This window comes from Leucopleurus acutus (genome assembly GCF_964270905.1).
Source record: "Leucopleurus acutus genome assembly, chromosome: 3".
Lineage (NCBI taxonomy): Eukaryota > Metazoa > Chordata > Mammalia > Artiodactyla > Delphinidae > Leucopleurus > Leucopleurus acutus.
In genome coordinates, this window is record NC_139145.1 from 80931687 (window position 1) to 81154427 (window position 222741).

A 222741-nucleotide genomic window follows, 5' to 3' on the forward strand; every position below is an offset into this window, starting at 1 on the left:
AACACATGTAATTTAGTCTTAGAAAGCTGATGAAATAAGGAGTAATTATTTAATTACAGGAGGATTTTTTACTTCTCAAAAAATGTTATAGTGTACCACAGGTTTGAGGGAGAGCCCAAGGAAGACTGAACTTGGAAGGGGATCCCCCCACCATCTCAAGGCTGGGGTTCATACCTGGTTAGAGAAGGTAGTTGAAGTCTACTGGATGGAAGAGAACTTTGTTGGTTTTCCCAAGACAGAGCTGGTCTACAGTCACTGGGAGAGCAGGAAGCAACTCTCTGGCAGGTAAGTAAGCTCCAGCCAGTGACCAGATGTGTCCAGCGGCAGAGGGAATGCCACTGTTCGTAGGAGGCTTGGGACACCCACAGTGTCAGAAGGGCAAACTGGAGGGGCAGGGGGGATGGGTGAGTCATTGTCGGGGGGCTGGTGTGTGGGCACACGGAGGAGCTGGATAGGACACGTGTTTTTTTAACGCATTTTGCATTATCTATGTGAACTTTTCCAGATTTTTGTCCAGTCTATATATGCACTCTAACTTGGAACAATCTGTAAGGGGAGACTTCTTTCTAAAACTTTGTCATTGAATTACCCACACCAGTAAGGAAAGCCTCTTTGTAGGCAGTGTGTGTATGTGTATCTTAATCAAGACAAATTTTTCAATAGGAAATTAAAACCTGGGTAATGAGCTCACAAAATCTGTCCATACTTAACATACATCTCAATATCAGAATGTTGCTGATGCCTTTCTGGAGCATTCCATTTGACCCTGTCACATACATCTCCTCTGAATTTGGTAGGAGCGTTGATTGTTTTTCAGACTTTGCAGCATCAGTACCAGAAGCATATCTAGGTCAACGTCATGACCACCATAAATCTCCTCACAGCAGTGGGAGACCCTGCTCTAGCATTCTGGATAGGAGAAATCTGGCAGGTTATCAGGCTTTTATTCTACTCATATATATCTCCTTTCATTGGTGAATGAAAGGTTCAGTGACTTTAGGTGATCCTCCCCAGTGGATCACCTAAAGCCATTTGAAATCTAGGTTTATGATGGTTTTGTTTGTTTTTAAGAATTCAGATGGTACCGTGCAAATAAAAGCAGCAGAGGGAGAAAAACGATTAATGTACTCCATTAATTCGTTCAGCCAGTATTTCTTAAATACCCCGATGTTCACAGGACTACTTACATCAGCACGTAACAGAGAGGCTGGACTGCAAAGTGGAGCACATGGCCTGGGATGTTATGAGTCACTACTATCTCTGATCATTTGGAAAATTCCTGTGCTCTGCTGCCAAAGCAAAACTGCATTCCTGGATGGGGAGAAACACTGAAACTTCCAATGCTCAAGTGTGAGAGCAGCCTGTTTCTGGGGACAGCTTTCTGCTTTGTTCATACGTAGCCTGGTTGAACCTGCAGGAAGAATCTGAACTGTGGACTAGAAAGAGAGCACAAAGAAAATCTGTTTATCTCAGAAGGAGACATGGGGAAAGACCCTGAGACATCACTGAGCCCCACGCCTCACAGCAAATCTACATTTATTAAAGATGAGAAAAACCTTATTATTGACTTTTCCTTAAACAACGCAGGAAGGATGTATTGTGTTCTTTAATACTCAGTTTCAGAAATAAATGTAACTATTAAAAATATTATTAATTGCTTTCCCCTTCTTTCCTTTATCTAGATTCCTTTGAAGAAAAAAAAATTTAAAAACCCAAGTCATTTATAGAATGAGATTCTCATACTCCCATTAAAAGACAGCCTCTTCAATAAGTGGTGCTGGGAAAACTGGACAGCTACATGTAAAAGAATGAAATTAGAACACTCCCTAACACCATACACAAAAATATGCTCAAAATGGATTAAAGACCTAAATATAAGACGGGACACTATAAAACTCTTAGAGGAAAACATAGGAAAAACATTCTTTGACATAAATCACAGCAAGATCTTTTTTGACCCACCTTCTAGGGTAATTAAAATAAAAACAAAAATAAACAAATGGGACCTAATGAAACGTAAAAGCTTTTGCACAGCAAAGGAAACCATAAACAAGATGAAAAGAAAACCCTCAGAATGGGAGAAAATATTTGCAAATGAAGCAACGGACAAAGGATTAACCTCCAAAATATACAAACGCTCATGCAGCTCAATATCAAAAAAACAAACAACCCAATCCAAAAATGGGCAGAAGACCTAAATAGACATTTCTCCAAAGAAGACATACAGATGGCCAAGAAGCACATGAAAAGATGCTCAACATCACTAATTGTTAGAGAAATGCAAATCAAAACTACAATGAAGTATCACCTCACACAGGTCAGAATGGCCGTCATCAAAAAGTCTACAAATAATAAATACTGGAGAGGGTGTGGAGAAAAGGGAACCCTTTTGCACTGTTGGTGGGAATGTAAATTGGTACAGCCACTATGGAGAACAGTATGGAGGTTCCTTAAAAAACTAAAAATAGAACTACCATATGACCCAGCAATCCCACTACTGGGCATATACCCTGAGAAAACCATAATTCAGAAGGACACATGCACCCCAATATTTATTGCAGCACTATTTACAATAGCCAGGACATGGAAACAACCTAAATGTCCTACAATAGATGAATGGATAAAGAAGATGTGGTACATATATACAATGGAATATTACTCGGCTATAAAAAGGAACAAAATTGGGTCATTTGTAGAGATGTGGATGGACCTAGAGTCTGGCATACAGAGTGGAGTAAGTCAGAAAGAGAAAAACAAATATCATATATTCACGCATATATGTGGAATCTAGAAAAATGGTACAGATGAACCTATTTTCAGGGCAGGAATAGAGATGTAGACGTAGAGAACAGACATGTGGACACTGGTGGGGAACAGGAGGGTGGGACGAATTGGAAGATTAGGCTTGACATAAATACACTACCATGTGTAAAATAGCTAGCTAGATGGAACCTGCTGTATAGCACAGGGAGCCCAGCTCGGTGCTCTGTGATGACCTAGATGGGTGGGATGGGGGGTGGGGTGGGAGGGATGTCCAAGAGGGAGGGGATATAGGTATACATATAGCTGATTCACTTCATTGTACAGCAGAAACTAATACAACATTGTACAGCAATTTTACTTCAGTAAAAAAAATAATAAAACAGATCCGTTTTGGAAAAAAAAAAAAAAAACAAGTCATTTATAGAATGAGATTCTCGTACTCATTAAAAGCAGCTAAAAATGACTGAACTCTAGTTTTACTAAGGGAACATTATTATATATTCATTATTTTTCCTGCTTTGGAGATTAAAACTGTTTCTCTAATCCTGTAGCATCCTCTTCCTTACCGTTATATAGCCTGGACCTGCTTCAACTTTCTTGTCTTTGCAGACTACTTCTTTTCAAATAAAAACTAATAACTTTCTATTTCAAATAAAACAATGCAAGCTATGAGAACAGCCATCACTTGGATTTGGATCATAGGTCCTCGGTCAGCTAGTACAACCTCACACTTCAGACAAAAGCGAAAGACCTTTAATAAGATTCAAGAGTATGTATGACAGGGGAAGGGGGGTGGGAGGGGGAAGGAAGCAATGATAAAATCCTTGAAATTCTCCCAGATTATAAATGCCATTAAGCTTTACTATAAAATCCCTCAAATTAATGTGTTTCTAATTTTAGCATTAAATGAGGCTGGTGTATTGAGTAGAACTATTTGCATAATGATGACAAAAATCAAAGTTTTAGAGAGGCAAAATTGACTCATTTGAAACTTAAATTCTAATTCCTGAGCAGCTTCTGACTAATGAGTCTGAACAAGTCAGAAATGTCCTGGCCCTCATCCTCAACAGTGGAAAAGAGAGTATGTAAAGATGTTGGGGGAAATTTACAACATACACCTATGGTTTCTTAAACTTTCCCTTCCAAGTAGCAACAATGGGGGTGGGGATTCATATATCCTCTCAGTAGCTCTGAGAGTTTAGCCTGAAGTCGCAGGCTGCAAGCACAGTGTTTTTTGTTTTTGACGTTTCCCATTTTCTCTTTGACTTTTATATGTATTTCCAACTATATGCTGTAAAATATTCATCTCTCTTTAAAAATATACATGCTGTAAATTACTGGCTAATTAAAATGTTACCCTCATATTAGTTAGGCTATAGGCTACGCTGCTATATTAAAAAGATACCAAATATAGTCATTAAACAAGATGTTTTATTTCTCATGTAAGGGTCTGGAGGCAGCAGCTTGCCAAGGGCGTATCAGCAGTACTGCTCCATGAGGATAATCAAGGACCCAGCTTCCTTCCATCTTGTTGCTCTCTATCCCTTAAGGCATTATCCTTATCTGCTCAGTCAAACCTAACTTAGCTTCAAATCTATGTTTCAGTCATAGAAAGGGCAAAGAAAAGTGAAGATGAATATAATTTTCACTCACATTTCACTGGTGAGACCTAGTCATATGGCTGCAGTAGCTACAGAGCATGGAAAAATATAATTTCCAGTTGGATGGCCATGTGGCTGGCAAAAATTAAAATAAAGGTGACGCTACAGAAATATATACCACACCTATCTTACGGATTTATGTATCTACCAACTGCTATATTCCTCTGGAGGTGCCCTAGAGCAGCACGGTAATAAGGAATGGGTCTGCAAACGTTTCATGTAAAGAGCCAGGTAGTAAATATTTTAGGCTTCCTGGGTATATGCTCTCTTTCGCAACTACTATTGTGGTGCAAAAGCAGCCGTAGACTGTATGACTATAAGTAAGCGAAAGAACACGGCTGTTGTTTTAGTTATCTATCACAACAAAACAAATGACTATAACATCAGAAGTTCAAATCAACACACATTTATTATCTCACAATTACCATGGGTCAGGAGTCTGGGTCTTCACATAGGATCTCACAAGGCTGCAGTCACAGTCAGTTGGAGTGTGTTCTCTTCTGGAGGCTTGACTGGGAAAGAATCCACTTCCAAACTCACATAAGTTGTTTGCAGATCTATTTCCTTGTGGCTGTAGGGCAGAGTGCTTAGGGCCTCAGCTTCCTGGTGGCTACTGGTTGCCCTCAGCACCTACAGGCCACCCGTAGTTCCTTGTCTTGTGGTTCTGTCCACAGGCCCTCTTACAACATGGCAGCTTGCTTCTTCAAAGCCACGAGGGGAGAAAGTCTCCAGAGTGACTTTGGTAGCATGACAGAATTTCACATAATGTAAGTCACGGGAGTGACATTCCATTACCTTTGACAGATGACTGGGAGTCTGTCCAGCAGAGCTGTGTTCCAATAAAACTTTATGAAAACAACCGGTGGGCTGGATTAGGCCCACAGGACATAGTTTACAGACCCCTGGCATAATAAATAAGGTGTAGAAGCCATTGTTTAAGGTAAGAAAAGATAATGATTAATTGAATAGAGTTAGAGAAAAAGAATCCTCAGAGCCAGAGGAGCTTTGTAGAAACACAGTCATAGAAAAAATGCGTTTCTGATTCTGGTCCTATCCCATAATACACCTATTACCTTGTTAATGAAAAATTAAGAATGGGATAGATGAGCATTATGCTCAAATTTATTTATCATAAAATAGAGCTGTTATTGGAACTCTAACTAAATTCAGAGTGAAGGGGCTTCATAGCAAGCTTTCTCCAATTTTAGTTCAATTCAAACCTTACCTCGAATAATTTCAACAGAAAGCCTGGTCATTTTCTTAGTGATTATGAAAATGACAGCTGACACTTACAAGATTATTGCAAATCAGGAATTATGCTAAATGTTTAACATGAATGACCTCATTTAATCTTCATAACACTCCCATGTAATTTAGATTATTATTATTCCCACCACAAAGATGAGGAAACTGAACTTTAGCGAATTAAGCAACACAAAAAGCAGCAGAACTAGTTTATGACTCTTAGTCTTTCCTGAGGGTCCAGACACTTAAATTTTATTTGAAGTGTAATGGGAAGTCTTTGAAGGGTTTAAAGCAGGGAGGTAGTGTAATTAATATGATTAATGTTTTAAAAATATTAGCTGTGTGTGGAGACTGGACTGAAGGGGGGCTAGAGGAAGCAAGGTAGTCCAGGGCAAAGATGATGGTAGCTTGGAAAAGGTAGTATCCTAGAGATATATTTGCAAGATATTTAGGTGGTAGAAGTGACAGGCTACCTCTCTAATTGAAAAGCACGACACTATTCCCTTGTTCTCGACACTCTAGCCACACTGATCTTTGGTTCCTGAAACGCACTAAGCCTTTTCCAATCTCTGAGATTCTGCATTGGCCATTCTCTCTATCTAGAATGCTCTCCACTGTATTCTGCTATTGCCTCATTCTAACTCATCTTACAGGACTCAGCCCAAATCTCACTTCCTCAGAGAGTCTTTCCTTGATGCACCATCTAAGTTTCGTCCTATCTTTTATTTTCTCTTAAGAGAATCCAATTACTTTTCATCCCATACTTATTCACAATTTATTATATTTTGCTTGTTTTTTATAACTTTTCATTTTTTTAAAACTTTATTTTATTTACTTTTGGCTGCGTTGGGTCCTCGTTGCTGCGCACGGGCTTTCTCTAGTTGTGGCGAGCGGGGGCTACTCTTCGTTGTGGTGCGCGGGCCTCTCATTGCGGTGGCTTCTCTTGTTGCAGAGCATGGGCTCTAGGCACGCAGGCTTCAGTAGTTGTGGCATGCGGGCTCAGCAGTTGTGGCTCGCAGGCTCAGTAGTTGTGGCGCACGGGCTTAGTTGCTCTGCGGCATGTGGGATCTTCCCGGACCAGGGCTTGAACCCGTGTCCCCTGCATTGGCAGGCAGATTCTTAACCACTCCGCCACCAGGGAAACCCCTAACTTTTCCTTTTACATTGGACTATAGTTGATTAACAATGTTGTATTAGTTTCGGGTGTACAACAAAGTGATTCAGTTATACATGTACATGTATCTATTCTTTTTCAAATTCTTTTCCCAATTAGGTTGTTACATTTTGCTTGTTTTTTAACTGACTAACACATTACACTTCAAGACGCCAAGAACTATATTAATTTTGCTCATCACTATTAACATAATGTCTAGCATGCACACAGTTCCTGGCACTATAGGCAGTTACTGAATATTTGTTGAGGAAGTAAATGTCTGACTTCAGTGCTTTTATGCTTAAACACTGTGCGTTTTTCACATTTGCTGATTTTTAGAAGAAATTTTTCTCTTCTATCCCTCTGGAATTATCAACATAACATATCCCAAGTAATTAGTGATGCTTCAATCTCCAACCCACTCTCACTCCACACTCTTCCCAAACCCATTCCTAGATTTTAAAAAATGCTGAGAATAAAATGTACAGTAGGAGGAAGAGGGTGATGAAGCTGGCTTGAGGCAGGTGAGTTCTCATTTATTGTTGGTAAGAGTATAAACTGTTATGAACTTTTGAGAAAACAATTTATCAATATGCAAAAATGGCCTTAAAATAAATGTAAACAGGGACTGCCCTGGTGGCACAGTGGTTAAGACTCTGCACTCCCAATGCAGGGGGCCTGGGTTCAATCCCTGGTCAGGGATCTAGATCCCACGTGAATGCCACAACTAAGAGCTCGCATGCTACAACTAAGGAGCTCACATGCCACAACTAAGGAGCCCACCAGCCACAACTAAGGAGGCCATGTGCTGCAACTAAGGAGCAGCCTGCCTGCCCCAACTAAGACCCAGTGCAACCAAAACAAAAAATAAATGTAAATAAATAAAAACATATACAAAGAGGGGTGTGTGTGTGTGTGTTTGAATTTACATGAGATATCTGAAAAGATATAAACCAAATGTTTCTAACTAGTTAGGGAGGTATTTCTAGGGAGTAAGAGAGCAAAATAGACTTTTTAAAAGACACTTTTTAAAAAATATAGGCAATTTTATATTTATAATAAAATCCCATTAAAAGTAAAAACAGAGGGCTTCCCTGGTGGTGCAGTGGTTGAGAGTCTGCCTGCCGATGCAAGGGACACGGGTTCGTGCCCCGGTCTGGGAAGATCCCACATGCCGTGGAGCGGCCAGGCCCGTGAGCCATGGCCGCTGAGCCTGCGCTCTGCAACGGGAGAGGTCACAGCAGTGAGAGGCCCGCGTACCGCAAAAAAAAAAAAAAAAAGTAAAAACAGAAAATAAATCTTCATACTTTTGGCATAATAATCCTACTTCTGGGAACCTATATTAATAAAGTAATGAGAAATGTGGTTTAGGGTTTATTTATAATGATCTTTACCAGTTGAGTTCTTTAGTATTTTAAAAAACTGGAAATAGTCTAAATGTCCAACAACAGATTGAATAAATAAAGTGTAACTCATTCAAATGAAGGACTACTTAAAGATAGTAGAGAAAGATATATGAATAGGAAAAAAAACAAAAAAACCTTCAATAAAATCTACCAAAATGTCATTAACGGCTGTTTCTGGATGTTGAGAGTCTATGACTTTAGGTTACTCCTTTATGATTTTTTTGGTGTTTCCTACTTAAAAATAATCATATTTAATAATTGGAGAATTGCAAATATTATTTGTAGTACTCCTTTCTAACAAGTAATTTATATTTTTATTCAATCCTCATGACAAGCACTCATACAAAACATGTTTATTTGCTAAGACAGTAGGTTTCAGTTCCCCCTTATGGCTCCACCCACCTTATTTCTATGAAAATGTAACACACACCTTAATAATCTTTGGGAATTATATCTTCTTTTACTTGTGTATCATAACAATGGTGGTAGCTTAAGAAATAAAATTATCTGGAATTAAATATATTTCAGGAATAATTATGTTCTTAGTTAGAATTAGACCTACTACTTACTTGTCCTTCCTTCAGTGCCTTTGGTCAGACTTTCCTGAACTAGACTGATGGAGAGAAAACTATTTACCACTATTTTAAGCTACAAATAGGAAATTTCATTATGAAGTGTCACATTTAACTTAGATACGTACACTGGGAGTTAAGTTGGCATCAAACCAATGAAAACTTCTACCTATTCATATGGTCACTGTTGGGAAGGCCCAACAAATTCAACTTGAAATGATGTATGTTTATTTGTAGATAAGAAGTCTGAAAGAATATTTACCAAAATGTTTACAGTAGTCAGGTACTTTCCTCTGGGGACCAGCAGAACAGAGCGTAAAAATATAAGATAGATCCCACAAGCTACATATGGAAACAAATCCCATTATACTATAAACACGTCTTCTAGATATTCTATCAATGGAAGTTTGAGTTTAAAAACTTTTCAAATCAACCAAGTATGGACAGCCACTATAATACTTACATTCTGAAATAATTCAAACACCTAATCCTTCTAAGCAACAACATAAAAGCACACATATAAATAAGTAAGGGCATAAATTCCATATACTAAACATTTATTTGGGAGACATTTAACATTCATATTACTCAGATACCTCATATAAAGAATGTGATTTAAATCCAGTGGTTCTGTTTAACTATAGGTTATTTCTGAAATCAAATTCTTTCATGTGAAGTCATATTTGAATCTCTCTTTGTCTCTCTCTGTTCTCTCTCATTTTCTCCCCCCCTCCCCTCTCCCTTTCTCTCCTTTCCTCCCTCACTCTGTCTTTCTCACTGGAAATAATATAGTGCAGACATTTCGTTCATAAAAATTCAACTGCTATTATTTTCTGTAGGCAACCATACTCCCATTTATATAGATCCATAGCATAAAATACTGTGCACTTCAGTTCAACTAATTCTAAGACATAAAAATCTTCTTGGCTGAAATTAACATATTTACAAAAAGAGAACATAAAATTTGTTTTACATTCTGTTTTAAAATTTTAAGGATAATCCTTTAGCACTCATTACAACTATTTTTATTCATGATCTGAATCTGTCTCCCACACCTTGAAATGAATCATTATTAATTTTCAGTACAAAAAAAAGTATACAAAAACCTGAACTGTTATTAAATCATTAAACTCAGAGAAAAAATGAAAGTGCACAGAGATGCTCATACTGGAGTTGGCTGATGTACTAGTACTAGCTCTATTTAAAATTTCTTTCCTATATTATTTCCCAAGCAAAATACACTCATTATACTAAAGGAAACAAATGCCATAATGTATTTAATTGACTGTGGCTACTTTCTTATTTTTATTAATGTAATTAAAGAAGTTCTGTGTTCTAAGGTACATATTACACTTTGTATCCATGGACCCTTCTTGATACATAGAAGTATCATCAAGAAGTAAAAAATAAACAGGTCAGGCAATAAAGCAAAAATAGGACAGTAAAAACAATATGATATTCACTTTTGTTCCCCTTAAAACAAAAATGTTCTTAACAATTGCTTGCTGTTGGCTCACAGAACTGGAGAATGCATATTAGAACTCCAGTACTCAAAACAATGATCTTCCTTGGCTCTTATTGTATAAGAAGCAATAAACCGTATAATTTACATGAAGAAAGCTAATGAATCCTTCAGAAAACACAACCTGGCAGTTTATCTTCAATGCAAAACAATGAGGTGGCAGGAGTGTGATAGAGAAACCAGTCTTTGAGAACATCATGTAAGGGAATCCAGCTGTGCTTGTATGGTCTCTAGCTATTTACAAAGACAAAAAAAAAAACAGAGAAAGTTGGTGAAGGGAGAGAAATTCATATGAAGTGTTGTTTAGAAACATGCAAATGAAAGAAAAGAATGTAACTGGTAACTATGTATTTTAAATGTACTCACATAAGCAATAAATATACCACTTAGAAAATTTTTCTTTTTATGTGGATATTAGAATTCAAGCTTGCTATCTGTTTTCAAATTTGTAAAAGAGGATTTCTAAATAGTACTGTTTAAAATGCACCCAGCTCTTTCATTTTAGATTTCTAAAGGGGGGAGGGTGGTAGAGGGGGCAGTGCATTTTCCTTGATTACAAAATCAGTATTTACAAAGAAACACGAAATATCCTCAAAGATAAATCTTTAAAGGCCTGGTATCTGCCTTTACCCTTGGGCCCAGAAATTAAAATATTTAACATTACCTATCTCTAAAGTGCCAGTGTGGCTAGGTACCACACAGTTTATTATTTAATGCTTTACATTAAAACAACAATCCTACTGCTTTAATTAAAACCATATCCACTCTCTTCCTGATTTAGTTTGTCAGATTCTCTTCATCTTGGCAATGCTTCCTACTGTGAAACATAAGATGTTTATAAGGGAAGTTTAAAGAACTCAACTCTGTAATGGGCATTTAAAAATAAGAATTCATAAAGTGGAGGAAACAATGTGAAAAACCCTACATTACCAGAAATTATTTAAAAAATACAGACCTTGTTATAGAAATCAAACAATTCCTTGTGACTGAATTCCACAAGAACTTTCTTCAGGCTCTGTAAAGAAAAAAGAAAGAAAGAAAAATGTTTAGTTGTGTACAATTTACATTGCATTTATTTCTTCTCTCCAGCTAGCCTCAGAATATGCCATATTATTCTGAGTGGTTTAAAAAAACCAAACAAACCAAACTTACCTCCTCTACTCAACCCCACTGTTCCAAGAACTCAAAAATACATTTACTAACACTCCACTTTAGCAAAAGGTTTCAACTCTATAGGGGCATCTGTTCTTTAAGTTGACTCCACAGAGGTTAATAAAATATATTCCAACAAGAGAACAATTTCATTACGTATTTTTTCAAGACAGAGATAATACATGAGATTATATTTCATCTTTCTCAGCAGTCCATTTGAAATCTAGTAAATACCATTACACAAAGACACTGGAGGCAGCATATCTGATTGAACTCATCCAGCCATTAATGCCTCACATCAGCACAGCTGCTGCCTCCAAGCATTAATCTAACAGTTATGATCTTAACATGCTGAGATTGTTACCTTTTGTAATGTACAGACACAGCACAAGTTAACAACACAACAGCTTCAAAGCTGGGACTTAAACCTGCTCATTCCTTTCACCTCAAATGCAATAGAGAAATCGTTATGGATGCTACAGATGCTAAGTAATATTGTGTACGTATGCATGATACTGCAGTAAAGTGCGACATTAACCCAACCCACCCCAATCCGCTTTTGGTTGATTTTGTAAACTGAGGAAACACTGTTTCTGAAAATTGTTCAAACATGTTTATTTTACTCAACGTACCTTTGGGAAGTGAAAGTTAATGGGGAGAGAATACCAAGAATGTATCACCGGCTCTGACCATACTGTCATGCTCACGTGACATACAACAGGCACCATGAATTGAAGAAGTGGAAAACTGTTGCAAACAGACATTGATTCATGCACTTAATTGCCTATGGTCATTTCCAACACTGTATTAATTCTATTTCTCAGTGTCTATGCTCACTTTTTTTTGTTTTATTTGTTTTAATGATTTCCATTTCAATTCACAAAGCCAACATTTTCAAAACGAGTTTTCTCCTAATTTTAGGACAGTCAGTGGGGCTCTGCTCAGAAACGGCACCTCCCTTTCCATGAAGCCTAAGCACATAGGCTCCAATTCCTTTCTTTGTTTTCTCTTATACACCCATGTAAGTTTCAAAATGAATGAAGAAGCATACCAGCTTTAAAGCCTTATCCTTTACGAATGATAAAAAAAAGAACTATGAATTTTTCAAATCATATTAGAAGAATCAGTTGGTTAACTGGCACATATCCTGAAACCTCCAAAGGCTGAATCGGCATTATCTAGCAGTGCTATATTTCCTTCCAGCAGTTAAAGGGGAATGATAAACCTAGGTTTACCCTAGGGAAAAGCAAAGCAAGTTCATTTCGTTACCACCCCCTCCCCAGCCGAAAGTTAGGAGAGACTGAAGACTGAATCAGTATGTGAACAGCTCATCTGATGTACCCCTAGAGGTAGCAGCCAAGCTAGGCTCTTGTTTCCTGTACTTTGCTTTGCTTTCTTTCAGGGTAGTGTTTTCTAAAATGTTACCCTGAGGAAAGGGAAGGAAGGTAGTAACTTTAAAAAAATACTTCTTAAAATAACAATAGCTAAAATAATGTGTGTGTGTGCATGAGTGTGTGCATATCTATGGATGTTTATTTTACACACACAGGCACAGACACACACACACATACACCTATCCATCCATCCATAATAGTAATCCCTCAGTATCTGCGGGAGACTGGTTCCAGGACCTGCTGTGGATACTAAATTTTCCGGATGAAGTCCCATAAATGCCCCTCCAGATCTGTGGTTCCGAATCCGTAGATTCAAACAACCGTGGATGAAGTAGGGCCACAGTATTTATTGACAAAAATCCAAGTATAAATTGACCTGTGCAGTTCAAACCTGTGTTGTTCAAAGGTCAACTAAATTTAGTCTTACTTTACTGAAATACTTAGCCCCACGAAGGAAAAAAACTGATACCTGATATAAAATTTCTTATGCTTGACATAATAACGGGTAGCTATTATCATTATCATTTCCCATTCAACTCACAATGACTTAGAGAAGACCATGAGAATATGGAAGAGTATGGGAGTGGTTTTAAGTGTTTCATGTCTATGTGTAGAGAGATTATCCCAAATTTTGAGAATCTGTGTTTACCTAAGGGGTGGCCAGTGGCAGTTGTTTTTTAGGTTTAGGGAAGTAAGGATGGAACTTAGATGTGTAGGATAAAAAGGAAAGGCGGGGGGCTTCCCTGGTGGTGCAGTGGTTGAGAGTCCGTCTGCCGATGCAGGGGACGCGGGTTTGTGCCCCGGTCTGGGAGGATCCCACATGCCACAGAGTGGCTGGGCCCGTGAGCCATGGCTGCTGAGCCTGCGCGTCCGGAGCCTGTGCTCCGCAGCGGGAAAGGCCACAACAGTGAACGGCCCGTATACTGCAAAAAAAAAAAAGGAAAGGGGGGGTGCTGGCCAGGGGACAACTTCCCACATTGTCATGTTCTGACATGCAACCCCACAGAGTCTAAGAATCTTAAATTCAAATCTGGCCTTCCAGGACATTGTACAAAAGTACCTTATCAAGAAAAAAGTACAGTTCACATTTCATTTAACAGTTTGGTAACTTTATTTATGACTTTAAATTTAGAATGGATGATGGCCTCCATTTTTACTCTTTCTTCAGGTCCCATAAATATTGGGAGTAGACCTGATCAAAATCTCCCCTGGGACTCCAGCATTTTTGGAAGGAAAGCACACTCTTAGCTTTCCTTGAGAATATAACCAGAAAGTGACAAATCTGCTTATCAAATGAGAATCAACTCTTTAAACTTCATTGTTTACTCTTCAGAAAATGTATGGAAAGGTTCAAATCATTATGTTGTACACCTAAAACTAATACCATTTTATGTCAATTATATCTCAATAATAATAATAAAAAAGCCACCTGGGTGGTAGCATTTGGCTGGGGAGAAGGAGGACACCATCAGGAGACCCTCAGATGCCAGATTCGATTGTTAAAAGGGACTAGCCAATGTGAATGATCTGGAAGCCTGGCTGGTGGTGGAACACAAGGGTTGGGGGTGGGGGAGAATAATTAGGAACAGCCCTTTTCTACCTTTCTTGGTAGGGTTCCTGGCAGTTCCCCCAGCTGAAAGGGGTGCATCCAGATTGCCCATGAGTACCCTGGACTGACAGTCTTGATCTGATTTGAAAAAAAAAAAAAACAAGAGACTTGAACAGGCACTTCCCAGAAAAGGATGTCCAAACAAAAACATATGAAAATATATGCTGGAAGGGGTGAAAATTTTCTAACTACCCTGGAAACTTGTCTGGCATTATTTACTAAAGCTGAATATATACACACCCTATGACCCAGAAATTCACTGCTAGGTATTAGTATTGAGCTCAGTAGAAATGTACACATTTGGGCACCATGACATAGGTACAAGAATATTGATAGTATTATGATTCAAAAGAGCTAAAAATGGAAGTAACCAAAATTTCTTTCAACAGAAGAATATGTAAGTAAGTTGTAGTATAGTAATACAATGGAATGTTATACAGACATGAAAATAAACTACAGCCAAATACAGTATCATGCATGACTAACAAAATAAAGTTGAACATCGGGGCGGGGGGCACAGAAGAACATGTATGATTAACTGCATGCATATGAATATTTAAAAAAATAACAGAAAAGGTTTTAGAGACAAATGCTTAGGTGGTAAAAGTATAAAGTAAAGCAACAAAAATATTACCAGAAATACCAAAATACTGATCACCTCCGGGTGACTGCAGAAAGGAGGCAGTAATTGGGAGGAGGCATAAGAGAGGCTTGTGATTTCTTCTTATTATTGACTGTTATTATAAATTAGGCAATAACTTATTTCTTGATCTTGGTGGTAGGTAAAAGGGTGTTCTTTTTTTTTTTGACAAATTACTGTGCTCTTTTTCTGTATGTGTGCTATATTTCCCCAATTAAAAAAAAAACCCGGCACTGTTATGTGTTAAATTCATTCCTTTTTATCCAATAAACTTTTTTTTTTTTTTTTTGCGGTACGCGGGCCTCTCACTGTTGTGGCCTCTCCCGTTGCGGGGCACAGGCTCCGGACGCGCAGGCTCAGCGGCCACGGCTCACGGGCCCAGCCGCTCCGCGGCACGCGGGATCTTCCCGGACCGGGGTACGAACCCGTGTCCCCTGCATCGGCAGGCGGACTCCCAACCACTGCGCCACCAGGGAAGCCCTCAATAAACTCTTATTAAAGGCCTACAGGCCTGTTCTGGGTGCTACGCAAAGAGCAATGAGCAATAGAAATCAAAATCCCCCATATTCTAGTTGAAGAAAACAGACAATAAACAAGAAATGTAATAAAGACAATAATAACAATAATAATAAAATCATCATCATAGTTCACAACATACATATAGAAATGTTTGTTGGTGATAAATGCTAGGAAGAAAAATAAAGCAGGGAGAGGGAATGTGTGTTTGGGGGTAGGTAGGTGGAGATTCAAGGTTAGATGGTCAAAAAGGGTCTCACTGAGCTGATAACATTTGAGTTAAGATTTACAAGAAGTAAAGGAGTAAAAAAACCCCACAGAATAGGAGAAAATATTTGTGAATCATTATCTAATAAGAGTATAGCACCCAGAATATATAAAGAACTCCTATAATTCAACAATAAAAAGACAAACCCATGTGGGTGGACCCTAATCCAATATGACTACTGTCCTTATAAGAAGAGATTAGGACACAGACACACACAAAGGAACGATTGTGTGAAGACACTGGAGGAAGATGGCCATCTACAAGCCAAGGAGCGAGGCCTTAGAAGAAACCAATCCTGATGACACCTTGATCTCAAACTTCTAGCCTCCAGAACTGTGAGGAAATAAATTTCTGTCATTTAAGCCATCCAGTCTGTGGTACAGTTATGGCAGTCCCAGCAAACTAACAATAGGCCCCATCATCTCTTCTGGGACAGAGAGAAGATCTTTAAGAGCAACGGAAAGCCACTGGAGAATTTTAAGAATGATGTAATTGTATTTACATATTAACGAGTCACTTTCGGTTTTATTTGTAAATGGATTAGAGCTGGACAAACTAGATGTGGAGAAACCAGTTAGGAGGCTATATTGCATTCGTCTAGGCAAAAGATAGTGACCTGATCTAATGTGATGGCAACAGTGATAGAGAAAAGTGAAAAAAACTTGAAAAATGGTTTAAGAGGTAGAAGAGATAGCATTTAGTGAAAGATTTGAGCTGGGGGAGGAGGTGAAGGAATAGGTGGAGTCAAGAATGACTCTCGAGTTTCCGGCAAGAGAAACTGATGGATGCAACTGAGATAGGAAACTAGAGGAGTAGATGCGAAGAAAGAGAATCAAAAGTGCAGTTTCAGACACAATTAGCTTGATATGTCTGTGATATTTCCCTGAAAATATCTGAAATAAGTCTGGAAAGACAGAAAAGGAAATTAGAGAAGAGATATACATTTGGGAGTTACTGATATATTGCTATTTAAAACTGAATGAGACTGCCCAGGAGAAGAATGCAGTATGAGAAGAGAGGGCAGCCTGAGACAGAACCCTTCGGAACTCCAATATTTAAGGTAGGTAGGTGTTTCATAAATGATGAGTATCACCAAGTCCACAAATGTTTTCTGCATGGTATGTGGAAATATATGGCATTTATGACATGAATCAAAATAATTTAGTAAGTTGGCACACAGGCAATAAAACTATGTGGCTTGCCTTCAACGTTCCATTTTCCAGTAAGACCCATTAAACTCACTAATATTGTTAACTAAATATACACAGACTAGAAGATTTACTCTCTTTCTTCTGCTTTATACATATAAGATTGCAACCAAGAACCCATTTAGGAAATTCATTACTTACGTTGTCTAAGCTGGTCTCATGCATTAATACCATGCAGACTTCCTGCACCCTATCTGAAAACACTGCCAAGTGAAAATGAAAGTGCAAAGAGTATCATTCTGCCAATTTCTTAAAAGAGAAGAAAGATGTATTTGTTCACCCATTTCTTTTATTTTTAATTTGTAATCCTGTCTGCAAGCACCTGGATAATGTTGCACATACCCATTAGCAAAATTCCCATGGAAATAGAATTTAGTAAGGTCTTCAGAGAGGTCTAACTTGATGAAAGCTGACAGTAAAAAGATCGTCTGCTTTCCCATTAGTTAGAAATTAGGAACACATACATTTTCCAAGAGAGAAATGTATTAACCTCATCACAAATTATCTAAGCAGAAATAACCTCTAAATAACAGATATAAATAGATAAGAATTAAACCAACTTTACATTGCTTAGCTTTTAAAATTAAGTAGGATATTAGAATTAGAAATCATACAATTATCTTTTCATCTAGAAAATCAGGAGTAGAGGATTCCAGTAAAAGAAAAACTACTAATCTCTTGTCCTGGTTAAATCTAAAAATAATTTGCTAGGGACTTAGAGAGGAAGTTTTCTCCTTTTCACTTACAGAAATGATGGATAGCTATAATATTTAATTAATATTTCAAGTTCTACTGAATGGGTTTATAAAACAAATCATTAGGTACCATTTATTAAATAAATACATCTAAAAATTGTATTATCTACAACTGTACCTATATACAGTTGCAGATCACTGTAAAAATATTCCAGTATTTCTATTATTATTTGTTGACTATCTTCGCTATTATTGAATAGTTAGTGAAACTCTACTCATGTACATGAACATGAACCATTTCTGCCACCCAATAATACACAGTTATTCAATAAACATCTAAACGGTACTGATACAGAGATGAATAAGCCATATACTCTTGACCAAAGAAAGATCCTTTTCTAGGTAGGCAGGTTGCCCTTTACAGCTAAGCTTCCAACTATAAGAAGAATGTACATGGAACAGTGAGAAAGAAGGGATTCTCTGCTCATTGTCAGATCAATGGAATTAATCCTAGCAACAAAAGGGGTTACAACCAGCTCCGATTCAGAGGATGCTAGCTTGAGAAGGTGGAAGCAAAACATTCTAGGTAGAGGGAAAGAGCAAATTTCCATTTTTCTGCACGGCGGTTGGACTACACAATCTCCCAAGGTCCTTTTCAATTCTATGACTCAAGGATGTTGAAAGGCACACCTCTATAAGCAAAGTAAATTGGGGAACTGAGGGAGTTAGAGGACCAAAAAATGCCAGTAAGAAAGAGCTTTAGGAATAACAAAGTTCAACCGTCTTACTTAACCGATGAGAAAACTAGTCTTAAAAAGATGAACTAACTCATATAAAGTATACAGCAGTGGAACTAGTCATTGTTCTTTCTACTGCATTATTATGGTAACTCAAGATAAAACAACACTTTCACCTGCATATCAAGCTAATTTATAGAAAAAAAATTCTTCCCATGAATTTGCACAATTGCTTCCCTTCTCTAACTCATTATACACAGAAATACATAAAAGCTTTGCTGAGGGTAAATAGTTTGATAAATATGGCTGATGAGATGCCAAGTAAGAGATGTAAAATGTCAGGTGAAGGTCTTAAATTTCTCAAAAATTTTCAGAAAAAAGTATAAGCAACTCTCTTTGTCTCAGTTACATTATTTTTTTTTTAAAAAAAGCTACTGTGAAAATTTCACAAAAGTTAACACAATACAATTGCCATGTTTAAAATTCTAATTCCAATTATATAAACAAAATTGTTAGCCCAATGAATATACTACATCATACAGAGAAACGGAGCAAGAAAATCACTACTTTCACCTGAATATGGAGCTGATTTCTGTTGCTCCCTCAAGTCCTATGATTCCAGAAGCTCTTCATTAAAACATTGTCTAGCCTAGCAGGCTCCAAAACCTCACAGGCATTGGCCCTGCTGTTTGAGGAGGGCAGTGGGCAAACTGAAAACCCTGAGCTTATGTCAAAGTTTGATAGACGTTATAAAAAGACGACTGCAACAAATACAAGCCACAAAAGGCATTTCCCCAGGGTCAAATCAACCAATTGTAACTTGTCTTTTTTCAACCTTTGAAAAGTATAGTTTGACAAAATGCTTATCTGTTTAAGAATACAGGCAGTACATAAACAGCAAAAGCAAATTTCTAGCTCATTAACATGGCACTCAAGACTTCCAAAACCTGGCCCATGACTCCACCTATGGCCCCATCTCCTAATACCCTCCTAATGTGCTGCATGCACCAGCAGTACCAGTAGCATTCTGCATACTTCAGGTCTTTGTTCACGCTGTTCCCTGTCTTCTCCCAGTAATGCTCCCAACTGCTCCTGTGTGTGCATGGACATACACACATGCGCATATACCAGCTATTTCATTTGGCTAGATCCTTTAATACTCAGCTCAGTTGACACTGCGGCACCCTATGCATACCTCTATCTTTGCCTTTCCCTATTATACTGTATGGAATTACTTACATTTGTTCCACTGATGGTAGGCTCTTTAAGGGAGGGGCTAGCCTTTATTTTCTTTATTGTAGTCTAATAGCCTAGTATGGTACTTGATCATAGTACTTAATAACAATATATGGTTATTGAGCTTAATTTTAAGAATTAAATTTAAATATGTTCCCTCTCACCCCACTGGGGGAAAAATATTAAAAAATATTATATATGGAAAGTATCAGAATAAATGGATTTTGCCTGATGACAATGTTTTCAAAGTATTCTATTGCATTTTCCCCAATGCTGACAGCAGACAGGTCTTATAACTCTTGCTTACTCAGTAAATATGTAGGCTAAATAGGACAAAAATTAAACTCTAAGTATTGATTCTCTAGTTAGCTTGAAAAATGGCTTCTCATACTTGAAGGTGCCTGTCTCAAACTGGTGAAAGCTGAAGACTCGAGGTTTTGTACATACTTAGCTAAAAATACAGCAGTTGTGGCTGTCAACGTAACAATAAACCACTTTTGGCCAGAAATCTTTATTCAATATAAAAATTGTGTAAAAGTGTGTATGAAATATTGCCACTAAATGTTTAATCTGGGATATATACTTCAGCTGTTAGAACATTTACTCCGTTATCTGTGTACGCTCTTTTCATTCTGGCTAAAATATTACTTTATTCTTGCGTAGACAAAACAATATGCTTGGCAGTCGTATCATCACCATATTTTCTGTCCTTTTAAAAATTAACAGTGTGCTATGCATGAGCAGATCGCAAACTTGGAGCCAATCAAAATGCACCTTCTATAGTATTCATTAACTCTAATTTATTATGTGTATGCTGATATGTCATTACGATTTTCAGCTTTGGTATTGAAATATTTAGCTATGGTTGCTGAATATAATCAGCAAGATAAGAGGTTTTGAATATGATTACATGAAGCTCCTTAAATATAGTAAGAAATTATGTTAAGAAGAGCACTGACAGCAAAAAAATGGAGTTTTTTCCTGTATAAATATTATAAGTGATGCTATCTTTTTCTGAAAATTATACTTTATTCTAATTATAAATACTTATCTGATTACTGAAGCATTATCATTACAGATTTAGGAATAGCTGCATTACTTAACTTCTCAAAACATGTATTAGTATCCTAGTTGAAGGATTCCGGGTAAACTACAGATATCAAATTGAAATCATACTATGTTTTCAATACGTAGTTTTAAAGACTATGAGCTCAGTGTCCAAGTTTGGGTTTCTCCTTTGTTCATAAAATCACATTACTGTACTCATAGTAAATTCATAGAAATTTGGATGGTGTGTGTGTACTTTCAAGAGCTACTATGTACTTTGCATCCTAAACTAAACAACCTAATGTAATTCGCAGTGTTGAGAAAAAAACAATTAAAAACATAAGTCGGTTTAATTTTTTTCCATATTGTGCTGTCAGGTCAGTCTGCAAGGAAAAGAGAATGAATATGTGCACCTAAATGAGTATTAATTTCACAATTTCGTTACAATTTACACTTCTTAACAGCTAACTGGAAGCTCTGTTTCTGAAAAATAAAAATGGTAAGTTCAATATTTGCTCCATGTTCTGGAGGGCACTGAATTTATCATGTAAGCGCCATCTGAAAATCCACTGTTAACCTGCAATATAATAATAGGAAACTCTCTATTTCACCCTCAACACATGTGGACCCCAAATCCTAAAGACAGGCAGCTATAATACTAATTTGATTATGGGTTAATTTAAGGCAGTAACCATCTAGAAGAAATTGTTAACTTGTAATCATGTTGTTCCATTACAAATTTTTAACTTGTAATGGTGACAGATGAAGATTGAGCTCATTTTTTTCCATCCACGTTAGTTCCCTGCTAACCTCATTACCTGATTATAATTTGCAAATTCCTCTTGGAATCATCAAATGAACTAATAATGCATATTTTAACAAAGAAATGGTTCTAACAAGTTAATATTTTTCTATAATTCTGAATATATCTGGAGCTCAAATAAGATTTTCATTTTACATTTAAAACGTAGTGTCTGGGGCATGCTACTATGAATTCAGAACAGCACTGGGAGATAGTTCAGTCTGTACTATGGTACTTGAGTAAAGGGTGGAACGTAGGTTTAATTTTTAATTTAGGAAAAATAATGACATTGGAGAATTTAACTTACTTACACTTTTTTAACAGCCTTATGAGGATGATCATACACCATACAATTTACCCATTTAAAGTGTATAATCAATGGTTTTGAGTATATTCACAGAATTGTGCAACCATCACCACAATTAATTTTAGAGCATTTTCATCACCCCAAAAAGAAACTGTATGCCCTTTAGCTATCATCCACCAACCCTCCTAACTCCTTGTCCCAACCAGCAATCTACTCTCTGTGCCTATAGATTTGCCTATTCTGGAAACAATATAAAATTTAAATGGATCCCTAATGCACACTAATATTTAAGGAATAGGCTATAATAAAAAGTGGAGCTTTGCAAAAACAAAACCTGAGGAATGCCTTGAGCAAAGTTGGATAAAAACTATACAAGTGCTATCACACACCCTAAAGAAAGAGTTTTAAGAAGGAAGGTATGATTCAAGTGTCAAGGCTCCCCAAAACCAACTGAGAAAAGGACTGGTAAGTTTTTATTTTAGATGACAAAGAGAATGCTACTGACATTGGCAGAAGTATTTTTGGTGGGTTGGTAGGGAGAAGCCAATACCAGTAGATTAAAAAGGTGAGTAGAAAGTGAGGAATTCAAATGAATGTAGACCAGGGGTTGGTGAACTACAGTCCACAGGCTAAACCTGGCTTGCTGTCCGTGTTCATAAATAAAGGTTTACTGGAACGCAGACACACTCATTTGTTTATGTACTGTCTGTGGTTGCTTTTGTGTTACAATAGTGGAGTTGCACAGTCTGGAAGCTTTTAAAAAATATTTACTATTTGGCCCTTTGCAGAAAAAAAGTTTGCCAACCCCTATTGTACACAAACATCTCAAATTATTAGTTCTACTTAACAAAAGTGACCTAATAAGCATTCATATTCCACATTATGTTCACTACTACCAGTTTAAAAGAACCTGCTGTTTATATGTAAGTGGAAGTAAGTAAAATCATCTGTCTTGAATACAGCATAAATACTCATGTCAAGGTTGAAATTTCAGGCCCTCTTCACTATCATTTGATGCACTGCTGTTTTATAGGAAAGGCCTAGAGACAGCTGCAGAGGCTGTTAGATCTTTGGAATAAATAGAATACATCACTTAGGAGCTCACATTTATATACATTTTCAAACGGTAGTAAGACCTTATATCATGCAAACTTCTTTAAGAGAAAAAAAATGTGATTTTAAAATTGGTATTTTTAAAAATCAAGCTTTATCTTTTTTTTTTTGCGGTACGCGGGCCTCTCACTGTTGTGGCCTCTCCCGTCGCGGAGCACAGGCTCCAGACGCGCAGGCTCAGCGGCCATGGCTCACGGGCCCAGCCGCTCCGCGGCATGTGGGATCTTCCCGGACTGGGGCACGAACCCGTGTCCCCTGCATCGGCAGGAGGACTCTCAACCACTGCACCACCAGGGAAGCCCTCCCCAAGCTTTATCTTTTTTCTAAAGTTTATTAATAAAAAATGCTTTTTTGAATGATTAGCTCCAAGTGTTTTATTTTAATGAATTATATATTCATACGAAGTCCATAAAAAAATTGTTTGCGTGTCAATTTTAAAACTCTAGTTCCTCTACGAAGAGAAATAAAAAGCCAAGGGTTTGAATCAGAAACATTAAAACTGGACTGTTCAGCTCTTGCTTGTTGTATGTGGTCTTTGCCTAGAATGATTCATAACATAATAAAGCGACACAATTCGGTTTAACGTTTTGTTTCTGTTGATGATTAGAGAGGCTACAAGCCTCTCTAGCCTAGTCATTAATATTAATGAGCTTTGTGACCTAGGCCAAGTTAATGAAACAAACCTTTAAATAACATACTAAAAAGTCAATAATAATTTTGAACTTGCTTTATAGAATTTCTAGCATTTTACAGTGCTAGAAAATAAACAAGGATTTCAAATACATTTCCTAACCTGGATGGGAAAAAAATGACAGTATGGTAAAAGTATCCATCAAACATCACTTTTTGATCATAGGTCACATAGGGCTGCTTTAAAATCAGACAAAGGTAACAGGGAATTAAGACATAGATTATTCCACAGATGACTGGAATACAACCTAATTTAAGAACAGGTTAAATCTGTGTAACCCCAAAGTGATTACAAGTAATTTTTACTTTCAAGTCACATCTGAGTTATTAACAAATGAAAAATTGATAAGGTTGGTGGGATTTACCCAAAATAGTTGTGAAAAAACTACTCAGTTGTGTCACGGAGTTGGAAAAAGTTAATGATTTTGTAAAAATACAGGGTATTTGTGTGGAGCAATATTATTTTAAGTGGGGTGAAATAATGGTTTAAAGGTTTCTCTTTTAGCCATTTATGAAGATACTGGCTTAAAATAAAAGTCTGTGGAAACCTGTAGAAGCAGCCAATGACTATGTCGCAAATCAGACCTCTTCCAAATAGACAAAGGCTACTTCTAGATGGCCCAGACTAATTGGAAAACAGTATTATTGGTAACAGAGCTAACTGATGCGCTTCTTAAAAAATGATCTTCCACGTGGGTGGCTTGGGAGTAAGAACCATATTACTGGTCATGCTCTCAGTTTGGTCTTGGTTTGAAATGTTAGCCTAGTTCATGAAGAGCACTTGTATTTATGCAGCAGGAAGTAGATCTGAGATAGGCTCTCAAGCACACGAAATGCATTATGCAGCATTAGTAATATACCTACACTTTCATTTGGGAATGCTTACCAAAACTATTAAACAAAGCAGCATCCCTTGCCCTTTCCTTCCTATTCCCCCTGGCCTAAGCACAAAGTCCTCAAAAATTAGAATGCTGAATTCGCTTAAATTTCTTTTCTTCAGTCTCATTATTCTCTAGATTCTTCTAAATACAGATGCCAAATTCAGTTTTTTAAAGTGCCACTTTCATCAAGTTGCTTTTCTACTAAAAATAGTATCTCCCCCATTACCAACAATTGAAGTTCTACCTCTTTTGGCTAGAAGTCAAAGCTTTCCATAAACCTCTCCCAGTCTACCTTTTCCTTTTTAATTATGAAATATTTAAAATATTAAACATTTACAGAGACTAACAGAGCTGACAGGCATGTAACCCAATACCCAGATATAATTCAGGTTAACATTTTGTCCTTAAAAAGAGTAAATAGGGGCTTCCCTGGTGGCGCAGTGGTTGAGAGTCCGCCTGCCGATGCAGGGGACACGGGTTCGTGCCCCGGTCCGGGAAGATCCCACATGCCGCAGAGCGGCTGGGCCCGTGAGCCATGGCCGCTGAGCCTGCGCATCCGGAGCCTGTGCTCCGCAACGGGAGAGGCCACAACAGTGAGAGGCCCGCGTACCACAAAAAAAAAAAAAAAAAAAAAAAAAGAGTAAATAAAGAATACAGTTAAGTCTGCCACCACTCATCTTGTCTCCTTCCCTTCAGTAGAAGGACAAAGATTTACTAGAAATAAAAATACAAAGAAGGAAATGAGAAACAACAAACAAAAGACTTAAAAATGTACAAATATAGTTCTTAACTACATCAAGATTAATGATTTTTTAAATGCCCTCCAATTATTAACCTTAGATTAGAAAGTTGAAAAGAAAGAGAAAAAATGGCAACTAATATCTCTTTTACTTTCATTGCAAATTTGTAATAGAGGCAAAATTAGACCTAGTGTTTGAAGATGGGATTTGAATATGCAGAAATGGGATAAAGAGTATTCACTACTTCTCCCATGTCTATCCCTTATTCCTCTAATAAAAAATAAAAACTAAGACTGGCAAGGCACAGATCAGAAGACGTGAGAGCCCATTATCTTCTTTAATAACCTATATGTATGTAAGCTAAGATGGCTTACAATCTAAGGAACCAAAATAATGGTTAGAAATCATTCTCAGTACATAGCACATGCATGGAAAGTTGGGAGGGAGGTGATCATTAGGAAGAGGCTAAAATAACCAAAAAGAATCAGTATATTTAGAGTTGTTTTTAGAAAAGGATAAGGGACAAATCTAAAAATATATCACTTTATTATACAAAAATCATAAAAAGTAACATGAAAATGCTTGAAAAAAGATACTGGACAAAAATATGGTACAGAATAACTCAATTTTTTCTAACTTAAACTAAGATTTTTAAATTTTATTTACTGCCTGAAATCCAAAGGTCAACATAACCTATGAAGTAAAATATGAAAATCATTAAGGAGAAATCACAGCCTGCATAATGACCTCAGTATAACTTGGTTGACAAACTGGGTTAGGAAATCACAGGTTTGGTGAGTGGCCCAAAATTTCTCCAAGTGTATCAGCTTTCCCCTGGCAGCCATGATAGGAAATCTTTCCTCTAGAAATACTATGTTCAGAGAATACTGTTTCAGTGCTATGAAGTAAGGTATTCACATGTAACCATTCACACGACTAAAGATGAAATTGCGTTTTGAGTGCAACTCTCTTTAATGTTGTACTTTACATATTGTCAGGTTATGGAAAGAGATTTAAATGAAAGCATAATAGGAGGAGTTCTTTAGAAGGTATCAACAGATTTATTTCTGTTGCATCAACTCAGACCTATTACTTCAGCTTAAGAGGATATCTTCTAAGATTAGATGTAAAACATTAAAATCTATAAAATATTTTATAACATCTTTATAAGAAAGAGATGTTAAACCTTGTCCAGATTCCATCTTGGATAATCCTTTCCATTGAAACAGTCTCCTATAGTTAAAAAAGAAAATATAACAATTCCATTTTAAAATAATCTATCATTTGAATCTGTAATAATACCAGAAAACTGAATTCTAAAGTTTAAATGAAAACCTATGCATATTTAAGGGTCTGTGTAAGCACGAAGATCTTTCTTTTCCGTGTATTCAAATTAACTTCAACCATCCTAGTTTTCATTTAGTTACAGAGTAAAATATATTTCAAATATCTGACACAATTACTAAATATGCTCTCTGCCCAAGTTTTAAAAAGTCTCATGGCTGTTCTTCTCTTCCCCCTTCAGTCCATCCAACTCTGATCATGAACTTCTTTTTCTAGAGTTTAGATCCTCCAAAGACTCTTCATTACTGGCAGAAGTTTAAATTCCCCAGGTTGCCACTTTAATCCTTCTACAGTGCAAGTTGAATTATCTTCTCCCTGCTACCTCTACAAGGATGCTATACAAATTTGCTTATTACTACCCTTGAACACTTCTGTATTTTCTCAAAACAATGCCTTTATTCCCACTTCCCCTTTCAATGGGAATGTACTCTTCTAACCTACACATGGCAAAACCCCGCTGAGGCACCTCTTCCATGAGGCCTTCCCCCATCTCCCCAAAGAAATGCATGTCTCCTTCTGAGCTCCAATATCTTCCACACTTCAGCTAGTAGTGCAGCATCTAACATATTCTACCTTGTACTGCATTTTCCTTGTGAATATACCATCACTTTTCTAGTAGGACGCAAGCTCCTTTATGGTAGGATCTTGAGTGTCAAACTGCTTGTGTTTTAAACCCATCTTCACAAGTCACTGTCTTGAACAAATTATGAAATGTTCTATGCCTCAGTTTCCTCATTTGTAACATGGGGATAATAATAGCACCTACCTGACAGGGACAGAAGGATTAAATAGGTATTATGTGTAGAAGCATTTAGGCCAGCTGCCTGACCTGGTATTCAGTAAGTAATCAATGATTGCAAGTGTTTACAATCCTTGTCATCATCATCATAGTCACCATTGCTTACGCTCCACATGCACCTAGCCCAGGGTCTTGAACATAACAAATATTTAATAAATGCTTACTAAATTGAATAGAATCTTTTTTGGCTTTTCAAATCTAGTGGAAAATAAAGCCACATGGAAAATACTGAGCAGGGAAAACCAAAACCAAAATCTCTCTTAAATGTAACATTTTAAATGAGCAAGTAGTAGATTAATAATTAAATACAAAGAGTTATATAAATGTTGTCTAAATAAATTACTTTCCAGAAAAGATGTAACATCCTTTAGATCTAAGCTAAATGTGGGTTACGATTCTGAAAGCTAAGTATTTTCATACCTATGGGTTGTCAGAGAGGGCCTTTCCATATACATTTACATACATTAATACAGTAGTTGACCCTTCAATGACTAGGGTTTGAACAAAGCGGGTCCACTTATACATGGATTTTTTCAATAAATATACAGTCAGCCCTCTCGGTCAGAAGGTTTCGTATCTGCAGGTTCCCCATCCGCGGGTTCAGCCAACCACAGATGTGGAATCTACTGAGGGCAGACTGTTGGATTTGAGCATCCGCAGATTTTGGTAGCCGCAAGGAATCCTGGAACCAATCCCCTGCTGATAGCAAGAGACAACTGTACTATAATGAAGGTCCATTTCAATAGTACTATTAGAACTGCATGAAAACTCCTGACTTTCCAAGGCAGTGAAAAAAAGCCAGTAAGTAGAGAATTATGTTTTAGGCAGAGAGCATGCAGAGGGTTGGTTTCCTTTCCCACATGACACTGCTTCACACTAAAACTGCATCTTCCAGCTATTTTTGGATGTAATGTCTTTTGTGCTCAGACTACCAAATAATGCAAAAGTATGTTACTGTTTTGTGAAGTAGATAAAATGTCTTTAATAGAATGAGTCTATTAGGTCCATTTTCACTGGTGACCTAATCCAGAGATTAAAACATAATATTAGTATCAGAAATATTTTCACTATTCTTTTTCATGAATATGTGACACAAAATGAATGCCAGCTACTCTGAACATAGTATCTTAGATTTTCAGGACATGAACTCATGTATGGTAAGCACTATGTGTCATTTACATAGTACAGACTTGCTTTAAAGAACTAAATATTCTTTTCAATGGCAAGGCAAATAATTCAACCAAGTCTTAGACTAAAAGGACTGACCATGTTTTGCATTTAGATGACACATCTTTCAAGGAACTGAAGACACTGTGCAAAATCTAACAGAAATCTTTTCTCTCTCCACCAAGCTCCTAACTAGGAAAAAAAAAAAAAACATGCTAAGAAAGGCCAGTGAGAAATTAGCAGTATGATGCAAGGCCCAGATCCAAAAATCAGAAAGGAGATCACAATGCTGTCTCTGTTATGTCAACAGGTGGGCCTCAAAACTGCAGGCTTCTGTTTTCAAATTAAACCTTGATTTGTCTTTTACATGGCACTGTAGCTAATGCCCTCTTATCTCCTGATAAGAGAGGAAACTGAGAGTTGTAGAAAATCAAATCTCTGCATGCTAAGTGCTATGGTGGAGGTAACAGTGATGTGAGGTGCTGTGGAATGAATTATAAAATGACAGAGCTAGATTTTAGTGAAGGAATATTCTGACTAGCTGAACTTTAAGCGGTAATTTTTTAAATACTAAAGGGAACTAGAATATTAAACAATATTATGGTTTCAAATATACACTGAAAATTTGACCTGAATTATTGTTGAATAAATCTGCAAAATAAAACCCTTCTTTTCCCCCAGCACCATGTCCTGCATTTCAATCACTAGGATTCATCTAAGGAAAATGTACACCTGAGAAAGCAGGGCCAGATGGATCCTGAACGGCAGGAGGTGGTTTGGACCTGAAACAGTTTCATTTGATGTAGGGGCCGCACTGTGAGTTAAAGGCTCTCAAGCTGGCATTTTAAACAACAGGGTACAGGTTCACACTATGGATAACGTCCAGCTCTCTCTAACTCTTAATCGTCTCAGGAACTATGGTTTGCTGCAAGTCAAATACATCTGTGTTTAACACGTTTTTAAGAAAAGTCCTCAAAGAGCAAAATAGCAACTATTCACTTTCTAAAACGTGTGCGTATAAATAAAAACTTGCTTATATTACTAAACTTCTATAAAAGCAGAGAAATTTTTAGTCATGACAACCAAATAGGAAAACTTATTTCAAGTTTTTTCCTTTGCTAGATGAACTATTCCTATTAGTCACTAAAGAAATAATTTCCAAAGCACTGTATATTAATTTTATACTCATTTTTAAAAAGGAAACAATGGCTCCTGATAATACATGGGACATATTAAATGCAAGGTTGTAAAATATTTGACATAGAAATACTGCCAAATATTGTACAAACGGGCCTAACTTGTACCTCAAATTATTTTGGAAATGAGTACTGAAGTTATAAAAAATTATTTTCATTCTGCTGGTACAAAATGTAAAGAACAAAATTCATAGGTATTTTATCTTTAGCTTAGTTATTAGAGTAAAAAGACATGGGAATGCATAGACTAGGACCTGACAACCAATACTTAGACAATAATCCGTTTTATAATGAGTAGAGTTACACATTTTCAAATAATTAACATGGAAAAAACTGGCCTTAAATTCAGTCTTAAACTCTAAGAAAAGCATATCTTAATTGTTAATGATGAAATCCAAGCATAATAATGTCTTGTTATAGTATTGGCAATTAGGAAACTGAAGAATTATGGATAAGATAAAAACACCTATGTAGGTTACTTCTACATCCTTTTAGGTCTAACTTTGAACCTTATAATGATTTGCTCTCCTTAAATTTCATTTCAAAGGACAACAAAAAGAAATTTGTCCATAACATGTATTAAACTCCTAGTGGGTTGAAAAGTACTGACTGATACTTGGACAGTTTTGAGGAATACAGAAATGTTTAACATAATATTTAGGTAAGAGTGGGCCAAATGAAAACATAAAAACCTAGACTCAAACTGAAAAAGATGAGAGAAAACACTGATTAGAAAAGCGATGTAGCGTCTAGAAGTTGAAAGTACCAGTTCTTGAGTCAGACTGCCTGTGTTTCAATCCTCGTTCCATCACTTAATAGTTGTGTGGCTTCACACAAAGTAATTCATCTCCCAGTTCCTCACTTTCCTTTTCTGTGAATGGGAATAATAATAGTAACTAATCTCAGGATTGTAGTAAAGATCATATGACATGAAAAGTGCTTGGCATAGTGAATGACACAAATTAAGTGCTCAATAAATGTTACCTAAAATTGTTATAAAACTAAGGAAAAAAATATTTCTGAAGTCAAAACACTAAGAATGGCTAGCCAGTAATACCAAAGGTTGATGAGAGATCAAGAAGATGCAGAACAGGAAAATTGAGCCTGTTGGTAAACCATAAACAGGGACAATTTTAGTTGATAAGTGAAGATAAAAGTCAGGCACTAAAAAATTAGTGCTGGTTGATAGGAATGAAGAAGCCAGAGATATGGACATATACAAAAGGCTGCAAAATAAAAATGAGAAAAGGATACACAGAAAGAAGAGAAGAAGAGGCAAGAGTCAGGTGTTTTGGTCAATAATAACCAGAAAGATGTCAAATAAATGCAATGAAATGAAAACTTTTGGTCATGATAACGTATTTTTAGAAATACCCAGCTACAGGTTATACTGATCAATTTGACAAAAGAGTTTTACTAAAATATAAGAATACACTGTAGGGCTTCCCTGGTGGCGCAGTGGTTGAGAGTCCGCCTGCCGATGCAGGGGACACGGGTTCGTGCCCCGGTCTGGGAAGATCCCACATGCCACGGAGTGGCTGGGCCCGTGAGCCATGGCCGCTGAGCCTGCGCGTCCGGAGCCTGTGCTCCGCAACGGGAGAGGCCACAAGAGTGAGAGGCCCGCATAATGCAAAAAAAAAAAAAAGAAAAAAAGAATACACTGTAACATCACTCTAACCTTACTAAAAAAATAAATATAAAATAAAAGCATCACCATCTCCCCACCCCAACAAGAAAATCCTCCCAATGCCTGTAGAAGAGCTACTTAGTATTACCCTAGCAAGATCAGTAAAACCTTAAAAGGAAACAGCAATTGTCACATCAAGATTTTCAGAATCAGTAACTCCATAGGTACACCTCTGATTTCTGATTGCATCCAGGTTTTCTATTCAATAAACAGTTTTGAACATTATAATCAACTTCTTTTTAATCAAAACTAGTCATATTGGCAAATTAGGTAGTACTGAGAAATATAATTCATTATGGCAGCTTTCTTTTTCAGTAGGTTTTTAATCAGTTTTGGATGCAGGTGCACTTTTAAAAGAAAAGCAACAAATTTCTATGGGCTACTGATGTCTCTAAAGTAGGAATTGGTTTTTCTAGAAAAAAGTAAAAGACAAAAACGAAATCAAATTTTGTAAGTCTCCATGAAGCAGTCCATGTACAAAAGCAATCTTACTGACTTGTTAATAATTTCTAACTTTCACAAAGAGAACGTGTTGTTCCGCGTCTTCCTATTTTTGAAGAGTTTAATGAAAAAACATATAGTACTTACACCATAAGTAAACCAGAACTATGTAAATGACAATATTTCCTTATTCTCTTCTAAATACTTATTAGCAAACTTTGTTTCAAAATACAATTATGAAAAATATGACATTCAAGCCTGGGGTCTAATTTAAAATTGCATTCATTTTCCAAAAATGTAATTAATTAAAATGAGGTTATAAAAAAATCAACCTGTCCATTTTAGCAGGCAGGTAATTTGCACAGATTGGTTATTGCTTTGCATGACTATTAATATAATATCTGATTTTTGCTTTTTACTGAATCTTGCCTGGAACAAGACAGTGAAGTTATTTTATAATCCCCATTAAAGTACCTAAGGTTTACTTCTTTTAATATTGCTAAGTTAAAATTTACCAACCAAAATGCTGACTTGCCATGCTACTTTTGAAAATAACATGTCTACTTTAATAAAATGGATCAATACTGAGTACTGAATATATCAAAATAATCCATTTGTTACCATGAAATAAAAATACCACTTAAGCAAGTTCTTCTTAAATAGGATGACTAACAATAAATACTGCCCAAGAAATTGCTCCAAAGTCAGTAGCTTCAATGTGTTTTCTTGGGGGAAAAAAATGAACTCATGAAGAAGGTTAATGATAAATAAATAGCTTTTATAAACTCATTACGTACTATAAACATTCAGCACATTTTCGTTCTTTTAAAATGTTGATAAACCTCCATTAAATAGTTTCATCATCTTTTCAGTTCCTCTTAATTTTGAAATCTATACTTTTTTTTGTTTGTTTTGTTTTTTTGCAGTACGCGGGCCTCTCACTGTTGTGGCCTCTCCCGTTGCGGAGCACAGGCTCCGGACGCGCAGGTTCAGCGGCCATGGCTTATGGGCGCAGCCGCTCCGCGGCATGTGGGATCCTCCCAGACCGGGGCACGAACCCGTGTGCCCTGCATCGGCAGGCAGACTCTCAACCACTGCACCACCAGGGATGCCCCTGAAATCTATACTTTTAAGAGAAAATGAATCATGATGGCAAATAAGGACACATTTACCTCTTCCCCTTCCCTTCAAATTCCACAAAAAATACATTTTTTAAAAAGAAGAAACATTGGGCTTCCCTGGTGGCGCAGTGGTTGAGAGTCTGCCTGCCGATGCAGGGGACACGGGTTTGTGCCCCGGTCCGGGAAGATCCCACATGCTGCGGAGCAGCTGGGCCCGTGAACCATGGTCGCTGAGCCTGCGCGTCCGGAGCCTGTGCTCCGCAACGGAGAGGCCACAACAGTGCGAGGCCCGCGTACCGCAAAAAAAAAAAAAGAAAGAAGAAGAAACATTAACATGCAGGAAAATAAGAAAGAATAACACTGCAGGCCAGAAAATCTGAGGAAGTTCTATAAACTAAAAATCAGAGATTTGATTAAAAAAATAATAATAAAATGAGAAAACTGAATCTAAAACAAGCTAAGAAGCAGCTACTGTAGAGGCCCAGAGAAACATAAAGCTAATGGTCAACAAAAGCAGGTGTTTATTTTCTCAAATGTGATTTATATCTATGGAGAGTCCTGGAGTGGACAGGGGGATGAGAGAAACAGAGCAAGATGGCAGGCAATTTATGGGAAAGGACTCCCAAACCCAGAGGACAAAATCCTGCAACAAGGAACACCCTGCCCAGCGGTATTCCCTCCTTTTGCCATGCAGTCATTGGATGAAGGTTTCTATAATAAGAATCTTATTACCCCAAGAGGGATGGAGTCTCACCTGGGCTGAGGAATAAATACTTTCCAGCCATGAAAACTCCTCCATCTATGTTTTCAACCATACATACTAATAACCAAGAATCACCAATCATTTGAAGAAAAATTAGCAACAAAGCCATTGAATTTAAACTGAAGAAATACCATTCAGGCAGAGTAGAAGAAAAAGAAAACTTTAAATATAATTGACATTCTCAGTGAAATGAAAACATAGTACATCAACAACAACAACAAAAGAACAGGCTATTTTGAAAAAGAGTTCTACAAAATTAAAAATATGCCTGATAAAAAAATGATAAAACAAAGCCTAAAAAAATGGACTGATAATTTAAAGGGACCAGCTAAAGAAAAAATTATTGAGCTAGACAAGAAGGACAAGAGACTCTCCATAACCCAATGCAAAATTAGGAAAACATAAAGAAAGAGAAATGGAAGGCAGATTTACAAGTTCCAGTAGCTACCTAATAGAATGACAAAACTGAAAGAACTGGATGAAAAAGTAATCAGAGAAATAAAAGAAGAAAATTTCCTTCTTGGCTGAAGATAGATTCAGGGGCAGAGGCACCAGAAGAACACTAATAATTAAAAACAGACACTTAATCACATCTTAGTGTAATATCAGGACTCTACAGATACACATTTCAAAATCTTTGGCTGCAGGGGGACAGACGGAGGGAGGGAGAAAATGGTTATTTACAAAGGAATGAAAATCATATTATATATCAGAATTCTTTTTAGCAAAATCAGATAACAGAAGCCAATAAAGCACACAGTGGTTAAGACTCCACACTCCCAGTGAAGGGGACCTGGGTTTGATCCCTGGTCAGGGAACTAGATCCAGCATGCCACAACTAAAAAGACCCCACAGGCCGCAACTGAAGATGCTGCAACTGAAGATCCCGCACGTGGCAACGAAGATTCTGCATGCCACAACTAAGACCTGGCACAGCCAAATAAATAAATAAATATTTAAAAAATAAATAAAGCACAGTCTTCAAAATTCCAGGTGAAACTATTTATATGTAGAACTCTGTCAAGCCCAATTAGCAAACAAGTGAGAGATTAAATAGACATAGTCAGGAAGAGACTCAGACTAGTTCAACACCTTCAGGTATAATCTAAAAGAATTACTAAATGATCAATTCTAGTAAAACAAACAAGAAACAATGAGGAAGATGTAAAATACAAGAAATCGTGATGTCCAAAAGCAGTAAAACTAAATTTACTAAATTACTAAATTAAATTTAGTAAAACTAAATTTATATCATCACTGATGCATAATATTAAAAAGAAATAACAATCTAAAATAAAGTACAAAAGTATTTTAGAATGACTGTCAGGGAGGAAGAAATATATACATACTAAAAAAACTCTAGACATTTTTAGAAAAGAATAAAAACATTCAGTAAGAGAAAATATTTCTCAAAATATTCCTTTCATTCATTTACACAAAGAGATGCCTGACAATGGAAAAAGGATCTAATTTCTGCACCTTTAGATTTAATATGAATTTGCTTTTCTCCACATATACCCACACTTGTACATCGATAAACCCTTACTGGTGTGTAAACATCACCACTGCACTGTTCCTAGAGGTTCTGAATGCTCTTTAAAACTAATTAGACAAAAATGGTTATATATAGTTTTGAATGTCCATATGGAATGGAACCAAATAATGAAATCAGGTATATGACTTTGTAACTCAGAAAGTTTCAGTACTAATTCTTGGAAAATTACTTCCTCCAAAGTTCAGATGACCACAGAAGCTTTATATTGGAGTTACATTACATAAAAACAGTCCATACATGAGAATATTCAAACTATCTCTTACAATGTTCCAATTAGAACTGACCTGAACCACAACAGTTTTCATTTTGTTCAGTAAATAAGTTTGATGTCTATTTTTCTTCCCGAGAAGTTTATCTAATTTTGGAAAGAACTGGTATTTACAAAAAAGAACATGTAAGTCTTAAACTGGCACCGTGATTTCAGGCAGAGGGCCTGTTGCTAAGAATGCTCATGAAAGTTAATTTTGAAGGTCTAAATGAGCCTTCAATTTACAATGAACTCATTAAGGGCAGACCAAGTGTCGAAAGCTGTTTTGTCTTCATTGTTTTGCTAAAATGCCGTCTTGTGCACATTCCTTTCATAAATTTCAGATGAAAATAAATAAATGTTTCTACAGCAAAAGGCATCTGGAAACGGGTTAATACAGAAGTTTAAAATATTAAATAGAAGAAAAAAGAACTCTGTCTTTCTACTCAGTAGACAATAATAAGCTGTGTATTTAAAATATCTATAAAGGGTCTTTACAAGATCTAAAAAAGCTTGTTTGTATCTTGTCTCTAATGTCAAAGTGAGACAGAGGCGGGAAAATGCCCATCCTTTGACTTCTTGAAACAAAACCAGGGACCATTAATTAAGACTTTTCAGATCTCAACTGTCATAAGGATGCATGGGAATGGTAATTTCTATAGAACCCAAAGTACAAAATATGAAAGTCTTTTATAGATTAAAACCAATATCCAAAATATACTTCAGCATAATCATGTCCATGCTATTGACCTTCAGGAACAGGTATAATATATTCTTCATATACTCAATAACTCCAAAATGAATTGAAGTTTCCACTAGTCTCCAAGGTCAGTCTCATTCAGTGATACAAGATCATTTTGGACTTTACAACAGTATGGTTAACTTTCATTACATTTTAGATTTGTTCTTCTGATCATATATCCATCCAGAAGCTAGGCCCAGCATTTAAATCAAGTAAAATATTATGGATCTGCCACCCTTGGGATATTTTTCAAATGCTTTTGGAAATTTTTATAGAAGGTAATTTCATTCATGCATATTTGGACTAATTTATTTAGCTGAGAATGAATACAAAAATAGTTCCATACGCACATCCATGAAAATGTAAGGAAATGAGAAAAATTAAGGTTGGGTCTACCTGCAATGTTTCTGAACACTACAACTCAATTCACATTACTAAATGTTTTAGAGACAAGAAATATGTTCTTCTCTTCCACTTAATGAGATAACATTTCTCACTGCTTTAATAAAGCATTCTGTATCTCTTACAGGCAAAAAAGATAAAACCCAAAAGGCTAAATAAATCTGAATTTGCAGTTAGCATATGTGTACATTATTAAATATCAGGGTGAGCTTATGCTATGATTAAATTCAAACTAAGATTATGAATAATAAAGACTAATTGTTCCTAAATCATATCCCACTAATACATTAGCAAATGAAAACACCTTGGGAGGAAAAAGCAGTTTCTGGTAGAGTCCTAAGATTGGGCTACCAAAATGAATTACCCTTGAAAACAGAATTTGCTTCCATTTATGAAAAATCTGTCAAATAGGGGACAAATACTCAGTGAACAATCAAAATGATAATAAGAACATAACAGAAATTTAAGCATTTGTAATAACATGAGGGCTTCAGAAACAATAGACAAGCATAATAATGAAAATAGGTTTCATCTGTCTACTTGGTGGCATTCACTAGAGCTCTGTGTACACTGGCATGTTTGGACATGGGCAAGCTTCACTTTAGACAAGCGCTGTAGTGAGCATGCAGGAAGCCAGCTGTCAGGCTGCAACCCTTCAAAGGCCAGAATAATGTAGACTTATTTGTAGAGTGCCAAGATGCACAACGGAAACCTTACTCCCTCCCATATGGTTCACTGCCTTTCTTCTGAGATGAGGCTCTGGTTTCTGGCCTGGGGATGGAGAAGTGGGATAGGGGAGCCAACTGTTCTGCTTTCAGGGACAGACCTTTAATTAATCCTCCTGTTTCAGCTCTACATCTTCCTCTCTTACTTCATACTTGGCAGATTCTCAGTCCAGAGGCTCTTTCGGGTTCAGATAGGCGATCAGTTTCCTCTCACCTCCTCACAGCTTGTTTCATCAGTCTTCTCACTCCCATCTTTCCTTCTCCCAGTAATTTCTTGAAAACTTACAAGTACTAGTGAGTCTCTCTGATTTTCTTTGCTGCATCAATCTATCATGTGCTTTTACGCTTCTATTTTAGGGATGTCTCAGGAGGGACAAGAAATCAACATGTATGCGCAGGCCTCCATCTTACACCAGGTGGGACAACTTTCTAAATTTTTTAACCAGTCTACCATCTAGTGCATATAATTGTACACAAAAGTCTTACCTGCTAACTTGTAGAACAGCTAACTTTCCTGAGATCTATACAAAATTTAAAACTCCTCAGCATTTCAATTTAATATAAACTGTTTATGGATGGGAAATCAGTTATTTTTATACCTGAAGGATAAAAAGTTACTATTATGATATCCAATGCTTAATTAAGAAAACCTAATCCATCTAGTGAATCTCAAAAAGATTCAGTTTCTGTTTCAAGTTCAAAGGATTCCTTACAAACTAAAAGATAAAATGTATTTTTTCCAATTATCTCAGCAACTGAATAATTAACAATTAGCTGCAAGATAATGAAAACTAGATGTCTGAAAGTAAGAATTTGCTTTTCTTCCCCCCCAAAGAAGGCATGAGTAAAAAGGATCAACTACAATAGTTGGAAGTTTGGGGGAATATAAATTATTATTATTCATAAAATCAAATTTGAAAAAACAGCAATAATACAATCCTTAAAAACTGTGGAAACAGATATTAACTTTGTGACAAACATACCACTGAGTAACAAATATGACTGTTAAGTGACTTATGTGAAGCACAATTAATTGAATCATTATGTTGATTTATTACTTTACTGCCATTGTCTATTGCTGGTTCATAAAATCAGATGTGGAACTGGTCTCAAGCCAAGAATCCCCAAAGAAACAAATATAATAAGAAGCACAAGTCATCTAAAGGCGGCTTAAAATCTGCACTGTATTATACACGTTAAGATTTTAATTAACTACAGAAAGAGAAAACTGTTTTTTAAAATTACAAAATAGTATAGTTTACTTGATGTAAACCCAAAGAACGTCTCAGCCATGCTGGCATTATCTTTTAATCTTTTAGAATTCAAACTTTATGTAGTGGAGGAGGAGGGCCATAGTAGAAGTAGGGAGACGGGATAAACTGACCTCAACTATCTTTTCTCATTTCAAAATTCTCTAGTCAATTTCACAGTCTCAATTTTTTATTTACTAATATTTTAATACTTTATTACCATTACAAATAAAAGTTGCTTTTCATTTATATCACAGTAACTTCAGAATCCTACATTAGATAAATGTGTTTAGAATTAAAACCCTACATTAAGACAAATGAACGCTAGAATCTCAGACTCAGCAGTTTGCCATGGCCAGGTCATCTGATTTACCCACATGTCTGACAGATGAAAGATACCAATGCTAGTGCACAATCATCACTGGAATAATGTTTGGGAACCTACCTGTTGTCATGAAACAAAAAGTAAAGAATTTTTCAATAAAAAGTAAATATTTACTTGTAATCATTCATATATTTGAAACAGCCCTAACCACAGGAGTCCTGAATATACTAAGGTAAACAGAATATGTGGTAAAAATTTTGACGTTAAAGGAAGAAGATAACTGGTAACCATGCTTTGAAGTGAACTAGTTTAAATATTTCTTCATTAAAAACAATAAAAATTGCTAAAGACAGCATTACTGAAATTTACCACAGCATAAAATTGTAATAATGGATATTGTACTATTTTTAGTTTTTATTTTAGTGTTGTTTTAAAAGATCAGTGGGAAAGTAAAAAAAATAAGATGATCTGCACAGCCATGCCACAGTAGTTCTCAACTGTGGCTCTAATAGAACCAACAGGGACCTCTATTAAAATTTTTCTATCCTCAGAGCCACTCCCAAAGATTCTGTGAATCTTGAGGCCACGGCAGCTCTATTAAAACAAACAAAGCAACATTTCATCAACAAAACAAAACTGCAAAAGGCTATTTTGATGTGTAACTAGGATCTGGCACACCTGGCACAGCTTACTTTCTTCCCTTCCCTTTCCCAAGTCTTTGTTATAAAAATTTCCATTCTTTCTCGTCCAGTTTACCTAACTTTCGTGTTATACTTTTTCTAACTATTCCTCACAGGGTCGCCTTGTAGTTCATCTGTATCATTGAAACTTTCAGTGTTACCCCAAAGCTACACTGAAGTCTATATATGCACTCTAAATTTTTATTTAAGGAGAATTCAAGCTCACAGAGGTATAACTGTTTAATGAATATTCTGACGGGAGCACATCGTAGTACAGAGAATAGGGAAAAATACTGAGGTTTTTAATCCTTTAGTCAAGAAAAGCAACACATGACAAAAAGCATGAGATTCTGGTGAAAAGCTGTGCAGGTGAATTCAAAGACAGATCAGTTTATACCTGGCAGATTTCAGTACCCCAAAATGTGTTGGTTTGGAACTCAACAATCTGAAGGAAAAAAAAAATGATAACCTTTTGAACAAAAGCAATCTCTCAGGGATAATGAAGGCTTCATCAGCTATTACAGGGGATCTCTTGTAGTGGCCTTTCATGGTACCCCTCTTTAAATAGATTACATGGCCTAGAAGTGGTTAGATGCATTGCGGTTCAGTTTAAAATTTATGTTTCCAATCTCTGTCGTTTACATTTTTGGACATTTTTAAAAATACAATGCTTTTCAAACAGACTTTATTTTACTTTAGTAATTTGTAATTGCTTACCTATTTTGCAATTAGTAAGCTCACTGACTATCTTAATAACAACTACTGATCTTACGACGCTAACATACAACATTTACCAACCTTCAGTCTGTGTATGCATATTAACAAAGTGCATTATACTCTAGAAGTTGCCCTTAGTACAATAAATTTTAACTACATCAGACTTTTGCCTTTGTTGTCCGCTCTATATCCAAACCTAAAACTTTTTTTTTTTTTTTTTTTTTTTTTTGCTGTACGCGGGCCTCTCACAGTTGTGGCCTCTCCCGTTGCGGAGCACAGGCTCCAGACGCGCAGGCTCAGCGGCCATGGCTCACGGGCCCAGCCGCTCCGCGGCATGCGGGATATTCCCGGACTGGGGCACGAATCTGTGTCCCCTGCATCGGCAGGCGGACTCTCAACCACTGCGCCACCAGGGAAGCCCCAAACCTAAAACTTTTTACTCTAGCTCAAATGCATTAAAATTGCACCTCATCAGAATTCAATTTTTCTGGTAACTATGTAACCACCTTTTTTTAAAAAAAGATTTATCATTTATTTTGGCTGTGTCGGGTCTTAGTTGCAGCACACGGGATCTTTGCTGAGGCATGTGGGATCTTTCGTTGCGGCATGCGGGCTTCTCTCTAGTTGTGGTGTGCAGGTTTTATCTCTCTAGTTGTGGTGTGCAGGCTCCAAGGCACGTGGGCTTTGTAGTTGGCGGCATGCAGGCTCTCTAGTTGAGGCGTGCAAGCTCAGTAGTTGTGGCGCGCAGGCTTAGTTGCCCCGTGGCATGTGGGATCTTAGTTCCCTGATCAGGGATTGAACCCGTGTCCCTTGTGCTGTAAGGTGGATTCTCTACTACTGGACTACCAGGGAAGTCCCTGTAACCACCTTTAAAAACTATGGCTACATAGTGGAGGTTATTGGGAAACCGGATGCTTAAGTAATTCCAGGAAACCTATCTCATTCTTGATTGTTTTGAAACCTAATTAATAGTAAGATATTCTTTAAATTGTTTTTCTTTGGACCTTACCCTCACATATAGGTTAAGGGAAAAGTGCGTAAGATTTTATTTTTGACACAGAGGAATACTCCAACATTAAAAGGATAATAATTTTAGAGACAGAAATAACCCCTTATTTTCTATTTTTTTGGTAAAGATTCCAAATTAAGTTGTCCAAGCTATGAATAGATTAGAGGTCAGATAAAAAGGTAAATCTGAGTTTGTTTTGAACTGAGAGAAGATTTCTTTTAAAATATGTCAACTCTCGCAGAAAACAGATAATATGTGATCCTATTCCAAAACACCATTTAAATGGTCTAATTTGGGGACTGCTGATCCTGCATATAAGAAGCTTTCTGAGAGGGAGAGAAAGAGTTGGAGGATATTTACTGGGCTTAGTGACTAAAGCCATCTTAAACCACAAACTTATTTACTGAAAACCAGAACAATTATTTTTTCAAAAAGTCTGTGTTTAGCTATTAAAAAAGAAAGGAAAACTGTGCAATTTGTTTTCTTTAACTTTTCGTGATTAGTTCAAGCCTTTTCTCTATCTGAGCAAATCTTATGAGAATAAGAAAATCTTCAGACAAATATATAATGTAAGGAGATGTTTGTTAAATTTGAGAATTTAAAGTAGGGAAATAAAATGATTAAATATGCATTTTGGAAAAAATCAAGTATTTGCTGACAGTCACATGCCTAACTAATTTGAGACTACGATATTTCCTAAATTACAGTATGTGAAAATTGGGGGAATAACTTCTGCCTTATAGAAAACATATTTTCTCAAACTGATATCAAGTGAAAATTTCCAAATAAAAGCTTTCTGACTGGAATATCAATGAGTTAAGTTTCCTACTTGACAGTTTAAGTAGTTTACTTGACAATATTATTTGATTCCAAAAAGGCTGACATAAAATGTAGTGTGTATAAATCAGAAAATGCACAATACTGGGTGTATCATAATACTGGGGTGTGGAAAAAGGACACTTATCTACTTACATACTTATCTAATTATTTTCTATTTTCTTTTTTTTGTTTGTTTTATGTAAAAATGAGTATACTGTACACATATGATACATATAAATAAATTATATGTATACAGAAGGGTGCATACACCTAAATTTTTATTGATAGGCTATATAATACAGGAAGGCTGGAGTAAAACAATAAAATTTTCCAACAATAACACTGGAAAATATTTCATGACATAAGAATGTAATTACTTCTTAAATATGGCACAGAAAGTAGAAACCATGAAGGAAAAGATTGAGAAATAAATCAGAGAAATAAGATCATATTAAAATTAAAAATTTCTTTCCTCAAAAAATGCCTTAAGACAGAAAGCAAGCCACAGAGTAAGAGACAATAATTTCAACATATACAATCAACAAAGGGCTGGTATCTAGAATATCTACAAATAAATATGAAAAACGGACAACTCGATAGATAAATGGACAAGAGACTTGAAAAAGCTCTCTATATAAGTGGGTATCTAAATAGTCAATACACATGTCAAAAAGTGCTCAACTCACTAATAATCAGGGAAATGCAAACTAAAAGCTCAATGTGATGCCTCTCTACAAACTCACCAGAACGGCTGAAATTAAAAACAAGGACAATACTGAGTTTTGGAGAAGATGCGTAGCAACCACAAGTCTCATACACAGCTGATGGTAAGCAAATTGGTATAGTGACTTTGGGAAACTTGATTATCTACTAAAATTGAACTTGTGATCTAACAATTCCTAAGTATATGCTCAACAGAGATGCATGTGCATCAATCATAGTACAAATTCAAATTTCTATCCATATGAAAAATGGTTAAACACACTGCGGTATGGTCATACAATGGAACACTATGCAGCCAGGAACAAAAGTACTGCTACACAAAACATGGAGGAATTGCACCCATGTGATGTTGAGCAAAAAAAAAAACCCAGAGAGAAAACTGTATATTCTGACTAATTCAATTTATACAAAGTTTATTAAAAAGGCAAAACTAACTCATGATATTAGAATAGGTGGGAGGGTGGTTAACTTTGGGAAACAGGAAAGGGGCAGTGGTTAGGAATCAGTAAGAGGGTTTCCGGGGATGCAGATAACACTTTCCTTCTCCAATGGTTGGTGGTTACACAGGAGTGTTCATTTTGTGATAACTCATTTAACTGTGTGTATGTTATACTTCTTTAAAACATATGGAGACCAAAGACTAACTTTAGTGGCTTTAGTCTGAAGACAAATTTATTATTTTCTTAAACATGGGCAAATTTTTCTCCTAACCAAAGAATCCTACTGACTAAGAAGAAGGGCAAAAATTATTTTAGTGTAATAGCTAAAATGTCCTCATTCTTTTAAAATCATCATTAGCAAATATATTATTTATTTTAATTTCTATGTAACTGTCACTGAAAACTTAAAAGGCTTCAAAGAAACCAACTGGGAAATAACAGTTGAACATGAACACTGGAGTAATTACTGCCGTACAATCCAGAAACTAACAGATGAAGATACAAATGAAATGTTTTTAACATAAAAGAAAAGTCAAGTTGTATTTAAAGAACTGTTTGAGAGATGTAGAAAAACAACTACTTCTGAACCGAAGGATACTACTTCACACTCCCTCCAAGGTAGAGAGGTTATCTTAAGCAGTGATACACAACTGTGTCAAGCTAAAGAGCCACTTCATACTGAGCTGAATTGTATATGGGAGCTGTAGAGCCACAGACTTCACTGCCACATTGTGAAGGGCAGAAACCCGGTTTCTGACACTACATAGCATGTCAGGATTGTACACTATATTTCAGAAGTACAGGTTATATTTGCATATTTGTTTTGTTACCAGCAAGTAAGCTTAAGCTGCCCTTTGTGATTTATCCATTGTCATACTGGTTTGAACCAAACTGGGTTAAACCAAAAAAGCAGCTCTGATCAGAAACGGAGGGCTTTGAGATGTTACAAGTGGGGGCCCAGAAGTAGGTATATATAATACTGTACACATACAAGTTAAATATCTCTGTCCTAAAGAAAGTATTTTTTATGTTAAAGTATCAAAACCATGATTAAAAAAAGATAAACAAATGAGTTAGAAAAAAATTCAACCCATGGTGTTGGGGCTTGTACTTTCCACCTCAAAAGAACCTTAGCATAAATATTCAAAAATAACAATGCTCAGTAAGCTGAAAGAAACGACTAAAGCAAATCTGATGATGTTGAACATTTCCGTAGACATCAAATTATAGAATACTATGTGTGCCATATACTGTTAAAATTGCTTTACATATACTAATTCATTTAATCCTCAAGCAACCTATGAGATACAGGATGAGACACAGAGAAGTTAAGTACTTGTGCAAGGTAACAAAAACGGCATTTGAACCCAGGCAATCGGATTGTTTAATTCCATGCGCATAATGAAAGAGACCAGTCAACTCTAGCTAAAATGTATACCCATATAAAATACTGAACACAGTCGCATTTATAATATTCATTCATTCAACAAATACTTATTGAATGCTTATGACAGGCCAGGCACTATTCTAGGGGCTCAGAATTCAACAGTTTATAAAACTGAAGTTCCCTGCTCTTGTGGAAGTTTGCATTTTGGTGGAGGCTGACAATTAATAAATAAGTAAAATACATAATTTGTCTAATAAAACAGATAGCTTGTCTGAAGCTATGCGGCATGGGATATGCTGGAAATACGGTACCCTGTTATTTCTTAGGGTGGAAAGGGAAGGTCTCATGCATAAGGTGAAATGTGAGTAAAGATGTGCAAGAAGTGAAAGGGTAAACCATGAGACTATCTGGGAGTAGAACGTTCCAGACAGAAAAATCAGCAAGTACAATGGTCCTAAGGAGAAACTGTGCATGGTATCTTCAAGAAACAACAAGGAGACAGCATGACTGGAAAAAGTAAGTAAGAGGGAGATTAGTAGATGATTAAGTAAGAGAGGTAGTAGTGGGACAAATTATATAAAGCCACTGTTAGATCTTGGCTATTGTTTTCAGATGGGGAGCCATTTGAGGGATTCCCACAGACAACCAAAACTTCAAAGAATTTTGGGCTTTAAGGGTTCTAGAAGAATCTGTGGTAACTGGAGAAGTGTTTTGCATTAACATAAGAGATGAAATTAATAAACAAAAAGAGGAGGATTGTAATCAGTGAGGTTACCATTTCTGAAGCGTCAGGGTCTCTACTGGCAGAGAGAAAGGAAGTGGCAAGAGGCTAAAATTTTCACGGGCATTGTGGTGGGGAAGAATGGGGTCTGAACTAACATCTGTTATGAAAGCCAAAGTGACAGTGGAGGCAGACATAACAAAGGAAGGTAGGGAAATTCTCAGCAGCATTAGAGTAATATAATGAATTCCTCACAGAAATACTCACAGGGAAAGACAAGAGAATGTCACTGGACAGCAATACCAATCAACTAGCCAGCTTTGCTAGCTAACAGACACTTGCAAGTCAGGCATTTAAAAGACTTGCCTGCTTTGAAAACAAACAAAAAAGTACTAGATAGCGCTGAAAGGAAAACAATTTCAATTTTGTAATAATCATTAAGAGAAGGTCACATAAAGAGGAAAAAATACCCACAGTTCACATATAAATTCCCATGGTAGTAATAATCTAATGCATATGGTTTTGAAGATGGGTAAAATTATTACTTTAACACTGTAAAATGGATGGTAAGGAATGATATAAACTGCTTATGCAAATATATTTGAAATGAAGTAAAATTCAGTGTTCAAATGCAGAAGCTATTGAGGTGTCCGTAATGATACATTTAAATAAGGCAATTTGGCTGGAACTGCATTCATCTGTAAATAATTTACACACAGATTGAGTTATGAACTAGCTAAAAAACAGTATGAGTTCTAAAAACATACCCAATAGGATAATTTTGGCTCCAAGGTCAGATTTTTAAAGGGTCTCAGAGTCCCTTTCATGAAGAGATCCTTTAAAGTATAAATGGTTGGCAGAGCACAGGAAGCAGCAGCTGACGTGGAGCCTCAGGAGTGCTGGGGGAAGAAGAGCAACAGCTCTCCTAAACCAGTCACTCAGAAAAGAGTCCGGGTCTGAGCAGTCTCAGAGGGTCTGAGACTTTTCATTTTGCTGGAAAACCCTCACCCAGTCTATCCAACAGTCTACATCCTACCTATGAACTTTCACCTTGAAGGTACTATTTGTAAGAGGACACAGAAGTCAATCATTTCTATAATTGCAGATCTGTGCTTTTTCTACATATTTTGCAGTTTTTTCCATTTGTGAAATGTGCCAGAATCTACTCATCTACTTTTTTTTAAACAAAGAACACTGATACAATTAAGAAGAGAGAGTGTGGGCTAATAAGCAGCAGCTCATCAGTTAAAAACAGATTAAATGGAGAACAGGTTGATAATGAATACTTTTTAATTCCTTTGAGGAGTCTTTCTGGGTCTTCAGGGTTCAGAACTATAAAAGCTGTAATTCCCTTTGACTGCTAATTGTAGGACTGCTGCTTGTTTGTTAGATTTTGAGTTCCAATTTGAATCAGTTGCCTTCTTGGATAACTGCTGAGCTCTCACTTATATTTTTGGGGTATTTCACTAGACTATTACACTCTGGAGTTAGAGTCACTGTTTCTTAACTCTCACCTCTTCATCTATTATGATTTTATTGGAGACGCACTTTTAGAGTTCTTTCAAGTCTGAGTTATCTTTGTTTGCTTTCACATTTCAAGCACAGTTTTGCTTGGTATATAAACTTCTAGTTTCAAAATCATTCTCCTACAGAACCCTAACAACATTTTCCACACTATGCCCTAGAATTCGGGGTCACCCATGAGAAGTGTAATACCAGTTTGATTCATGTTTTTCCGTTGGTAACTTTTTTTTTCCTCTTTGGAATCTCAGGATTTCCTTCTTTATGGTCAGGGGACTGAAATGCCAAAAGTATGCATTTACATGGGAGTATTTTATATCCATTCATTCTGCCTCATACTTGCTCAGCCCTTCCATTCAAAGACTAATACCTTTCCTCAGGTCCTGTGATTCTGTAATTATTATTTCCTGAACTTCCTCTCTGTATTACACATACATCATTACCTTTGAACACCCTTCTGTATTAATATTTCACACATTATGTTCTTTAAAAATAAGAGCAAATTTTATAGTTTGTTAGGAAGTGAGAGATGCTATTGAAAATGAAAAAGTGGAGCAGAGTTAAGTTAGTTCAGGTGCTGTGGGCAGTGTGGGGAGTGAAGGCTTTTTGAATAGGATGACAAACGCAGGCCTGCCTAAGAAGCTGACATGTGAGCACTGAGGAAAGGCTACACGGCCATCTGAGAGAAGAACACTGCAGGTAGAGATACAACTAGTACAAAGACTCTAAAGCAGAAAGTCCCTGGAATGTTCGAGGAACAGTAAGATGATTAGTGTGACTGAAGTGAACTGTGTGAGGGAGAGAGAGTGGTAGAAAATAAGATCAGAGAGAAAACCTGGAGGGGGCCATATCATTTAGGATTTTGTAGGCTAATGTAGAGACTCCCCAGTCTGTAAAATGGGAAGCCTTTGCATGGTAGAATAGTAACAGTTAAATCTGAGCATTTCCCCCTTTAATTGGCAGTATTACTAAAAAACAGATTTAATGTTCCAGTCATAAAAATTACATGATTTATTTTTACTTTATTTCTATCACAATCTCAGAAAGTTTGAAAAAAACCAATACCACACCATGCTTTTATTCTAAATTGTAGATGTTATAAGAACAAAAATTGTATGCAATATTTGAGGCTGAAGTACTCTTAGAAAATATTCCCATCATATAAGTGGTTATCTTTAATCTGCTTTTTATTATATGGTCAAATTATTACTTAGCAAAGTTCATTTGGTTGTATTTATTTTAAAAAATGGATTAAATATATTTTGCATTTCTCGCTAAGTCAGCAGTGATGTTAAACCTTACGTCTCTTGATTTGTACCAATACCATCATCTCCTACTGAGAAGAGTTAGGGTAACAGTAGAAACCTTGGGAAAGATTAAATGACAGCAAAGCTATGGGGTCAGAATATAATGTCTTAGTTGTTTCAAAGCAATTTTCTTGGTTGTAATCAAAGTAAATTTAATAAAACTAAAAACAATCTGCTCCTGGAATGTTACAATCTCCTGTTTTGAATAAATTCATATTATCTGGAAATCAATATGGCTCATGTTGCACACAAACAAGGTCTGAAAATAGTAATACCCCAGAGCTCCAACAGGATGCCGTATCCTTGAACTTTCTAGACCAAAATGAAAGGCTATTTCCTGGAAGAAATGATGCTTCTGAGCAAGACATTTCTTAAAACACTATTTCCAGAATTACTTGCCACCACCATAATAGAACATTATCAGGAAATCGTCAGCCTGATTGTTCACAGCATTGGTGACATAGAAAACTGCTCATATTTACTGGACCGCATGACAATTAAGAACAGAACATTTTTCTGATTAATAGATTAAAAGTCAGGAGTTTTCAATGAACCTAACTTGAGCAACTTTCAAATCTCTGATGATTGTCCTGACCACTTTTGACTAGTTTAAAGTAATTTGAAAATGTTTCTAAGTTACATTTGTTAATAGTTACAAACCAGCTTAAATTCCCATTAAGTTTTATTCAAGAAACCTCAAGATTCTGCTCTGAGAACCTCATAAGTAAGTACCCACTACACTGTAACAGGATTAGTAGTGTGTTTCAACATTAATCTAACAGTTGGGTTTTTTTGGTTTTTTTTTTTTAACAGTTGGTTTTCAAAAATTTTTTTAATGTGTAGGCTCCCTAGGAGTTCATATTCAACCAAACAATATCAACTCCACTTAAGCCATAAAAACCTGTTTCTACTGGCAACAATATGACAACCAAAACTTATTACATGGGGCAAACTCCCAGAGAATGAGTCCAGCAAAGCACAGAACCAGGAATGTGAGGGGACCCTGCTTTGATAAAGTACCGCTGAATAATACTTAAACCAGTAATCATTTCTGTCATTTACAAATATGGATCTGTTTAATGTCTTCAATTATTTAGACTAACCATTTGGATGATCCTAAACTGCTTTGAAGCCTTTGCACTTAGCTTTCCAAGTTTTGGGTTTTGGTTTTGCTTCAAGCTTAAAGTAATTCTAGCATCCTATAGCAACATATTGCATCAAAAAGTTGATTTTTAATAAATATGTCTTCTATTGAAGGGATCAATGTTCTTCACTGTTGTCTCTTTAATTAAAGAGAAGGGAAGAGCAAAGTTTGTTTCTAAATGCCAATCACAAACGTATACTCAATTTGAATCATGGCTTTCAACCAAGAATGCTATACTAACATAACTCTTCACACTAAGATCAGAGTAGATTTTATACACTCGTAGTTAATCAACAATCCTCACAAGGTTTGCTGGAGTTAATAACAAATATTTTTTTAAAATGAACCTCTATTTTGCCCATCCAAACTCTTATTTCCCTTCAACTTTGTTTCATAAAAATGAGCACAGGAAGGACAGGCAGACAACAGGAGATCACTATATGAGCCAGGGTGTGTCCTTTCTTAGACTGTGTAAAGAGAAGACAGAATGGCAAGTGGATAAAGCACATAAATGTGAGAAAGGAACTGAATACAGGTGAATGAAGAAAAATAGGGGAGGAAATGGAAGAGGTAACATCGGGATAGGAAGATAGATAAGTGGAGAAAAACATGGGAAGAGAAAGGAGAGCTTAGGAGGGCAAAAAGAAAACAGAATGAAGAGAGAAAAGAATGGAAAGCCTTCAAAAAATATTTGGAGGTCCATCTGAGGTGGACCTTAACAAGCTGATAAAATTCTGATTAAATTGAAGTAACTTATCGGGAGCCACATTTGATGAAACTGCTTGAATTTTCAAATGCTAGTTAAAATGTTTGTTTTTAAAATGTTTCCTTTAATCCTCTCATTTATGTTTATAAAATAATGCTATGGACAGGAATTAAGGGCACAGCCTGAAGTGATGTCCAAGAAGCACTACTTACAGGAAAAAAAGAAAAAAAAAACTTGTCACATTTTAAAATTATGATAAATACTAACCACACTATGTATGAACTTAGAAAAGTGCAGTTGTAGCTACTACATTCTGCAACATATAAAATCCTAGATATGATTTCAGTACTTTTAAGGCTACTACACTATAGTTAGAAGAAAGCCAAAAAACCAGGTGTTCACGGAAAACCTAATTAACAAAAACACAAATTTCAAATTTTACTCTTTTAAACTGAACTGGAGAATTTCTTGTATTCACTGCCAAGAAATAACACCTACAGAAGTGAAAACTTTGATACCTTCATTGCTGAAATAATGACCTTGAAGAAAATAGTTCAAAACAATAAAATACAAGAATCCTCATTTGTCAGAGAGTGTATGATTTTCCAAATATTCTGGTGTCTAAGGACTTAAGAAATAAAATATAGTTTGGCCAAAAATAAACTAGCTGACATTAAAAAACTCTATTATGAAAAACTGCAACACCAAAAATTCCAGGTGAACAAGCAATAAGTTTATTAACTGTATTAATTATTGTATTTAATGTCACTTACATTTAGCCCAAAGTATAGCACTAATATATACCACCGATAGGCTGTGGAATCAGCTTGACCTTATTTTAAAAGTATCTAAGAGGCTCTAAGAGCTAGCAAAACCGTTTTAAGAGTATGGAGTGACGGGGAGCAAACTGTATTTATTTGGATTTGAACTACTCCAAGCCAGCCTTATAAACAACCTTAAAACAGAATAAACAGAGACTAAATACTAAAAAAAAAAAAAATTTAATGCAATTTAAAACTGTATCTGAAATCATTAAGTCAAGTGGAAAACTGGGAGGAAGGCAAAGTCAGAACATTGGAAAAGCTGTTTCTAAGGAGGATGAGTGTGTGTACACACACATAATATATCTATATATCACATCTATATTTGGACTGATTCAAGTAACTTTAAGAACTGTTGATGGTGTGGAGAAATGAACATCACAGCTTTTCATATCAGTTTTTTCGGAGAAAATTATATGGTAGAGGTGGGGCTGTAAAAGAGGTAGACTTTTTAATTTTAAACTTGTATACATCACTGGATCTTAAGGATCCATACCCACTGGACACTTAATGATAGGATGTACCCCATGTTTATTTTAAGAACTAAATGCAATAACAAATTTTTACTAGCATTGTGATATATAACAAATTCATATATTTTATTCATTCAGTAAGTGTTTATTAAGAATCTGCAATGCACCAAGAACTATGTGAAGTCCTGGTGATACGGTAAAAATGCCAATCTAGTGAATCAGACAAATGAATTTATTAAAATAAATTAAAATACAATGACATATGTCATGATAGATGTGCAACGGGTCTGGAGGTACAGTGAAGAAATATCTAAGGAGAGACACAGAAGAGAGAAAGCTTCCCAGCCAAAGCTGAATCTGAAGAGTATTTTAAGAGTTTACTGAAGGATGCAGTAAAATTATCTGTTTCCAGATAACATAATCTCATATACACTTAACTCCAGAGATTCCACAGAAAAAACTGGACAGAACTAATAAAGAAATTCAGTAAAGGTGAAAGATTAAAAAAAAAAATCAACATGCAAAAATCAGTTATATCTCTATGTACTAAAAATGAACTATCCAAAATAGAAATCAAGAAAACAATCCCATTTATAATGCCATCAAAAAGAATAAGATAGTTAGGAATAAATTTAACAAAGAGGTGAAAGACTTGTATACTGTAAAGTACAAAACATGATGAAACAAATTAAAGAAGACACAAAATAAATGGAAAGAAATCCCATGTTCATGGCTTGGAACACTTAATATTGTTAACATGTCTGTACTATCCAAAGTGAGCTACAGATTCAATGGCATTTCAAAATACTAATGGCAGCTTTTATAGAAATAGAACAAACAATCCTATAATTCGTATGGAAACACAAAAACCCCCAAATGCCTAAAACAATCTTGAGAAAGAAGAACATGGCTGATGGCATCACACTTCCTGATTTCAAAATATACGACAAAGCTACAGTAATTAAAACAGCATGGTACTAACATAAAGACACACATATAGACCAAAGGAACAGAACAGTGAGCCCAGAAATAAACCCATGTATATAGGCTCAACCAATCTTCAACAAGGGTACCGAGAATACATACAGGAAACTAATAGTCACTTCAGTAAACGGTGTTAGGAAAACTGGACATCCAAATGTGAAAGAATAAAACTGAACCCTTATCTTACACTATACACAAAAATCACCCAAAATGGAGTAATAACTTAATCGTAAGACCTGAAAATGTAAAACTACTAAAAGAAAGAAGAGGGAAAAAACTTCGTGACATTGGTCTTGGCAATGATTTCTTGATAGGACACCCAAAACCCAGGTAACAAAAGCAAAAAAAGACAAATGGGGCTACATCACACTAAAAAGTTTCTGTACAGTAAAGGGAAGAATTAAAAGAATGAAAATAGCAACTTACAGAATAGGTGAAAATATGTGCAAACCATGTATCTGATAAAGGGTTAATATCCAAAATATAAAAGGGATTCTTCCAACTCAATAGCAAAAACAATCAAATAAAAAACAACAAAACCCCAAAACCCGAAATAACTCATTAAAAAATAGGCAAAGGACCTGAATAGACACTTTGCTAAAGACAAATGACATAGATAGACCTAGTGATTGTCATACTGAGTGAAGTAAGTCAGAGAAAGACAATTTATCATATGATATCGCTTATATGTAGAATCTAAAAAAAATGGTACAAATGAACCTATTTACAAAACAGAAATAGAGTTGCAGATGTAGAAAACAAACATACGGTTACCAAGGGGGAAAGGGGTGGGGAGGGATAAATTGGGAGATTGGGATTGACATATACACACTACTATGTATAAAATAGATAACTAAAAAGAACCTATTATATAGCACAGGGAACTCTACTCAATACTCTATAATGACCTATATGGGAATAGAATCTAAAAAAAACTGGGTATATGTATATGTATAACTGATTCACTTTGCTGCACAGCAGAAACTAACACAACACTGTAAATCAACTATACTCCAATAAAAATTAATTTTTAAAAAAAGAATACCTACAAATGGACAACAGGTATATAAAAAGATGTAAACATCACTAGTCATCAAGGAAATGCAAATCAAAACCACAATGAGATAGTACCTCACACCTGTTAAAATGGTTACTTTTTTGTTATCAAAAAGCAAAAGGTAACAAGTGTTGGTGAGGATGTGGAAAAACTGGAACTCTTGTACATTGTTGGTGGGAATGTAAAGTGGTGTAACCATCATGGAAAACAGTATGGAGGTTCCTCAAAAAATTAGAAATAGAACTACCATATGATCCAGCAACAGAACTTCTGGGTATTTATCCAAAAGAATTGAAATCAGGACCTTGAAGAGACATTTGCTCTAATGTTCACTGCATTATTCACTATAGCCAAGATGTAGAAACAACCTAAAATATCCATCAATAGATGAATGGATAAAGAAAATGTGCTATACTCATAAATGGAATAATACTCAACTTTAAAAAAAAGGAAGAAAGAAGGAAATTCTGCTACATGCAACATGGAAAAACTTTGAGGACAGTATGCTAAGTGAAATGAGCCAATCACAGACAGATACTGCATGATTCCACTTAGATTAAGTAGTTGAAAGAGTCAAACAAATAGAAGCAAAGAACAGAATGGTGGCTGCCAGGGGCTGGGTGGGGAGGAAGACTCAGGAAATGGGGAGTTGCTATAAAATAAGCATAAAGTTTTAGTTATGCTAGATCAGGGGTCCCCAACCCCTGGGCCACGGACCAGTACCGGTACCTGTTAGGAACGGGGCCACACAGCAAGAGGTAAGCAGTGGGCCAGCGAGCGAAGCTTCATCTGCCGCTCCCCATCGCTTGCATTACCACCTGAACCATCTCCCCCCACCCCCCTGATCCCACGCCCCGTCCGTGGAAAAATTGTCTTCCATGAAACTGGTCCCCGGTGTCAAAAAGGTTGGGGACCACTGTGCTAGATGATTAAGTTCTAGAGATCTGCTATTCAACACCGTACCTACAGTTAACAATACTGTATTAAAAACTTAAAATTTGTTAAGAGAGTAGATCTCATGTTAACTGTTCTTACCACAATTAACAACAACAACAAAGGAATCTTCTAGACCATTACCACTGAGCAAGCAGTGGAGAAAAAAATAACATAAACAGAACGTAGTGAGGCTGCTTTGCTACATGGCCTCCTTACACAAAGCTAAGCAGATGACTGTGCTCTTTGAGACCTACTTTTTAAAAAATACGATTCAGACTACCTGGACATTGGAAAAATAAACTGTATTTAGAATATATAGAAGACACTGCAAAAGAGCCATTAAAAGGAAGCAAAGTATTCTTGAATTCATTTAGTGTCTCATGTATGAAGTGATCATGTACGTAACTGGTGTTCAGACTGGGCTAAAGGATAGTTTAAATAAACATCTTTTAAATTACTTTTTTTTTTTCATGTTAAATAACGAAAACTCTCAAATACCCCAGGCTATGTTACTTTATGTCACCACACAGAATTTCAAATCATACAGATATGTCTTTTCATTTGCTGGACAAACAACTGTGCTTGTATTTTGTTTGATTATATATTGTCATATTTTGTTCTCCAGCTGTTTCATATATGAATCATTTGTCTCCCAAATTACATGATAAACTTCTTTAGGGCAAATCATACTATCTTCTCCTTTTGTATCTATTAGCAGCTAACACTGTGTTGGGCTATAGAATTGCTCAATAAATGCTTGTTGAATTGAACAGTACCCTTAATCATTGCCATTTCTTTTCTCAGAAGTACAGTTGAATAGATTTAATGCTGTGGTACTGTCAGCTTTTATACTTCATCCTGCTTCTGTGACCACCTTGCTAGGAAAAGGCAAATTCAATCTTCACATTTGTTCAATCAATGCTGCTCCTACCAGGATTATCAACAACAATGACAATCAATGCCAATTCAAGTGGTGAGTTTTATTAAACACGAATACCTGTCACCTAGAGACTGAACCCCAAATATTATATTAGACTGAGTCATTATTAGTCTGTACCTGATTGAAAACAAATGACCAATCTTAAATATAAGTTCACTACCTGTATCTTTCATTCTGTAAGTGGGAATAAAAAAAATAGTAAAAAGGGAAATAATTAAAATACTTTAAAAGGAGATAAATTATAAATGTCCTCTACATACTGGCATTTTTATGCCCAATGTGAAGGCAAATTAGTTTCTTATAAAGTGAAATTCTTCTACTTTACACTGTAACATCTATAAGCACATATTTATTTTATCCTATTTTCCAAGAAGATAAAATAATCCACCTTAATCCTATCACAAGTTGGAGGTCAAAATCAATAGTATGATTCTCAAGTTAAGTTAATCTTTGAAATGTAAGAGTATGTCTTAATACTTATTTACTGCAGTGAAGAATTTTTTCTTTGCAAATGTAGAAAGATTAAACTGAATTAAGAAGTAGTTAAAGCTTGTTTATAATCAAGGCTAAGTTATAATATGAAACAAGCAAGGAGATAGTCACAGTGATCCTAAAGGTCCTATTTTAACAAGCATGAATCAGTAAAGGAAAAGGATCAGAGTCCAGACATAACTGTCATTCACAATCTACAATTTATGACAAATCCCAATTTATGCAACCATGAAAAGAGTCATTTAAAATCACAGCAGGACTGTATTATCTCTTCAGGTTTAATTGAAACTTTGAAGAAAAAAAAAAAGCAGTAGCCTATTAAAGGTTCTTTGACAAATCTATTTTGTTACACCTTTTATGTCTATAATTCTTTCTCTTGAAGTAAGGGAAAAAATTACTATATATAAACATGAGAAATGTGATATTTCCTTTCTTCAATTACTCTGCCTAAATTAATTTAAATTAAAATTAACATCTAGTTTGTGAGGTACAAAATCAACAACAATGAATAAAATTTTATTATTTTTTTTAAATTTTAAAACTCTGGCCTAGAATATGAATAATGTTAGTATCAAATGGTGGTTTTGTGGCTTACATTATACCTCATTCCTCTTAACCCAGTTTTTAAAGGTGAATTGGAAGTGTATTTTTAAATCAAGCCGCTACAATGACTGTTATCTACTTCGCTGAAAAACTCTTATCTGTACTAACCTCCAATAACAAAATTGAGATTTTCTTTCTAATTTAAGGAAACCAGGGTGAGACCAAATTGAACGCGTAAGAGTCACAGTGACAGTAACTGTATTCACATTTATCACTACAATGAAAAAAAAATCCTGCTAATCCTGATTCCTATAAAAGATTTTAAGTTCCACTGAAATGTAAGCACATGTGTATTATTCTGATGACATTTTATTCCCTCTCGTGCCTTGCTGACATTTATAACATGACCTAGTTGAGCTGAAATTACCATAGTAAGGAAGTAGCTGCATTGTGATAAGTGATTTTACCTAGACATGCTGTCTGGTTCCCACTGGTACACACAAACTGACATCCTTGGGTGAGAAAGACTAATTCCTTCTACTTGTCTTTTTCATGACAAATGACGCTGATAGTGACTTTTAAAGTTTCTTGCTTATAAACTGAAAAAGTGAAAAGCTGTGAATGTTCAGCATCACCAATCAAGTCAGAAAACTAAACCCTGTAATAACACAAGGTTAAAAAAAAAAAAAAATCCTGAAGCCAACACCTTGGGAAATGAAGATAACAGAAATGAAATCACATAAGTGGGTGGTCTTAGTATTTGGGGTCACATTCCCTACTCCCCGCAAGTAATAGTGGGCTGGCAGCTGGGAGGCATAAGAGACAAAACATAAATACGGAATTTCAAGGATAGTACTATTCCATGTTAAATTATCATGGAGCATGAATTGAACAACAAGTCTTTGCAGATAGTACCAGATTAAAGATGCAAAATAAAGGTGTCTTTCAAAGATATTGTGAAAGACAGAAAAAGGGAAATAGAAGAGTATCTATAATGAGCTGTTGGAGAATAAAGAGGATGGGTAATTACAATTTACCACAAGTTATTAAAATTATTAGTAGGAATAGTAATGTCTGCTCAAAGAAATCCAAGTCATGTTGATTGAAAATGTGAAGCTCCATTAAGGAGAAAATTAGGTAAGAGGCTCGGCGGCCTGAGACAAAGAGAAAAAATTTCTGTCAGTGGGCTGAATCCAGTACTTAGTGATATTTTTAAAGTATCACTCTAACTTATGCCAAGGAGAAGTGAAATTGTAATACAGATAGAAACGGATCCTGCTTACCAGTACTGTGAAGCAGGAAGGCAAAAGAGAGTGACAGAGAGTCAGATAGAGTATGCATAAGGGCAGTAAATTTACCTAGACTTTGGCCCGGGGCACAGAAATAATGTGAATTTGTGTGAAATGGAAGTGAAATTAGAGAAAATCTGAAAATAGTGTTTAATGTTTTAAACTATCAAGATCAGCAATTTGCCTATATGTAAAACTCCTAATATCATATTAGGGGTTATAAACAATCATATAGCTACTACTTTTATCAGTAAACACAGAATATAAGTGCGAAAGTTACTCTGGAATTCAAAGGTGCCTGGATGTCTGTAGCAGGATACTACTGTCAAGCTGGTAACGTATCTAAGCTGTGTGAGTGACCTGACTTGCGCAGGGGCTGGAAACCCAAGGGATGCTGACTTGAGAGGGAGGTTGCAGGGGAGGGGAGAGAAAAGACTAGGCTGGACCTATGGAAATGTCTGTGTCTAAGGACATACGTTTATGTCTATAAACCCATAGCACAAGTTGTTTTCAGAAAGGACTCTGTGAAACATGGAGTCTGAGCACAGTGGGGGTAACTATGGTAAATGTAATGCCGTTTTACGCGCTCCAGATTTGCATCTGTGAGAGTAGCAAGGGACAGCATCTCTAATAGGGAAGCAGCTACACGTGTACATTACAGAGGTGGTGGTAAGGGTCCGCCCTCATGCGACTGAATGGGAAGACAAGAGTAAAGGAACAAGGAGAGCCTGTGTGCACTAGTGAGATGGCCCCCGGGAACTACCAGAATAAACTGTGGGATACTTTACAGGAAGGTGGAGGCCTTGCATCATTTAGGTAGGACATGAGCCAAAATAACTGAGTTATTACCATTAATGTGACTGCATGTGGGTCTCCGGAATGGTGAGGCATGGAGAAGCTGAGGTTGGGCATAATACATGTATGTCTTGAGACTCTGGGAATGTTCTATTCTGATAGATGTGACAAAGTTAAGAATGATTTAGAAAAGAATAGAGGTTAGGGGAAGAGTACGTATCCTAGAATAGACTTACTATTGCAGAATGCTTAGAAAAGTAGTCTTCTCCCCTATGACCGTCTTTATAGCATCCTTAATGGTACTGGGGGGGGGGGGCTGGTTTTCTTCATGATGATGAAAACCATAACAAATGATATTTGCCTAGTGCCACCTGATGTGAAAAATATTTTATTATTCATTAACTCAAAGAATTCTCACAATAACGTTATGGGGTAGGTGCTGCTATTATTAAACTTGCTTGATTAATAATGGAACTGAGCTTAGAATTTACCTTACACAAAAAGTAAGTGGTGGTAGCAGCAGCTTAGGGGCGTTTTGGCAGGACCTCTGCCCCAGAAGCATTCTGTTTGGCAGCTCCTCGGAGAGTGCACAGAGTGGAAACCTGAGAGTATCATTAGCCAAGGCTAGAAGCAGCAATAAGGGATACGACAATGAACCACGTCCTCAGTCTCCTTCTTGAGGCTAACCAGGAGGCACAGAATTCAAGTACCCTGCATAGGGCTGTGTAATACTTAAAGTGTTTCCATAATATATTGGAATTCCCCAACTGTTCTACCCACACCAAGAAGAGTCACTGCTTTTCAGAATAACGGCAGAGGATGAATTTCCTCAAATTCAAGAGGCTTGGCGTGAGGGTAAGAAATGAAGATCACTTAAGTCTTATCAGGCTTATCTCTTGTTTCCCCTCAAACCTTAGGAACTCAACATTCCACATCATGAATGAATGAATGAGAGTGTGGATCCCACAACTTCAAGGTCCTCCCCACAACCAAAACACATTAATATGCCCAATTGTTTGTACTGCACTTCAAACCCAACCACCACTCAGCTTCTAAAAAAGTGAAAGTTAGAAAACTGTTTACCACTTGAATTATAAAAACTCTTTTGTAGTCCATAGGAAATAGACTACATGATACACTCAAAATAACTAATAAATGAAAAGCATAAATGACACAAAATGTCACAAATGAGAAAACCAAATACAAAATGGTCAAGCTAATTTATGCATAATCATTTAAAAATGATGTCTTTTACCTCTAAGCAACACAAAAAATTTTCAGTTGATAAGCAGTCTGGAACACTAGCACTTAAATCTTTAAGACACATTTACAGTCTGCTGTTACATTCTGAATGTCATATTTAATAGTGGCAAAATAAATTTATGGCTACATCCAAAATGTAAGACTAGATGATAACATTTTACAGGTTCTTTCAATTAATTAATTACAGTTTACAAGTTCCTTTCTTTCCCCCACAGACTCTCTAGCTTAAGCTGAACTACTTGTCCAAAAAACTTTAACTTTTACTCAAGCAGTTGGTGAAAACCAAATGCTTATTATGAGCCACACAGTGCATTTAGGGTCCTTTTACTCTCATGAAATTTAAATTTTAGAAAGACAGACAAAAATACAAGAAAACAGGCAAAATAACTGCAAGCTGTTCGCTAAAAAGGAAACTAACAATAAACTGGGATGGGCATGGTGCTCATGGTATGCCTCTCCAAGGATATAATATTTGAGTTGATAAAGTGAGAGAAGTTAGCTATGTGCAAAGCAGGAAAAAGACTTCCAGGCAGATGAAAAAGGATGTGAAGTAAACCACAGCAGAAAAACACTAGCATTTGAGGAACTACAAGGACATCAATGTGATTGTGGTCAATGAACAAGATCAGGCTGGAGAGCTACAGAACTGGGCTCAATCAGACAAGGTATCATAAGCCATGGAAAAGAATCTGGATATTATACTAAGCACAACAGAAAGCTATTGAGAAGTGTTTTAAGCAGGGAGTAATGTGATCTAAATAATATTTTAAGAAGGTCAGCTTTAAACTGTGTATAAATGGATTAAAGGGGCTCCAGCAGGAGTTAGGAAAGTTAAAGGATGATGATACTTTGAAATAGGTGGCAGGAGATATAAAGAGATGAGGGTAGATTCAAGACAGAATTTGAAGACAGAAGCAGTTAAGCTAAGAAATGAATGGGGAATGCCAAAAAGGACTTAAGGAATAAATCCTAGGTTTCTGCCTTGAGTAATTTTAAGGTAATATTATACCAAAAGTTCTTCAAGACAAATATCCAAGTCCTAGCACACTCAAAGGGTCATTTAGAAAAAGAGCTAAGATTTAGAACAAGTATTTAAAATAACCCACTAATTAAAGAAAGAAGGATGAAAAGGAGGAAGAAGGAAGGAAGAAAGGGGACAAAGGAGGAAGGAAAGGAGGAAAGAAGATAGAGAGGGAGAGAAACAGGGAAAGAGAGAGAGCGGGAATCCCTGCCATCATTAGGGGCATTCCAATATCCCAACCATACCTCACAACACTAGATAAGGCATTGTACAACATGCCTAAACTGATTCTTGTTATTTACCTGCCCATCTCCATATTTATTTTCCATTTACAGATAATTTGCATAAAATAAGCACACTCTAAAATGAAAACTCATGTTGGAATTAATTTCTTCTACAGTTGTTACAAAAACCACACCTACAAACTTATTGATGTTCCATTCTAAGTAAAAGTTTAAAATATGAATTTGCAGCTTATAAATACTCTGAAACCTGAGGGAGAAAAAAAGGAAGCTGTATGTGCTAATCAAATCTGAGTAAGAAAATTTTATAATTGTGGGTGGGATGGTTTCTTGAAAGGGACATGAAAGTTTCTTAAAAGTGACATTATTATAAGTTTTTGAGGAGGGAATAGAGTTAGATGTAGAAGAATAGTTAATGAAGTAAGGTTTAGGAGACCTGGGTTCAAGAACTAGTTCTGATACTATATATTAATAATCAACTGAGTAAAGTATTACTTTACCTGTTTGTACTTTAGTTTTTCACCAATAAAGTAAGCAGGTTATAGTACTAATCATTTGTTTCTCTTCCAGCTCTAAAACCCAACAGTTTTATGAAACTATATTTAGAATAGTTAACAATAGAGGTTAATATGTTAGAAAAGCTGGAGAGACAAAAGTTCCAGTTGCATCAGAGAAAGCACATTCCTACATGTAAATAGGGGTATTAATCCACATAAAATACAAAGGACAGTAACACATTTTTATTGATTTAAACTGGGAATAATTCAATAAATTGACCGCACATTAGTAGGTACAATGCTAGCCATTAGAGAAAATATAAAAATTGGTTAGATTACAATAGAAGAAAGTGTCCTACAAAACAGTGTAACATAAAATGTTCCTTTGAGAATAAAAATATTTGCACTGTCTTTTAAGTTCCCCAATAACATCACCAAGTTCAATGCCAAACTATTTCCCAACCAAATGCCTAAAACTCCGACAGATGTGAAGAATGAACAGTGACTTTAATTGTACTATTAAACATACACACATGCACATGCACGCAAACACACACACACACACACACACACACACACACACACACACACACACACACACCCCTTACAGAAACTGAAGAGCCTATCAGCTAAAATATAAATTTGCTGTCCCCTAAAAACGGTATAAACTGTCAACATGAACCTGGGAGAACTGAGGTATAAGTTAATACCTAAAAACTTCACTTATATTTTACTGAATGTTTAGAGGCTTTTTAAAAAAAATGTATCATTAAAATCAATAGAGATGAATAAGTTCAACTTCTGGTCATGGTGGATGACTGAAGTGGTCACACAAAATGCCAGAGGTAACAGTGATAAAATACAAGATTAATACAAACAAACTAATTATGACACTGGAAAGTATTCAGAAGCACATATAAGGCTGAAGAGAGTTTAATTTTAATTTTGAAAAATGAAAGTGGAATGGGTTAAGAGTTCATGGCTTACTGGTCCCAAGGCACTGACCAAGCTCCATAGCTACAGCTACAGCTGCAGAAAATGGAGAAAAAACCAAATGCAGCCACACTGGCTAAAGATGTTAGAAATCAGAGTTTAGGGCTGGAAAAGCAGCTGAAAGTTTAAAGAGGAAATCTTGGCAGCAAGTCAACCTCAGAAGGCATGAAGACCCAAATGCAGAGCATAAGCTACACAAATTCCTGGCTGATGGCAAAATTACACATGAACATAGGAGACCCATGAAGCCTGATGAAAAAGTAGGAAGAGGAAAAAAAATCAGGTTTTTATTTGCAATGCTATTATTAACTGAGTTAATTCATCAATCATTTATAGCCTGAGTGGGAAAAAGATGACTGTGGATAGACTTTACTGTCAGAGAAGACAGGCCAAAGTCACTGGAGCCACTATCATTTAGGAGGGAATCCTTAGAAGCAAAGAAACAATACAAAGCATGAACACCATCTTAGCCTAAATCCTTGGGCTAATGGCCAAATTTTGCAGGCACAAGGGAGACCTACAAGGGTTCAGCCTAAAAAATGAAAACATTAGTGGGAAGCTATAAGCTGTATAATGCATAGGAGACAACATTTGTAGTTTCAGTTCAAGGAAGCCTACTGGATCAAAAAAAAAAAGGACCTCTAAATAATATGACAGGGACTTCCCTGGTGGTCCAGTGGTTGGCACTCCACGCTCCCAATACAGGGGGCCCAGGTTCGATCCTTGGTCAGGGAACTAGATCCTGCATGTCGCAACTAAGAGCCCGCATGCCACAAATAAAAGATCCCACAAGCTGCAACTAAAGATCTCACATGTCGCAACTAAAGATCCCGCACACCACAACGAAGATCCGGCACAGCCAAATAAATAAATAAATGAACAAATAAATAAAAAGTTTTAAAAAACAAAGAATATGAAAGAACTCAGAGTTACTTCACCATATAATCAACAATGTCCAGTTTACAATCAAAAATTTCTAGACATGCAAAGAAACAGGAAATGCTACTTATGTTCAGGAAAAAAAGTGCACTCTGTCTCAGAAGCTGAATTTAGCAGATAAGATAATTCAAAGAAGCTATGATCAAAAAATATAAGGAAAACATGCTGTTAGTGAGTGAATATAGAGGAAGTCTCAAGGGAAAAATGGAAGCTAAAGAAAAAAAAAAAAAGGAGACTCCAGACCTGAAAAGTACAGTAATTGAAATAAAACATTCCCAAATGAGCACAACAAAGTGGAGATGGTAGGGGAAGAATCAGAAAAATTGAAGTTCGATTAATAGAAATTACCCAAGCCAAAGGTAAAACAGAAGAAAGACCAAAGCAAAATGATCAGAACATCAGAGATGTTCATATGAGACAATATGAAATGATCCAACACATGTAATTGGAATCTTAGCAGGACAGGTGATAAAAGACAAGAAAAAAATATCCTTAGATATAATGGCTGAAAAATTCCCAAATTTGATGGAAAATAGTAGGTTAAGGCCCAAGAAATTAAATAAAATCTAAGCAGGATAAATACAAGGAAAATTTATACTAAAAAAAAAACACAGTCAAACTGCTGAAAGGGCTTCCCTGGTGGCGCGGTGGTTAAGAATCTGCCTGCCAACGCAGGGGACACGGGTTCGAGCCCTGGTCCGGGAAGATCCCACATGCTGCGGAGCAACTAAGCCTGTGCGCCACAACTACTGAGCCTGTGCTCTAGAGCGCGCGAGCCACAACTACTGAGCCCACATGCCTAGAGCCCACGCTTCTCAACAAGAAAAGCCACCACAATGAGAAGCCTGCACTCCGCAACAAAAAGTACCTCCTGCTCGCTGCAACTAGACAAAGCCTGCATGCAGCAACAAAGACCCAACTCAGCCAAAAAGTAAATAAATAAATTTATTAAAAAAATCAAACAAACAAAAAAAACCTGCTGAAAGTCAAAGATAAAAACCAAATCTTGAAAGGGGCCAGAGAAATTCCATAAAGGGGAAAATGATAAAACTGAATTCTCTTCAGAAACTATGGAGCCAAAGAAATTGAAACAACACAAAGTATAGAAACCAAGAATTCTATTTCCAGGAAGTCCAATCCTTCAATAATAAAAGTAAAATAAGGACATATTTAGGTAAACAAAAACAGAATATATTGTCAGCAGGCCTGAATAACAAGAAATGCTAACAGAAATTCTTCAGTCTGAAAGACTAAAGGCAACTCAGGTCTACAGAAAAGAAGAGTATGAGTAAATATACAGGTAAATATAAAGAGTATGCAAAACTTTTCCTTTCTTCTCTTAATTAAAGAAAATATATAATTATTTAAAGCAAAAGTTATAACAGTGTATGGACTTTATGTTAATAATAATGTATTAATATTGGTTCATCAATTGTAACAAATGTACTGCACTAAAGCAAGATGTTAATAATAGGAGAAACTATGCAGGGAGAGATGGGACAGATGGAGACTGTACTTTCTGTTCAGTTCTTCTGTAAACCTAAAATTGCTCTAAAAATAAAGTTTATAAAAAATTTAATTACTAACATAAGGTAATATAATAGTAGTGATTATATCATGACTCCAACTTCTGAAGAATTGTTTGGTGTAATAGAAATCCTAGCATTAAACAAAATCATCTTTAAAACAACAACAACAACACAGCAATAAAATGTTTGTACTCTCAGACATATGTAAAAAATCCTAAGAAATTTCCAAAAACAAACAAACAACTAGAACTAGTAAATGCATTTAGCAAAGTCACAGGGTACAAGGCCAATATTAAAAGTATAAATTGGGAGATTGGGATTGACATATACACACGTATTTTATATATAAAATAGATAACTAAGAAGAACCTACTGTATAGCACAGAGAACTCTACTCAATACTCTGTAATGACCTATATGGGAATAGAATCTAAAAAAGAGTGGATATATGTATATGTATAACTGATTCACTCTGCTGTACAACAGAAACTAACACAACATTGTAAATCAACTACACTCCAATAAAAATTAATTTAAAAAAAGTAAATTATATTTCTATATACCACCAACAACTCAAAAGTGATATTAAGAAAATAATTCTACTCATAGGAGCTCTAAAAAAAAATCCTTAGCAATAAATTTAGCCACAAAAGTACAAGAGCTATTCACTGAGAACTACCCAACATCTTTAAGAGAATTTAAAGAAAATGTAAATAAATACATAGCTACATTTCATGTTTATACGTTGAAAAACTCAAAATTGTTAAAGTGGATATTTTCCCCACTTCATCTGATAAAACATAATCTTTAACAAAATTCCAATAAGTATTTTTGTAGAAATTGACAAGCTGGTCTTAATTTATATATGGAAATGCTAAGAGTATAAAGTAGGCAAAATAATTTTGAGAAAGAACAAGGTCAAAGGAATTACACAACCCAACTTCAAAAACTTGCTATAAAGTTACAATAATCAAAACAGTGTGGTATTGGTCTAAAGATGAACATATACATCAGTGCACCAGAAGAGAAAAATCCAGAAACAAAGCCTTTCGTTTATGACAATTTGATTTTAGACAAAACAGCCACCAGGAAATTATCTGGAAATTAACAGAAAACCCATATAGCCATCTAATTGTCTCAACACTCCTTGTTGAAGACTTTTTCCTCTATAAAATGCCTAGAAGAAAACATCCATAGGAGAAATCTTTTTGATCTTGAGCTAGGCAAAAGTTTCCTAGATATGACACTAAAAACATAATCTGTAAAAGAAAAATTTGATAAATTGGACCATCAAAATTAAAAACTTCTGCTCTTGAAAAGACATCAGAAAGAAAGCAAAAAGACGCACCATTGACTGGGAGAGAATATCTGCAAATCTGATAAAAGTACTTGTACCCAGAATATGTAAAGAACTTTAACAATTCATTAATAAGAAGACAAACAGCACAAGAAAAAACGGACAAAAGATTTGAATAGACGTTCCACAATAGAAAACAAGATGACTAATAAGTACATGAAAATACTCCCAACATCACTGGTCCTTAAGGAAATGCAAATTCAAAACCACAATAAGACACCACTACAAATTTGCTAGAATGGGTATAATCACAAAGACTGATGGTATCAAGTGTTACGGAAGAGGAAAAACTGAAAGGTTCCTACTTTGCTGGTGGGAATGTAAAATGGTACGGCCACTTTGGAAGAGTTCAGCAATTTCTTAAAAATTTAAACATAAACTTACCATATGACCCACCAATTCTACTCCTAGGTTTTAACATAAAAGAAATGAAAACATGTTTCCCTATAAAGACTTGCACATGAATGTTACAGAAGCATTATGAATAACAGTCCTAGATGGGAAAAAATCCAAATGACCATCCACTGCTGAATGGATAAACAAAATAGGATATATTTGGACAATGGAAAACTATTTAACAATAAAAAGTAACCAATCACTGATATATTCCACAACATCAAGGAACCTCAAAAACATTATTCTAAGTGAAAGAATTCAGACAAGACCATATATGACTCCAACAGTAGGAAATTTCCAGAAAAGACAAATCTATATACACAGAAAGTAGATCAGTCGTTGCCTAGGGTTGGGTGCAAGGACTGACTGCAAATGTTCCAAAGGGAACTTTTAAGGATGATGCAAATATTCTAGAACTGGACTGTGGTGATGGCTGCATACCTCCATAAATTTGCAAAAATTTATTAAAGTTTATACTCACAATGGATAAATTTTATGGCATGTAAGTATTTTTTTAAGAGTTTGATATGACTAGAAAAATTTATAGTCTCCCTACAAATGAAAATACCGTAGTTTCAAGTATATAATTGCTTTGTCTGATTCCCAATAAACCTAAAATATAAAAATTCATGAACAATCCAATTCTTGTTTTTTATGTTTTTTATTCTATATGTCCTCTTAATATCAAACCCACACTGATTTCAAAAGGAGCCTCATAAACTAAAGAGTCACATATAGTTTCTTAAATGATACATATAATGTTAAAATAATATTCTCACCCCTCTTATATTTAAATTTAAAAGATTACTCAAATCAACTATAATACTTCATTCACCGAGGCCTAGATTTTAATCACAAAACCATGGAACTATCAAATAGCAGGGCTTAAAAATAAAATTTAGTATTAATCCAATTAACAAATATTTATACAGCATCAATAAGACACCAGGCAATGAAGGGCACTGGAGATACAATGACGACTAAAAACACAGATGGTTCCTTTGTACATGTAGTTTTCTAATTCTAGTGAACAACAACAAAAAAGCAATTTCCCTCCTTATATAGATTAACACTTAATTGAGCAGCAAGAATTTATGGACTATTTCTCAATGAAAAAATATTGGTTCAATGTAAAAAAGGGTTGAGTTAAATTCCAAACTCATTTCCTTACAGGACCTGGACTGAAGGACAGAAAAGATCATACATGATTAAGGGAACAGACCTGGAGATGGAAGTTTAAAATGCTTTGCTCTTTAAAAAGTACAACAGTGGTGTGTTAGCTTCTGCTTTATAACAAAGTGAACCATTGTAAAGCAATTATACTCCAATAAAGATGTTAAAAAAAAAAGTACAACTAAATAGGAGATTAATAGTAAAACCATTTCCATAGACTTATAATGATGTTTCTAATAAATGATTTCCTTTAAAAAATATGTAAAATGGGGCCTCCCTGGTGGCACAGTGGGCTTCCCTGGTGGCGCAGTGGTTGAGAGTCCGCCTGCCGATGCAGGGGACACGGGTTCGTGCCCCGGTCCGGGAAGATCCCACATGCCACGGATCGGCTAGGCCCGTGAGCCATGGCCACTGAGCCTGCGTGTCCGCAGCCTGTGCTCCACAACGGGAGCGGCCACAACAGTGAGAGGGCCGCATACCGCAAAAAAAAAAAAAAAAAAAAAAAGTAAAATGAATTCAGCACTTAGAAACATAAAAATGCTTTTAAGCAATTAGGCAAGGAGCACCAATTAAAATACCTGCATTCTCACGGCTATGCTGAGTACCTTATTTTAATCAGATGATTTCAAGTGTTGCCTTTTGAATCGTTCCAGTCTGGCTGGCTTCACCTCATCTCACTGCCTCCATTCGAGTGATCATGAACATCTTTTAGAGTTTCCTACATTACTGTCTCTACAGGGTTTTTGAACATGCAATTCCCACCGCCTACAACTCTCTCCAAACCCTTTCCCTCTTGCTGGCTCTGACTCAACCTTACAGTTTCAGCTCATGTCTCAGCTTGCATCTTTCCTGAGGTTCCCTGGACTAGGTTAAGCTCCCTAAACTGTGCTTTGCACGCACCACGACCTTTCCCTTCTTAGAACTCCTAAAATTTCCCATTATAAATGTAATGTCTGATTCACCAATATGTTTGCAAATATATTCTCAGAGCCTAGGAAAGACTCTAACACCAGTTTGGAACTCAACTGTCATTTGCTGAATAAATTACATTCAGGTAAAATATGGATAAGCATACTCATTTCTTGCTTCACATTTTACTTTGCAGTGAAAACTTTTTTCCTCTCGTATGTAAATTCAACTTATTTTACATTCCTTATTACTAAATAAGTAGAAATCCACTGATGTTTCTAAAGTAGTTCCTAGATTTCATTTCTTCACATTTTATCCTGTTTTTTCTTTTTAAGAAAAATATTTAATATAGAATATATGATTCCTTTAAAGACTGGCAATGTATAATTTATATATGGACAGTAAAAATACAGTAAAATATGTCGACTTAAGAGAAATAAGAAACACAGACAACTAAAACAACACAAAACACTATTAAATATTTTATATAGTCTAATTAAGAGCAATCTGCAGATACCAATCAAATAAAATAATCATAATGTAAAAAACAAAGTCTAAATGTTGTTTTCTTTTGAATTCTAGTTTCTTCTGTGAACAAAAGGTCAAAATGAATACCCAAGATAATTTCTTATGAGTCTCTTTCTGTCCAGCCGTATGTTCCTGAATAGAAGGTTAAATAAATTCACTCATTAAACCCTGTGTCAACTTTATGATTACAAGTAGACTCTTGTACTTCCATTCTACTATCCCTCTTCTAAAGACATACTCCCATTTAACCAGACGAGTCAATGAGTCAAATTAATATCATTTGGAATATAAGAGTTTGATAGCCTGATGGATACAGAAACTATAATTGTCAACCAAAATAATTCTAACCCATGTTAGAATTGTTTTTACTAAGATAGATTTCAAGATGAACAGATTTCCAAATTAAACTATTAAAATTTAATTCCAACACCCAAAACTAACTTTTCTTAAGATCCACATAAACTGTCTTACTACTTATTCTTTACAGCTTTGGGAATATTTTCATGAGAACAAAGAGGTTTCAATTGGACTTAACTATCACTAGAGAGTAAGTCATCATAATTTCTTCTTAATTGTGCTCTGTGCCCTGACCCATCTCCTTAATACCCCAGGGAGTGTTAACATTTTCTTTCTTCCTTTCACCACATCTCTATTTGGAATTATCACACACTTACCAGTGCTGGCTGATGCTCTGAGGCTTACTCACATCCACCTGCTCACTAAAGGACATGCATAGATCAATGGACTCAGCACATTTTCTCACAAACCTGCTACACCGTTTTTATTATTATCATTTTTTTCTTGTTGAACTGTGTCTTCCTATCTAGTTATTTTTCCTCTGGTAAGAAAAATTGTGGAAAACAAACAAAGGTCTCCAAAAATTCACCCTTATTTTCTTCTTGACTTACTACCCATTTAAACAAAGAGTGGTGGCTAGAACTAAAACATAACATCCAAAACAATCAGCGGGACCACCTCAAAAATAGTTTACTAAATTGAAAGTACAAAAAAACTTTTTGATTTAAGAACAATTTTATAAAAACAGGAGCTATCTTGTTAACTTTCAAAATACAACAATATAACTTTCAATCTATGCACAGCTCAAGGTCAAAAGGTGCAGGTATCTATACTTTTTCAGTTAAACACCAGTAATTAATGCTATAAATCTAGGAACTCTTCTTCATAAAATTTCTAAGGAATCTTGAAAACACAGGCTCTGACCAGGAGTCTGACTAACCAGATGTGTAAACATGAGTAACAGTATAATCATGAATATCCTCAGCAGTAAGAGAAAGTGATTGGTGTTTGATTAGAAGACAGTCCCTTTGAAATTGAGTTATTTGTAATGAGGTGGATGGACCCAGAGTCTGTCATACAGAGTGAAGTAAGAAAGAGAAAAACGAATACTGTATGCTAACACACATATATGGAATCTTAAAAAAAACGGCACTGATGAACCTAGTGGCAGGCAGGAATAAAGATGCATATGTACAGAACAGACTTGAGGACACAGCGGGGGAAGGGAAAGCTGGGATGAAGTGAGAGAGTAGCATTGACATACATACACTACCAAATGTAAAATGGATGGCTAGTGGGAAGCTGCTGCATAGCACAGGGAGATCAGCTCGGTGCTTTGTGACGACCTAGAGGGTTGGGATAGGGAGGGTGGGAGGGAGGCTCAAGAGGGAGGGTATATGGGGATATATGTATACATATAGCTGTAAGTATACATATAGCTGATTCACTTTGTTGTACAGCAGAGACTAACACAACACTGTAAAGCAATTATACTCCAATAAAGATATTAAAAAAAAAAGACAGTCCCTTTAAGACAAACAAATGAACAAAAAAATTACAGACTACCATGGAATAGTAGGTAGATTAATGTTGCTTGAAAACATTAAAAACCAAACAAATGTACTACAAATTCAAAAATATAGTTGTTCAGTTGATGATATAGATTTTTTAACGAGATAATTTAGTATACTGAACAGATGAATGTTATTTTTTTTTTAGTGTTTAGATAATGCTTGGTTTGCATATGGGTCCATGGATCCTCAGTAATATCTCCACTCCTTTTTCTCACAGAATCCAAAGCCACAGTTCAGAAACTCTGATCTACACAGATATTTTCCTATCATCCACTAACATTCCCAAAGTTTATGATTCTATGATGCCTACAATTCTTATGATTCTCTTCCAAACAAGAACAAAATGGAATAAAAGAATCAAAAGGCAAAGATAAATATGGTCACCTTTCAGCCACTCACTCTTTAGTGGCTTAGCGTGCCTTTGCTTCCCAATGTGGGTTATGAATGTCCCATAACCCACATAAGCCTTCACTGCTGAAGAACATGAATGAAGTGGAATACGTTCGAGAAACCCAGTACCTGGATTTGTTATCTGAGACTGTAATACCTGATTATGTTTTATAGGTGACTATAGATGACTATTAAATGTACTGTTATGTCTTATTATCTAAACCACCCCTTTCATGAGGTTTCTACTGCTTAAGAACCAACAATAGCTCCCAACTGTCTACATAGGAAGTTTTAGCTTTGATGCCTGGCTTTCAAAGTTAGCATAATCGGGGCTCCAGCCACACATTCAAACACATTTGACATAACCTTATGACCAAAATTTGACAAAGACAGTATGAAAAAGGAAAACTAGAGGCTAATTTCGTTCCTTAATTAAAAAAAAAATTCTAAGTAAACTATCATCAAAATATTATCAAATTCACTGGTGTATTAAAAAAAATCAGAATTAAGTGAGTTTATCCAAGAATAAGATGATGGCTCAACAACAGAAAAATAATCAACATAATTCATAACTTCATAAAATAAGAGGCAAATCTCATATGACACAAAATCCTAAGATTCCTTCAACACATGCGGAAAATTATCTGGTATTTTTAGTAGCTATTTGTTTTAGTTTCCTATGGCTGCTGTAACAAATTACCACCAACTTGATGGCTTAAAGCAACAGAAATTTATTCACTCACAAAACCTGAGAACAGTTCCATTAGGCCAACATAAAGGTATCAGCGGGGCTATGCTCCCTCTAGGAATCTACTTCTTGCCTATTCCAGCTTCTAGTGACAGCCAGTATTCCTTGACTTGTGGCCATATCTGGTCTCTACCTTAGGGATACCATCAACTTCTCTTATGTATGTCTGTGTCAAATCTCCCTCTGCCTCTCTCTCTTATAAGGACACTTTTTTATTGTGCTTAGGGCCTATCCAGACAATCCAGAATAATCTCTCTATCTCAAGATATTTAACTTAATCAAAACTGCAAAGACCCTTCCTTCCTTATAAGGTAACATTTACAGGGTCCACAGATTAGCACCTGATATCTTTGGAGACCCATTATTCTTAAAAAAAAAAAAAAAAAGCTTTACTCTCTATTAAGTTTGCTAGGGCTGCCATAACGAACTACTACAGACTGGGTGGCTTAAACAACAGAAATTTACTTTCTCACAGTTCTAGAAGAAGTCCAAGATGAAGGTGCCAGCATGGTTAGTTTCTACTGAGGCCTCTCTCGTTGGCTTGCACATAGCCGCCTTCTCCCTTTGTCCTCACGTGGTCTTTTCTCTGTGTGCATGCAATCCTGGTGTCTCATCTTCTTCTTATAAGGACATCCCTCATATTGGTTTAGGGACCCACCCTTATAACCGCATTGAACCCTAATTAACCCTTTAAAGGCCCTATTTCCAAATACAATCACATTAGGGGCTACGGCTTCAGCATATAAATTTGGGGGGAATAGAATTCAGTCCATAACACTCTCTACGAAGGTTCATGTCAAGGAGGCCTCAAGACCCTATTCAAGGCTAGTTGAATTTTTCTAATGACAAAAGACTGAATATAAGTTCTGTTTGAGTCTTTATTTCTTTACTACCCAAGGTTGGGCCTAAAGGGTTCTTACAATATCTTTCTTCTATCCTGTCTCGCCAAGAGACTACTTCCTGGAAATATGGTTCCACTTTCCCTGCTTTCTGAAAATGTATGCCAAACCTCGATTAGAGTAACTCCCTCCTTACAGCTAGCCCATGTACTTGTTCCTGAACTTTTGAATAAAGAACTGTTGGTTTTGTTTACCAAGTTGGGTTAATTTATTTAGAAAACTGTGTTGTGCTGTCATTAGCAAGTATCCTTGGAAACTGTGCAAGACATAACTATTTTTGTGAAAATTTATAAACAACCCAAAATCTACACAGTAGTCAATATCTGTGAAGAGTTCACTATTAAGCGATTGATTTTGGGTGGTAGAATCAGGGTGATTTCTTTTTTCTTCTTTATATTTCTCTGTATTTTCCAAATCGTCTATTATAGTCATCTGTTACCTTCAGAATTTAAAAACACTTTCATAAAAATACATAAATCTTTGGGTTTTTTAAATGGCTATTTAATGTTTCAGTTTACTCAAAAGGATCTTCAAAAGGATCTATTAAAATCTACCCTCTGCCGCCCCAACCTTCCGAATTCTACAATCCCAATTTAAAAGTTTTCATCTTTTTAGTACTAAAGATATAGTACAGAAATTATAGGATATAATAAAAACTTGAAAAAAATTATAATTTAGAACTGCTATGTTTAATTTATATCCACTTTGGAAAGTTCTATCTAGACGTGTAAAATTTACTGGTGATTAACTATGAAGTTTGTAATAATTTTGGTAAGAATACAGGTCTTGGATAAAAAACCAAACTATTATTTTGGAAACTGTTCCTATGAGAACATCAGATTTGTCTTATATTTCTATTGAAAGCCCAAGGACAAAACTTTCTGGCTCGTGTAAATATTACATATGTGCATCTTATGTGATCAACTTTTCATCACTCTTGTATTGTATATCACTGAGAAGTAAAATAATCTGAATCAACAGAACCACAACAGAAAATATTACTAATAAAAACTATGTAGAAATTCAAATTTTCTCCGCAATGTAAAATCTTCTGATCAGTTTGCTATCTATTCCTTTTCCAATAATAAAAACTTTTACATAATGGTTAAAAAATATAAATCTAAGGTAAAAGAATTTCCTTAAAGTTAAAAATGCTGCTTCTGTATGCAAAAACACTGTATCAAAAAGTACTGGACATTGTGTTCTTTTATGATTAAACCTCTAATCTACTTGGAGAAAATTATCAGTGCTGTAATGGTCTGGGTTGTCTTACTTCAAAACAACTGCCCCCTTGATATCAAATTCTGTAAATGATAAGGCTTTTCCTTTCCCACAGGGACAACTTCAAGAGCTGCTTTTCTAGTCTGACCTCTATATTAGGAAGGAAAAATATTGTTTTTCTTCTACGTACTCAGTCTATCTTCTAATATTCATACCAAAATTTTCTTCACAAAGCAAATCTTCATTTGAAAAACAACAACACACACTCTGGATTGATCTAAATAATTAGGCAATATTAAAACAGTGATTATAAACAAATAAGAATAAGGAAAAAAGCCATTTATTTTTAAATATAGTACTACACCTGCATAAACAAAATATTTGATATAATCTTCACAGATTCTTAAAATTGCTCCCTTTTATAAAAGTTAGATGTAGTAGGACATCGCTTAATATTATTTTCTATCATATTCCCTTCAACTAAATGAACTTGACCATAATGTACCAATACTTGCTATTAACACTTCAAATATGCTGAGGAATTATTATTTAATGTAAGTAACCTTTCCTCATATACATAGGTCTTTATAAAATGCTGACTATACAATATAAATTTTCATTTCTTTTTCTCATATTCCACAACATACAAATTTGTTATCATTCACAGAATTAGCTACTATTTTAAAATGAGGCTGATAGCAAAGTGAGAGAGGGAGCAAAAACAGAATTATGGTATATCCATAAAATATACTCTCCCTCCCAAGAAACCAAATCAAAGTAAGCAAAAACTGTATTACAGATTGTTTAACTACCCCAATTATTAAGAAAAATAAGGATCCATCTCTAGAGGCAAAGAAAGCTGTACAGAAAAGACCTTCAGTATTTCACCCAATTGCCAGTCCAGATAGGAGTGGAGGCATAAGAAATCTACTTCACTAACCTTTTACATAGGATTATATAAAATAGGTCATATTTCTCCTAAACAATCTTGCTGACAGGGTAGCACATATTTCACTGGGGACATTTCCATGTTATATGTATCAAGGCCTGGCGTCCTGAGGCCATAATTTAACCACAGATAAATGGGGAAATGGAAACACTAAAAAAGGAAAGGATAAGAGAGTCACAGATATCAATGCAATTCAATTTAACAATATTGAGCACCTATTATTCCCTGGTTTTGAAGGTCCCAAAGAACACCTTGAACAAGCTACTCTTTTTCAGTTTCCTCATCAAAATGGCAGTATTATTTATCTCATACAGTTGTAAAGATCAAATGAGGTAATATGTAAAAGTGTCTATAACAAGGAAACACCCCAAAATGGCTATTAATTCCAGTATTTTTATTAATTAACATAACCACTGTGCTTCCTTTCTTTGGTGACAGAACACAAATTTCTTGTTTTCAAAAATTTAATTCCTAAGTCAGCAAAATAGCTCCACATTTGCTCATTAATGTAGGTGATAAATTTTATGACCTTGGGTGTTGGAATTTTCAAATAAATTACTCATTGTCTAGTTCAAAAATATTAATTAAGGTTGGACTGTAATTACATCTTCTAATCCTCTTGTTCATTTTCAACTCTCTCTACAGTTCCACTTTCTAGGAAGTTTGCTTCCCTTGGGCAACACAAAGGTCCAGGAAGCAATAGCTAAAGCTTTAAAGAAGAATTCTCACTCTATTGTCAAGTTCAATTCAAATAGGACAAAATATTCACATACACTCATAATAATCAACTATGGTTTAGTCTGTATATTATACTACCATTTTCTGCATAATAAGATCCTATTTCTACAGAATGTGTTAGGGTTTAGTATTTCCATAAAAGCAGGTATTTTCTTTAAAAAAAAAAAAAAAGGCAGGTGTTTTCTGAATATGAACATTTTAAATTCAATCCAAAATTTATTTTAAATTATTTTACTTCATAAAACAAACTACATGTAAAATATGAAAAATTCCTTCTTTCCCCCTTTAATAATGAATTCAGGTGTGTAAATAATAAAACTATGTAAAGCATCATTCACATTTTATCAATCACATTCACTCAGTGACACTGAATTTGCATTAAAATATGATTTCACATAAAGAAGAAATACCACTGTACTATGAAAAGGCCACAAATTTTCTGGACTGTAAAATTAAAGTAAAATTGATAAGTAAACAAACATTGTATCCTCATTCCTCTAGAGGTACATGCTGTATATCAAGGAAATGAGATGGCAAACCTTTACTGTATGTAGAAGACTTCTGAAGAGGTTTCGAACCGATTGGTCCTTAACTTTTCTTGGGTTACAGACTTGATAGTGCTTGTAAATGCTATAGACATCTTAGGGAAAAAATGTGTATGCACATATACACAAAATGTAGCAATTTCAGGACTTTCATAGACCTTCTGAAGACAGAATCTATATAGGTTAAGAATCCTTATATAGGGGCTTCCCTGGTGGCACAGTGGTTGAGAATCTGCCTGCCAATGCAGGGGACACGGGTTCGAGCCCTGGTCTGGGAAGATCCCACATGCCGCGGAGCAGCTGGGCCCGTGAGCCACAACTACTGAGCCTGCGCGTCTGGAGCCTGTGCTCCGCAACAAGAGAGGCCGCGACAGTGAGAGGCCCACACACCGTGATGAAGAGTGGCCCCCGCCTGCCACAACTAGAGAAAGTCCTCGCACAGAAATGAAGACCCAACACAGCCAAAAATAAATAAATAAATAAATTAATTAAAAAAAAAAAAAAGAATCCTTATATAGACCCTTGATATTCAGTGACTATTTTCACAGTGACCCCAAAGTTCAGGGCTTGTGGTAATTTATCATTTTGCAGAGGCACACATTTGAATCATGCTAAAATAAAGCTGGAAAACGGATGTGAAATAGCAAGTCACCCAGACAGTGAGGGAGTCTGGCATTCACCTCTCAGTTTGACTCCGGCATCTTTACAACTCATTATTAGAAGAATAAATATCAAGAAGTGCTTTGGTGGTAATCGTTAATATATTCAGAAGGTCTCTGAACTTCTCATACTCAAAATGGTCCACTGTGCTTTCATATCCTAAGTCTCCTGGGCAAGTTATATCATGCTGATTCTCTAAGAGAAAGCAGGCTTATCAAAGATAACAAACCAGTAAAAGAAATAAAGTATATTATCTCCATAGACAACTATTCATTAACATATTTATTTAATTCCCATTTTGTAGAAGGAATGCTAGTCATAGTGTAGTTTACAGAGATAATCTTCTAAGAGCATTCAGTGTTATGCACCAAGTTTATTCCTGAAAATACTGACCACAGAGAACCACGTGACGGATGTTTTATTATAGACACCCTAAAACAGGTACTTTTAAGTGTCAGATATATTTACAAAACTCTTTATTTCTTATAATCATTAAAGTTCTATCATGGGTTTGCTGATAGCCTTTAATGTCTGTACTAACTTCTATAACAATCTCACGTTAAAACAAACAATTGGAAATCCAGTTAATTTTCTTAAAATAAAGAAGATTGGGATGATAAAATGTGATACATTCATTATCTAATCTCAACGAAATGCCAAGAGTATTTCTTGAAATAGTGTACAGCAGGCATGGTTGTATTTTTAAAACTCAGAACTTCTACTGCACCTGTAACCCTGGCCTACAATTTTACGTCTTCCACTACCCATCTCCCCACCCCAACACCCTTTCCCCCGTCACAACATAGCATTCCAGCACCTTCTGTCATCGGAACTTCATTTCCAATCTTCACTCCCCTTGTAAGCCCCATTCCGCAAAAAGCCCCAGCCCCAGGCAACCAGAGCTACTACCACAGGCTTACATATATATATATATATATATATATATATTCATTCCTACTCCTCACAAGATAGAAGGGTGGCTGGGGACAGGATTATCACTTCTATTCCTAGAACTTTAAGAGGAGAAAGTACAGTGGACCCTCCGTATGAGCAAGTAATGCATCTGTAGGTTCAACCAACCCCAGATCAAAAATATTTGGAAAAAATAATCCGGAAAGTTCCAGAAACCAAAACTTGAATTTACCATGTACCAGTAACTATTCACATAGCATTTACATTGTATTCATAGCTATTTACATTGTATCAGGTATTATAAGTAATCTAGCGACGATTTGAAGTATATAGGAGGACGTGTGTATGTTACATGCAAATACCACACCTTTTTATACAAGGGACTTGAGCATCCACAGATTTTGGTATCCACAGTAAATCCTAGAACCAAGCCCTTACAGATACCAAAGGATGACTGTATAGCTTCCAGCTTTTCAAACTGGAACACTGTCTGACTATACTTTTCTATCAAACCACTGCTACAGATGGTCATTTCACTCTAGGTACTGTGTATATTACTCTGAGTTACATTATGAATCAAATAAACTTTTGAGAGCTGAATCATAAACTTCAAATGATACTTATCAAATTGTTTTTCAGGAGAAAGAAGTTAGAATTAAAATATTGATGGTTTCCTGAGTATGCTGTGTATGAAGGCACTGTACTAAGTAGTTTACATAGATTCTCATTTAATCAACAAAATGAAGTAGGAATTATCACTATTTAACAAGATCTAAGAAAACCAAGGCTTAAAAGGGTAAGTTAACTTGCCAGGGTTGGAATTCAAATGCAGTTCTATCTGATCCAAGTCTGTGCTCTTAGCCACTACACTTCATTATCTTGTATGTGTATTTCAAGTTTTAAATATCACTGTATAATATAATCTTATTTCACGAATTGTTGAGTACGTGTGTGTGTGTAAAATGCAGTTACAAACAGATATGTATTTAACTTTCCTGACCTTTAAAATCCATGTATTTAAAGTTTTCCATATATTTGAAAAGCAACTGAAAAATTTCATCTATATATGTGATTTGAGCCTCACTAGAAATTCCTTTACACAAATTTATATTAATACACTAATGAGTAAAAATAACAAGCTAAATAATAACCATTACCAAACTCTTTCATTTAACAACATGACCTCCTGGTAATCTATCAGGCAGCAAAACTGAAACTTTGCCTAGTTAATGGCAATTTCAAATAACATTAACTTTTATACTTCACCTTTCCTCCCTCAAACCTCTAGTTAAACCCTTGCAGAAGAAAGAAACTGTACTACAGTATTTTCTCTGTAGAGATACTTTACAGGTTATGATAATATTTCAGCCTTTCTATTTTCATTACATTAAAAATGCATACTACTGTTTTAAAATTTTATACAATTCTTGTTACTGTGTACTTGATTTTGCAATTTGTCTTTTTGTTTTTTAATCTGCACTGATTTTTTGAAATTTATCTATCTTGGCAAAATGGAAGTCTAATGTTTCCATTTTGACTGCTATATGATGTCTCACATTACAAAGAAACCTGCTTAACTATCCAGCTGGAATAGGCCATGATACTGTTTTACTTTGTCACTACTGCAAATGTAACAATCATCCTATTGTTACCGAACTCAGGTTCAGGCGCTCACTGCTCAAAAGCCAGTAGTCGAGAGGTAGAAAGGAAAGTTGCTTAATCAGAAAGCCTGCAGTCTGGGGAAAAGGTGGACTCATGTCCCCAAAAAACAACTCTGAAGATTCTGCTCAGCCATGATGATTTTTAAAGGGAAAAGGGGGAAGTGATCTCAGTTAATCATTGAGACAGAAGGTTAGGTTCTGTGTCATTTTCCACTGCATGAAGGCTGACTGACTCCTAATGATCTTTCCTCAGATGTTATCTTGCCCATGTGGTCTGGCTGCAGGATTGCTAAGGGGGCTGCTACAGTTACAGAGCTAGTCATTCTTTAACTACTTAATTCTTCATTCCTACTTCTTTTAGTCTAGGGAAAGAATCAATAGGTTAGGCAAGGTACTGTATGCATTTAGTAGAACGTAAGTCAGGAGTTAGGTTAAATGTTACCTCGTGATCTCATTTTTATAATTAAGGCTTAAGGGGAACAAAAACAGACAAACAGGAAAGGGGCCAAAGAGCTGCTTACAAATCCCCACTTGTCGGACATCATTCCATTTCTACGGGATCAGGGGCCAAGGTCTGTCTTCCGCAACTTCTTCACACTTACATAGGGTGCTGTATAATTAGAGTGGAAGATGGGTCTGGAGCACCTCTTTGCTGACAATTTTAGTTGCCTGTTATGTATACAGGCAGAACAAGCTACTTCCTTTGATGACCGCAAAGATATAGATTATTTTGAGCAATAGTGTTAATCCCATTCTCTTAAGGCCAGTTCTTCAAATAGTGCTAGCTATAGATTCAGTACTGCTCAAGATGGAGCAGCTTATGTCACGGCTACAATCTGGTTATCATGCAGTTAGCTTTTCCCCTCTGATGGGAGTTATAGTATCTGTAAAATAACTCAAGAATGTGCACCAGACATTGAGTCTGTGACTCTATTATGCTAATCATTAACGGCTTGAGCCTGCTCTTTTGTGACTCAGACATGACTGGGAGACTTCAGTTTTTCTACAAACAAAAGGCAGGGGACAAAGAGGAGCGTTTGTATTTGGGGTGGGGGTCCTGTAGGGTTCTGCTTGGTTCCACTATACATGTACAATGTTGGCTCATGCTGACATCCAGAGAGGTGAACTGCAGAGCCATAGGGTTTGTGCATCTCGAAGATTACTAGGTGTTATACAATTGCTTTTCAAAGTGGCTGTACCAATTTACTTTGCAACCAGAAATGTATAAAAGAGTTCTCATTTCCCTATATAAATGTTTGGCAAATACCAGACCTTCACATTTTTGTCAATTTGATGGTTGTGCCAATGCTATCTCATCCATGCTTGTTACCTGATATTCCATTGGTTCATCAGTGAAATTTATTACTGATATAAAATTTTATTTTTCTTAGGGCTGACACTGTATTGTGATAGTGTTTACATATTTTATTAATCATTTTCAACTTGCTGTGATTCAAAACATTTAAAAACTCAGTTTTTAAGTATGGAAATAAAATCTCTCTTAAGGAATGTTCTAGTTTGCCATAAGTTAAGACAATGTCTCTTAAAAAGTGCTTGGCCTCTTCATCATAAAATTATCTGGTTTTGAGGATTCTATTAATTAAAAAGAAAAGAATTTCTAAGTTTTATGCTATAAAAACATTTGGTAACCCACCTAAGGAGGTAAAAGACCTGTACTCAGAAAACTATAAGACACTGATGAAAGAAATCAAAGATGACACAAACAGATGGAGAGATATACCATGTTCTTGGATTGGAAGAATCAATATTGTGAAAATGACTATACTACCCAAAGCAATCAATGCAATCCCTATCAAATTACCAATGGCATTTTTTACAGAACTAGAACAAAAAATCTTAAAATTTGTATGGAGACACAAAAGACCCTGAATAGTCAAAGCAATCTTGAAGGAAAACATGGAGCTGGAGGAATCAGACATCCTGACTTCAGACTATACTACAAAGCTACAGTCATCAAGACGATATGGTACTGGCACAAAAACAGAAATATGGTTCAATGCAACAGGATAGAAAGCCCAGAGATAAAACCATGCACCTATGGTCAACTAACCTATGAAAAAGGAGGCATGGATATACAATGGAGAAAAGACAGCCTCTTCAATAAGTGGTGCTGGGAAAACTGAACAGCTACATGTAAAAGAATGAAATTAGAACACTCCCTAACACCATACACAAAAATAAACTCAAAAATGGATTAAAGACCTCAATGTAAGACCGGACACCATAAAACTCTTAGAGGAAAACATAGGAAGAACATTCTTTGACATAAATCACAGCAAGATCTTTTTTGACCCACCTCTTAGCGAGTAATGGAAATAAAAATAAACAAATGGGACCTAATAAAACTTAAAAGCTTTTACACAGCAAAGGAAACTATGAACAAGATGAAAAGATAAACCTCAGAATGGGAGAAAATATTTGCAAATGAATCAATGGACAAAGGATTAATCTCCAAAATATATAAACTGCTCATGCAGCTCAGTATTAAAAAAAACCAAACAATCCAATTCAAAAATGGGCAGAAGACCTAAATAGACATTTCTCCAAAGAAGATATACAGATGGCCAAGAGGCACATGAAACGATGCTCAACATCACTAATTATTAGAGAAATGCAAATCAAAACTACAATGAGGTATCACCTCACACCGGTTAGAAGTGGGCATCATCAGAAAATCTACAAACAACAAATGCTGGAGAGGGTGTGGAGAAAAGGGAATCCTCTGGCACTGTTGGTGGGAATGTAAATTGATACAGCCACTATGGAGAACAGTATGGAGGTTCCTTAAAAAACTGAAAATAGAACTACCATACAACCCAGCAATCCCACTCCTGGGCATATACCCTGAGAAAACCATAATTCAAAAAGAGTCATGTACCACAGTGTTCATTGCAGCACTATTTACAATAGCCAGGACATGGAAGCAACCTAAGTGTCCATCGACAGATGAATGGATAAAGAAGATGTGGCACATATATACAATGGAATATTACTCAGCCATAAAAAGAAACAAAATTGAGTTATTTGTAGTGAGGTGGATGGACCTAGAGACTGTCATACAGAGTGAAGTAAGTCAGAAAGAGAAAAACAAGTATCATATATTAACGCATATATGTGGAATCTAGAAAAATGGTACAGATGAACTGGTTTGCAAGGCAGAAAATAGAGACACAGATGTAGAGAACAAACATATGGACACCAAGGGGGTAAAGCAGGAGGAGGGGTGGTGATAGGATGAATTGGGAGATTGGGATTGACATATATACACTAATATGTATAAAATAGATAACTAATAAGAATCTGCTGTATAAAAAAAATAAAATTCAAAAAAATTTTGATGCTTATGACAAAGGTTATTAAAACTATTAGAGGTATTAAAACTACTTACTTTTATCTTTCCACACACACCTCAACAGAATTATTTCATCCTCTGCTCATTCAAAGCACTTTATACATTAGTTATTTTAGTCAGCCTAATGTTAGTTTGTTGCTCCTTCATTAAGTTAGTTCTTTTAAGACTAGGATTGTCATGTTGTACTATCTTTAATACATAAAATACTAGAGTACCTCCTCATGTCCCCTTCTAGTGCCATCCCTTCAAGGATAAACACTATCCTGACATCTAAAAACATAGATTTGGACTTTATGTAAGTAAAATTACACAATATGTGTTCTTTTGCCTCTGGCTTCTTTCACTCAACATTATATTTATATGATTTATCCATAGTTTAATACAGCTACAGTTTGTATATTCTCAATGATGTATAGTATTTTGTTGTATGACCATACTACAATTTACTTATCCATTCTACTATTCATGGGCATGTGGGCAGTTTCTACATTGGAGCGCTCATGAATAGTATTACTATGAACACGGTTGTCCACAACATACATCTCCATTTCAGTGGGGTATATTCCTAGAAGTGGAATTTCTGAGTTACATGGAATAAGTATGTTTAATTTCAGTAGATAATGACAAATATTTTTCCAAAGTGGACTACCAAAGCCTAATTTTTACATTCATTTATTCACTCACTCCCTAATTTTTAAAAATGTGTTAAGCAAAAATGTATTACATGGCTTGCACCAAGTTCCAATATCTCCACAGCACTAATTCCTTCCTACATTCATTTTCCTGAATAACTAAGGTGTGCCAGGTAGTGTTCTACATTTAGTGACCACTGGATTAATAAGAAAGACAAAATCCTCACCCTCATGGTGCTTACAATCTAATGGCAAAACAAACAATAAACCACAGGTGATAAATTTAAAAAAAAAGATATAATATCAAAAACTGGAAAGTTCTATGAAAAAAAAATAAAGTGGAATAGAGGGAAAGAATGTGGAGTTGGGAAATAGGGTCCCAATTTAGATAAAATGCATGGGGCAGGTGTCTCTCAAAAGGTGGAATCTAATTTTGAAGTAGGTGGTGGTGAGAGTAATTACATTTAGCATATACTCTGAAAGTAGAGATATAGGATTTGTTGATGGATTTGATATGGAGTGTGAGGACACTGATTATGATAGTTATTCATAAATATTTGGATGAATAACATTATCTGATAGTAAGTTTGTAGCATGATCTACTACCTGCCAACAAATGCACACTCATTTATTAGGTGGTTTTTAGGCAGTTTTCAAAGTACTGAGTACATCCTCTACAATAATACTTGGATTGTATTTCAAATCTTCCTCTGTTGTCGTTCCAACAATGTCAATAATAACTTTGTAAATAAATATTATTTTTCCTAGAGAAAAGCTTTATAAATAACACAAATAAACATGAGCATGTCTGTATATGTGTGTTTATATATATATGTATATACATAATCTTAACATCAAATGCTAAAGTTTAACAACACAAGTGACTATATGAAAAGTTATCTTTTATTTAGTATGTCACTATTTCAGTGAATGAGCAGCTAACAGTATCTTAAAGAAGACTGACAAATAAATCTGTCAATAAAATTTTTTTTAAGTACATAAAACCAAATCCTTTAAGTGACGCCTTGAGGAAGTTAATTTAAAATGTTTTAATGAGCATACTGTGACTTGAGGTAATATTTCATGCCCTGTGCTAAATTACCAATTGCTATTGTATTTTTAATGCTGACTTTTTTCTTAGCATTTTCATTTGAATTTACAACAATTCAACAGGAGACAGGGAACTTGGGTTCAGATTCAGTAATACCAACACATACTAGCCAACACTAACCACATGAATGGAGAAATAACGTATAAATCTCTTTAATTCTCCTAGTCTACTTTTTGCTCTCTAAAATGAGAACAGTAATACTTGCATGCTACATCCTTAGAACTAAAAATCATACAGAGTACTCCACAGCTTTGATTTTGCGTTTCCAAGAAATACTATTTGGAAAATCAGTCTTAAGGGACAGATTTGTCACATTAAACTGGCATCTTATGTGGTTAGTAGTCAGTTGACAACCTCTTCTCTTGTAAAACAGTGAAAATATTAAGGGCTAGGTACACAAAGCCTTAGTATATACTTATCCAGAAAGTTTTACACTTGATCTCTAGTTTTTGTAAAGGAAGGAAGAAAATAAAATGAAAATGAAAATTTCCAGACAGAATTATAAGAAGAAAGGAGAGTAATTATTTATTAAATGAGTCAAAGTACAGCATATAATATGCAAACTGCAAATAAAAAAGAAAAAATTGAAGACACGGCTTAATCATAGGGTGGTTAATAAACGTAATCTAATTGTAGAGCTGTGAATGGCTTCTGAGCAAGACTTGGAAGAAAGTGATTGGCTATGGGAAAGTAGTCAAAGAATCAAAAAGCCAAACAAAAGTAAAAATTTAGAAAATTACTATTCACAATAAAAGACATTCCCAAAGTTTAATCTAACAAATGAGCTACAATGGAGAAATACTACACAGTTGAAATTGGAAAATATGCAGTTAAAACTGTAAAAACTTAAGAACGAAAAAGGTAATTCATTTTACAAAGGGTTCAATAGAACTTGATACACCTCTGCATCTAAAGGATAAGATGGACAGTTCTGACAGTCCTGTTTGTTCTCAACCACGTAAACAGCCTGGTGAAAGAAAGCTATACTCTCCTCTACTGAGAATGGAAATTGTTTTCACTTATTTCAATCATTAAATGCCTACTGTGCAGATTGCTATGGTGTCTTCCCTTCTAGGTGTTTACAAGAGACAGATAATAAATAACTAAAAAGATACCCAGTAGTCACACCTCAAATAAGTAAATAAATAATCCACATTAGCAACATGTACAAGGAAGGAGTAACTGCACATTACTGCACAGCGTGTAATGGGAGTCATGAGTGTTACATGGATAGGAATGTCTAGCCAAGAGCTGTTAGATGGGGAAGCTTCCAAGAAACGAGAGAATACCAGGAGCTTTGAAGGAGAAAACAAAAGGTGACCAGAGTGCATTCAAGAGGTTGTATTATACTAGGACTGGGAAAAGGCTCCAAAAGCTAAATAAAAATATTATAACTAAACAAAGCTGGTCAAATCACTTTTTTAACAGGGTTAGAGATAGTAGCCTAGAAGTTTCCTCTCCTAACGTGAGTGCTAAATGTTTCACATGCATTATCTCATTTAATCCACGCATCTTCTCATTTAATGTAGAGTTGTTATATTCATTTTAGCAAGAAGGAAATTGAAACAAATGATTAAGTGACTTGTCCAGCTTCACCAGGAAGTGGTGCAACCAAGAGTAAAACCCAGGCAGTGTGACTCAGGAATCCACGTTCTTTCCTGCCTTCTCTACTAAACTGTAACTCCATAATGGTCAGAATGATTAAGGTCACATATTGCCAGAGCTCTGTACAACTTCTGGTTCACAATAGGTCCTCAGTAAATAATGGCTAAAAGAAAGAATGGGAAGCAGTGCTAAAGGTGGGGAGTGTGATACAGAAAAAAATACTGATATTCCCCTCTCTCTCTGATAATGTAATGTTCTGAAATCAATGGAGAAAACTTGGTGAATAAGACAGAACACCTATTATCATCTTTATGCAGTCTCTTGAAGGACTAACAAGAAGGATCAAGAAAGTCAAGAACTCTCTAATCCTACTGATGTCCTTCCCTAATACAAAGGATTACTCATTTCAGTGGGTCAAGACTTGGATATATAGATTCATCTAAATTATTAATAAAAAAAATACAATTCCCATTAATTAAAAACAGAGCTATTGGGCATTTGTAATGCCTAAAAATTAAATGTTTATTTCAGTATTATAGGAGTAAAAAGACGAAGTATTCTAGACTGCATATAATAAAATGGTCGTAGTAATGCAATAATTATATTAATAGATCTAATTCAAGTAAATCAACTGAAGATCAGAAACATGTGAAAGAGTACTTTTAGGTTCTCTCTCAAGTTTGCTAACCGTAATTCTTAAAAAATAAAAAGGCTTATTAAAATAGGAAAAGAAAAAAGCTAGATTGTATCTTTGCAGTTATTTGGACACAATGTTTCTATTTATAATTTGGGGGGAAGGAAGGGAGAGAAGGGTGATTGCTTCCTCATGCCTGCCAGCCCAACACCATGGGTTGTCCCTGCTTCTCAAAGGAAAGTCAGACCAAATACTCTACCATGGTTGGATTATATCCCTGATTCAAACACCTACCAAAGAGGTTTGCTTCTGGTAGTTTATCTCCCTTAGGGTGAATATAAATTTTATTTTTATTTCACCAATCCTATTTTCAGGAAAACTCCTTCCAAATATTCTCTCTCCTTTGAATATAGAGCAACTCACCCACTTTCTACATTTTTCCAGTGCTAAAAATCAATGATAAATGTATGCATGGGTTCACCTACCCATAAGGGAAATGGAAACCGCTGTTTTAACTCTAAGGCTACTCAGTGGAACAAATGGATTAGGAAGTTTAAACAGTTCCATTGGCCATAAATTCATGATAAATCTGTAGAAAACGACTTCATGAATTCTGCACAATACACAACCATAAGCCCACCATAACTGAATATGATGTGTCTGGTAACTGATATCCTGAATGCTTGATGTGAAGATAACTCATCAACAGTATAATAACCTCAGTAAACAATCTCCAGAATCAAGAACAATGAAATTTTATTCAACTTTGTTTCTAAATTGCTTTTTTACTTTCAGATACTACCACATAAGTGAGGCATGTAAACAAACAAAGGAGGGAAAAGAATCAGTGGAGGGGGAATTCAAAGTGTTTTAGAGAAATAAGAAACACTTACAATAAAAGGAAGCAAATACCAAACGAATTTTTTGGCCAACCCACTATAACTGAGCGAGTCAAGAAAACAAAGTAAAAACCAAACAGATGCTAAAAAATGTCTAAGCCAAATTAAGTCCTCTAGTTTTCTTAATATCTGTGATGTGAAGGCAAAAAAAAGTGGAATAACAACTTAGTTTCTTAAAAGAAGCCATCTTGATCTTATATTTTTTGTTGTTATTTATATTTTCCAAGGTATGAAATAGAATACTATTGAGAAAGGAACATAAATATATACATGCAAACACAACACACACATACACATGTATATATATACATACACACACATGTGCATATACAAATACACATATATGCATATGTGTGTGTATGCATATGCGTATTTTCTCAACAAATCATGTTAACTGAATATATAATTTTTCCCCCAACATATCATGTAACTGAAGGAAAGACTAGAAAAAATGCCTAATGAAACAGAATGCTGGAACCTTTTCCTCCAGGTAAGGAATGATTACTACACTGCCTTTAGATGCCTGCAAAAATTCAGTAACACCAGAATCTACTATAGGTAGTATGGCTAATTAAGATTTAATGTACTTTTCTACTTCAACAAGTAAATGGGAGGAACTGCAGGGAATTGTTTTGTATTGCTAGGAAAATCATATAATGGTCAGAAAAGTGAAAATAAATTTCCATGAAAAACTTTGTTTTCTTTCGTATGTTTGAGGAACGTTTTCACTTATGAAGAATCCCCCTCCTCCCTTTAACTTGGAATTTAAAACTTACGTTGTACATTTTAGTCCTTTCAGAGTAAGAAGGTGTTGAACACACCAGCTGTATGACCATCTAGGAAACTGATGTTTAACGGCATAAGAAGAAGAGCCCCTGGAGCTTGGCAGCCATTTTATCACCGTCTGATTTAGCAGCATCTAACAGAGATGACAAGTTTTATCACGCACCTTTAACTATTAAATTCACAAAACAAACAGAAGGTTTACCATGGGAGGTAGAGAGTGATCAGACTATATCCTCTAGTTACTCTTCCAGTAAAACAGCATGTGTTGTCTAAAATTGCTATGGGAACCTCGGAGCTCATAAGAAAAATCCAGGTCTAGTTGAATGTCTTCTTTAATATCCTATACTACAACCTCTATAGTAAATAAAAAGTTTACATGCAGACAGCCATTATAAGTAAGATTAAATATTAACATTAAAATGGAATACAATGATGTTAAACTTTGCAATTTAATTATGGTGCTGAATTCTTATTAAGCATATAAGTAGTTTCATTGTGTGATGTTTTTGTTTGCATATTACAATTATTTTTAACATATTCTGTTATTCAAATGAATAAGAGGGAAGACAAATTTGTGCTCTAGTTCTCCTTCTACCTGTAATATAAAGTAGAGAATGAGGGTAACATTATTAGATATTTTCTCCTCAAAAATGGCAGGTATTTCTCTAAATATTCAACATAATCAGGAACCAGATCCCAAAGAAAAATTAATGCAGAAGGTACAGAAAAGAAGGGTTGAAAACACCTAAGTGAACATGAGATAAGAAACAGTAACTTAAGCCTCATTGCCACATTTCCCTATATGAACCACTCATATTACTTTTCAGAAAAACGTAATTTAGTGCAGTAGAAAGAGAATTTGATTGAGAGTGCAAATATTTAGGTTCTAGTCCCATCTCTGTCATTTACAGGCTGTGTAACTTTGGGTAAACCAAAAACCTTCCCAGCATTTGCTTTACAGACTTAAAACCAAACAGCAACTTCTCCTTCTCTTCATTTAATGCTGCAGTATGGTCAGGGTGTCAGTTTATAACATTAAAATGATTTCCACAGCAACCAGTTGGTATCAATACAGTATTTATAATTCTTTCTATTCAGTCAAAGGCAAGAGACTGGCTTCTAAAGGTGAACATCTATTAAAAGCATGCATCTCTAATACGGAGCAAGGAGAAAACCAAAATGTACTGGAAAATTAAACTGCTCCTTCTAAGCTTCCTCTGCTCTCTCCAGCTGTGACTAATATTAAAGTCTTTCTTTTTAAGGGTGACAATGGACCTTTCTGAGGATAACTTGCCTTAAGACTATGAAATTAAGTTTTAATTGTAGCAGGCAGTATATATATGTGGTTTTAGATTTATATATACATGTGTATGTATATCTATCTCAAGCTAACTAAGACTATGTGTGTGAGAGGAGAGGAGAGGAGAGGGGACATGCATCTGAGCCCACTCTCTTTACATCTTTGGTTGTCAAACATTTCACATAATAACCACAAAGAAAGCATCGATGGCTCTGGCTCTGGGCTGAACTGACTTGAGAATTAGGGCCTCGTAAAGCGGAGCAGGACCTTATGGGGCCTTCCCAGGACAGACTCCCTGCCCCATATCCTCTGCTCTAGCTCCTCTTTGAAGTACCTAGATAATAGTATCTGATGCACATTTCCTGTGTTGTTCTACAGATGCTAAAATCACCACCAAATGTAAGAAATTAACTACTTGATCATGAGCACATAAGCCCCCAGACGTACTGGTGCCTAAGGACTGATAATGTTAACCCCTGTGATATCACCCACGTTACCTCACCATCAACCAATCAGAGAATTATGCATGATCTGACCACATTCCCTGGGATGCCCCTCCTTCACCTCACCTTTAAAAATGCTTTGCTGAAACCCATGGGGAGTTTGGGTGCTTTGAGCACTAGCTGTCCTGAACTCCTTGCCTGGAGCCCTGCCATAAATGCTGCACTTCTCTTCACCACAACCCGGTGTCAGCAGATTGGCTTTATTGCGAGCAGACCCCAGTTTGGTTCCGAAACACTAATACTTCAATTCTACCTCTACTACTAATTCTATATATAACATAGGCAAGTCATGTCTCCCTGCGCTTCAGTATCTGAACTGGATTCTACTCAAACGGTAACTGGCTCCTTCCATGGGGGCCTATGGTAATTTACACTTTATCGCACTTTCAGAAAGATAGAAAAAGTAGCAGAGTTCTTCCACAGATTTTCTATTTCTATAAAAATAAAACCGTCCTCAACTCTACTTATAATTCTTACTGGCAAGAAAGATTAAAAAAACCAACTGTTTAAGAAATACAATGACATTTTAGAAAGTAAAAATTGTTGCCTAAGGTGTTAATTTCATATTATATCTGCAAAGCACATTACCATTACCATCAAATGGATGGGGGATAAATGGAATGACCTTTTTATGCTCTCTTCCAAAACTGAAGACTATGACTGTGAACTAGGCTCTGCAAAATGTGGCAAACAACCCCACATATTAAAAATGCCACAAGTGTTCACTGCAGAAAACATTAAAAAGGATGGATACTTATTTGGCAGAAACAATTATCCTTTCTTGATTATATACTTCTGATAAAAATTACTGACAATCTATAAAAAGAAAACCTGTATTATCAAGATGTTATTTTTGCACATGCTGAAAGAACAGGAATACAGGTATATTCTAAGTGCATCTAAGCTTTATTTAGAAAATCATACGTCACACTAAAACAATATCCATTATTTCTTAGGTTTTGCTTAGTGTCTCCTTTTCCTGATAAATTTGAAAATCTGTGCTATCGTTTATATATGAAGATAAAAATTCATCATTTAGAGTACACTATATTAATTATTTTCCTAATCATTATATTAGATTGTGACAAGCCATCCATACACACAGATTTAGTATTTCTGTGACTAATAATAGCATGAGGGATGTTTGAATAAAGTATCACTGTCTATAGTCATAAATAAATTTTCTTAAAGGTAAGCTAGTACAATATCAACTCCATAACTCTGACTTCTTAATATCATGATAATCACCTACATTCACCAAAGCAGGTATGGGAATGTTAACACCGTTGGCTATCAAGTTTTTTATACTAGAAAGTCATCATTTTAGTTGTGTGTCTAAGATTACTTATGCATGAATTTATTCTCATTAATAACAAAACAGCTGAATTCTATGCCTGCTTACCATAACCACATTTCCTCATACTGAGTCAGTCAGCCCACCACTGTAAAGGGCCACAAGTTATGACAGGACTTTTAAAGTGATATGTTAAATATCTGACTACAAAAACAAAATGAAAACGCTTGAAATTTCATCTGTGGCTTAATTAGGCTCTAAGTTAAGCAGCTCTCCCGGCAACAAGTCACATGGCTATGACACAACTTCTTATAGCCATCAGCAGCCTCTGCGAATATATTTTATTCTGCTAGGATATACTTTAATTCTAGCATTTTATTAAATAGATTCTGACCCTTACTTACTTGATTGACCCTCATAAAAGGAAAAACTAAATATAATTTAAAAAACAACAATAACACAGCAAAAAGAAGCAAACTCCACTGAAGTATCACTTATGTTACAAAAATATATTTTCTTCAAGTTCAAGAAAATTTTCCCCATAGAACCAACATTAAGAACAGCAATCAGACTTCCAGACTCACTTGTAAAATTCGATGTCAACCTTAATGTAGCTGAACTACAGAACCTTTTCAAACTCTTAATCCTAGGTAGTTGGGGAGCATTTGGGAACAAGGGTGGCAAGAGACAGTGTTTATTATTATTGTTACTATCAGTGCGAATCATAATATCCAGTAAGCTATCACTTACCAAGTACCCACTACATGCTAGGTATTGCGGTAAGTGCTTCACATATTTTGCCTCATTTAATTTTCATAGCCACTCTGTGATATAGGTATTATTTTCATCCTACAGGTTAAAATAATAAGACTTGAAAAATTAAGTGACTTGCCTAAAGTCATATAGTTGGGAAGTGGCAAAGTCATACTCAGGTCCACAAGTCCATGCTGTCTACCATTCTGCTACACTGCCAACCTTCAAAATACCTACTTTCCTTTCCAGAGCCAAAATTTCCAGTCCTTAAGCACAGGTGATCCCAGCTACACACTAGAAGAAACCTTTCTGATATAATTTGCACTGGATATAAATAACTAAATCCTACCAGAAGTAGCATTTGCATCTTTTCAAAAGGAGGCAATTGAATTCAACTGAATTCAAGAATGATGTATTAGGTAGTGAAACAAAAGCAAGCAGAACAGCTTGCAATGGGAAGTAAATCAGCCCTACTGGAAGAGGACTTCTATACTTGTCTCACTGGCATCTTTTCTTTTTTGGAAATATCACAACTCCATTCAGTGTGATACTGATAGAGCTATCAATCATGTGGCCTTCCATCCCCAAACCCTGGTGGCCATGAGAACCAAGCAAGGCCAATAGTTTTTGGGGTTCCCCCACCCCCTGGAGATTTTTTTAAATTGTCACTGGGGAAAACGACAGTCATTCATACTTATCTGAAGTCTGGAACTATAATGATAGACATCTGGACACATGCAGTCCATAGAGAGTACTTGTTGGAGAATAAGGCCATCACAGAAGAGTAGTAAAACTGAACAATGTAGAGACAAAGCCGTGGTGATACTGCTTGAAGCCCTGCATCCCACCATGACTGAGGTTAGAGATTCACCTCTTGTTTCACAGTAGCTATTTGAGCCAGCAAATTTTGACTAAGTTAATTTGTGTTAGATCTCTGACATTCACACCCAGAAGAATCCTGACTAACATAGGTTTTTGAGAGTTTGCTCTTGAGGGCATCTTCCCCCTGGAGTGCTTTCACTGGTTCTTTTCTTTATCCATTCCAAGCAAGAGGGAAATGAAGAAAATCAATTTCAATTTCAGACCAGGAATGATTGGTAAAGGGAAAATACAGGGATACTGAATGATGTTGGGGCAGTTAAAGGCACTATTAATAAATATACTTTCATACTTAAAATATTTATGTACAAAAACCTGGAAATAGCATGATTCTCATCCGTACACTCATATTTTCAGTCATGATGTTTGATAGAAAATCACAATGTTTCAACATCAAAACTTCAGAAAGTTATATAATAAGGCAATAACAGTATAAAATGTAGGGAAGTGCTTATTACAAATCAAATACAATTCAGCAAATGTTTGTAATGTGTTTAATTTGACTTTTTAAAATACACGTTTTACACGACTATAATATTCTTTTTAAGTTTTGTTTCTCAACTTGGGTTTTACAGATTTAAGTCATACAGAAAGTAAAAATGCAGCTATCTTAAAGTTTTATAGAATTCAAGGTTTGAATTCTCATCTCTTTCTGGATTAATTCTTCACCTTCAAGTATCAGTTGCTTTTCCTTGTTAATATTTCATGTATAAAAGGTATATATAACTAAAATATAAATAAAAAGCTAACCTTAAAAATGTGGTGGCAATAATCCGTGATGCCAATTCAAGATGATTTATCATTTACATCCCAAAGAAACTAGGACTCTTGGTTGCCAACAACAGAAATCTACACCCTAAACTAGCATAAGCAAAAAGGTAAAGTATTGGCTCAAAGGATTAAAATGTATGAGTAGGAATGGCTTCAGGCATAGCTGGATTTAGGCTTCAAAATATATCATCAGGACTCAGTTTCTCTCCCTCCATCCTCTCAGTTCTACTTTCTGATATGTTGGTCTCCTTCTCAGGCTCCATGTGATATGTGAGGCTGTAGTGCTTGAAGCTGCTACAGCCATCTTTCTATCAGTATATACTGATATATACTTACCCAATCTGAACCAATCCATGTATGTAAGGAGACACAATGTGCTGATTGCTTAGGTATAGGTCACATACACCATCTCTGACTTGGCTGGTGGGTGTGGCCTTACCCTATGAGCAAGGAAGGGGTGGATTCTTCAAAATAAAATCAAAGGGATGTTTTCCATAATATCAGGAACACATGCCCAATACAAATTATATCTTTTCATAATAAAAATTATGTGAACAAAAAATAACATCTACAAAAAAATGTTTTAAGTTTTTTAGAGTGGAAATATATGAACAATTTCTTGAAAATAATATTCTTTTATTTTTTTGGCGGTACGCGGGCCTCTCACTGTCATGGCCTCTCCCGTTGCGGAGCACAGGCTCCGGACGCGCAGGCTCAGCGGCCATGGCTCACGGGCCCAGCCGCTCCGCGGCATGTGGGATCTTCCCGGACCGGGGCACGAACCCGTGTCCCCTGCATCAGCAGGCAGACTCTCAACCACTGCGCCACCAGGGAAGCCCGAAAATAGTATTCTTAATTAGATGTTCGTTGTTTCCTTCTGATGCCACTACTGAAATAATTAAAACCTATATTTTCCCCCTTTCAAATTCCTTTTTACAACGTTAACTGAAATTCAGGGTTTTGACAGCTGTAGCTACCAAAAAAAAAAAAAAAAAAAAGGATATATTTCCAGATAGAGATTAAGCCCAATTATTGCCACTAATAGTTGTACCAGTCAGAATGCTTGGTTGCAGGAGCAGGTGCAATCTGTTAAGTTAAGCAGAAAAGGACACATAAATGATGAAGCTGAAGAAACAGACTTAGGAAACAAGCTGGAAGTAAAGAGCACTAGAAGGCCAGAAATGCCATGAAAATCATGCTGAAGGAAAGAAAAGTTGGCTTAGGAAGGCTCTGCTGAGAATGTTGGCATCACTACCACTGCTGGTACCAGTGCCTCATTTGTAACTGTCCCCTATTCCTTTGTATTGCTTTTTTCAGATGTGAAGTTTCATGCAGAGATTTCTAACCAGTTGAGCATAAATCATGTGCCTGAACTCAAGCTGTATCAAGAGGTATGAGAGGCATGATCGCAGCATTATGGCTTCCACAGAAGTAGGACTTCAAGCACTTAGAATAAACCCTAACATATAATAAGCCCTTAATAAATGTAATTTATTATTCTCATAAAAGCATGGTTTAAGTAATTATGTGGCAAATAATGTTTTTACCATGATACTATACGAGCGACAGATCGTTTTCATTAAAGAAAAAAAAACTCAACAAAGATATTTACCAAATCACACAATTATTGGTAGAAAATAAGCAAAAACTGATTATTCCAAATCAACTCTTGCCTCCGATTCCTGCAGAAAGAATTCCTTAAAAATAAACTCCATCTCCTTTCCCCCCAGATATATCCTGCCTTTACCACATAATTTAATTCAAATGGACATACTAAGGCAATCAATAAACAGAAGGCAATCAATAAACAGGAGGCAATCAAAGCTTGACCTGCTGGGGTAGATTATGGCAGGTCATGAAGAAGTTACTTCTTTCTCCACCATGAGTATAATGGGTCAAGTAGTCAGTCACTTACTGCAAAGTAAGTAGCGATGTTCACCTAGGTTAGTTTCCATTACAGCTACTGGAAACTGACAGAGTCAATGTTCTGTTGTAAACTGACAGAAAGACGTGTTACCTCACTCCTAAAGATTCCTGTCCAGACTATGGATCTATATACTTAGAGGGAAAATGCTGTCACTTGGCTCCTATATTACCACACTGCTTTTTTGATTGCAGGGTAAAGTCCATTATTACTCTCTTAGAATTCTACCCAAGACACAGAGCTATAATTTAAAGAAAATAAAGTATAAGATATAAAGGAAGTATTTAAGAGGAAAATCTGGATTACAATGTACAGTTGTTTTAATTAAAGTACAAGTACTTGGAAGCCAGCAATTTTATTCACAAAAAAGCTTTGTTTAAAAAAAAAAGGCAGAATTTAATTACTACCATATGTTTTCTCAACTCAGTTAAATATAAACTACATTTATTTCTAAATTTCTGTTTTGAGTTTGAATTAGAATATGCTGGGAATATAGTTACATGTAAATGTTAATATGAGAAGTAATTAAGAGATCATTTAATCTGCTTCCTAGTGGTAAACCAAATTCTGTCATTCTTTGTCATATTCACATGTAGATATGTTGACGGGGATTTTTTTACAGCACTAAAGTAGCTCTATAAATGATATAAAGGTTATTTTAAACACTAAAGTATCTTCAGAATTCCACTTAACACTCTTTACTAATCCATAAAACACGGTAGCAATCTCTGTACATATGTGCAATATTTGACTGTACTTAAATGCACATACCATTATTATTTTGTGTAGAAATGAGAAATCTACAAAATGAGTACAATGTCACTGCTCTCTATTCCTTTATATATTCATTAATTTACCTTATACTTTTAGTTGTACTTTCAGGTGTCAAATTGTTCTTCATTATAAAAGTTTTGTAACATTTTATTTACTAGAGTATTAGGAGCTGAGAAAAGTCTAATATATTTAGGTAGAAAACAGAATTTCTGGTGTCTCTTTTGGATATATGTATTCCTTATATATTTTTAAAGTGTATTTTATTTTTAGAAAAAAATTTTTTGGAAAATTGATAAAAATCTTTTACCTATATTTTAGTTTTTCATTTAGGGGCATACACTAAATAGTAGTCAATAAATATGTGATTTAATTTAAAATGCCATAAGAAACAAAATACTCAGCTTCTTAATAAAAAAAGTTTGAAATTATTATATATTTCTAGTTTTTTTTAAAAAGCAAAAAGCAGTGGATGATAAAGAAAAAGTGTATATGCTATATAGCTATTATGCCCTATTGAGTACACTGCTTAATAACTCTAGTAGAAGAACTAATTGTTGCACCTCCATTTAAAACTTATTATTATACACTGCCAATGAAAAGAAGCTTCATAAGGTCAAAGATACACTGATCTACAGAGCTATGGAGAAATAAAGTTGTTCACTTATTCAGTCATTTCTTCAACAAATATGTCTTGAGCTCCTTACAAGTATCAGGCCCTATGACCAATGAAATCCCTACTCTTTAGAAGCTAACACTAAAAGACATGAGAAGAAAGACATTAAATAAATTACTACAAATGTGACAAGTGCTATGAAGATAAGGTATAAAGTAGGAAGACTAAGGCATGTCAGGTCAGGTCAGGGAAAATCTCTTGGGAAATGACATTTGATAACTGAACAGTATGTTCGAGGAGTTGGGGAAATCGAGGAGAGTGTTTTCTAGATAAAAGAAACAGAACCTGTAAAAACCCAGAGAGAGAAGAAAAAACTAGGTATATCTGATGAAATGAAGGGAGTGCATATGACAAGAAAAGGGGAAATAGAATGGTATGAATGTAAGGCTGGGGATATGAGACTCTCTCATAAAGTAATGACAAAGCTGTTAAGCATTATTAAGCAGGAAGGTAAAATAAATTTACAAAAGCAGAAACAGTATTGGAATGGTCTAAAGACCATGAAAATAAACAACTTGTTTAAAAAGTTTGTAAGACTATGAGAAAGAGGGTGGCATCTCAAATAGCAGATGGACTCATCTGTTACTTTTATTTGATGCTGGATTCATTTGAGCATGCTTAAATGTTGATGGTAAGAGGCCAACAGAGAGGATGATGGAGGAGAGAGAAGTCACTCTGACAACTGAAAGAGAAGGAACTCAGAGCTCAAGAAATTATTAGGCAGCTCATCAGCCAGGGTGTTATTTTCTCCAACAATGCTTAATGCTTGATGGCAGAGTAAAGTCAGATAGATTTATCCAGAAGCACAGTTCTTGCTGGTGGGTTCAGGGAAGACTAGGACACTGAAAAGAGAGTAAATGATGGATTAGAGTCTTAGACAGATAAAGAAGAAAAGGAAAATAGTAAAGGTCAATCAAAGAGTTCTCAATAAGGACAAATAGGAGAAAGTAATCAGAGGCAAGATGTCTGTTTTTGTTATTTCGAAGTTGGAAAATTTCTGATCATGGCCCAAAATGTGCCTCTGTATGGGCAGAGATCAATCCTAGAGCTAAGCAGGTCAAGGAACTTTTCTACCAGGAGTGCCCTCTTTGCATAGGACCCTTCTTCTGTGATGTTTTGTTGGCTGAGAACTCTACCAACAGGCTGAGAAGACAGCCTGGAAAACTCGTCCCTCCTCCCTGCCCTACCAAGGCTAAGGAGAAAGCAGAGTGGGACCCGAGAGAAAGGGAAGTCAAGGAATAGTACACTTGAGCCTGCTCTTGGTTTTCCAAACTTTCTTGAAAGACACCGATCCTTTTGTTCAGACAATATTGTCCACATAAATACAAAAGCTAAAACAGAAAAATATAGGTGGAAGTAGGACCAGGGGCCCGTTAAACTCCCCTTGCCCATCCTCCATCTTCCCATAACCTTGTATCTAGCAGCCACCTAGGACCTCAGAGTGCAAACTGACTTTTTGCTCAAAGTGAACAAAAAAGTAAAAATTCTACGCCTTCTTAAAACACTCACCCTTGTTGGGATCATTATGGATCACAGGTTAAGACAATATAGAGATCTATGGGCAGAAAGCTCTAGCAAATCATGAAGAAACTTTTTTTACGTCTTCCTTTCTACACTTAGCAATAGGATCTATTTGTCTTTGGAGAAAAACTTAATGTGCCAAATTTTCATTAGGCATTTTGTGTATATACTTGCATTCAACTCCCTCAAAATTCTGGAGAATAAATCATATTATTTCCATTTTGCAAAACAAGAAGTTGAGGCCCAAAGAGGTCAAGTAACTAGACCACAGTTAGGGGTCAGAACCCAAAGCATCTTCTCCTAAAGTCCCAAGTCCATTACATCACATTGCCTCCAAGTTCATAAATGTTACACTGTCCCTCTATTACCATTTATATATAAAATTCTCTGGCTAAAAGCCCATAAAATGTTTTTGCATTAAAAAAAGCTCAATCCTTGAGAATTATCATATAACTTTTTAAAAATAATAATAGCACTCAACATAGTCAAATCTCTGCTCAATCTGTTTCCTTTTGGTAAATAATGATCCTCTCCAGTGCTGCTAGAATAAAAGATGATGTTGCTTCTTTAGTGTTCCTTATGTCCTATCCTACATCTACATGATTGATGAGGTTCTATCCTAGAAGCCAGGGTAAAGCAGTATTATTAACCCAGAAAGGTTGGCTGGAGATGAAACTCCAACCACTAAAATATGTCTACATAAAACTAACAAAGGTCTTGGAAACAAGTATTTGAGAAAACAATCACTGAGTAACAGGATCATGAGAAAAAGGAGCCCAAATTAATTTTAATAATAAATTTATTGGAGAGGAAAAGTTGATTTTAATTAAGAGCTTCAGGAAAAGAAAAAGTCAGATACATAACTAAACAAAATAAAGGAAGTATGGATACATAACTAGGAAGTAAATACAAAAGAACACGCTAGTTTTTTTTTAAGAATAGAGAACTATGGACCAGATAGAAATATCTGTCATTTTTCTACATGTGACTAGAGTAATAAGTACATCTACTAAACTTTCAAAAATAAACCAAGTAAAATGAGGTCCTGGCATATCTCATTATTCATATAACTGTTTCCAATATTCTTTTACAGTATTTCTTCTCAAAAGCATCATGACTTCAATCCTTTCATATTTGGAACTGAGGGATGACACAGTGGACGGTAGATTATTAGCTGTAAACAGGAGACTGATCAAAATGATCAAAATTCACACAAATTCGAAAAGGAATTCATGTTTGGCTTAACATAACATCAGTCTCCTCTGTAATGCATGGAAACACAATCTCAAAAATGTTCTAGCCCTTTTCTGATCAACACTAACACTATCTAGGTATAGCCCTGCTACTGTACAATACCTGAATGCACTAATGGGAGAGAGATCTCCTCACATACCACAAATGAACTGCTTTGTAGATTATCAGCTTTCCAGAAAAAGCAAAACGGAATGTAAAATTCATATTCATTCATCCATTTATTCATTCAACAACTATTGGCTAAATGTTTACTATGTGTCTGGCACTGTGGTAAGTATGATGATACATAAGTGGCAAACAAAACACCAATGTCTATTTCTTCCAAATGTAAACAAAACCGTATTCTCTCAGAACAGAGCTTCCTTCTGAAATAAAGCCACAAGTTTAAATTGAACACTACTTGGAAAGCCTTTACACTTTTTTAATTCAAGGAGGCCTATATAATTCACTTTCATAAGGATACGGAATATTTAGATCCTTCCGATGGTCCCTTAGAGATCTGGGAAATATCACATTAAAAATAAAAACAAGATTGACTTTCATCTTAATGAGCTAATTTTCTATGTAGTCATTGAAATTCTAGGGCATTGAGCTAGCTAAACCCAGATTTTAAAAACTATTTTAGGCATTTAAATTTTATTCTCAAGGAGTTTGCTAAGATTTTTAGGTTTTAGGTCTTAGAAACTGCTTTTTCCTTTCAATTCTGACACTGTCCCTTTAGTAACCCCTATGAATACTAACATTTCATATTTCAATGATAATGTTAGATATTCTATGTCCGTGGTAATTATTTTCTATAGTCTCTGAAGAGCCAATGGCCTCTCTCACCAACAATCTATCTTTATGATTACATATTAATTTATTATTTTCACTTCCCTTCTGGACAATCTGCCTTTTTTCCATTTGATTAAGAATTTTAATTTTTTACTTGACTTTCTAACTTTTTAATCTTTGTGGGTACCAATATTACTTTAAACACCCCCAAAATTAGGGGATCTCCTAATCTTAGTAATAATGAAAGTTTCCTCTCTGTGTAATCTTAATCTTACTGTGTAATCTTACTTTAATGTAGTAATGATTTTAATCACCTTCATTGACTGCTTCTTTGACCAAACTCTCAAAACACAGCTGAGCTCCCCGACCCTACACACACACACACACACACACACACACACGCACACACAAACACACACGTTCTTCCCATTTCCGTAAACAATACTACTATTCATCTATTTACATAAACCAGAAAGCCAAGGATTGCCCTTAATTTCTCTCCTCTTTCTCCCTCACCTCCCCCCGCCTCCCTTCTCCAAACTTATAAGCAAGCTAGTCTACTTTCAGTTCCTAGAATAAAGATTTTTCATCTTGCCTTAGGGCCTATAAATATTTAACTGTCTAAGATAATACTCCTGCCTCCTCCTCTCAACAGACCTAGTTCCTTCTCTTTTTGGGGTTTCAACTTCAGTGTCATCTCTTCAGAGACCACCATACCTAACAGAGTCTGGTCTCTGATACTCTCTATCTTCTTTCCCTTGTTTGTGCCCTTCACATGACATACTTCAACTGGCAACTACATAATTTGCCTGTTTACCTATTTGTCTCTATATGGCCCCCAGGAGAATGTAAACTTCATGAGAGCAGGAGCTAAGTCTGTCTTACTCTTTATCTCCAGTTCTAAATATGCCTAGCACATATTAAATATTTAGTAAACATTTATTGAGTAAATGAATAAATAATGGGAAGTTCAGATGAAAAAATGCTGAGACGCTGGCCAGTTTCACAACACACTACCATTGTGGTAAATAAGACCATGGATGCCAGAAGTCAAAGATCACTTTCTTAAATTAAAAAATCTTCCTTCTCATTCTCATCTGGATAACTTCAAACACGTCTGTCAAGGTCTGTAACAGTGGCTCTCAAAATGTGTTCCTGGACCAGCAGCATCAGGATCACAATTCTCCTACACTCTCCCCTTCATTCTCTGCATTAAACTAAAATCTAGTCCTACTGCTTTTCTCCCTAGATATGCCTTGTGGGTTTGAATTTTCTACTTCATTCCTACTACGACAACCTGATAGCTCTATCTATCCTGCTTTCCGCCCCCTGGTATTACCTTACTTCAATCCTTCATGCTCACCATCACAGAATGATCTTCCCCAAATACAATTTTATCAAGTCATTCTGTTTCAGAAATCTATAAAAGCACTCCAGGGCCTACAACATAAAAGGTACACGGTTTGCAAGGATCTCCTTAATCCAACCCCAGGTTTCTAACAATTCCTACTATGTGCCTTCCGCTCTCATTAGGCTGCTCCCTTTATTCTTCCCCAAGGCTTCTAAGCTCTCTCCCTCATGGAGCACCAGCTCTTCTCCCCACCACCTGTTCATACCCTTCAACATCTCACTTCTTCCACGTGTCTTGAATAAAGCCCTCTCCACATATGCTCATAGGTGCTTACAAACAGAAAATACTCCGCTACGGTCAGGAAACGTGGGTTCTAACTCTGCTTCTGACATTATCCAGTAGTGTGACTCTGGGCAGATTTTTGAGGTAACAACTAGTTGCAAACTCAGCAAGACACAGCACAGTGTTTGACAAGCAGATCCTTAATACCTGTGACTGATTAACTCTGACAACTCCTCTGTCTATATCAAGCAAGATAAATAAAGCAATACTCTTTTAAGTAATAAAACCTTAAAATAATTTCATAATTTTCAAAATCATGAAATCAGGGTATGAGGGGAAGTTTATTTTTTTCCTTTCCTTTTCTTTTCTTCAATTAATTTAGGTAGCTAAAGATAAAACAGGATCTGAGAATTTCTTTTTAGGAAGCCCATAAGAATATATTTGGTAATGCTTAGCTATATTCAGTATTTCAGATAATTACTCTTCGAAAGAGTGGCAAACTCTAGCTCAGCTCTTTTAGGAACTTTTATAGCAAAATACTGTTCGTTTTTATATTGGTTCCCTTTCAGTTATTTTATTTTGTTTCTGGGATTATAAAATTACACAGATAAACATGAAGCCAGAATTACATTTAAAAACATGCTTATTGGACTCCAAGAGGGCTCATGCCAAGGAGTACTTCCCAGAACTTCTGCTGCCAGTGTCCTTGTCCCCACAGTGAGCCACGGCCACCCCTGGCCTCTGCAGGAGACCCTCCAGCACTAGCAGCCTTGTGGCTGACAGGGCCTTGGTGTTCCGGCCAGGTATGAGGCCTGAGCCTCAGAGGTGGGACAGCCGAGTTCAGGACACTGGACTCCCAGCCCCACGTAATATCAGTCGGCAAGAGCTCTCCCAGAGATCTCCGTCTCAACACTAAGACCCGGCTCCTCTCAAGAAGCAGCAAGCTCCAGTGCTGGACACCCCATGCCAAACACTAGAAAGACAGGACCACAGCCCCACCCATTAGCAGAGAGGCTGCCAAAAACATAAGTTCACAGACACCCCAAAACACATCATCAGACTCGTTCCTGCCCACAAGAAAGACAAGATCAAGCCTCGCCCACCAAAAAACACAGGCAACAGTCCCCTCCACCAGGAAACTTACACAAACCACTGAACCAACCTTAGCCACTGGGGGAAGACACTAAAAACAACGGGAACTACGGACCTGCAGACTGCAAAGAGTAGATGCCAAACACAGTAAATTAAGCAAAATGAGGAGAAAGAGAAACACACAACAGATGAAGGAGCAAGGTAAAAACCCACCAGACCAAACAAATGAAGAGGAAATAGGCAGTCTACCTGAAAAAGAATGCAGAGTAATAATACTAAGATGATCCAAAATCTTGGAAACAGAATGGAGAAAAAACACGAAACGTTTAACAAGGACCTAGAAGAACTAAAGAGCAAACAAACAATGATGAACAACACAATCAATGAAATTAAAAATTCTCTAGAAGGAATCAATAGCAGAATTACTGAGGCAGAAGAATGGATAAGTGACCTGGAAGATAAAATAGTGGCAATAACTACCACAGAGCAGAATAAAGAAAAAAGAATGAAAAGAATTGAGGACAGTTTCAGAGACCTCTGCGACAACATTAAACACATCAACATTCAAATTACAGGTGTCCAAGAAGAAGAAGAGAAAAAGAAAGGGACTGAGAAAATATTTGAAGAGATTATAGTTGAAAACTTCCCTAATATGGGAAAGGAAATAGTCAATCAAATCCAAGAAGTTCAGAGAGTCCCATGTAGGATAAATCCAAGGAGAAACATGCCAAGACACATATTAATCAAACTATCAAAAGTTAAATACAAAGAAAAAATATTAAAAGCAGCAAGGGAAAAGCAACAAATAACATACAAGGGAATTCCCATAAGGTTAACAGCTGATCTTTCAGCAGAAACTCTGTAAGCCAGAAGGGAGTGGCAGGACATATTTAAAGTGATGAAAGGGAAAAACCTACAACCAAGATTACTCTACCCAGCAAGTATATCATTCAGATTCGACGGAGAAATCAAAACCTTTACAGACAAGCAAAAGCAAGGAGAATCCAGCACCACCAAACCACATTTACAACAAATGCTAAAGGAACTTATTTAGGCAGGAACCACAAGAGAAGGAAAAGACCTACAATAACAACCCCCCCAAAATTGAGAAAATGGTAATAGGAACATACATATCGATAATTACCTTAAATGTAAATGGATTAAATGTTCCAACCAAAAGACACAGACTGGCTGAATGGACACATTAAACAAGACCCAATATGCTGTCTACTAGAGACCGATTTCAGACCTAGGGACACATACAGACTGAAAGTGAGGGGATGGAAAAAGATATTCCATGTAAATGGAAATCAAAAGAAAGCTGGAGTAGCAATTCTCATATCAGACACAATAGACTTTAAAATAAAGACTATTAAAAAAGAAAAAGAAGGACACTATGTAATGATCAAGGAATCAAGCCAAGAAGATATAAAAATTGTAAATATTTATGCACCCAACATAGGAGCACCTCAATACATAAGGCAAATGCTAACAGCCATAGAAGAGGAAATCAACAGTAACACAATCACAGTAGGGGATTTAACACCCCACTCTCACCAACAGACAGATCAACCAAAATGAAAATAAATGAGGAAACACAAGCTTTAAATGACACATTAAACAAGATGGACTTGATATTTATAGGACATGCCATCCAAAAACAAGAGAATACACTTTCTTCTCAAGTGCTCGTGGAAGAGTCTCCAGGATAGATGATATCTTGGGTCACAAATCAAGCCTTAGTAAACTTAAGAAAATTGAAGTTATATCAAGTATCTTTTCTGGCCACAATGCTATGAGATTAGATATCAATTACAAGAAAAAAACTGTAAAAAATACAAACACATGGAGGCTAAACAATATGCTACTAAATAACCAAGAGATCACTGAAGAAATCAAAGAGGAAATCAAAAAGTACCTAGAAACAAATGACAATGAAAACACGATGGCCCAAAACCTATGGCATGCAGCAAAAGCAGTTTTAAGAGGGAAGTATACAGCAATACAATCCTACCTCACGAAATAAGAAACATCTCAAATAAACAACCTAACCTTACACCTAAAGCAATTAGAGAAAGAAGAACCAAAAAAAAAACCCCCAAAGTTAGCAGAAGGAAAGAAGTCATAAAGACCAGATCAGAAATAAATGAAAAAGAATGAAGGAAATAGCAAAGATCAATAAAACTAAAAGTTGGTTCTTTGAGAAAATAAACAAAACTGATAAACCACTAGCCAGACTCATCAAGAAAAAAGTGAGAAGACTCAAATCAACAGAATTAGAAATGAAAAAGGAGAAGTAACAATTGACACTGCAGAAGTACAAAGGATCATGAGAGATTACTACAACCAACTCTATGCCAATAAAATGGACAACCTGGAAGAAATGGACAAATTCTTAGAAAAGCACAACCTTCTGAGATTGAACCAGGAAGAAATAGAAAATATAAACAGAACAATCACAGGCACTGAAATTGAAACTGTGATTAAGAATCTTCCAACAAACGAAAGCCCAGGACCAGATGCCTTCACAGGCAAATTCTACCAAACATTTAGAGAAGAGCTAACACCTATCCTTCACAAACTCTTCCAAAATATAGCAGAGGGAGGAATACTCCCAAAGTCATTCTACGAGGCCACCATCACCCTGATACCAAAACCAGAGAAAGATGTCACAAAAAAAGAAAACTACAGGCCAATATCACTGATGAACATAGATGCAAAAATCCTCAACAAAACACTAGCAAACAGAATCCAACAGCAGATTAAAAGGACCATACATCATGATCAAGTGGGATTTATCCCAGGAATGCATGGATTCTTCAATATATGCAAATCAATCAATATGATACACCATATTAACAAAACTTAAAGATAAAAACCATATGATAGGGCTTCCCTGGTGGCGCAGTGGTTGAGAGTCTGCCTGCCGATGCAGGGGACACGGGTTCGTGCCTTGGTCCGGGAAGATCCCACATGCCGCGGAGCGGCTAGGCCCGTGAGCCATGGCCGCTGAGCCTGTGCGTCCGGAGCCTGTGCTCCGCAACGGGAGAGGCCACAGCAGTGAGAGGCCCGCGTACCGCAAAAATAAAAAAAAAATTTACCATTCTAACCATTTTTAGGTGTACAGTTCTGTGGCATTAAATACATTCACATAATTGTGCAATCATCACCACCATCCGTCTCCAGAACTTTTTCATCTTCCCTAACTGAAACTCTGTACCCGTTAAACACTAACTCCTCATTTCCCTCCTCCCCTACCCCTGGCAACCACCATTCTATCTACTTTCTGTCTCTCTGAATTTGACTACTCTAGGTACCTCATATAAGTGGAATCATACATTATTTGTCCTTTTGTAACTGGCTTATTTTACTTATTAGGACAATGTCTTCGAGGTTCATCCACGTTGTAGCATGTGTCAGAATTTCATTTCTTTTTAACGCTGAATAATATCCCATGGTATGTATATACTATATTTTTACCCATTCATCTGTCGACAAACACTTGGGTAGCCTCCACCTTTTGGCTATTGTGAATAATGGCACTGTGAACATGGGTGTACAGATACCTGAGTCCCTGCTTTCACTTCTTCTGGGCACATACATAGAAGTGTAACTGCTGGATCATAAGGTAATATGTGTGACTTTTTGAGGACTCACAATGCGGTTTTCCACACTGGCTGCACTGTTTTACATTCCCACAAGCAATCCACAAGGATGCTCGTTTTTCTTTTCATGCTGCCATTTAATAAACCCCTAATTCTGTGCCATGTACTGTGCTATATGTTTTCACATAAGGACATCTACTTAAAACCATTCATACATTCAGTTCATGTGTAGTTATTTACTGAGTAACTACTACATGCTGAGTACTGTTCTAGCCCCTGTGACTACTGCAGTGGAAAAAAAAAAAGCCACTGCCTTAATGGAGTTTATATTTCAGTGGGCTGATAGACACAAAAATAAGAAACAAGTATATATCAGATAATGATAAATTCAAGGAAGACAAACAAGTTAAGGAGCCAGAAAGTAATGAGCAGGTGTTTTATACGGGGTGGTAAGAGATTCCTCTTTGAATGATAACATTTACGAGGAGGACTGAGGGAAGTGAAGGAATTAGCTATGAGAGACTGAAAAGAGCAAAACAGACTTGCTCCCCAGCAAACTAGTCCTCCATATCTGCATCGGCAGGCTGTATTTTATCTTATCTGCCATAAAATACAAGTATTAAAAAAAAGTTAATCTATTGATTTAAAAAAATCTACTATTGATTTAAAAAAAAGGTACAAGGGGGGGTCACCTCCATGGATACATGGTAACCAAATGTTATGGACTAAATGTTTATGCCCCCCAAAATTCACATACTGAAGCCCAACCCCAGTGTGGCTGTATTTGGATGGGGCCCCTACAGAAGTAATTAAGGTTAAGTGGGGCCCTAATCTGAAAGAATTAGTGTCCTTGTAAGAAGAGACACCAGAGGGCTAACCTGCTCTCTCTGAGCATACACACTGAGAAAAGCCCATCTAAGGACCCAGTGAGAAAGTAGACGTCTACAAGCCAGGAAGAGCGCCCTTACCAGAAACTAAATTTACTGGCACCTTGATGTTGAACTTCCCAGCCTCCAGAACTGCTAGAGATAAATGTCCGTTGTTTAAGCCACCCAGTCTGGGGTATTTTGTTATGGCAGCCCTAGCAAACTAATACACTATGTACATAAGACCTATAAGAATAGCTAATTATTAATTTATAATAAGTACACTTACCAAAAATATGATATGGTCAACTGTATTTCTTGTTAGAACTGTGCTTGGAGCCAAGAAACAAAACCAGGGGAGTTTGATGAACAGGATATTTTAATGGCCTGAAATATCCTTCTCACCACAGGCACTCCCTCAACAATGGAACCAGATTATTCAGACTTTTCTGAGTTAAATGTCCTTTCTTCATGCACTGCCAATTCTGGTCCTTGTCTCAGAGATCTCTTTGGGCTTCAACAGCACAAGGCCATTTGAGCAGCTTCAGAGAAGCACATACTTCTTTAGATATGTTGATAAACTGAAAAAGCTGTAACTACAGACTAAGATAAATATTGACTTTATCAGTGACTTTTCATATGTTAGCCATGATTCATTTTGTGTACATACAAGATAAGTCTCAGAGGGACTTATCTTGTATGAAGCATTTTCTTCATTTCCAAGTCTTTAGGGGGTGCTTTACTCTAGCCTCCAAGGACTTGAAATAGATTCCAGGGTTCAGACTATAACTCCTGTTCACTCTATTTTACCAAGAGCACATTATAGCTTATTAAGCAGCTGTATGTCAAATATCATATTTGATCTGTACAACACAATCCCTTCTAAGAAATATATACACTTCCCTCTCCCCAAAATTATAAAACTGAGTCTTAGTAAGTGGTAAAGCTCAGAACCACACTCTTTTTACTTCATATACTATGTGTAAATAAATGAAGTATCCCCAAATTTCCTTGAAATAAAGATATCTGTGGTCATTTGTAAACCATGACAGTTAGCTTTTATAATTAAAGTTTAAAAAGCTAGATGGGTACTATTTTAGCTTAACGTTTTTATTTAATTAGCAGTTATGGCATGAAGATTTGACAACATGGGCATGCTCATTAGGACTTACTCTAAATTGATGAAATTTCATCATAGATCTATCCAAAGCTCTGAACAAACAATTATCTACTACCCACACTTACTTGGAGGTAGAGCACAAGTTAACCAGTAATTTGAAATACAGACTAATCCAGAGTTTGTTTCTATTGGTGAGGGAGAACAGTTACACAAAGTAATCTCAATCACCCCGCATGGCTATAAACCCATAACTTCAGTGGGGCAAGGGGAAGAGACTAGGCTTATTTACTCACGTACAAGACATAACCAGAAACTTACACAGAAATTTCATTCAAATGGAAATTGGGTGGGGTATTTTTGCACATCATTTAGTTTTTAAATTAACATAAATATATCATTTAATGTATTTCAGAAAACATAAGAAGTGTTCTATACCAAAAAATGGTTTTAAAAAGTAAAATAGCACTATTTGGTGAAAGTAATCTGACTAATTCAAGAATGTAATGCCACAAAATAAATCCAACCATAAACTATAAATTATTCACAAAATAATCAAGAACTTCTCACACTGATTTGAGGATTTTTTTTTTTAAATTACAAGATGCTTTCAAGAAGAAAAAGCCAACATTTAAAAGATAAACTTTAGGAAGATACTTTTTTTTTTTAACATCTTTATTGGAGTATAACTTCTTTACAATGGTGTGTTAGTTTCTGTTTTATAACAAAGTGAATCAATTATACATATATCCCCATGTCTCTTCCCTCTTGCGTCTCCCTCCCTCCCACCCTCCCTATCCCACCCCTCTAGGTGGTCACAAAGCACCAAGCTGATCTCCCTGTGCTATGAGGCTGCTTAGGAAGATACTTTTAAAAGATTTAAGCAGATCTAGATAAGAGGTACTAACAGATATGTTTTATTTTTTGACATTAAAAGCATTTGTATATATCTAGTTAACTGCTGTATTATTTAAAAATTTCTCACTAAGGTAAATTATTATTTCCCTACAGCTTATTCTTTAAGTCAAAAGATTCCTCTTTTCTTGTTTGAACCTCTAAAGAAGTGGTAAGGAGCCCTAAGGGTGGTAGGGAGATTTCTAGGAATTATAAGGGGGGGAGTACGAGCAGGCCAAATAAACTAACTATGCCTGGCTACCTCACTCCAACAAGAGTTGCTCCATTTTTGTCAAATATTTACACACACACACACACACACACAGAGAGAGAGAGAGAGAGAGAGAGAGAGAGAGAGAGAGAGAGAGAGAGAGAGAAAGAGAGAAAGAGAAAGAGACAGAGAGAGAGAGCGAGGGAGGAAGGGGTGGGGGGAAGCTGAATGACTACCGGGATAAAAGGTGCTGCATCTAAAATAGTTCCAAAATTACTGCTCCAAATTAGATCCTATACGGTGTCCTCTCTGTGATAATTAAACACTGATTGGGACATGTACCAGTATCTCTTCCAAAAGACTTATGCTTCTTAACTTAGTCTCACAGATTTGACAAGAGATATTACCAACTGTCCTTTCAGACATCAAGGTGCACATTTTTGCTGCTCATTAAACTGCTGTGTTATCCATACTTTAAAGTCTTTAACCAAAATTAGTTCTAAATTAACCAAGTTCAATTATCGAGAATGAGGAATATACATAATCCATCCAGCTGGGCTGGGGCATGGTTACCCTCTACCTCCAACCAATATATTCTTTCTTATAGCAAAGAAATTTATCAAAAGCTACTGGGTTAGATCACAGCCTATATGGGTATCTAATTATAGAGACAACAGCTACCAAAGGTTACAGCGCATGCTCAATTAAAATGTTAAACATATATACACTATATGTATGTAAGATACATATATCTTGTATATGACACAGTTGACACCATATATATATGTATGTGTGTGTGTGTGTGTGTGTGTGTGTGTGTGTGTGTGTATGTATATATGTCACTAAATGAGAGCTGGTTTGCATATGTTTGGCCCAGGTAAATTATTTTACACAGAAATCTCCAGGTGTTTAAAGCAATTTCAAAAGGTTTTCTAAATATTTAAACCCAAAAATATAGTTGCTCATAAACGTGAAAAAGGTATCTAGATCATCTATTCCAAGTATCTACACCAAGAAATATTTTCTTTGGCTGATTTTATCCAACTGCCATGGCATCAACTGTTGTCACTGTAATTCAGCAAAAGCAAGGGAGTTCAGTGAATATATTCTGCTTCAGAGTTATAAGGTCATTAATGTGACCCTGGGGAAATCATCCTCCTTTTTATTAAATTCTGAATGTATAAGAATAAGGATTAAAATGTTTCATAGGGCTTCCCTGGTGGCGCAGCAGTTGAGAGTCCGCCTATCGATGCAGGGGACAAGGGTTCGTGCCCTGGTCCGGGAGGATCCCACATGCCGTGGAGCGACTGGGCCCATGAGCCATGGCCGCTGAGCCTGCGCGTCCGGAGCCTGTGCTCCTCAACAGGAGAGGCCACAACAGTGAGAGGCCCGCGTACCACAAAAAAAAAAAAAAAAAGAAAAAAAAAGTTTCATAGAAGGCAAAAGGGAAAATAAAATACTTAAAATCACTGGGTCCTCATAAAGCTGTCTTTGTCATAATAATAGCAACAAAAATAAAAGACAATTATACTAGCTATCTTAAGATCTGGTCTGATTATCACTTACTAACCATGACTAACTATGCTAGTCACTTAACCATCTTACCTCCAGTTTTCTCTCATCTATTAAACTTAATAAACTATTAATATGCATAGTACATACGTAGAAACATCGAAGTCACAATGTGTGAAAATACTTTAAAACAAAAAAGAACACATTTTTGAATTATTATAAATTATTGTTATAAGTATAATGAGATTGGAAAAATTTTTTAATACTTTTAACACTTTATTAAAATGTGTAATGTAAAAATGGTGGATTCTTCACCACAGTATTTTGTTCATTGCCTGATTCACTTTACTACAACAATAAAATTTTTAATCTTTCAATTTTTCTCTAAATTTGATTTATTTTTCTTTGTTTTATGACTCAAATATTTTATTAACTCCCTTATCCAACATTTTCAAATAATTTAAAATCAATACATATTTATTAAATTCCAAATATGTACAAGGCACTATGTCATATCCCTTTACTAAGAGGCTCAGCAAACTGTGGATTGCCAAGGCTCTTTCCTTTCTTCATCTCTTCCTCTTGGATTTATATTCAATTTAAATGGTAACTTTACCTGAGATTCCCTCTATCCCCAACCACTAAGAAAGAAGAGAAGGAACTAAATTCATTCAGCCCCTATTATACTCACGGCACTACATTTACACTTACATTATCTCAGGGAATCCTCACAACAACGCTAAGAGATAAGTATTCGCATCCCATTTTAGAGATAAAGAAGATAACGATAGCAGAGAAAAAATTTAAACCAGGTTTTGCTGAATCCAAAGCCTATGATCTTTCCATTAAGTCAGTACTTTCCAGACTTTTAGATTTTACAAACCAGAACAACACTCGCGCGCGCACCCACACACAATTGGTGGTCTTCATGTGGCTGGCAACATTTTACTTTCCATGAAATTATATATTTTTTAAGCCCTACTATCTACCATCAGCATTATTTTATAAAACAAAAGGATACTAACATTAAAAAAAAAGAAAGGAAAGACAGTATCAAAAGAAAGACAATCTCAATATCAAAGAAAAGACAGACATTTTCACCACAGAACAGGTCCTCCAAGCGGCAAATGAGAACAAATGCACTGAAGCACGCTGTTTCCCATAGAGAGAAGTAGAATACAGAACCTAAAACGCTCTATTTACTCCTACTAATGTTAGTGCAAAGGTGAAAAGAATGCACATTTCCTTGACTAAAGAAAGCCATGGGCTTTCTCGAAGTTTTATATATATGCTGAGGCTCTGAGGACAAAGACAACTTCAGAAGCTTAAATATAAGTTAAGGAAGCTTCTGGTATCAACAGATCAACAATTCCAGTACTATTATGTATTTTCACAGATAGCAGTCCTTCTTTAGGTTTTTTCTTCAAACAAAATCTGCATCGATGCAATCAAAAGAGTGGTTGAAGAATACAGATCTATTACCTCACACCTAAGAGACTCATTTGTCTTCAGTTACTTTCCTGTCTTTCCAGCCTTATCTATCACACTTAATTAAGAAGAGCAAGAACCTTGTCTTTCTCATGTTTCTGATGCAGGATCTGATATTAGGATCCTAAGTTACCGTTTTAGGGTCAATTACAATGACTTTATTAGCTCAATGCCAGAAAAAGTGTAAAACATTAGTAAGTGTGAATTTGAGTTAAAATTTCGTAATAAATCTACATTTTAAAAAATTCATAGTTTGTCTTCCAACAGTGACCAACAGGAAAAGTCATAACAATTCTGAGACACATATAACCTAAATACTGTAGTCTCTTCCATATCTCTATTTCTAATTTCATCTACTTACTAGGCAGAGGATGGGTTCAAGAGTCTAGGATGGGAAGCAGACAGACAGAAAACAACTCGCTATGTGTTGTCCAACGGCACTTGGAACTGACCTCTAAAACTCATTACCATTTATGAGCATCTAATGTATCAGGCATAACATTAGGTCCCTGCTCCATCACTATTCCATTCTGAATTGTCCTAAAAGTCTTAAGAATGGAGCATACTCACTAGACACCTGAAGCTTCTAAATGATCACTTGGCAATAAAGTTCAAAGTTTTATGAAATAACTCTTTTAGGCCAACATATTTGGCAATCCTCTCTTTTAAGGATTAAATAGTATCCTGATTGATCTACTGTACTTTATAAGGTACAGCTAGGTTATGTATCTACATTGCTCAAAGATAAAAAAATAAAAATTCCTGGTTTTGTCAATGACTCCCTGTCATAATACAATATTATTGGAACAATCTACTCATACAGTAAATGAAACACCTTCTGTTTTTTTTTTTTTTTTTAAGCTACAAGGGAGGTAAATGAAGTATCTTTGTGGGCGTGGGCAATATATTTAGGTTTTAATCTTACTGAATTTAGTCATTGTGTACACTCTTCCCTTTACTCAGACTATCCATTCCTTTTTTCACTCACTTTTTAAGGCCTAAATCAAATATGTGCTCCATTGTGGACACTTTCCTATGAATCTACATAAAATCAATACCATACATTGTATATTCACACTGTACTGTGAATAAACGTCCATAATTCATCACTATTTATAAGCTTCTAGTATGTCTGGCACCATTTCAGGTGTTTAACATATTTCCCAATTAACTGCATTGTTTCCAAGTCTTTATCTATCATATCATTGTCAGTCTGTCCAGAAGAGGAAGTTTAATAACCATTTTTACACTCAGCACCTATCACAGAGCTTGGGACATAATAGGTTTTGAATAATGTTCATACTTTATTAAGAATACACATTTTAGGAATATTACTCAGCCATAAAAAAGAATGAAATACTGCCATTTGCAGAAACCTGGAGAGATCTACAGAATATTATGCTCAGTGAAATAAGTCAGACAGAGAAAAATAAATACTGTATGAATCACTTATATTTGGAATCTAAAAATAATACAGATGAATGTATATGCAAAACAGAAACAGACTCACAGACACTGAAAACAAACTTGTGGTTTCCGAAGGGGAGAGGGGAGTAGGGAGGGACGAATTAGGGGTTTGGGGTTAACTGATACAAACTTCAATATATATAATAGATAAGCAACAAGGATATACTGTATAGCACAGGGAATTATAACCAGTATCTTATAATAACCTGTAATGGAGTATAATCTGCAAAAATACTGAATCACTATGCTGAACACCTGAAACTAAAATAATTCTCTAAATCAATTATACTTCAGTAAAAAAGGAGTACACATTTTGTTATCAGAAATATACAATTGTATTTGCCCAAAATATAAGGACTATAATTTGATCAGAATCTTCAAGTTTTATTATTCTAATGCAAAATTTGATTCTTGATTTTCTTCAACAAGTGAAATTGATATAAATAGTTGCTTAGCATCAATATATTTTCCACGTCATATCCTCATTTCTGACTTTTTTTTCCCATTTTAAATAGAAAATCAAGTGCTGAAATCATTTCGTCTCTCAATCAGGAGAGTTATTCACTGAATGCTTTATTATAGTCAGACAGACCTGTGCTTAAATCTTAGCTCAGTTACTTACTAGCTATATGATCTTGTTCAGTTTCTTCTTTATAGAATGGAGATAATAAATGGTATCTATTTCATAGAGTTACTGTGAAGAGCAAATTAGATAATATATTTTAAGCAATGGCACATACTAAACATTCAGTAAATATGCAGCTGTTGTCCCTGTGATAGAGATTTGTCCCTAACCCAGCAATGATTACAGTCTTACTTTAAACCAGTGATACTCAAAGAGATGTGTCTAACAAAGAACACAAAAAATACCTGTGTAACTGATAAAAATATAACTTATATCCCACACACCTCATTCTGAGATTTGCTGTTGGTGCAAGGACAAAGGAAGTAAGGTATAGGCACACAGTTAGAAAACTATCCCCCAATGTCTTTGAAATCACTAAATATTAAATTTATTAAACATCTTATATGAGTCCATTCCCAAATCCATTTACTAACAGTTAAAATGGTGGATTTGTTAAAATGCCAACTTTGAATTTTCTATTTCCCATTAGACATATTTTATTAAATATTTATTTATACAACAAGCTGTCTTAAGCAATAAATGCTTAATTAAAATAATTATATTGTTTTTAAATCCTTGTAAAGATTCAAGATGCAGAAAAAATATTTTCCCTCTATAATCTATTCCTAATTTGGGGTTTACTGGTTTATAAAATCAGAAGGACAATGCCCTGTCAACACTGCCACTGCCTGAAGAAAGATCTTTAACATTATCATCATGGCCAGATGTGCTCAGGGCTCAAAGCTGCTCTTCTACTATGTCAACAAAGGTCTCAGTCCTATCTGCTGGTATAAGTTTCTAAGTTTTACTGCTGTTCAACTTAGTTATTTAGCTCATCAATTTAAAACAGTCTGTAAGTGTGAAATAAAAATACTGCAGTAGCCACATATTCATTCATTAAAAATATAATAATTGAAGGTCTACCGTGTGCCAGGCACTGTTTTAGGCATGTTTCTGCACTCATGGAGTTTACTTTCTAGGACAGGGGAACTGTAAATAAACATATTAATAAATAATATGTTAGGAGATGACAGTTATATGAAGAAAAACAAAGTAAGTTAAGAGGGATAAAGAGTGACAGGAGAGATGCTACAATTATTTGTAAGGTGTTCAGGGAGGGCTTCTCTCTGAAAAGATATCTGAACAGAAAACTAACAGAGGGGAAATACCAAGCTATGTGGATATCAAGGGAAGAAGCATTCTAGAAGAGGAAATAGAAACTGCAAAGGCCGTGAAGTGTTCCAGGAAAAACAAGGCAACTTCTATGGATAGGGCAGAGGGAACAGAGGGGAAAAGGTATCAGATAAAGTTAATTAAACAGGCAGCATGGGGTTATATCCAGTAGGATCTTACAGGCTATGCTAAGGCCTTTGAGTCTTACTTTTAGTTATAAGGGAAGCCCTTAGGGCTTCCCCGGTGGCACAGTGGTTAAGAATCCGCCTGCCAACGCAGGGGACATGGGTTCGAGTCCTGGTCCAGGAAGATCCCACAGGTCACAGAGGAACGAAGCCCATGTGCCGCAACTACTGAGCCTACGCTCTAGAGCCTGTGAACCACAACGACAGAGCCCGCGTGCCACAACTACTGAAGCCTGCGCGCCTAGAGCCTGTGCTCCGCAACAACAGAAGCCACCACAATGAGAAGCCCACGCACCGCAATGAAGAGCAGCCCCTGCTCGCTGCAACTAGAGAAAGCCCGCGCGCAGCAACAAAGACCCAACGCAGCCAATAAATAAATAAATAAAGGGAAGCCCTTAAGAGTATATACTGAGCAGAGAAATAACATAATCTGAATTATGTCTAAAAATTATGACTGCCATGTGAAAAATAAGCTACACAGAACAAAGGCAGAAGCAGGGAAACTAGAGGCACAAATGACAGATTCATGTCAAACATAAGTGATTAGCCACAGGAGAAATAAAATTTCCTGGACTTAATTAATGAACATGATGACCTAGACCTAGACCCTCTATTCCCTGTGACAAGACTGTAAAAGATGTTAGCACCTGTTACATGTCAAACACAACAGAATTGTTTGCTAACAGATTATTCAGGCCTCAGGAAAAAAAAAAATCATTGTTTGCAAGGCAGATGATATTTCATTTACAAAGGTCTTTCCTTAATGTACATGAACCCTTAAATCTTTAGATGGGTATCCCCAAATCTCTCAGATTCATGAAAGTCAAAACTACAAAGAAATAGCAATGAATTATTCTACTTCCAGGAATGGGAGCCTAAGACCAACTCTCCCACTAAGGATTAACTAGAAAAACTTACCAAGAAATAATTAAAAGCAAAAACTTAAAAACATTTGCTTGAAGGCACTGGATAGCTAACAACAAAGTAATGATTTACAGCTGAGGGTTAGAAGCAGCTCAGAAGTAAACTCTCTTCTGGAGGTACTTCTCCCCTCCTCCCTCACAAAAGCAGATACTCAAACAGCCAGTAAAAGGGGAAAAAAGGAAAGCCATCTTATTAGAAATTTAAAAAAATAAATATTGAAACCACAATAAAATACCACTGGACACTCAGCAAAATAGCTAAAACTAAAAAGATTCATTACTAAGTTCTGATAACAATGCAGAACAAATACAACCTTTATACACTGTTGGTGTGAGTGTAAACTGTACAACTACTTCAAAATCAAACATATGTATACTTTAGAAGACTGTAAAAATAACTTCAATTCTCCACCCGTTACTATAGACATTACCTCTGAAATGTGACTCTGTAGCGTCTCTCATCCATAATTAGAATCTATTTCCCTACTCCTTGGATTTGGCCTGTACGTGTGACTTACTCTGGCCAACAGAATGTGTTGAAAACAACCGTGTGCCAGTTCGCACCTGCAGGCCTCAAGAAGCCTTGCGTCTTGCATTTCACGCTCCCTCTGAACCAAACGAACAAGCCCAGGTTAACCTGCCAAATGATGGAAGACGTGAAGCCCAGCTACCTGAGTTGCCACGGTGACTAAAGCCATCCTAAACTAGTGTGGCCCCAGCAAACTGCTGACACATGAGCAAGGCCAGCTGAGACCAGCCGAGCCCAGCCAGCAAACTACCTTGCCCACACACAGACCCATGATCAACAATAAATGGTTACTGTTTTAAGCCATTGAGTTTTGGAGGGGTTCGTTCTACAGCAATAGCTAACTGATGGTATCAGAAGTGAGGTACTGCCACAATTTTAAAATTAAATATGTAATACTGGTTTTAGAACCAAACAGTGGCCTAAGGCTTGAAAAATGGTGAGCAAACTCTTAGCAAAAGCTGGAAAAGGGTAAGAAAATTTTCACCGCATGAAAAAATGGGAATTTGTGCATGTAGTAACAAAATATGTGGCAAAATTGTGTTCTCTATAGTACTCAGAAGATGAAAAAGTTACTTAATAAACATTTAGATTTGTCTGAGATTTCCAGGCAAATGTTAAGGCAGCTGGTTGTTCCCAGCTGCGCACGACTAAGGTAACAGGGAAAAAAAGAGATGAGCTAAAGAAAAAGTGATCAGTTTACAAGCAAAATTTAGAAGGAATAAAGAAGGGCCAGGACTTGTTGGTTTGGAAAACACAACTGCTTCTCATCTCCAGTCTCTCAGCTGGCAAAACATTCTCCAAATGTATAGTCTGGGACTGCAGACCAAATCAAGATGTAAAAACCCCTCATTAATGTCTCTAAAAGAATAATGAAGGGGCCTACAAGACCCCCTCAGCTAAATAAAAGGCCTTCTATGGTCTTAAAGGAGTTGTCTCACAGAAGTCTGACACACCCAAAATAAGTCTAGAAAAAGTGTGTCTCAAAAACAGTTGTAAGTTTGACTCTTCGCATATAGTAACACCCAGCAATTCTACTCCCAGGCAGATACCCAACAGAAATGGATGACCATATGTAACAAGAGGCATGCACCAGGATGTCCACAGCAGTAATACTCATAATAGCTAAAAACTGGAAACAACCCAAATGCCTATCAACATTGTAATGAATATGAATATAAATTTTTAAAAACTGTACTGAATAAAATGTGTTCTTTCATATAATAATGTTATACAGCAATGAAAATAAACTATATATGCAACAAAAATGAATAGCAAAAACATAATTTTGAAGCAAGCAACACAGGAAAATAATATAATTCCTTTTAAATAAAGTCAAAAATAAAAGTTAAAACTAAACTGTGGTGTTTAGAGATGTATGATTAAGGGGTAAAAATATAAAAACAAAAAGAAAATATTATCATAGAAGGTAGACTACATGAGAGGGAAAAGAAGGGGAAACTATTTAGAAGAGGCCAAGGAGAGTTCTGGCAAACTGGCAATGTTTTATATCTTGATCTGTGTAGTAGTTACACAGATGTCAGCTTTGTGATTAACTGTACATTTGTGTTTTATGTACTTTTCTGTACATACATAATTTAACATGTATAAAGGATGTGCATCAGTGAGACCAAAGGACTGTGGCAGCCAAAGAACTAGGAACGTGTCCAGGTTCAAAAGCACTTTAGACAGAACTATTTTGTTTAAATGATATGCTCTGCTGAGATTTTATTCAATTCATGTAATCAAAGCAACACTGATTTATTCCGTCAGCCTGTTTAAGACTAAAGGGGAAGAGAGGATTCCCTGTGTTTGCTTAATGATTCAGTAAAATCTAGCAGGTACTATATTATGAGATGAACTATCACCGTTTCTCATCAGGAGCACCATTCACTTTCAATAATAGTTCTTTTTTGTTTTCTTTTTAAAATTTGTTTTATTTTTGGCTGCATTGGGTCTTCGTTGCTCTGCGCAGGCTTTCTCTAGTTGCGTCGAGCGGGGGCTACTCTTCGTTGCGGTGGCTTCTCGTTGTGGAGCATGGGCTCTAGGTGCGCGGGCTTCAGTAGTTGTGGCACGTGGGCTCAGTAGTTGTGGCTCGCGGGCTCTAGAGCACAGGCTCAGTATGTGGCACACGGGCTTAGGTGCTCCGCGGCACGTGGGATCTTCCTGGACCAGGGCTCGAATCCATGGCCCCTGCATTCACAGGCGGATTCTTAACCACTGCACCACCAGGGAAGTCCCTCAATAATAGTTTTTTAAGATGTGTGCTCAATAGCGATTCAAAAAGTCCTGATAAAATATTATTCCTCCATCATTTATCTACTTGTTCTTCAGAAGTTCCTTGTGAAATTTTACTGTGATGAGAAACGTTTGAGTAGAATTGCCTCCTAGCCCCATTACAGCTGAAAGCAAAGTCCTAGACTTTTTCTGTCAGGGAAAGAGCAGAGATGCGAGAGGCCACAAGAGATGAGAGAACCTTCCCTCAAGGCTTCAGTATGTATTGCAGCTGACGATCAGCTTGACTTCGGTGAGAAGACACATGTATACCACAAAATAATAATATGCTACACTTAGAACCTTCTCTTAAAGAAAAAGGCACCACCGTAAAAAAAAATGCTGAAAAATCATACATCATAACTTATATTTGTCCAGTTCATATTCTACTGCTACACCATTTCTGAAATCTGTAACACAAAGTATAAAAGAGGGTTACACATTGATTCAGTTAAGAAAATACTTTTCTTTAAAAATCTAAACTCATTAAACAAGAAAAAAAATCAGCTTTAATCACTAGCTAATAACTTTAATTAAATTTAATTTTTAAATTAAAGAATGTACCAGTTGGCTGATGTCAGTATTGGATATAAGACTGTTATAAATAAAACCTTAGATTTTCCCATAAATCTATAATTGTGAAATGGGCTACAGGGTTGGTAGCATTATATTTTGAAAGAGCATTACAAATCAGACAAAATGCAATTTTAAAGTATAAGCTAAAATGTTGAGATCTGTGGTAGATTTAATTTTCCAAATATAGACACAATATCTTTTATCCCACAGGCCCCTCTTTCAATATGACCTTAACACTTCTCTCATAGAGAAGGGTGGTCAATATCCCTGCCCCCTGAAGCTTGCAGACCTTTATGACTGCTTCAACCAACAGAGGACAACAGAAATTATGCTATGTGACTTATGAGCCTAGGTCATAAAAATGTCATGCACGTCTGCCTTAGGATGCTCTTGGATTTAGCTGCCATTGGCATTGGAATCAGGTTAAAGCCTAAAGGGCACTGAAGACAGTGTTAGTGGAAGCCTAAAAGGACCAGAAGGGGTTGTTGGTAAGGGTTTAAAAGTACGGAAATGTGATTGGAAGCTGCAAGAAAGGGGTTCCTTGTTTTATTTTGGAGGGAAGTTTAGAAATACTGTTGTTGGCAGAAAAATTGAAAATGGGAAATGTTCCTAATGAACTCAATGACTAAAAGTGCCACTAGGTTTCTTCTCGTTGCATATAGGAAAGAGATAAGCTAAAGAATGAACTATTAGCTCCAAAAGAGCAAGGACTTTGCTGGGTTAAATAAAAGTGTGTGAAGTTACAAGGACCTCCAGATGACAAAACGATTCTCAAATAACGAAATGGCTTTCAGGTAAAGATCAAATCCAGAGTAGGGCTGTAACATGCTGTGTTAAGATTTCAGAAAGAGCTAAGACAAAGCCTCATAGAAATGTTCAGATTGACAAAAGGTCTTATAAGTTATATTAGTATGTTTATTCCTATATAACTAATTACCACAAAATGAGTGGCTTAAAACAACATCAAATTATTAGTTCATAGTTCTGTAGGTCAGCAGTTCAGACAGGCTTGGCTGGCCTCTCACAAGGGTGTAATCAGATGTCAGGCAGGGCTCTTATCTGGAGGCTCTGGGGAAGAATCTGTTTCCACACTCATTCAGGTTGGTGGCAGAATCTAGTTCTTGCAGCTAATGGTCTGTGATCCCTGTTTCCTTGCTGTCAACCAGAAAACACTCTCTTCTCCTAGGGGTTGCCCTCATTCTTTCTCACCAATGTCTCCATCTTCAAACCAGCAACACGCAGAGTCCTTTGTATGCTTCATATCTTTCTGATTTCTCTTCTGCCACCAGCCAGAGAAAACTTTCTGCTTTTAAAGTGAACAGTTTGGGCCAAGCCCACCCAGAAAAATCTCCATATCTTAAACCAACTGACTTGGGACTTTAATTAAATCTGTAAAAGATAATTATCTATTTAAACAAAAACAGTATAGTGTAAGGTTTATAACATATTTAAGAAAAGTATGTGATGATAAAAGCAAAAGGCCAGGGGTTGGGAGGAATGAATGTATACTACTGTAAAGTTCTTATCAGTGCCTGGACCTTGACACTAAAGGAAAAACGCGTGCCCCCATTCACGTTTTAATGCATATTTTAACGGTTAATATTTTTCCAGAACATTATTGAGAAACTGAAATTCATAACATTTTAAGTTTAAATATTTTATTTATATCAACAACAGCATGTTTTAAGTTTACTTTCCTGGTTTTATGGAAGTAAACTTATCAATAATATTTTTAAAATCTACTTCTTTATGTTATTATCCATTGAGGGAAATGCCATGTTAAATAATTTCTCTTGACAAAGTGACAATCATAAGTAATTTTAAATTAACTTCAGTTTACTGAAACTTCTTTCACAGGACACCACTGTAACTGGTATTGTTTTAAAAAAAATTCTCAAGGTCACTAACAAATTTGGGTAAAACTGCACTAAGCAAATTTCAAAACAGTTTTAGAAGATCCAAACATCATGCTGACTTCATAGTATAATTACTGATACTGCATGCTGCTAAAACTATTTCAGATGAAATTCTTACAGGACTTAAATAATCTAACTTTTTTAGAACCAAGTCAGTGGCTGTTTTTTGTAAATAGAAGTACTCAGAAAATAACTTTTCTCTGGTTAAAAATACAAAATTTGAAGACACTTCATTTAATTTTTCATATCTTCATAACAATGTGAGATTAGGATGCTCATAATCTCTCTAATTTCTATTTTATATAAACTTCCCAATAATAATTTATACTCTCATCTGGTGATCTGTATATTTCAAACTTTTCATTTTTATTTTAAAATTGAGCAGGTATATTCATAACTCTTGTTAACGTTCTCCATTCATCAACCATTCAAAGTTATATTCTCCCACTTGTTGTAAGCAAAGGGACAGGCTTTTTATTAAATATGCAGCTTTATTTTTAATCAGATCATTTTACTGTAGAGCTTTATTAACCTTTTTCACTTGGTTCAAACAGCTAGGAAAAGAAGGTCACTAGCATCAAAGAACAAAATTCAGTAAGGTCTTTTAATAGACCTAATCTTCCCTTAAACATTTTCTTCCTAAATTTATCCTAAAGATATTAGACACAAAAAAAAAAAAAAAAGGAAGGAATTATCTTCTTTATGCCTTCTACTTGCACAACTAGTTCTACTTCTGGCAAAACTTAATAATGGCCTTACAAAGAGTTAGGCATTTCAATTTTGCTGCTCTAAACTGGAAAGACCTCTTTAAGTAATGAAGATACCAATGTGCTGTATGTAACAGACACTTTTACATTTCCTACCATATTTAATTCTCAGAAAAACCTTGGAAGGTTTCTATTATTGTCCAAACTTTCAGATCAGAATTTGAGCCTCAATCAGGTAAGTAACCGCTCGAGATTCTTTAGCTATTTCCCAAGAGGTAAACAGTGTGATTCCAAAGCCTGTGTTGCTTTTATTACATACCAATGCCACCTTCAAAGTCCTTTACATTATTCTGTATTATCTGTCAAATGTAATACAGAGCTATTTTTTAGCTGAATGGTAGAAATAACTAGGAACCAGAGAAATGCTTTGTCCCAGGACACACACCTATTTAATAAGGTGTGTATTTAGTAACAAAAGTCTAAACCTTCTCTACAACAATATTAACATGGAAGAGGTGAGGGGGGAAGGAACCATGAATAAAAATCTTCAACCAGACCTTTTAAAATATAAGAAATTAAAATCACAGTTGTTCGCAATTTTTTTGCTCCACAGTTTATTAGGATAATTGATTTTTATAATTCTTATACTAATGTATGTGATATATTTTAGCGACCTAAAATGAAAAATTAATAGGTGATTAATGCTGCAAATATAAATAAAGGCAAACCCCTACTGTGCAAAGCAGTATAAGTAGGGCGTACAAGAATGGAAGCCATGGGAGACAGTCATGTCTGAATCTAAATCCAATTAAAATAACATGGCTGGTACCAACAGAACCCGGCTCAATACAGTTTGAAGGAAAATAGGGAATCATATTAGAATTCTTCAAATTGGCATTAACTAGGTCAATATACTCACATTCCTCCCTGTCAAATTTAAGTTAGGAACTACCATCTATACTATCTTATCCCCTCCTTTTTTCACTAGGACACACAGAATGTTCGTTTACCTATAAGATTTTTACAAGAATATACTTCCCTGACAAATATAGAATACCAGTGAGTTTATATTTAAGAACCTTTTTTCTCTCCTAACAGGCTCTAATCCTATAAATCAGTAAGAGATTGGTAATAGGCAGGAGACTTTCTTAATGAACACACTAGTACTTTTAAATTCTAAGACAAGAGAACTTGAAGATTCTGAAGGCATAAATTAGTAAAACATAAGAGGGACCAAAGCACAAACAAGTCATCAGTTAATACAAGTGACATATTTAATTCATGTGAATTTAACTGTGGTTCAGTCCAATTCAACTATATATATGGACTTCAACTATACACTCTGCAAACAGAGATAGAATACTAATTAAATAATGCAAGCAATGAGGCCCACCATTCCTTGAACGAGTGTAACTCCTGGAGTCAGTGTGAGTGTGAGATGGAAAATGTGAATCTTCTGTTTCCTCAGTCGATGCGTGCTGAGGCCTCATGTACTAAGGTGATTCTAGGGCTAAAAGACATACGTGCGCTGTAAATCTAAATGTTCAACTAAAGAAACAGCAAACTGTTCCAACAAACTTCTGAAGAAAAATAACACCGCTGAAAATGACTTAATAAGAAATGCTATGATGGGATCCAATGTGGTACTTTCCTAAGGGATTTCCTCTCCCTCCCAAGAAGAGCCTTGTCTCTATGAGATCATCACCTTCTGCACCGACATTAGAGACCCTAAAACCCATCTCTCCATAAGATTCCTTATATATAAAAGAAAAAAAAAGAGGACATCACTCTTTTTAATATTAATGTGCAAAAAGAAAAATAAAAAGTTTTATGGGAGAGGCTGGCAGAAATGAGGATTAGGGAAAACTATGTGGGCTAATAAAGGCAGTCTTTGTAGATTTGGGCCAATTTGCAATATGAATCACTTAATGTAAGTTCATGAATTATAAACTGATAGAATTTTTACATCAGAGTTTCAAAAATTACCTAAAACTATTTGTAAACCAAACTTCCCCAAAAAGAATATTGGAAGCGAAAAGCACCCTCAAGTAAACAGGTCAAGTTTGCCCTCTGTCAATATATACAATTGACTGGTAGACACATTCTGGTCAGGAAATGTTTACACTTTCATGCAAGTGGCTATGGTTAAGCTGCTAAGTACAATTTTCAAGCTCCAAATTCAACATCCCACCAGCAATTAAACAACAGGATAGAGAGAATTAGGTATAAAAAAAAGATAAAATATTTTACAATTTCTACTTCTTCCCATTTCTGAGGAAAATCATGTTTCCTAAGCCTAACTCACATCCTGGCGCTGACCAAAAAAATGATCATGTTTGTACTTTACAGTGTGGTTAACCAACAAGGCAGCCTGAGGCTGGGTGACTGGCTGGGCCCTCCAATTCCCCCAGACACTGCTTGGCTGCCCCAAGGGCAGAACAGGGCAATCAATATTCAGCCAACCTGTTACCTACTTGCACTTCAGCTGAGCAGCTATCATCTAGAAAAATCCGGTACAGACTCTATTTTACTACCAGAAACTCCCTGATTCTCTAGTACTATGAGTACTTCATCACCCAGACAGCCCTGCCAGAAAAGAATAGGAAAACTCTCAACGCAATCGTCTATCAGGGTCATTCTCTCACTCCTCACACTTGGCAAATGGAAATAAATCACCTACCCTCCAGAGAGTTTCATGACTATCAAAACAAAATGTTTAAGAGCAAGATAAAACGATACAGCCTATGAGAATAGGCACTAGCCATGGACCTCACTAAAGACAGACGGCAAAGTAATCACTGTGGAAGCACAGTGGTTACTTTATTAAATTGTACATTATTTTCAGTCCTTCTGGGCAAATAAAAAAAAAAGTGACTTATTGTTTATTAATTTCAAGGGTCCGATGAGACAAAGTATAAAAGCACGTAGGATACCTGGCATATATTAAATGGTCAATAAATGTTATCTATTATCGTTACCTTCTTAATTGTTTAAGTGTGGCAGTATCAGGCATAGTGGTTACTTTCTGTGCACTGCAGCTATCCAGACACTCAGCTTTAATGAGCTCCATCCACCTAGGCTGACTAGAATTCAGAAAAATACAAAGTGGCAGCACTTAGGAAAGAGACAACGAGGTATCTCAGCCACCTGCATATTTCATATAATATTATGAAGAAATCAGATGTCCCCTCGGCCTCCAAATAGGTCATAATCCATATGAACTGACCCAAGGCAACTTGTGGGTTTACTTCTTAAATAAACAAAATTTCCTTATGAGAAATGTTTGCCTTTTTTTAGGAATTACCATTAATTAGACCGCATTTTAAACTGTATTTTTAAACTTATTTTTAAACTTGTTCTTGTCCTATATAATATCCCCTCATCTCTAAAGATCTCTACTCTTTAGAAGCAGACAGCTGAAATACATAGAATTAGGTAGTACTTAATTCATAAATAACATGTGTACCATCAAAGAGAAGTGTAAATACACTTATATGGCAACAGTGTTATTGTTACTCATTACCATGCCAACCTAAAATACCTGAGGAGGTGACTATAATTTAACTTATAAACGAATACACAATACCCACTCTCAAAGCTAAGGAATCTATAAATTATATCTAAATATAAATTTATATATAAATCTATAAATTACTTATCTGTCTACAGCAAAATGCTTGATAAATTTAAATCGTTCAAGCTACTTTAGGTATATGCTTACAATGTTCATATTTTCTTGTACGTCGGAGTCAAAAGAAGTCAATATACATAAAAATCAGTCGAAAAGTAGAGAAAATACCCAAATTAAAATGAGGATGAAAATCTGAGCCATCATTACATGAGGCAGAAGAACTTTTGATTTCTCATTTTAAAACAAGACTATCGTAAAACTAGCAACAGATTTTTGGTAGACTATTTCTTCTATTATTATACATTAACAATTAAATAATATCCTCCTCTTCCTCTCTTAACTAAAAAGAATGATTGCAATATGCCTGCCTCACTGGAGTGTTTTGAGACTCAATATTTGTAGATTTTTGAGCCTTGTGGCTAAAAGAGTGAATACAAAGTATTATAATCAAGAATAGCGATATAAAAACAAAGATGTTTTAAGATAATAGAAAATTACATTTATAAGTGGCACAATGCCATACTACCCCTGTGGACTCGTTCTTTCAGAGTACATACTCTATGAAAGGTCACTGTGGGTGGAAAAAAAAACCCACAGGGAGTTCAAGTAGCCTACAATGCAATATTAGTAATTAAGGAAGTGGTATTCTTCCTCTATATTCATTTGGGAATCATTTCTACTAATTAAGAGAAAAGGAACAGTGATTTGTTAAAAATGATGGTTACAGAAAATTCAATCTGAATTCCAACAGCCTGGTTACAAAGGAGAACACTGTAACACTGAACAATTTTTTTAATAAGGGCAAACTACTATACAAGCCATCAAGTCAGTACTCAACTATCTTCCAAAATAATATACTCCTAAAAATATTTTCCAGAATAACCTGTTCCTAACACAATGTTGAACTATAGCACTGCAAATTCAAATTTAATTAACATTAAGTGCCTACTATGTGAGAGTCATTCTATCGATAATAGGCACTTCACAGATATTTAATTCTATCAATAATCCTAGAAGGCAGGTATTACTAGCCACATTTTCAAACTGGGAAATTTGTTGCAGAAAGATTCAGATTCTTGCCCACAGTCTAAGAATTTAAACTCAAGTCATCTCACTTTTACACTTTAAATCCAGTGTACCCCCTTCATTCCGTCACACTAGGGTCTCATCTGGCTATGCCAATAATCAACTGACAAACCATTCAGCCTCACTGGGCCTGAGTTTTCTCAGTAAACTTAGAGGGTTGAAATATTCCCTAAGTTGGTCTCCTTCATCCTCCTTCTCTCTCTCTCTCTCTCTCTCTCTCTTCCTCTCTCTCTCTCGCTCTCGATCTCACTCTCGCTCTCATTCTCTCTGTCTCTAAAATGTACTATTTTAATCCTTTTAAAGTATACAATTCAGTGGCTTCCAATACATTCACAGTGCTGTGCATTAATTTCAGAATGTTTTCACTACCCCAGAAAGAAACCAATAACTTTAAGCTGTCAGTCCCCATTCTTTCCTTCCCCCAGGTCTTGATAAGTGCTAACCTGCTTGTTGGTTCTATGAATTTGCCTAACCTGGATATTTTATATAAATGAGACCATACAATATGTGACCTTTTGTGTCTGGTTCCTTTTACTAAGAAAAATATTTTTGAGGTTCATAAACATTGTAGCATGTATCAGGACTTCATTTCTGTTTATGGCTCAATAATATTCCATTGTATGTGTATACTACTATTTGTTTATCCATTCATCCATTGATGGGCATTTGAGTTGTTTCCACCTTTTGGCTACTGTTATGTACTGCTATAAACATGCATGCAGATATACATATTTGAGTCCTTGTTCTCACTTCTTCTGGGTATATATCTAGGAGTGAAACTGCTGAGTCATTCAATAGCTCTATGTTTGAATTTCTGTGGAACTGACAAACTATTTCCCATAGTGGCTGAACCACTTTACATTTCCACCAGCGATATATGAGGGTCCTAATTTCTACACATCCTCACCAACACTTGTTATTTTACTTTTTTTTTGTTTTTAATTATAGCCATCCTGATGGGTGTGAAGTGGTATCACTCTTGTTTTGATTTGCATTTCCCTAGTGATTAATGATGTTGAGTATCTTTTCATGTGCATGTTGGCCATTTTCGTATCTTCTTTAGAGAAATGTCTATGCAAGTCCTTTACCCATTTTTTATTTGAGCTGTTTGCCTTTTTGTTGTTGAGTTGTAGGAGTTCTTTACCTATTCTAGACAGAAATTCCTTACCAGGAATTTGCAAACATTTTCTCTCATTCTTTAGGTTACCTTTTCTTTTTCTTCATAATGTCCTTTGATGCACAAGTTTTTAATTCTGGTGAAGTCCAATTTATCTATTTTGTCATTCGTGCTTTTGATATTATATCTAAGAATCCATTGCCATACCCATCTAAGATCTCTTTGGGCTGGAAAATTCCATCAGCCTTTGCTCATTCCATAAATAAAGTTGTATATGAATAATAATTCTATTTGTTTTACTGCTGAGAATTATAAAAGGGTTATTTTTGGAGTTATTATATTATTATTAATATTAATATATTATTAATATTAATATTATTATATTACCCTTACCAAGGAAGTGGCAGTATTTTAACTTTGGATAAAATGGCCCTTTAAAGATGGATAGGTTGGAACTCCTTGAGATAAAATGGAATAACGCTGAAAGAAACTGCATTTTTGCTCGATTATAAAAAGAAAGGAAGAAGTGGAAAGAGAGGGAAGAAGAGAGGAAGGGAGAAGATTCAAATAAAAAATTCCCAAGTGACCCTGGAACTAATGTGTCTGAGGGTCCTCTGTATGACAAACGACTCAAGGGAGCCTGCGGCTAGGGTTCCAGTTTTATAGCCAGATTCTCACTCTCCATCACGCCACCCACAACATACACCATATCCTCACTTTCCAACTGATCTGATTTAGAATCTATGGTCCATCACTAAAATCACTCCCTTGTACACAAGGCCAATCCTTTGTCCCTTTCTCCCTTCACCTGATACACCTGGCAAAGATGAAACACTGATTAAACCCAATTATCTACCTACTTCACAGTTGCATCACAGCAACTAAAAATGGATGAAGGAAAATGTACACCATTTCAACAGTTCTCATTTCAAATTCATGGTCACAAATCTCAAGTGGGCAATAAGCACTGGCCAGTAACAGTGAAACAGCCTAAAATAACTAGTTTGTTCATTTTCCCAATATCCAAAATAACTGTTTCATACTTCCTCCCCTGTTCCCAAACCTTCTAGACCTACCCACTACCTCAACTAAAGACTGCATTCAGAAACAGAAGCAATCGGACACAGCTTCCTCTTCTACCACCCAAACCACCTACCTAATCCATTCTCTTTCTTTTTTGCTGTTACAACAAATAATGTGTTCCCACTCTCGTCAAAGTCCAACCCTTTCATTTGTGCTCTGGCCCTCTTATCTTCTCACTTTCTCATGGAACTTGTATCCCTCTCTGTCCTGCAGCGTCAATTTCTCCCCAATGGATGTGGAATCGGCATACAAACCTCCTCTAGTATCTCCAGTCACTGAATCCACATTCCCCTACATTGACTATTCCGTTTCTGTTTCTTGAAGGAGTTACGTAGGTGGTTGCTTTCACTTTTTTGCCTCATTTTCTTTCCTCAATTTACTCCAATCAGGATTCTTTTGCCTCTCAATTGTGACTGAGACCACAATTACCAAGGTTATCAGAGAAGTCCATCTAACCAAATCCAAGTCATATATATGTCTGTTCTTCTCTTTCCTGGCCCCTCAACAGTATTCAATACCGCCCTCCGTCTCGAAACACCTTCTTCTCCTGCCCCACACAGTGATCACCAGTGACCTCCATGACACTAAATTCATTTTTTTTTTAAACTGCTATATAGTGATTATAAGTTCAGGCTATTGTGGCAGGTGGACCTGGGTTCAAACCTTGCCCATATTACTTTCTAATACCCAATCTAGGGAAAGATACTTAACCGCTGAGACTAGTCTTCTTAATCTACAAGCTGGGGAAAATACTAGTACTTAATTCGCAGCTGTGGGGGTAAGTTCGTATCTGTTCTCTCTCTTGCCTCTTACGGCGCGCAACGTTACTCGCCCCCGACGGAACACTCTCTTGCTTTGGTCGCTGGCTGCTCCCTTCCCAATCACTGTGATAAGCTCCTGAAGCTCTGCTTGCCTTTTAAATTTGGGAGTTCATCAGGTTCTATACTTCCTCCCTACGTGACTAACCTCTTCCATCTCATAACTGAAATGATAATCAAAACCTCGATGATTTCCAAGTCTCAATTTCTAGTCTATAATCCACTCCCCACCTCACCAACTGCCATCCAAACAGTCTCCACCTGGATATCTCAGCTGCCTCATACTCAACATGCTCAGAAGATAAGCCCCTATCCTTTTTCATGGGTTCTTTCCTCCATCTGAAACTCCCCTGCCTGTTGCAGTCTCCAACTCCTTGCTGTCAGTTTCCACAGTTCCATGTATTTCCTTTTGTAACAGTCACTAAACTTAAATATATTTACCGGCTTAATGTATGCATTCCCTTTTAGACCATAAGCTCCATGATGGAAAATAAAACCTGTCTATATCACAAATACCTTGCCTAGTACCTCATGCATGGTAAAGGTTTAATAAATGTTTCTTGAATTGAATTTGAGCTATTTTAAAAGTTGTTGCGTATTTAATTTATTGATCTTTAATTTATTGAATTTTATGTGTTCAGATGTCTAATTCACTGTTAACACTTTTATTTCAAAGTACATAAGCCACTCATTTACATTACTATCATTTCTAATCCATAAAAATACATTAAACAAAATTTAAAGTTACTTTTAAACATATTCTATTATGTTTGAGGAATTCTACAATTATCAATTGCCTCCAGATTTCAAAAAAGTAAAGAAGTTCAGACGCTAGGAAAGACAAGTGAGGGTGATACTGTTTGCCTACTTTGAAATTTCACAATTTTTTTTTTTTTTTTTTTTTGCGGTACGCAGGCCTCTCACTGTTATGGCCTCTTCCGTTGCGGAGCCCAGGCTCCGGATGCGCAGGCTCAGCGGCCATGGCTCACGGGCGCAGCCGCTCCGCGGCATGTGGGGTCTTCCCGGACCGGGGCACGAACCCGTGTCCCCTGCATCGGCAGGTGGACTCTCAACCACTGCGCCACCAGAGAAGCCCTCACAAAATTTTTGAAAAGAATTTTAGTAAAAAGATGATTTTTTAAATTATGAAATACATGGAGTATTTTTTAAAAGATTTTCTCCTCCAAGTCGTTTTTATCATTTTCTCCACATGAATACTAACTTCCATCACACTCTGTGTATTAATATTTCGTTTTTACTCATCAAAAATACAGAGTGTCTAAAACAGTATTTTTGCTAGCTTAAAAGTCTTATCCATAGATAAATGCAGACTTTCCATTAGGCAATCTAAAGTACAGAAAAAGACTTATACATACATACTCTTCACACGCATATAAGGGGGTTCATTTTGTGATACCAAGGAGCTATACAAGTATTATTTGAACACTTCAATATACTTGAATACTAAGATCTTTAAGAAAGTCATACTGATCACAAAACTAAAAAAAGAAACCACAATAAATTAAGGAAAGAGTTTTGTATTGCTCTCATTTAGAACACATGACACCTTAAAGGATACTATCATTGAGAAACTGATCACAATGAAAAAGGATACAAAACAAAATTAAGAATCAGAAAACTAGAGCCACAAAGCCTTAGGATTACTTAAATAAATAAATTTGATTGCAAAGAACCAGGCTTTTTTTTTTCAACGTATATGGGCAATTGTCTACCAAATAAGGGTTGTTTCTATTTACTCTAACTGCTAGAATATTTTATGAGATTGCTTCTACATGTTCTATAATAAAATAAAACACATACAACAAAAGCTTCTTTAATGTGTATACTAAAGGAATAAAGAAATTATAAATGAGAGGGCTCTATTATCTTACAAAAATACCAGGGCTTTTCACTGGTCTCCTAAAATTATCCAAAATAATTAACTAGTTATCAAAGAACCTACTTTTGAGATAGTAATGTTACACTTTTCTCCAGAAGCTCTTATATTCTTTGAATGCCACCTTTGAGTGTGTGTGTTCCTAAAACGATTATGAAAAGCCAATTATCAAACTATAGTAAAGACCTTTTTTTGGTTTACACCCTTTCATCCAGTAATTACACTCCTGAAGAATAACCATAAGTTCCAAGGATGCTTTATTCATTCATTCATTTGTTCATTCATCATTCAATAAGTGTTTACTGAACACCTACCATGTATTTATACACAAAGATGTTTATCACAATATAATAGGAAAATACTGGAAGCAAACTCATTATTTGACAACAGAGGAACTGGTAGGAAATTGTAGTAAGTCATAGCCAAAACGTGATGCAGTCAATCATTTAATATATTAATGATGAGTCTGAATATGGAAAAGATATGTTACAGAGTTAAATGAAGCAAGCAGAATATAAAATCAAAGACGACTTTCAAAAGAAAGTAGCTATTAAAAAAAAAAAGAAAGTAGCTATTGAATGAACACTGAAATAAAAGAGACTGCACAATGGTGGTAAATCTGTGACTTTTTCTTTCCATATCTATAAAGTTTTCAAAATAAACGTATACAACTTAGGTAATAAAAAAAGAACCAGAAACATCTTCTTTAAAAGACAAGCAATATTCATCAATCATTTCATTTCAAAAGTAAAAACCATTGACCTGTCTTAAAATTCTAAACCCTGAATAAAACCATCCCAAATGACACAAATAATAGTATCTTGACACAGACCTGCTCATTATACAAAGCTAACTTTATAAATTTCTGATCAAAATCAGTGAGTAAAAAAGTCCAAGACTGGGGCTTCCCTGGTGGCGCAGTGGTTGAGAGTCCGCCTGCAGATGCAGGGGACACGGGTTCGTGCCCCGGTCCGGGAAGATCCCACATGCCGCGGAGCGGCTGGGCCCGTGAGCCATGGCCGCTGAGCCTGCGCGTCCGGAGCCTGTGCTCTGCAACGGGAGAGGCCACAACAGTGAGAGGCCCGCACACGGCAAAGAAAAAAAAAGTCCAAGACTTTATAGAATGTCTTTTCAGATCATAAGATAGTATACTTTAGAAAATGAATAACTGCTATTTATCAAAAAAGAAAAAAAAAGTTCTGACTGATGAATGAGACTACCTTCTCATACCACTGAACAGTAATAACAGTACTGAACAGTAATAACAAAATTTCAATTCTTTTTCTTAAACCAAATGCAAACATCACTGTTTTTTAAAAAATCACTTATAACAGAGGTATAGGAAAAAAATGACTGGAAGGTCATATAACAAAACATAACAATGCTGTGGGTACTAGAATTACACTTGATTTTAATTGGTTTTTTCCCCTATATTTTCCAAAATGTCCATTATAAATATATACACAAATATTGTAACACAAAAAAATAAATTTAAATTATCAAAAGAATATGCTGAAATATATTCACTATATAGATTAGATTAATAAAAATACAACATTTGTAAAATTTAGACCTGTTCATCAAAGCAGCTCAGAAAAATCTGAAGGTCCTTCCGAATCAGTCAATACAAACATTACCTTTAAGAAGATCAAAATACTTTAAATTTCTAATACAAAGAGTTCATGATTTGAACAGCATATGTGTGTTTTTCTCTTACTGAAAAACCTGTCATATATACAGCTAAGGATGTGTTTTTAATGATATACCCTATTTCTTTGTTCACGACACATCAACATCAATGATGTCATATAGCCCTTACAATAAGGTCTGTTAATAAATGCAGTGTCTATTAAACTGAGACAACATCAAAACATACAACTTTACTTACCACATAAAAGAATATATGTGTCTTTCATTGACTTTAGTGTAAAATTGTTTCAATTTAGTCAAAAAGAAAAGGAAATTTAGAATCCATGTAATTGTAGTTTTATGAAGAACAATAATAAAACAATCATTGCGTTTTAGAAAAGCTTTCAACACCTTGAAACATATACACATATTACAGGATAACTGCTAAGTTATTAAATAAGCAAAATGATACAGTATCCTAGCAATAAATATAGCATAGGTCTCTGAAATAAAATTGCCTGACTTCAAATCCTAGCTCTGTTTATTAGTTAGGAATAACCTAGGAAAATAAACTAACCACTACATGTTTCCATTTCTCCATCTATCTATAAAATACAGATAATAATAAGAATTCATACCTGGAAGAGATGTTTTTTAAATATCAAAGGAGGTAATACCGTATCTACATAGAGTAAGCAATTAAAAAAAAGGCTTTTTCCCCCCTTTTTCTCAATCTAAATAGAATCTGTCATACATTTTGAAAATAAGAATGAAGACCTCTAATTTTAAAAATTGGTATTAAAAGTCCTAAGTTCACTCAAGACCATAATTACCCTTCTGCAACCTGAGCACAATCCAATGGAACACTTAGATAAATGTTTAGAAAGTTCTCTTGTCAAGGTGACTTTATCTCAGTTGTTTCAAAAGAAGAAGAAAAAAAGAATGAAACACAAGGATTCTTTCTTAAAGGATGAACAAAAAGAATTCAGAATCACTGCATTTACACAATATGATTGTCTTGAACAGCAAATTTACTGAGGAAAATGCAAGATCAGTAGTAAAATTCAAATATTTTAGCGTTTTTAGGATATTCAGTTAAAGTGCTGATGCCATCCAAATTACCAAATCTGTTACATATAAAATTGCTATTCTCTATAAAGAAATTTCAACTGTCTATGACTAGTCTGGAACCAGTTATGCTCTAACCTAACACAGCCATTCAACTATCTTTGGGATTATTGTATTCTCTTTTCTCATAAAGAAGTTAATACAGGTGGCAGAATGTAACAAAAAAAATCAACAGTGTAGAAGGCTTTTTAATAAATTTCATTTTGGCAAATGATCATACGCAAATTAGCAAATATTGAAATCAGGATGATTTTATTTATTTGTTCTGTACATATCTGATTAATAGGCACTAATTTTGTTGATGATAACAAGAGACCTCTATTGTTATATACAGATTAGAAATGTAAACACTTAGCATTTCCCACAACTACTGACTTCACAAATTATTTTGAATGTTATTTCAAATAACACTGTGAGTGCCAGAGGTTAGGTAAGCAAAGAGCTCTACTGCCCCCTAATGAAGTAGAACAAAAAAAAGCCCAAAAACTCAGAAAACTTGTTTTGAGGTATGTGTGGAACAGGAAAATCATCTTACTTTGCTAAATGCAGTAGACAAACAGTAAGAAAATTAACTGAAAACAACTAGAATATCTATCAAAATACTATAGGAAAAGCTAGAATCATCCAGTTTTCATGATAAAATTAGTAGCAAAACAGGAAAGCCTGGAGACAGAAATGTTCTAACAGAAAGGAGGCCAGTACAACAATGTTATCTAAAGTGACAGCAATTAAAACTTCACCTCAGGCTACACTTTTCATGTGTATGTTGGAAGGGAATGAGAAGAAAGAGATTCTTAGAAACCATGCTTTTCAGTGAATTACTGTAAGTTTTCAGTTCAGCAGCTCATACGTATTGTAAATACTATCAAAATATTCTCTTACAATTTGCACTGACTCTAATCCTCTCAGAATTATTTTAATATATGTGTACTTTCAGGATAATTACATTGTAAAACATACATTTGACGGGAAAAAAACCCCATATATTTCAAAGAATTTTACCTGTTTCCTGTTTTAAAGAAATGTCAATTTCTTAAGCATGACAACTGTATACTTTATGATACTCTGCATCATAAACTAACCAGCGATAACTTTTAATCTTCCTTTTAATAAAATTTCTCCCTTCCTTTAACAAATTTGGTTTTTAAAACATGTTCCATACTCATGTTCCTTTTACCTAATACTCTAACCTGTCTAGAATCCCCGAATTCTCATTCAGAACAGAGCAAATGTTTGGGGGAAGACCAGTGTGTGGTCCTTAACAACAGAAGTTATGTAAAAATTAACATCAAGGAATCAGATATAACAAGAGTACAAAGAATAGAATACCAGATCATAAAAACATGGAGAAAAAGTAAAGCTTCCCAGCAGCAGTTCACTGAGGGGAACAGAGGTATGGTAGATAACTGTTCCTTTATAGCTAGGGCACATGTCCCTTGGAGAGGGCCTGTTTCTAACCAGGTTGACCGTGGTTGTACATTCCACTATATGTCTGTTGTTTACAATATATAAGAAGTAGGGACCAAATCCACAAAATGCCACAGGGGAGACAGGCAACACAGAGAAAGAGGGTCACTTAAGTCTGCATACGAGATGAAAATATCCTTTACATTCCTGTGCTGCTGCTCTTCCCAAGTGTCCGTTAAGGAAAATGGTTCTCTAGCTCTGCAAGTCATAAGGGTAACCAAATGTTCATTCAAAATTTTAAAACAGCAACAGACAGAAAAATACAAATGTACTCCAGCCTATATCTCAAATGAGTTGGATCTCACATCTGTATAGATTTCCTGAAAAATATGAATGAATTAAAAACATGACTCTTTTACTTGAAGCATTACTCATTCATTCCTACTGACTAAAGATATAACTGACACAGAGACATGTTTTGAAGACACAATAAAGAAGCTGGGAGGACTCAAGCATCCCAGAGTTAAACACTGCCAAAGTTATGATGCTTAAAGTGTATCAACTATAGAGTCAAAATTGTATCCTTCCAAGCTATAAATTCCATTTAGCTACTCAGACTTAACATATGATAGTCACGAGAAATAAAGCAGTGAACGTATACCTGGAGAACGCATATATGTATGTGTGTATATAGGTGTGTGTTTTCCCTCATGGAAGAGTCTCAGTCCACACCAGTGAGTTTCAGGTTATTATCCTAAAGCTAAAGGAATGCCTTGCCTAGTTCATGGAGAGAAAAAAAAATAAAGGACTTTCCAGGCTATCCTTTCCCTCCTCTATTCTCAGAAGCATACATATGAAAAATATGATCAAAAATTAAAGGAAGAAAGAATGAAAGAAAAGGGAAAAGGTTAATTTCATCAAGAAATAAAGTTAGTGGCAGCTTTGGTTTAAAACAAAGAGATTTATTTATTCATTAGCCCAAGAAAACTTTTATTGATGATGATGAAGATGGCAGCAGCCAGCATTTATAGAGCATCATGTACTTTACATACACTGAGTATCTGATCTTCATAAAAGCCCTGTGAGACAGATATATTATTCCTGTTTTACAGATGAAGAAACTGACACTCATGAAGATTAAGTAACTTGCCCAAGGTTAGACCGCTACTAAATTGCAGAGCATATATAATATTGCAGTCAATTCGACACTTAACCATTAAGTTTATGTTCTTTTCTGGTCAAAATGTGTGAAATGAAATGATTCTTTGCAAACACTGTAATAAATTAATAAATTATACATGTTAAGATCCAATTCAATTGCCTAAAATTCTGTGGACATGTAACCTGAGCTAGGCACCGATGCCAGTTCTTATGGAAGACAGAAATGTACAAGACATAATAAACAGTGCAAGTGCTAACAAAGAAGTAATAATATACACATCCTTCAATGCCCATTATAAATAATAACATTTCTTCCACTATTCTCTGATCACATACAGCCACAGTAACCTCTTCTTCTTCAGATCTTCCTACCTCACTCTCACCTCTATTTCATTTGTCTTAAAATGAGACAGTCTCATTTATATAAGGAAAAAAAGTCACTCCTCCTGCTCTAAGATATTCAATTGTAGTAAAAAATATATAAAAATAGCATTCAATGACAACTGAAATACACATTTCTCAATATGCTGTAGTATATTGTCCATAGCAACTCTTTTACCTTTGATAACATGTTCAGGTTTTCTTAAATTAATACTAAAGAAAAAAATCACCATGCAGTTTAAAACTAATCCAAAATTCTATTTTGTAATAGCTGAGATTTAAACACACACACAGACATACTATACATACACAAACAGAACTCAGGTCACCTTCATATTTCAGGCATTGGCTGGACAACATTATTCCCTCTGCCATATGTATGCAGCTTAAAACACAAAACACCCAGAAACATTCACAATTATCTAAAACATTAAAATCATAATTTTATATGACCACTACCAATTTTTTTCCATTGCAGAATTTAAAAGACATTATAACATATTCTTGCAAGAAAAGTACCTTGTAAGACAACCTGTTTTTTCAAATAAATAACAAAGTGATATGTAAATCTGACATCAAAACTTGTCACAAAGATCTGTCATTTTGTTAATCTTTCATTTTAATTAAATTATGTTTAAACCTTCAATTCAAAGAACAAAGACCTTGCTAACAATAAAGTACAAGACCTAGTAAACAAAATACATCCTTTCAATGGGATACCCTTTCTTACCTTCGAATCCTCATTGCTCACTCCTAGCTGTAACACAGCTTGAGGAGATTTTAGTTTTGCTTGGGCAGAGTGAGCCATCTGAAGGTTAAGCTGCCATCCAACCGTCTCCAGCTACAAAAGACAAGCACAGATTGGAATCAGATGGTACAGAAGGAAGAAAACAGTCAACTTTAAGCAAATCTCCAATCAGCAGGAATGAACATGGATAGCCTGGACTCTGTGGAAAGTCAGTTCCAGGGCTCCTTTAACCTGCACACTCTGTACATTCTCCCTTTGGGCTCATTAGATTGGCCACGTGCCATGCCTGTCAAATTCAACAGTAAAACTGGCCTTTAAATACACTCTGTTCTAAAAATAAAAGTTCTGAGACTAAGCGATGAACTACACTAAAGGAGTCAATGGTTTTTAAATAGTAAATTACTATTTTAAAACAGTATATTTTAGGGAATTCCCTGGCCGTCCAGTAGTTAGGACTCTGCGCTCTCACTGTCGAGGGCCAGGATTTGATCCCTCCCTGGTCACGGAACTAGGATCCCACAAGCCATGCGGTGCAGCCAAAAAAACAAAAACAAAAAACAGTATATTTTAAAGCCAATGGTTTTTAAATAGTTATAAATTTTAACCAGTAAATAGCATATACTGGTGATAAGTACTTTAATGACCTCCTATTATCTTTCAAAACTCTTTGCAGTAAGTAGAACACGGTAGAACTTTTTTTTTTTTAAAGGGAAATTGAAGTGCCCAGATGGTAAGAGGTTCACACATTTAGACACAGTTAGTGAGACTGGAATAGAGCCAGGCAAAGAATTGATATCTACTAGTGAGCAGGTGTTATCATGCTTTCCAAAGTATTCTAACTTACTATGGTTCCCAGTTATGACAGAAACTAATTAGAATACTTCCTTTGAATTTATTAATTAACAACAGCAAAATTGAATCAGGAAGGCAAAAACAGTAAAGACACACTAAAACAGCTTAAGTTTCAAAATATTAAGCAGCATAAATGTGGCTTTACTGAACAAGACAGATTATTGGTTTCTCCAACCTCAAAACTATGAAGTTTTAAATCTAATTTCCAATAAATCTAAAGTATCAATATTTAGGGAAGTTTTGTGACATGTAATTGTCATATACCTCTGACAACATGACCCTAGTAATTGATTTAGTAAAACTACCTTAGCTACACTGGTAAGAATGGCAGCCTCACAACAATTTTTACTTAACTGGAATACTAATTGCTAACTTGAAAGACTGTTCAACAGCTAGAATCACAGCAGTGACTCAAAGCCAAATTGGAAAGAGAGCAATGAAAGTATTATCTATTCGAGAGAGGATGTGATGAGAAAATAAAGATACAATTCTGTACTTTCTGGCACTGAACCTTTCAGAGTTTATGGGTAAAAAGGGGGAAGATGTTGCAGAGACATAATCCATAATATCACAAGTAAAAAAATCAATTTAATGGTACACGTTAAGGATCCATAATGTACTGATCTTTAACACCGATTACAGTAGTAACATAGTCTCTAATAGCAGCCCACTACTTTTTCAACAGTCACATGCAATAGACCCTCCAATATAACAGGAAAGAACATAACTACTCTCATATATCCAAGCATTTTGATACACATCATCATCTTAATTGAAAAGCACCCTCTAGGTATTTGTATGGACCTGTAAGACACTGTTTTGATCTCATTTAACTAATCCTATCCCTGTCCTTTAAGCACTTAAGATAAATGACAAAGATAAATATTAAGTGAATAAACTAAAATATGGTCCCACTATGGTCAGGCCTTTGCATAAATTAATGTATGCTCAGTCACTGCACAGAGGTAGAATGGGAGAATTGAGATCACTGAACTTAAAGCTTATGCTTTAGTTCATGCTTACGCTGTCACTCACTAGCTAGGTGACCCTGATAGTTAAGTCACAATCTTTCAAGGTCTCAATTTCCTCATAAAAAATGGAAATAAATCTACCTGAATTATCGACTTTTCTGAGTTACTAATAATATCAAATAAGAAAATGCATATTCAAATTGCTTTGGAAACTGCAAAGCATTATAAATATAAGGCATTTGGGTCGCCTAATTTTTCCTACAGTATCTTTTTTTAATAGTATGTTTTAAATAGAGTTGACACTCTACATCTATCTGCTGAATTGAAACAAATCAAAAAATACAAGGAAAGGTAAATTTTTAAAACCATCATAACTAAAAAGAGTTCGTTGGTTGATGTTCTTAAATTCTAGAGCCTTTTCTATTGAATTTTGTGATTTAAAAATATTTGTCCCGGGCTTCCCTGGTGGCGCAGTGGTTGAGAGTCCGCCTGCCGATGCAGGGGACACGGGTTTGTGCCCCGGTCCGGGAAGATCCCACATGCTGCGGAGCAGCTAGGCCCGTGAGCCATGGCCGCTAAGCCTGCGCGTCGGGAGCCTGTGCTCCGCAACGGGAGAGGCCACAACAGTGAGAGGCCTGCGTACTGCAAAAAAAAAAAAAAAAATTTGTCCCATGCCCCCATGAAAGAGTAATTTTAAAAGTAAAAACAAAAAATTGCTAAACTCATATGTAGGTATATGCACATACACACACCCACTCATAAAATTTCATAGAAAAAGATCAGTATTCAGAAAACTTAAATGAAGAGGGAATAAAGGATAACTAGAATTATTTTAAAAAATACTTTGCAGTTTCACAGAATAGTAAGAAAAACAAAACTAACAAAATATTTACAGTGAAACTAGGAGACAACAGCAACACTACTTGAGATAGGTACTCTTATTATCCCCATTCTAGAGATTAAATATGTAAAATGTAAACAACTGGTGCATAGGAGTAAAGAGTATATGAAGATTCCTTATGTTATTATTCCTACTTTTCTCTGTTTGAAATTATATCAAAATCAAAAGTTACAGAAATTAAAAAAAAAAGTTACAGAAATTGATTCAAGTAAAAATCATCCATGGATACTAAATTTAAGTGGAGAAAGTTTGATTTGAAATGAATGGTCACAAAGTTTCTGCCCACAATTCCTTTTTAGTTGCAAAAGAAGAAAATAATTATGCAGTTGAAAAAAAAAAAGCAACATTTTAATCAAGAGATCAAAATTAACATCACCAAAAAGTAGCAAATGGACAGCAGGTGCCTCTAGAAATGATATCCTGCGAAGACCACAACATCATTTACATAACTTTCTAGCCAAAAATCATAACTAAATTTGATCATGAAGAAACGACAGAAAAAAACAGAGAAACACATAAAACAAGTGGAAGGTACACTTGAAAAACATCAATGTCCTAAAGACAAAGAAAAGCTGAAGAAAGAAGGAATTCCTTAAACTGCTTAGAACATATATTATTTTCTGGGTCTATAATAGGCACTGGTAATACAAATATGAATAAAACAAAGGCCCTTTGCCAAGGTGAAAATCTTACAGTATACTATTTAATTATTCCTCTGAGACTCCTAAGAAACAAATATGATAGTCATCAATATTTAATTACATAAGAAACAAAATCTAGCACAGAATTTTGACTTAAGTTAGCTAAACTACATTTGCTTCTATTTAAAAGAAAATTCTGTATAGTGTATATGAGGCATTTGTACATTAAAATACCAGGAACCATTTTAATATAATTTGTTTTGATATCTCATATTCAAATTTAAATCTGAGGGTGTTTATACCTTAACCAACATCTTAAGTTTAAATGTCATCAAAATAACATGAAACACAAGGAAAATGAGCCACTAATATTTTTCATGTCTTCCAACCCATGCCAAAACTGTTTACATGATAGTTCTTAGGCATCTCATTTACATTACTTATTATCTGACAATGTCACTAACATGTCAGTTCAAAATATAAGGACTTCATTCTCCCTCTAACTTCCACATAAAAAAACTCAGCATAAGCTTAAATTCTCATAATTGCTTTGTAAACCACAGTTCCAAGCATATGCAAAATTAGTCAAAATTACAATAATATTAACTCTTTTAAAATGAAAAAGAAAATGTAAAGTTAATCACCATACTTTAACTACTGGATCTCTCAAATAGTAGCCTCTGCTTGGATCATATCACATAGTAAGAAACACTTTTTTATGTTGCAAACTGATATACATATACAAAAGTGTCACAAAACAATTTTTATCCAGAGCAGTAATACAGAATCTCTACTATGTTTCACTTTTAAAATACTAATTCAGGGACTCCCCCAGTGGTCCAGTGGCTAAGATTCTGTGCTCCCAATTCAGGGGGCCCGGGTTTGATCCCTGGTCAGGGAACTAGATTCCACATGCTACAACTAAGAGTTCACATGCTGCAAATAAAAGATCACACATGCCGCAACTAAGACCCAGTGCAGCCAAATAAATACTTTAAAAAATAAAATAAAATAAAAATTTAAACAATTTAAAAATTAAAAAACAAAAATACTAATTCAAAACCCTCCAAATTGATTTCATTACCTACTAAGCCACTAATAGGTCAAGCTATCTATCTATAGTTAGAAAAAATACTGCTCAGAAATACTGAATGAGTTTTAGGAATTATGTGTATGGATATTCATGAAACAATTATTATTTATTATAATGTCATGAAAACACAAAGTAGAACTGTAACTGCTAAAAGAGAAAACAGTACCTATATTTTGTTGCTATAATCCATCATTCATTTTATAACTGGCAAATACTATAAGCAGAAATTCTGTATATATATGGCTTATTACACAAACTATACATTACTATTTACGCCTATGAAATATAAAACTTAGGAAGTTAACTAAACATTTAATGCAAGAAGAGCATGAACCTACCTGTTTCTAAGGCTTAGCTAAACACTTGCTCTATAACTTCCTTGACCATTTCTCTTGACTTCAATGATTTCTTCGTATATAATCTACTGATTAATTATAGAAAATTCCCAACTTAAAAAAATTCTAGTTGGCTTATTCTTTGTTTTCTAAAATTATACATATAGAATAAAGCATGACATAAGAACTTTTTCTAAATCTTTCATACAGGGGAGAAGGGCATTTTTCAATTCAATGTAATCTGCTTAATAAGGTTAGCTTTTAGAAGCATTTCTCATTATAACCCTGTATCACCAAGAAAGGAACACCTGCTGGGAAAATCAATTCCTGAATGTATAAGAGGTCATACTTATGATCCCTCAATTATGGCATGTGTATATGTATATAATGAAATCTTTAAAATAATAGATTCAGAGTAATTTTACATTTGTCTAAAATAGAGAAGTTTCCACTATTTCCATAATGTATAGAGATCTATTTTCTCAAGTAATATATGTATCTAAGGAGTTTGCCTAAGGACACAAGATGACAGCACTAATTTAGGAGTACATTTCATTGGAAACATTCTATATACCAGTGAACAATAAAGGCACTGATGATTATACCTCAAATTTTCACCTTTTTCCTTTGGAAAGAAAATGCTGTAGAAGAAATGAAGAAGGCATTTATAATCTGCTCAAATAGGTTCATTAATCAAATCAGCAAAAATTTAAACAGGCTGTCATTTGGAGGCCCTCCGGGAGATGCCAAATTTTATTCCCCATTTTTAAGCCGGCAGTGCCCTATTTATAAAATCAGATTCTAAAAAATCTATTTGTTTGGGACTTAGAACAAATCTGCAAATATAATAAAATTATAAATGGTGATTAAATTACCAACTAATTTAACAGAAGGAATGCAAGTGTTTCCCTACTTTTGTCCTAACTAGAGGAATATCTGAAACTCAAAAAATAATAAATTCCAGTCCTAAATGGCTAAAAACAAATAATACCTTGGCATTAAGAAAAATCTTCAATTTCTGGCATTTTATATAGGTGGTTTTCTTAACTATTATATACAATAGATATCAGCCTTAACTTAACAAGCATATAATTTGAGAAAAAGCCTGCTGCTTTCAGGACACTAATGATTCCCATCTTTATGTAAATACCACAAATTGTATGCTGATGAAACTTACACTTATCAGTAGAATCAGACTTTCATCCTAGTCTTCTATCCATTTTTAAATAATAATGGCACAATGATATAAAGACTGGCCTATGCAAATGAAAAAACAAAAACAAACAAACAAAAACAAGTTTACCATTAACTGAGATGAGAAAACTACAGGAACAGTTTCAAGAGGAATGATCCAAAGATCAGTTTACTTTTTTAATGTTAAGCTTGAGATGCCTATTCTATATCCAATGAAACTATCAAGTAGGCTAGAGAAAAAATGTTTTATTAGAAAATAGTTTTTAAACCCAGAAGCCTAGATGTGATTGCCAGGGAAGTACAAAAGAAAAGAGAAGAGGATCAGGGACTGACTCCTGGCACAATACAAAATTTAGAGGTTGTAGAAATGAGAAGAAAGTAGCAAATATGACTGACTAAAAGAAGCAGCCAGAAAGGAGAAAAACCAGAAGAGCACAGACCTGACTTTTGTACCGTCATAGATGCTGGGGACATAAAAATCAATAAACTTACAATCTCTGTCCCAAAAGCTCCAAGTCTAGTGATGAAGACAAACATACACAAAAGTAATTTTGATATAACACATATGTAGAAAATCCTAAGTAACTGCAAAAAAGCTACTAAAACTAATGGCCAATTTTAAGAAAGTTATGGCAAAAGGTTAATTTGAAACATCAATAGTTTTCAATATACTAGAAAGAAACAATTGGAAAATGTCAAAAATGCAATTCCATTTTTAGTGGCAACCAAAATCATGCAAATACACAGTCTTAGTCTGTTCAGGCCACTAAAACAAAATACCACAGACTGCATAGCTTAGTAATAACAACATTTATCTCTCACAGTTGTGGAGATTGGAAGTCTGAGATAAGGGTGACAGCAAGGTTGAGTGAGGGCCCTCTTCCAGGCTGCAGACTTCTTGTATCCTCACATGGCAGAAGGAGGCAAGGGAGTTCTCTAGGGCCTCTTTATAAGGGCTCTAATCCCGTTCATTAGGGTTCTTTCCTTATTACCTAATCACCCCCTAAAGGTCCTACCTCCTAATATCATCACCATGGGGGTGAGGTTTCAACATACAAATCTTGAAGAGACACAAACATTCTGTCTATAGCATAAGAATAACAAAATTTGTGCAAATCCTGGTCACTGGAAAAACTACAAACATTATTGGAATAAATTAAAGAAGATATCAATAAATGGAGAGATATACCATGCTCATGAATTTAAAGATTCAATATTATTAAGATGTCAGTTCTTCCAGAAATGATCTATAGAATTTAGGACAATCTAATTAATTCCCAAGCAGGAATTTTTTAATAGAAACTGACAAGCTGATTCTAAAATTTAAATGGAAAGGCAAATGACCTAAAAGTGTCAAACCAATTTTTTTAAAGAGTTGGAGGAGCTATATTACCTAACTTGAAGAATATAAAACTACAGCAATAAAGACAATGTGGCATTGGCAAAGGATAGACATAAAGACCCATCAATTGACTTCTAACGAAGGTACCAAGGTAAATGATGCTGGAACAACTAGATATCTACATGGAAACAAAATAAAAAACAACCTCTACCTAACACTGAACACAAAAATGAACTCAAAATGGATCACAGACCTAAATGTAACTGCTAAAACCATCAAACTTCTAGAAGAAAACATAAAAGGAAATCTTTGTGATCTTAGGATAGGCAAAGATTTTAAAGAGAGCCATAAAAGTATGAACCACAAAAGAAAAAAATTACAAACTAGACTTCATCAAAATAAAAAATTCTGTTCTTCAAAAGTCACCATTAATAAAAAGGCAAGCCACGGACTAATAAAATATTCACAATACATATACCTGACAAAGGACTTGTATCCAAACTATATAAATAATTCTTACCAAAATAAGAAAATGAAATCTACCCCACTGTAAAGCAATTATACTCTAATAAAGATGTTAAAAGAAAAATAAATTTAAAAAAAAGAAATCTATACAAAAAGGGCAAAGATTGGAACAGATAATTCACAAAAGAAGATAAACGGCCAACAAACACATAAAAAGATATTCAAAATCCTTATGTTCAACATCCTTATACCCATTAGAATGGCTAAAACTTTAAAGAATGGCAGCACCAAGTGTTGGCCAGGACACGAAAAAACTGCTGGTTGGAGTGTAAAATAGTACAACCACTTTGGAAAACTGTTTGGCAGCTTCTCATATAGTTAAATATACACTGACCTACAACCCAGTCAATCCACCCCTAAGAAATTACTCAAGAGAAATAAAAATATATGTCCTTCAAAAGATGTGTACATGAATGTTAACAGATTTATTCAAAATAGCCCAAAGCTGGAAAGAGCCCCACTATCCATCAACAAGTGAATGGATAAACTGTGACACATCCGTATGACAGAATACCACCCTGCAATAAAAAAGAATACCAACCCACAATGAAAAGGAGCAAACCACTGATACATTCAACAACACAGATGAACCTCAAAATCATACTCAGTGGAAGAAGCCAGAGGAAAGGACATGTGTATAATTCCATTTATATAAAATCCTACTAAACACAATCTATAGTGACACAAAGCAGATCAGTGGTTTCCTGCAGCCAGGGTTTAGGGAGGAAAGAACTGCCAGGGGGCATGAGGAAACTTTTTAGCACGATGAAAATGCTCTGTATTTTAATTATGACCATGATCTCATAGATATAATGCTATCAAAATTCACCAAATAGTGCAATTAAAAGGATACAGATTACACTATGTAAATTATAATTTAATAATGCTATTTTTTAAAAGATACAATATATTAAAGGCCGTAACAGAGGAATGTATAGGTGCGATGAGAGAACATCTTCAATCTCTTTGCCATCCTCTAGTCATGGGCAAGAACAGGAGGCAGTAAGCCTCAAAGGAACAAGCCACACTACTACTTGCCTCCCAGAGAAAGAATTCTATACTGTGACATCTTTAAGTATACGAAGACAGGTCAGGATCTCAGAGATGACTATTATGCAATACAGTATCCACATTACAAGAGGTATAAATGCTTTATTACAAATATCACAACTTAGGGATACTCTCTAACCTATACCCTCAAGTTTAGATGCCACAAAAGTCAACCTAGTGTCATTGCTAGGGTGGCATGAAACTTAAAATTATACTCCTTGACCCACAGACTTGGCCAAAATACCTAATTGGTCTTCATATCCAAGTTATAAAGTGATGAGGGAAAACATCAATGAATCATCATTCAGACTGCTTGCCACCTCTGCATACCATGAATATATGAAGACCATAGTACAAGTTTACTGACACCGAAATGTCATTCAGCTAATGCTCTCACAGTTGACAACACTCTGCAAAAGTACATCAATTCTATTTAGCAAGTGCACATCTTTGACTACTATGACATAAGCGTAATTCTGCTAACAGCACAGTTCTTTCGCATTAGTAAAATCTTAATTTAATTTGTTAATGGTCTGGTTTTAGTCAATTATTTATAAAGCAGAGAATACATTTCTACTTCAAATTAGACTGATTAAGGGTCTCTTAGATCTAAAGTTCTTTAAATTGATTGCTGCATCAACAGCTAATGACATCACCTTTTTTGCCCTGGAGAATTTCCATTTCAAGCTAAAGCAATTCTTATTATACATATTCCCACTTTTAAAGAGGAAAAATGTAAATGACTGAATCTAGTATTCCAGCAAAACTCAAGAGTCATGAAATAAATGAACCACAAAAGGCTTAAAGTACAACCAAAATGAAAGCACAAAAGAACACTAGGAAATACAAAATATAATCCATACCCTCCTCTCTTTACTTTTCTAACACCAATAAACACAAATATCCCCCTTTATAAGAAAACCCTATAAACTGAACCTCAAAGTAGCACAATTAGTAAAGCAGGAATATTGTGCATTTATTTAATCAACAACTATTTTTTGAGAACCCACTATCTACCAAGGGCCATTTAAAGTAGTGAAAATACAGTAGTGAACAAAACAGACAAAAATTCCTGCCCTTGTGGAGTTTATAGTTTAGTAGTAGAGACAATTTAAAAAAATGAACACGTAGAATATATAGAAGGTCAGATAAGAATAATGAATATTATAGAAAAAAACGAAGTAAGAATGTACCATAGAGGTGGAAGCACTTTTCACTATGATGATTACAGCAAGGCTCACTGATAAGTGTGATATTTGCACAAAGAGCTGAAAAAGATAGGAAGCCAACCACATGAACATCCAAGAGTTTCTGAGGTAAAGAGAATAGAATTCTCCAAAGTGAGCCAGGTGCAGGTCAACAAGATAGTGGACCAAAAGGGGTTACTGATCATGTAGGGTCTTAAAGGCAATTGTAAGAACTTTGACTTCCATTATAAACAACACGGAAAGACTTGGTGGATCTGGAGCAGAGCAAGGACAGAATAAGACTTACAATTTAAAAGAAGCACTTTTAGAGTTCCTAATCTGATAATGGTAGGAAGGAGTTTATATCACATCAACTTCCCTTGCAAATAAAAAGTATAACTTCTAGGGCTTCCCTGGTGGCGCCGTGGTTGAGAGTCTGCCTGCCAATGCAGGGGACACAGGTTCGTGTCCCAGTCCGGGAAGATCCCACATGCCATGGAGCGGCTGCGCCCGTGAGCCATGGCCGCTGAGCCTGTGCGTCCGGAGCCTGTGCTCCGCAACGGGAGAGGCCACAGCAGTGAGAGGTCCACATACTGCAAAAAAAAAAAAAAAAAAAAAAAGTATAACTTCTAAACAAAATATTTTAAAAACAGTGATTTGAATTTGAAGGCATTGGAGAATGACTAAAAGCAGAAAGAAGTTAAAGGGAAGGGAACCACACAAAGTGACAGATTCACAATTATATGACTCTTTACATTTATATGACTTTTTCCCAATCCGTGCAGCATGGACTGGCTAAAACTCAAATACAAAGCCTCAGATTTGGCTTAAGGGGTCAGCAACCCCATTGCTAGACATTTACTCAAGGGAAATAAAAACATATGTCCACAAAAAGACTTGTACACAAATGTCAAAGAGCAGTCTTATTCCTAATAGCCAGAAACTGGAAACAACCCAAAAGTCTATCAAGAGGACTACAGATAAACAAACTGTGTTATTTTCACACAAGGAAATATTACTCAGCAACAAAAGAACTGCTGATACAAGTAACAACATGAATGCATCCAAAAAAACATTATGTTGAGAGACAGCAGACAGACACTTATTTGAGTTCATTTATATTAACTCTACGAACAGAAAAAAGACAACTTACAGTGATGGAAATTTGAGTATGAAGGTGGAGGGAATTAAAACTGGGCACTTTCCAGGTGATGAAAATTTTCTCTATTTTGTTAAGGAGAATGATTAAAAGGCTATATATAATTTCTGAAATTCATCAAACTGAACACACTTAAAATCTCTGCATTTTCTGCAGGTAGATTATATTTCAATAAAAAAACAGTAAATGAATATAGCAGCATTTAAATCTCACAAACATTTACATTCAGTCAATTCCAGCATATGGAAAAACCATGGCTTTCACTTCATTCTTAACATGTCAACAAGTAACGCAACAAATGAGGCAGAAATTTGACTTGTATATGGATATAATTATAACAAAATACCTTTCCTATAAATGCAGATGATAATGTTAAGAAGCGTTTAAATCTTGAAAAAGCACTCAGATATGTATTCATAGTTACGTATTTAGATTTAGCTATATGAAGTATGTTTTTTCTGTTCTCTTTTTAATAAAGCCATTCATCCATCCTTAGATTTCCAAAAGAAATGAAATAAGAATATAAAAGAAAATAATAAAAGAATACACTAAGTTTTAAAAATGTTAAATCTAAATTTCTTATATTACATATAAAAGACAGATATTTAACAATTAATGAAGCAAACAATTAGTTGTTACACTTAACAATAAAGTAAATCTTATTATAATGGCTTAAAGAGGATTTTTTTAAAAGACTGTTTAGGAACATTATTATCTTAAGAACGTTACCCACCCTTTTTTTTTTTTTTTTTTTCGGTACACGCCTCTCACTGTTGTGCCCTCTCCCGTTGCGGAGCACAGGCTCCAGACACGCAGGCTCAGCGGCCATGGCTCACGGGCGCAGCCGCTCCGCGGCATGTGTGATCTTCCCAGACCGGGGCACGAACCCATGTCCCCTGCATCGGCAGGCAGACTCTCAACCACTGCGCCACCAGGGAAGCCCTAGCCATCCATTTTTAAATGCAGGTTTCTCAAGAACATATGAGACATGATGAATTTTCACTACATAATGAAATAATAAATTTGCTATGTAACTGGTAAAATTAAGAACACTCTTAACAGGACGAAATCACAATACACACATTTTGAGCATTCAAAACAAATACAACTGTCAAATTTATCTTTAAAATCTTCCTAACAAACATACAAGTACATTTTAAGAAAAGGAATCAGTAGCCTTTAAAGAGCAGGCTACTCAGAGTGCTAAAAATATGCCTTATGTATATTCCTCATAATCATATCTGTTACTGAGGAACAGGGTGAACTTCAAATGTAAAAATATCTTAGAAAAAATATCATATAAAAAAACACAATTCTTTTCCTTAAGGTCGCAGAAAAAAAGAGATGTATCAATATGTCAGTAATATTTAACATATAAGTTTTTACATTTTGTATAGCAGGAATATACATAAAGGAACTCTAGCCAGAATTTTAGGAGTAAAATAAAACATAGTATTCAAGTTCTGTCTGAAAGGGTATTCATAATTTAATAAATGTTGTAACCACACAGGCATTTTAACAAAAATCAAACAGAAAATCCTGTTAGAAGGACACTGCTAACGTAGTCAACACTGATAAAAGAGGGAAGACTACCAATTCTAATAAGCAGTGGTAACACTTCAGTGTCCAAAGAGGTTAAGATAAAAAAAAAAAGTGAGACAGGATAAAATTTTTAAATCCCTTCAATCATATCCTGTAAAAAGCTATCCAATCAATTTTCAATCTGCCTCTCACTTATTAGATTTAAATAATAGAAGATGAAAAGAGGTGTTTTTAAAAACTGAATTAAAAATAAGTTCCTTTTGATTTTTTAACTTGTTATTTAACTGAATCTGACTCTCTTTGAATTCAGAATTACACAGATGTTCCACTGCAAGCACCACACAGTTTATGTTAACCTCTAAATGACTATAAAACAGTCTCTGCAAATACAACTTTCGTTCATTATATAATAAATCACTGCCATATATTTTTGTTACAATTTAAATGACATGATCTATTTTCATCCACAGCTATTTTAGTCACCATATCTTAACAGTCAACAGGGCAAAAAAGGAAGATAACATTATAGTTGTCAGAGGTACCATGACATAAAAGGAACAAGGCTCAATTAAGAGAGAGACCAATCTCGGACTTCCCTGGTGGTGCAGCGGTTGAGAATCCGCCTGCCAATGCAGGGGACACAGGTTTGAGCCCTGGTCTGGGAAGATCCCACATGCCACGGAGCAACTAAAGTCCGTGTGCCACAACTACTGAGCCTGTGCTCTAGAGCCTGTGTGCCACAACTACTGAGCCTGCATGCCACAACTACTGAAGCCCATGCACCTAGACCCTGTGCTCTGCAACGAGAAGCCACTGCAATGAGAAGCCCACGCACCGCAACAAAGAGTAGCCCCCGCTCACCACAACTAGAGAAAGCCTGCACGTAGCAACGAAGACCCAACGCAGCCAAAAATAAATAAATAAAATTAAAAAAAAAAAGAGAGAGAGCCCAATCTGATTCCCACCTCACCTTCACCATGGACCACTTGGGTTAACACGGTAAAGGTACACTTGCAAAAGTTTTATTTCTTTTTCAAAGATATAAAACACACACACACATATACACACACAAACTATGTAAACTACCCTGCATAAAGCCTGACACAGAAAAATTTTGCTGCTAACATTTAGGTGGTAGTATAGCACAGTGGCTTAGGAGTGTAACTACTTTGTTAAATCCCAACTCTACCACTTATTTAGCTGCGTGACCATGGACCAATTATTTAATCTCTCTAATCCTCAGTTTAATTTTAAATATAAACTAGAACTATTAATGGATCTTACAAGATATAATGCACTGAGTAGAGTTTTCGGTCCACCATAAACACAAGAAATGTTTGATATTATTATATGATCTTAATTAGCATTTAAGGTATTAAAAAATGTATTAGCTGCCCTTTCATATACTCTGTATTGGCAAAAGATAATTTCCTACATTCTCAAGGGACCAGTGTCGTAGGGACCAATTAATCATATCCAACTACTTTTTTGCATATTTTATATAACAACTGATCAAACTACTTCTTAAACAGAAGTTAATGTAATACAACATAAGGAAGAAATATTACTTTTTAAAAAAATTTTATTTATTTATTTTATTTTTGGCTGCGTTGGGTCCTCACCACGACGTGCGGGCTTTCTCTAGTTGTGGCGAGTGGGGACTACTCTTCGTTGTGGTGCATGGGCTTCTCATTGCAGTGGCTTCTCTTGTTGCGGAGCACAGATTCTAGGCACACAGGCTTCAGTAGTTGTGGCATGTAGGCTCAGTAGTTGTGGCTCGCAGGCTCGGTGGTTGTGGTACACGGGCCTAGCTGCTCTGCGGCATGTGGGATCTTCCCAGACCAGGGCTTGAACCCGGGTCCCCTGCATTGGCAGGCAGACTCTTAACCACTGCACTACCAGGGAAGCCCCAGAAATATTACTTTTAAAAAAGCAACAAACTATCAGCCAGAAAACAATAAAAAATGACTTACTATTAGAGGTGAAAAAAGAAATATTTTTAACTATACAAGTATACTGTACTTATATAAATGCAAGAAAAAAACAGAAGAAAATTATATAAATATAAAAAATAGGCAAATATTCAAAGACAAGTGGAGATTTTTTTTTTTAATGGCAATGGTTAAAAAAATTTTAGGGATAAAAAATGGAAAACAAAATCTGTACAGGGTACAGGAAAAAGCAGAAATTAAAATGAAAAATGAAACTGTGATGTGGAGGACACTTGAGAGCTCTTAGAATGTACAGTTTAAAAGAAAAAGAGAGAAATGAAAACAATACTGGGGCATTTTCTAAAAACCCATACCTAGCATCTTTTTGTTTCTACTTTATACATTAGATCCCCAGAATTTATTCATCTTATAACTGGAAATTTGTATTCTTTGAACAACATTGCCTCCATTTCCCTACCCCAGCCCCAGTCCCTGGTAACCACCATCCTACTCTCTTTTTAATTTTTTTTGCTGTACCACCCAGCATGCAGGATCTTACTTCCCTGACCAGGGACTGAACCTGTGCCCCTGCCGTGGAAGCGAGGAGTCTTAACCACTGGACTACCAGGGAAGTCCCCAGCATCTTACTTAATGATGAGAGACTGAATGCTTCCTCTCTAAAACTGGGAACAAAGCATGATGTTCAAACTTACCAATCTTATTCAACATCATATTAGAAGTCCTAGTCAGTACAGTAAGGCAGGAAAAAGAAAAGCTGAACAAACTGAAAAGGAAGAAATAAAACTATCTCTATATGCATGGACAATCTGACTTTCTACAAAGAAAATCACAAGGAAAACCACCAAAAAAACTGCCATAACTAATTTGTGAGTTTACCAAGGTCTTGAATACAATATCAATATATAAAAATCAACTGTGTTTCTATATACTAGCAGTAAACAACTAGAAACCAAAATTTTAAAACCAGTACCATTTACAACAACTACAAAAAACAAACTTAGGTTAAGATACAAAACCAAAGGAAGTATCAATAAAAGAAAAAAATGATAAATCAAACTTGATCAGATTTTAAAGGTTTTACTTTGCAAAAGACACTGTTAGAAACTAAAAAGGAAAGCTACAGACTAAGAGAAAATATCTGCAAATCATATATCTGACAAAGGACTCAAAAGATTCACAAAACTCAACAGAAAGAAAACAAACACCTTCTACAAATTGTAACAACCAAAAACACAAGAACAAAAACAAAACCCCATGCATTTCTGTATGCTGGGATTTACACTTGTAATTGTCCTTTATATTTATATTACTATAATTATCTGTCACAGTGTGGAAATACAGTTAGACAAAAGATCTGAACAGGCACTTCACAAAAGGAGACATATGGATGGCAAGTAACTACATAAAAAGATAATCATCATAATCTGTTATTAGGGAAATATAAATTCAAAACACAAGATATCATTACAAAACCTAAAAGAATAGCTTTAATACAGACAACTGACAATACCAAGAGCTCACAAGGATTTGGAACTACTGGAACGCTAATATAATGCTGGTGAAAATGCAAAATAACACCAATCACAAATATTTCCAGAAAATAGAAGAGGAGAGTGGAACTTTTCAGATATAATAATTTATGCCATACATACACATTGAAAAATATCTTTTGAGTAGTATATACTATACCTTGTGGGGTGCAAGAATCCTCTGCCTGAATTTTTCAATTGTTTCTTGACCCATAGAAGACCAAGCACTGGCAAATGCTTCTGCTTTGTCTTGTCTAAGATGAATGTTCTCTAACTGCTGCTGCAAAGCTGCTGGCTTCACGTTGTAATATACTGCCTATTAAAGAGGAAAAAAAAATTATATATATCCCTACTGTTCATACAGAGATCTTGAACTGTAATCAAATACAACATTATTTTAAATGATTTAAATTTTAAAAATTTCATATTTCTGCTGCAGAAATTTTTTTATTATTTTACAAATAATAATATACTCAACCAAGGGCTGGAAGATTCAGAATTAAATGGCCTAAATTATTCAAGCTAAACTGCTTCATTTTTGCCTGTGGTTTAAGTAATACTAAATCCACTTAAGAGAAAAACTTCTTTGCTTTGGCTATGTAAATGGTATCCTAATTAAAAGTTCATTTCCTTATTTCACTTCATTATTTCAAATAAGTACACAGTGGTTTTCTTTCCCAACTATCAAAATTTTTCCAAGAAACACTTTCTCAAAACCACGTTCATCTACCAACTTCCTAGGTAATATATGATAAAAAACTGAAAACTTTTTTACGGTGATACCTGTTGTTTTTTACACTATTCTGAAAAAACTTCCTCATAAACCCCAGGCTGCTCTGCCCTATTCAGTTATCCTTTTCTTCTACTGAAGGTTCACCAAGGATAAGAACCATAATCAACTTTATGATCTGTAACCTGTATAAGGCTGCATGTAGTAGGTGCCTAGCAGCTTGTCCTCCTAACAGTATCTATTCACTAGAATGCCCAGAAAGCTACAGTATTGTTTATTGTGAAATAAACATTTACTTCACAAGTATTCTACTTAATCAAACAACAGGAATTTATTAAGAATCTATTTTTATAGCCACTATGGAGAACAGTATGGAGGTTCCTTAAAAAACTAAAAATAGATCCATATGACCCAGCAATCCCACTACTGGGCATATACCCTGAGAAAACCATAATTCAAAAAGAGTCATGTACCACAATGTTCATTGCAGCACTATTTACGACAGCCAGGACATGGAAGCAACCTAAGTGTCCATTGACCAATGAATGGATAAAGAAGATGTGGCACATATATACAACAGAATATTACTCAGCCATAAAAAGAAACAAAATTGAGTTATTTGTAGTGAGGTGGATGGACCTAGAGTCTGTCATACAGAGTCAAGTAAGTCAGAAAGAGAAAAACAAATACTGTATGCTAACCCATATATATGGAATCTAAAAAAAAAAAAAAAAAAAAGGTTCTAATGAACCTATGGGCAGGACAGGAATAAAGATGCAGACATAGAGAATGGACTTGAGGACACGGGGAGGGGGAACGGTAAGCTGGGACAAAGTGAGAGAGTAACATTGACATATATACACTACCAAGTGTAAAATAGCTAGTGGGAAGCAGCTGCATAGCACAGGGAGATCAGCTCAGTGCTTTGTGGCCACCTAGAGGGGTGGGATAGGGAGGGTGGGAGGGAGACGCAAGAGGGAGGGGATATGGGGATGTATGTATATGTACAGCTGATTCACTTTGTTATACAGCAGAAACTAACCCAACATTGTAAAGCAATTACACTCCAATAAAGATGTTAAAAAAATTATTTTTAGCCCAGCAATGTGCTACATTTACATAAGATACACAGAAAATGTGATCCTGGCCCCATACAAATTCAAAACCTAGTGAAGGAGACACAACTGACATACATGAAATAATGAAAAGACTAACAATGTGCTCTACCATGATGAGCCAAGCATAAAAGGAATCCAAATAAGGGGAGGACTGCAAATATAAGGGGTCAAGGCTGCAGTGGGAGGAGATGTGATTTTAACAGAACAATGAACTTGAACAATGAACTGAATTTAGATGTAAAGAAGGGATGCAGAAGAACAGCTCAGTAGGAAGAAATAGTATGACACAAGGTCCTTTGACAGATATTTCTTTTCTAAATGTTTTATCAACCTAGTCAAATAGATCCTCCAAAATCATTTATTAAATTTCTTAAATAAAATGTGTTCATTTTTCCAAATTTTATTTCCAAATTATTATACCAAGTAACAATAAATTTGAATCTTTTTTAACTGTCTCAAGTCAACGAAGTCTTGATTCATATTGTCAAATACTTTACTCACGCGGCTCAACACTAAGACTGTTTTAGTAGAACGCAATACCATGGAAAAAATATCACACATTCAAAATTTTTTTACTACATCAAAATTTTTTGATAAAACATATTCACAGCTTCCATCTGTATACTTGAGAAAAATAAGATAAAATGTTATAGATATCACAGCAATGCAAACATGTAGTAAACAAACCATGGTTAGGAAATCTGGGGCAATAAAAATACCTGTTCTAAAATAAAAGATATTGTTTCAAGAACTAGGTGAAGATCCTGTCTCTCCAGAGAAAATGCAGCTTGAAGTTTTTCTTCCTCTTCTTCACTGAAACTATTCTCAGCCTACAACACAGAAAGCAATCTATTAGCATACACTCAGGTATTCAAAACTCAGATACTCAACAGAAGATTCATTTATTCATATGACAATGAGAACTTGAAAGAAAGTAAATCCAGCCTAGAAAGAAATTGATGTCTCTCTAAATTTCAATATCTTAAAATCATAGTACAGTTCATTACCTGGCTCTTGGCAAATAAATTTCATTTAAAACACCCAGTATTTTCAATTCTATGATGTATATAGGAGGTGGAAAATAATGGTAAATAACATAAACGATGGACATTTAACATATACACTAATATGTATAAAATGGATAACTAAAAAGAACCTGCTGTATAAAAAAAATTTTTTTTTAAATGTACATTTAGAAAAAACAATACTACAAGGTAAAAGCCCAAAATGTTAACAATAATTAATAGTAATCTCCATCTTTACTCACAACATTATAATCAACTATATTCCAGTATAAAATAAAAATTGAGAAAGAAAATTTAAAAAACATTGGGGGGGAGGACACCTTCTCTGTAATAATACTGTCCAATTATAATGGGCCCCAGCAACTCTTCTAAGAGCCCAAAGCAAAATCTCCATTTAAGAGAACAGCATTTTAAGGCAGAAAATACCTGGGGGCTCCTTTCCTTTGGTAGCTCTTTCCTCCCCCCAACTCACCCCAAAACCTCTGCCAGTATATGACCTTACCTAGCCCTAAGCCCCTGTAGGCATTTAATAAGAGGGAGCATTAAACAGATAAATGGAAGCATTAAACAGATAAAAACCGTTAACCTTGGGAACCTTTATCTACATCCTCCATTACCTAGCACCAGGATTCCCATCAGATAGAGAGGTGGCAACTAGTTTAACCCTTAGGATTATTTTATTAAAAGTCAAATGGGTTATGGGATGCAGCAAAAGCAATTCTTAAAGGGAAATTTACAGTGGTACAGGCTTTAAGAAACAAAAAAAATCTCAAACAATCTAACCCACCACCTAAAAGAATTAGAAAAAGTAAAACAAAACTTAAATTCAGAAGAAGGAGCTAATAAAGGTCAGAGAGGAAATAAATAAAATAAAGATGAAAAAAACAATAGAAAAAAAATCAATAAAACCAAGGGCTGATTCTTTGAAAGGGTAAACAAAATTGACAAACCTCTGGCCAGGCTCACTAAGAAGAAAAGAGAGAAGACCCAAATAAAATAAGAAATGGAAGAGGAGAAATCACAACTGATACTGCAGAAGTACAAAAAAAAAAAATATATATATATATATATATAAATATAAAAATATATATATATAAATATATATATATACACACACACACACATATATATATATATATTTACTGAGTACTTATTATGTGCTACATAGATAGTTTATGTCCTCAGGAGTACTATCGTCTAGTTAGAAAGACAAATTAAAAACAAATAATTGTTCCAATAACTTCCCTTTTTAATGAGTTTTGCAAAAGTATGGATTATTATAAGAGCATATATAAAGCAAGAAATTAAGTCTTTTTGATAATTTTAATATTTTCTAAAACTTAACACATTACACACATTACTTTTATAAGCAATATATGAAAGAAAGAAGTTAGCCATCTGAGTATAAGTTCTGGCTACTCTCCTTTCTTTCATTTCCAAAATAATCTCCTTGATCTAAAGACTGGTTTTTCAAGTATGAAAAATATACACTATTAGAACTGCTTTCAAATAAAAATACTTTATCCACACATACCAAAAACAACTTTCCCTGCTGCTGCCTCTCCCAACAGCTACATGGAGAAGTTTTAGAAGTCCATGCCTTAACAGCTTAGGATGAGGTACAACTTTACAATTGCTCAAGTGAAGTAGCATTAGAACTCTAAGCTGGCATATTTTTGGTTTGGGGAGGCTAGTCACCAGAACTCCCAGTATCTACTACCTGTTTTATGACTGAGAAAAGCATGAACGCAATTTGGCCAAAATGCCAATCACTTACCTCAAGAACAATGTTTTGATTTTAAAGTTCCAGAATTTCTGTGATTACCATACACCTTCTTGAAATAATGACCTACAGTACTAGACTTTATCAATATGAGGAAGAGAATAACAGTATTACTCATGTACCATCAATGAACCACATGTTGCATTAAATTCAATGGATATGTACAACTTAACTTCCAAGTTTGTCAATCTGATTCCTTTAAATATACACCAAATGAGATATTTTGACAAAATAAAAATAGTGATTGAGCACGTAGAAAAATAAACTTCAGTGTCCTCAATATGTACAAGAAAATGAGACTTTTTTTTTAAAGATTTTTTTTTTCTGATGTGGACCATTTTTAAAGTCTTTATTGAATTTGTTACAATACTGCTTCTGCTTTATGTTTTGGTTTTTTGGCCACGAGGCACGTGGGATCTTAGCTCCCCGACCAGGGATCGAACCCACTTCCCCTGCATTGGAAGGCAGATTCTTAACCACTGGACCGCCAGGGAAGTCCCGAGACATTTTTAAAAAGAGCAAGAAAACGGACATTCTCAAGATCTTCAAGGACATCATATTAATAAGGTGGTTTGGAGTGAAGGGGGACAAGGGAACATGTATCGCCCCCCATCCACTGGTACATGAAACGTGCACCCTTAAAATAAGGTGGCGCTTAAAATATGTGAGCAGAACAACAAATGGAGAATAAAATACAGCCATGAAAAAAAGTTCCAAATCCATAGTCAATATCTTGCTCCAGCAACGACCCTGGGTAGATCAATATTAAATGTAAGTCACTCTATTTGCTTCCAGACAGAAGCAGGTTAACTTCTTCCTAGGTACCAAAAGTAACCCACACATACTTGGGTGTTGAAGAGAAAGTAAAGGAGATATATTCGTTTTTACCCTCTCAGTGGGAGAAATTTAAGGCCCACGTTTATAAAATTAGAGAGCAAGTGTCCAAGAAACAAATTTTTTGGGTTTTTTTGCGGTACGCAGGCCTCTCACTGTTGTGGCCTCTCCCGTTGCGGAGCACAGGCTCCGGACGCGCAGGCTCAGCGGCCATGGCTCACGGGCCCAGCCGCTCCGCGGCATGTGGGATCTTCCGGGACCGGGGCACGAACCCGTGTCCCCTGCATTGGCAGGCGGACCCTCAATCACTGTGCCACCAGGGAAGCCCAAAACTTAAATTTTAAATGGAAAATGGATGTTAATTTTTTCTATATATTTAAAAAGCATGTGCCATAGACATATATACACAGGCAGAAAGGAAAAACAGTATTTAAAAAGAATAACTGCTGTATGACTTGACATGGAAAGCTCTTTGATACAAGTGATAAGTGAAAAAGGTAAACAGTATAATGCCACTTATGAACGCATTTATATAAAAACCAAAAATTTCTATTTATAGATGCGTGCACATATGTTTGCACATCTGTATTTATTAATACTTGAAAAAAAGACCTGGAAAGATGAAAACCAAAGCGACAACAAAGACTCCTTCTAGGGAGGTGTGGTGGTTTTATCATACCTGCAAATTCTTTTAACACTCCTCTGTTCAAAAGATGGAGCCTAATTTCGTCTCTCCTGAATATAAGCCAGACTTACCGACTTACTTCTAACCAGAAGAACATAGTAAAAGGGAAGGTATGTGATATCCAAGCCTAGGTCATGAAAAGGACAGCACCTCCCTCTCTTGGACCACTCATTCTGGAAGAAGACAACTTCCGTGTCAGGAGCAAAGGCCCATGTGACAAGGAACTAACTGGTGCCACCATGTAGCCATGTTAGACAGAAATCCTCTACCCCAGTCAAAGCTTCAGGTACCAGCTGCCCCAGCCAACACCTGAGAGCAGTTTCATGAGAACCCCAAGCCAGGACCACCCAGCCAAGCCAAATTCCTGCTTACAGGAAGGGTGAGAGATGATAAATGCTTACTGTTGGTTTAATCTGCCAAATTTGGGGGAAATTTGCAATTCAGCAATAGATAACTCACACAGGAGAGAATCAAGATGGAGGAAGGGGCAAGAGTTAGCCAAGGGGGGCGTTTCAGTTCGTCCATGTTGTTTAAATGTCTTAAAACAAAAACTTCCTCATGAACTATTTGTGAAATTTAAAATGTAACTGAAACACTTCACTTAAGCACTCTATTTTGAACTTTAAGGGCACAAAAAAAGAACAAATCAAAAAATCCATTCTTCCAACCTTTTCTTTTTTTGAAGAATTTATTTTCTTAACATGCACGATGAGTGAACTCATCTTAATTCCACATATAGTTGAAATCAGGTCACATTCCTCAGAAAGTTATACGGATCTTCTATTCTATGAAGACAGTATACTATCTAAATAATTATGAAGGCAATTAGGTTATAAAAACTCAGAGCACGGCTTTAGAGACAAGAGAGGCCTGTGGTCCAGAATCCAAGCTCTGACTCACATACACAGGCACACACACACACCAACACCACAATGGAAGAACACATGGTCCTAGTAGTCTGCATATGCCATAATTTAAAATGTATGTATATATCATTTTAACCTAATAAACTAAGTTGTAAGAAGCCCTCCAGCTTATATTAAGTACAAAATAAATGCATTTTCAGAGATAAGCTACTCTTTTCTTTTTTTGTCCACACAGGTGAGGCCAATTCTTCTTTGAACAGGACCGTGCTGCACATCGTTAGGACATTTAAAGTCCCAGGGCATTAAATGCCAGCAACACCCTCCATACACTGTAACAACAACAACAACAAAATCCTGAGGCATTTCTGTATGCTGGGGTTTACATCTGTGACTGTCCTTTATATTAATATAATGAGACTTCTCTATCTGTCATAATGAGGAAATATGGTGGTACCCGCAAGTCAATCTAACAAATAAAAGAACTTTTATTTTAAACTTTTAAAAGCAATCTTTCTGAAATGTACGGCACTCATTCTAGACTTCTGTAAGCGAAGTATATTGGATTACACTAGATTCTTGCAATAAGTCAGATCATAATTACGAGCATCCAAGTTCCGTGCTGCAGTTAGTTTCCTAAAGAACTGCTAAGGTACACTGATGATTATTCACTTCAAAAAAACCCTGATTTCTTTGCTTTTGTATTTCTTGTGTCTGATTTTCATAATTCTTCCATTTCAATCTATACTCAGCAGTTAATTCTTGCAACTGCCTACATGCCCCATCACAGGAGCACCTTCACCAGCCAGTTTGCTGTTGCTAGTGGGCCATGGCCAGAAATCCAGACACCTCATCTTGCAGAACTAGACATATAACATAGTAACATCAATAGGCTTTGTGGGAGGGCCTAAGAGTCTCCGGAGCAAGGTATATGAGGGTTTTTTTTAAACTGCATGAGTTGTGACAGCTATTTTAAAAACATAGAGGCCACAAATGTTTGTTTTTAAGTTCGCAGATAAGGAAGTTACTCTGATCTCCTTCAGTGTTTCCCAAGGCAGACTCTATTAGCATGCAGGATGAGACAATTCTTTGTACAGGACTGTCCTACTCACTGCAAGACATTTAAAGGTACACATATACAATGGAATATTACTCAGCCATTAAAAAGAATGAAATAATGCCATTTGCAGCAACATGGATGGATCTAGAGATTGTAAAACTGAGTAAAGTAAGTCAGACAGAAAAAGACAAGTATCAAATGGTATCGCTTATATGCAGAATCTAAAAAAAGATATAAATGAACTTATTTACAAAACAGAAACAGACTCACAGACTTAGAAAACGAACTTATGGTTACCAGAGGGGAAGGGATAGTTAGGGAGATTGGGACTGACACGTACACACTCCTATACTTAAAATGGATAACCAACAAGGGCCTACTGTACAGCACAGGGAACTCTGCTCAATATTATGTAACAACCTAAACGGGAAAAGAACTTGAAAAACAATAGATCCGTATATATGTATAACTGAATCACTCTGCTGTACATATGAAACTAACACAATGTTGTTAACCAACTATACTCCAATATAATATAAAAAGTTAAAAAAAACAAAGTTCCTGGGCATTAAAGGCCACCAGCACCCTTCACACATTGGTAACAAACCACCCAAAATTCCCAAGTATTCCTATATGGCACGATTGCTCAGGAATAGATGCTCAGACCCATACTTAGGCGTGCCCATATTCTATACCTAAGCTTATTTTCCCCATGTTTATTTCTACTAGAGATTTCAAGGAACCAGTCTGGACAAAAACAGATACCCTCTGCCCACAATCCCATTTTACCAAGATCAAACTTGGTAAAATCAAAGTGTCAAGCTGATAACATTAAGAATAGCAACCAAATCCCTAAAACTCTTCCCAACTTACCTGCATGCGGTTTCACCGCTCTCAGGACTCTGCTTGTCCCAAGGCAAAGGCCAACCTGACAGACCAAGAGTACATAAAAGAAAGCTGGCAGATCTGAGATGTCACTGCCAACTCTTTGGTAAGAGCCCTTATCACAACCGGAGTCCCTCTGGAAGAACACTCCCTAAAACTGTCCGGGCGGGTTGGGGGAGTGGGGATGGGTTGCCCCTTTCCTGACTTTCTCTCCTGACTTTCTGCAGGCAAGTAATCAAATACAGATGTTTCTGTCCTCAGCTGCTTCAGCTCTCAACAACCACACCTTCTCACCTCCACGCCCCACCTCTGAAGGCACAGCATTCAAACACCTGTGTGGAATGCTTTGGCCATTCAGTTGCTCTATGATAGATATTAATGTTTTCTCAACTCCAGAGGGTCAAAGACAAACTCCAGAGGGTCACGAGTTTCCTGCAGATGTTCCATCCTCCCTCAGTACGAAGAACAAAAGATGTATATAAGTGTTTTGTGTCCCGTACCACTTTGTATGTGTTTAAGAAGGCAGCCACCCACAACACTGTAAATCAACTATACTTCAACTGAAAAATACAATAAAATAAATAAAATAAAAAAGAAGGCAGCCGCCAACTCAGACAATCGAAACTCTGTATCAACTGCCTGCATCATTCCCTTTGGGACTGATTTATATACCGTTTCACACTCTTTCCTGAGCTTTACTGTAATGGGTCAGAGGGATGGATTCTGGAGCCAGACTGCCTTACTAGCTAGCTGTGTGACCTTGGGCAAATTACTTAACTGGTCTCTATCTCAGTTTCTTCATGGATAAAATAAGGATGACAACAGTTCTTACTTCCTAAGGGTGCTGTGAGGATCAGATGAGTTAATACCACAAAGCCATTAGAACAGCACCGGTCACAGAGGGGGTAATGGAACTGTGAATAGCAAACACCACAGAATGTAGCTGCTATTGTTACTGTGGTTGTTCCTCCTGCTTCTCCTTCTACATCACAAACTCCTTATAGGCAGGAATTCAGAGAACCTATATTCATTTTGTGTTTCCCATGGCAAGGAAAAGAATGAACTCCAAGTATAGCTACTGAGGGCCAACTGCATAACTATCAATGTATCAAGTGTGGGAAATATAAAGATGAGTAAGACATGATACTTAAAGTATTCAAGGTCAGAGAAAGACCCTGTAATCATGAAACAAATACTTATGATGTAGTACTAAAGTGAGGTGAGGACGAACCAAGTGTTTCAGAAGCAAAGAAGAGAAGATGAGCTGCTGAGAGTAGGACTGTCAAATCCTTGAAAGATGAATAGTTTATTCACTAAAGAAGGGAAGATATTTCAGGTAAGGGAAAGAGCATATTACACAGACACCAAGTCGAAAAAGTTCACAGTACGTTCCAGTAAAGAGCATCCAGGGTAGCTGAAACACTTGCAAAGTGGGGAAAACACAGACTGTACCTATATTGTAATGCTATTATAATACAATGTTAAGGAATATGAACTTTTTCCCATGAGCAATGGAAAGTCATTGATGGCTTTGAACACTGTAAAGACATGATCAACTTTTTTTTTTTTTTTAGGAAAAATAAATGGAACAGCGCCATGAAGAAGTGATAAGAAGGTAGAAGACTATAGACAGCGGTACCAGTTTGAAGGTAACTGTTGTAGTCCAAGGGAGAAATAATAAGGCTCTGAACTCAGATTACGAAGAGAACTTGGATTTGAGAGATACTTCAGAGGGAGAAAGGGCAGGGCTTTGGGACTGGTCTCTGGCCAGGAAAAAGAAGAGGTAAGAGTCTGGGTTCTCATTTAATGGTGATCCTTTGCACCAGGCAGAGCAGTTAATAGGCACTCCTTAAACACATGTTGAATGGAATTAAATTTTACTAACCTGGTAAAAAAGTTAACTAAGTAATGTTAGCAAGTTAACCAAGTAATGAATTACTAAGCATCAATATATCCAAGATAACCACACTCTTAAAATAAAAGTGGAAGAGAAAGATTAAATGAAAAATTACATACTGGTTGATAGCAAAACTACAGAGTTATTTTTAAGATAAAGAATGAAATCATGATATCAGAATTGTCCCAAAGTGTGTTCCACAGAGCCTTGGTCCCAAAATAAATACCATGATAAAACAGTTCCCTGGTCAAACACATTTGGAAAATTTCGCACACAACATTGACGCTTAAATATTTACTATTAACACTACCATAAAATATACTCTGAAAAGTTCCATGATTTTAAAAAATTAATTTGAATGAAGACAGAAGTTCCCAAACTTTTGACCGTGGGATATTATCAAATTTTCTAGAGACCCGGTGTTCCTGAGGACCTGCTGGAGAACAATACCTCGCAAAAGGTACTTCAAGTAGAAACCTAGAGTTGCAGTAGAATCACAAGAATATATTATAATCTATAGAAGTGCAAATATACAAACCTTCAGGTGAAGTTTTTGAAGAATTCGGGTGAGCAATCGTGGAAATCTTCCTATATCTATTTCATTTATCAGCGACACTGCTTTTTTCATGCTAAATAAATTCATAAAACAAAGTTTTAAAATGAGTTTTCCCCAAGTGGTACTGTAGTTACTTACTGTAAGTACAGCTGTCTGTAAGTTTTCATTTCGACAACTCTGCTTGCTACAAGGTAAGTCTGAGTAAAATAAAGAAAAACAGATGATGGCCAGCAAAGGCAGGATGTTTCCAAAAGATACACCCAAAAGTATATCTGTTGAAAAGGTCTATCTGGCAAATTTTCTCTTTCTTCTGGGCAAGGCAAACGACTAGGAGAAGCTTGCACTCTGTGGGGAATGGTATTAATTTAGGAGTGAAAGTTTATGTATCCACTTAACTCAAAACAGAACTTTGAGAAGAGTGGGAGGAGGGAATTGGCAATTACACCAAAAATAGAAAGAAAAGACTGCTGCACGGCAGGTAATGGAATAAAAAAAAAAACTACATACAATATCATTTGGGGTCACTAAGTACACAGCTGTTTTAAAACCCTGTTTCAATTGTAATAATCAACTTAAATTATGTGATAAGAACAATTCTACTGCACCACGTTGAATATGGTTTACTGATGTGATGTGTTACCCAGGACACTGGTGTGAGAAAAGGGACTGGCTGTCAGAACTCAAGTAATCAAAAAAGGAAAAACTTCAAAATGACAACTCTCTTCTTCAAAAAGACTCCTGTCCAATCTAGACACAAAGTTATTCTCCAGCCTCAATTATTTGCCTGTATACTTCCGCACTTTTCTGCATCCACACACCACCTGCACTATTATTTTTCATTAAATGGAGTCACTTTTACTTAAATAATTTTATTTTAAAACATAACTACCTCACCACCATAGACAGCCGACCTTTCTTACCTACCACAAATAGAAATGAACTAAATAAACAAATGAACTCAAAAGAAATCAAATGAAAACAAAAGCAATGTTACTCAATTCTGGCTAGATACTGTTACAAGCCAAAACTCCTGGCCTGAGGCCTAGTCTATCTTGATTGAAAAGGTATATTAACGCGTGTTAAGTATTAAAAACCATCCGGGACCAATGGGAGACTTTCTCATAATCAGGTCTGAAAGACAACTGAAAACGGAAACGGAATACCTTTCCACGTGATTTCAGTGTTACTCCAGGCTGGCTTGGGTACCTGCGATACAGCCTCGGGAAACGGTGACACTGACCACACACTGTCGTACTGACCTCAGCTGCCCAGGCCCACTGTAAGTCCACGCAGGTGAACTACCATGCAGGTGGAGGCACCCGCAGTCTCGCGCAATCCCGCGGGCCCGCACTGCGACTCCGCCAGCCCCGCGCCCGCCCCTCCGGACACGCGCGGCCCCGCACCTGCCCCTCCGCCCCGGCCCCCCACCCGCGCCTCGGCGACAGACAGCAGCAGCATCCTTACGCCTGCCCTGTCCGCGCTGCCCCCGTGCTCAGCCGGGGCTACCTGGGGCTCTCCCGCAGAATGAGCGCCGCGGACGCCGCCATCCTCGAAGCTCCCTGGCCCCGCCGCCAGGATCAGCTGCCTCGAGTCCAACCAATGGCGGCGGCAGCGGCGGACGGCAAGCCGGAAGGCTCAAGCCACGCAGGGGCCGCGCCGCTCCGGTCCTGCGATCCTGGAGGGGCGAAGGGGCGTCCCCGTCGTCCTCCCCGCCTCTCCCGCCGTTCCGAGTTAAGGCTGTACATATATTAATTTATTTATATGTTCATATTTGCCTATTTTATATATATACGCATACCTGGATATGGTGTGGCTATTTTTATGTATTATGTAGGTAGTGTGTGTGTATAAACATATACATTTACGCGTACGTACATATACACATACTTTTTTTTGGAAGAAAAAGTTTAAGCAGTGTCCGCGGTGTCTGGCCTGCGCTGCAAATGGGCAGGCGGTGGAACGCGCTCCCCGAAGGAGCCCAGGGCCAGCTCCACCCTGTGCCCTGCGCCACCAGCCCTTCCCGTATCTACATCCCTGGAGCTCTGCAGTGCCCCCACGCGGAGCCTGGGCTCTTTGTACTCTTATTCGTTCAGTAGTGTTCTTTGAGCACCTACTGTGTGCCAGGCACTGTGCTAGACACTTGGGATACAAAAGACCAAAATTCCTGCTCTTGAGGTTTGCCAGCAGGTAAATGGGCAAATGTTCGTTGTGCCTTTCTTTGTGGTCGGGCACTGAGCTAGGTACTGTGGAGTAGAGGAGATGAATCGCCGCAGAAACTGCGATTAAGGACATCTCAGGAGAATAGAGAGACAACGCGGGTTCAGGAATACCTTAGTCTCACTTAGAGAAAAACATGTAGTGCATTAAGGGGATTCAGAGCTGGGAACAGTGATAAGGCATCCGAGGTTGGATCAGAAAAACTTCCTGGGACAGGTGGCATGAAGAAGCCTTGAATGATAGGTTGTGGCTTGTACATTTAGTCTGGTGAGAAATGGGGAGCCATTAAATGTTTTCAAGCAAAGAAATTTTTGTGAGAACTGTGTTTGTTTGTTTGTTGAAGATTACTGTAAGCAGAATGATTATTGGATGGAAAGAGGTAAGCAGGAAAGCCAGATAGGGAGCTATTGCAATAATCTATGGAAAGCAATAAAATCCTTGGTAGTAAAATGGCATTGGAGAATGAAAAGATAGTGGATGAATTAGAGTTACATTTCAGCTGTAGAATCTTCAGGAGCTGAGAAAAGATTGGATTTAATTTTCGTACCCAATTGTTTTACTTAAATTATTATTTACATTAGTTGGCATTCCTAGAGCAGCTCTGAAACATCCTAACTGAAAGAAGCCAGATTGCAAATTAAAAGTGAATAATCCCCACATGGATAATTGAGTCAATTATACAGTGTATTGAACACATACAAATACATATGGTTCGACAACACACATTTCCCAATTTGTGCAGCATCTGAAAAAAATGTGTGTGGATCTACATAAATTATAGGTGTCCGATACAAACACAGATTACCTTACCTGGCACATTAATAGAGCCCCAGTTCGCTCAACTTTTGAATCATTTCCCTTTTGTCTTGATTCATTGCCTGAAGTAGAGCCACTAAGCAGGTAAAACTATTTTGAATCTCTAGGAGGAGGAGGTGAAGTTTACCTCCTCTTCAGTTCCCTTCAAAACTATAGCTGGGATTTTGAGCCAAAGAACCTCAGGGTGGTTTGAGCCCTGAATCTGTGTAACCTGGAACAAAGCACTCTACCTCACCAAGTTTCCTCTTACTGATCTGCAAAATGGAGGTGAGAATAATGTCTGCTCCCCTGGGCTGTGGTGAGAATTAAACAGCCTGATGTGTATGTGCAAGAATCACTCTACCTTCCCTTATCTTTATAAGCACAGACTTCCAAGATTTTAGCAAAACTGTGTCCAGTGGACACAGAGGGCCTCTCACTATATTTCTCTTCATTTTCACTGACAGGGTGATCACTTTTTTTTAATATATAAATTTGTTTATTTATTTTTGGCTGTGTTGCGGTCTTCGTTGCTGCGCACTGGCTTTCTCTAGTTGCGGCAAGCCGGGGCTACTATTCGTTGCGGTGCACGGGCTTCTCATTGCGGTGGCTTCTTTCATTGTGGAGCACGGGCTCTAGGCACGCGGGCTCAATAGCTGTGGCTCACAGGCTCTAGAGCACAGGCTCAGTAGTTGTGGTGCACAGTCTTCGTTGCTCCACGGCATGTGGGATCTTCCCGGACCTGGGCTCGAACCCGTGTCCCCTGCATTGGCAGACGGATTTTCAACCACTGCACCACCAGGGAAGCCCCGGGGTGATCACTTCTTATTACTACTTTTTCCTATAAAGGCTTGATGCAGTGAATAATTTCAACCCCTAAATGAGACTATTATCCCAAATATTTCTGTAGTCTCTGGAGTATACCTATCCAAAGCTACAAGTCATCGTAGTTGTCTTCCTGTTGCCACCTGCTGGAGGGCAGGAAATGTACCTCCTGGAGGCATAATTCCATAACCACACTTTACTCCTACCCCCCAACTTGTCAACCCATCTTTATGATAGATCCGGAGCCCAGATCTGTTGCCCCTGATCTATTAGGGCTACTACACATGCTCAGTGCGCTGAAATTTCTTCCATACCCTTGCCTTTATTGCAAACTTCTGCCAAATTCACCTTTTTTTATATTCTGTGTTAGCCTGGGTTCTCTAGAAAACAACCTGAGTTGCATGCTGGTGTTTCATTGGGGGCTGTAATTGTAGGGAAGTAGGAGTGAGGGCAAAGGGAAGGAAAGGAGGAATGAAGGGAGGAGGAAAGCAAATAAAAGGTGGCATGTTATCCCAATTGTTACAGCTTCAAAACCCAGCTTATTTCTCAGAGAGACTATTTCAAGTTGCTGTATCTTGCAACAGCAAAGAGATAGCAATAGGGGGGAAATTTTTGTCTGTAAACTCTTTCCAATCTGCTGTCTTTTTTTGGTCCAAATTTGTCCTATGGTTCACACCTCCCCTGAACTCCTGGTGTATGTCACCTGGCACCTCTAGGCAGCCACTGGAAAATCCAGAGCTTCCATGAGTCGGGTAGAGTAGGAACTGAGTCTGGAGCTGTTAAAAAGAGCCCTCGGCTCAATCCCTGCCAACACCCACCTCAGATGTCTCCTCCCCAATCCCTGCCCCACCAAGGCTGGCAGCAAGTGACAGGAGATTTAAGACCACGGGAATAATTCAGCATTCCCAGGGCTCACTTTACTGGGAAAGTCAAGCAACGGGCTGAAGCCTGGGATGCAGTGGGGTGAGCATATCTGGGGAGGTACATAGCCTGAAGACAGTTTTACTCCTCAAGTGGAATTTCAACACAAGAATTGCTTGGGCCCTGATTGCTTCAGCTCTTAACTGATGGAGCTTTTTCAATTCACGTGTGTCTAGTTGTTCTACCAAAGTCTGTCAGAACACAGGTTGGAGTGAGGTTGGTGACCACCCTCCCCTCTGTCTTTAGAGCTAGGTGTGAACTTTGTCCCATTTGGAGCACCTCCTTTTTGTGTTTTTTTTTTAAGTTTTTTTTTTTGATATGGACCACTTTTAAAGTCTTTATTGAATTCCTTACAATATTGTTTCTGTTTTATGTTTTGGTTTTTTGGCCGCGAGGTATGTGGGATCTTACCTCCCCAACCAGGGATCGAACACGCACCCCCTGCATTGGAAGGCAGAGTCTTACCCACTGGACGCCAGGAAAGTCCCTGGAGCCCCTCCTTTTTGATGGGTTCCTTCCCAAGGGCCCCATGGCAGTATCCAGCAATGTGGCCTCAGTCTGCACCCGCCTTCTCCCTACTAGGCATGATTTATATCTTTAACACTCAATGAAGTAGAGCAAAAGTCTGGGAATATTTTTTCCAGAAGTCTCCTCCAACGCTTAAGAAAACCCTGGGTACATCAAGGAACCCAGCCCAAATCCATTCCTCAACATTCCAGCCACAAATGTAAATGATTATCTTTGGAGGAAAGGTAACACCCACTCAGCCATCAGAATGGTATCTGAGCCCCAGGAACCTAGTCCAGCTGAAATGACCTTTTAAGTAAGCTCTTGATATATACTGTCAAATTGGGGGGTTGGGGGGGCCGGGTGTAAAGGATTTTATAACATACCCAGATTATTCTGGCAATGGGTTAGCTAAGTGTCTGGCCCAGGACCCTAACACTATGAAAGTCTACAGTCCTACAACTCACCTTGAGTTTCCCAGGTGAGCTATCAAAGGTAGTTTAGAGTCACATCAGGGCAGAGGCCTAGAACTGCCTGCCACTCATGGCCTATACCCAGATGACTGGCAAATACAAAAGTCACATTCAGCTGCTTTGTCACACTCACTTGCAGAAGCCATTGGCCCAGTTTTCCTCCTTCCCTCCACCTCCCGGTCTCCACACCAGCATCAGTCACACTCTCCAGCCCTGTTTTTAGCTCTGTTGTCAGCACTTACCTCATAAGTGTGAGTGAATCAGTTGGGATGTAACTGAAGAACAGCCTTCTACGTGGTAAACGTGTCATTGTTCCACATTTTCTCCCCAGATTCTCAGGGGAATGAAGTTTTAAAATCACATATTCTAATTTAAGAGTTGGTTATGTGAATGTTCCTGTTTAATGTGAGATACATTAGGAATCAAGAAAGCATAAACATAAAGTCTTCTCTGAGTATTTGCATACCAGGCTGTGATGTGGAAAGGAAGCAAGAAGCTTAGAAAAAAAGAAAAAAAGGAATGGTATCAAGGGTGCAGGCCACATTTGTCCATTCAAACAGTATTTATGTGCACCCACCCTTAACTGAGTGGAGGGTGGGGAAGGGAATGGGAGGGAAACTTTTATTAAAATGTAGCAAAAATATACTTTGTGATATATGAACAGATCTCTGTTCTAATCTATTCTCCAACTTAAAGTTGGAAACCATCTCAAATTATCACCCTTCCATATTAATTTGTACCTAATTTCCTTCACTCAACCTCTCAGAGGCCCGTGCCATTAACAGGACTGATATTTACACATAGGATGTGTGAAACATTGAATGGTTTCTTCAGTAATTTTCACCGGTGAGCAGAGTTTGAAAAGAATTAAATGGCGCTTCCCTTATAGACATGTCCACAGAGGCACAATTGCAGATTCCCCTTTACCCAATGACTAGGAAAGGAAATAAAAACAGTAAACACCACAAATAGGCAATTGGAAAAAAAAAAAAACTACCTGTTGAGAGCAAACAAAGGAAGAAGCATAGCTTAACAACACACTTGAGAAAGCATCTGCCGAGAAAAAAAAGAATGTCTGCTTTGGCTAAGCTGTATCTTAAAGGAGATCCCCACACTGCTGAAACAGTACTAGGAAAAGAAGGTGTCCACAAAGCCAGGAGAATTCTCCTTCTACCCCGTACCTTAAAGAGGAGCAGAAGTTGGGGGGGGCGGTAAATAGTCAGCTCAAGGGGAGTCCTGGGACATCCTTGGAGAATGTATGTCTGTGAAGGCAGGTGCAGGATGCCACGGAGGGTGGAGGAACCTCCAGGAGCCCATCTTTTGGTGCCCCTGGGGGAGCGGAAAAGTAGAACAAGGCAGAAACAAAACAAAACTATATCTAATATCCCAAATGATGAATGCGGAGCTGGAAATCTGAAGAGAAAATAAGAAAAGCTATCCTGAGGGAAAAAGCCAGTGGAAAAGGTTACATCAGAGCTGCAGTGAAAATAGCCTTTCTTCCACCCCGACCTCCCCACCTCATTGTTAACACTGGGTGAAACCCACGGGCACCCCAATCCTTCCCCCATACTATGTGGAAATAGGGGCGTGAACAACCAGGGCTGACTCAGGGGGAATCAGAGGCTCTGTGGTGCCACAGTTAGTGAAGGTTTGTCCCCCTTCAGGGACTGGGGACGCCCCTACCAAGTGGAGTGAATCCTGACACAGAACAGTTAAGTGAACCTCAGAGTTGAGACAGCGAAAATTAAATCCACCACCAAGTGCTCAGTCCCAGCTTCCCTCACTTAAGCTTTTGTAGGAAGAAGAAGGAGGAGGAGGGGGAGGGGGAGAAGGAGAAGAAAAGTAGATAGAATGCAATTCTGAGCCACCGGGATGGAAAAACAGATCTCACGAAAACAGGCAAAGGAAGTAAGGTGATTAGGCACTACACCAGAGACAACAGAGGTCTGGGCAGAACTGTCCACGCTAAACATAAATAGGATGAGAAGAAAGGGCATAACAACTATGCAATCATCCTACAGAAAAAGAGGGGTATTCAGCATGCAAGAAACAGGTGAAAAGTTCAACCTGGAATAAAACATAACCTCAGAGACAGAAGAAAATGCCACGTGATTGCTCAAGATAAAATTTAAGACGAAAATAAATTCAGTGGAACAAGAGCTAAAAGACAACTTGATGAAACAACAAAATTAGATGTAAAAGGCATGGCAAAACCAAAGAAAGAAATGGAGGGCTAAAAGCACACCATCTCCTAATTAACAGGTAAATAAGAAACAGAAAGAAACAGACTAGGTACAATTGCAAATTGAATTACTGACAGAAAGAAAGGGCTATTCATGTTAAACGAAAAGGAGAGAGACAACCACAAAGTAGATACTGAGAACAGAGAAAAGCCAACCTGAGGATAACTGTGTCCCCAAGACAAGAACACAACAAAAAGACACAAAAATACATTCAATTACTGTAATAGAGTCTGACTCCATTTCGATGTGACTGCTGACAGCTTTCAAGCCCCCATCACTCCCTCTCCCTTCTGCCCCACATCTGGGCAAACCGATGAGGAAGCCCGGTTGCTCCCTCCTTAGGCACTGGCAGGATGTTCAAACCACACAAGCCCCTGCCTGCGTGGGAGAACCCTAATCCTGGCCCCGCTCCCTGAGCACGATAAAACCCCAAGCAAGTCAGACTTCCTGCTCTCCCCAGATGTTTTTTGACCTGCTGGGAGCCTGTCCTGCTTACCCCAGAAAGCCTCATGATATGAGTAATAAACATTTTCATAGCTTCTTGGAGTGTGTGTGTGGTGCCACCAGTCTTTTTTTTTTTTCTTAACATCTTTATTGGAGTATAATTGCTTTACAATGGTGTGCTAGTTACTGCTGTACAACAAAGTGAATCAGCTATATGTATACATATATCCCCATATCCCCTCCCTCTTGAGCCTCCCTCCTAGTCTTCCTATCCCACCCCTCTAGGTGGTCACAGAGCACCAAGCTGATCTCCCTGTGCTATGCCACTGCTTCCCACTAGCTATCTATTTTATATTTGGTAGTGTATATATGTCCATGCCTCTCTCTCACTTTGTCACAGCTTACCCTTCCCCCTCCCCGTGTCCTCATGTCCATTCTCTAGTAGGACTGTGTCTTTATTCCTGTCCTGCCCCTAGGTTCATCAGAACCTTTTTTTTTTTTTAGATTTCATATATACGTTAGCATACAGTATTTGTTTTTCTCTTTCTGACTTACTTCACTCTGTATGACAGACTCTAGGTCCATCCACCTCACTACAAATAACTCAATTTTGTTTCTTTTTATGGCTGAGTAATATTCCGTTGTATATATGCAACACATCTTCTTTATCCATTCATCTGTCGATGGACACATAGGTTGCTTCCATGTCCTGGCTATTGTAAATAGTGCTGCAATGAACACTGTGACTCTTTTTGAATTATGGTTTTCTCAGGCTATATGCCCAGTAGTGGGATTGCTGGGTCATATGGTAGTTCTATTTTTAGTTTTTTTAAGGAACCTCCATACTGTTCTCCATAGTGGCTGAATCAATTTACATTCCCACCAACAGTGCAAGAGGGTTCCCTTTTCTCCACACCCTCTCCAGCATTTATTGTTTGTAGGTTTTTTGATGATGGCCATTCTGACTGGTGTGAGGGGATACCTCATTGTAGTTTTGATTTGCCTTTCTCTAACATTAATCATGTTGAGCATCCTTTCATGTGTTTGTTGGCAATCTGTATATCTTCTTTGGAGAAATGTCTATTTAGGTCTTCTGCCCATTTTTGGATTGGGTTGTTTGTTTTTTTGTTATTGAGCTGCATGAGCTGCTTGTAAAGTTTGGAAATTAATCCTTTGTCAGTTGCTTCATTTGCAAATATTTTCTCCCATTCTGAGGGTTGCCTTTTGGTCTTGTTTATGGTTTCCTTTGCTGTGCAAAAGCTTTGAAGTTTCATTAGGTCCCATTTGTTTATTTTTTTATAAACTTATTTATTTATTTTTGGCTCTGTTGGGTCTTCATTGCTGTGCACAGGCTTTCTCTAGTTGCGGTGAGTGGGGGCTACTCTTGTTGGGGTGCACCGGATTCTCATTGCGGTGGCTTCTCTTGTGGAGCACGGGCTCTAGTCACATGAGCTTCAGTAGTTGTGGCTCGCGGGCTCTAGAGCACAGCCTCAGTAGTTGTGGCGCATGGGCTTAGTTGCTCTGCGGCATGTGGGATCTTCCCGGACCAGGGCTCGAACCCATGTCCCCTACACTGGCAGGCGGACTCTTAACCACTGCGCCACCAGGGAAGTCCCTATTTTTGTTTTTATTTCCATTTCTCTAGGAGGTGGGTCACAAAGGATCTTGCAGTGATTTATGTCAAATAGTGTTCTTCCTATGTTTTCCTCTGAGAGTTTTTTTTTTTTTTCCTCTGAGAGTTTTATAGTGTCTGGCATTACATTTAAGTCTTTAATCCATTTTGAGTTTATTTCTGTGTATGGTGTTAGGAAGTGTTCTAATTTCATTCTTTTACATGTAGCACCACTTATTGAAGAGGCTGTCTTTTCTCCATTGTATATTCTTGCCTCCTTTATCAAAGATAAGGTGACCATGTGTGTGTGGGTTTATCTCTGGGCTTTCCATCCTGTTCTATTGATCTATATTTCTATTTTTGTGCCAATATCATACTGTCTTGATTACTGTAGATTTGTAGTATTGTCTGAAGTCAGGGAGCCTGATTGCTCCAGCTCCATTTTTCTTTCTCCAGATTGCTTTGGCTATTCGGGGTCTTTTGTGTTTGCATACAAATTGTGACAGTTTTTGTTCTAGTTCTTTGAAAAATGCCATTGGTAGTTTGATAGGGACTGCATTGAATATATAGATTGCTTTGGGTAGTGTAGTCTTTTCACAGTGTTGATACTTCCAATCCAAGAACATGGTATATCTCTCCATCTGTTTGTATCATCTTTAATTTCTTTCATCAGTGTCTTATACTGTTCTGCATACAGATCTTTTGCCTCCTTAGGTAGGTTTATTCCAAGGTATTTTATTCTTTTTCTTGCAATGGTAAACGGGAGCATTTCCTTAATTTCTTTTTCAGATTTTTCATTATTAGTGCATAGGAATGAAATCTATACACAGAGATTTCTGGCATTAATTTTGTATCCTGCTACTTTACCAAATTCATTGATTAGCTCTACTAGTTTTCTGGTAGCATCTCTAGGGTTATCTATGTATAGTATCATGTCATCTGGAAACAATGACAGCTTTACTTCTTCTTTTCTGATTTGGATTCCTTTTATTTCTTTTTCTTCTCTGATTACTGTGGCTAAAACTTCCAAAACTATGTTGAATAACAGTGATGAGAGTGGGCAACCTTGTCTTGTTCCTGATCTTAGAGGAAATGGTTTCAGTTTTTCACCACTGAGAACGATGTTGGCTGTGGGTTTGTCATATATGGCCTTTATTATGTTGAGGTAAGTTCCCTCTATGCCTACTTTCTGGAGAGTTTTTATCATCAATGAGTGTTGAATTTTGTCAGAAGCTTTTTCTGCATCTATTGAGATGATCTTATGGTTTTTATCCTTCAGTTTGTTAATATGGTGTATCACATTGATTGATTTGCATATATTGAAGAATCCTTGCATTCCTGGGATAAATCCCACTTGATCATGATGTACGATCCTTTTAATGTGCTGTTGGATTCTGTTTGCTAGTATTTTGTTGAGGATTTTTGCATCTATGTTCATCAGTGATATTGGTCTGTAGTTTTCTTTTTTTGTGACATATTTGGTTTTGGTATCACGGTGATAGTGGTCTTGTAGAGTGACTTTGGGAGTATTCCTCCCTCTGCTATATTTTGGAAGAGTTTGTGAAGGATAGGTGTTAGCTCTTCTCTAAATGTTTGATAGAATTTGCCTGTGCATCCATCTGGTCCTGGGCTTTAGTTTGTTGGAAGATTTTTAATCACAGTTTCAACTTCAGTGCTTGTGATTGTTCTGTTTATATTTTCTATTTCTCCCTGGTTCAGTCTCAGAACGTTGTGCTTTTCTAAGGATTTGTCCATTTCTTCCAGGTTGTCCATTTTATTGACATATAGTTGCTTGTAGTAGTAATCCTTCATGACCCTTTGTATTTCTGCAGTTGTTACTTCTTTTTCATTTCTAATTCTGTTGATTTGAGTCCTCTCCCTTTTTTTCTTGATGAGTCTGGCTAGTGGTTTATCAATTTTGTTTATCTTCTCAAAGAACCAGCCTGTAGTTTTATTGATCTTTGCTATTGTTTCCTTCATTTCTTTTTCATTTATTTCTGCTCTGATCTTTATGATTTCTTTCCTTCTACTAACTTTGGGGTTTTCTTGTTCTTATTTCTCTAACTGCTTTAGGTGTAAAGTTAGGTTGTTTATTTGAGATGTTTCTTGTTTCTTGAGTTAGGATTGTATTGCTATAAACTTCCCTCTTAGAACTGCTTTTGCTCCATCGCATAGGTTTTGGGTTGTCATGTTTTCATTGTCATTTGTTTCTAGGTATTTTTTTGATTTCCTCTTTGATTTCTTCAGTGACCTCTTGGTTATTTAATAGCATATTGTTTAGCCTCCATGTGTTTGTATTTTTTACAGTTTTTTTCCTGTAACTGATATCTAGTCTCATAGCGTTGTGGTCAGAAAAGATACTTGATACGATTTCAATTTCCTTAAATTTGCCAAGCCTTGATTTGTGACCCAAGACATGATCTATCCTGGAGAATGTTCCATGAGCACTTGAGAAGAAAGTAAATTCTGTTGTTTTTGGATGGAATGTCCTATAAATATCAATTAAGTCCATCTTGTTTAATGTGTCATTTAAAGCTTGTGTTTCCATATTTATTTTCATTTTCAATGATCTGTCCTTTGGTGAAAGTGGGGTGTTAAAGTTCCCTACTATGATTGTGTTACTGTCGATTTCCCCTTTTATGACTGTTAGCATCTGCCTTATGTATTGAGGTGCTCCTATGTTGGGTGCATAAATATTTACAACTGTTATATCTTCTTGGATTGTTTCCTTGATCATTACATAGTGTCCTTCCTTTTCTTTTTTAATAGTTTTTATTTTAAAGTCTATTTTGTCTGATACGAGAATTGCTACTCCAGCTCTCTTTTGATTTCCATTTGCATGGAATATCTTTTTCCATCCCTTCATTTTCAGTCTGTATGTGTCCCTAGGTCTGAAGTCGGTCTCTTGTAGACAGCATATATTCGGGTCTTATTTTGTATCCATTCAGTCAGTCTATGTCTTTTGGTTGGAGCATTTAATCCATTTACATTTAAGGTAATTATTGACATGTATGTTCTTATTACCATTTTCTTGGGTTTGTTTTTTTAAGGTCTTTTCCTTCTCTTGCATTTCCTGCCTAGAGAAGTTCCTTTAGCACTTGTTGTAAAGCTGGTTTTGGTGGTGCTGATTTCTCTTAGCTTTTCCTTCCCTGTAAAGGTTTTAATTTCTCCATTGAATCTGAATGTGATCCTTGCTGGGTAGAGTAATATTGGTTGTAGGTTTTTCCCTTTCATCACTTTAAATATGTCCTGCCACTCCCTCTGGCTTGCAGAGTTTCTGCTGAAAGATCAGCTGTTTACCTTATGGGGATTCCCTTGTATGTTGTTTGTTGCTTTTCCCTTGCTGCTTTTAATATTTTTTCTTTGTATTTAATTCTTGATAGTTTGATTAATATGTGTCTTGGTGTGTTTTTCCTTGGATTTATCCTACATGGGACTCTCTGAACTTCTTGGATTTGATTGACTATTTCCTTTCCCATATTAGGGAAGTTTTCACGAATCGTATTGTCACTGCTCGTAAAGGCACTTGAGTTTGTGACCCCCTGCCTTAGAGGAATATTTTAGGAACACACATAACTTTGTTAAAGAAACCACTTATTTTTTTAAAAAGCAATTTCTTCACTTTCTTTTCTCTTATCCACTTTGATAAAACTGTTTCTATATAGCCATATATAGGTGTCATAGACTGCATACAGTTTGAGATCTAGAAAAATACCGATATAGAAATTACTGGAATTTGGTTTGGCTAGTGTTTACAGTATTACCTCTGGTTGCTAAGATTTTCTATAATTTTTTACCTTCTACTTTTACTTCTCTGTACTGCTTGAATTTCCAATAATGAGAATGTATTATTTTAATAAAAACAATAAAATCATTATTCAAAATATAATGAAAACAAAGTGAATTAGTTACATGTTCAAGTTAGTTTTTCTATATGTATTAGGTACTAAAGGAGGTTACATATCAATAAAAATACTTTGGTGACCCAAATATTAACATCATTCTCAAGGTAATTTGTAAATAATATTAATTTATTAATCATTATCAAAATTTACTTAAGTTTTTTTTGTGTGTTCAAGGAAAGAAAAGCCCAAAATAAATTATTAATATCCCTGCATTTGAAAAGAATGCAATCATATATCTCTTCAGTGTAACTGCCCCTCTTTTATTTACACAGGATCTTTAAAGGTTTTTTCTTTATCGTTTGCTTCGATTAGCAAATTGATGAGACGACATAGTTACTATCCCCCAGGAAGTGTCAGCATAGCATCAGTAAAGACAAAGCAGTGCTTCTAAAGCCAAAGAGCCAGAGAGGCCCCAGTCTGCTTCATTAGAGCCACAGGTAACAACATAGGGTTTGTTTGACCCTTCTCCCCGTTTCCTCATTGTTCCAACCACATGCCTGCCCATTCTCAGTTCTAAATCCGGAGTCGAGGAGGTTCTCCTTTGTGATTTGAATAAATTTATGGATTTTAGTTAACAATAATTTGTTGGTATTGGTTCATTAATTGTAACAAATATGCTATACTAATCTAAGATGTTAATAATAGGGGAAATTGAGTGTGGGGTACATGGGAACCTTTTGTACTGTCTTTGCAAGTTTTCTGTTTTCAAAGACTGTTCTAAAAGAGAAAGTTTAGTTTTTTAAAAAAAAACCTATTAACTATTTGCAACTTTTTAAATTATAAAGGAAATACTGCTGTCAAAATGACACATATAAAACTTAAAAATATCATCACCTCCATGGTTTCTCATAGCAGCACGACTAGATCACAGGGACCGTTGCGGATGCTATGCTGTGCAGCCCATATCCTCCTCCAGGAAGGAGGGCTATATTCCCCCAGCTGCTGGGAAGGTTGCTGGCTGACAGCTCTAAGCTGTCAGTGTTCTTCAGGGATCTCCTCACCTAAAGAACCCCACCCAGCTCAAGGTCACATACACTTCTCAGGGCAGCCTGTCTCCAATATCTATAACGTAAACTCTCTCACCATAACCTGTTTCGAGCTACCAATGTTTTGTCAATGAATGCACACTTGGGAAGAGATGTATGCAATCTCTCTTCTCCAGAGCTAGTAGGAGCCAACTCCAGCACACCACTGTGTCACCCTGAAGTCAAACTGGGACAATGTCAAAGAACCATTTCAGCTCCAGAGCTTCCTGGGGCCAGATGAGTGCCCCAGGAAGCTGACCGGTCTGACTCCATCACAGCCCACCCTCCCCCCTCCATCGAATCCTGCTTTCTTCCCACCCCTTTCCAGGTGTTGAACTCAAGAGCCCTCCTTAACCAACTTCCTGCATGCTAATTTCAGCTCAGATTCCACTTACTGGGGAACCCAAGTTGCAACAGGGATTCTTACTGGACAAACTGATCAAGATTATTACTCAATGACTGCCTCAGGTACTTGAAGACAATTATGATGGTGATGATGATGGTAGAGGTGGTCATGGTGATGGGAAGAAGAAGGAAAGGAAAAGTTTTTGTCTGATAGACTCTTGAATTTTACTTGAACAAGGGTTCAGGATATTTGTCAGGTGGGACTGAAAAAATAAAAATGATAGCCAAACATCTTAATGAAAAGAATTTATGTTACTATCTAGGAAACCCAGAGGACCTTTCATAACCATGCCCACTTTACTTTCACATTCCCCTCAACATGTGATCCATGATGTCACTCACCTTCAACCAATGTGCTTTTATCCAGCATCTTCTTTGTGCCAAGCTCTGTGCTAAGGATCTGGTGTCCAAAAAACACAGTCCTCCCCAAAAGGAAGTTACTAACTAATGTGAGGTCTGAAAAAGGACAATACAAAGCAAAAAAGTGCCATGATTGATGTGAGCACAAGGCAGGGTAGATGCTCTGAATACACAATGATAGCCACCATTTATCAAGCTATGCTTACTGTGTGCCCGGCATTGTTTTAAATGCTTTGCAAGCATTGTTTCATTAAATCCCATAACAATCCTGTCGGGAGGTCCACTCTCACAGAAAAGAAAACTCACAGCGAGAGTCTGAGTGGCTTTCCCATGGTGACTCAATGAGTGGTGGGTAGAGCCATGATTTGGACCCCATGTGCTAACTCAAGACCTAGAACTCCTAACCACCGTCCTGCTGAGGGATGGAGAATGACTGAATCTAACAAGGAGTGCGTGATTGGGCTGAAGACAGAAACTCTGTAATGAAAGAATAGCAAAGAGGCCACAAAAGAGACTGGGAAAAAACACTCAGAGAGGAAGGAGGGGAAAGAAACAAGGGTAGAAATGATTTCAAAAAGCAGAGCACGGTCAGCAGAGTCAAAAAGCAAGAGAAGGTCAACCAAAATAAAGATGTAAAGGTCCTTGGGCTTTAACCACGGTGCGGTCCTTGGGGATCTTGGCAAGGGAAGTTTTGGTTGACTAGGGGGTAGGTGGAGCTGATCACAGTGAGTTGAGAAATAAGTAAATAAGTGACAGAAATGGACACAGTGAATGTTGAATATTATTTCTAGAAGCTCGGCTGTTCGGAAAAGAGGAGGGGTCAGTAGACACAGGTTTAAAGAGAGATCTTTCTACAATAGGCTTTGCTTTGGTTTTTCTAAGAAGGGAGCATGGGTAGTTCATGGCTGTTGAGTTGACTTGCCTCGCTTCTCTTCCACCTTCTTTGTAGCAGCCCCTGATTTTATTTGGGCTAATCCCCTTCTCCCACTCTATGGTCTCTTGGTGGGACTGCTAATCTGGGAGGGTTTTGACCTACTGTAGGACCGTTCAGTACTTTCCCAGGGACTGATTGACACCAGGACAAAAAATGGTTAGAGTTGATTCACCCCCACAGTGATGAGGAGTCTGGCTCCTGGTTAAGAAACCTACATATGACTTTTGAGGCCTGACCATGGGCCATTACAAGAGCTCTCCCTGGACACCTCATGGGAAGGCTGCCCTCCCCACACTGGTGCACAGCCAGGACACTGTAATCTCTGAGGGGTGTTGCAGTCAAGGATTCGGGCCTCTCAGACCTGTGCTTTGCACATTTGCATTCATCAATCCTTGGTGTCTTTATCTGAGGCCTTGGGCAGACCTCTGCTGAGCCCTTCTTATCGGGAAGAGGAGGGAATTCTGAAGACATCTTTCCCCTCTCTGACTCAATACCCAGTACTCACCCATTCCTAGCCCTCACCCCCTGGCCTCCCCATCCCAGGGTCCATAAAACTGCAGGAGCATTTCGTTCAGGGCTTGTCAACAGTAAGATGCCCGCCATGACGGCACTGATCTACCTGACCCTCCACCATGGGGAAAAAGGAACGGGGTTGGGAGTGGTGGTTTTAGCCTCTTACTTATACAATCACAGTAAGTGATTAAAGACTTAACTCTTTCCTTTTTGGCTCTTTGCTTTAATCGGCTGCCATGACACCTGACAACTCAGCTGTTTCTCCCAGCTCAGCTAAGCTCCCGACAACTGGTCCTGAGGACACTGTCCACCGTGCATTGCTCCCCGCTCCACAGCTGTCCTGGCACCTGCTTTTCCCGAGGTGAGCTCTTGTACATTTCCTTACATGGGGTGAGCCCTTTTTTGGCTTAAATTAGCCAGAACTGTTCGCAGTTGAAAAACCTTAGCTGACATAAGCATGTCTGTATGCTGATCACGAAAAGCCAACAACGACTAAGAGCGCAGAGATATAGAAAAGAAAGAGGAGAAATAACAACGATGAATAGAGTGGGGCTCCTGAATAATCAGGGGAAAAGGGATCCCGTGGTCATTCCGACTGGTCCCTGACGGGAGAGAAACTTGTTTCACTGAACCTAGAGACACAGAGGCAAGAAAAGGATAGAGATTTGTCTGAAGACTTGGGGCAGGGGAGATAATCAGGATGTCAAAGTTATTTGTGTTGGGTAACCTCTATCATTTCTAAGAAAGAGGAAACATTGGTGAGAGGATGAAGAGGTGGTGAGTTTAAAAGTCTAAAGGTGGGGAAAGTTGGTGGGGGGGGGTGGGTGGGATGAACTGGGAGATTGGGATTGACATATATACATTAATATGTATAAAATAGATGACTAATAAGAACCTGCTGTATAAAAAATAAGTAAAATTCAAAACTTCAAAATAAATAAAAGGCTAAAGGTTACAAGGTTGCCGTGGCGAACAGCTGAGGAGCTCATTTGACCAAAGGAGGCATTGCCATGGGAACAGGCAACAGCATCAGTCTGCTTAACTAGTGCCTTCGTCACAGAAAGCTTGAGAAAGAGACATAATTACACATTTTATCTGAAATATTTTCTAAACTTGATGTTTTGGCTAAAATGTAGCCTTTGTTTTCAGTTATAACTCTAAAGAAAAAAAACACCAGAATAAAAATGTACTTATGAAACTTGAAAGATTGTCAAGCATTTGGAAGCATTAAATTTGCAATAAACTTTGGTGGGAAAACCAAAATTTATTTCAATAGGGGTGTCTCGGTTTTGTTCTCTAAAACTTGAAGTACATATGAATGGCCAGCTGAGGGAGCCAAAACCATGCATATAATTTTTCTATAAAGCTTTTAGGAAAGTGGATTATTAAAAACTGCCAATGCAAATGAAACTCATCTGCCAAGAATGTATGCAAAAATTACAGAAATCATATAATTTAATGCTACTCTGATGCCAAGTACATTAGAGAAAATTTCAAAGCTACAAGGGGATTCTGAATCTCAAGTAGTTCAAAAAAGAAGCGTTCCTCCCACCCTCCCTCTCTGTTTCTCTCTCCTCTCTCTGGGGCTGGTTTGTAGTGACTCCCCAAAGCTAGGTCATTTGTATTCTATTTCAGTGGAAACCTTCTGTGAGTTGTATCAACACTTGTTCAGCTCCTGCTGCAGGGAGCATACTTGTTACAGGTGTGTTGACAAGAAACAGGACAAGAAGCTCTGGCTCAGACCTCTTAAGTCAGGCTTCAGGTATAACTTAGGAAAGAGAAGGGACGGATTTCTCGTGGAAGTCTGCTAAAAAAATTGCTGCCACTACATAGAAGTGTCTTTCCATTTTCTGCGTGATACCTGTGTTAGGGTATCTTGTTTATGAGCAAGAAAATCCAATTCTGACTAACTTGGTGGGGAAAGGAATTTATTGAAAGGATGCTGGTTTGTACTCTCCTTTGAATAGTTTATAACTAAAAGTTGGGGAAATATTTTATAATGAAAAATGATAAGAGTTTATTTTGAACAAACTTATGTTCACAAATTTGAAAATTTAGATTAAATGGATAATTCCTAAAAAAAATAGAACTCTCCAAAATTGACATTAGGATGGAACAAAATAGAATATAACTGTTTTTACAAATGCATGTATTATTAAACAGTTGTATTATTAAACACTTTCTTATAAAAACCAACCAACCAACCAACCTCAGACCCAAATGGCTTCACTGGCAAGTTCCAGCAAATATTTAAGGAATATCTGGAAACCAAAGTCATCTGAAACAAAGCCTTCCAGAGAAGAAAAAAGAGATAGTAATCCACAACTCCTTTTGTGAGACAAGTATTACCTCGATATCAAAGACCACAAGGGATTCCACTTCCGGAAAGATGGAGTAGATGTGATAGGGACAGAGTAAAGGGACAAATTAGGTAATTAAGTAGTTAATCCCCCTAGGGGATTGTAAGTAAAGAAACAAGTATGGGAAACCCCTGTAAGTTAATGATCACTCAGGAAAGCAGATTTGCTTAACCACAAAACCAAGCAGGTCTGCTTAGCAACAAAACCATCCAACAGAAGCATCAGACATGCTCCCAAACAATAAAACAATGGTGGCATGAGAATCACATCCTGCCCAGTGAGCTCAGTAAGTTAATGACCCCTAGGACATGCTCTCTGCACACATAAAAAACAATAATTTATTGAAAGGTGATATTTCAAAGTGAAAGACTCTCATTGTACTGAAACCTAAAATAATTTTTCCATAGTGCCATGGCAGTCCTGGCTTGACGATGTAAGGAGAAGAAAACTCCCCTGCCCAACCTGGAGGAGGACTTGATGGTGGAAGCATGACATCTACTCAAGAATGAGGAAGATGGCCTTTTCCCTCTCCCTACTGTTCCTTTGATTATAAAACTGTAGCCCACTAAGTTCTCGGGGTGCGGCACCCTCGCACCCACCGACTTTTGAGCCTCACAAGTGTCCCTATTCTAATAAATCAGTTCTTATTTACCACTTTGCCTCTTGCTGAATTCTTTCTGCCCTGAGACTGGAGCTCCTTGGAGCGCCCCCCAGAACGCCACCTAGTGGTAGCAGACGTACTTTTTTCCATTTCTTTCGGTAAGTATAGGTTAAAAGGCTAGACATGATTAATAAAACATACACAAGATGACTCTGAAAAATAGAGAGAGGAAGGCGGACAGGATAGGGACCTTGGATACGAGGAATGACACAGTTTAAGTAGCCTGGGTTTTCTTTCTACTTTATGTATCCTAGGTTTAAAAAATTTTTTTCTTACCCATTGTATCCTTGGCCACCTAGTAAAGTAGCTGGCAGATAGGAGGTGCTTGATGAATGAATGAACGAATGAATGGTCACTAAGTAGTATATCTGTTAAGCATTCAGGGCCATTGAATTCACTATCAAAGGAAAAACAAAGGCAGTCTCTGATCTCTTTGAATTTATTATATCTGACATAAGCATCGGCCAATTTTAAAAGAACCATACAAAGTGAGGAGGGAAATTCTTCTGAAACTACAAACTATAAACACAAAATAAACTACCTGTTAGACATGAATAGTGATGATAAGAGAGTCATATCCCTTGCACAGAGTGAAAAACAATTATTATGGTAAAAGCAGAATTTCAGGAAATCTGTGAATATGAAAAAGAATATTCCAAATCTAGGATTAAAATATAGATTATGAAAAAGAAACAAAGTATGAAAACTGCTTTGGCTCGATAATATATTTGGAGTACTGTTCGAACTAACCTGAAAATTGTAGTCTGCGGTTATAGACACCACAGAGAATGAAGGAAAAAGAAACAGTAGAAGGGGAAAAAGCAAGATGTAGGGATATTCTTTTAATCATTTTATACCAGATATAAGCTAGTGTAAAGCACTCAATGCCTAGCATATACTGAGTGTCCATAAATACTAGACAATCAAGAAATCCATACATCAATGGCACCTGCTAGCAGAGCCACTTTGCAGTGGGGGCACTGGTGGCAGTGTAGCCCATGTGAAAGGCACCCCTGGACATGTGCAGCCAATAGCCTGCATAGCCAAACACTGCAGTCCTGCTCACGTAAGTGTTTACGTTTCCGAGGCATTATAGAACTGCAATCCATGATAGCCACAAAATATCCAAGTTGGCAGTGTTCACTTTCCAGGAAAAGCAAATAAATATATAAAGGAGAGCTTAAATGATTTTTCTATGAGTTAGCATCCCAAGGTTCATACCTGTAATGGATCCAGGATACTGTATTGGGGGGTGGGCGGGAGGTGCCTAAGGACTGTCTCAGACGCTGTATGGATTCTTTCTCTTACAAATTAGACTCAGATGAAGTATTCTGCAAATTGATGTGAAACGGCATTCCACTTGTAAATCCTTGTGTAAAGGATTACTGAGTGACTTGTTTAAATCCTTCAGTAAATAACAGTTTATATTTAAACAACCTTCTGTGAAATAGCTTTCCTTGCAATTTCTATACATATTCATGAAGACACACTGTCAACATTGAAAGAAAGCCACACAGAAAGAGAAAAAAATCTGATTACACTAAGACAATTTCCTTAATGTAATCAGACAGTACAACTATATTCCTTGTTAATCTGAATTTAGTTCAAATAACTAAAGAGCTTTGTTCACTTTGTGATAGAACTAGACACTTACAAAATAAGTTTCTGAAAATTCACATAAACTTATTTTTGCAAGAATCATTTTAGTGCAAGAGGCTTTTTAAAAATGAATTGAATTGGCAGTAGACCAAGATGAAATACACTGATTTATAAAAAAAGGACTTCATCAAAGGTTTTACTAGGCTTCCATAAAAGCAGTATGAGGTGTCTGCTTAATAAATATGTGAATTTATTTTATTTTTTGCTTTACTTGGAAAACTTACCAACGTAATTTGCCAACACGTGTTTTAAATGAGATCATTTTAAATCAGATCCTCTCATCTAATGTTTAAGACTGTAGGAGGAGACAAAAGGGAAATATACTTTAATGTCAATTTGCCTGATTATTTTTTAATATGAAAATAAGACAGCTATGATAAGGCAGTGTTTCTCAAACTTACCTGATCATGAGACCTACTTGGGGGTGCTTGTTTTAAAGTATGGATTACCAGGCCTCATCCCTAGAGGTTCTGACTCCTGAAGTTTGGGATGCGGTTCAGGAATGCATATTATTAAAAGCACCTGGATAAGCTTTACAATCAGGCCAATTAGGGACATACTTGGTGTCATGGAAAGAACACTGACCTAGTCTTAGGGTTCAAAACACCGAGGTTGCCAGGGCTTCTGCTTGTCCTTAACCGAGTCATTTTAATCTCACTGGGTCCAAATTTCCTCAGTTGTAAAAAAAACAAACAACAACAACAACAACAAGACTGTTTTTAGTTCTATAAACCCCATGAAGACCAGGACCAGCTGAGTTTTACTCACAGCTCCATCCCCGAGCCTGGCACAGAACAGCCTCTTGGTTATTATTTGTTGACAAGTCACTAGTTAGACAACCTGGAAGATTCCTTTTCAACTTTAAAATTATATGATTCTAAAATAAATAAGTGAAGAAACAATTCACTTGGTCAGTCATTTACAAAACAACAATTATTCTCAAAACAAAACATAATATAAACCAAAAAAGGCCCCTACTCCTTTGGACGGGTCTCAGGGCTGCGCACTCCTCATGAGCACTTCAAAGGATCTGACTTGGGTATTTGATTTCTTCCTCCCAGGGCTGTGATGGTTAAAGGTAGTGAATTGGAAACATGTAGCACAAAGTTGAGTCTGGAAAACTCAGTAAATTCTGTGAAAAACAGAGGCAGTTCTCCTGTTGCACATACAGGAATAGTGCCATCACAGCATGCCTTGCAGGATTTTTGCTACTTTAGTCCCAAAACATACGGTCAAGTAACAAGTCTAGAATTATCAGGAACCTTCCCCGGCATGCAGATTGTGCAGTAATAAGTGCTTTTGAAACTGATTGGGCAGGAAAAATAAACTCTGAAAACTAACATTTCAAGTCCCCACAGCAGTGGCATCAACATCACCTGGGAAATAAAATTCTTGACCCCTGCCCCAGACCTAATCAGAAACTCTGTGGGTGGGGCAGAAAAATCTACCATACAACCAGTCTTCCAGGTGATTCTGATGTACACTGAAGGATGAGAAGCACTGAGTTAGGGTAAACAGGACTCATAAAAACAAATTCAAAGAAGGCTGAGTGGAAGATTCTATAAACCTCCTACAATGTATCAGAATTGAAAAAGACCACATCATGTATCTAGTCAACTAGGTATCAAGGCTCTCAATTAGCCAACACACAACAATGTGCTTTCATATAATAACTTAAGTTTCCTCCTTTTGAAAAAAATTCTGAAATACTGATCCTGAAATAAAAAACAATGTAAACCACTGGCTTTTAGGATATTCAAGTCCTAATGTTTCCATTTCATAAATAAAATACAAGTTTTAATAAAAATATTGCCAAGTATTACATTGCATTTTAATATTATTAAAATATCAATAATAAAAAAAATGAGACTGTGGGTATGCAATAAAAAAATGAAACTTGGTATGCTAAGTCACAAGGTTTTGTTTTTTTCAAGCCAAATAACAATTCTGATTTAGAACTAGTGATGTGTAAGATTCTAAGGGTAACTAGCTATTATAAATGTATGATTCTATGTTCTATGTCAAGACAAGCTCCCAGCTACAGAATTCTGAAGATCTTCAGACTCCATTTCCTAAGATACCAGCAAAGAGGAAAGGGATTTTTAATCTGAGAGCAAAGTAGTGATGGAGGTGTCGGTGCTGATATCCATCTATGGGCACTCTCTTGGGTTACAAGGAGAGGAATTTGAGAGGAGGTCACAGCAGGAAGGTTAGAGAAGGATGGCCCATTCCATACTGTTCTATGGCTTCGCAGAACATGAGTCTTAAATACATTTTTTAAAACATTTTCCCCCAGCCCTAAAATTCACCCAAGAGAAAGAGGTTGCCTTAAAGGTAAAGAAGAAACCCATCAGACCACGAGGGCAGCTCCTAGTCGGGAACGTTGAAGGGCAGCGCACTGATGACCTCCCCAGACTCAGTGACGATGGCATCGTACACCCAGCGGCGGTTGCAGCGGCATTCAGGGCCACACTTGTTGGAGTTACACTTGGGGCAGGGGTAGAAGCAGCCCAGGCAGTTCTTCTCCAGGCAATCGCACAGGTCAGCATCGTTGCAGATGAGCCTGCCGCTTTTGTCATACTTCTTCATAACTCTGCAAAGGAAAAGAATGACACTAACAGGACAGTGCAGTTTTCCTCAACATTGAGAATAGATTCTTGTGTAGCAATCTTCCCAGGTAGGCTCCCTTTACTCTGAGGAAGCAGCACCCTAAAGATGGTCCAGCAACACTTCAGAATGCTATAAGGCATTATAGCATGTCCTGGGAAATTCAGTCAATATGCACCAATCACCAAGGCAGTCAGGGCTGTCACCTAGAGTAAGGCTTCGTTTTTTCCAGCATGCTGGGGAATGTAATATCCCACCTAAGCAAATTTTGAGGAATAGCTGATTAGAGGCTATTAAAATTTCCTTCTACAAGTTTTTACTTAAAAATATAACCATCCTTGATGGAATTTCCCCCGATAAATTACATCCATTTTTCCTTTCTTAAGAAAAAGCACTATATACAGCTGAAACTAATACAACATTGTAAATCAACTATACTTCAATTAAAAAAAAAAGAGAGAGAAAAGAAGAAGCACTACAGTGAATACAGTCACATTTTGAATGACTCAAGAGAAGCATTGGAATTGTCCGTTACTATACCAACATCATTAAAAACAAAAACAAGCAAACTGAAAATTCCTCTGCTAACAGTCTTCTCATGCACTGCTTCTGTCCCTTTCTGATTCTGTTTTTTTAACCCAGTGTGGGGGGCAGAAGGTGTCATAAACTCTGAGTGACAGCAGGAAGTTCTGTACCAGTGAGTACACCGTGCTTTGTGCCCCGACACTGCCCCTGTCGGCCTCTACAAGTCCAGGAAGCGAAAGGCTTTCACCAGGATTCTGCCACCTTCTCAAAATCAATCCATCTTGAAATAAATCCTTCAGTACTGAGCTGCTTGAAACCCTGAGAACGACAAAAGTACCTGTGTAGAGCCTGTATCCATTAGGACCAGTTGAAGTCAGAAAAGGTTGTAAAGTTATGACCTTCTGCACCCTTGGCCCCCAAGCAGGCATAACACCTCCTTCCCTTCCTGTTAGGTAATGCTATTCCATCCTCTTCCCTCTCCCAATAAAGCGGGGAAGGTTAAGGATCATTATGCAGACTTGCCTGATTATCTTACTGTAGCAGGACAGCCTTTCCTATGAGGATTGACGTTTGAAGCACTTCATCTGAAGCATGAGAGCTCCTTCACCCACCAGGAAATGCAGGTGTCAACAGACAAGGAGGTGTGAAATCTATTATGGGAATGGGGAGTCATGCAGCCAACAGAGAGCCTAGGTCAGACTCTGTCCTTTTCCCTGTGCCTTCACCCAAATACTCCCTGTCTTTACTCAGACATCAAGACACAAATCTTACAGTTTCCTGCCCATCTGATGCTATACTCTATATAGTTCTGAGCTATCATAGGTACACAAAGTGTACAAAACATACATGCAGAGATAAAGAATAAAACACACTTCCACATATCCCAGCTTAATAAAGAGGTTTCACGCCTTTGACAACCTCTTCACGCTCCATCCGTTGTATCCCTCCACTCGGCCAAAAGGAACCACACCTTGATATCATAAAAGTCATCTCCTTGTTTTACTTTTCATTATGCCATATGTGTATGTATCTCCAAGCGCACCGCATTTTCCCTTCTATAATTTGCTTTTTTAATTCGACATCATGATTTGAGATTCATCCATGGTGGCACATGTAGCTGTTTTCAGATATTTTCACATCTATATGTATTCCACAGTACAAATATACCAGCTACTTAACTTTTCCATTATGGGTGGACATTTGGATTATTACTACTTTATTTTCTTTGCTATTGCAGGGATGCTATGAATTTCTTGAACATGTCTCCTATTGTACATGTATGAGTTTTTGCAGGATATACACCCAGGAGTGAATATGTTAGGTCATAAGGTACATAGGTAATGCCAAGCTGTTTTAAAACAGGGCTTCCCTGGTGGCGCAGTGGTTGAGGGTCCGCCTGCCGATTCAGGGGACATGGGTTCATGCCCTGGTCCGGGAAGATCCCACATGCCACGGAGCGGCTGGGCCCATGAGCCATGGCCACTGAGCCTGCGCCTCCGGAGCCTGTGCTCCACAATGGGAGAGGCCACAACAGTGAGAGGCCCACGTACCGGAAAAAAAAAGAAAAAAAAAAAGAGGCTGTACTATTTTACACCTAATTCATGTCCCATAGCTTCATGAACAGTGATATCATAAGACTGAACTCTTTGCCCATCTGGTCGGGGGGGCACTTCCCCATACTGTACCAATGACTAAGGTTTAGCATCCTGAGTGTTCACTAGCCTTTTCTTCTATGAAATGCCTGTTCATTGTTGGGTTCGTTTTTCTCTTAGGATGTTTATCTTTTTCTTATTGATTCATATATATATTTTAGATACTGATCTTTTAGATCATAAATAACTTCTCCCACCTTGTGATTTGTCTCCCATTATTTTTAGAATGTCTTTTAAAGGGCATAAAGTCTTAATTTTAATGTAGTCAAATATATCAACCTTTTCCTTGATGGTCTGCTTAATTTATGCCTCTGGTGTGCTAGCAATAATTGAATTTATGATACTTCTGTGCCCATCTGATACTGGAATTCATTCCCATGGTTATATTATTTCTCCTTCTAATGCACATCTTTCTTACTTTTAATCATCTCTCCTACTACAGCCATTACTCTAGTGCAAGGACTTCTGAAGCCTGTTTTTAAAAAACTGACGCCTATGGCTGGGCTTCCCTGGTGGCGCAGTGGTTGAGAGTCCACCTGCCGATGCAGGGGACACAGGTTCATGCCCCGGTTCGGGAAGATCCCACATGCCACGGAGCGGCTGGGCCCGTGAGCCATGGACACTGAGCTTGCGCGTCCGGAGCCTGCGCGTCCGGAGCCTGTGCTCCGCGACGGGAGAGCTCACTGCAGTGAGAGGCCCGCGTACCGCAAAAAAAAAAAAAAAAAAAAAAACACACACACACAAAAACTGATGCCTAATTGGAGATTATAGTCTATTTCTTGAAATTGCTAACTTCCAGACATAAGGGGTGATACTGTACTTTAGAAAATACATTTTTAAGTAATAAAAAAGTGGCAACATTTAATTGCTTTGTCAAGGAGAATTCATGCATTTTGTAATCCCACGGATTAAATATAATAAATCATGATCTTACTTGTACTTTACAGAAAAATACTCATTCATCTTTGACATTCGTGCTTTCTTTTTCTGCTGCCTTGTTTCAGGATTAAAGTCTGCTACCTGTGGTCCGGGATTTTGAAATGCCAAGCATTTTAACTGTCGCTCTATCTGTTGCTATGAAACAAATAAACAAATAAAATATATTAGTAGTAAGAACCAGGTAATTTTATCTGCTTTACACAGAATCAAAATGAAGTTTCTGTAACTTTTACCATAATGGCATGAAAGCTTAGTTGTTTTAGCTAGAGTAATAAACAATTTAATCAGATTAAGTTTCAAAAGATGACGTAAAACTTTTCAAATTAGGTCATTCTTTCTGAATAAACAAATACATAGTGTAAAACTATGTATAATAAAAAAAATAAAAAACAATCAAGGGGGAACAGAAGAATTCCCTTTATACCTGCAAAACACCCCTTGGCTTCTCAAATCTGCTGGGGATGAAAGTCAGAATTACCATTTTACGGTGGATAATGACAAGGGAGTAAAAGCCCTTCCGCCCAGGTAAAGTATCTCAAAACACAGTGAGAACACACAGTACACACAACCCTCCCCTTCAGTGCTCTAGGGCATCCCAGCACTCACTGCCCTGGGAGTGTGGACCCCATCAGGGCTCTGATGCAGAATGCAGCCACCTGAAGGATCCCCTCTCAGTCAAAGCCAGACTGCAAGAAGAAAATCTGGCTTGAATGACAAAATAGCATGTTAGTGGACATTTTCACAAGTCTCTGTTTGGGGATATTTATAATTCGAAATTAAATGGGGCCTAATTGGAAAGACAAGCAATAAAGATACTTCAATCAGTCCTGATAATTAATTTTGAACATACAGCACATATGTCAGGAGTGAAGGGAATGCTCCTCTGAAGGATTTTAGAAGAAAATAATCTGAGTGGCCCCCAAACACTTAGGCTAACACATATATGAAATACTACATTTCGAAGCCAAATGGAAACTTTCAATGTATGAATTTCAAGGTAACAAATTAGTAACAGAATCTCGGGCTTTTCCGCAGTTTCTTTAGCTTAATAATAGTCTAGTCAGTCTAAAATAATATAGGTATGTTTCTTTAAAATTTCATTGTGGTTTGTGTGTATGGGTTTGTTTTACAGACAACCTTATGAAATGACTCTCTATTTAGGTATAGCTGCTCAATAAACACAACTTAGCACGATCTACTATTATTCTCAGTAGCAAAGCAAGAGTTTAGATGCCTCTGTTCAGATCTTGGCTCTGCCACTTGTTACTGGAGTGCTTTGAGCAAGTTCCTCCTTCTTCTAAGCCATGGTTTCTTCTTTTGCAAAATGGGTTAACAACAGTATCTTGTGATAAGGGTTAGGTGAATTAACATATACCAAGCTTTAGAACAGGTACTAGCATATCATGGGAAAAAAACCCCCAAGGATCTGTTAAATAAAAATATTTGACCATATTCTCTACAAATTTTCTACTCCAAGGGTAGGATTTTATTGCACAGGATGCTGGGGACTGAGAGGCACAGAGGAGACAGGTAAGATGAGACCAGCTTCATGAAAGCGGGGTGAAGACGAGGAGAAGCACTAAGGAGCAGAGATCCTTCCTGTGGATTCCTGATGGGGCCTACCTTCCCACCCAAATCTGGGGCATCTCAGAGATCCCCAAGTTGCGAACTCCCCAAATACCACGGAATCATAGTATTCACGAGCCATACCAGTTGCTTCTGTCCGATTTGACAGTTTTTCTCAGAAGAACTTTGACCTGCATGTCTCTCTTGCGTGGAATTGTTTTTTTCTGATTGTTCACTCATTTCCGATCACTAAAAAAAGTAACTGGAAAAAAGTAAAACACATTAATATCACATATCCCAAGTAACATCCCAATCCTGTGACTTTCCTGCTCTCTCCCTACATCTTACTTTCTTTAAAAACCAGACTTACTAGAAAAGCCATTTGCTCCCCTGGCTTCTTTTTTTTTTTACCACTCACTCTTAAATCCTGCATCTGACTCCCCCAGAACACTGTACTGATGCTCTTCTCAGCCTGGTGTTCCATGAGCAAATCAACTTCCATGAGCAAATCAACTGTACCTTTTACAGTTCTTAGCATCAGAGACCTCACTGGAGCAGGCAACCCTGGGACCAGCCACTCCTGCCCAAGAGGACTAGGAATTCTTAGATCTCCGTTCTTCCTCCTTTATGCTTATTCCCTTGAAAGAGAAGAAGATACGTTAATGTCGTAGTACATCCCCAGTAACTTTGTGAAAATCTTCTCCGCTCCCATGGTTTCATTATAACCTTTTCAGAAATCATTGCCCAGGATGCCTCTAAAAGCTCCAACCTCCTCAACCAAATTTTCTGACAAATTTCGAACATAACTTGTGCTAAATGGAAGTCATCAGTTTTCCATAAAACTCAGCTGCTTAAATGCCTGTAATTTAGTTTCTTTTTTTACATCTTTATTAGAGTGTAATTGCTTTACAATGGTGTGTCAGTTTCTGCCTTATAACAAAGTGAATCAGTCACACATACACATATGTTCCCATATCTCCTCCCTCTTGCATCTCCCTCCCTCCCACCCTCCCTATCCAACCCCTTTAGGTGGCCACAAAGCACCGAGCTGATCTCCCTGTGCTATGTGGCTGCTTCCCACTAGCTATCTACCTTACATTTGGTAGTGTATATATGTCCATGCCTCTCTCTCGCTTTGTCACAGCTTACCCTTCTGTAATTTACTTTTAAATACTTCTATATGTGTATACATACACACACACACATACAAGATGCGTACGTGTGTGTGTGTGTGTGTCAGGTGAAGCTAACACAGGTTGACAATCACAAATGCACAGTCCAGCCTGCTCTGCAGTGTTCTGTCAGAAAGGACCACGAGCCAGAGGAGGCTTCCTCAGCCCTGCTGCCTCTCCCGTCTCTCGTCAACTACCTGTGCTGAGTGCAGGGCGCTGTTTCTACCAAAGGACCTGAGCGTTACGCTTGACCAGTTCATCTGGCACCGCCACTCTGCCTGCCAACTGGAAATTCCAATTCCACCAATTCCAATTCCAACGGAGAATTCCAATTCTCCATTCTCCCTATGTCTAGGGCCGCTAGACACGGATTGTTCACTCTTCTGTATCCTCCGCTCCAGTTCCCAACATTAGGTTAGGAAGACGTGTTGATTTTTCTTTCCTACCATTCCTAGCATTGATTCTTCCTTTCCATTCTGTATCAGGGAGAAGCCACCCTAAAGACAGCAGTAGTAGTAGTCATAGTAGTAATAGTAGCAGTAGTACCTTACCCTTGACCAAGATGGGCTTATCGTTCCCCTCAGTTTGACTAAACTTCAGCCTTCTCCTGACTCTTTGCCTTGACCTCCCTTTTCTTAGATCCTTTACTTCAGAAAACATGTCATCGTAAATTCTTTCTCTGCTCCATTGAGATGTAAATCTTCTCCCAGCCTCAGCCAGTTTTATAACCCCAGAAGGTCTTTCTCAAGGGCTAGGAACCATCCCTTTGAAATGTAATCAGCCAGAAAGGCTGGGCTCCTATTTGCCAGTCTCTGTGGGAAGGTAGAAACCTAACTTGCTAATTGGTGGAATGGTGAGTGCCAATTAGCAAACACAGGTGACCTAATCACAGAGAAAAACATTTGCAAGCTCAGGAATTACTCAATGTGCCCAACACATCCCAGGGATCAATCTCTCCCCTAAAGTCCTCTAGTATTTTATTCCCACCTTTTATTTCAGTGGAGTTGAGCTCAGACTGAGTTCTGGCTTTCCTTCCCCATGAGAGCCTTGAATAAAATCTACTTTGCCTGTTTCACTTGATCTGGCGCAGTTTTTGCTTTGACACTGTCACATGCAATTTCACATCTGATCAGCCACACATTCCCAGGGAGCATTTTCCAAGTTGTCTGGAGATGAAATCACATGGAGCTATTTTAAAAATGATAAATTCCCTGTCAAATGCCAGCCCTACTGGGGTTATCATTTGCAGAGGAAAATCGTGGTGATCTGTATAATTAATAAGTTCTCCAGGTGAATCCTATCCTCAGGCAATTATGGGAGATATTAGGATAGGTATAATTTTCTTCATCCAGTTTTGCCATCTGATCCTAAAACTATTGCCTATAATTTCTTCCTACCCCAAATTTATCCAAAACATTGTGGTCATGTTGATATTCCTAAACCAGAAGTGTCTTTATCTTATTCCTATGCAAGGACTTCCGTGACTCCCCTCTGTCAGTAACATCCCACATCCCTGGTGTACCAGTGAAGGTCCATCAAAACCGACTCCAGCAACGTGTCTAGGCTCACCTCCCTGCATTCCTTACCTTGGGCCAAAGCTACTGACCGCCCCACTCCTGTTACCATCCCTCCCATCTCTTACCTAACTCATTCCTTCCCCTTTGAACTCTGGTTTATCTCTCTGCTCCAAGAAGCCTCCCCATCACCTGATCCTCGAAGATTCCTTTCACTCTTGGGCTCTGTTTGAAGCTTCCTCAAGAAAATTGCCCCCAACGGGGCCCTAAACCTTCTAGCTTCTTCATGTAACAAATTTTCTTCCACATGGGAATAGATATGACTTTATGATCATCTTTGCAAGCAAGAAAATCTTCTGAAAGAGCATCCATTTAACTGCATTAGGAGAAATGAATATTTTATGCAAATCCTCCACCCAAGATGCCTTTGGTTAAGTCCTTCATGAAATGTAGGTCTCCAAATATAGATTTTGGGGAAAACTTACTCGTATTTATTCATATTCTGAATAAAGCAAATGGAAATTATAATAGAATTTCACCAGGGCCTGAAATTGTAATTGGATTTTACTAGGAACCCAAAATATCTGTCCCAGGAAAAGTAATAAATTGGTTCAGAACTCCCTTTTTTCCCTGCTTGGCATTTCCCAGGCAGGGCTTCTTAACCAGAGAAGGAAAGCAGGGGGCTCTTGAACTTGGATGAATAGAGAACACGTATTTATTTTCACTGAAATTCTGGCATTGCCTTTTATTATAAGGCAAACAACAAACCACAATAGTCTGAGTAGCACTTTTGACTTTTTTTTTTTTTTTTTTTTTTTTTTTTTTTTGCGGTACGCGGGCCTCTCACTGTTGTGGCCTCTCCCGTTGCGGAGCACAGGCTCCGGACGTGCAGGCTCAGCGGCCATGGCTCACGGGCCCAGCCGCTCCGCGGCATGTGGGATCTTCTCGGCCCGGGGCACGAACCCGTGTCCCGAACCCGTGTCCCCTGCATCGGCAGGCGGACTCTCAACCACTGCGCCTCCAAGGAAGCCCCTTGATTGATGTTTTTTTAACCCATTACAGCTGTTGTAGATATGTCAAAACGTTATTGACACTCATCTTCAAAATGATGGTAGATCTTAGACCTGCGCTAGATCTTATTCGATATGTTGATAATAAAACATATATCACCGTCATAAATTCTTTTTAACATTTTGGTAAGTGTATTTCAATATAATTGGTTTCCCTTGTAACCTTACAGATTTTATTTTATATGATTAAAACCATCATTCTGAAAAAAAATATCATCCTGAGAAATGGTCCATAGATACAACAGCTGACCAAAGGAGTCCATGACACACAAAAATAAGATGAAGAACCCTTGCAGAGAGGCAGGGAGAACCCACTGCTGCCAGCTCATTGATCATGGTGAGGAGAAACAACAGCTCCTGGCTGTAGAAGATGCTCATTTTCCAGGATAGGGCTGGAAGCAGTATGGTATATCCTGGGGAACTGCATTTAATGAAACACAAAGTGTATGACATCAAATTAACCAGCTCTCTGTTTTGTCCTAACACATGTCAGATTGCCTGTAAAAATCCACAATCTAGTCTAGCCCGAAGAGAAGCAGCGCCCCCAAGTGGCAGACATAACACAGACTCCAAGGGCAGCCATCCTTAAAGTATGGCCCAAGGATGGGGCAACAGTTTAGCACCAGGCTTGGGCCAGAATGGATGTCAGACACTTCACTGGGTACATTGGATAGTTTAGCTGATGTTTTTCTCCAGAGCAAGACTATCTATCTGGAGGAGGCAGTTCACTGATTTCCGATCTGGCCCAACCTTGATTCACCACGAACAGGAACTCTGAGTAGCACTGGAGTGCATTTTGGCTGCGACACTCATCTTCCTTCTGTGGTTAGTTCAACTCTCACGTGCAAGTTCCTCCCTCTATTAGAAATTTAGCTCTGGAAGCAGTCTTATACCTTTATCTCCCCCTAGAACTACTATTTTGTTAGTACTCAATTCATATTTCATAAATATTATGCTAATAATGCTAATTATTAGCCACCTACTATGTGCCAAGCACTTTGCTAACCGTTCTACATATATTATTTCATTTAATTCCACTGCAACACTCTGAACTAGGTACTGTTATTTCTATTGAATATTTTACAGATGAGAAAACTGAGGCCCAGAAAGATCATTTAGGCCACAGGGGTTTAAAATCCAGACTCGTCTGATCTCCCAAACTAAGCTGTTTTGGGGATGTTACACTGCTTCAAGACTGATTTTAATGATGACCACCATCTCTACGTAGGCTGTTGCTAAGTGACCCCACAGAGCTTGTTCAAAATGAAGCCTGGACTAGGAACAGGGGAAGATGCATTTAGATGATCATCTCAAGTTTGCCTCATCCAGTTCCTCTGTCATAGCACACACCTCCAAAGTGTGCTGGGAAGAAGGTTCCCATCTCAGACACATGAGCCACATCTGACCTCAGGATTGGATTTGGAAGTCAGCCGGAGAGAAGAGAGTCACACGTAGACAAAGTCACCCTGGAAAATGCCTTCAGAAAATGCTGCCTGGGAAAGGCCCTATACAGCCAGGCCTTTCTCCAGTTTCTCAGGTTAGGAATTGGATGAAGTAGCTGACTTACTTACACACATATAGGAGCCAGCATGGTTGAATTATGTTTACCTTTAAACCTCAGATCTGGAACCCTGGCAAGTTCCACACTCTATGAGGCCTCAGGAACTAGGTCACCCTAGAAACAGCACTGGGTCCAGAGCCCCACCTTCCTGCTCACTCTGAGGCACAGGTCATCCAGGGAAATGCAGTAAAATGACTCACACCGTAAGCACTTACCCTTATCTTCAGGAGGCCTCCAGCACCGTCAGGTTGAATTTATGTAAGCAGATGGTGTCTTGCACAAGGTGGAGTATTTTTTCTACTTTGATCCCTAAGGACACTAGCAAATTATCAAAAGAGGAAAAGCATTCAGTTTAAACGCTTGCTCAGAAGTTGGTCTCCACTTTTACTCAGTAGCAGATAAAGGGGTTTATTCAGAGACACTACCTGTCAGACACCCCTCAGAAAATATTTAGAAGTAAAACACACACGCATATTTTCATTCAAAGCCCTTGCAGGAGAGAGTCAAGCTATTTCAATCTCATTCTGTCTCTAGCCTCAGTTCCCATCCCTGGTAAAAATGACAGATCACTGAGATAATTGGCAGGTGAGCCAAATCCCACCAGGGACATATTTGGAAGAGAAACAACTGCTGTGCTGGTGATCAATTAACTCATTCCCTTGCTGCTCCCTCCCAGATGATTCAACTGTTTTCAAAGACACAAAACTCGTAACCTCCAACAAAATCTCCACTGCCATTTGTCTGTAAGAATTAAAAGTAATTTTGACCCAAGCCTTTGAGAGTGTTTTTAGATAAACAATGTTAATGCTTTAGAAACAACTTTATTTGCAGTGTGTAAAGATTCCTAGGAATACTTTTATTGCTGGATTTGCCAACACACACACACACACACACACACACACACCCTTCTGTGGCTCAATGTAAAATAATGTGAAAACACTATCATAGATTTAAAATAATTTGAAATGCACTCAGCAGAGAATCTGATAAGCTATGCAACCATATCATTGCTTTTTTTTTTTTTTTTTTTGCTAACGCCAGGAACGCTACAGTCTGGGGTAGCTCTGAAACCAAAGCCCCTGCAGGGCTCTTCTGGGTCAGTTACAGATCAGCATCCCCGAGGGCCTCTCTACTCACACCTCACTTATAATCTGGATCTCTTGAATTATGCATTTAAATTCTTCCTTGCAACTTTAAGGATTATAAAAAACAGAAACCTGTCTGCTTACTCTGCCCCATCGATGGAAAGCAGAGAAGGAAGAAAATTCTTTTATGAGACAGCAGCCTGGGCCATTTCAGCCTTATCCTGATAAATATACATTCAGCATTGTCCTGATAAATATACTTCAAAACCACTCATCCCATATTTCAAGTGTGGAGGTCCTTTTTTCTAGATCCCTAACGTCTTTTTATGCTCATTTCTTAGTTTTCAGTTTCATGCCTGCAACAAAAAGAACCCCAACTTTCTTCTGCTTTTAACTACAACACGTTAATATGGCAATATCATTCAGAGTCAACATTCCGTGACCTGCTTTTGCCTCTTCTCTCTCTACCAGCCTCGGAGGAAAACAAGTTTAAGTGCATCATTTGAAAAGGAGCGTCTTTCCAATGATGACTTTCACAGTTTCGCTAGTGCCTACTTCTTAATGAGAGTTGCCTTGCCAAGCTGAAGCGGTGGGCTGTAAAGAGAAAGTACACATACCTTTAAGTCGGTTGACAAAGAAGGGAAGAATACTGGACAAAACGAGAAACTGTAGAGCCTTGTTTCCTTTGTTTTGCTGAGAAACCATAGAACCCTCTGGAGGAAAAGTCAGAAGGCCCCTAAGGTGCTCCTTAACTCTTGTAATAGTGGCTGAGAGGAGAGGTGGAAAAACGGAGGGGGTGGGAGGTGAGTGTAATTGCTAACTCTCTCTTCCACCATGAGTCTATCTAAAATCATATGAAATCAGGGAATGATCATTCATCTGCTCATCCATCTTGCATCTGCAATAAGCAATAAATCTAGAGTTTACAATTTGACTGTACTGCTCGGTGTCGTATCTCGACTTCAGATAGTCAACTAATGTTAACAGCCAATTGCTGCCCGGCTATTTTTATACTTCAGTGTAAATAGCCCAGTATATATACACTCACACACACATTATAGGTACATATCTGTAGTATTCTTGCAAAGAACAAGAAAAGGAAACAAAATCGTCAGTTACAAGAGCTTTCAACTCATCAGGCCTGATATAAAGCCTGAAGGTGGTGCCAGAATTCAATATATTTGACCTGAACTTTACATCCGTTAAGTAACTGCTATGTTTTTGAGATTACACTGTAAGTACTGCATATAAAAAATATACACGATATTGCATATATATGATATTGCATCTATATATTTAAACTAAAAACCATTTAGGAAAAAACTGGGTTGTCCCAGTAGAAAACTAAAGCACGTTTATCAGCTGTGACTAAGACATATTAATCTCTAAATTACAGCCCTCTAATCACTGTCCTCTGCCACCAGGACTCAGCTTTGTGCTGTGAGTCATTAAAACCACTTCCCAGGCAGGTTAATACCCACCTCATTCATTTGTGAATTATAGGGTAAAAACCGCCATTTCATTCCTAATTACTTTTGCAGCAAAAACAAGGAAAGGAAACAAAAACTTCAGTTTTAAGAGCTTGCAATCCATCTGGCAGTGATGCAAAACCTTAAGGGGGTACCAGAATTAAGTATGTTTGACCTGAACTTTAAAACCATTAGGCAAAGGCTATATTTTTGAGATTACGCGATAAATTCTGCCCATCAAAAATGTGTCATCTTGCCATTTAAGAACTGCCAATTCCATTTTGCCAAGTAAGGATTGATAAACCTCGAATCAGGTAAAAATCCTACCAGACTTTTTCCACAGTCAATCACACCTTACAAAAATACATGCTTTGGCCAACGTTTAGCTTTATTCTTGTTCTTTTTTAAAAAATTAATTTATTTTTTTGTATAGCAGGTTCTTATTAGTCATCCATTTTTTACATATTTGTGTATATATGTCAATCCCAATCTCCCAATTCATCCCACCACCACACCCCAACCGCCCACTTTCCCCGCTTGGTGTCCATATATTTGTTCTCTACATCTGTCTCTATTTCTGCCTTGCATACTGGTTCATCTGTACCAGTTTTCTAGATTCCACATATATGCGATATGTATGATATTTTTTCTCTTTCTGACTTACTTTACTCTGTATGACAGTCTCTAGGTCCATCCACGTCTCTACAAATGACCCAATTTTTTTCCTTTTTATGGCTGAATAATATTCTTACATACTTAACAGAAGAAGGTACTTTTCACGGATCTTACCACACAAGATGCTACAGAAAGAACAAACATATCAAGGGCCAAATACAAGGCAGTAATCCTCTTAAAACTGGAGGAAAATCTTCTAAAGGATAAGGATTGTGACCAACCAAGAAAAGTTCCAACTGAAAACCTTTTTAAAAATTTTAAGTGCTAAGAAATAAATGTGCCACAAGTTCGAAAGTTATTATTCCTCTTATTTCTTCAATTTAGAAAAGAATATAGGGGATTTCCCTGGCGGTCCAGCGGTTAAGACTCCACGCTCCCAATGCAGGGGACACAGGTTTGATCCCTGGCTGTGGAACTAAGATCCCACATGCCACCCAGCACAGCCAAAAAAAGAATATAAATTATGCAAAATAATTTCCTGTGTTATTTCCAAGTTTCTCAAGTAAAATCTAATGGCCTTTTTTTTTATAGCACAGAGAACTATATTCAATATCTTATAATAACCTGTAATGGAAAAGAATCTGAAAAACTATATATATATATATATATACATATATATATATATGTATATATACACATACGCATCACTGAATCACTTTGCTGTACGCTTGAAACTAACACAACATTGTAAGTTAGCTATACCTCAATTAAAAAGAAATAAAGGAGAGACCTGGCTAAAACAAAATAAAATCTAATAGCTTTACAAACTAATGATTTAAGTAGCAAATCTTCAGAGGAACTTTACATCATTTTTAAAAAAGATAACAGTGTAATTTTAAAAGATGGAAGAGTATTTTTTAAAGTTAATAATACCTTGCTAAATTTGCTAGTCCTGAATTTATTGCACTTTGACGTGACTTTGACTAAGAAAAAAATTTTTTTTCCTCTTCAGATGTTCTCAGGTTTTCTAGACCTTAAGTTGATGTAATTTAAAATTGGTTGCTTTTTAAAAATTAAGGATTCACATACTAAAACATTCCTCAGTTACCTGTTAATTCCTGGAGAGTAAAATTCTTTATGCTCATGAGTTATATAATTTAATTTGTCAGTTTGTAGCTATCTGTATATGAATTTGTAACATACACTGTATGGTTGACCCTTGAACAACATGGGTTTGAACTGCACAGGTCCACTTATACATGGAATTTTTTTTTCAATATTAAATACTACAGTACTACACCAGCCACGGATGGTTAAATCTGCTGATGGTTGAATCCGTGGATTGTGAAAAACCTCAGATACAGAGGAACTCTGGATATGGAGGGCTGACTACAAGTTAGACTTGGATTTTGCCATTATAGTGGGCCAGCACCCCAAACCCCACATTGTTCAAGGGTCAACTGTTACTTTAAAAATAACACCACTCATAAGCTTATTTATTGTCACATTTTTTAAACTGTGAAATACTGGAATACCCAGACACAGGGGAGTGGTTGAATAAAGTATGGTACATCCACATGTACCATAAACATAGAGTACTATACGGCTGTGAAAAAGGAATAAAGAAGATCTCTATGAAGTGATACAGAGTGATTTCCAGAGTATACTATTAAATGAAAATAACATAGTAAAAAGAGTATTTAACCTTCATGTAAGAAAGTATATACTACCCTCATGTAAGAAAGAAGGGGATATAAGAAAATTTGTTACTTGTAGCCAAATAATCTTAATAAACTTAATGTGATGTAGGGTGTGGCTTATAAATAATTAAAAAGTCGCTGACTTTGAGAGTCATGAAAATCTAGGGAGGGGCTGTGGTAGGAAACTCTCTAGTTTAACTTCTTAAATGCATTAGCAGCCTTCTAAGCAGCTACTGAACAGGCTCTCACTGGGCTTATCCAACCCTCTACTGGAAAGATGTCAAAGAGACAAATCCTTACTCTCTGGTGAATTACAGGTTCACTGGGGTTTTTGTTTGATTAAGGTACCGTTACATTGTGAAGCTCTAGTGAGTTGTACTTTTGAAAGGACAAACTTCCTAGTGGGAAACATCGTGAAGGGTCGGAAGTGAATGAAGCTGGTAATCTGAACTTGGACCAGTGGCTCCATCACTGGAGGTGCTCACTGGGATCTATTACGACTACTCTTCAAATCATTCACTTAGCAAGCACTGATTAAATACCTCTATTGGTAGGCACTAATAAAATGACAAATAAGACATGGTTCTTCTCCTTAAAGAGCTCAAGTCTAGTAGAAGGAGATAGGTAAACACATAAATACAAGATGTGCATCACACGTGCTCAGGACACTGCCAGGGCCAGTGGAGGCAGTGGAGGAACAGCTGGTTTTCCCTGGGAAGAGACGTATCAAGAAGGGCTCCCAAGGAGAGGTGGCAATTGAGTTAATCTTAAAAAATGGACAGGGAAAACTCAGGTAGAGAGGGAGTGGGGTGTGTATTCCAGGAGGATGGAGCTGCACCAAGCAAAAGCTGTATGTAGGAGAAGAGACTAGTGGGAGGTGGGAGGGGTTGTCCTGGCTATGGTAAGGCTGAACTCCAAGTGCACTGCAATAGCATCTGTGTATTTAGATAGACTCTGATGAATGTCATTCACAATGACAAAAATAGGGCGGTTGGTGGGCAGTTGAAATAAGGCAAGGGAGAGGAGAATTAGCAGAGTTATGCAACTTCAGGACCCCCAGCAGCTCTGTTTTGGAAAACCATTAAGATGGTTTTACACAATTTCTTACCTGAACAGAGATCAGTATAAGTGCACATGTTGTACAGGTGAACAATTTTCTTTTTAAAAATATGAAGTTGTTTTACCATATTACTATTATATTTACTACTATTATTATATATTTACTATTATTTGTTATTAGCATTTTATTTGTTATTACTAGAACATAATATTATGCTAATATTGCTCTACTAAATTGATTTACTAACATCATAGGGCACTTCGTGAACTCTTTCATTCTCAGAACACATTTCATATTTGCTGCACCTAAATTCGTTCCTGTTACTCTTTCTTCCAGGAATGCCTTCCCATCACACCTTAAAAAAATCATAGACATTTGTTGTGTAACAAAAGCTTTAAAACAGGCATCTTTGACCCAGCAATTCCTCTTTGGGGAATTTCTTCTAAGAAAAGACAAAGCTCATTGCAAAAATTCACATCTTGTATAACTGCTAGGTTATAGAGCTCCTAGGTTGGGAGAGTAAAAATTTAATGACTTAATTATCAAACAAAATTATATAATACAATGTAGCCATTAAAATGATATTATGGAACTGTATTTGTTAATAAGACAAAAGATATACATACTTTACTGTTAAAGAAGTAGATTCCAAATGAGAATCTAGAGGGATTTTTTTTTCCCCCTTCTTGAGACAGTTTTAGTAGGTCACATATTTCTAGGACCTTAACTTTAACCATTTCTCCAAAGTTTTCAAACTTATTGACATAAATTTTTTCATAATAGCATCAAGTTTTCTTTTATGTCTGCAGCATCTGTAGTTATCTCTCCCTTTTTATTCCTAGTACTAGTGTTTTACTACTTCTCCAACGTTTCTCATCTTGTCAAAGAAAAGCTCTCTCTTCCCTTTCTTTCTTTCTGTCTTCCTTTCTCTCTTTCTTTCTTTTCGATCTCATGTCCTTCTATTTTGGGTCTATTTTAATTTTATTTTTCCATTGTCTTAAGATGTATGCTTAGCTCATTTATTTTGATTCCTTATTTTTCTAATATAAGCATTTGGGGACATAAATCTCAGTAGGTTTGTCTCAGCCAGCTCAGTTTACTTTTTCTCTTCTTCTCTCCTTTTATCATCTCTCTTCTGAATCCTATCTCTGATTTGATTTCTTGTTTCAAAGAGGAAATGTTTCCTAATTTGTTTTATTCCATGGAGAACTTTGTTCATATTTTCTTCTGCTTTATGGTGTATTTGTCCTGCTATGTATTTTTTATCAGTTATTTGGTTTTGCTTTCTTCCTAGTACCTTTGCAGAGGTTCCTTCCTGATGATCTCTGGTCTTTGCATGGAGGCCATTCTTTCTGGCTTCACATGTGCTCCTGACTTGCAATTCAGCTTGGAATGTCCCTGGTTCTTTTACTGATCAATACTAGTTCCTGCAGGGCTGATTGCCACCCACCCTGTCTCCCCCATCCTACCACTCCAACAGCAAGTGTAGCTTGTCTGTGTGCCACCAAACTCTGCCCCATTTTCTCTGTCACTCAGGCCCCAGGGACGTGCTGGAAGCCTGTCTGAGGCTTTCAGTTCCAAGGAAAGTGTTTCTAGTTTCCCTCAGGGTCTGCTACTTCGTTTTGGAAGGCTCTGCCTATTGTCAGTGTTCCACAGACACATACGTTCGCTCTCAGATTGCTTTCACAATTGGGTCCAAATTTTACTTTATTTAGCAGTAAGTATTCATGGGATGTGGTTTTCTGACTGTGCTCTGTCTCCCAAGTACACTGAATAAGGAATTTTTATCTCTGTTTCAGACCCCCACAGTTAGCAGGTCACCTTGGGATCCTAACCTGGTTTCTCTGCCTTCTGTCCTTCGTATCTCCAGATGTCGCTACCACGGTTGTCCTCCTAAAATCCTCTTACACCATGTCACTTTCCTCCTCCAACAACTTGGTGGTGCTCTGTGATCCTCAGCCTTTGATGACATGACCTATGTCTACTTTCCCAGCCTCGTTGTCACTGCATCCTTCATTAACCTGACCCTAAATGACAGGAATGTTCCCACCACCAGGACCCACGTAATGCTTTCCTCCCAGTCTCCCTGCCCAATGAGGGTAAGCACCCCTGCTTCTATGTCTCCAAGCTTGTGTTGTAGTTAATTATCTACATACTTATCTCTCATGATAGACTTCTCTCACTTCAAAGCAGCATCTATAAGACTTCTTCATTCTATAGCATGTGTCACAGCAACTAGCACACTGGTGTTCAATACACGGACAGTAACAGAAAGGAGCAATGCCACATTTACTGCTGGAAATAGTAATCTGGGGATATGTTTCCTGGGAATCTGAGCAATATAATGCACTTTTCCTAGGGTCTAACCCACTCCCTCAACCCTATGTCTATCCCACCCTGCCCAGTTAAGTTGGACGGTAAGATCCCTGCCTTGCATAATTGGCAAAGCAAACCTTAAGGTTCACACACAACAGGGCCTGAGAGCACACCCTCCCAAAGAATCTCATATCTGTAATGTGTCCTCTCTTCTTACTACGGCTGTAACCTAAATCAGCATAGTGTTGATCTCAAACTTGTGTTTTTCTTATTTAAAAAACAGAAACAGACTCACTGACATAGAAAACAAACTTATGGTTACCAAAGGGGAAACTGGGGGGGGGGGGGAAGGATAAGTTGGGAGTTTGGGATTAACAGATACACACTACACATACACACTGTATATAAAATAGATAAACAACAAGGAACTACTGTATAGCACAGGGAACTATATTCAATATCTTACAATAAACTATGATGGAAAGAGTCTGAAAAAGAATATATATATCTCACATGGATAACTGAATCACTTTGCTGTACACCTGAAACTACCACAACATTGTAAGCCAACTATACTTCAACAAAAAAAACCACAGAACACAAACCAAACCTCATGATAACATATTCTTGTATGTATAAAGAAAAAACGCTAGCTATTGACAGTAGATATCTCTGGATTTTTGTATTACGTTTTATTGTTTTATACACTTATCCATTTCCTGTAATAAACATGTACTTTACAATTTTTTAAAGTATTAATAAATATTTTTAAAGATACTTCTGAGAATAAATGTACAGTTCTCCTGTAGTATTGCAAAAATAAATACTTCCAGCAGATGGCACAAAACCTTAATCTAGAATTAAAATAGATTTAAAAAATAATAACCCTTACTACTGCAAGAATGCCATGTAGAGAGGATGTTTCTTAGTGACCAAGGATAAGTCAAAATGCACACTGGCTCTAGAATTTTTGTGTTCATCGAATGTAATTTGTTTTACTTCTACAGTCAAAGGTGAGTCATTTCAGAGGTAAATAAGGGGACTCTGAAGAGGGGACGTGTGGAGGCTGCAGCCCAGGATGATTTATGTAGTGTCAACGTGATGTCGCACCTGCAAAGGGCTTTGCAGATCATACAGTCAATCAGTTTTCACACACTGCTTTTTAGATTTTTCTCTAAATAAGCTCTAATATATGAAGCCAACAAAACTGGAGCTATCCTAATTGAAGTGGGGACTGGGGACAAGAGCCATCCCAAGCATTCTCTTTGTCCAAGCTTCTCCAACCCTCACCCACCCCCTCACCCGTGGCTGACATAATCAAGAATTGGCTCTACTTAATCAACAGCTATGCAATCCATAATATACTTCTAAGAAGCCCTAGAGAAAACCACTAATGCAGTGCAGTACTTTCACTTTGCTGCTGAGAAAAGGGATGCTCAGAGGAGAGTTTCCAATATGAAATGAGAACATACATAAAACCAACTAAAAAAAGTCATTAATTGCTTTTAAAAGAAAAACATCAATAAGGACATTCAAAATGCATCAATAAATTCAACACTAATAGATTCCACACATTTGACATCTGCAATTAGAATTTATGTTGAATTAAATTTCTGATATATTTAACTTAGGATTCACTTAAATCCTTTTTATGATTTAAAAATCCTTTTCAATCCTTTTTATGGTTTATGCAAACTACAGGAACTCAGCATTTCAGCTAAAGCTAGCTTTCATGAGTAATATAGCATATTCTTGGGTAATATAAGCATATTCATTTGTATCAATAAAGTTTACTTATGTCAATAAAATATCCTTAAGCTGTACTTCCTATACAGTCTATATTTCAAAATGCAATTATAAACCATAACAAATAGTGATTTGACTGCATGAAGCCAGTTTTTTTAGAACATTTGCAATTCCATAAAAATCTGTCTAAATAATGTTTGCAAAGTAGAAGCAACAACTTATTTAAATGCATTCACCTAAAGTTTCTTTTCAGTACAAGTCCAAATTTAACTTTCTTTAAAAAGTCATTTTCAGAGTTATCCTTTGTGTTGAACAACCATATCCACGTGAAGCACTGCCTGTTATTTCTAAGAGCTGCCTGCTGTCTGGTTTACTGTAGGTGTGTATGGAGTAAAAATGTTCACCTGTGCCTTCGCAGCATATTAACCATGTCCGAAGCTGACAGTTAGAAAAACCCAAAGTAAATGGGGTTTGGCAGTAAATGAGTTGATCTTAAATTCTGACTTCTGCCTCTCCCAGCACTGTGGCCTTAAGCCTCTGTTTCCCCATGTGTTAAAATCAGAATAATTATACTGACCTGAGTAGGTTATTAAGCCATTATCTGTCAGTTCCAAATCCACCTTTTTATTCTCAGCCATGTAATGTTAGGGACCCTGCAAACCACACTTTGATTTTGCAAGCTCTGCCAACGGGGGGCGCTGAGGGACAAGAGAAGGCTGGAGGAGCAAAAGGGCTTTGCTCCTTCCTGCTTGCTTCTTGCTTCTGCCAGCAACACCTCAGCAACGATTCTTGCTCCTGACAGTGGCTGCTGGATTCCAGTTCTCAGGATCCCACCCCCATCCCTTAGACTCAGCCTAATGTGTCCCCTCAGAGATATCAGCACCAGCTGCCCAGAGTCCCCACCCCCATAGGTGACCCACAAACCGGAGGATAATCACAACTGCAGAGGTTCTCCCCAAGGAGTGAGGAGTCCAAGCGTCACAATGGACTTCCCGGCCCAGGGGTTCTGCACTGGGAAGATGAGCCCCCAGGACATTTGGCTTTGAAGGCCAGTGGGGCTTCCTTTCGGAAGAGCCAGAAGGCTGTGGGAAAGAGACTCCACACTTAAAGGGCGTGCACAAAATCTCACACTTTCCGGGACCCAGGGCAGAAGCAGTAATTTGAAAGGAGGCTGGATTAGACCCACTTGCTTATCCCGGAGAAGCAGGAGGCAGTTAGGACTCACCCTGGGGACACAGACGCTGGCAGCAGCCATTTGTGGGAGCTCATCCAGCCACGAGGACACTGGTGGTGGTAAACGCCATTTCAGAATCCTCCTTTTAGCTTATTAGTGCCGGGACCAGGCCCCACCCACCAGCCAGTCTGCACTAGACTTGGATTGCTCCGGGCCAAGCAGCTAGCTGGGAAGGGACACAGCACCACCGATTAGCAGGCAGCCTGCTGAAGGACCCCCTGAACTCCAGCCAGGTCAGGACACAGCCCCACCCACCAGAGGGCTGGCACTAACACCTGCGACTCCTGGGTCCCCACAGCCAGAGACCCCAGGACCCAAATGCACCCATCAGTGGGCTGGCACTAGCTCTAGCTTATCCCACCTGTGTGCCAACACCAACTTTGGGGCCACTGGGGCCCCACAGCTAGAGACCCCAGGACCTGGATCTGCCAGTAGGCCGGCATTAGCCCCTGGGACTTGACCTCAACCACCAGTGGGTGGAAACCAGCCCAGGGAGCTTCTTGGCCCACGACCCCACACACAAGCAGGCATACACAAGCCCTGGGACAACTGAGGCCCCAAAGCAGGCTGTGTCAAGACCTGGTCCACTCACTAGCAGGCTGGTAGCATCCCATGATGTCTTGGGCCCCAGCCCTGCCCAATAGCAGAAGGACCCCAGTTCTGGAACACCCCAGACTCTGCAACCACAGCCCCACCCACCAGCAGGCTGAACTGCCTCCAGGAACACTGGCCCAGCAGCCAGCCACCCTGGGACCTGGATCCACCCACCAGTGGGCCAGCACTAGCCCTGTGATCCCCTGGGCTTTGTAGCCAGCAGCCTCATGACCCAACCTTGCCCACCACTGAGCTGCCACCAGCACTGGGACTCCCCTGGCCATGTAGCCAGCCATGTCAGGATCCAGCCCTACCCACCAGTGCCTGGCAGCCTCCACACCAGGCAGGGCCTGGCAACCAACCAGACTAGGGTCCAGCCACGCCGACTGCACCCACAGTAGTCAGCCCACCACAACAGAAGGATCCATGCAGCCCACATAGAGGGCACATCTAGAGCATACAGCACCAGTGAGCAGAGGTGAGTGAGCTGCTGGGCCCCATGGGATGTTTCTTATATAAGGGCACTTCTCCAAGATCAGCATACATAATCAACCTTCCAAATATATAAAAATGAAAACAGTGAATTAGGCAAAATGAGGCAACAGTAGAATGTGTTCCAGCAATGCTAGCATTCAGATTTGAAGGAGAGCTCCAAAGTTTACCAGACAAGCAAAAGCTAAGAGACAGCACCATGGAACCAGCTTTACAAGAAACGTTAAAGGGACTTCTCTAAGCAGAAAAGGCCACAACTAGAAATATGAAAATTACAAAAGGAAAAAATCTCATTGGTAAAGGCAAATATATAGTAAACGTAGGAGATCAACCACTTAAGAAGCTAGTAGGAAGGTTAAGACAAAGTAGTAAAATCATCTATATCCACAGTAAGTAGTTAGGGGATACACAAAACAAAAAAATATAAAATATGATGTCAAAAACAGTAAATGTGAGAGGGAGGGGGAGTGCAAGGTTGTTAAAATGGGTTCCAATTTAAGAGATCAGCAACTTAAAATAATCACATATTTATATGAATTGCTATACGCAAACTTCATGGTAATCACAAACCCAAAACCTATAATAGATAAACACACACAAAAGAGAAAGGAATTTAAGCATAACACTAAAGATAGTCATCAAATCACAAGGGAATAGAGCAAAAGAAGAAAAAAGGAACAAAAAAGAACCACAAAACAACCCTTAAACAATGAAAAAAATGGCAATAAGTATGTACCTATCAATAATTACTTTAAATGTAAATGGACTAAATGCTCCAATCAAAAAGCACAAAGTCACTGAATGGATACAAAGCCAAGACCTATCTATATGCTGTATACAAGAGATTCACTTTAGATCTAAAGACACACAGAGACTGAAAGGGAGGGCATGCAAAAAGGTACTCAATGCAAATGGAAAGAACAAGAAAGGCAGGGTAGTAATACTTATATTAGATAAAATTGACTTTAAAGCAAAGACTGTAACAAAAGACAAAGAAGGACATTACATAATAAATGATCAATCCAAGAAGAAGATTTAGCAATTATAAATATATATGCACCCAACATAGAAGAACCTAAATACATAAAGCAAATATTAATAGACATAAAAGGAGAAGTTGACAGTAACACAACAATAGTAAGACTCTGTAACAGACCATTTACATCATTGGACAGATCATCCAGACAGAAAATCAATAAGGAAACACTGGCCTTAAATGACACATTAGACCAGAGAGACTTAATATATGGATATAGAACATTTCTCCAAAAGGAGCAGAATACATATTCTTTTCAAGTGTACATGGAACATCCTCTAGGATAGCTCACATGCTAGGCCACAAAACAAGTCTGAGTAAATTTTAAAAAACTGAAATAGTAGCAAGCATCTTTTCTATGCTTTCTACGAAGCTGTGAGACTAGAAATCAACTACAAGAAAAAAACTGCAAAGACACAAACACATGGAGGCTAAACTATATGCTACTAAACAACCAATGGGTCATTGAAGAAATCAAAGAGAAAATAAAAAATACTTGGAGACAAATGAAGACAAAGCATAATGATTCAAAATCTATGGGATGCAGCAAAGGCAGTTCTAAGAGGAAAGTTTATAGTGATACAAGCTTACCTCAGAAAACAAAAAAAGACTCAGATATACAACTTAACCTTACAACTAAAGGAAATAGAAAAAGAACAAACAAACCCAAAGTTAGAGAAGGAAAGAAGTAATAAAGATCAGAGCAGAAATACATTAAATAGAGACTTAAAAAAAATAGAAAAGATCAATGAAACTAAAGCTGGTTCATTGAAAAGATAAACATAATTGATAAACGTTTAGCCAGACTCGTCAAGAAAAAAAGAGAGAGTACCTAAATTGATAAAATCAAATAAAAAAGGAGACGTTACAACCAATACCACAGAAATACAAAGGGTCATAAGAGATTTCTACAAACAATTATACTCCAATAAGATGGACAACCTAGAATAAACGGACAAATTCTTAGAAATGTACAATCTTCCAAGACTGAATCAGGAAGAAATACCAAATATGAATAGACCAATTACCAGTAGGGAAATTGAATCAGTAATACAAAAACTCCCAACAAACAAAAGCCAGATGGCTTCACAGGTGAATTCTATGCAACATTTAAAGAAAAGTTAACACCTAACCTTTCCAAATTCTTCCAAAAAATTGCAGAGGTAACAATGCTCCCAAACTCATTCTACAAGGGTAGCATCACCCTGATAGCAAAATCAGTCAAAGATATCACAAAAAAAGAAAATTACAGGCAAATATCACTGATGAACACAGAAGCAAAAACCCTCAACAAAATATTAGCAAACCAAATCCAGTAATACATTAAAAGTATTATACATCATGATCAGGTAGGATTTATCCCAGTGACGGAAGAAAGTTTCAGTATCTGCAAATCAATAAATGTAATACACCACATTGATAACTTGAAGAATAAAAATCCTACAATCATCTCAATAAATGTTGAACACTTTTGACAAAATTCAACATCCATTTATGATAAAAACAGTTAACAAAGTGGGTATACAGGAAACAGCCCTCAACATAATAAAGGCCATATATGACAAGCCCACAGATAACATCCCATTCAATGGTGAAAAGCTGAACGCATTTCCTCTAAGATCAGGAACAAGACTCTTGCCATGTGTATTTAACATAGTATTGGAAGTCCTGACCACTGCAATTAGGAAGAAGTAAAACTGGCACTGTTTGCAGATGACATGATGCTACATATAGAAAATGCTACAAGACACCACCAAAAGACTACTAGAACTCATATAAGAATTCAGTAAAGTTACAGGGCACAAAATTAATATACAGAAATCTGGTGTGTTTCTATACACTAACAGTGAACTACTAGAAAGAGAAATTTTAAAAAGGAATCCCATTTATAATTGTATCAATGATAATAAAATACCTGGAAAAAAATCTAACTAAGGAGGTTAAAGACCTATATTCGGAAAACTATAAGACATTGATTAAAGAAATTGAAGATGACACAAACAAATGGAAAGATATACTGTGTTCTTGGATTGGAAAATTAATATTGTTAAAATGACCATACTGGGGCTTCCCTGGTGGCGCAGTGGTTGAGAATCTGCTTGCTAATGCAGGGGACATGGGTTCGAGTCCTGGTCTGGGAAGATCCCACATGCCGCGGAGCAACTAGGCCCGTGAGCCACAACTACTGAGCCTGCGCGTCTGGAGCCTGTGCTCCGCAACAAGAGAGGCCGCGATAGTGAGAGGCCCATGCATCGCGATGAAGAGTGGCCCCTGCTTGCCACAACTAGAGAAAGCCTTTGCACAGAAACGAAGACCCAACACAGCCCAAAATAAATAAATAAATTTAAAAAATATATACAGTGAAAAAAAAAAATGACCATACTACCCAAGGAAATCTACAAATTCAATGCAATTCCTATCAAAATACCAAGGACATTTTTCACAGAACTATAACAGATAATTCTAAAATTTGTATGGAAACACAAAAGACCCTGAAGAGCCAAAACAATCTTGAGAAATAAGAACAATCCTGGAGGTATCACACTCTCTGACTTCAGACTATACTACAAACCTACAGTAATTGAAACAGTAAGGTATTGGCACAAAAACAGACACATAGATTGATGGAACAGAATAGAGAGCCCAGAAATGAACCCACACTTATTCAGGCAATTATTCTATGACAAAGGAGGCAAAACTATACAATGGGGGAACAACAGCTTCTTAAATAAATTGTGTTGGTAAAACTGGACAGCTACATGTAAAAGAATCAAACTGGACTACTTTCTCATACCATATACAAAAATAAACTCAAACTATATTAAAAAATTAAACTAAGACCTGAAACCATAAAACTCCTAGAAGAAAAGTTGGCAGTACACTCTTGACATCAGTCTTAGCAATCTTTTTTTGGATCTCTCTCCTCAGGTAAGGGAAACAAGATAAAAAATAAACAAATGGGACTGCATCAAACTAAAAAGCTTTTGCACAGTGAAGGAAACTATCAACAAAAGGAAAAGGCCTCCTACTGAAAGGGAGAAAATATTTGCAAATGATAGATCTGATAAGGGGATAATGTACAAAATATATAAAGAATTCATAAAACTCAACATCAAAAAAACCCATTTAAAAAGCGGGCAGAGGACCTGAATAGACATTTTTTCCAAAGAAGACATACAGATGACCAACAGGCACATGAAAATATTCAACATCACCAATCATCAGGAAAATGCAAATCAAAAGCACAACGAGATACCACCTCACACCTGTCAGAATGGCTATTATCAAAAAGACAACAAATAACAATGGCTGGTAAGGATCTGGAGAAAAGGAAACAAGGGAACTCTTGTGCACCATATGACTGAGGAATTCCACTTTCAGGTATATATCCAAAGAAAATGAAACACTAATTAGAAAAGATATATGCACCCCTATGTTTATTACAGCATTATTTACAATAGCTAAGATATGGAAGCAACCTAAGCGCCCATTATTGGATGCATGGATAAAGAATATTATATGGATAAATACAATGGAATATTACTCAGCCACAAAAAAATTAAATCTTGCATTTTGCAACAACATGGATGGACCTAGAGAGTATTATGCTGAGTGAAATAAGTCAGACAGAGGAAGACAAATACGATATGATTTCACTTATATGGGGAATGTGAAAAACAAGACAAATGAACAAACATCAGAAACAGAGTCATAGATACAGAGAACAAAATAGGTGGTTGCCAGAGGTGAGGGAATTCTGGAGAGGAGAATAATAGGTAAGGGAGATTAAGAGGTACAAACTACCAGCTACAAAATAAATGTCACAGGTATGAAATGTACAGCATGGGGAATATAGTCAGTAATTTTGTAATATCTTCGTATGGTGATGGATGGTAACTAGACTTATTGTAGTGACCATTTTGTAATGCATAGAAATACTGAATCACTGTGTTCTGCACCAGCAACTCTCATAGCGTTGTAAGTCAATTATACTTCAAAAACAAACAAACAAACAAACCCATATAAAGAGATCAGCTTTGTAACTACCAAAGGTGTGGGGTGGGGGGATGGGATGGGGGGGTTACATGAAGGTAATCAGAAGATATCAACTTCCGGAGACAAGCTAATAAATATTAGGGATGTAATGTACAACATGATAAATATAATTAACACTGCTGAATATTATATATGAAAGTTGTTAAGAGAGTAAATCCTTAGAATTCTCATCACAAGAAAAAAATTTTTTTTTCTATTTCTTTAATTTTGTATCTATGGAAGACCATGGATGTTCACTAATCTTATTGTGGTAATCATTTCTGAAAGAAATAATACTTACTCTCTATTATGGAGCATTTTTAGGACAGTCTCCTAAAATGAGACCTAAGACCCCTGGCCTCAGTAAGGACTGTTCTGGCTCATAGAAACTGATGGGACTAATAGACTGTGTTGATCCCAGGTAAGATATGCTAAGATTGAGGGGCCATTGTAAATGATAGGGTGATCACTGCATGAGGATAAATAAAAAGAAACTTTTGCAAACTCCATGCTTAGTACTCATTTACTCCTCTGATATGTATCTATCAACACCCAGGGTCCAAGACTCTTCAAGTCATCAAACTAGCCCACTTTCAGCAGAAGCCTGAAAGCAGAGAAGGTGATATTTTCATTTTATTCTTCTTGGCATTATTTGTGAGGGGAAGTAAAGCGAGAGGAAGCCTTTGACCTGTCTTACTTAGTATCCTGCTACTTTTGTGGTTGGCTGTTGTACCCTTTGATATGTACCCATCATTATTTGAGTACTTTCTTATCTTTTAGTACAAGGAGATGTTCTATCTCAAACTGTCCCTTTCCTGCCCCATCCCTGAAATCAGCCATTTCCCCAAGAAGCCCTGGTTCTTTTAGCAGAGCATGGCATTTAGAAGCCAAGATCTGGGTACTGGATGTGCTCATTGTCATTGAGGTGTTGTTGCTTCCAGGCCTTCTCAGTTAGAAAGTTAAAGTCTGTATCTATATCTGTATCTACATCTATTTCTATATCTATATTTGTATTTCCATCTATGTCTATATATATCTAGAGAGAAAGTGTAAGATACGTTTACAAACACACATTTACATCTATATGTATAAATCTATCCATGTATTGAGAACAGTGAGAACTGCTAACATCAATACCTCTAATTCCAATCCAACAAAAAAGGGTTCATTCTAGTTTTTCCTTTTGAATATCTGCAACTCCCTTCTCCAGCAGTGAGAAACCTGAATCTTATTATCATTTGTAAATTTTCTTATTTGAACCATATCCCCTGTGGTAACCAAGCTCTCATATCTGCCTCTCCCCCACCCCATGTGGATGGCGTCCTCTCCTGCCTCAGGCTCTGGTACCTTATGTTGAACCCTCATCCAGTCTGAGCCTCCTCTCCGCCCCACTATGGGACTCCCCATTCTCACCCTGTTTGGGCTCTGACTGTCCATGTCGTAAGCTCCCTCCTTGCACTGTAGGGCCACTCTACTCACCCTTCATGGGCTCTGACATCCTGTGCCAAGCTGCTCCCTGGTGTGTGGACTCCCTCTTCACCCACTCAAGCTCTTACACCTCGTTCCAAGTCCTGGGCCTCCTCAGCTGCCCCTCAGCTCCCACTGGTGTAGACGCTTACCTTGCTCTGCCTCACCTTTAGGACTGACCTGTTTATAAAAGGAAGGGAAGAGGAAGAGTCCAAATAACTCTTAAATAAGAGTTGTGCTGTGAAGAACATATTTGCTGAATGTTGTTGAATTGGTGAGATTGAGCTGGAGGCAATATACGTGTAGTTTCAAATGCTTCTGACTATGCTACGTAATTCTTTGTATCCGGGGAAGCAGTTACATTCACTTGTAAACCTCCCTTAAGGCTTGGGATTGGACATATTAATCCTGCTAGAGTATGGATGGAAAAAAAGCATTCACTGGAGTAAACAGGAAAAGTAATCAAGTAGAAATCCTTTTTAAAGCTCATTTTGCTTCTTCATTCATTCTTCAGAATAAATTGCTGTACAGATTGGTCCCAGAGCTCTGAATTACAAAGCATCTAGAGTGTTCAAGACTAAGGCATTTGTTCTCTCACTTAAGGTCAACAATGAAAAGTCACTGAATAGGTCTGAGGAGGAAAAAAGCATAAGATTATAAGGAAAATTTTAATTTCTAATGCTCAAATTAAAAAAATCATGAATACATTGTATATCTTGTTAACCTGCTTTAGGATGAACAGTATAAACTAGATGGGTCAAAAATATTGTGTTACAGTTGGCGTGCTAATAAATAAGCTGGTTTATTGGTTAATAAAGTATTTATACCATTTAGACAAATCTGACTCAGTATCACTCCCTGACTTATTGCTATCACAGTAAGCAATTAATAATTACTTCTTTTTATACTAAGTATAAGGTACAATATAATAAAATATAATGCTTATCTGGAGTAATTGGCTTCATCCAAGTAAGAAAATTTGTACATTATTCAAAATTCTTGTTCGTATTTAGAGGAAGGACTATTAACCAAATATTTGGGCATTTGATTTTGGATAAACATTTTTGGTGCTATTTAATTACTACAGAAGCTAAGATATAATGGAATTTTAATTGTCAACAAATGGTCTGAAGAGCCCAATGTGCTCCTTTGGTAGGATCAGGGCTTGGCATCACCAATAACAGGCATCAGAGCCCACTCAGCATCTCGAGCGCCAGCCTCCAAGCACACTTGGTCGAATGAGAGCACAGGAGGGGAGGAAGATCAAGGAGAGGGGACATGGACAACCAGGCAGAAGGAAGGCAGAGGTTACTGGA

The 222741-nt window shown here is 36.9% G+C and overlaps 2 protein-coding genes across 3 annotated transcripts; both read right to left on the reverse strand.

Moving 5' to 3' along the window:
- Positions 1 to 9052: 9052 nt before the first annotated feature.
- On the reverse strand, positions 9053 to 169687 carry COMMD10 (COMM domain containing 10). Of its 2 annotated transcripts, none has more exons than XM_082836771.1 (7): positions 169618 to 169687; positions 168094 to 168184; positions 159243 to 159353; positions 156836 to 156991; positions 140385 to 140495; positions 11278 to 11337; positions 9053 to 10556 (listed from the first exon to the last, which is right to left on the reverse strand). In XM_082836771.1, exons 1-7 carry the CDS (start codon positions 169656 to 169658, stop codon positions 10518 to 10520), a joined length of 609 nt encoding a protein of 202 aa, XP_082692897.1. In that variant the 5' UTR covers positions 169659 to 169687; the 3' UTR covers positions 9053 to 10517. The 2 variants fall into 2 exon arrangements, with proteins under 2 accessions (XP_082692897.1, XP_082692898.1); XM_082836772.1 differs by lacking the exon at positions 169618 to 169687 and adding an exon at positions 169275 to 169383.
- Positions 169688 to 189952: 20265 nt separating this feature from the next.
- Positions 189953 to 199103, reverse strand: ARL14EPL (ARF like GTPase 14 effector protein like). Its single transcript, XM_082835293.1, has 5 exons — positions 198983 to 199103; positions 197779 to 197897; positions 197404 to 197521; positions 195689 to 195828; positions 189953 to 192563 (listed from the first exon to the last, which is right to left on the reverse strand). Exons 3-5 carry the CDS (start codon positions 197497 to 197499, stop codon positions 192341 to 192343), a joined length of 459 nt encoding a protein of 152 aa, XP_082691419.1. The 5' UTR covers positions 197500 to 197521; positions 197779 to 197897; positions 198983 to 199103; the 3' UTR covers positions 189953 to 192340.
- Positions 199104 to 222741: the final 23638 nt, after the last annotated feature.

Coding starts and splice junctions, on each gene's coding strand:
- COMMD10 (XM_082836771.1), bottom strand. CDS start 169,658: ATGGCGGCGTCCGCGGCGCTCATTCTGCGGGAGAGCCCCAG. Junction 159,354..168,093: donor TTCAAAAACTTCACCTGAAG/GTTTGTATATTT, acceptor TCTGTGTTGTAG/GCTGAGAATAGTTTCAGTGA. Junction 11,338..140,384: donor TGAGCAATGAGGATTCGAAG/GTAAGAAAGGGT, acceptor TTTTCTTTACAG/AGCCTGAAGAAAGTTCTTGT.
- ARL14EPL (XM_082835293.1), bottom strand. CDS start 197,499: ATGAGTGAACAATCAGAAAAAAACAATTCCACGCAAGAGAGACATGCA. Junction 195,829..197,403: donor AAATCGGACAGAAGCAACTG/GTATGGCTCGTG, acceptor TTTGTTTCATAG/CAACAGATAGAGCGACAGTT. Junction 192,564..195,688: donor TATTTTTCTGTAAAGTACAA/GTAAGATCATGA, acceptor TTTCCTTTGCAG/AGTTATGAAGAAGTATGACA.